Source organism: Capricornis sumatraensis, chromosome 14 (assembly GCF_032405125.1).
Source record: "Capricornis sumatraensis isolate serow.1 chromosome 14, serow.2, whole genome shotgun sequence".
NCBI classification, from domain to species: domain Eukaryota; kingdom Metazoa; phylum Chordata; class Mammalia; order Artiodactyla; family Bovidae; genus Capricornis; species Capricornis sumatraensis.
This window is the reverse complement of record NC_091082.1, coordinates 27,451,667-27,740,024: the sequence shown is the minus strand read 5'-3', so window position 1 is coordinate 27,740,024 and position 288,358 is coordinate 27,451,667. Positions and strand designations below refer to the sequence as shown.

The window sequence follows — 288,358 nt, the reverse complement described above, 5'->3', positions numbered from 1 at the left end:
CCTGGGAAGCCCTTGTTCATCTCAGTAATCCCCAAATTTGGACTGAGTAGGAGCACTGATGAAAATCAAAGGCTAAGAAGAACACGTCTGGATTGTTTTCTGTTCTGCTCCTGTAATCCTTTTCTCTGTCTTTCTCCTCTGCACGTAATTCTCTCCAAACACACACACACACACGCACACACACACACACGCATGTCTTCTTTGCATAATTGTACCTCCTGGGTCCCCCAAACAGGAGCAGCTGTAAACTCACATATCCTGGGGGAGGAGTTATCTTCATCCTTGTGGTGGGCTGAGAATTGATGAAGCAAAAGAAAGAGAGAGAGATAATACTCACAGAATAGTAAGGATCGGGTTCTTCTGTCACAGTTTTACATCTGAGTGCACCTCTGTGAGGACAAGTACGCTGAATGAAGAGATCAAACTCCGACAGGTTCTCTTTACAAGATTTGTTTCGAAGATTGCTGGGCTTTACTATTACATTCTATTTTTACCTCTGCTGCCTTGAGATATTTTGAGTTTGTGTTTCTATGGCTCCTGTTATAAAAAGTTATATCAGGAGCAAGCAATGAAAGGTGAAAAAGAACCAGGGATCCGTAATACACCATTTGTGAGTAACAATAAAGCTGTCTTCCACCTCAGCACACACAGTTCAGTGAAAGCCCAGGGCTTAGTCAGTGCCGTGTTGTAGGAACAGCATGTTGAAAAGCTTTGTAGGTGCGTGGAACTCCCCACTGCCAGAGTGAAGCTAAGCAGCGCCAAGGGATGGAGTTCAAGGCTTTCTGCTGCCTCTCCAGGTCCCTTAGCGTCTAGCCACACCGCAGTCTTCCTGGTTTTCTCACACGCCACGCTGGGCACCTTTCTCTCTCTTAATTATTTGTTGTTCCCATAGCTCAGAACCTACTTTCCCTCAGAGACACCTCTTTTTTTCTTATTTTTAACTAAAAAGAATTATGAAGCGTAGCTGATTCACAATGTTGTGTTAATCTCTCCCATACAGCAAAGTGACTCAGTTATATACTATATTACACGTATCTACTATTACATATAGGCGAGTGTGCAAAGTTGCTTTAGTCATGTCTGACTCTTTTTGACCCCATGGACTGTAGCCCATAGGGCTCCTCTGATGGGATTCTCCAGTCAAGAATACTAGAATGGGTTGCCATTCTCTTCTCCAGGGGATCTTCCCAACCCAAGGATCGAACCCACATCTCTTGAGTCTCCTGCCTTGGCAGGCGGAGAGACAATTATTCTTTATTGTTTTTCATACCCTTTTTCCATTATGGTTTGTCACAGAATACTGACTAAAGTTCACTGTGCTGTGCAGTAGGAGCTTGCTGTTTATCCATCCTGTATGTAATCGTTTGCCTGAGAAACTTCTTTTGGGACAGTGGAGGAGCTCTCAGCTCATTCCCAGGGGGCAGCTGGCCAACCTTTACCTCTGCTTTCTCTTAACTAGCTGTGACCTTAGGCTGGTAAGTTAACCTTTTGTCTCAGCATCCTAATCTGTGATGGGACCAGACTTGTAAGGGTGTAGTGAGTATCAAACAACTGAATCCACTTGAAGTCCTTCGCAAAGGATATAGCTTTTGATCTAGCTATATGATCTAGCTTGATACAGCTATTAGGATCTTCATTATTACTGCTGATCTTTTAGTCATCCTCAGACTCAAAGGCTGTTTCATTTGTGAAGTCTTCCCATCCCTGTTGTCAGCAGTCTTCCACTCCAGGTTAACCTCTAACTTTTCCACTGGCTTCTGCTCCAAGAGGTGACCTCCAGAGACCCTATCCATAAGGCTCCTTGCCCTCTGGGTTCCAGTAGGTTCTGGCCATTGCAGAGACTCCACTGGAACCTGGAGAGAGGAAGAAAAGTAAAAACAATGTATTTTCCAAAGGACCGTTCCCTGCCAGCCTTGTTCCAGCTGCCTTCCTCAACCAAGGTCATTGCTTCTCTTAAAAGGAAGTTTCCTCCCCACAACTCTCTCTTCCCGAGTCTGCGTCCATCCTTGGGGTGGTAATGGTTTCACTGCTGCTCACCCTGGGTTTCTGCATGATCTCTGTGGTTCCCCTACTTACTGTCGTTAGTTCCCTTGTATTTGGTCCCTCTGCCAGCAAAGAATTCTGGAATCATCCAGGTTGAGAGTGCCATCTGTGTCCTTTCATCCTCTTACCAACTTATTTACTCTGTCTACCTAGAAGAAATTCTCAGACTTGAGTGAACAGAAGAATGAGTGAGTAGGTTTTGAAGATGCAGATTTACAGATTCCAGAATCTAAACCCTAGAGGCTCCCCTCTGCAGGTCTGATGTGGAACCCAGAAATTTACATAATTAATAAGAACCCCAGGGGATTCTGATAGCTGTAGAAGACAGCTTGTTGTTGTTGCTGTTATTTAGTTGCTAAGTTGTGTCTGACTGTTTTGTGACCCCAGGGATTGTAGCCTGCCAGGCTCCTCTGTCCATGGGATTTTCCAGACAAGAATACTGAAGTGGGTTGCCGTTTATTCTCCAGGGGAATCTTCCCAACCCAGGGGTCGAACCTACATCTCTTACATTAGCAGGCAGATTCCTTACAACTGAGCCACGAGGGAAGCCCAAGAAGACAGATTGTAAGACAATACTTTTAACCATCCTTGCGTTTATTTCAACCTGTTTTCAGTTTTGTTTAAATTTTTTTTATGCCTTTGTCTTCTCTAACAAGACTATAACTCATTGAATGCCTACTATGTTCTAATTTTTAGATTTATCATAGTTGAGAGTCACAAACCTAAACATATTCTTCTTTATTTTAGATGACAAAACTAAGGGTACCTTGAGTCATGTACTCAGAGCTGGTAGTTTTCTGAAATGAATCCACTTCTACCTCTCTTGGGAGCCAAAAGCTTTGTTCTTCTGATGGGTGTGCTACTACCTGTGCATATGAAAACTTTGCCCACTTAATGTTTGAGTGAATTTAAGCACTAGAAAATTATATATATAAAATTGAACTCAGCCTTACAGTACTCAGGGAAGAAATTATTGATTTTAAGCAGCAGAAAACGCTAGGTGTACGTTCATTTTGTAACCACTTTTCTCTTTGGTGATTTATTTTCAGGCTCCTCTCTCATTTTCCTCCCCGCTCCCTCCCCCTCACTCTCCCTTTCTGTTCCTTATCCTCCACTGTATCTTACTGATCAATAATCTGGACTAAAATGTGATGTGTAAAAAGAAAGTACTCAAAATAGGCATATGCATTGCAATTGAGGAAATGCTTTTTTTCAAGTAATAAAGATTCTGTTTTTCTTAGTGATTTACTGAAAATTGTAGTACTTTCTGAAGAGGCCTCATGACCAATGAGAGCATGTTATGGCCTGAAGTATTCCTACTATAGCCATTTTTTAAATGAAGTATTATATGAGAGTGTATTCAGTGTAGTTAGAAAAGAAACCAAAATGAAGAATGTGTAGAAAATGGGCTAACTGATTTTCTCACATGAATGCCGTACCCCTGTGTAAATGGCCCCCGATATTCAGTCAGCCCCCTACATACAAACCTTCAAGTTGCGAACTTTCAAAGATGTGAACGTCCGTTCCCATGTCCAATCACATAAGTTAGTCCATGTGTCTGTAAGATTACTGTACTGCAAGATTAAAAATGTTTTCTTTATATTATGTGTGTTTGTCTCTAGGTATTATTTTTGTGAAAAGTATTATAAACCTATTAACAGTACAGTACAATATAGCCAATTGTGTTAGTTGGGTAGCTAGGTTAACTTTATTGGACTTAATGAACAAATTGGACTTAAGAACACGCTTTCAGAATGGAACTTGTTCACATGTGGGGGACTTGTAATTGTTCCCCCTTCTTGCCTCCATTAATCTATTTTTAATTGCTTTTGTAACCTGTAAATGAGAATGGAGCAGGAAAAAAACCTTCTGGAAGAGCTGGTGCTCCTGAGTAACTTGTGAGATTCATACAAAAAGCATGTATTAAATGCCTACCTACCACATAGGCTGTCAAAGATTTACAGTTTGGGGAATTTCACTGGAATAATAATCCAAGATTCCACTTGTATAAGGGACTTCTGGACTGCAACTTATATACTATACACTGTCCTTCGGGACCTACCTCTGGAAAAGCATCTTGAGCTCAAGAATTATGTCAGATTTGTAGACTAAGAATTTGTTGTAGAAAAAGTCCTCTCTGACCTGATTAGCTCCTGTAGAGCACTAGTCCTTGCTCACTCGTGGCTCTGGGCAATTACGCAGCCCTGCAAGCTTCATTTTCCTTATTGTAAGAGAAAGAGGCATTGAATAACAACCCATTCTATCTAGTGTTATTATGGGAATTAATAAAACAATGGATCTATGACACTTGGCAGAGTGCTGGTGTTATTATTTTGTTAGCAGCCACCACCAAGGGGCATTATCTAGTACTTCACAGTCAGACTGCTGGAGAACTGGATATACACACACTTGGACTGTAAGCCACAAAACTGATTTCATGAAAACTAAGCAATGCATTTCAGAGCTGGACAGCTGCAAGTTGTAAACCTCAAGTCATGAACCAGCTTGCACACTAGTTCAAAGATAGGATTTGTAAATGAGTGCCATTGTTTTTCTTCCTTTACTTCACACATATTAAAGTGTTTCAAATGGTAGTCATACTTAAGCCTACTACAGAAAGCCTGGGCTTTTCAGGGCTTGAAAATACAGGTAAAAAAAATAATATTGCTTCCTTTCAAAAGTATTTTATTTTTACTGTTCTTGTTTCTAAGTGTTGTTTTCTCTAGATAGTAGATATTGGCCAGGGTAGGAAGAATACAATGAATCCAAGTCAGTGCATTTGGCTATTTGCAGCTATCCTGATTTATTCATTTGCAGTGAATACGAAATTATAGGTCATTCATTCACTCAATGAACATTTCAGTCAGGAATTATGATTATTCATAAGATCCCCCCTACTTTCCATTAGTGAAGTTTGCCGCTATAAAATATTGTTTGATTCTGAAGTATACTCTTTGCATGACCTAAATAAATTAATAATCATTTTACTCAGATCTGATCCCAAAAGATCCAGACTTTGCAAAAGGGGAATGCCAGGTATTGATAGAAAAGAAAGCGTGTGGTGAAGTGGGGGAACTTACTTTCCAAATCTAATTTTTTCCCCTCTGTTAGGCGTCACGGTCTCTCCCTAGTGGAAGGTTGTGCTGTGCTGTGGTAAGTCACTTCAGCCATGTCTAGCTCTCTGCAGCCCTATGGACTGTAGCCTGACAGGCTCCTCTGTCCATGGGATTCTCCAGGATGCTAGAGTGGGTGAGTAGCCATTCCCTTCTCCAGGGGATCTTCTTGACCCAGGGATCAAATCCAGGTCTCCTTACTGCATGTCGATTCTTATCATCTGAGCTACCAGTGAAGCCTCGTAGGAAGTTAAAATGAGCTTTGGAACTCGAACAGTGGGTTGCAGCTGCTAGACTATGAAAAAAGAGATTGAACCAATGACATCTTTGTACTCCTTCAAAGGAAATTGTATGTATTTTTTTCTCTCTTTCTCTGCTCATACATTTGAAAAAATTGAAGTATAGTTAACTTACAATGTTATGTTAGTTTCAGGTGTACAGCAAACTGATTCAGTTATATGTATGTATGCGAATCGTGTGTGCTAAGTCACTTCGGTCATGTCCAACTCTCTTTGACCCTGTGGACTATAGCCTGCCAGGCTCCTCTTTCTATGGGATTCTACACTTGAGAATACTGGAGTGGTTTGCCATTTCCTCCTCCAGGGGATCGAACCCATGTCTCCTGGGGCTTCTGCCTTGCAGGTGAATTCTTTACTTCTGAGCCACTGAGGAAGCCCATGTACGTGTGTGTGTATGTCTGTGTCCTTTTCCAGGTTATTTTCCAATAAAGCTTATTACAATATGCTGTGTATAGTTCTCTGGGTTATGCTGTAGGTCCTTGTCATTTGCCTGTTTTATATATAGTATTGTGTATAGGTTAATCCCAGACTCCTCATTTATCTCTCCCCTTGCCTCCTGCATCCTCTTTGGTAACTGTAAGTGTGTTTTCTATGTTTGTGAGCCTGTTTCATTTTTATAAATAAGTTCATTTGTATCCCTTTTTTAGATTCCACGTATAAGTGATATTTATGATGGCTGTCTTTGTCTGATTTACTTGACTTAGTATGATCATCTCGAGGTCTATCCAGGTTGCTGCAAGCAGCGTTGTTTCCTTCTTTTGATGGCTGAGTAGCATTCCATTGTATATATGTACCACACCTTGTTTATCCATTCTTCTGTTGGTGGGCATTTAGGTTTCTTTTACGTCGTGACTATTGTGAATAGTGCTGCTGTGAACGTTGGGGCACATATATGTTTTGTAATTAGTTTTCTTCTAGGAATAGGGTTGCAGGATCATATGATAGTTTTTTCTTTAGTTCCTTAAGGAAACTTCATACCGTTTTCCATAGTGGCTGCACCAATTAACATTTCCGCTAAGAGTGTAGGAGGGTTCCCTTTTCTCCATACCCTCTTGAGCATTCATTATTTGTAGGCTTTTTAACAGCCATTCTCACTGGTATGAGGTGAGATCTTCTTATACTTTTGATTTGCATTTATCTAATAATTAGTGATACTGTTTGCTCATACATCCTTAGAGTTAGAATATCTTAATCATCTCTGATCACCTCATAATGCCCACTAGTGTGCTTGTCCTGTCAGCTTGAGGCCCAATGATGATTTGTCAAATAAATTGACTCATCTTTCTAAAACATCAATTTCTTTGGTCAAGACTGCAAAATCCAAAGAATGTTCGTGTTTTTTGTCTTCTGATCCCTGTATCCCTCTGCTGAAATCTCGCCTTACCCTCTCTGGAATTTTGAAACTCCATTTACAATGTCCTTTATTTGGTCTTAATTCTAAGTTTAAAACAACAAAATCCCATGGATATCAATTAACAGCCTTGCTTCAGATGATATTTTAATTTTTTAAAGATTTGAGATATTTTTGATTGGTTATAAAAATAAAATAATATACTCTTAGATACCCTTCCATCCACCCATCCATCCATTCATCTATTCATCCATGCAGGCCAAAAGTTTTCGGCACCACCTCCATACCAAGCATCATTCTTCATGTTGGGTGGGGGTACCAGTGAACAAGACAGACCTGCTTCCTCTCTCTCAGTGTTTACAGTTTCCTAGGGGATGTGCACAGGCTCTAAGTGGGAAAACCGTGGATGCTATGGAAACCATGGACACCCACCCCATTCAGGAACGCAGTGAATGGGGACATAGCCCTGAAGAAATGACATGTGACCTAAGGTCTGAAGGTGAGGCAGGAATTATCCAAGTGAGGAGGAGGAGGATAAAGTACTACACTGAGGAAAGTGTAGGTGTGAATGTTTAGATATGAAAGTAGTTGTCCCCTCTGAGAAGCTGAAAGTAATTCCCAAAGGTCAGAACAGAAGGATATGAATGAGGATGACCTTCCAATTCTCTTTAACAAATTAATACAGCAGGAGAAAATTGTTACCATTAGTATAGTAGGTGTTGTTGCTTAGTCGCTAAGTCGTGTCATCAATTCTTTTTTGACCCCATGGACTATAGCCCACCAGGCTCCTCTGTCCATGGGATTCTCCAGGCAAGAACATTGGAGCATGTTGCCGTTTCCTTCTCCAGGGGATCTTCCCAACCCAACTATCCAACCCGAGTCTTCTGCATTGGCAGGCAGATTCTTTACCACTGAGCCACCTGAGTAGCCCACAGTCGGTGTATTAGGCAGCAATATTGGGATGCTTGTGCCCAGCCTAGTGCTCGGGACATGAAAGGTACTTAGTAATCATTTTCTGGCTGATTGGCTATGAGAATGACTATTCAGTACCATGTAAAGGGCTTCACACTTTGATTTCTGCCTTTCAGTATCTTTTCATCTAATTATGGGTCTAGAGGAAAAAAAAAATTAACAACAAAAAGGTTTTAAAAATCATGTAAGAAGTCAACAGTTTGGTTTTAATGGGTTTAAATGCCTGAGTGGGTGGATGACCAAGTGGTAAATGGAGGAGACATGCAGGGGTGGCAGGGGGCAGGTACTGGTGTGATGAACAGGGCTGTAATTGGGACCCAGAAGTTTCCACCTATGGAGATTAAGTCAGCTTGGTCATGGGCCCCTCTCCCTCTGTTAAGTAAGCTCTGGTGAAGATGTTGGGTGGTGATTTATTACAACTTGAAAGTGACCTTTATTCTCTGAGCCTGAAATACCAACAGACAGCCTTCTACTCCTGGAATCTCTAGCCTAGAACCACAGTAATATTGCCACTATAAATCTCAGGCACATTGTTGGGCAGAGGTACAAAAATTTCTAAGTTAGAACCCTCCTAGGAACGCCAGAATATATGATCATTATAGGCATGAATTTTCAAATTGATGTGATGACCAGTTTTAATGGGACCTTAGAGCTGGGAATACAGACTTTAAACCAATGTGCCCTTGTTTTAAATAATGAGTTTGCCTGGTACCAGCAGTGTGATTTTTGGCAAATGTCTTCATCTCTTACCAAAGCCTTAGTTACTCTGTCTGAAAATGGGGATAATAACGCCTTCTTAAGAGTTATTTGGCTGAGTCAATGAAAAAAATGAACGTCCCTTGAGTCTTGGGACCACGCCTGTGACAAAATATATATTAAATAATAATATTGTTATCTGAAAATGGGCATAATAATACTTTATTGAGGGTTATTTGAGTCAATGAAAAAATAAAAGATCATCCAGTGAATTTGGGATCATACCTGTGACAAAATATATACTAAATAAAAATATTGTTAAATGATAATAATAATAAATTAGCCTAGTGTACGGAGCTAATCAGACCCTTCCACGAGTATATAACTACTTGAAGTCTTTGACTTTCCAAGTACCCATCATTCCAAAGTCGATAAATGTGTTTTTGTTCTCAGTTTAGCCTTTTATCAGGATTCCCAAAGTCACTGATTAGGCTGGCACTCAGGTGCCAACCTGCGAAAGCGTTTGACTTTGTCAGTATTGGGAAAATATTTGTAAAATAGCACAGTCAATAAATAAATATACTGTAGACTTTGAGTCGCTTAAAAAAAAAAAAAAATTGCCCAGGGGTTTAAAAAAAAAATTGTGGACGGCCAGTGTTCCCTGGATTTGGTTTAGTATTTGGAGGGAAAAAAACCCCTGAACTGAGCACAGAGATAAGCGCCTTGACTTGCAGTAGATTAAGAGACCCGCATTGGTGAGAACAAACCAGTCCCGAGTGCCGCCACGTTTAGATTTAAGATTAACTGCAGCCGAACGGCGGAGCGGCTGTTTGTTTTATGAAACAATCGCTAATGACATTAAACAGACGGGGCCCCTTCCAACATGATTGTTCATTTGCGATAAACTCACACAGATTGAAAAAGAAGACTCAGAAGTGCTTCATTTTGAGGCTCTCAGGGTGTTCTATGGGAGGTGACAGCCAACGGAAGTGAGTGGAGCCCTAATTCTGAGCACAGAGAGGGAAGGAGGGTGGGGGGAGGAGACCGCGGAGCATCAGTGTAGAATGGCTGGCTTTTATATTTATATTAAGGAATTAAGTAATCATCATTTCCTGACAGGTTTTCCAAGGAGATTTTCTGTCTTTCTTTTTTTAATGCTATTTGTTTGTTCATTTCTCCTACTCCCCCACCTCCTGGCAGACTGAAGCTGGCACTAAGCATTAGCTGTATTAAAAAGAGTGCTGTCTATGAGTTCAATTAGACGTCAGACATTTGCTTTTCGATCTACTTGGAGCCCAATTTGATTGAGGTCCAGCCATTTAAAATGAAGCGAGCAGAACTGTGCACAGATATCTGCTGCTCTTTAGTCTTAATTGCAAATTCAGATAAGGATTAGACAGGACTGTATCTCTTTCCACCAAAGGTACTTGTTAATACCTGAGATACGAGGTGGTTAGATTCTGCACTTACCAAATCAGGCTTGCACTTTCAGATTTCTGTTGAACTTTCAATATTTTTGTGGAAAACAACACAATTTGCCCCAGCATTAAGAGGATGTATGTGGATAACATCTCAACCCTCACTTGCATTTCCATTATTTGGATCCAGCTAAAAATTGAAATAGTGTTTATTTTAAAAAAAAATTGTCAAAGGCCACGTTGCAGCATTAAGCTTTTGTTTTATCCACAAAGAAATATATTAATGAAAAGGGTTTTAAGTACTTATTATAGAGATGGTTTGTTTTGAAACATGGGCTTTTTCACAGCAGTTTTTCACTTCATTGTGTATCATGAAAGACATTCTAAGTAGCGGTTGTCAGTCTCCCATCAGAAGTAAAGTACTGCTGGGGAATGGAGCCATTTAGGATGCCACTCAAGCAGGACTAATCTAGAGTAGATATCTTATAAATAACCAGTAACGAAAAAACAAATCATTCCTCTCCCCACCAGAGCAGAGAGAATTACTGCTTAGGAGAAGGAAATCTTTATAATAAAGATTTACAGTTTGAATTAGTGAATTGTCTGGAGCCATGCATGGCACAAAGTTGCAATGACAACCTTTAGATGGGAGTTCAGGAAGCTGGAGCAATGCCTTTAGAGGAGCAGGGAAGGCCCTTGAATACCTGCCTCTCTCTGTTTGCTCTTAGGGAAGTGGAGGTGGATACCCCAGAAACTCACCAGTTTGGAGATATAGGTTTATAATAGTATTTTTCAACCTCTGCACTCAGACCTCTCTTCCTCTTACTCCCTAGGTATGTTTTCAGAATTAAAAAGAATGACCATTTTTTGGTGTAGAAAATTGCATACATTTAAAGTGATGATAGGGACCTCCCAGATTGTCCAGCGGTTAAGACTCCACACTTCCAATGCAGGGATCCCCAGGTTCAATCCATGCTTGGGGACCTAAGATCCCACAGGTTGCACAGCAAGGCCAAAAATTTTTAAATTTCAAGGAATACAGTGAGTAAACAATGAATATTCTTTTCTGACTTTTGTTATATCCACTGTCATTATTTCACTCTTGAATTTCTAGAAATAAATACTAGCTTCTATGTTTATTGGCAGATATTGGTAGATACTTGGAGGTTTCCTACTTTTGGAAATCTGACCCATCTCCCCTCTCTTGCCTTACCTTCTGTTTTTTAAACAATTTTAGTTATTTACTTATTTTGGGTGTGCTGAGTTTTCATTGCTGCTTGTGGGCTTTTTCTAATTGCAGTGAGTGGGGGCCGCTTTCCAGTACTTTCCAGTTGTGGTGCGGTAGCTTCTCTTGTGGTGGAGCATGGGTTCAGGGCATGAAGACTTCAGTAGCTGTGCCGTGAAGACTTGGTCATTTCAGGTCCCGGGCTCTAGAGCACAGGCCCAGTAGTTATGGCACACAGGCTTAGTTGCTCTGCAGCATATGGGATCTTTCTGGATCAGAGATCGAGCCCATGTCTCCTGCACTGGCTGGCGAATTCTTTACCACTGAGCCACCAGGGAAGCCCTTGCTTGCCCTCTTTTGAAGTACCACAAAGGAGATATCCCTTAATTCCCAAGGAAGAAAAGAGGCTTTATCAAGACCTGAGAGCTTTCTCTGTCAAAGAGGAAGAACCTGATTTTCTTGACTCTGGTAAGTACACATTCCTCTTCTTGAAGCTCCTGTTGTACCCAAGCTGTGGTGACATGCAGAGAGATGAGGGAGTTGTTCTGCTGGTTCACGTCTTTTCACGACCCTGACTGCAGGTCACTGTCTGATTCCAAGACCAAGAAAGTGCTGTTTCTGGGGTCTTTGCTATGTCTACTGTAACATACTACTCTGATGGCCTCGAATACAGAGAAAAAGAGAGAAGAACCTTAAATGACACATCACTTTTAGGTAGTCATTCAATTCTGATGGCGTTGGGGGGTTGTAAAATGGATTGTATTGAATGCCAGAGATTTCTGTTTTATGACGTCTATTCCCACACATGACTATAAGTTAGAGCAGAGGCTCTCTGTGTTGTTTAGGTGAGAAAATTAAAGGACACTGGCTGCTTTAGGGTCTGGCCCCAAGAAGCTAGAGTTATCTGGGGAAAACGAGATTCGGGGAGGCTTCTTACTCAAGGATCCCAAGCCCTTTGGGTTTCTGGAACAAGTTAGTCTACTTAGTTTCCTGTAACCCTCAGTGGCCCAGGCTCAGGAGAAAGCATCTCTGGATTGCTACTCAGAGGAGCTCAGCATCCAGGGGGAAATTTAACTAGAAATCTTTAAGGGTTGCTGTTGTTCAGTTGCTAAGTTGTGTCCAAATCTTTGTGACCCCAGGGACTGCAGCAAGCCAGGCTTCCCTGTCCTTCGCCATCTCCTGGAGTTTGCTCAGATTCATGGCCATAGAGCTGGTGATGCTATCTAACCATCTCATCCTCTGCTGCCCCTTCTCCTGCCCTCAATAGCTTCCAGCATCAGGGTCTTTTGAAGTGAGTTGGGTCTTCACATCAGGTGGCCAAAGCATTGGCACTTCAGCTTCAACATCAGTCCTTCCAAAGAATATTCAGGGTTGATTTCCTTTAGGATGGACTGGTTGGATCTCCTTGCTGTCCAAGGGACGCTCAAGAGTCTTCTCCAGCACCACAGTTGGAAAGTATCAGTTCTTCAGTGCTCAGCCTTCTTTATGGTCCAACTCTCCTTGAAGTTAGCATATGCAAATAGCCCTTGGCACAGAAGTCCAAAAGCTTTTTAACACATGACATTTTTTTAGCTGTACCCCCAAACATTTTAACATGGTATTAATTACCATTCAGGTCAAAGTTTTGTTTTTTTCTAAATTCTGGGGGGAGTATATTTGATTTACAATGTTGTGTTAATTTCAGGTGTACAGCAAAGTAATCAGTTATCCCTGTATATATAATCCCCTCTTTCTTAGATTCTTTCTCCATTTAGGTCATTACAGAGTATTGAACAGAGTTCCCTGTGCTATACAGTAGGTCCTTATGAGTTATTTATTATACATAGTAGCATTATATGTGATAGCCATAAGTTTGTTTTCTATATCTGTGACTCTTTCTGTTTTGTAAATGAGTTCATTTGTACCATTTTTTAAAATATTCCACATATAAGTAATATCATATATTTGTTTTTCACATGATGTTTTGCAAAGTCAATCCTTAAGGTAAATTACACACTGCTTCTTGCTGTAAGAGTTAGCTCTGTAAACACCTACCGAGGGTGTGCTTGATAGAGTCACAGAGAACCTACTGACCTGGAGACTGGGTGTGGGAGGATTGACCACAGAGGCTGAGTTTGAGGTCACTCTTCCATGGTATGTGGGTATCATGTGAGGCAAATATAAGTAAACTGATTAAAAAGGAATTTGATTTTCCCAGCAGTAGTGTAATATACTATATGTATCATTGTTGTTTAGTCGCTAAGTCCTGTCTGACTCTTTGTGACCCCACGGACTGTAGCCCACCAGGCTTCTCTGTCCATGGGATTCCCCAGGCAGAAATACTGGAGTGGGTTGCCATTTCATCGTCCAGTGGATCTTCTCAGCCCTGAGACTGAACCCACATCTCCTGCATTGCTGGCAGATTCTTTAACATTGAGCCACCTGGGAAGCCTGTTCTATAGAATTAACAAATAAATAAATTGGGTTGGCCAGAAAGTTCATTCAGGTTTTTCAGTACAATGTTACTATATGTATAGAACCAAAAATTCAAGAGAAAAAAATACTGTATAAAAGATGCATGATGCAGTGACTTTGATGGTTTATTTAGTCATTTATTTAACCAAATGCTCCCTTTTCCTAACACAAGATGTAGTGCCTGATTTTGGGGGGACTCTAAGATCTAGCCTTCTGGTCTAGTAGAATGAAGAAAAATCATGACTTGAAATTCCCAAATTAATTTCTGCTTTGAAGCCAGGTCATGAAATTTCCTACTACTCTGAGTGAGATCTTAATGTAAAACCATCATCTAAGAAGTTACAAAACATCAAAAATTCACCAGTTCACTGCTTTCAAAAAAGTAAAGTTTACTTTTAAAATATGCTACCTCATTAAAAAATAGTAGGAAATATAAAGACATGAATGGCTTTGGAACACATAAAAATATCCTCAATTCATCTCTTTTCCTTTTTTGTTCTTTGTAAGTGTGTGCATGGAGTACCAGAAATATACAAACGAAAAAAGATATACTGTCTGTCTTCCATATTCTCTCATAATCTGCCTCTTTGAAGGAGGCCTTGTTACATGTTGGCAAATTTGATGTCCCTGTCATCATCTTGAAATATTTGTTGAATGAATGGATGGATGCATTCCCCATCTGTATAGTCAGTTCTCAATTATCCATTATAATAGAGTCGAAATAGGAAAGGAACATTGGAGAGTGAAATCCACAAATCATAGAGAAAGTTCCTGTGAGCCATTACTTTCAAAGTTTCCCACCAAATCTTTTACCCAGCTTGATTAAAATGTGGAAAAAAATGGCTACATGTGAGTTATTTCTCTTCTTTCCTGGGTCTGCTGCCTTAGATACTAAGAGATAAAATTCTAAGTTACGGACTCAAACAAGTATCCAGACACAACCCAGAGGCTGAAAGATTATCTCTGAATAATCAGAGTAATAGATTAGGCCTTGTCCATTGTCCCTACATAGAGTTCAGGGGAGGATTTGTTAAGAGTTGTTGGTAAACTTGAACTCAGGGTCCAGAAGGAAGGACGTCCCCAAGAGGATCTTGAACAAGAAAAGTTGACTGTCCCCTTTGCAAGGGGATAGAGAAGGGAAAACACAATTTCAGTGATCCAGGGAGTACTTCCAGATACTGGCCTCTGGGGTAACATGAGAGATATTTCTGTCCATCTCTCAAAAAAGTAAATCCTAAGATAGGAGTCTGTGTATGAATGTGGATGTGTGCCCCAGAGGGAAGGCTTAAGATTCCCTAGAGGCCTCTCGACCCCTTGGAGAAATGACTCTGTTGTGTCAAGGTCACATTCACTCTTGGTCTTGGGTTTCAGATGATTTGGGAGGAAGAATTTTTTTTCCTTCTCTTTTAAAATGTCTGGCTGTTTCCCATTAAGTTACTTTTGAAAGCTCTTATGGTTTGGGAAGAAAAAGTGGCAGTAAAATCAGCATGGTTTCTGACTCAAGGCCTGCGAGCAGCAATGGTAGGATAACCAAATGCCACGTGGAGTGGATAGCATGGAGAAGAGTCGTGGCTGAGTGGGTGCAGGCCCCGGAAACCCAGCTTTATGTTGCGTGCAAGATCACTGGTGACTGATTTTATTCCTGCTCTCAAGAAAATGGAGACAGTACATGTACACCTAGCTATCTTTCCTGCCACTCCCCACCCTCATCCCCACTCTCCAGTGATATCTGAAACCCGGGTTTCTTACATACTGGCCTGAGTCATAATGCATAATATTTAATATCTCCAAATAGTCCTTGCTTTTTAACTAGGAATTTTTGTATGCTCTAAGTTTATTTAGGCTATACCTCTAGACTTTGTTAAAGGGTTACAGTATATGAATATATTTAATGTATTTGCACAACTATTATAAAATATGTAGAAAGCCCAGCGTACATCTGAAATTAATTTTTTTAACAGAACTTAGACTTAAGATAAAAAGAAACCTGTAAACAGTTGTATTAGTTTGTTGAACTCCTTTAGTGATATTCTCTTTTTTATTTTTTTTTCAAATGCAGGCAATGATAATAGTTAATATGGAATTTTAAAATATTCTTTGATGAATTTCTTTGGCCATATCTCCTAAATACCAGTCTCCTTTGATCAAGAGAAAAGTCTGATACTATACACCAGGCAATCATTTGAGTGTTAATTGAAAGCATCCAATTGAATTGATGTGTTCAATTGCTCAGTCGTGTCTGAATCTTTTCGACTTTGTGGGCTGTAGCCCACTCTGCTACTCTGTCCATGGGATTTTTCAGGCACGAAACTGGAGTGGGTTGCCATTTCCTCCTGCAAAGGATCTTCCTGACCCAGGGATCGAACCCACATCTCCTGCATTGGCAAGTGGGTTCTTTACCACTGAGCCACCAGGGAAGCCCAGACTATTGATACTATGTATGAAATAGATAACTAATGAGGACCTACTGTATAGCACAGGGACCTCTACTCAGTGCTCTGTGGTGACCTAAATGGGAAGGAAATCTGGAAAAGAGGGGAGATATATATATGGCTTCCCTAGTAGCTCAGATGGTAAAGCATCTGCCGGCAATGAAGGAGACCTGGGTTCAATCCCTGGGTTGGGAATATCCCCTGGAGAAGGAAATGGCAACCCACTCCAGTATTCTTGCCTGGAGAATTCCATGGATAGAGGAGCCTGACGGACTGCAGTCCATGGGGTACAAAGAGTCAGACACGACTGAATGACTAACACACACACGTGTACATATAGCTGATTTACTCTGCTATAAGCAGAAACGAACACAACGTTGTAAAGCAACTATACTCCAATAAAAATTGAAAAAACAAACAAACCACAGTTGAGTTGAAAAGATCACAAAAGATTGTCATTGGACAATTTTATTCTAAGTATCATAACAATTTCATTTGTAATTCTCCCAGCAATCCAGTGAAATTAGTACTGTTATAAACTCATTTTATAGAGGGAGAAACTGAAGTACAGAAGTCTTAAATCACTGGCCCAAGGCCAGACAGTGAATAAGAGCCATCAGTGGCCTCAGAAACCTGTTCACAGTCCATGCTCTTGAGCATGATGCTACATTGCTTCTAAAGTACTCTAATACAGGGACGCTATAGATAAACGGAGACATGTGAAAGCCTGAATTAGTAATCCCCATCATACCGAATCCACGCAGGGCTAAATCGTTCTTTGGCTTGGCTGGTTTTAGTTTGAATGCCCAGTGGTTCTTTCTGAAGAGAATAAGACCTCTGGCAGTGTATTCTGAACTGCTTGCCAGAGGTAAAGAGAGGTGTGTTTCTCCTGTTTGCTTCAGGAAAGAAGCATACATAAAAGTAAAGAATTAGTTCCTGTCTGGCATTTTATCAACTTCACTAAAAACTTTTATTTTTTTCCCCTAGAGGCAGCTGCGATGAATTGTTGCAAAGTGTCTACCTGTTTAATAAGAAATCTATTCTCTCCTGTCACATGCACCTGTAACTTGCATTGATAGAACCTTTCAGAAAATGGAGATGAAATAGATGTGACATTTCTTATATGGAGAGAAAGCAGGGAAAAAAAGAGAACTTAACTCTCTTCCTGTTGAAACAAAGAGCAAATCTTGCTTTTTTTTTTCTTTGGACTTGATTTGTAAAGGCTACTTACGATAAAACACTGAACTCGCTTTTCTCAGTTTTCTCATCGGTTCAGTGGGAATCATAGCCTTTCCAAGTGCCTGGATTTTCTAGGGTTAGAAGGCCAAGTGAGTGTGGAATGAGAATACATCTCTTTTCTTTCGCTGTGACCGAGGGCTCCTTGAAGTAACCAAGCCACAGAGCAAAGATGATGGCCTTTCTCATGTAGAGAGTGGACGACCAGATGGCAGAGCCCATTCTACATAATGACTCTCACTCTGGTGGTTTGTAATTTATGAAGTCGCCTTCTCATCAGAGGGGCTGTTGGCTGCCACAGAGCCTGGAAACCGCTTCTTCCAAAAAGAAAAAAAAAAAAATCATTAACCCAATTGTCTTCTTCTTCATATGATAAATAGTCTAAAACACAAGATTGACAAAGACATTCTGATTTTATTTCATCAGCTTTGAGGAAAGAGGATACGGACTAGTGAGACTATCTGGGAGAATTTTCGCCCTGACTTTCTGAAAGGAGAGGCAGCAACCGTTTTAGCCACACTTGTAACTTGGGTCTCCCACATCTTGATGCCTAACTAGGGAAGGAAAAGCGAGGATAAAAGTTGGTTGAAAGAAACAGGAGAGAAACAATAAGAAGGGTTTGCACAGCTGAACTGAGGCAAAATACCCCCATCAAATGTTAGTAGCTGTCTTTTCCACTGTAAATGATAAACATCAAAAAGAAGTTGGGGGGAAAAAATGGTATATACAATCTTATTTACCAAGAAGAAATAGAGACACAGAGAACATATGGATACCAGGAGGAAAGTGGGGGTTGGGATGAATTGGGAGATTGGATTGACTGATATACACACACACACACACACACACACACACACACACTATTGATACTATGTATAAAACAGATAACTAATGAGAACTGACTGTATGAGACAGGGAACTCTACTCATTGCTCTATGGTGACCTAAATGGGAAGGAAATCCCCCCAAAAGGGAGGATATACGTATCAGTTCAGTTCAGTCGCTCAGTCGTGTCTGACTCTTTGCGACCCCATGAATCGCAGCACGCCAGGCCTCCCTGTCCATCACCAACTCCCGGAGTTCACTCAGATTCACGTCCATCAAGTCAGTGATGCCATCCAGCCATCTCATCCTCTGTCATCCCCTTCTCCTCCTGCCCCCAATCCCTCCCAGCATCAGTCTTTTCCAATGAGTCAACTCTTTGCATGAGGTGGCCAAAGTACTGGAGCTTCAGCTTTAGCATCATTCCCTCCAAATAGCCAATTTACTTCGCTGTACAGCAGAAAGTACAACAACATTGTAAAGCAACTATGTGTGTGTGTGTGTGCTCTCAGTCATTCAGTTGAATCCGACTCTTTGTCACCCTATAGACTGTAACCCACCAGGCTCCTCTGTCCATGGGATTCTACTCCCATAAAATTTTTTAAAATACATTGGAGAAATTTTTCTCATTTCCATAACCAAAGCTTTAAAAAAAAAATCAGATGTACAGTGAATATGGTGATAATTCTGCCACCTTGGCTGAAAATCTCCGTGACTTTGCCCCTTCCCCTCTCTTCATAGCGCTAAAATGCCTATCGTTCACAATTCCAGCTCTTTTTCGAATACGACGAGGGCCTCACGAATGTAGATCTAGTTGAAGTCAGAGTTTCCAAAGAACTTTATTTGATTTAGAGACATACCCTGCCCCATTTTCTCTTAAGCGTGTAAGGAGACTAAGAATAACCCATCCACTACTTGCGTTGGGTACATTTTCAATCTGGCATGCCAAAATTCCCAACTCCAGGGTGAGAAATAAATCTGTTTCTTTGAATAGCAATGAGAAAGATGGGTAAGCATTTTAAAAGGGTAGATGATGAGAGCGAGTAGTGGTGCTAAATGGAATTTTATGTTCTTATGAACCATTCAGTGTAAAATGATAGAGTGTTTTCTGATTAGGTGATTTGAGCTTTTATGGGGAGAAAATGGTTAAACACAGAGCACTCTCCGAAGGTATTTTATACGAATGCTTTTCCTCTTTACTGAAAGCACATCAGGGAAATGGATGATGCATCTCATTTGATTCAAGTGAAACAGTTTAAATTGTTATGGCTCTGAGCTTTTTTTTAAAAAAGTAAATAGCTCTCCTTGGTAAAGAACTGTATCTCCAATGTGTTCGTCTGCAGGGGGGTGGGGGTAGCCTGGTGTCTATCAATTTATCAATCTGTGACCTTCAGTAGCTATTCTGTCACCGAACAGTAGGCTTTTGGGACATAGACTCAAGGGTCATAGCTTCTAGAGCCTTCATTTTTTTTCCCCCTTTAAGTCGAGATGCCAGCAGTAGTATCTTTTCTGAATGAACTGCATTTAGATGGGGTTAGGAGAAGAACAGTAAGGTAAGAAGAAATGCTTTGAGAACAGCTATTGATAACCAGAAAAGCCAAGATATATTAAAAAAAAAAGATCACAAGCTATTACGGAATAACAGCTTTTTAAAGCAGTGCTTCGAAAAGGAGAACGCAGAATACAGACTAATAGAGGAAGAATAAAGGCAGCTTTCTTGGGAGAGAGAGAACGTCTAAGCAGATGGAGTGTGGTTCCAGAGGAGAGGTAGGCAAGCCGGAAGGCAAACCGCGGGCAGAGGTGCAATTTTGTTCTTGCGGAGGCGCTGCCTCTGCCAGACCAGAAGCATCAGCGCCCTCTATTGTCCGCGAGAGAATTGCAGACTCACGGGAGAACAGGCCAGGCTTTTTTGCCTTGTAAACCGGCTTCTCTGCAACCCGTGGTTGATGATAATCGGTCGTGTTAGGAAGGTAAGAAGGGAGGGAGGAAGAGGGAGGAAGGAAGGAAAGAAAGGGCCGGGGGCGGGGGGGAGAGGGGGGGAGATTGATTTGTGTTCACCTTTGTATTATGTGAGCACTCCACTATTTTCCAATGTTTAAAACACGAGCTGTGTTAAATGTTGTTTCTGTCCTAGCTCTTTGAGTTTAACATAGAAAGTCCTCCTCAGCAGAAAGGTGCAGTCTAAATTAAGTAATGAGGAAGACAGGTTAACAAGAGAAAAAGTTTTTGTTAACTTCATTCTACTTTTTGTTTGCTTGTTTGTTTTGGTGCACTTCTATTTATACATCAGGATTTTTTTTTTAACTTTTGATTTGATACTAGGGTAGAGCTGATTAACAATGTTGGGTTAGTTTCAGGTGTACCACAGAGTGATTCAGTTATACATATACCTGTATCTGTTCTTTCTCAAATCCTTTTCCCATTTGGGTTGTTACATTACGTTGAGCAGAGTTCCCTGTGCTATACAGTAGGTCCTTGTTGGTTATCTGTTTTAAATATAGCAGTGTGTACATGTCCACCCCCAACTACACATCAGCATCTGACTTTGATAGAAAATACTGATGTTATCTCATGTTCTGCTGTGCGCAACTTCTATTTCTCAGTAATGATTTTTTACCTGATGTTGACATGGAAAATACAGACATTGGAAACTTTTTTGGAACTCAAATAACATTCAAATTAATGTTGCTCAGCTATGTGTTTTACTAAATTAAAGATTATGGCAAGAATGACAACTTCATCCAAGTGGATCATTTGGAATTACATGAAGCAGCTGCTGTTAAACAGCTGACAGCAACGGAGAGTGTCATGATCCCCCAGCAAGGTCTCTAGCAGGGCGCTCCCTGCCCTGAGTTCTGACAAACACATCCCGCTCCTTTAGACCTACCTGAAGCGTCCTCCCCGTTGTGCTTGTTGCCAAACACTGGGCTTTCTAATCACTTTGTGTTTAGCCAGAGAGCCAGAAAGTCCAAATCCAGCCAGACAAATGCAGAACGGCTTAGCAGAAGCAGCTTTAACAGGTGCCATTGGTATGGGTCTTAGGGAATCCGAGAAACTCGACAAACAATGAGGGGCATTGGGTGGCACCATCTCTTTGCCCCAGTACTCAGGGTTGGCATCAGTCGCCGAACAGTAGTTTGCTCCAGAGGGCAGTTGATTGATCCTTAAGTGACGGCATCACAGTGCAAAGCATATTTAGACACCTTAGCTGTGCAAGTCCCCTGCAGACAGACTGTGGTTGAATGGCTGTCTCCTGTTCCCCTGTTCTGTAGAGTGCTTGGAACAGAAAAGCCTGGAGTAAAGAGTGTGGACCTGTTGAGAATACAAAAGGCTGGATGGCACATCTGATTTAAGCAGAGCCTTCCTGTTTTGAAAATAGGCAACTGAAGATTGTCACCACATAAGCATTGACATAATTGGATGTGTCACTGTCCAGGTCTGTGCTTGTGTCCGAGAATGTGGGGTGCACCCTAGCAGGCGGTGCTGGTATGTTATATCTCCTGATGATTTCTAGTTTGCAGGTCACACTTTGTCCTCTCGTGGGCTTGCTCTTCTTGCCAAACAGGATCACCCCTCCCCACAATAACAACACTTGATTAAACTGAGTTCGAAAAAGCTGGCTGATCCTACAGAATCCTCCCATATCCTATCTCTTTATCAATCCAGGGACAACTTCTGTTCCCCCTAAGGAAGAGGAAGTTGTGAATTTGCCAAAAGTTCATGAACTTACCTGTGTACCCTAAGCACGCACTACAGAAAAACTTAGAGGGGCCTGCGTGTTTTGATAGAGCACAATGTGGAAGTAATTTGAAATATCTGCATTAAGGTGGAAAACAGCCTATATAAACTGTTCTATTAATATTCAGACTCTCGGTTTGGTACTGATAGTAAAAAAATAAAAGAGCTAGAGAAGCAAGACCACATTTTAAATTACTTGAAATTACTAGGAAAGTGTTTGCTTCGGCAGCTGGAAAAACGTTTGACTGTTTTCTGTATTTTCCATATTCTGCGAATTCTGAATAAAAGTAAAAATAAAAAATAAGGCCAGTCAACTTAGAGTACTTTGGCATTTTGGTATCACAAAATGGCCATTTCTTTCCTGTTCAGGTAATGTGGATTAAAAAGCATGATACTAGTAACCTGTTTGGAATAGGCCTTGATCAAGGATGCATATTTACAGGGAAATTGAGAGTCCATTATATATGATAAATTTCAGGTTTATCTTCTGCTTCAAAAAAGTCTCTTCATTTCTAAACTCTAGTTATAAATCAATAATTAATCCCAATGTAGTCCTCTTTGAATTCACAGATTTAAGTTTTTCTTATTTTTAAGTCATCACTCTGTCTCAGTAGTATTTATTATTCAAAGTGTGGGTTACCAACATCATAGATACAGTCTTTATCCAATCCCCTTTCTAGTTCAGCTGCAGGAAATTGAAGCAAAATGGGGTTGATGGATTAAGCAACATTGTACACAAAATAAAGGTAAATATTTACTGGACTCTTCTCCTTAATTGTGTTTTTTGGCCCCCTGAACACTTGTGTTCTTGAATTTAGGCAAATAAACTTTCAAAGACTAATAATATCGGTGTGGGGGGGGCGGTTGAATAGACTCTTTGCCTCAAGTGATCCTTTTCTCTCGCTGTAAAAATCAGTAAACAGAGGCATAAAAAGATTGACTAATTTGCCCAAAGTCACCCGGATTGCTTATAGTAGAACCAGAATCGAAAAGAGGCTACTCATATTTGAGTATTAAGCGTCTATAAAATGTTTGACAAAATCATAATATCTAGTTTAGAAAAAAGTGCAGTGGTTGCACCCAAAGGTCCAGTTCCTCTGCATTCCTGTATCAGGCATATCTGGGGAAATCAAAGAGAAACTGCGCTGCTGGGGGTGGGGTAGGGTGGGGGAGAGCGAAAACGGAGTGGGCCTTGCAGGACACCCATGTGATGATATAAAGCACCCTGCAGAGGGACGACCCTACGATGATCTCTCGAGGAACCAGCACAAAGAGGTATACTTCACTGCTGCTATTTTATTTTATCACATAGTCTTAAGAGTTGGGTAGAAGCGTGAAGGGGCTGCTGAGACAGATGGGGGAACTCTGATGGGATTGGGGTCATTATCTTGGAGTTCGTCTCTACCACTTACGGGTTGCTATATTCCAAGACGATGTAAATAACCTCTCAGAATGTTTATTGCTGAATCTAGAAAACTAACATTGTGGATCTCACAGATAGGTAAGAGGACTAAATGAGATTATGTGTGAGCTAGGATTTGGGAAGCTTTAAAGTGATATGTTTGTGCTAGAAATGAATGAAATGAGGTCGCAGGACTATAAAATATATCAATTCCATGAAACTTGTTTTATGGGTTCTTAGATTAGGGTTCCTTTGCAAAGTCAAACTGATAATTATTACTAATAATCTAAAGCCTTCTGACTAGGGTGAAGAATGAATTTTAAGTTAAATTAGGCTGTTGAAGGAAAATATTCAGAATTTTATATACACAGGTATGACATGAAACATGGCAGAATGGTGTTTGTGTGTGTGTGTGCCTATTTTGTGTTTTTGATAAGTATACAATTTTTGGAATTAGGCCAGTGTTTGTCTGCTGATTAGCATTTGATGGCTCTCAAAGATCTCCAAAGTAGTGGGTAAACACTGAGTGTTTTTATTTCATCAAAAGTGCGCTGCACACCTCTTAACACAGACCGGTTGTAAGCTACAGAAGGTAAATAACTGGTGTAAAGTTCCAAGTGATACTTTTACAATTAATAAATCTATCAAATTTGATCCAATTCTTGCTCTACTATCAGACAAAAGAGAATCCAATAAAAGTTAAGAACTTTAAGCAAGGAATTATTTTACAAGTTGGCTTTGTTTTTGGTTTTGCATTTGCACAAATACCGAACTCTTTGGGATAGAATGAGCTTCCCTTGCGGCTCAGATAGTAAAGAATCTACCTGCAATGCAGGGGACCTAGGTTCGATCTCTGGGTTGGGAAAATCCCCTGGAGGAAGAAATGGCAACCCAGTCCAGTATTCTGGGAAATCCCATGGACAGAGGAGCCTGGAGAGCTACAGTCCGTGGGGTCACAAAGAGTCCGACCCAACTGTACGACTGTCACTTTCACTTTTGAGACAGAAAACACTGCGTACATGACATTAGTCTTTTTGCCAGTTAGTACATTTTGCCTGTCAGGATCAATGTTGTATCCGGTTGGTATTATTTTCTTTTATTCAGCCTAATCTGGGCCTACCTTCTTTTCCTTTCCCACTCAGAAGTATGTTTTGTAGCAGGAAGAGTTCCAGTCTCTGGCAGCAGAGGTCCTGGGGTCATACTCCGGTTCTGTCACTCTCTGAGTGGGTTTTCTTGGCTAAGTGAGTGCCTGAGCTTCATCTCCTTCTTTTCATTTCGCCGCAAAATGGAATCATCATAAAACTGTACATATATATATGAAATAGTACATGCATGTAGATGTTATGGAAAAACCTGAACAAACTTTTTGGCCAACTCAGTGTTATTAAATAATCACAGAGTTGTTAATTTGATCTCACTGAATGTTTTTGAGGTTAACCAAAATATATATGGAAAGAATGCAGCAGTGTTTGACACACAGTAGGTGCTGGACACATGTTTTCCATTTTTGTCTAATACAAACTCCACGTTAAAACCTGTATCAAACTCTGTGTATTTCTCCCCCTACCCCCCTTTGGCTGTGCTGGGTCTTCTTTGCTCTGCAGACTTTTCTTTGGTGGCGGCGAGCGGGGGCTACTCTGTAGTTGCTTCTCAGTTTGGTGGCTTCCTTGTTGTAACTCTGGGCCTCTCAAGCATGGGCTGAATAGTTGTGGTGCACAGGCTTAGTTGCTATGAGGCACATGGGATCTTCTCCAGTCAGGGATGGAACCTGTGCCTCCTGCATTGGCAGGTGGATTCTTTACCACTGAGCTACCAGGGAAGCCCCAAATCCTGTATTAGATAGTAACGCGCATGCTGTGCTAAGTCACTTCACTCGTGTCTGACTCTTTGCAACCCTTTGGACTGTAGCCTGCCAGGCTCCTCTGTCCATGGGATTCTCCAGGCAAGAATACTGGAGTGGGTTGCCATTTCCTTCTCCAGGGGGTCTTCCCGACCCAGGGATCGAACCCCAGGCTCCAGTGTCTCTTGCATTGGCAGGCAGGTTCTTTACCGCTAGCGCCACCTAGGAAGCCCTATTAGATAGAAAGGCTACCCACTCCAGCATTCTGGCCTGGAGAATTCCATGGACTGTATACTCCAGGAGGTCACAAAGAGTCAGACACGACTGAGCAACGTTCACTCACTCACACCACCTTCTATTTGTTTAAGTAAGTAAGTAGAGTCTTTAGTCATGTCTGACTCTTTGTGACCCCGTGGACTGCAGCCCACCAGGCTCCTCAGTCCATGGGATTCTCCAGGCAAGAATACTGGAGTGGGTTGCCATTTCCTTCTCCAGGGGGTCTTCCCAACCCAGGGATCGAACCCGGGTCTCCCACATTGGAGGCAGGCGCTTTAACCTCTGAGCCACCAGGGAAGCTTACTTCTTTATAATTTTACAGAATGACTTTAATACACTTCCTAGATGGCGCTGTGGTAAAGACTCTGCCTGCAGGTGCAGGAGACACAGGAGACCAGGTTCCAGCCCTGGGTGGGGAAGATCCCCTGGAGAAGGAAATGGCACCCCACTCCAGTATTCTTGCCTGGGAAATCCCATGGGCGGAGGAGCCTGGTGGGCTACAGTCCATAGGGTCGCAAAGAGTTGGACAGGACTGAGCACGCATGCACAACTGTCCTACTGGGAAGATGGAAATAGGAATCACCATAATACAATTAAGAACTAATAGGCAGCCTTTGTTGGATATGTCCTTCAAAGATAAGGAAACTAGTGAGAGGTTACATAACTTTCCCAAAGATAAACCCTTAGCAAGGAACAGAGCTGACTTGGAAACTTAGCAACCTCTGAACCAGTGGGCTGGGCAGCCTGAACGGCTACTAACAGTGAGCTCCTTGAAGAGGGAAGGTTGGGGGAAACCCAGCTTTCAGCTCAAGAGGGTGAGAGATCCTTGGGTCTAGCACAGTGTCTGAAACAGCAGGTACTGGATCGATTATTCCTTAAAGAAAGAAGGGAAAGCAAAATTCAGAAAAATGATGAGACAATTTAGGGAGAAGTATCTTTAGTAGACACACCTCTAAATGATATTTGGTTATAAAAGGAAACTTCAGGCCCGGTGCTGAACCGTCTGATGGCTCAGCCAGCGATTTCTTGAGGAACTTTAGATTCTCTGTTTGACCTGAGCTAAGTAGGCTGCAAACTTTGGTAAATAGAGCAGAAACATAAATGTTTGCTAATATGGAACCCCAATTACAACCTGGTCAAAAAGTGACATAAAAGTATACTTGCCTGATCTCACCTGGAGAGTAAAACAAATGGGGACAAGAGAAAACCTAGTCAAGTGACATCACGAAGGCTGATGCCACTCCAGTGGCAGGAGGCCAGCAGTATTGCTAGAAGAACAGATGGAAGATGGGACACATTTGTAGCCAAAAAGAGACTATTCATAGGTAACACAGCATGCATTGCCAGGAATGAAGATGGTGAGATGTGGGAATAACCTCTATAAGTCCTATATGTGTGCATTTCTTAAAGTCGGTTGTTGTATTTTTTTTTAATTGTTGCACGTATTTTTTAAAGTTTTTTGACTAATAAAATTTGTTGATTCCTGGCATTCTTGGACCTTTGTTTTCAGAACTGTGTTGAGAGGGGTAGGTGAGTGTGTGCATACCCAAGTGTTCAGGACTAGACTCAGATGAGATCAAAGATTTGATTAAAACATCCAATGAGTTACTCTATGAATATTGCACGGTGGATGTTTACTTTCCGAGGAAGGGATGTGGGCTTACATTTCTCTGGTGTGTAAATATTTTGTTTATCGCCGAGTGCAGTGGTAACAGCCATGTGACAAATGCTTGCCAAATATAGTATAAGTAAATTGATTTGACACCCGGAAGTTTGATATTCTTTATTTTGTTGCCATTTGTTCAGAGACAAAGTAAAAGAGACTCTAGCAGACAATGTATTTCTTACTCCCTGGTGGCTCCTTGTCCACCCAAGATTGATCTCTTTGGCTTTGTTCCTTTAAAGCACTTAACCCTTTCGAGCCTTCCTATCAGCACGTTAGCTAGAAGGAAGGATGCAGCAAATAAATGAATAGAGCCACATTCCATGTGGCACCATCTTCAGAGCCACTGCCATTAAACGAAGGGCTGGTACCTAACTGTAGTAAATAGAACAGTTAATAGCCCAGGTTCAGCCCTATGAGCAGGGTTAGAATTGTTTCTGCCTCAGCTCATACAGAAGTTGCAGGAAGTTATGAAGCCTCAGTTTTCTTATCAGTAAAACTGACATATTATAAAGGTTGTTATGAGGTTCAGATGAGCTGAATTATGAATTACATCAGCTGAGCACAGTCCTAACATATCATAAATGTGTGATGCTTAGCAACACTGGTGATGGTGACAATGCTGGTACTCATGGTGGTGACTGTAACAATGGTGAAGACAAGGAACACAGTGAGGATGGTTAGAGTACTTTGTGGCAATCAGTGTAATTACAAACTTAAAAGGAATCATGCTAAGATCTGTTTCTAGTTTGTGTCTCTGGGTCTAAGACGTCTCCACATTACCTCCTAGTTTTGAGAAACCTTAAATCAGCTCTCTAACTTAAAATTACTAAATTACTCTGAAGACCAATAGCTTTATATTTTTAATATGAGAGATATACAGAATTCTATGCCATAGCCCCCCAAAGTGGTTTTATTACTTCTGAGAAATTTGTTCGAGGGTTCTCTTCATAACACCAAGAGTCACTTTGCAGATGGTGTTTTTATTTCAGCCACCTTGGCCACCTCTCCTACAACTAAGAGCAGATGCATAGATTGTGCTGTGTTGTAACTTTTGTTCTCTGCTTGACAACTTCTCTGATACATGACAAAATTTGGCAGAGATAAACTTTCATTAAGTCTTATCTTGGTGGGGTTTTGAAGCACGCCTTTTACACAAAGCCTTGTAGTTTAGCTGGCACCACTAGCAGCCTCATTCTCTTGGTCTCTAGTGACTCTCACGGTAAGATTATGACTTAGACAAATACTTAGCAAAAATATTGGGGGCCCCATACCTTGTTGGGGTTAAGAGTTTAATCCTTAACAACTGGAACAAGGTTGATAGGCACTACTCTTCTTTATCAGTGCTATAGGTTGCGTTCATCATGAAAAGTAGAGCCTTCTTTTTTTTTTTTTTTTTTGAGGTAAATTCTCCCCAAACTAAAAATTAGAAGTTTTTTTGATGTCTGGGAGAGTCTGACACCAGAGGGCGATGTGAACACAAGATTTTAACTGGTTTTTAAATACAGTATATTTTTGGTGTGTAAACATAATAAGTATACTTTGTGTTCCTAACCATTAATGTTTCTTCTTAAGAATTCTTTTCTAGCTGCTGAAGTTTTATTCGTTTCGTCCATTTCCCCACATTTGCATTTTTCAAAGAACTGAAAGACTATGAAATCATTCATTCATTTACTTGATATTTATTGAGTACCTACTATATGCTAGATACCATATTAAAGGTTTGGAGGGAGTGCAGGAATGGGTAAAGACTCATTAAAGAAATGTGTGCTGCTCAACTTCTGTGTGCAAGATACTCTGGTGGGTACTATTGGGATTATTAAGATGAACCAGGCAACTCCTGCCCTCAGGGGACTTCCAGTCTACTGAAGAACTATGACTCTGTGCTTCTCTTCTGTCTTTGAAGATTGTTTCACTTATCATGAATCCTTCCTTCTCCAACTGTCTTTTAAGGCTTAGCTCAGAAAACCTGCTACCTTCTCTCCCCCCTCCCAAGCAGAATAGTTCATGTCCTTTCCTAAGACTCTAACCTGCTTTATAAAGACCTAGCACATCTTTCGGAGAAGTCAATGGCAGCCCACTCCAGTACTCTTGCCTGGAAAATCCCATGGATGGAGAAGCCTGGTAGGCTGCAGTCCACGGGGTCGCTAAGAGTCAGGCACAGCTGAGCGACTTCACTTTCCCTTTTCACTTTCATGCACTGGAGAAGGAAATGGCAAGCCACTCCAGTATTCTTGCCTGGAGAATCCCGGGGACAGAGGAGCCTAATGGGTTGCCGTCTATGGGGTCGCACAGAGTTGGACATGACTGAAACAGCAGCAGCAGCACCTCTTTGAAGAGCAGCATACGGGGGCGGGGTGGACAAAACCCCTGGAAAGAGGAAAGCTTATTCAGTACTTCCGGGTTAAGCTGAGATGACTGTCCCTAGGTTTCTAGAAGCAGAATTGTGAGAAATATGCAAGAAGAGAGGATTTAGGTCAGATTGTGAACAGACTTGAATTTCAAGTTACAGAAATCTAGATTTTGCTCTGTAGCAATGGATAAGTGGGGTGCTGGGGAACCGTGGTGCTTGAGAAGACCATGTGAGTGGGTTTAGAAAGGCGCAGACAGATGGAGGAAGAAAAGTTAAGCCAGTAGTTTGGAGATTCAGGCAGAAAGCTTTGAGAACACAGAGATGATCTGAGGTTAGAACCACTAGGTCTTAGAAACTTACAAAGTTATTCCAAGCACTTTTATGCAAAAGCATGGCATTTTTTGGGGGGGTGACTAAAAGGGTTGTATAAATTATTCTTTCTTGTAACAGTCACAGTTCAAAGTGCAAGTGCCCTGATATGTTTGTGTTTATTCCTTTATTCCATAAACAGCTGTTGAATATTTATTCTCTATCAGGCCCTGAGCTGTGTTCCAAGCATTGTGGACACGATTAAGACAGGGTTCCTACCTTCAAGGAGCTCACAGTTTAACAGGAGAAATACAATTATGTACAAACTGATATGAAAACCCTAAAGGATGGCACAATAAGAGATGCCTTCAGGGAAGAGGAGATCTTTCTGAGTTTTCAGATGAAGAAAAATGTGTAAGTGTGTGGGCCAGGGCTATGGAAATCCCTGTGTATAGTGACAGAGGATTATGACCAGATATAAAGAAATAATTGTACATTACACTGACCTCTGGTGGCTTGGACAGTAAAGAATCTGCCTGCAATGCAGGAGACCTGGGTTCGATCCCTGGGTTGGGAAGATTCCCTGGAGAAGGGAATGGCTACCTACTCCAGTATTCTTATGTAGAGAATTCCATGGACAGAAGAGCCTGGCAGGCTACAGGCCATGAGATCACAAAGAGTCGGACACGACTGACATGACTCAGTGACTAATGCTTTCACTTTCACACTGACCCCAAAGAGCGTTCACCTCTCTAGTGATGGCTGCTCTGCGTGGACGGTGTTCTGTTTTTACATCCTATGTGATTCTATTATGTTGGAACAGCCTTCCTGTAGGGGGATAGGGTTGTGAGAGAAGACAATAGGCTATAAACTGTGATAACTCCGTGCCAGTTCTGTTGGAGAATTAATGTTTTATATGATTCAAATATTTTTCAACTGCATATTAACACATGAAATTCTGCCCCAGAAATAGTTACATTCAGAAGGTGGAAAAAGAATGTAAATCTACAGAATGTAAAACTAAAGAATGTCAATCTACATTAAATCCCATATTGATAAGTGTGGCATGGTAAGTTCAAAACCACTCCAATAAATGTCAAGTTTAATACAGAACACCTCTGCTTGCAGAGAAGCTCCAGGAGTGAAGAAGATGGTTACAAATAAAAAATGTGAACCCTTTTTAAAGTTCTCAGTCATTTTTTAGTTCCTCTGTTGGGTATATAGAAAGGTGTGTGGAAAGCATTATTTTTCTACAGGCATCTAAGACAGGGTTACTGTTTCTTTCTTTCTTCTTCTTCTTTTTTTTAAATGTTAAGCACGTTCCTTTGTAGGGCTTAGAAATCTCTCTAGTCCACAATTGAACGGAAAAGGGCTCCCCTTGTGCTTTTTTTGTCAGGCTGATGAAGCTGTATGGAAATGTAAATGTAATATAAGGATGTATGTGGCAGGCTAGCCATGCTCTCTTTTTTAACTCAAGCTCCCTTGTAAGAAAATTCTCTGATTTTGCTGCGTGTGTACACCTCTTGTGTGAGGGCATTTAATTAGCTACAAGTTACAACAAAGACTTTTGAAAGGAAAATATATCTGTGGTGCAAATGCCTTTATTTTCATTCGGCGAACAGCAACGTTTTTAACTCCCTTATCAAGAACTGCATGAACAGCCCAGACTAAATTGGGAACATCGCCACACTGTTTGACAAATAGATTTTTTTGTAAACTGATTTAGCCTTTTCATTGTTTGCATTTCATTATATAGCAGACTTCATGTCACAAAATCGGTATTCATTCAAAATAGAGAATTTAGAGATAGGACTATAGCCAGATAAAAAAATATTGCACAGGTCAGGCCTATTAAGCCTAGCATAATACAACAAGTCAGTGATCCAAGGGGTGTTCTTCAGCCCAGAAGGGGCTAACAATTCTCGAGGTCAGGAGTCAGAGTTTGGACTTAAGATGTGGCCACATTTACAAGGCAATCTGCAGGGAAAATGGTGAAGGATGAAGGTGGCTGGTTGGATAGACTATAGAAAAGAGACAAGTTTGTTATCTGCATCTTAAACCTCATTCTCCTAAGGAGCCAGAGGTGGGAATTTTAAGTTTAGCTGTGTCTTTGTTCTGAAGCACTTGCTCATGTGAGTTTGGGACTCCATGGCCCATTTAGAAACTGACTTTGAAAAGAAGTTCATTTTTTTCATTTTTCTTCTAAATCCTTTTGTTTGGACCATACTTCTGCTCAGTCGCTAAGTCATATCTGACTCTTTTGCAGCCCCATGGACTGTAGCCTGCTAGGCTCCTCTGTCCATGGGATTTCTCAGGCAAGAACACTGGAGTGGGTAGCCATTTCCTTCTCCAGGGCATCTTCCCGACCCAGGGATTGAACCCGCATCTCCTCCATTGGCAGGCAGATTCTTTACCACTGAGCTCTGACATGGGGCTCAAACTTGAACTTGCATTAAAATCACCTGGAAGATTTGATAAGATACAGATTGCGGGGCCCTGCCCTCAGAGTTTCTCCAGATGGGGTCTGAAATTAACATGGTCAGTTTCCAAGTAACACTGATGGTTCACTTTGAGAACCACTGGTATAAACCTGATATGCCAGTCCCTAGAGAATCAAGCCTTAGCATCTCAAAGCACCTACTGGTTAAATCCACTTAGAAAGCGTCCTTGGCAGCTCTGCTGCTTAACCTCAAGAAGAAAGTCTGAAAGATCACTGAAGACAGTTTATGTATAGGAAGCTTATTTGCTAAGGAAAAAAAAATTAAACATTTAATTTAATAATTGAAAATTATTTAATAATTAAAGCTATAATTGTCTGACATCTTGCACGCGTGCATGATCGCTTCAGTTGTGTCCGACTCTCTGCGACCCTATGGACCACGGCCTTCCAGACTCCTCTGTCCACGGGATTCTCCAGGCAAGAATACTGGAGCTTATTCTTTCCTTATTAGGAATTCCTTCTTGTTCCCCACAGCCAGGGGCTTTTTAATTCAGTTTACTGTGTGTCCTTAGAGATCACCTTTTGTGCACTTGTCCTAAGAAGCTGAGATTATTTATAAAGATGAACAGGATACAAGTTTTATTCTCAAAAAGCTTATATTCATGGGGAAAATCAGGCAAACAGAAGGAAAAAGTCAATAGCTGCCCCAGTGGCTCGGTGGTAAAGAATCCACGCGCCAGTGCAGGAGACGCAGGTTCCATCCCCAGGTCGGGAAGATCCCCTGCAGGAGGAAATGGCCACCCACTCCAGTATTCTTGCCTGGAAAATCCCATGGACAGAGGAGCCTGGCCAGCTATAGCCTATGGGGTCACAAAAGAGTTGGACACAACTTAGCAGCTAAACAGCAGCAGCAGCAGCAGAAGGAGGATGCTGGGGTCTCTGTCCTGTAAGAAGCCTCCTCTGAACTCCCTAGAGAGAACTTAAGTATTGGGTTGGCCAAAAAGTTTTTTCCATGAAATGTTATAAACTTTTCAATATTAAGGATAAGTAGGATTTTGCTAAGCAGAAGGACTGAGGAAAAGCAGAGAGAAAGGAGATATGAGGATGTATACTTATGAATCTTCCAGGAGTTTGAAAATTCTAGAACTTTCTCTTTATAAGGGAGCTGTTTTTTTTACCTCTCAGATCTGGTGTCTAGTTATCTCCCTTTAGTACTTTGCCCCACTCATTCTACTTTTTTTTTTTCTCCCACATTAAATTCTATTTGACCATTATTATCTGTGAGAGGAATAAGCCACATTGGCTGTAAAACCATTCTAACGATGCGTAAGAATTTAAGGAAGAAATGAAGAGTAAATTTTATTGTTTATGATCCCACTTCATATTTTAACTATTTCACATCTGTTTTTGGTCTAAAGCACTGTGTTAAGACAGACTTTTAAATTCTGCTCAGCACCTCTATGACAAAACACATGGTTCCCTGCTTTCTCCCGGATGCTTGGCGGTATTACTCTCAATTTAAATTTCATAAATGGATGGATCTGTGAAACTCTGGTTCCTCAGCATGATAAAAGTGAGGCCCACAAATGCTTTTCAGCTTACCTGAAGTCACTTTCCTATTGCTTCATGTCACTTTTTTTTTCTGTCTTTCTCCATGTTGGTTGCAGTTTGGAATCACCAGTAGACTCTTTCCCAAAATACTACTGTGTGGATCTCAGAGATTCTGAGTCAGGGCGTTTGGGTGAGATCTAAGCATCTGTAGCTTTCAAAGCCCCAGGTAGTTCTACCGTGGATCCAAATGATCTCATTCTATGATTATCCTTGGACTTTGGGATGTTATCAAGGCCTAAACAACAAAAAAGATGATGTCCCTTCAGCAGGACTAGTGACGATCTAGAAGTCTCTTGCATTTAATGACTTGGCATGTAGGTACTGAGATTTCTGCATGTTTGTGGGCTACATGTAAGAATAATCTTTCCTGACGTGCATAGTTCACAGTGCTCTTGGATTTACATGATCTCACTTGTTTTTACAACAATCATACAAAGTAAGCAGGGCAGGTATTTGTTAATCCTCTCTCCCCTCTTGTTAATTGCTCTTGCTGGTGATAACCCTAAGAAGAAACAATTCAGGTACTTGTCAGCTAGCTCAAGAGCCAGGATTGAACATAAGCCATCCAATATCTAAGTGTATGCTTCTACTTACACTTCCTTTATATGGTTCAATAATAGTAAAATAATGCTTCCAGGTCCTGTGCTAAGCAATTTACCAGTGGTTCTCAATTCTCAACCTTGGCAGCATATTGAATTCACCAGGAGATTTAAAAACTCCTGATGCCAAAGATTATAAATTAATTGGCTGAGGTATAGCCTGGGGATCAAGATTTTTCAAACCACTGATATATAGAGACCTTTCCGTTGAATGTTGTGAACAATAATATGAGGTTAGAGTCACCACTTTAAAATTGAGGAAACTGAGGCAGAGAAGAACTTAACCTACCAGCCCACCATCCACCAGACCCAAAGCAAGGAAAGAACCACTCCCTGCAGTTCTCAGCGTTTCCATATTGTCCTCTTACAAATTTAAGGTCTTTTACTTCAGATTTTGCAGCATAAACAGCTGAGTTAAAAAAGTTTACCTATACAAGTGAAGCAAAAGAACCAAATTTAGAGTATTCTGAAGGTTCAAGTGTCTGGGAATTAGCCTTAGTGAGCAGCAGTGTATGTATTTATTTTGGCATTTGTCATTGTGTGACTTTATCCATCAGGCTCAGATACTGAACTGTATCCCATCAGTTCAGTTCAGGTGCTCAGTCGTTTCCAGCTCTTTGTGACCCTATGGACTGCAGCACACCAGACTTCCCTGTCCATCACCAACTCCCGGAGCTTGCTCAAACTCACGTCCATCGAGCCGGTGATGCTATCCAACCATCTCATCCTCTCTCATCCCCTTCTCCTCCTGCCTTCAATCTTTCCCAGCATCAGGGTCTTCTTCATTGAGTCAGTTCTTCGCATCAGGTGGCCAAAGTACTGGAGTTTCAGCTTCAGCATCAGTCCTTCCATTGAATATTCAGGACTGATTTCCTTTAGGATGGACTGGTTGGATCTCTTTGCTGTCCAGGGAGATGCACTATGGTGCATCCCACAGTGATCCTCTAGCCCAGTGGTCCTCAGGTTTAGGCATCAGAATCACATTGAGGGTTTGTTAAAACATGGATTTTTCAGGTCCAGTCTCCCTTAGTAGGTCCAGGCCAGGGCCTGAGAGTCTGCGTTTCTAGCTGGCTTGCAGTTGATGTGGATTCTGCTAGTCTGGGATCTGCACTTTGAGAACCACTGCACTAGTCCAATCGCATTATTCATGGAAACCCAATGAGATGAAAGACCAACCCTAAGGTCGCAGATGACACAAAAGAACACTTATTCCTTAGTTACTCCTCAGTGTTCTTTCTACCCCGTCTCACTCCTCTGGGCAAAATGCAGGAACGTCAGAGGTTTTCTTTTCTACTCTTACCCTGAAATCCAGCTTAATTTTGACTTGAGGGGATAAATATTCGCATTAATATTTAATGCTTTAGAAGTATCTGATTTTGGGTATAGTATATTGTCTAGAAAGGTTATTCATTAACACACCAGAAACTGCCCCTTCAGATTTTTCTTCCTGTTGTCTTTCTCAAGATGAGGTAAGTACCATGATGCAGAGAATCCAGCTCTTGGGTAAATCATTCACTTAACTGAGACCACTCAGGTCACCTAAGGATGTAGATTTATTTGTCATTATGATTTTGAGGATGCAAAACTTGTAAACAGTTGTTCTAGAGGCTCTCTCGTGGATGACAAGGGTGAGGAGGAGGCACCACTGTACAACCTTGTCTTAAGGAAAAAAGGGATACTGAAAAATACGGTCAACTTTTCCTTCTAATTCATTGGGTGGGGTAAGGGGGATGGGATTCTGTAATAACAATCCTCCTTCCCTCATAAGTCAAAATACAGTCTCATTTAGTGAGTAGTTCATTGTGGAAGAATAAATATATTAGCCCCATTAAAATAGTGACAGGGTTTCTTCAGAGAAACATTGAAACTCATTTACCAAAAAAATCAATCAGCATGAATGTGACAGTTTTTGCCCAAATCAGCTGTCCCTTGGGATAATATTTATGAAGAGCCTAAAATGTCCAGATTTCAAGGCAGAGCCCAGATGATTAAAAGAAGAAAGTTACTAAATGGAAAGCATAGAGACATAGGAAAACCTAGCTTGATACAAGCCAGTTAGACCCCTGAGTGCAAAGCATTGTGGGACACAGAGGAGAGGGCCATTGGCTCTGCCTGGGGACCCCTGAAGGATGCTTGGAGAGGAAGAGTCATCTCAGGTAGCCTCAGAAGGCTGGAATGGTGCTCTGTCTGTCCTGTGGATTAAACTTTGTTTAATGCGATAGCTGACCAAATGAGAGCCAGAATTATCAGTGAGGGAACACTTTCTTTGCAGTACTACAGAGTTTATCTGTGAATGTGTAACTTTCTCTCCCCAGTAAGAGTACATGAATTCAGTCTGGTAAAAAATAAACAGAATGTTTACGTTCACATTCTGTACATCTCAAAATATCTGTTGGGATTGAATAATTGAATAGGACTAGCTGCTCAATCGATGTGAGGCCAATGGTGGGGCCACATTGGAAAGCTCTAATCACAGAAAGAGCCCATTAAAGCTAATATCATCTCATCTAATCATCTTTGCGAAGAGGGAAAACAAAATGTGGCCATGTTTCCTTCTAAGATCTTCTTAGCAATAATAATCACAGACCCAAGAGTACCAGCGGTATGCATTGCAGTCCGCTTCTGCGGCCTTCTGGAAAGATTTGAGAGATGAAATAAAGTAACTTAGAAAACTACGCTGATGCTAATAAGGCTATTACATTATATAGGTTGATCACAGTTCTTTTTTTTTTTACTAATGAGGAAATCTTGGAAATATTCCAGGCAAATATGATGATTTTTAAATTTCATTTAAATCTTTACAAATTGCAGTTGCTTCATTTTTAATGAGGGATAGTTTTGCTCCCTCTTAGGTCTCTGTTTCCCGGCTTAGACCTTGGAGAGCTGGAGGAAAAGAGACTTCAGTTTTCCCTTTTGTACTTTAAATTCTCATTAGCGTTGTATGTGTTCATCCCAGGAAACTTACACAGGGCCTGATACAGATCAGGAATCCCAAAGGTGTGTTTCCTCAGTAAGAAAAGAAGAATAAGGTGTATCATTGGTAGGAGCAAGTTTATTCTACTTTCCTGAAACAAAACTGTTTGTTGGTGGGTAAAAATGCATGCTAGTGAATGCTTTTCTGTATTTCTTGTGTGTCTTCTTTAAGAGGATGAAACAAGATTTATGAGACATAGCATGAAATGAGGAGCACAAGAGATGTAGAAATTTAAAAAAACAAGAAATTCAGGCCCTCATAACTGCAGCCTAACAACCAAATGTCTTTAGGCCATCAAATAAATTCTTCAGACATCAGTTTTGTCATCTGTAAAATGAGGATAATAAAAATAGAGTTTCTCCCTGTTTCACAGAGTTGCTGTGAGGAATGTGTGTGAAACAGCCTTTGTTAATATTAAACTATAGCAAAAATATTAGATATCCCACCTATTCTAATCAGAAATTTTTCCTAAACAGCTTAACTTTTCTACCTGGCTATATTTTAAAACTATAAAGATTGAAAAACCTTCCTTTGTTAAATGTTTCTCCTTTGTTTGGAGTTCCAGTTTATCAAAGGGTGAGTTAATCTGTTTCTTTTCTCACTAATGAAAATTGTCTTTGATTTGTTTAGTTTTCTAATTCAAGTAGTAACTGAACTCCAGGAAAAAAAGAAAAAATGGGGTCTTTAATTATGTTACTTGGTTTTCTACAACAAAGTTTGATTGGATAAAGCTTGTGGTACCAAAGAGCTGTGCACCTGGGGACAAACTGCAGGTGAGATGTGAGCCCCCAGGGTCTTAATGTATTGTCCTCATGTGCCCATCTCTGTCACCATTCCTGTGATTATAATCTACTAGGAGATGGGAAGGGAATTCTTTGGTTCACTCTCTTTTGCATCTTGAGTGTGGTTTTCTAGAAAACTCTTTCTGGCTCTCCTTGATAGGATGCAAAGTTCTTTGTCCTCATCTGTGTCTTCCTCTTGGAGTGAAACCACCAAACAACACACAGGCCTAAAGGCAACATCTCACTCTTTGCTGTTGATGGATTAAGTCCCTTTTTCCTGTCTTGTAAGAAGAGAAATCCGCCACCTTTCTGAAAACATTCAGTGCTCTGTGCTGCTCTGGCGTTAAGACTGCATAGAAACAGATGGGTGCCATTCATAGGATCTTGTCAACACTTGACTAAGGAAACAGTAGAATCCTAAAAGGGTTCCTGAAGGAAACCCTAAAATCCTTAATATCATTTTATATATATATATATATATATATAGAGAGAGAGAGAGAGAGAGAGAGAGACAGAGAGAGAAAGAGAGAGAGAGACAGAGAGAGAGAGAGAGAGACAGAGAGAGACAGAGAGAGAAAGAGAGAGAGAGTACCAGAGACAGTTTTGAATGCTTTTATTTAAAAAGTAGTCATTTTCAGGACATACCTGGGATATCATGATTTCCTAAAAGCATTTCTGTCGGGTTAAGTAAGAGAATGTTTTCATGTTACCCTGATACCCTGATAGGGGTCATAGTTTTAGGCACTAATATGGCGGGTTTTTTTGCTTGCTTTTGTTTTGATAATAAATATTGTCTTTCCATATCTGATATTTGTTGTTGTTTTAGTCACTCAGTTGTTCCCGACTCTTTGTGACACCAGGGACTATAGTCTGCCAGACTCCTCTGTCCCTGGGATGTCCCAGGCAGAGATACTGAGTGGGTTTCCATTTCCTTCTCCAATCGTGATATTTAGTCAATATGAATATTTGGAAAAGAGAAAGATGAGAAAGAAAGTGATCATTCCACGTTGCCCGTGCTTACCTTTCCGAAGGATAAGTGGTGAGGAAAGCTGGACTATCTTGAACGAGCAGACCTAGACCTCTCATCCTTTCTTTCTTTTTGTCTTTTTCTACCTCCCTTTTCTCCATTTACTTTTTAAAAATCACTTTAATCTTTTTAAATTTACTTACGTTACTCTAATAATCCAACTGAACTAAGATATCCAAGAAGTACAGAAAAGCATTTTTGCCCACCAGTTTTTCCATTTGCCAACCTCCTTTAAACTGAATAATAATAAACAGAGTAATAACACTTGTCATCGGTTCATTCATTCACTCATCCAAAACATATTCATTGTATTTCTGTAATATCAACAGAAATATTTACTAAATTCCGTTACTGGACACCTAATTACTTGGGGAGAAGAAAGAGAATTTCTCTCTACTAATTCATCCCTACTGCTTTTTTTAAATATGTGGCTCTTTATGACTTTCTAAGCTTTTAGAGGAAGCAGAGGACAGTTTGGACATCCACTTGGGTAGTTATCTCTTGGGATTAGATGTCCCTTGACTCTTACTTGGGACTGTTGTCCTTAGAGGGCTTGGGTTCTTTGCACTGCTAATATAGCCAATAACTGTGAGAGTGACATTAATAGCTTGTTACTATGGCTTCCCAGGTAGCACTAGTGCTAAAGAACCCGCCTGCCAATTCAGGAGACCTAAGAGACATGGGTTCGATCCCTGGGTCAGGAAGATCCCCTGGAGAAGGAAATGGCAATCCACTCCAGTATTCTTGCTTGGAGAATCCCCAAGGAGAGAAGAGCCTGGTGGGCTACAGTCCATGGGGTCACAAAGAGAGGGACATGACTGAAGCGATTGAGCATGCATGCGTGTAAGCACTAGAAATGGGAGAAATATAATTTTTTAATTGGAGTATAATTGCTTTACAATGTCGTTAGTTTCTGCTGTACAAGAGAATCAGCTATATGTATACCTATATCCCCTCCCTCGTGGACCTCCCTCCCACCACCTGCATCCCCCTCTTCTAGGTCAGCAGAGCACCGAGCCGCGTTCTCTGTGCTACCCAGCAGCTTCCCACTGGCTACTTAACACGTGGTGGTGTGTGCGCAGTGCTTCTCTCTCCATTCGTCCCGCTCTCCGCTTCCCCTCCTGCGCCCGCAGGTCCCTTCTCTACATCTGCGTCTCAGTTCTGCCCTGGAAATAGGTTCAGCTGCACTCCACTCTGTGATCCACTCTAGGTCCATCTGCAAATAGAGCTTTTCTACTGCCTGGGTAAGCAACCTGAGTTAAGGCTCTTACCTCTCTGGAGCCTTATTTTCCTCACCTGTCAGGTAACCGGCTTGGACTCAAAATCCCCATGGTGTCCCTCGGCCTGTAATTCCTCGTGGCCTAGCCCTTCTCTTCCGCCATAGGATAGCGCCCATTCAATGCAACAAGGGCAACGCCTCGTGAAGACATTGAGTTCTTGGGGTATCTGATCAAAAGCACTCCAGGGTAAATGAGCATGTGCTTGGGATAGTAATAAAATCAACAGCATTATTGATGGACTTGCCAGGGTGAAGGGATGTGGAAGAAGTGTCTTAAAGGAAGAAAAAGGGAGTAGGAGTAATTTCTCTCTCCCCTTCTTGCTGGTAAACAGTGTACAACTGAACCCTCTGGAGGTTCAGCAGAATCACTAACTTTCCAAGTCTGTCTTCCTCATAACCTTAATTTTTCCCATTCATTACATCAAAACTATATATATATATATATATATATATATATATATTATATATATACACACACACACATATATATACATATATGTATGGCAGTATCAGAGCAAGCAGTTCATATCATCTTATGGTAAAAGTTATTGATAGTTTCACTGGGGGAATATTTGCACTTCATTTGCCTTTCTATAAATACCTTGAACCAGTCAAAGATGAAAGCCAAATGAATTGTCAGTGTCATCCTCTTCTATCTCATGTTTAGTGAGATTTAAAAATAATACGGTTAACATTTATGGAGGGCTCACTGTGTGAAGGATGACTGTAAAATGTATGATCTATACTGAAGCACTTTTGAGAGTGTAAGCAGTGAGTACTATAAATGTTTAAGCCAGGAAGGAAAACTGGCACAGCCAGAACGTCCTTGGCCCACGGGACCATATGGTTCCCCCAACTAGGACCAGATACTCTGCTAAATCAGTTTAACTCGTGTAATCCCCATAATAATTTTTACATGGTTGCTATTATTGTTCTTCCCATTTGGTAACTGAAGAAAGTGAGACTTATGTGGGTGATTGTGACTTTAGGTCCAAAGCCTCAGCCTTCCTAGTTGCAATCTGAACCCGAGGCATGACCCCAGAGTAGGTTATTACCACCTAGCTAGAGGGTTTCCAGTTACCTGACTTCTACCAGGCATGACAAACACACACATCCCTGATTCTTTCGCCCTGGTAGAGGGAAACAGATTTTTATGAAGTATGTTCATTTGTGAGAAGGAACTTCCTAAGTGTGTCAGAGAGTTCTAAGATCCAAAAACAGCATGATCACCTCTTTAGGCCTGTTCATATGACACGAGATGCTGAATATCTCACTTTTTTTAAAAAAAACTGCTGTTCCTTGGAAAATTTGGACAAAAAAGTTCACGGAAGCAGTAGGAGAAGAGAACTTTCAAACAGTGTTGTTGTTCATATACATCAGGGGAAAAAAAAAATACTTTTATTCATGTGTCATGAATCGATCCATTTTCTTAAACTTCAAATACACTGTGTGTTGAATGGAATGATTAAGATGGATAAATTGATCATTTTACTGGTTTCACAGCAAGTGTTGCTTCCTCTGAAATCTGTCATATTTGTTTCACGTCTGTTCCTGTTCTCTCTCCATTCCCACCTCCTGCCCTCCTCACAGAGTGAAGCTACACTTTATTTTGGACAACACTATCACACACATGATTGAGTCAACAATTTATGGCTTTTAAAAATAGGGATTTTGTCCTCTCTTAGGTTTATTGTTTATCATAATCATCTTTCAAGTGAAAAGGCTAATTTACTCTTTCTATAGGAATATTTTAAGCTTGATTATCATAATATTACAGCTGCCTGAAAAGGTCTAAAACGGGATATTGACCTTGAATGTTTTCTGCATTTAGCTCATGGTGCTTAACATTCAGGAAAGAATATAACTGCAACTCATTTATTAACATGTAATCTCAAAATGTTAACTATTGCTCTGGAAATACATGCCATGCAGATTATAGAAAGCTTGTAGAATATGAGAAAATGCACTTGGTATTTTACGGGGGTTAAGTGTGTCAGAAATACAACACAACTAGAGCCAGTTTTCCCATTGGAACTACTGTAGTTTATAATTTAATTTTTACTGACATTTCACCATGTATATGATTAGCTTGACAAAATGAAAGTGAAGTAATCCTGAATTAATTAAACAGAATTGCCTCTGTTAGTTTCTCTGTCTTCCTTTGATTCTTTATTTTTTTCTCCCCACTTTCACAAACACACTGGGAAAAGAGTTCTGTGTATTCTGGAAGTGAGGTAATCACTCCCCAGAGAATGGGCTTTGTTTTACATGGACTTGGTAATTTGGGAATGGGATGGATACATAGGACAAGAGGTTTGTCAAAAGGAAAGGTTTTTATTAGTGCCTCTGTGGAAGCGATCACTTTCAGTAGAAATGATTGCTTCTTGCCAATCGAGACAATAATTTAAATATCAAAGCCTGTGCCCTAGAAATGAAAAGCAACAGAAAATGAGGTTTGATGAATGGATAGAGGTTTGGTGGTGATATAAAGTAGTCACACTGACTTCGAAAGAAGTCTTCATGTTCTCAATGGGAAGGTGGCTTCTTAAGCAGGGTTACAGCGTAAAAGAAATCTCAAAGCACAAATGAAGAACCAAGAGACACAGAGACACACAGCTCATGAGGTGGCAGAGGGGACCCTGAGGCCCAGGCCTCTGCTTGTCCTTCAGGCTTCTTTTTCCAGAGATGGTCCTTGTGGATTTTCTTTTGGAGTTAAAGATAGTAGTTTGTAAAAGTCTCAGTTTGCTTTTTGTAGTATATTATACTACACACAATATATTCCAGACAGCAGGGAAGATGGTTCCAAAAGTTAAACAGATTTTCAAAGGTTTTATGATCTTGAGAAAGATCTGCAAAAAGTAGATTGCAGGGCAATTTGAAAATCTAAATTTGCAATGCCTTGTTTAGTTTGAAATACTTAACAAATGGCAAAAGCGCAATACAGAATCAAGATTTGCTGCAGAGTGTGTGGCAGCGATAAATATTTTCATACAGATGAGTCCTGTTAATTTTCAGAAAAGGAAGGTGGGGATGAAAAATAGCTATTAGCATGCAGTGATCGCAGGACTAAGCGTTCTCCTCACCTTCTAACATCATAAGAATTCACTGTTTCAGAAAATGATTCCGACTCAATACAGTAAAATGTCTGTTATAGACAACAGGAATCTACCTTTTGTTTCCACTCAGTTTTGTTTGTTGCTATTTCATTCTTTCAAGCGGAAATGAAGGCTATTTTCTGCTTAGCATCTGTGCTTTCGTTGGGGCCTAAGAATGAAGTTGTTTGGATATTAAACTGCATTGTTTAAAGAAGAGACTGAAACTGTGTGTGGATCCAGGGTCTGATGCCTAATAGACTGATGTTAACTAATTTGTTAATATTCTTTGCAAAACACTCATAGGGGTCCGTTTGTCTGGTTCCATTTATCCTGCTTTGGGTAGACTCCTTGTGGTAAGATTGTGAAGTGTATGGACTGGTGAGCAAATATATCTATTTATTCTGGGCTGGTGATCTGTCCATTTGTTTCATTTCCCCCCCAAATCCTTTGTAGTTGATTCTTTAAAGCTTATGCTCAATATTGCACATGGTATGTTTATTTCCTGTAATTATGCTCTTTCCTCCTTCAAGGTGAAAAAAAACTCTGTGACTAGGGAAGATTCTAGAGATGACTAAGCTGTGCGTTTATAAAACATTCTGGAAGCTGTCTCGCAAGTTTAGTGCAGTAGATATTATTTTAAATTTTAAATTGGTTAAGCTAGATTCAAGACAGTAGGTGTAATCTTAGGTCCTTGACTTGTAGAGGTGACACACTGATCCCTAGGGAAAATAAACCAGCTTTGCAAACCTAGTCGTTCAGAAAGCAGCTAGTTCAATGGACACTGCACCTTGCATAGATGAAATATAGCTAGTGAACGATCTGGGGATCACACCGTGCATGTTTGTACAAGGATCTCTGTGAGCACAGAAAAAAGACTTACATATGAATATGAGTCTAAATATGTTTAAAAACAGATACCAGCAAAATCAAACGGTTCAGAATGGGTCAAATAAGTACCCTAGAAAAAATAAAGACATTCTAGGAAATAAAAGATAACTCTCAGGAAACATGGTGACTTAATGTCCATCGGTAAATTACTGACTACAAATCTTGTCTTTAAAAAGCCATTTCAAAGGAGTAATAAACAGGTTCTGTCACAGTATGATAATGCAAAGAAACTGAATAGAATACAGTATTCTGCACAGGTGCAAGAGCTGAATGTGCTGAGTACATTAAGATCCACTGAATACGTTAAATGATTTTTATTTTTTTAAATGTCCCGGGACAAAATAAGGGAAATTTTATTTGCTGTATCTCTTCTTTTAAAAATGTTTACAACTGGATTAATTACCCTGAGAATTTTAGTTTATTCACAGATTAAGATAGGAATCCTTGAATCAGAGATTTGTTTTCCTGTCTTTCTAAAGCAATATTAGTTTCCATATTTCTTTTCTCGTATTTTTTTAAAAAAAATCATGTTTCTTTTTCAAATGCCTTATTTATTTTTTAAATTATAAAATGACTACACGTCTCATTTTCAATTGAACAGACAAATCTCTTTTTTCTTTTTCCTCGGGTGTCTGCAGACTTCCTACATCTCAAAGCTCTTTTAATTCACTGCTCACCACCAAATTTACATCTTAATTGCAGAGTTCACATTTAACAATATAGACAGCGTAATGCTACTGGTAATTAAGCTTTCACTACCTGCTTTTCTACAGTATTCTGAGGCATAGTTTTTGCTATGGGAGTTCTCCACTGGAAACTTGTATGCCTTTAGACCACAAACAAAAGGCATCAGGCCCATATCTTTAGATATGGCTACATACATGGCAAGGAAATTGCTTTCTTCTGTGGGGGAAACCAAATCATGTCTGTCATTTTTATATTCTGAATGTTAATGTGGCTGTTCTATTTTAAAGGCCTAGAAAATTTGAGAGGGTGGAAGAAAGAGTTGAATTCTGATCTAGTGAATTGAACACAGACTGGATATATGAACTAATTTATTTTGATCTCAAAGATTAGACTATTTATATCATGTCAGACTTAATAGGAAAAGGGTTGGTAAGCAGTAGAGCTGAATTATATCAAAATTTCGGGTCATAAGGTAGCAGTTATCTCTTTGCCATAAATAGCTGGTAGCTATTACCATGTACATTTGCTAATATAAAAAGATCCCGTATTTAAAAATAGGACTTAAGCAAACTCTTTGTTATATGGAAACTAAAATCAGGCTTATACACTGTTAGAGAAAAAACAACCTTCTCTTCTTATATTCTGTCTTTAAAAAGCACTTCTGTTTGAAACTCATGCTTATAATGACCAAACTGTGTGATGATTTACAAAATGTTTCTGAGTTGATTTTTTAAAGCATTCAGGGTGTGTTATGTATAATTGACAAATACATAAACTACATTTTATTTGAAAGCTGATGTTTGGGGTAAAAATCATATGTGTTTGTATATGTTTCCCAGTTTGGAAGCTTGTATTGAAATAAATGTATGACTAAGAACACTTTCAGTGCACTGGTTAGCACTGCTTTCCCTACAGGAAAAAAAAAAAATGCAGTCTTTATTTTGTTAAAATGCACTGAGATGTTTTCAATGCACTAGCTACCCAGCAGCCCTGTCTCCTACTCCTGAAACTGCAGGAGCCAATTTGTCCCGCAGTTGTTTTATCTTTGTTTTGAAAAGCTATACATTGTATATCTATAGGTAGAGAGAGGGGGAGCAGGTAAAGAAATATTTACATATAGAATTTACATAGGCATTTTCGAAAACTGCATTGAGGCACTCTCCTCTTCTGTAGTGATGTAAAACTGCAATCCACCTCAGAGGACGATTCCCACTTCGCATGCCCGAACAATTTAGAAGTCATATCTTGGATTTTTTTTTTTTTTTTAAATGCCCCGTCTAGATCAGAGAAACAGACAACACGATGACGGATCAATGAGAAAGTACAGCACTCAATAAGCAGGAGCCCCCTCCCCGGTGGAATCAAACACAGACAACGGCAGGACAAACTTCATTCTCTACCTTCCGCAGAATCCTTTCCCAAATTAACTCTGAGAGTCTGCGTGAGTTCTTCTGGGCAAGGCAAAAAGAGATCTTGGGTGAGAAACCCAAGACAGATCCCTCCGGGGCTTGGAGGGTTAAATTAGTTAGGTTTCTTTTCTAGCTTCCCACGGGAGGAGAGAAGAGAGAAAAAGAAAGAGCAAGCAAGCACGGGCCTGGCGCAGTATCTACCGGGAGCGTCCGGATCTCTGGTCCCCGCTCCCTTTTCTCTCGCGCTCAGTTTCTAGCCGGGTCGCGTCTCTGCACCCTTCGTACCTGCCTGGTTCCGCGGCTCCTCGCAGCCTCCCGTCGCCTCCCTCCTGATTGGGCAGCCGCCCCCCAATCGGCTGCGCGCCTGGGCCGGTGGGACTGCATATGTTAAGCTCTACTTCATATTAATAAGCTCCAATCGGGGCTTTAAGTCCTTGATTAGGAGAGTGTGAGAGCTCTGGTCCCAACTGGCTGTGCCTATAGGCTTGTCACTAGGAGAACATTTGTGTTAATTGCACTGTGCTCTGTCAAGGAAACTTTGATTTATAGCGGGGGTACACAAATAATGGTTGCCGGTCGCACATGGATTCGGTAGAACTTTGCCTTCCTGAATCTTTTTCCCTGCACTACGAGGAAGAGTAGGTACCTTTTTCTTTCCTTTTTAAAACTCGTCGTGGGGGTGCGCGTGTTTGTGTGTATGGCGGGGGCGGGGGAGAGGGTGGTTTGGGGGGTGGACGGAATGGATCTTGGCGCACTGAATCAGGTAATGTCCTGGGTATTTCGTGTGCACGAGTGCTTGTTTGTGTCTGTCTTGTGCCTTTTGTGTTGAGGGTGATCTCCTAATTCAGGAAGTCGAGAATTGTTCTCTGACTACAATGTTACCTTTGAGGCAAAGCTCAGTGACTGTCAGTAAAACAGCTGTGTGACAGTCACTTCTTATTCAGGTGCTAAGAATAGGCACTTGGCACAAATGCTTAGTGAACTGTTAAAATGCATCTTTTACTAGGACCCATTTTCCCAAGGAAAGATGTTTTAAAATACAATATTCAAAATGATTTATACTATTGAGTGCCTCTTATGTATTTGCAGCTTGACAGATATTTTCAGCTCCCCGACATTTCTTACCGCTCAGAGTTAGAGGCAAAATTGCACATTTACTAATTCTCCTTCAGAGAACAATTTAAAAACTAGCCCTATGCAAGCCGGGGCTAGAATAATGTTATTTGCATGGTTAGCATTAAGTCAGCACTTAACTGACAAATCAGTCCATTAAGTAACATGAGATTTTTCACACGCTATAAATATTTAAAGGGAGAAAAAAAAAAAAAACTAAAGAAGAAACAGTAGTGACTTTTTAAATTTCTCCTTGAACAGACGATGCTGAGATTGTGGATTTGTTTCATGTATCATGTCCAGAAAATGCAGAAAAGTACTTTTGTCCTTAGATGCAGTTTCATTCGTATTTATGACTATCTTTATGCCCATGGAAATATACATATTTGTATTGCTCAGGGTCGGGGGGAAGTGAGTAGGGGGTAAAAGGAGTAAATCAGGCATTCTTGGGTAAAAATGAGTAGGTCATAAACTTAATTTCAACCCACTGTTAAGATAAAATACTAGTTTATCACAGTAACTGTCACTGGTTCCTCTTTCTGTTGAGTCAGTTATATGGCTTTGCTTTCCCATTACAGTAATACCAACTGTTATAATTCTGAAAAGAGTGCTCTTGGCAAACAGTTCTCCCTAGATTGTGAAGAAAACATAAAACCCTCGAGAGGAGGAGGTCATGCATTATAGGTAGATGTCCACTAGCGGTCCTTAGTGACTGCATATTGCCTTGCTTTGTAATTAAGCAAGAGATGAAAAGTGACTTGCAGTCTCAGTGGCTCCTCATATGTTTGAGTGTGTGTGTGTATGCCTGTCTGTAGACGTGCTTGCACGCATACACACTCACACCAGGAATGTTAGCCCAGGGATGGACTTAGGAAGAACCGAAAGATTGGAAGGCAGTGCTTGTGTCAGTTGCAAATGCTCCAAGGAAGAAACCTTAAATTGTGTGAAAATAAAAATGAAAAATAAACAAAGGTAGGACTGCCCACTCAAGTGGAGTTTGAAGGTTAGTACACCTGAGGCTGTAGCACTGGAGAATTTAATACACCTTCATGTCAGGAAGAATGCATTATCCAAGCTCACCCAATTCAGAACTTTCTCTCATAAATAAATAAACAAAACAAACTTTAAAAATCTGCCTTCTTCCCCTAGCCTTCTTTGTAAAATAGTTTCCTTGAATTTAACTTCTTATAGCTAATTTGAATAATTAGTTTCAATAAGCCTCTTAAAGCAGATGCATTTAAATGAAATCAGGACACATGTCCTTTTGGCTTTGGCGCAAGATTCAAACTAGCTTTCCTTTTTGGCTCAATTAAAAGTCATCTTTAAAAAATACAGATTTATTGTTTGGATGCAGCTCTGATGGTTACGTGGTTCACTGGACAGACAGAAAGATCTAATGCTTAGTAACGCATCTGCCTCTCTGTCTCAATTAATAAACCACAGAATTTATACATGCTATTAATATTCATAGTAATTGTGCTGGGTTAAACCCCATCACATGTGTGTATACACAGAAATGAAACCAGAGTTATGCAGTTTCAGAGGAGAATATTGGACAATTTCTGCTGTGGAGGCTGTTGAAAAGATTCCTTCAATTTATTGACCACCATTAGGAGAGCCTAAAATGTTAACCTATAACTATGTTTTTTTTTTTTTTTTTAATTTTGGGAAATGTGCCAGTGCATTAAAGAGCATAATACTTGAAAGCTTGTTTCACATTTAATAGCAGTAATAACTGATAGCATAAATAGATGAAAATAATATATCTGCTCATTTTGACATATGTGTCAGTCTAATCATTCTAAATGAGTGTGCTCATCACGGTTCTCTTTCAACCTCTGATTAAAATGTAACATTGACTACAGGATTATAGAGCGGACTTAATTTTACTGACTGTTTTAGCAGTTGTCACAGCTGTTGGAAGAAGGAAAGGCAATTGAAACACTCCAAAACAGGCAAGGCTAGGAGGGAACAGTTTAGTATTTGAATTTCAGCCTGATCATGAAAATCCAGACCTGATCATGAAAATCCAGACCTCAAAAATTAAGCAGATTTGTGTTTGTTTTTTTAAAAGTCCTGTTTGGAGCTATGCAAGTTTTATTTTGTAAGGTTTACTCTTTCTGCTTCAGAGTTTTGATTCTTTTCTCTGCCTCATCACTCCTTGTTAAAAGCTAAAGTAAATTGAAATACAACTATCCAAAAGTAATATTATAATGTCAAAATACATGGGATAAACATAGGCTGGAAGGAAAAATGTATACAATAACAACAACAACAAAAAGCCTAAATCAGAGTGGAGGCAATTTTCTAAAAAAGATAGGAGCTTGCTGAAGTCACTTTAGATGTGATATTATTTGGGAACTATGAACAGACTGTTTAAGTTTATTTTTCAAAGAATGAATACTTAAACTGCAGACATGGAGCTCATGTTACTTTTCTTCCTGTTTCTTCTCTACAAATCTGTTGAAAACACCTGCAGCCTTAAAGGTAGGGGATTTCAGATGATTTTTTTGTAGATTGCTGGAAGTGACAACTGGCTGCACTTAGGGTGAATGTTCCTGAGCTGTGGATTCTCGTAACCTTGCCCATCACATCCCTAAAGTGAACAGATTAATTCTGTTTCTCTAAAAATTAAATAACCACATATCCCAAACTACGTATGGTCGAAATATCCAGACAGTGTGAATTATGTAACATATGATTTTCTCCTTGGAGTAAGCAAAAAAAGTGTTCTGAGTTAAGAGAATCAGTGTTGAATGGGAGTGGTGAGTAAGTGCTGGACACCCTGGGTCTCACTAGCCCTTTGTGTCAGTGTATTTATGTATTACCCTATACACACTGGGTGGTAAGTTTAGAAATCCTCCTTTTGCAGAAAGGGCTGGGAATCAGCTTCCCATTTCCTGGTTAGAGGCAAGGGTGATGGTGTTGGCTGGTTCTTACAGTGATGGTTTCTCATCTTAATGTGTTTATGGCACTGCTGCTTTATTTACTGAGCCTAGTGTGTTGCAGTGGTAATTAACCCATGTTATTAGCAAAGCCCTTGTGGATATCCATTAATTCTCTTGCATGGATGATCATTTTTCTAGTGTTTTCCCCCTAATACGGCATCATTGTTCTTTTTTTTTTAATTCTAAATTGACGGCCTTTGATATATTTCTTTGATTTAATCTGACCTGTGATATATATTGGTCATCTTATAAAGAATGGTATTGTAATTCAGCTTTAAAAAATGCTAATAGAAGCCAGAGAAAAGATTTTTTTTTCTGTTGTCCTTCTTTTCAAAGCAAAAAAGAAAATAAAGATTTAGAAAGAAAATAATACAGGAAATTAGTTTTCATTCCAAATTTTCTAGATCTTAGAATTTGTGTTATTTTGTGTCTTTGAGGTCTTTGAATAATGTTTTTACTGAGTTAAGAATAGTTTAGGCATTTTTGTAGAATATTGAGCCAGTAGAAAAATACTTGTGCTTCCTGTGCTAAAAAAAGATAAGGACCATCTCATTAGCCAGGCCATACTTTTGCAATTAATTTTAGGTCCATGGTGCTATTCATCAAAGGGGGCAGGTAACTTCTCTATGACTCTGTTTAACAATACTTTCACAATACCTCACTCCTTCAAGAAGTACAGACAAAGAAGAAGCCCTTTTTTTGGAAGGTAGGCATAATGCCTAATCTCAAGTCCGTATCACTTGTGAAAAATTTCTCAACATTTGTCTTAGCCTAGTGACTAAACAAAATATTTCTTTGTTTGACTTCCTAAGTGCTGTTCGGCACTGAATGCTTTGCTTATGTTATTTCATAAAAATAAATCAAAATCTGTGCTTAGGGTTGATACTTGGTCACACAAGTGGCAGTTGATAGCCATGATTTCTGTGACAGCAATTAATATCAAATAAACTTTTCAGAATCACCCACCAAGCGTTTAGAAATACGAGGAGAGCGTTGAGGTATCTCAGTAGAAGTTTCAAGTCATTGCAGCAGATAAGCTCTGCTCTGAATTTTGCTTCATAGCAAATTCATGGAAGAGAGAAACAATACAGTGTTGATCTGTCGTAAGTGCATATGAGCTCCGGCCCTAGCCAGCTCTCTGGAGAAAATCTTTGATTGCCCTGGCCCAGTTTGTTCAGTTTTTATCTCTTTTACATCCACTGGCCTTGTATTAAATTGTCATTGTCCTAAAGCACATGAGATAGAAATGAATTGCTGTTTTCTACATTCTCTGACAGTGAAATATTTAGGTTCTCTTTCTCCAATCATACTTGTATGTGTATTTGAGAGTCCGGGGATGACACCCAGCGTCTCTGCCTCTTGACATTCTCTCTTACTGCATTTTGTATATTTTGCTGTTGATTATTATTTCCATAGCCATGTGTATTGGATGTCCATGGTCTCTCCCATTGTAAATAAATAGCTATGCATACGCTACTTTAAAATCCAAAGCAGTCTGTAGAATATACTACACACATGTGTGTGCATTTATGTGCATGTATAGTATGCAGGTGAAATACATATATAGACATGGGAAGAAGTATGTATGTAGAATATAGGTGTGCTGCTGAGAGTGTTCTTGTGTATTTATATAAGAAAGTGGATCTCAAGTGTTTTTCTAATCAGCTAGTGTCTAGTTAAATTTCCTGGGCATCATTTTAACCTTGAGTTAGTATTTCAGGTATTTACCAAGTCTGATTTTAAACTAAATTGGTTTAGCTGCTGTATAAATGACAGGTAACAGGTAACCTAATATATTAATTTCTTTCTGATTTTATACATTTTTAATTATCATTTTGAAATTCAGTATATAGAAATCATAAATAATATATAAAATAGGAAATAAGCCACTAGTATTAAGTACATAATTTAATGGTTTGGGCCCATATCCAAGAACCAGTTTTGAATTAGCTCTTAGCTACATTGTTTTCTTATATAGTTGGGCCTGATAGATATATCTTAATGAAAACATGATAGCTTTTAAATAAATGCAAAATAAAAATTTCACTTCTCTGCACTTTATAAATATGTCATTTTCTTTTTTGCTAAAAGCAAATATAGAAAATTAATTATCATTATATACATCTGAAATACATCATAGGTTTGTGAATTTTTGAATTTTATTCTCAGAGGTAAGTTTAAAGGTCTGTGCTTGCTCAGTAAATCTGAGTGAGTGTTGAGAGAAAACATTTATCCAAATGCTCTTTCTATTCAAATTCTTGTTCTAATGCATATGTTGTTTAAATTCCTAGATTCATTTCCTACCTTTATATGTTTGTATAATACTTAAACAGATTTAATGTTCCTTGTTTGAAAAAATCCTGCTGTTTCTTTATGCCAATCCATCTGCTGAAAGTTAGCTCCTTTATTATCTGAGAGTGTTAAGTGACAGCCTTCTGCCTTTTGAAGGATTTACCTGGCATCTTATTCTTGTTTCAAGTTCATTTTAGATTTCTACTGTCAAAGTCTGGGAAACCTAGCTAATAAAAATAATTTCCATTTAGTTATGACAAACATCCTTTCTCTTTACTTTTTCTTTACAGAAGTGCCAGATGTTTCTTTTTCTTTGATTTGGACACTATTTCTCAGTATTTCCAAATGTATTTTCTAATCAACTATGCAAAACCATCAAATTGAGCAGATATAGATTATATCTGTGCTGTGTATGTATACCTTCAGGCCCCTCCTTTTTTAATTTATAAAAAATATTTTAAAATGTCTGGAATAAGCTTGCTTTTTTATGTTCTGATATTTCAAATGTTTTGTCATTTTAATTGATGGCAATGCATGTATATTTATTTGGAAGATAACTCGCTGAGGCAAAGCAATAAAAGAAAAAGTACAGTTTTAAATAAATTGGCTTCTCACTGGCCAATTAAAGTCTTATTTCAATATACTGACATAGATCTGTATGTGCATTTGAATATAAATATATAACATGCAACACTAGCCATTAGAAATGCTGCCTCTGGCTATATGGAATTCTTTCACACAGTCTAATAAATGAAAACACTGGTTTTTGGCATTTAAAATCTATTAAAGAGTTATTTAAAGTGTTAAACTCATGGAGAGCCTATCGAAGATCAGATTGCATTGTAAAAAGAGAACTTGAAAGCAAATTTATATATTGATTATTAAAGGCAGTCTCTGTCATATACATTCGTCTGTGCTTTCTCACCTTGCTTTGAGTGAAACAAAATTGCATATATACTTTTCATCATTTTGATTGGAAGTACACGTTATATATAATACGCTTTGGCAGCACTTACCTAGCCAAAGAAAGCAAATTAATATTAGGCATACGAAGGGCTGTCAGGCATATCACAGACGTGTCAATTTAACTTTGCTTCCTCATACACCTCCGCAAACAGTTGCTTAAGATGGTACTAAATAAAAGGGAAGCAACCAATAAATTCTCATATTGTATCAGAGATTAATGGCTAGTAGAAGGGCAATGAAAACCAGCTTGTTTGCTTACTTCTCTTTAAAACTCTGTGGGACTACAGAAAGGATAGATAATAATGAATTTTGTTCAAAAAAAGAAAAAGAGTAACTGAAGCTTGTTCAAATTCTTTTACTCTCTTGGAAATAAAGGGATAATAATGGGGTTTATTGTTTAAAAAAAAAAAGGTCCAAAGGAGTGAATCTTAGTTGCTCTTACGTGTGATGTATGTAAAGACTTTAACAAGTGGAAAATCAAAAGCCTTGGGACATTTCTTTTTTTGTTGCATGTTGCATATATTTTCTGAGAAAGAAAAAAAAAAGGTATCTCGTGCTTTCCTGTTTGTTTCCTAGGTTAAAAAAATGAAATTTAAAAAAGTAAATCAAGAACTTATGTACAGAAAATAGGCAGAAGAACTGAATTATTTTTTTCTCCTCCATGATCAGAATCGTACTTTTGTATGTGAGAATTCCTTTTTCATCTATTCTAGGAAGATTTTATTCATTTGCAATGCCTTCTGAGAAAAACAAAGGACTCATTAAATAAATACATTAAGTTTCTTAATATAATAGAAGCTAAAATGTATGAAAAGATGTCCTTTTCAAGCCAGTTAGTAGGTTATTACAGTCTGTAGTTATAAAAATTTATTTTGCTTTGAAAAGAATATCTAAAATTGTGTTCAGTGTAAGCAAAAATAGTGAGTCATAGGAAAAATTATAGAGACAGAGGTACTTAAGAGAAAAATTCAAATGTGAGGTTGTTCAATCAATAGCTCTTTGCCCTCCATAATTCCAAATTATTGTGGCACTTTAACTTCTCCAAAAAATCTAAGTTGTCTCGTTACATTGTATTCATTTTTCCCTAAATGAAAAAATACTCTTATCAATGCTTTCTTTACAGCCATTGATCTATTAAAACGGATTAGATATTTTGAGGAGGACTGTTGTACTCATAACCAGTTCATGGCCAAAGAAAGAAAAAAATATATATGAGAAAGTGACTGTATACAGTTGGTCCTGGGCCCTAAGAAATGACAGAAGCACCCCTTTTAGCCAGAGACTTAAATGAGACCTGCCTCACCAGTCTTGGGATCATAGTGTCACAGATGGAAAGGCAACCATCAGCTGAATTGTACTGAACTGCACACTTGGCTAATTCATCTTATTGCTCTCCCCATCTGAGGAAAGGCTCATTCTGTTCTTGGAGTCTAGACAGAATCAGGAGTTGGGCTCAGGTGGGAGCATGTGGCTGCCTTTTTCTGTTCTCTCCTAGCCATTCAGCAAAAGGAGGTGAGGAACAAATGGACCATTTATGCACCGAAGCCCAGGCAGAGATTCTTTCATGGGGTTAGGAATTTATTATTCAGTTGTTCAAATAAGTTTCATATTTCTCTTCTGTCCTGGAAATATTGTTGTCTTTCATGCTCTGAAGAACTACCCAGAAATGATTAGGGATGTCTCTCGATTTGAATGAACCATGAAACTCCTGAAAGCATTTTTTAACTAGGTAGAAATGGAGAGTGGATCATCTCCTTAGCTTAGTCTCTAGGATGGTTCTTTTTTTGTACCTGTATATGGGACTGTTCAGTTGGTTAAGTCTGAAGAATGAGAAAAATGATGAGGTTAAACACTCAAATTGTATTTTTTGTATTTTTCTATTTCCTTATAGTGAACAAAACTTTAATGTCTAGAGCATTTATGAGGGTTTTAATGATTGGAAAATCTGTCCTGAGAATGTGGTCACCATATGTGACAGCCTTGCTTTCTATCTTGTCTTCGGTTTATGGGGTAAGTTCGGTGATACTGTCTGTTGTCTTACTTTGCTTATATTATAGAACCTCTCTGCCCTACATTGAGATAAACTGAAATGTGGGGGGAATACGTGCTCAGTTCTTAGAAACTTTCCTGAACCCCCTCCATGTCAGCAGTATTTTCTTTTAAAATTGCTGTCTGTCTATTGATCTGTTTTGCTAAAAGATCATTTACTTTGGTCAAAGGTAAGTGCATGATTTTCATCCCGATTTGCACACACATGGTACACTTTATCCCCTGCCCTCCTCAAATTCCAAAGAGATTGCCTTCAACTATTCGCATTTGTTTTGCTTTCGTCTCTGTTTGTCGTGCATTCTAGTTGAGTGCTTTTATAGTGTTTTCTTGATTGTTGTCAGTTTGGGGTACTCACTACTGACATTTTTGTTAAGTTAATGTCACAGCAGAAAAACCTACGGCCAACTGGAATGTGGCGGCCGCGCGGAAGATACAACTTCTGTCTGATTGTGTGTAAATACAGTTAGTTAGTTGGGGGTTTATCAGATAGCTGGGCAGAAAGAGAGAGGAGCCGTACAAACTGTTTTCAGTAACTGTGCTGTTCATACACCTGATAAGATGGAGAGAGCTTTTCGAAATGCTGATAGGCTTTGAATAAGAAAAGAATAATCACTTCCACTGGCACCAGCTTATCGCGAATGAAGTAAAATGCCAACACTTTTACATTAGCGAAAGTAAATGTTTTAGACACTCTGGGCCTTTTTTTCATTCACGTTAAATAGTAGGAGTGCTTTTGAGTGTGTGCTGTAATGAATAGAAGGATTTATTACCTGGACTAAATTACAGGTGAATATGTTGATAAAGGAACCCTCAGCGCCAACAGCAGCTTCTTTGATAAGCAGGTGCATCTAGGTGTACATTCTCTGGAGAAATTAATTCTTCCTTTTTCCACTCTGATTCCATTAACCATCATTTCTGATCCTTAGAGATGCAGTTTTGTCCTATGCCAGTCCCGTCTCCTTTTTACCAGCAGATGGATGACAGGCATTTGAAACGTAGCTACTCAGACTTGGAAAATGCTGGTGTGATCTCCGCAAGCTGGGGCATCTTTAAGTTTCTAAAGATTATGCTGAACCAGTTCACTCCTGTACAAGAAGTCTTATTCTTTCCCAAGAATGGAATGAGATTCATTATAAATTTAGGATACATTAATGAGAAGATAAATGCATTTGGCCAAGTAGTTGTGCATTTTAAAGGAAAAAAAAAAAAAAGACATTGGTCTTGCTCTTCAATATAAACCATTAACTTCCCCCGTTTTCCCCTTTTCTCTTCTTTGTAATTTGACGCCTACAAATAATTTGGCGTATTCAGATTTGATAAATGATAGTGCAAGAGCCAGATTGATTGATTTTGGATTACTATTGATTACTCTCAATGAGATCACTGTGACACACTCGAATCAATAGTATTCGATTAAGCAAGGCACCACCGTTCCATACATCCAGGAGCAGTGGGGAATTCAGGAACAGAATGTTCACAAGCTGATAAATTGACAAAGCATTCAGCTTTAACTAGCCCTTTGTTCAGCACTAGTTCCTTAAAATATATTTCATTGGAAAGTTCGTTTCTTTTTTGTAACCCTGGGCCTTTCTGTGCAAGAAAGGTCATCCTTTTAAGGTTTATTAAGTTTTAACTCAAAACAACTGGCCTCCGTTTAGGTGTAAAATAATTTAAGTACTTAACTGCAGGCAACCTTCATGCTTTTGAGCCATTGCTCAGAGGTTTCATTCTTTGACGAAGATGTCAATTGTAAACATAAAAATGCATCACTGGCAATGTAATGGTGTAAGATTCAAACTGAAATAAAAATTTGTGCCCGAGGAAAGCGCTATCCTCCAACGAAGGTGGGATCACTTTCTTCAGAAGTGGGCCAACTTAGGAGCAGCGCTGGAGGCGGAGGCAGGTAGTACACTGTGGTCAATTGCACGTGGCAGCTCCTTTTCCCCTTCTTATCTGAGGGTATTCATCACATCGCCAATACTACATGCAAAACGCTAAATATCACCTGATCTGAGAGCCGCTACTGCTGCTGATATCCGCTAAAGTCTTTCAGTCTTGAGCAAACTTACAAAGTCACTGGGGGGTGGGGGGCGGGAATCACCCGTAATTCAAGTCCTTTAGTTCAGAATGTCAAAGCTGAGACTTGCCCGTCTTTTTCCATCACTGTGTCCTCTTGGCCCTTGGGATGAAGCATTTGCTCTTGTGTTTTATGCGGTTGCCAAGCTGCTTCTCACAAGGCCAAGCCTTAGAGGAAACACTCTATGGAATGAGTGGGTGGACTAATGAGCAAAACTTGGTTTCCAGTGAAATTTTGATGGCTAAGGCTTGTGTACCCCAAATCTTAATAGGCTCAAGTCTTGAAATATACTTCAATAAAATCTCTCATTTTGATAGTGATTAAAAAACAAACACAGAGGTAGCTTTCTGAGGGAAAACAAGAAGGAAAGTTATGGAATTTCCCAATCAAACTTAAGGCTTTTTTTGCATGAAAGTAAGATAATAGGATTCTAATTAAATTAGGTTGAACCACATGAAATGGCCATTTTTCTAGGTCAAGAAATGGTCAAATATCAGCAATTTTGTGTGATTCCACATAATAATTGAATTTACTCCTATGCTGTTCATATCCCATAAACAAATTGAAAGTGACAACTATGTTTTCAGTGTTCGAATGGGCTGTGTCCAATGATGAAAAACACATGAATTCTGTCTGCAGTTACGGCAAGTACAGTATCGTTTTTTTCGACAACTTTTTTCTTTTCTTTAATACCAGTAGAGAGTTCCTAAGAACATTGTCTTACACACTCAGAAACAGTGTGCCTTTACCTGACTTCTCACCTGTGGTAGCGTCTCTGATTCCGAGCATCCCTGTATGTTTCTCACCTGCTGAGGAAGAGTATGGCGCCAACATGGGAGCCAGGCTCGAGGACTGACCGCCCCCAAAGAACACGTTGCTCGGGGCAGATAGTTGGAAAGCAAACTGGGAAGAAGATGCCAGCATCTCAAGTATGGCACCTGTACATCCATTCATTAACAGAACCTTAGTTTGCTAGTTAGCGCTTTGCATGCGTCTCCCCCAGAGAAGTATTAAAACTCCGCACTGCTGTGGGTTAGGCAGACATGTGGCTCCCTGAGTGCTGGCAGTGGAGCCCATGGGGCTTTACTGGCTGTGGCAGGCAGGAAAGGTGCTTCGGGAGATGTAATAAAATGATCCTAGAGTATTTATTTGACACCCTCCCCACCCCCAGATGTGCGGCTCATCTCAGGGCTGCGCTGTGCCGGCCGGTAGGAGCTCTCTGTGCCCACCTGCGGGCAGAATCCGACTCCCAGATACGAAGGAAATTGACTCTGTCTTTCGGTGGGTGGGAGGGGCTCTGGGACCACCGCTGGAAATGTCAGCAGAAAGTGCATCTTGACTTAGGGTCACGTCAGGACTGGGTAAGTTTTTCTCGCTCTGGGTAAGCGCATGACAGCTTACATCTTGTTTCCGGAGAGAGGGAGGGTGGGCATCGTTTACTGAAACTTGATTGAGCGAATGCCTCCGACTGGTCCCACTGTCAGTCTTGGAGTTTTCCTTTAGTAGTGCATTTCCCCCCTGTCTGTGGCACTGAATTTGATTTATCGCTGGTACTAAGATCAAAAAAGAAGTCATTCCTTTTGATGTTTGCTATTAGGCACATGCAGTGCAGGCTGGGGGGCGGGGGAGAACCGTCTTAGCATACAAGTCACTGTCCTGGTCAGCCGGTGGCCACGGATGGCAGAATATGTATTTTCTATCTTCATTTTGGGATATAAAATTCCATGAATAGAGAGGTGAGCGATAGGATATTTTAAGTGAATAATGAGGTTTGTTTCAGGTACAGATTCTTTTGGTAAGGACACAGAGGGTGGCTGTCATGTACACCTGATTCTTGCAAGCTTTTTTTTTTTTGCACATATTGGCATTCATTTTACCAAAAGATGTGAAAAAAATGAGGACTATAGATAAGCCAATGGGGTTTAGGCTTTCAAAAAAAAAGAAGAGCATTTGGTTGCGTTTACTGTTGGGTGGCAAATTTGGGACATCGGAGACTTTATTTGCAAATGAGAGGAGAGATTTTGTGGGGTCTGCTTCTTCTGTATTCAGGAGCCTGGTCAGGCTTTGTTTCCAGCTCCGTCCAGTAGCTTTTGTCCGGCCTCTCAGTTGAGTGGGATTTCTCTGAGCAGCGTGAGCCTCAGCCCATCAGCAGGCTGCTAGTCAGCAGCAGGTGTGAACAACATAAAACAGGATTAACGCTGAACCAAAGTGTGTACTAAAAACAGAACCCCTGCCTTGCTTTGAAAAAGGACAGCAGGACTCGAAGATAGAAGCCACTCTGGTCCTGTCCACTCCTTGTTTACTAAACAGTGTTCAAGGGCCATGCAAATAATTCTGTGGAGGTTCCCAGAAGGCATGCTAGAGATCATTTGCTCATTCTCTCTTTTTTAAACTCTACACTCAAAACTTGAAAATTCTTCTCAGATATTCAGCAAGAGGAAAAACCAAACAGAGCAAAAGTGGTCTGGGTAAATCTTGAACCAGGATTACAGGTGAATATTGCAAAGATACTGTCTTTACCTTAAATTTAAAGTTGATAGTTATTTGATTGTTGTATTTCCTGCCTCTTAAGAATATGGTTGGTTGGTTTCTTCTAAGATTCTTTTTGTGTTTAATTACGTGACTCAGTGTCTATTTTCCCCTAGGCAGGTAAACCACAAATAAATAAGTAATTTCATTAGAGATCATAACCACTCTCCCTTCATTTTTTTTCCCAATCAGTGCTACCTGCCTAGGAACAATAAAACTGGCCAAGAAAGGTCATAGTTAAAAAAAAAAAAAAGAAGTCATAGTTAATATAGGGAACTGCACGAGTTTAACAAATTGGGCATTGCACTGAATTTATGTCATCTGAGGGACTTTATCCATATTTTGTTTGGGAAAGAGAAAGGTGGCATATAAATATATGTTTCTCTTTAAATTATGCTAATTCTTGTATATACTGTGTATCAGGATAAAATTTGGATATCTATTTTTCTATGTTAGGTTTAAACTAACTTGTACTTTGAAACTCTAAGATTTATTCACATCTAGAAAGGCATCTGAAATAAGGCAATAAATCAGAGAAATTGTGTTACATACATACACACATACAAATACAGACACACATATGTACTAATTTTTTAAACACGGGCAAAGCAAATGTAGAAATTTTCATGTGTGTATATAATAGCATGACACTAATTTCTGATACTCCAAAAGTATGTTCAACTATAGGTGTTTATATAAGGTGCATCTGTTTTAGAATATCATATAGACTTTACTAAAAGAATAATTTTGCAGTGTCAGAAATCAAAGTTTTAGTTATCATTCACTTTCAGCAGCATCTTATTCCATACATTACCTGTATTTTCTCTTACATCCAATGCTTAAATTGTAATGACCCACTCATTTTATCACTCTTTGCTTATACTTACTGCTTTTTAATTTTTTTAATAGCAGTTATTTTTTAGCTGAGACTTTGCTACTACTTTTATTTTAGAAATAATCTGGCCTGCCAGTTTAATTGTGGAAGTCTGAACAGACATTCAAATCACTCTAAAATGTATAATTCTAAAAATTAATTTTACCATTATTATCTTTACATTTTAATTTGTTACCATTTGCCTTTTAATGTCTTTCTAAGAAATGTCCATTTTCTTCTGTTTAGTATTATTAAGTACCTTTGGTTATGTACATTAATTAGGTTATGGACAAATAGCTTAAGGAGAGTTAATGAAATCAAGTTTAGAAAATACCAGTTTAAAATTGATTTTTGAAGTGTATTTTTTTATAGCCAACTCTCTGGTGTCCAATTGATTGCTTACAGTAGCTTCTCTTATTGCATCAAAAAAGATTACATTCATTCCTTTGCAATTTTTACAGTCACTAATCAATTTAGTACATTAAACTGCATTTTCTTGATCATTTATTCCAAAATATTTGACTGTGTATAGGTCCTATCTTGGGCACAAAGTTCTGGAAATAAATAATAAAAGTATAAAGTCATCTTGAGTACATTAAAAAAAAAAAAACCATGTTTCAACTTATACTTGGGTCAGTGTTCAGAAAATGATTCCAGGAATTTAGGTAGCAGGGATTTTACATAAAACCTAGGCAAATTGAAGCATCCATTCTGATTTTCTGATTTGGGCCCTTTAAAGGTACTAAGAAGTTAGCCTCAAGAACACAAATCAGAAATGGTACATTTCAGTCCTAAATATTGTGGAAGTGTGATTGGGGTCTTGGAGCAGTCAAGTCTGGTCCAGACTGCTTCCTTGTGAAGCCTTTGAAGCTTTGATCACCAAAGCTGCCATTACATCTTAAAATACTCTAAATGACTTGTGTATGGTTTGTTTCTTAGACTGGAAATGAGAGGGGGATAAAGTCTTTAAAAGATCAGGTAAGAAAAAACATTTACCTGATCATAGGAAAAGCAAGGAGGATGGATTTGAGCGCTAGATTTGTGTAGTTTGATTGTGAGGGCAAAGTCTGAGTTAGTCAATTCATTCTAATCAAAATAAATGACTATTGAAAGGTAATTTTTATAAGGAAACCTTGCCCTTAATCTTGAGATAATCTCACAGCTACTGTCTTTGTCCAGCAGTCCTGCAAAACTGCCCATTGCTGTTCCCCAAAGCCTGGGATTTCAATTTGCCCCAGGACTCAAAGATAGAATTCAAAGCAGTTTTCTGTCTTTGCAGTCTCCCTTCAGTGAATGCATTTTATTAAAGTGTTTTATTTATTTATTTTTGGGAAGATACAGCTTGGTTTGCTTCAGGTCATTAAAATGATTCTCTTTCACATTTTTAGATGTTAATAATTAGATGATTAGTGAAGTTAGGTAATAAGATTTATATTGGCATCAGTTAAGTTTATAGAAGGATTAAAATCATGGTGTCATGGTATCATTGCCAATCTGAATATGCCAGAAATATCTCGGGAGAATTTTTGTCAAGTGTTTATGCTCAATTAAAATTTATACTCCATGTTACTGAGTGATGGTCTCATGATAGCTTGGCACCATGAGATTGCAAATTTCCAATTTCAAGTGATAGGCATTGCAGTTTTCTGTAGGACTATAGAATTACAAACTTTGAAAGGGAAATACTGCACTTTTTGGAAATGACTCTTAAAGAAATATGAGACACAGAACTGTCTCAACTTGGGCACAGCTAATATTTTCTACAACACTGAAAAGCTATAAAGATACGGTTTTGATCTCCACTCGATAGATGCAAAGGGCAGCTTACCTTTATACAAAGGCATGACAGACAGGAGCTGAGTCATCTCACCTACCTTTTCCCTTCATTTGTATTTTTTTTGGCAAAGTATCTATGAGAATACGTTTCTCCCTTATAGTTTCCCTGACTTTTCCGGTGTCCATCCCCTTGAATCCTCTCTTCTTCACTTGCTATGAAGCCGAGGTGGAATTTTAAAACGCAGGCGTCCTTCTTTATGCCTAGTGCCAAAGTCCATCGCGAAACCTTCACCATAGTCTTAACAGACCCTCTCACAAAGCAACAGTGTAAAAATATCCAGAGTTGCTCTAGGTAGGGGGCAGGGAGGAAGAGGGCAGCTGGTAATTGATGATTCCTCTAGGAATGCATGTCAGAGATTTGCCAGCACCCCACTTCCACCCCACCCCCAAACTACACACCACTCAGTGTTCGGATGATGATAATGTACCTGGAAAGAAAGGCAGCCCATGCCGAAGCAAGCAGCATCAGACAGGGCGCCTTGCCATCTGCCCCACCTGCTGCATTCACGAGTCCATCTGGTGACTGCAATCGCTCATTGTAGGCCTCTTCTGAGGCACATTCGGGCTGAAAAGCAGGCAGTGTGAATTATTTAGGGAGCTAGTATAAATAAATAGAGGGAAAGGAGAAGAAGGGCTGGGAAGAATCTCTAAGAACCTCCTCTTGCTCCCTGAGCCCTGGGTGCTTTGGAATGCTCACACGAATGCAGGAAAGCATTTGATTTGCATAGAGATTTAGATGTATAGATCTTTGTGCAGATTACAAACCCAGGAATTTTATCTAGATTTAGATAGCAGGGCTCAGCCTATTTTGCGCTGAAAATATGGCCAGCTTTAGGTGGGGAACCTTTGGGGACTTTTCAAGATAAGTGAAACTGATGAAATGTAATATTTTTAGGCACAGCTTTAGCAGAAATAAAACAACCCTGTCCTTTCTGAAACTGATGATTTTTGTGCGTGGTGGGGGAGGGGGAGGCGGGGAATAAAACATTCAACTTTTTAGTGAACCGTGATTTATACATATTTTGTTTTGTTTTGTTTTTCTACTAGGGAAAAACAGTTTGAAAAAGATTGATGTTAATTTTATTTGTATAGGTGGCCAGTTGAAAATCTTTTGGGTAATTGCTATATATAAAACCCTGTAACTGAATTCAGCATGTCCATTAATATATACTAAATATGAAATGAAAGCTTTAACCGTAGAAATCTGTATAGAACTGTGTGTTTGGGGTCTTGATAAACCACCTAGACAGGCATGTTGTAGGAATTACTGATGAGTGCAAAAACAAAATACTTAAAGAAATGGTAAATTGGAGTTAACGAAATCATTTATACTAAAATAAGGAAAGTTTAAAGAGAATGGTTTTAAAGACTTCTTGGTATCTCACAAGATAGGCTCTACGGGCCTGACATTGTCATTGAAATCTAGGAAGATCTAGTCTGAATGAAAATTATTCTAAGCACAGGTCCAGAACTATGAATGGCGTTGGTAATATTCAGGCTTGAAACAAACCGTTCCTTTTTTCTTTCCTGAAAATCATGAAATATAATTTTGGGGTGAGGGTAGGTGCTTCATTCAAGTTTATGATTTTTTATGTATCCTCCTTATTTTTACTGTATAGGTTCTTACAGATTATGGATAGTGTTATGTATTACATCTACCCTTTTTTGTGTTTTAATGGACAAACTTATGATAGAGCCATTAGAAAGAGAATGTGTTTGTGAATAGTTCCCTGAGTTCTGTCTGTCCAGAAAAGCGTTTGGTGCTTATGTTCTAGAATAGACTAGACTCTTCAGTGTTCCTTTACTCCATCCCACTTGACTCAGTTCAGTTGCAAAGCAAATTTAATGGACTTGCTTTTTTGAGCCTGTCAAGCTCTAGCCTTCACTTAAATAAGCAATATCTATCTGGAGCAAAACAGGCATGAAAAGGAACCATTCTGCTAATTTAAAATACAAGCAGCAGCCTGCTTCATAGTTGCTCAAGTAAAATACTTTTTATTTCGAGGAAATATCTTTCTAATCAGTCACTTTCTAAAAAAATATTTGAGATGATTTTTTTTCTGCCTTTGAAACCATTTTCCAGTGCCAAATAAAATGAGCTGTTTGTCATAAGCCAAGTAACTCCATAAAATTTAAAGGCATTAAGTTAAAATTCAGGCGCACTAGACCACACCTGGTTTGTCCTTACTCCTGATCTTTCTCCTTCCTCTGACATCCCAGCTCTCTCTGCCTACCACCCCCAAGCCTCACATTGAACAACACAGCCCCACCCCCAGCTTTGCTGCATACCAGTGCAAAAATAAAGACCTCCACAAAAGATTATTTTCTCAGAATTAGTGACTTTTCATACATTATCTTTTCCTGGAAAACAAATCTATTCCTCCTGAAGGCACTTGGATACTGTTGGCTGATGATTGAATGCTTACTCTTTTGACAGGCAAAGGACACTGTTGAGAGACATGAATTAATTAGAAGTAACATGTGCGTGGTAATAGTGGTGGTTTAACTACAAGAGCAGGAGTTGACTCAGTGTCTAATTGACAACTTTAGGGAAGACTTTATAGATATTTTAGGCTCCATCAATATACAAAGTCAGGGGCTTCCCAAGTGGCTCAGTGGTAGAGAATCTGCCTGCCAATGCAGGAGGTGCAAGACACCCGAGTTTGATTTCTAGGTCCGGAAGATCCCTTGGAGAAGGAAATGGCAACCCACTCTAGTCTTCTTGCCTGAAAACCCTATGGACAGAAGAGCTTAGTGTGTTCCATGGGGTCACAAAGAGTTGGACACAACTGAGTGGCTGAGCACACAATGTACAAAGTCATGAAATATTTTAGAAAAAGTTTTTAAATATATCTAATCAAGAACACAAGCTTTTTACCCATTGTCTTAATTACTTTTATTCACCTCGACTGACTTTTTGTTTTTAAATTTTGTTCTTATTGAAGACTTACAGGCATGGGTCTTCCTGAACATTGTTTTATTATCCCCTTTTGTTTTCTGAGGTTAGGGTGTTAGAACATCTCCGATCTAATCGGAACAGGGCCAGTTTTATATCATCTTCAAGTAATTTACATGTGTATGATTTCATCAGATCATGTGCTTGTGTCAACTTTGCCTGGGTTATGTTGTAACTTACTTTATCTTAAAGAAAAGTTGCTCAGTCGTGTCCGACTCTTTGCGACCCCATGGACGGAGGAGCCTACCAGGCTCCATCCATGGGATTCTCCAGGCAAGAATACTGGAGTGGGTTGCCATTTCCTTCTCCAGGGGATCTTCCTGACCCAGGGATCGAACCCAGGTCTCGCACATTGCTGGCAGACTCTTTACCGTCTGAGGGATCATGATAAAAAGTATATTTGTTTTGACAGGAATAGTTTAGAGTTTTGTTGTTCAGCCACTCAGTCGTGTCCAGCTCTTTGCAACCCCATGGAGTGCAGCACGCCAGGCTTCCCTGGCCTTCACCGTCTCCCAAAGCTTGCTCAAACTCATTTGTTTTGACAGGAAGAGTTTAGAGTTTAAAGTATGTTTATTTCCACAAAATGGCAATGGAAGCTTAGTAAATGAACATGTACTTGCTATAAACATCTCTTTTTAGCATTTTACGGATTCATTCTTTCATCTTCTCTCACAGGACCAGAAAATCCATAATCTAAATGTTAATTTTATTTTTATTTGATTGGCATTTTCATTGGAGGGTATTATTCAAAGACACGAACCTCAACTATTAAAGAAAGCTATGTGCCCAAGTATTTGTCAGGAAATGTAAAAGAGAAATTTCATAATTTATCAAGGAACAACCCAGAAAGAAATTAATTAGTTTTATTACTTTCTTTTTAAGAATGCTGACTTTATAATTATGTAGTCCACTGATGAGTATAATGATTTAATTAGAACCAAAATAAATAAATGTTACTAAAAGCCTTTGTATAATGCATTTGTTTCAAAAGCAAATCTCATTTTAATGATTATTCCTGAAATTTCCTATTGAAAGTTTAGTCAAATCAGTTGTATTTATGGAAGGCACTCTGTCAGTCATGTCTGATTCTTTGTGATCCCGTGGACTGTATCCCACCAGGTTCCTCTGCCTGTGGGGTTTTCCAGGCAAGAATACTGGAGTGGGGTGTCATTTCCTACTCCACTGAATCTTCCAGACCCAGGGATCAAACCTGCATCTTTTGTTTTTCCTGCAGTGGCAGGTGGGTTCTTTACCACTGATGCCACTCGAGAAGCCTGGCTGCTTTAAACAGTGCCCTCAATAGCAGTTTTGATATTATTAATTATATGGGATAAGTAGCAAATAGTAGCATCCAAGTCGCTTCTTAATAGCCTCGCATAAAGAACTGCATTATGCAATTCATAGGGAAGAAGAAGGATGTAACATAAATTACCAGTATTTTTATGGGCTCATAAGTGGGGAGGTAAGGTGACCATTTAGGGTGTCCTCAAACAGGACTCATTAATAGAATGGTGTTAGTATTTATATAAGCACTGAAGACAGTCAGCATGGCCTGGTCACCTTTCCTTTTGGTGTCTCATACCTGGCCCAGGCATGATGCCAGATTTCTCTAAATTAAACTTGGTTGTATTTGTTGCAAGAGAACCCATGGCAAGAAAGGAAACAGGTCTTCTGCTGAGTGCAAACAGAAGGCGCAGCACGCGTGCATATAGAGCAATGAAACAGTTAAGAGAAACCTGCCAGGGCAACTTTCCTGCCAAGCTCTGCCAGGTGCCCTACTGTTCATCTCAGGATCAGAGTTTGAGAATTGTATTGGGTATAAGTTTTAAAATAGTGCATTTTATTTTCCGATGTAAGATATACAGTGGTACGCACTGTGGGTTTGGAAGCCAGAGAAATTTATGCTCTTACTTAAAGTATGTTAAGTTTAATGATCTAATAAAATAGCATGCAAAAAAAAAAAATGCTTGGTGAGAGTGGGCACTCAATAAATGTTTCATGCCCCCTCCTACTCTGCTCTTAATAATGGGTTGTTAGAAGCACTGGAAGGAAAGTACAAAACTGAGATTTCACTTCTCAAAGCCAAATTAGCTTCTTACCTCAACCGACAAATTCTGAAGTCGAAATGAGTCATAATAAGGATTAGTCAGGGAAGCTTGAATTGAAGCTATTTCTCCTGCATGTGTGAACTCCTTATCAATCCCCTACTACTTATAATTGCTGGATTCACTTTCTGAAATTAGCAGAGGGGAAAGCTAAGTAAAGACAGAAACCTAGTACCTTGCATTTTTTCTTCCCTGCCTAGAATGGCAGGGTAAGAATAGGTCTATAAAAACATAGTATTTAATGATGATTATTTAGGGGAAATGTCGAAATAAAACTATGAAAAAGAAAAGATAAATTCTAGCATAGTAGAGATCCTTTTGTCTTCAGTTTCTCCTGTCTTTTAAAAAGCAGGAGATGGGAGTGAACTTCCGCTCCCCTGTGGTTAAGGGGGTCTAGTGGTTAAGACTCAGGGTTTGCAATGCAGGAGTCATGGATCCAGTCTTGGCTGGGGAACTAAAGATGTCACATGCCATGCAGTGCAGCCAAAAAATAATTTAAAAACCCAGAGGTATGAGTGTCTCTCTTTTAAACGCTGTAACCTGGCTTCTGAAGTTCCAAGTCCCTGAAAGCCTTGCTATGAGTAGTCTGATTGCCGAACTCACAGTTTGAAGAGTAAGTGAAGGAGTGTGTGTGTCTGCGTGTCTCGCAGGTGGTCCTTAATCTATTTCAGGCCAGTTTCCTAAGGAAGGGTTAAACCAACTGGTTGAGCTGATGATTTTACTCTCCTGTGGTGATATTTTATTTATATGATAAAATGCTTGGAAAGTGATTAATTTGTCAGGGGAACATCTTGTTCCTGTAAATTTGCTGAATATGTAATAAAATTGGCATCACATGGATGGGAGAAATGAAGATTTTTAAAAACCGAATTAGCCAGAGGATCTTCCTGTATTTCAATCAGTTTATATTTACTTGGATTTCTCCCTTTAAAAACAACAGCTTTGAAAGATTCCTTGCTTGAAGTTAGGGGAGACATCTGAGCTGGGGAGGTTAAAAGAGAAAAAAAGGAGGGTGGAGGTAATGTAAGAGGAGAGATGGAATGGTGGATGCTGATGCCTGCTCTCTCCCTGGACCAACAATGACTGATACATCCATTAAATTTCAGCCCAGGCTGATTGACTGAGTGGATTTATATAAATTAAAAAATACAGGTCATATACCTTTTCTGATAGCCTGTAAATGAGAAATAGGAATTCCTCTAAACCTCAAAGGAGGAAATCCATAGGCGAGGCTTTCTAGTCAATAAAGCACTCCAGCATCAACTCTTCTTGCTGTGTTTGTACAATAAGTTTTAGTTAATAGACAAATATTATCCCAGCCTGCCCCCGACTTTCTCCAGCAAGAGGTAATTTGTAAATGAATCCACACCATGTTGAAGATTTTCCAGCTTTTGTTGCAGTTTGAACTCGTGCTTTCCAGGAAGGAAGGAGGCAGACACCATCCTTTGCTCCGTTTTCTTGGTGTAACAAGTGAAAATGGCATTAGTTCAGGAACAATGACTTTTATTCACGCTCATTCTCTCAGCACCGTGTCCATTTGTCCATTGGAATGAGCCACTTATCATGCTTCCAGGTTTTTCCTCTTTCAACATCAAGAGTTATGAAAGGAAAATTCCATTTTTCCCTGGCCCTCCATGACAGGCAGGCTGAAGATTGTGGTCATTTGGATTAAAAACATATCCATCACCACCAGCCGGCAGGTTATTATGATGTCTCCTTTGAATATATGAATTTCATACACTGCATGTTGGAAGTCTAAGAATGCCAACTTTTTAGATAAATAATTATCCCATTGGTGATGTACAGCATACTGTTGCCATATTTTCTCACTTTTACAGCATTCTTGCCCTCATCACCCATAACATAAATCTTTGACTTTCATATTTAATAAAAGGACTAGGGTAACAACCACCCTGTGCTCAATATAGTCAACCAATCACATGCCATCATTCAGCTGTCATTATTTGGGTTTTTTTGCAGCTGATATTTTAGTAGCCAGTCTAGCTTAAATTTGACAGCGTATTTGATACAGCAGTGCAGATAAATAAGCAGATAACCTTACTTATGTGCTGGCTGTGACCTCAGCATGCAGCCTTCAGCTTTGTGAGGTTCCGCGGATAGAAAGACGGATGAATGAATAAAGTTCCCAACATCAGTCAGTGTTATTATCTGAGCTTGATAATCTGTCAGCTGAATTTTGGAGACTGGGGAGAAATATGGACATGTTGAGGCAGGCTAGGACAGGAATGACCATTTCTCAAGAGATCCATTTTATCTAAGCATCAGTTCCCCCTGTCACAGTCTTTGGTCCCTTAGGAATGGGAGAGAGGTATTATGCCATTGCTCCTATAGAAGTTCCAAGTGATAACACCAGGCTCCTTACTCCATCTCCTGTTTCTTTGATTTCCCTGCCATCCAATTTTATCTCTCACTGTGGATCCTAGTTTCCTTGTCTGTAAAATTCATGCCTGTAACTGGCCATCACTTACTGTGGGTAAGTAAACCTGCTCGTCTCCATCAGATATGACTGTGGGGTTCACACGTGGATGTAGATGCTCCAGGAGGAGACTTGAAATCGTGTACATCTAACTAGTTAGCTACTAGGCGGTTATGTCTAGTCGCTAAGTCATGGCTCACTCTTTTGCTACCCTGTGGACCATAGCCTGTCAGGCTCTGCTATTCATGGGATTTTCCCAGGCAGGGATACTGGAGTGGTTGCCATGTCTTCCTCCAGGGGATCTTCCTAACCCAGGGATTGAACCTCTGTCTCCTGCATGGGCAGGTGAATTTTTTTTTTTCTTTTCACCACTGAACCACCAGTGAAGCCCAGCCACTAGATCAATTCAGTCACTCAGTCCTGTCTGACTCTTTGCGACCACATGGACCTGCAGCACGCCAGGCTTCCCTGTCCATCAACAGCTCCCGGAGTTTACTCAGACTCATGTCCATTGAGTCAGTGATGCCATCCAGCCATCTCATCCTCTGTCGTCTCCTTCTCCGGGCTTCAAACTTTCCCAGCATCAGGGTCTTTTCCAATGAGTCAGCTCTTCCCATCAGGTGGCCAAAGTATTGGAGCTTCAGCTTCGGCATCGGTCCTTCCAATGAATATTCAGGACTGATTTCCTTTAGAGTGGACTGGTTAGATCTCCTTGCAGTACAAGGGACTCTCAAGAGTCTTCTCCAACACCACAGTTCAAAAGCATCAGTTCTTCGGCACTCAGCTTTCTTTATAGTCCAACTCTCACATCCATACATGACTACTGGAAAAACCATAGCCTTGACTAGATGGACCTTTGTTTGCAAAATAATATCTCTGCTTTTTAATATGCTGTCTGGGTCTGTTATAGCTTTCCTTCCAAGGAGTAAGCGTCTTTTAATTTCATGGCTGCAGTCACCATCTGATTTTGGAGCCCAAGAAGATAAAGTCTCTCACTGTTTCCATTGTTTCCCCATCTATTTGCCATGAAGTGATGAGACCGGATGCCATGATCTTCGTTTTTTTTAATGTTGAGTTTTAAGCCAGCTTTTTCACTCTCCTCTTTCACTTTCATCAAGAGTCCCTTTAGTTCTTCTTCACTTTCTGCCATAAGGGTGGTGTCATCTGCATTTCTGAGGTTATTGATATTTCTCCCGGCGATCTTGATTCCAACTTGTGCTTCTTCCAGCCCAGCATTTCACATGATGTACTTTACATGTTAGTTAAATAAGCAAGATGACAATATAAAGCCTTGACATACTCCTTTCCCGATTTGGAGCCAGTCTGTTGTTCCACGTCCAGTTGTAACTGTTGCTTCTTGACCTGCATACAGATTTCTCTGGAGGCAGGTCGGGTGGTCTGGTATTCCCATCTCTTTCAGAATTTTCCACAATTTATTGTGATCCGCACAGTCAAAGGCTTTGGCATAGTCCATAAAGCAGAAGTGGATGTTTTTCTGGAACTCTCTTGCTTTTTCGATGATCCAATGGATGTTGGCAATTTGATCTGTGGTTTCTCTGCCTTTTCTAAATCCAGCTTGAACATCAGGAAGTTTTCAGTACACATACTGTCGAAGCCTCACTTGGAGAATTTTGAGCATTACTTTGCCAGTATGTGAGATGAGTGCAATTGTGCGGTAGTTTGAACATTCTTTAGCATTGCCTTTCTTTGGCTTGGAATGAAAACTGACCTTTTCCAGTCCTGTGGCCACTGCTGAGTCTTCCAAATTTGCTGGCATATTAAGTGCAGCCACATCACCACCAGGGCCCATCCCCCGTGGCAGGGCTCCGGCAGGCCTGCTTTTCACGGCCACGGCTGCTGTCACACATGCACACACGCGTGCACACCAAGGGCAACACTGTTCCCAAAGCCCCTGCGCAGTCCATTCAGCTACTTTGTAACAGTGGGCAAGTCTTTAATGAGATGAACAGCACTAATTTTCCCCTCTTCCTGTTTTCCCTCAATCTTCCTTCTTGGATTTTGGATGAGAACAAGGAATGTTCCTGCCTTGTCTGCTTGCCTTCTGGAAGGTGGTCAGATGTACTATCATAGGAGAGCCACGCCTTAGCAGCAAACAGAGGAGGCAGGGGCTTGGGTCTTTAAGAGGGTGACTCAGAGGCTGCTGAGGTTGACAGCCATTGTGACTCATACTGTGAGTTGTTGAAGTCACTCCAGAGAGACATTCCCCACAGTTCTTGCATGAAGACTATGCCTCTAGGGTTAGGTGTCACTTTTTTTCTCCCCCAAAGTGATCATTGTAGCTTTATCCACACTTTTTTGTTTTATTCTTGTGATTAATAGCTAAGAAGGCCTAGTGTAGTTAAGCAGTTTCAGAATTTATTTCTAACCTGAATTTTCCCCCTGACCTGTATTAGATTAGGTGTCATCCGCATGGAATCTGATGGCAGGTGGAGAGGCTGGGGGAGGTTGGTGTTCTAAACCTCAGTATTTTCTTGCATAACTTTCATGCAGCCTGCATTCTTAGCATGGATATATTGACCTCTGAAACACATTTTCCTTTGGAAAAAGACTTCATTATTCTTCAGTGTCCGTATCATTCTTGGCACATAACAGATACTAAAGATTTGTACACTGGTTCCTTTAAAGCTTTCCTGAAAAACACCTAGCATCCACCCTTCATCTCAAGTACTGAGAAGTCAAAGAGATCATTTTGGGTGGTAGTGTGAGCTAATGTTGGTGAAAAGTCAGTACAAGTTAGAATGTGTTATCAAAGTGTTTAAACAAGTGTAATTTACAACAACTCCCGAAGGCTGACCAGGTTTCTTGTGACAACCCCAGGTAGGTATGGATTTATATTTCAAAAGTAGGTGCAGCTTAACTTTCTGATTTGATTATTGCAAAGATTAAAATATTTTGTCTCACAGATTTGTAGTAACACTTTGGATTTGCATAACATTTAAACTCTTCAAAGGTTTTCATATCTATTTTCTTTTTGTGTCTCAACATTTCTGCATTACATAGTGTGAGCATTAATTAATACCTACATTTTAGTTAATAGATAGCTGAGATACAGAAAATTAATTAATGTATATATACATAATGCATATTAATTACATATACATTATGTATATGTGATTAACATAATTAATATGTTTTGATATTAATGATAAAAGCTAATTGGTCTGGAAGTTCTACCTAGTATCTACCTCAGGTTTTTCATGCTGTGAAATAATTTAATTTCTCCTTATTAGAAGGCCCTGAATCTGTTTCAATTAAATAATAGTCATCTTTTAGCTTTTCCTTTCTATGGTGTAAATAATCTAGTATTTTCTAAGTTGCCAAGTGATTTTGACATTTCAAAATTATTATCCTTTGTTGTTAGATGTTTAAGGGACAAGATACTTTTTTTTCTTTTTGTTTTATTTTGGTCCCATTTTTGTTATTGTGTGTTTGTATAGTCATCACAGATACATCAAAGCACTTGACTGAGTATGCAGTTGTTTAAGAAACACTATTGAAAACTAAAATGCTTAGAAGATAGTAGTTCTATGTGTGACTACAGTTGACGTGTTTAATTGGCTGCTATAAAGTATTGTTGTTAAATCTCTGTGGTTCAGCATTCTGTGGCTCAGAGGACAAAATTTAGAAATTTCAAGTTCCAGTTCTATCAGAAGACTGTTTCCTCATCTGTAAAACAGAGAACGTGCTTGTCGTACAAGTTTGTTTCGAGAATCGCTGTGTGATTATAACTTTTCTCACTGTTAAAAAGGAAAGAAAATCCTGATATCTTATTAGGATATATGAAATAATATTAATATTTCTTAAGACTATTATCTTGAGAGCTCACCATACTCTCTGAGAAGTGGTAGAATGGAGGACCATCTATGCCATCAGCTTCATGACCTTGACTAACTGATATTTAGTGTTGGAAGTTTGATATTTCAAGTCATGTCAGATAAATATAAGCCAGACATAGAACTTATGTGATGAGGTTTATAACAACATTTGTAAAGAATAATGATGCCTTTAGTTAACATCGTGCCTTGCAGTTCATTTATTTATTCAACAAACATATTAAGTGACATATTCATTAAATAGTTAATATGAGTTCAGCATCATACAAAGTGCCAAGGATACAAAGTCAAATGCACTATAATCCATGTCTTCAAGAAAGATGTTAATTTAAAAAAAAAACACAAAAAACCTTTTTACTCTGATATATTTGTAGACTCACATGCAGTTGTAAGAAATAATACTGAGAAATACTATACATTCACCTAGTTTTTCCCGTGGTAACCTCCTTCAATTATAGTACAAGATCACAACCAAGAGGCTGATCCTGAAAGAGTTTACTGACTTCAGATCTCATCGTGTGCACTCATTTGTGCTTGTGTATGCGAGCGCATATGTTTCAGTTCAGTTCAGTTCAGGCACTCAGTCGTGTCCGACTCTTTGCGACCCTGTGAATCGCAGCACGCCAGGCCTCCCTGTCCATCACCAACTCCCGGAGTTCACTCAGACTCACGTCCATCGAGTCAGTGATGCCATCCAGCCATCTCATCCTCGGTCATCTCCTTCTCCTCCTGTCCCCAATCCCTCCCAGCATCAGAGTCTTTTCCAATGAGTCAACTCTTCGCATGAGGTGGCCAAAGTACTGGAGCTTCAGTTTCAGCATCATTCCTTCCAAAGAAATCCCAGGGCTGATCTCCTTCAAAATGGACTGATTGGATCTCCTTGCAGTCCGACTCTCAAGAGTCTTCTCCAACACCAGTTCAAAAGCATCAGTTCTTTGGCACTAAGCTTTCTTCACAGTCCAACTCTCACATCCATACATGACCACTGGAAAACCATAGCCTTGACTAAACGGACCTTTGTTGGCAAAGTAATGTCTCTGCTTTTCAACATGCTATCTAGGTTGGTCATAACTTTCCTTCCAAGGAGTAAGCGTCTTTTAATTTCATGGCTGCAGTCACCATCTGCAGTGATTTTGGAGCCCCCAAAAATAAAGTCTTTGACACTGTTTCCACTGTTTCCCCATCTATTTGCCATGAAGTGATGGGACCAGATGCCATGATCTTCTTTTTCTGAATGTTGAGCTTTAAGCCAACTTTTTCACTCTCCTCTTTCACTTTCATCAAGAGGCTTTTTAGTTCTTGTTCACTTTCTGCCATAAGGGTGGTGTCATCTGCATTCTTCCAGCAATCTTGATTCCAGCTTGTGTTTCTTCCAGTCCAGCGTTTCTCATGATGTACTCTGCATAGAAGTTAAGTAAGCAGGGTGACGATATATAGCCTTGACGTACTCCTTTTCCTATTTGAAACCAGTCTGTTGTTCCATGTCCAGTTTTAACTGTTGCTTCCTGACCTGCATATAGGTTTCTCAAGAGGCAGGTCAGGTGGTCTGGTATTCCCATCTCTCTCAGAATTTCCCACAGTTTATTGTGATCCACACAGTGAAAGGCTTTGGCGTAGTCAATAAAGCATAAATAGATGTTTTTCTGGAACTCTCTTGCTTTTTCGATGATCCAATGGATGTTGGCAATTTGATCTGTGGTTCCTCTGCCTTTTCTAAAACCAGCTTGAACGTCTGAAAGTTCATGGTTCACATATTGCTGAAGCCTGGCTAGGAGAATTTTGAGCATTACTTTACTAGCGTGTGAGATGAGTGCAATCGTGTGGTAGTTTGAGCATTCTTTGGCATTGCCTTTCTTTGGGATTGTTTAGTTCTGTGTAATTTTATTGTAAATGTACATTCCTCTGACCACCACCACAGTCAAGATGAACAGTTCCATCACAAGACATGCATTTGTTTTTACAATGTTGTTGGGTCGCTAAGTCATGTCCACCCATGAACTGCAGCTCGCCAGGCTTTTAGCGTCCTTTACTGCCTCCTAGAGTTTGCTCAAAGTCATGTGTGTTGGTCAGTGATACCATCCAACGATTTCATCTTCTGTCACCTCTTCTCCTCTTGCCCTCAGTCTTTCCCAGCATCAGGGTCTTTTCCAGTGAGTCAGCTCTTCATATCAGGTGGCCAAATTATTGCAGCTTACTTTATTAAAAAAAAAAAAAATATATATATATATATATGTGTGTGTGTGTATGTATACTTTGTTAAAATCATTTTAGCTTGATCAATTCTCATGTATTATTTATGGATCACTGGAGGTGGAGAAAACTCTATTCATGATGCTCATAATGTCTGCTTCCTCTTTTTTTCATTGTCTTTGCTACCATTTCACTTCAGGTTCTTCTCATCCTTTATCTGGCCGGAGGAAATAGCTTCCAAAGTTGGCCTTTAAACACTGTGAGTTCAGAGATCTGGTCTGTTTGTTTTATCAGGTGATATGCCTGAAACACAATAGGGATGAATGACATGGACTCCGCTGCAGTCAAAACTGTGTTTAATAAAAGCACAAAATGGTTATGTCTTTTCTCCTTGGAAGTCTGTGGTAGCTTCCCATCACCTATAAAATGGCATCTAATCTGCATACCTTAGTATTTCAAACCTTCCACAGTCCGGCCAACCTACTTTATGAACCTGTAGCAGATTCCAGATCCCCTGTCTTGTTCTGCAGAACCACTCCCTCCTTCATTTTCTGAGCCTCCCCTACACTTCTGGATCATCCTCCTCCATCCTAAAATGGCCTTTCTCTTCTTACTCACTGATATCGTTCTGAACTCAGTACTGCCTTTGCAAACAATTATTTATACTTCCTGTACTTGAGATATAGCTCCCATTTAACAGATTCAGCAACTGAGGTTTGTAGATAATATCTCAGTGCCTGCAGTTAGTTTGGCACTAAGGAATGACAGTGTTGGAGAACTCAAAGCCAAGATATCTAATTAAAAATCTTATAATCATTTACTATTTCATCCTGTAGGTTGTTCAGTTTCAATCAAATCTCTTAAGGGGTTTACTTTGACCTAAGGAGATAGAAAAATGGATTTTCTATGTTTAATGTTTATCTCACAGATTCTTGAGATTGTATAAACAACACGCTAATTAAAAAAAAAATTTTGTAACCCAACATTTTAAGTCCACTACTTTTTGCCGATGTGACTTCGCGTTTTGTACATTCATTTGCTAGCCAAGGCACAGTGTTAAATTTAGGAAGAGATATCAGTGTACAGTCCTCCTCAAGTGGACAGATAGAAACGTAAGTATCCACATGAAAGACAATGTGTTAAGTGCAGTTGTAGAAATAGGCTGGTGGAATTATGGGAATATCTAGGGAAAGTGGTGCTGGGAAGACTTCCTGGAGATGTGATAACTGAGTAGAAGTTTTATTAATGAATCGGAGCTGACCAGATATTGGAGCAAAGGAAGGAGAAATGCATTCCAGGGAAAAGGGAAAGCTGGTTGGTAGGAAGAATTACAAGTCAAGCATTGCATGGAGGCTCTGTAGTGGCTCAGTGGTAAAGAATCTGTCTGCAGTATAGGAGATACCGGTTCGATCCCTGGTTTGGGAAGATCCCCTGGAGAAGGAAATGGCAACCCATTCCAGTATTCTTATCCGGGAAATTCCATAGACAGAAGGGCCTGGCAGGCTGCAGTCCACGGGGTCACAAAAAGTCGGACAGGACTTAGCGACTAAACAAAAACAACAAAGCATTTCGTGTAAGAGGTACAAGGTGGGGGGAAGTGAGACTTAGGGTGGAAGAGGATTGTTGACCTATAGGGTGTGTATGGAGCCATTATAAACTTGGCTAAATTCATCTTCAGGAATGTATAGTTTTATTTATTTATTTATTTCACACAGTTTTATTATTTTGCAGATACCTCTTTTCAGGAAAACATGAATTAGCTGTACAATCATGTTGTCTCTCCTTGGCTAAGTACTGAATGCTATAACCTTCATGTGTATGTAAGTTAAAGAAGGGAGGAAATGTGTTCTGTGATTTATTTTCCTTCCCATTAAGGAACATCATCCCCATCTTCCTACTTGAGGAGCATCTGGTAAATTGGTGTTGAAATCATTTTTAAATTGATTTAAGTCACTATGCAAGTTTTCTTTCCTGAAAGCTCCATAGAATAAGGCATTTCTTTTGAAATACATGATTTTAACTACTCCCGTTTTCTATGTTGCACTTTCCCCACAACTCTTTTTTTTTTTTAACTGTGTTTATACTGATAATCTAAAAGATATTTTTAAAAATCAGATGACTCCCCCTCTTTTTCTGATTTCCATGTTTTAAATCCTTAATGTTTCCTTATTCTGTGTCCCATAATCTTCCTTGTTGCAAAAACATATCAAGGGGACTTCTCCAGTGGTCTAGTGGTTAAGACTCTGCGCTCCCAGTGCAGAGGTCCTGGTCAGAGAACTAGGTCCCACATGCTGTAACTGAAAATCCCGCAGGCTGCAGCAAAGATTGCAGATCCCATGTGCTGCAGCTAAGATCCGGTGCAGCCAAATAAATAAATATTTGAAAATTAAGTAAAATGTCAAAGAATCAAACCAAAAATGTTCAAAAGCCCACCCTGAGTTACTTACAATGACACATGACCACATCACCGCTCCAATTTTGCCTATTTGCATAAGCTGTTTTGTCGTGAGCCCTGCTTTGGAGGAAGACAATGAGGGGTGAACTCAGGTTCGCTTTCTTTACTTCCCAAATGTGCACATGGATGCACGGAATTATTTGGTGTTTACAATAAAAAATACTTCATAAGTATTTAAAAAATAAAATATGAAAAGGTGTTTACCACTCAGATCAATAGAATATTATTTATTATAGGCCTAATTTTTTTGTTTTGTATTTCTTTTGGTTTTTAATTGGAGGAAGGATAATTGCTTTACAGTTTTGTGTTAGTTTCTGCTGTACAAAAACATAAATCAGCTATGCATGTGCTTGGTCACTCAGCCATGTCCAACTCTTTGCGACCCCATGGACTGTAGCCCTCCAGGCCCCTCTGACCATGAGATTCTCCAGGCAAGAATACTGGAGTAGGTTGCCATTTCTTCCTCCAGGGTATTTTCCTGACCCAGGGATCGAACCCTCGTCTCTTGCGTCTCCTGCATTGGCAGGTAGATTCTTTACCTATGAGACAAGGGGGAAGAGAATCAGCTATATACTATATACATGTATATGTATATACACACATATACACATACATATGTCCCCTCCCTCCTGAGCCTCCTACCTACCCACCTCATCCTACCCCTCTAGGTCATCACAGAGCACGAAGCTGAGCTCCCTGTGCTCTGCAGCAGGTTCTCACTAGCTATGTGTTTTCACATGATAGTATACACTTATGTGTGTGTGTGTGCATGCTCAGTCATGTCTGTGTCCGACTCTTTGCAACTCTTTGGACTGTAGCCCGCCAAGCTTCTCTGTCCATGGGATTTCCCAGGCAAGAATACTGGAGTGGGTTGCCATTTCCTCCTCCAGGGGATCTTCCTGACCCAGGGATGGAGTCTGTGTCTCTTGTATCACAGGCAGATTCTTCATCCATTGAGCCACGGAGGAAGCCTAGTAGTGTATATACATCAATGCTACTCTCTCAATTTGTCCCACCCTTTTCTTCTCCCTCTCTGTCTACAAGTTATGGGCCTAATCTTGATTTCATCCTTTGTCCTGTTCATAGGTTAGAAATAGATCTGACCTCAGAGTTGGAAACCTGGAATTTGGGCTAAATTCTACCTCGTAATTCTTAATGTCCTTAAATAAGTCATCTGTCTCACTTCCCTGACTCACTTGGTTCTTATGTGTAAATCAAAAGTATGGGTGGGTGTTGAAGAATTTTCTAAGTCTACCTGTTTAAGACTTGGGGCTTCCCAGATAGCTCAGTAGTAAAGAATTCACCTGCCCATGCGGGAGACACAGGTTTGAGCCCTAAGTTGGGAAGATCCTCTGGAAAAGGAAATGGCAACCCAGTACAGTATTCTTGCCTGGGAAATCGCATGGACAGAGGAACCTGGCAGGCTATAGTCCTTGGTGTTGCAAAAGGGTTGGATACAACTTAGTGGCTAAATAACAACAACAAGGCATAGGAATCAATAGAAACTTCTACCGATAAATAACTTCTACTGATACTAGAGAGTAAGTATCCAAGAGTGAATTCTTGTGATGTGGTAAGTGTATGTTTAACTTCATTAGACACTTCTAAACTGTTTTTTCCACAACTGTCATACCGTTTGTACCCTGCCAGCAATGTATGTGAGTTGCAGTTGCTCCACATCCTCACCAGCATTTAGTATTGTTGGTCTTGTGAATTCCTATGAATGTGAAGAAAACAAAAATTTCTTTTTTAACTGTAGTAGAAACTCTAAAACTTATATAATACAAATTACTCTGTATAATTTAGGGATGTCAGAATTAGCATATTCCTTAATGAATATTGAAAATATTAAGTTGTATTTTCTATTATACCATTTTTAGTATCTCTAATCACTTATATGTGTATATGACATCCATTGATATTTCTATAGGAGATATATATATATGTGTGTGTGTGCATATATAAGCATATTTATTCTCATCTCCACATTTCTTGTCATGAACGATTTATCTTCTTTCATAATCTAACACATTTCTTAAAAAGCAGGCTCTTATTGCTAGTAGTTGAATATATCTACCTAATCAGAAGATGTCATCAGTAAAGTGAGAGAATCTTTCCTAAAAAAATGTATCTTTATGTAACAGATTTAGGATATCTTTTAAATCAAGTATGAAGATACTACCAGTTCAGTGATCAATTTTACATGTTAAGGTGTTTTTTAATAAAGCATGTATTTATTGGTTTACAGTTAAGTCTGTCATGAAAATATTTTGATCATAACCCCTCCAGTGATTTACTGAGTGGTTGATATGAAATAGACCAACCAGCTAGTCTTCTGAGTGACTGACTTAGAGAACAAAAGGACGCTTCTGCTAACGTTCATAGGAGAATGAGGTAGTGAGCCAGCTGACTAAATATGTAATCAAAACTTCTCACCCCAGGATTCAGACAGTGTCTCTTCTCATTTTGCAAAGTTCGCTTGTGGATCTTTATGTACTATTGCCTTTAGAGATAACAGATTTTCACAGAGTTAGAAAGCAGTCAAATACCTTTAGCACTGAGTCTTTACTGAGGATAGTTTAATCTTTCTCTGATGCAGAAAGCACTCTATAATTTTATAGCTCCACATCTTTCATTATTGTGAATGCCAGTTATTATATTGGCTAAGAGCAGAAGTGATTGTTGGATCAAAAGTCTGTGCTAACCAAACCTCGGACTGGGGGAGATGGACCTGTGTTTACTCATATACATCTCTTTATTTTAAATTATATATAAATTTTTCCATTTTCATTTCCTTAGGTTTCCCTTCAGGTTCCCCCCCACCCCCAGCCCAGCCTTCTCTGAATATATACATCACTCTCAGTTTCCTTAACAAAAGTACAATTTCAGGGTTCTCTATGTGAAAACCATGACAAAGTGATTTTATAGCCAGTTCTGAAAGTGACTAAACTTGACAACAATTGTATTTTATGACAACCTCTCCTTTCATGTCCCCGGCCTACTTTTATATCAGCACTTTTTTTTTTTTACCCCAAATGTGAACAATTTCATATCTCTGCATTGGCTGAAAACAAATCCCTTTACCAGGAAGACATTTTAATGGAGAAGAGCATGATTCACTTAAGCCACCGAGCCTTTACACCTTAACTCTGTAATATTCAATTTCTCACTCACCAAGAACCAAAGCCATTTTTTTTTTTTTGTTTTGGTGGTTTGTGTTCCTAGGGGTTGGAAAAGAATTAGTATTATGGAACTAAACCAGATTAAGGGGGAATGTGAATTAGATTTGGTAACAGATGGTGCTGTGGAAATTAAAGGTTCTTTGCGAATGGAAGCGACAGCAGCTTGTTTCTCTTCTCTCTGTCTCTCCGTTCGGGCACTTGATAGACGGGTATAAATCACAACAATCCTGTCTTGACAGCCAATTTCGAGAATTTGATCTGGTTAAAGACATGGCTTTCCTGCTCCACTCCCCGAAACCAGCCTCTATTTTATTTTAACACAGCCCCTTTCATATTCAGAAAAACGGACTCACCTGCCTCTCTGTAATGAAATTTTTCTTAATTACAGTTTTAGCTCTCCCGTGTTAATTACTTTTCCATTCAGCCTGAATTTTCATCGTATCTCTGAGGAATTTTTCCTTCTCTTTTTCCCCCCATTTTTACTCATCATCTGCTTTTGTTGTTTCTAAAGATGCTTTTCACTGTCAGAAGTTCTTGGCAGAGGCACTGTTCGAGAATCCTAATTATCAGAATCATTATTTGAGAAGAGAGATGCTTTTATGGGAAGTAGTCAAGTTATCAGATCAGAAAAATTGTAGAGGTGTCGGAAGCAGTCACTGAAATAGCAGATAGTTGAACAAAATTGCAGGAAAAGGTGAGTGACAAGGCTTTTTTTTTTGGTTGATAAGAGCTGCAGAAATGTCTGCTCCATCAACTAAAATAAGCCCCACCAAGTAAAAACATGTGTACACAATGTGGCCAAACCAGTTTGCGTCTGTGTTGACCTTATGATGATCTAGGAAATCTGAATTAAAGTGCAGAGAATCTGAATGAGAGACACGAGATTCTGAACATACTGGCTGGACTCTTTATAGCCAGACCCTCAGGTCTGACCAGCTTTGGAGACAAGAACTAAAGTTGCCTCTGTCCACATGCAAGTTTGGACTCACGACCTATCAAGGAAAAGAAAATAGAAGAAAGGGGGAAAAAAAATCACTCCTGAAATGAAGAGAAGATTCTTTGAGCGAGCAACTAACAGTTGGTAGAAATGAAGCTTCCTACTGGCAGTCAAATCAAATGTAGTAACAACTCAAGGACTCCCTGCTGCTTGCTGACAGCGTGGTGTCACACTCTGGGACAAACATTCACTTAAACACTGATTGCAGGGAATTGCCCTTTCCGCCAACGCCTCCTACCAAAAACGTAATGAGCAAAAAGAGAACCATTTCTAGGGAAAAAAACAAAAAAAAGATTCCTGCTCCCCGGATTCCCTCTAATGATCATGGATCTATTTGTCCCTTTGTCACCCACTGGGAAGGATTACCCAGTTGAATGTCATTGCCGCAGTTCCATTGTTATGTGGCAAGTTGTTGGAGTACTTTTTCTTTCTCCTACAGCACACACACACCCACACCCACACACTCATACACACACATGCACTGTAAGTTGTTGGAGTACTTTTTCTTTCTCCTACAGCACACACACACCCACACCCACACACTCATACACACACATGCACTGTAAGTTGTTGGAGTACTTTTTCTTTCTCCTACAGCACACACACACCCACACACACACACTCATACACACACATGCACTGTAAGTTGTTGGAGTACTTTTTCTTTCTCCTACAGCACACACACACACCCACACACACACACACTCATACACACACATGCACTGTAAGTTGTTGGAGTACTTTTTCTTTCTCCTACAGCACACACACACACCCACACACACCCACACACCCACACACACACTGCAAGTTGTTGAAGTACTTTTTCTTTCTCCTCCAGCACACACACACACAAACACACACACACCACCACCCACTGCAAGTTGTTGGAGTACTTTTTCTTTCTCCTCCAGCACACACACACAGCACATGCACGCACTGCCCTGACCTCCACAGCGGCTGAGTGCAGTAGCAGTCAAGGAAACAAACAGAAGTTTGGGAAGGACGCTTTCATGCAGTAGGCCTTGCTCTCAGGTCTCATCTGAGTCACAAGCCAGTGTGGGTTTTATTTGAGTAAACTGTATATATTTTAAAAGGCAGGAGTTATTTTAGAAAGCACTTCAGCACATCCTCCCATCTGACAAGTAAGAAAGAAGATAGAGGATCAGAGTGCCTTAGCGGCCTGCCTTAGGTCACTCCACCCCAGGTCCCCGCCTGGAAGCACACTTCTCCTCCCCCCAGCCCTGTAAGAAGGCAGGGTTTCCTGAGAAATGAGAGAAACAGACAAAGTGTGGGAACTCTGGTGTCCTACATTTTTGAATCAGTTTTCCAGAACTGAGAAGATTTTAGGAATTTTTCTCTGCATGTTTGTCTTTGGGTCTTTGACAAACCACCACTGAGTCCTTCCGATCTGAAATCCTGGCCCCTCGATGGCTTCCACTGGCTTCGCTGGATGGTGTCTCACTGCTGCATAATCCCTTTTACAAAATCCATTCTGCTACAGAACAAATCCTTCGTCACTTCTATGGCTTGAGTTAAATGTATGTGTGTATCTATGTTATTTTTCCTTGCCTGCAAATAGTGGCGTGGGTCTTTAAGCTTCACCTTCTCTTCAGGCAGCTAGCTCAATGACATGCTTTTATTAAAAAAAAGGGAATACAGAGGAAGGAGTCTTAGGATTAATAATTAGCTGATTTCCCCTTTCCCATCCCTCCCCCCACTCTCCTACTTCAGCTGAATAGCACCTGATACCAACAGAATATCATGGTAACCTCTGCTCTCATACATCACCCCAGACCAGCTGCTTTTGCATCCAGATGTTAACTACTGCAGACTAAGCTATTAAGTTAAAAGTATAAATATAGTTTAACTACTGTCCAATAGGAAGAAATGTGGTTTATTATCTGCGGTGCTACCGTGACGCTCCCTGTAAGACGCGAAATGTTCCTGTAAACGCGAAGCAACATTTATTTCAACAAGGATTCCTTCTCAGCATCTAGGTTTTTTTGCTGTTGTGATTCACCTGGTTTCCGGGGATGTTGCAGAGTTCCACTCCAAAGAAACTGGCCCGTCTCTGTGGAGGCAGCTGGCTTATTGGTCATTGTAATCGCTTTTGCAAAACATTTTCTTAAATGAGTAAAGGGTGACATCAGTACTATGATCTCAGTATCCTTACATCCACTCCGGACAGCATTCTTATTTCCTGTTCCAGTGTAGCAAAGAGAATAAGAAAGGGAGATTCAGACAGCCTGAGCTCTCTCATTGACGTGGATTTGATTTGTGAACTCCGTCACTGCAGTGTGTGTGTGTAAAGCATCTATATTCGACTGTAATTTGTAAAGATCAGTGCATAGACTTTCTATGAGTTCCCTGTCTGTTTATTTCTCCTCTAGCGAGATGCTGTGAGAAGGTCTTCATTGAGCTGTCAGTACCCCCTACTGCTGTGTCCGCTTTTTCTCTTCAGTGTACTCCTTGACTGCTTGAAAACGGAATTGTCTGAACACAAGCAAACGTTATTGATCCATATTTCTGTTTGAAAGACCAGAGATTTGTAGAAGGAGGAGACAATTTCCTTTCTCTAGAAAGCTTACTGCAGAGGAGGTCTGCTCATGGCGTAGTAAATCTCTTAAGACCGAATAAATGTTACATTCAGCATATATCCTAAGCTTCATTTTGATTTATCTTAGGGTTTTTTGTTTTTGTCTTTTTTTTTTGGTAGTGGTCCCCACCTTTTGCCCAGGGCTGTTTCACTCTAGCCTGGGGATAGCAGTCTGGGCACTTGGGTGTTTCCTACATCAAGACATAGGGTACACAATTCTAAAGCCCTCCTGTCCTCTGACTTTGGGTCCCAGGAGAGTAACGTGTGTAAAGAAAGAAGTCCTCTTAGAGACTGGAGATAAAAATGCTTGTTTTGCATCTGTTGTGCATCTGAGTTTCTGACTAGACATTTCTTGTCTTCTGACATCCATAGGTGACCAGGACTTGGGCAGTGGTGAGGATATAGTTAATTAAGCTGCATTAGGGCAAATATACACACTTGTTAAGACACTTAATTTGCCTCAATAATATTGATTACATGGCAGAAGTTTGTTTAAACTAAGTGGTATTTTCCCCCTACTGTTCAGTCCTTGAAGGCAATCTGTATAATAGCTAATGGCCATCATCAGTTAAATATCATGTTAGTTATAAAGTAATGTCATAAGAATTGATTTGGACTTGGCAGTGGAGGAGAAGTCTTCCTTCAAAGCCGATGTAGGTGATAAGCCAGAGTTTTAAGCAGCATCACGGTTCGTATAAACTGTGTATATTTTATAGACTTATAGCTGCTCTATATTACATGAGTGCCCATTATATTAAAGAAAAGCTCAGACAGTTAATAATGCAAAACATCATGTATGCAATTACCCTGCATTATTATGCATTTAACAGTTTTTATTGATTTGCCAGTAGCTCAGTTACTGTATTTAGAGCTATAAACGAGGGATGCTCACCCCCAGATTGAAATAGGTCCAGGAAAACAAGCTAAGGATTACACTACTAAGCACCTCTGCATCAGATCGAATCCTTAAATACAGAAACTGTCAACAACCATAATGAGCAACATACTGTGATACCACAGAACCGTTTCTTTTCCCATTAATAAAGTTTATCAACCAGGAAGCATCAGAAATCACCTGGCAAGACAAATGGAAGCAGTTGGGATTTCCTATGTCCAAAATAGTACATGGAGATGGGTCTGGCTGGTATGGCGTAGTAAGATAGGGATGCTGGCACTTTCTGACCGGTACGCGTTAGAACACCCTTAGTGTTATTACTGCATTTCTCTTTACCGAAAAGGAATATAATCCGTTTCCCTTCTTTTGTTTTAGGTACATCCGCAGAAGGAGAGGCACAGGGTTTTATAGGTGTTTCTCTGCGTCCAGTTGGATGGCCAACCATCCTGGTTTGTCTGGGATGGAGGGAGTCCTAGGACCTGGCATTTCAGTGACTATACCAGCATAGTTGACAGACCTAGCTTCAGAGGAAAATTGAGTAAGAAAAGATCGCTGAACTCTGAAGTCCTCAAAGCAGATAGAGTTTCAACAAAGTCCTTCCTGGTCATGGTTCAGCCCTAGGTATGAAATTATATAAGGGCTTCCCAGATGGCTCAGCAGTAAAGAATTCACCTGCAGTGTAGGAGATTCAGGAGATGTGGGTCCAATCCCTGGGTCAGGAAGATCCCCTGGAGGAGGCAATGGCAACCCACTCCAGTATTCTTGCCTGAGAAATTCCATGGGCAGAGGAGCCTGGTGGGCTGCGGTCCAAGGGGTTTCAAAGAGTCGGACTTGACTGAGCGATTGAATACCCCCACACACACTCACACACAAAAGTTACATTTTGGGGTGTGTTCCTTTCAACAACTCACCAGAAATGAGTTGCAGGTCTCTTTTTTTGTCCTAAATTTCTTTGCTTGGTAAAGCCTTTGATAGGATTGGCAAAGGGTTCGGCTTAGATAGATGCTCCGATTTGTCATTTGAAGGAGCTAGCCCCTGGTTCTCATACAGCTTAGCTACATCTGTCAGTGACTCAAGCACCAGCTTTGTGAGGAGCTGTTTGGTTACTGTTGTTCTTGACCAGAGTAAATTGCAAAGAGTCTTTTATTTATGTAAAATTTAATTTCAGTGACCAACTGAATAGGAGAAAAATAAAGTAGCACTGGGGGGAAATCAAAATAGAACAGTTGGAGAGTGACGTGACGTTGCTGTTCTGGAACTTGTAAAGGTTTTTACCTTGGCCTTTTCATACTAGTATTACTTGCACAGAATCTTTTAGACTAAATGCACAAGTTACTTGTTCAGACAATCAAGAACCGGCCACTACATCCTTGTGGTTCTTTTAGGCAGACGTTTCTTGCGTTAGATGGACCTCAGCGTTTATTAAAGAAGCCCTAAAATGATAACTGTGTGTGTGTGTGCGCGTGCTTACATGCGCACGTGTTTTAATCTTTCTGAGCGTGTGAATCATGATGTACAGTTCTTTCTTTGCAATTAATGATCTCTTTCTATTGGGTTAACCAGGCAGACCTGCAGATATTTCTTATTAAAAGAAAAAATCCTCTGTCTTCTTTCCCCAACTAAGCCAGTGTACCTTAATGCAATGATGATATGTTAGACCCAGCAGTTGTCAAAGCAGCGTATTACTGTGATGCCATAATGACACCCTGTCTCTGTAAAGTAGTCATGTTTTCTCAAATCACACGTTGCACCGTTGATTTCTGACATGACACTTCATTCCGTTGCTTTCTCTTTCTTCAGCATCATCATTCTCTGACAATAGCAGCTGGTGCCCATTTTGTTACTAAGTGATTCACATTTTGCCACTTTAGGAGAGTGCAATTAATTGAAGCATGGAGGGAAAAAAAAAAAAGCTCATTGTAAAGTGGTGTGCTTGAAGTTGTAACTCAGACTCTGCCATGGGAGCTGCTAGGGTTACAGCTTTGAAGCCTGGGCCTCTGGGGTCTGCAGCCTTAGTCTTGGAGGTTTTCTTCTGAAAGCATAAAAGCAAAACCCCAAACCTAAAGGCTAACAAAAGCTTCTTATTTTTTGAAAGAAAAATACTGAAATATTCAATCGGGTGATTTCAGCTGGTAGAAAATTGATCAGTTCTTAGAGATTTGTTCCCATTTTAAATAGGTAAGTGATGAGTGATAGGACTTGAGCACCCTGCTTTTCAGCCCTGAAATTCTCTGGACTCAGTGAGAGAATTAAGGATATTTTTTGGCCACCCCACACAGCAGGTAGGTTCTTAGGTCCCCAATCAGGGTTGAACCCATGCCCCCTGCATTGAAACCCATGCATTGAAAGTGGATTCTTTAGCCACTGAACCACCAGGAAAGTCACAGGTTCTGTTTTCTGTTGTTTTCTTCTTATTTGTAAACTTGCAGGTTTGCTGGCTTCATTGTTAATGCATAAAAATTTGGGAGATATATTGATAAAATGTTTGGAATCTATAATGATGATGGGTATTTTGGCACCCCACTCCAGTACTCTTGCCTGGAAAATCCCATGGATGGAGGATCCTGGTAGGCTGCAGTCCATGGGGTCACTAAGAGTCAGACACGACGGAGCGACTTCACTTTCACTTTTCACTTTCATGCATTGGAGTAGGAAATGGCAACGCACTCCAGTGTTCTTGCCTGGAGAATCCCAGGGACGGGGGAGGCTGGTGGGCTGCCATCTATGGGGTCGCACAGAGTTGGACACGACTGAAGCGACTTAGCAGCAGTAGCAGCAGCAAGGATGACAAGGAAGAAAATAAAATGGTTGTCACCTATTTAGCTATTAAGGTGTCTGTCACTGAAATAGGTATGATAAAAGTTTAAAAAAAAATCTTGCCTTTGTTTTACAATCAGGAAAGTCAAAGAAGACCTTTACACGCGTGTTGCATTGATGCACCGTATTTGAGGAGGAAAATAAAATAGCAAAGAACTCGAGTTTGGTATAAAATTCAAAAGGTGAAAGGCAGCTACTTGTTAAGAACTTCAATTTTGGTGAAAGGGTTAATAATATATAATTATATATAAGCCTAGGGAACATAGGCTTAAGTCCCTTCTGGGAAATCCAGACCACGCTGGATGCTTATACATTGCCCACAAAGTCATGGCAGTTCACTCACAATCACACATTTACCTGGATCTAGTACCATCTCTCAAATCAAGCTTGATAATTATATTTGGGATATTAATTACAGATTATCTGGTTTTCCCCTACAACAGCAACTTTAACTGATCCTTATTTTTTTATTTTATTTACTTTCTCCTTTTACATGCACACCTATGAAAGTGAAAGTGAAGTCGCTCAGTGGTGTCCGACTCTTTGTGACCCCGTGGACTAGTATAGTAGCCTACCAGGCTCCTCCCTCCATGGGATTCTCCAGGCAAGAGTACTGGAGTGGGTTGCCATTTCCTTCTCCAGGGGATCTTCCTGACCCAGGGATCGAACCCCGGTCTCCCTCATTCCAGGCAGACGCTTTAACCTCTGAGCCACCAGGGAACAACTAATCAACTTTCTAAAATTACATGTTTATATAGGCCAGCAACCAGGAAGCTTTATTTGCTTGATGACTAGTATCTAACAACAAAGATAAATTTTACTCTTGCTGCCCCTTAGGCAAGGCTGGGCGCAAAGTTCCTATGTTATTTACAAAACAGAAAACAGAAGCACTGACCTAGAGAACTTACAGTTGCCAGGGGGGAAGGATGGTGGGGAGAGATAGTTAGGGAGTTTGGGACAGACAGGTACACTCATCTAAAACGGATAATCAACAAGGACCTCCTATATAATACAAGGAACTCTGCTCAGTGTTGTGTCGAGGCCTAGATAGGAGGGACAGTTGGAAGAGAATGGATATATATATATGTATGTATGGCTGAGTCCCTTTGCTGTCCATCCGAAACTATCACAGCATTGTTAATTGGCGATACTCTAGTATAAAATAAAAAAATAAAAAGAAGTTCCTATGTAGAAGCATGATCATCAGACTTTATATATAAATATATATATTATACAGTAGAACATCTATAGAATATAAGGGCTTTCCTGGTGGCTCAGGGGTAAAGAATCTGCCTGCCAATGCAGGAGACTTGATTTCAGTCCCTGGCCTGGGAAATCCCATGGACAGAGGAGCCTGGCAGGCTACAGCCCATGGGACCGCAGAAGAGTCAGGCACGACTTAACACCTGAACAACAACAATATAGAGTATATGATAGAACATATCTGGGATTTACATAGAATACTGAAGACTGTATCTCGGACTGTGTTGAAAATGCTTTCTAAAGCACTGAAATGTCCCTGGCTTCTAGAAGGCTGTCACAGCCTCAAATTTTGTTTCTTATACAGAAACTAAATGTTATTATTGACATGGTTATTTCTCTCTCATTTATTCTCAGGGTGTACACTCAGAAAAGATTTTGAGAAAGTTACTTCTCTTTTTCCCTTGTGCCTCCCATCACTTCCCTTGAAATAATAAAAGCAACTCTACGTAGGCTTTAAAATAAATATTTCCCACATTTTCCAACACATGTTATTTCTATTCGTAATTCTTAACTAAATTTAGATTTTTATTAATCCAATGTGACCTAAAATTTCTGCGTTAACAGCACAATGTGGAATCGGGCTTATTCTCTTTGGCTCCAGATAAAGCCATCATCTTGAAAATGGTTCTTTCTGACAAAAAGGTGTTCTTTTGAAATAAAGTCTTATTCACTACATTCCTCTTAGAGTTAATGTGAATTTTAGTGCCTCTAATTTTAGATTGAAGTGAAGTCTAGAATAAAACCCACCAGCTGACAATTGAATTTATAGATAGTTGTGAATATTTCAGGCTTGAATAATAGAGCTGTAGAATTTCAGAGACAGAGAGGGAGAGAATTAAGACCCACTGTAGTTTTAGGGTATAATGTAATGGTGTCTAGGAAATGTTCGGTGTAATGAGCTAAGTAGTAATTAGGAGACAACTGTGTTCTTTCTGCTTCGGTTTTGGTGTCACTCCAAATTCTGGGGAGGGTGACTCAACAGGGCAGCCCTGTCGCCAGGGCGGTGGTGGCTCCTTCAGCCACCTTTGCACTCATGGGTGAGCGTGAATGTCTTAGACCCTCTGTGTGTGCCATCTCTACCTCTCCTTGCTTGGCTATTTTTTAAAAAGTCAGCAAACACATTGCAAGACTCTCTGTTGGCTTGAAGACATTTCTGCACTGGACTTTGGAGTCAGCCCTGAGTTCAAATCTCGGTTTTTTCACTTCCAAACTGTATGACTTTCAGGAAATTGTATAATGTCTGAGGGTCTGTGTTCTAAAGAGGCATACCTCCCTCACAAGACCGTCTTGGGGATTAAATGAGAAAATATTTGTAAAGTACTCAGGTCAGTGCCTGTTGCCTAGGAAGCACTTGATAAATGGCAGCTCTATTATTATTTCCACTGAGCAGAAAGTGTTCATGAAGGAAGCGCTTCAAGTCTGAGAAGAAGCCTGTAAAACCTACAGCACAAATCCAGCTTGTTCACTTTCATTTACAGCTGCGGTGGCCAGACTTGTGTAGGAAGAGAGGTTGCACCCGTCCCAAGGCTTCGCTGACTGCGTGAACTTTGTGAATTTTCTTGATTCCATCCAGATAATTGCAAAGTTAGGGACTGAGATTTTCCAGGAAACGGCTGGCTGGAGATACCCAATTTTTCAAAGACCTTATTAACAACATGCATTTGACCCATAAACATTTGGTGACTTGGCAAATACCACTTCCATGAATAGGAGGGTGATTCCTGCCCTTGTTCCTCAGTGAAGAGTGCTGCTCATTTTAGAAGTCCATGAGAAAAAAGCTCAAAGGAAAGGAAATTGGTATAAAATTGAACAATCAAAGAGAGAAGAGGACCTGGAGAAAGCGTAATCTGTTTTATGATTAAGCGGTTCAAAGCAACTGTCCTCAGGAAGAAAGGGAAAAAAAAAAAAAAGATGAAAAAATGGTGCCTCACAGGCAGATGGCGAAAGAGTTAATTGTCGTCGCTATGAGAAAATCAGTGCGGGAGAGAGGAAAGGGGAGCAACCGTGTTTTAGTACCCTAATAACTTCTAACTCTAGTCTAAGATCATAATGTATGTGCGAGCAGTCCAGTAATTATAAGGTAATAAGTGAAGTGGTGGGGTAAGTGCTTTAAATTAAAAGGAATTCGCAGGGCTGCTGTAAGTCAGTGCCGACCCGCTTTCTTTCAAACGTTGACTTGAGGAAAAGTGCTTAGCCCAGGGTGCAAGCCTGGAGACAAGGAGAGCGATCTATTAATTACAGCGCTCATTAACAGTGAAGGGGACGAGGCAGCCGAGGTGGGAGGGAGCAGAAGCCTGGTTCAGGCTGGCAAGGGGGATATTTTTCCTTTCGTTGCTTCTCCAGGAAAGGACCACATGAGTGGGTGGGCGAAAGCAAGAAGGTATTTTTGTGGATTTCTCCTTCCTGTTTTGTTTTCTTCGCATCCTGAGCTTGCTTTCCTTGAGAAAGCGGTGCAGAACTTCCAGTGGGCAATCTACTAGGTTAGGAGGCACATTCTGGTTGTAGAGGCACTTGAGACCCCCTTCTTGGAACTGTTCAGTGAATGTTCCCTGATAGGAAAGAGCCGTATTTTTCTTCGTTTGAAAGTAACAGAACAGCGGAGGACTTTGGGGAGCGGGGTGCCCAGAGGAGAGCATGAAATTTGTACAGTGATAAAATATCATTAGATTTATAGGGAAAGAGGTAATTGCATCCTTTCGGTTATCCTGTGGCATACTCCCCCAAATTCCAGTGAATGACCGTCACCCTGTGGGGTTCCCATAAATCAGCTTTCCACTGGGAAGCAATTATCTTAGTCTCTTTCTCAGCTGTCACCTCTTCTTCCTCTAGTGGGCTCTCAGAAGGTTCTTAGAGACTTTGCTAAAAGGGGTTTTGCACTGTGGCTAACCGGAAAGAAAATAGGACCAGTTACGTCTTTTCATCTAATTACCTCTTTAGAAATTTAATCACTTGTGGGTCCGACAAAGTAAGAGGGATGGACTGTTTCTTCTAAAAAAGAGAGAGTTCATCAGATTAGCTGCTTCATCATATTTCCTTTTAGGAGGTATGATGTTAAAAGAGCAAAGGAAGGCGAAAAAAAGAGACCACCACAAGCCTTATTTTTTCAGGACAAAATCTGATACATCCTTACTTGCCTCAGTATAGAGTATCAGATTATAGATTCACAGGTAGACTGAAGGCTCAAATGGCTTTTAGTGATTCTTGTTGTTGACGGTGGTAGATCACACACGCAAACACATACACTCGTAAACACGTGTACATATTTATTAATCGATACCGGTAATCATTGCCCTGTTTTGTGGGCTCGAGGAAATAATCCTTAAATATTGGCGAGAATTTTATCCTTGAAATCTTCCTATATCGCTAAATGTCTAGGAAATAGAGCAGTTTAAATAAAGAGGCAAAGTGAGTGAGGATATATTCCGTATGTGTCTTAGATCAATAAAAGACACGGTTATGCTTATGGAAGCATGCTGACAAACAGTAATTACAGAGCCGAGGAATCATCTGTTTGGTCTTGACAATAAAAGTTGGGTTCTGCTCGTAGTACAATGATTGCAACATCAGAAAATGGATGAGAAAAGTAGAGTGAGGATAAATGTAATTTTAGAAATGATACAGACCTTACAAATTACTCTTCTTCCGTGGATAAATTTAGAATCTAGAGAGTTGATTTAGATATTGACAGTGCTTCTCCAAGAGAAAGGTATTAAAATGAAAGGAAATGGATCCCATGGAGCTTTTGTTTATGGTCTGTCTGGGCACTTTGATGTAACCCTGTCACGCCCTTATGCTGATTACCTTGTTGTAGAACAAGAGATATTGACTAGCGAATGATGTGTAGTCCCCAGCTCTTAGGCTGCACTCTGGAGGAGCCAAGTCTTTAACATATGAATTCTTGTCTTTTTTTTTTTTTTCCTTCCTTCAATCTTCCCTTCCATTTCCTCTTGTTTTTTTCACCTCCTCTTTGTCTCTGCCTCTTTTGGTCTCTGTGTTTGACACTCTCTCCTTCTTTTTCTCCTCTGTTTGTATCTCCCGCCACCTCAGGCTTCTCTGCAGAATGTCAAACAAAGATCGACACATTGATTCCAGCTGTTCGTCCTTCATCAAGACGGAACCCTCCAGCCCGGCCTCCCTGACGGACAGCGTCAACCACCACAGCCCAGGTGGCTCTTCGGACGCCAGCGGGAGCTACAGTTCAACCATGAATGGCCATCAGAACGGACTTGACTCGCCACCTCTCTACCCTTCTGCTCCTATCCTAGGAGGTAGCGGGCCTGTCCGGAAACTGTATGATGACTGCTCGAGCACCATCGTTGAAGATCCCCAGACCAAGTGTGAATACATGCTCAACTCGATGCCCAAGAGACTGTGTTTAGTGTGTGGCGACATCGCGTCTGGGTACCACTATGGGGTAGCATCCTGTGAAGCCTGCAAGGCATTCTTCAAGAGGACGATTCAAGGTGAGTGAGGGTTGCACCTGGCGATACTTTTAAAAGAGCACAGCTATTATTAGAGCAGTGTGGGGTCTAGATAGCAACTGAACTGATGTGTACAGGATGGTGGTGGTGGTAGTTTAGTCGCAGAGGTGTGTCCAGTGCTGGCAACCCCATCTGTTCATGGGATTTCCCCGGGCAAGAATACTGGAGTGAATTGCCATTTCCTTCTCCAGAGGTTCTTTCTGACCCAGGATCGAACCCATGTCATAGGCATTGCAGGCTGTCTCCTGCCTTGGAGGCAAATTCTTTACTGCTGAGCCACCAGGAAAGCCCTATCTATGCCCTGAATAAATTGTGTTTTTACCTCTTCTGTTCTTCTTAGAACTAAAATAGTAAATATTTCAGACCAGTGATTTTCAAACTAGAGTAGGCATCACACTCACCTGGAGGTCTTGTGAAAATGCAGGTCACCCACTCTCAGAGCTTCTGATTCATTAGCTCTGCCTTGGGTAGCAGTGTGAGAATTTATATTTCTAACAGATTTTCAGATGCTGCTGCTGTTGTTGATCCAGGGACTACACTTTGAGAATCACCTCTGGAGACAAATTTAATTTTCTATGGCCTTCCTTCTTTTCCTATGCTTAGACACACTTTCCCTACCTTTTTTAATGAGTTTATATAAAAAACTACCAAACTATACCAAATTATAAAATATGCCTCCAACGTGTATGACATACCAAAACTTTATAGATCTCCAGGTTTATAAATAGCAGTATTATTTCCCACAAAAAAAATGTAGAAACTATGGTTGAAATTTGTATGTGACCTTTAAATTAGGAATCCACAAAGACAAAACTCAGCTCCTTTTCAAAGCTATAGATAGATATATCCTTACAGAAAATTACATTTCACCTTTCTATATTCTTTGTGATACAATTTCAAGAAAATAGAGGAAGGAAAGAATCTTTGTTTATCGAGTGCCTCTAGCGCACCAGTGATTCTATTCTGCTCAGTGATTTACAAGATGTCTCTTTGGGGATTCCCTGGTGGTCCAATGGTTAAGGCCTTCGCGTTTTCACTGCTGAGGGCCCAGGTTAATCCCTGGTGGGGAAACCAAGAGCCCACAGGCCTTATGGTGTGTCCCAAATAAAACCAAACCACAAATGTTATCTTCTTAATTAGTTATGGACACAAGTGTGTCTTCCCGTGTATCAGTGGTTCTCAACTTTGCGGGCTCACTGGAGTCACCTGGAGATGTAAAAAAATACTGCTATCTGGGCTCGTACCCCCAAATTCGGAATTAATTGGCTTTGGGTGCAGCCAGGGCAAGTGGAGATTTTGAAAGCTTCCTAGTTACTGCTTCAGGTAAAACTGAGGTTAAGAACCACTGCACTGTACTGTGCGGTTCTTTAACAGTGCTTCTCAAAGTGTGAGCTGATTCAGGAGTATCAGCATCATTGGGGAATTTGTTAGAACATCCCAGATGACCTCCATCAGCATCCCTGGGGGGTGGACCCAGCAATATGTGCTTTGCCAAGCCCTCCAGGTGATTCTGATGCTCAGGGTTTGGAAACCACAGCTCTGTTACCATGTTGCTGCTGATTTAACGTTGGCAAGTCTCCTTTGTCATCTACTGGTCCCTTGTCGGACATAACTGGAATCAGTTTAATAACTGTGTGACATGCTTCCTGGTTTTTAAAGCACAAAAGAGATGATGTTTGTTAAACTCTAATCCTTCTAAATGTTCCCACAAAAGGTGATTCTGAAGTCATTTATGGGCACAGAGTTGTCTTCTACCCTTTCTTTTAAGAGCATGTGTGAGGGCAAGTCTCACCCAGGTGCAATGAAGACTATAGGGAGTGTCCTTAGTCGAACAGGTGGTTCCATCTCCCACTTGCTTTCGTGTTGTCTATTACGTGATTGTTTCCTTGAGTATGGCTGATGAACACACAGTTAAAGAGTTAAAGTGCACAGTTGTTCAAGAAATTGTGGCTTATATAATAGAACGGATCTTTCAGCCTCATCTTTTCATAACCTTTCATAGATTTAACTGAAGAACACAAGCCAAGTTAGTGTGAGTACGTATGAATTACCTAAATATTTGCCTAGCTGTATCTTCATATTTAATGGATCATCATTGCCATATTTTATTAGCATTTTCTTACAAAAATCCTTCATCCACGGGATCTTTATTTCCTTTATTCTCATCTGTGAAGTGAAGGCATTAAGACCTACCTCAAGGAATGCTTCTGGATAAAACGAAATGCAAAATCACTTGTAAAGTGAGTAAGTAAAAACAATGATGGTCTGTATGCAAAGCTTCCTCTCACTTTGGGGCATTTGAACATAGTTCTTCAGCCTTCTTGCTGTTGTTGCTTAGTTGGTAAGTATTGTCTGACTCTTTTGCGACCCCATGGACTATAGCTCGCCAGGCTCTTCTGTCCGTGGGATTTCCCAGGCAAGAAGACTGGTATGGGTTGCTATTTCCTTCCCCGGGGGATTTCCCTGACCCAGGGAGAGAACTTGCATCTCCTACATTGGCAGGCAAGTTCTTTACCACTGAGCCACCAGGGAGGCCCTTCAGCCTACCTTTGTGCTGTGCTCAGATGCTCAGTCATGTCTGACTCTTTGCAACGCTAAGAACTGTAGCCTGACTGGCTCCTCTGTCCAGGGGGTTCTCCTGGCAAGAATACTGGAGTTGGGTGCCATTTCCTCCTGCAGGAGATCTTCCTGACCCACTCCTCTTTCATTTCTCCTGTGTTGGCAGGTGGATTCTTCACTACTCGTGCCATCTCAGCCTACTTACTAGATTGCAGCACTTGAGAAGGAAAACACTTCAAATCTGGGGGTTCTTAGCAGCCATTGCCCCACAATATTAGAATACAGACGCTGCAGAGCATCTCAGATCTAAACTGTTAGTAATCTGATTTTGTTAACTCCGTTTACACAACTCGGGGTCTAACTATTGACTCAGGGTCAACAAAGATTGACTCAGAATCTACTGTGGGCCTGGCAGTGTATTGGTTTGAGTTTCAGCTTAGCCATGTTTTATGAAAGCTTGGTTCCCAGAGGTTTGTGGATTGAGGTAAATTCCTCCTATAAATGTCTCTAACCTTGAGGGAATATCAGAGATTTTTGGTTAGGGGGCAGGATTAAACAACTTGGTCTTCAGTATGTATTTCCAGTATGTTGTCCTAAAGATAGGACCACTTTGTGCAAACATTTCCTGACAGTTGTTTAAAAACAAAGAAAGAAATTCTATTGCTGAGCTGTTAATAGCCATGCAGTAGTTACTTACCAGAGATCCTTGGAATAGAGCAATTGGAATTCTGCTGCTGCTGCTTCTTTAGATGCTGAAATGCTACCAAAAGCTTCCCAGGGCGAAGCACAGGGTGGTTCTTGGCATTGATGTGTTAGTGCTCAGTTATACTCCATGTTGGAAAGAGCAACTTCCAAGGATTTTGAGCAGGAGACAGACATGTCACTGTCCAGATTAGACTCTGGACTTGCCCACCTGGCTGTGCTTGTAGCTGGCAGCTGGGAGGCACTGCAGCTACCCTGCTATCCTGCTAGCTACATCAGCGGGCGTCACGCCGTGGTGCTTACTTAGCCCCAAAAAAGCAGTGAGGCAAATAAAGGGATTAAATTGTGAAAGTGTAATGTAATAATTAGAGTGGTAATTGTAAGGGAGATTGGAACAGGCCCTCCTTTCTGAGGCCAACGAGTGATAGCGATGCAACTGGGAAGATGTTGAAAGTGGCCCGAATCTGTTGCAACATCACAGATGCTCATTCTGATGTGGAAAGGACCATAACATCCATTCTCATGTCTTCAGGCAGCATTGGAGCCAAATTCTGTTTGACAGATAGTAGTCTCTGCCTTTCCCTCCCTTGAAGCTCTCCTGGAGAATAAGAAATGATTGCGCAACTTCCCTTAAGAACAAGTCTTTCTGCAGTCTCACAACCCATACAGGCAAGGCACTATGTAAGTGTGGCTTCCTGGTTCAGCACACTCTCATTGATTTGACTAAGGGACGTATATATTCAAAGCCTTGGTCACAGGGAATATTGCCACTTTAGAATTTTTATTTCTTGTTATAATAATTTAAGATTGGCTACCCAATATGTAATATATTTTAAAAGTTGAGCAACATGCTTAAATTTAGAGCCAAAAGGACAAATATCTGGAGCACATCTTAAGAAAAGTAATGAGACTTGTTCTTGTCAAAGCTGAATGTGGTTATTCTGGTTGTGAGAGGCAATTAATCATAGATTTCAGTGAAAGTCAAACAGAAAGGCATATTTTCCACCAGAAAGGCATATTTTATTTATTGGCTGGTCAAGTTATCATTGGGAAACTATTGAATTAGGTCAGCACTTAGGTAAAAGTCAAAAGTTTTGGAAGGTTTTAGTTGGTTTTATCTTTTTTCTTTTCTGCTGAATAAAAAACTTTTTAGAGGCTTTTGACAGTTCTTTTATCACACAGCATTACAATGGCAGCATTGTCATTTTCTAAGCATATTCATTTTTGTGTGTGATATCATTTTTCTGATTATTTTCTAATTCTACCTTTGGCCTCAATGCATAAATGAGTGAAAATTTTTGTGTATGTGTGGGTTTTTTTTTTTTTTTTTTTTGGTGTCATTAAGAGTTTTCCCTGGACTCTTGTTAAGGAGGTAAGAGAAGGAAAATATCTTTATATCCACAAAACTCAATATATATTCCATTATTTAATTTATAAAACACTAACTCCCAGAAGTTTTTATTTCTATATAAAAATATGTATTATATTACATATATTATATATTATGTTTACTAGGTATATGGTTTCTACTACTACTAAGTCACTTCAGTCGTGTCTGACTCTGTGTGACCCCATAGACGGCAGCCCACCAGGCTTCCCCGTCCCTGGGATTCTCCAGGCAAGAACACTGGAGTGGGGTGCCATTTCCTTCTCTAATGCATGAAAGTGAAAAGTGAAAGTGAAGTCGCTCAGTCATGTCCGACTCTAGCAACCCCATGGACTGCAGTCTACCAGGCTCCTCCGTCCATGGGATTTTCCAGGCAAAAGTACTGGAGTGGGGTGCCATTGCGTTCTCTGGATATATGGTTAATATAACCACTTTCAATCATTTATTCTTATGCTGGAAATATGACATCCACCCTTTTAAAAAGAAATTTTATATTTAAAAAGTAGGGGATAATTTTTTTTAAAGATATTCCTTTTCAAATGGGTTTTGAATTCATGTAAAACCAGGTTCAAGTCTTAGCCACTTACCTGCTGAGAGGCCGCAACTTCTCTGTGCCTCCCTTTCACAGGTGGTAAGGGTTAAATGAGCGACTGTCAAAGTGCCTGACCCACAGTAAGTGCTCAATAAATGACTGACTTTGGTTGGTATTGACAGTGTGACTACGATACCAAAGCACTGGGCAGGCAAATACTCTAGGCCAAAGAGGTGTCTTTGATGGTAAACTAGAAGGACCTGCAACCTTCTCAGCTCACAGCTCCCCACCCTTTCATTCTGATAATAAACCCTCTTTTCCTGTAACCATTCCTCACAATAGCACTGCTTTAGACTAGGAGGCGTTTTGGTGGGCTGAATGGAAATTGGATTGTTTTTATATAGTTTTTTGGTGATCCTTTTTTTCCCCCCCCATGGATGGAAAACTAGGTAAATCAGAAAGGGAGCCTGAGTCTTGTAACTTAAAATATTCCAGTTAAGCTTTAAATATGAAATTTAGTAAATAAAAAGAACAGAATATCTTTGCTGCGTCAGATATAGGAGTGACCGTCGTGAGAACCAAGTCCACTGCAGATATCCATGGGCTCTGAGATGGGAGTACAGTGGGCACCCATAGACTGTGTGAATGTTTATAAATCAAGATTATAAACTGGTAAGGGGTTTCTTTGTGGCTCAGTCAGTAAAGAATCCACCTGCAGTGCAGAAGACTGCCTGCATCCCTGAGTCAGGAAGATCCCCTGGAGAAGGAACTGGCAACCCAACTCCAGTATTCTTGCCTGGGAAATCCCTTGGACAGAGGAGCCGGGGGGGCTACAGTCCACAAGATCACAAGAGTCAGACACGGACTGAAACAACTAAACCACCACCACCAAGTCAAATATGTTCTGTTCTCAGAGCAAATATGCCTTCATAATGGCCTGAGAGGCCAGCGTGGCATTTTTAATTCTTAGATTCAGGCGTTTTGTATCAGGAGGAAGCGGTAGAATGAGAGCTGGCGTTTCCTGCAGCAGGCCCGTTTCTCTCCCTTCACCCATGCCTCACATCCTGTCTGGTATATCAGCATACTCCTGCCCCCATGTCCGAGGCCCACCCACCCCTTCCTAACAGCTGCACCTTGATCATGCATGGGCTGTGTAATGTGCACACAAGGAGTGAGGTCCAGGCCAAGCCACCTTCCAGAGGAGGGACCCAGGGGAGAGATTCACGCAGGCCCTGGAATGGGCCTTGTGGAGGTTTATCCCAGGAATTAGGGAGTCCCAGGTATACAGTCCTTCTCCGGGGGATCTTCCCAACCCAGGGATCGAACCCGGGTCTCCCACACTGGAGGCAGACACTTTAACCTCTGAGCCACCAGGGAAGCCCATGGTATACATGGTGGAGAAGGCAGTGGCACCCCACTCCAGTACTTTTGCCTGGAAAGTCCCATGGACGGAGGAGCCTGGTGGGCTGCGGTCCATGGGGTCGCGAAGAAGTTGGGTACGACTGAGCAACTTCCCTTTCACTTTTCACTTTCATGCATTGGAGAAGGAAACGGCAACCCACTCCAGTGTTCTTGCCTGGAGAATCCCAGGGACGGGGGAACCTGGTGGGCTGCTGTCTATGGGGTCGCACAGAGTGGGACACGACTGAAGCGACTTAGCAGTAGCAGCAGCGGTATACAGATATACAAGGAGTGGGCCTGGTAGTGGTTATCTTCTTTGGCTGTGGAAGGGCTTCCACCTTGATGCTTTCTAAAGCCTGGGGCCTTCAGGTGGGGGCCCTCCTAGTCAGAGTCTAAAGGTGACACTGATAAATAAGAGCCTTAAATCCCACCTTAAACACAGGGCTTTAAAGAGGAGGAATTTGCCTGCAAGGCATTTGCTAAAGGTGTCTGGGCACAGCCTATGCAAATGCTATTCTTTTCCATCCTGAATTGCTGACTCCTTCCTGAAGCTGCCTAGTTCTAGAGGCTCTTTCCTGGAGGTAGCATTTTCTTTGCCTTCCTGTGCTATTTTAGTCTTAGAATAGAATATTTGCAGCACTGGAGGAAGTAACTTACAAATTGAGTGTCTGTATATCATATGAACCTTCCCGTGGAAAATAATCAGGGATTATCTGTTTAACTCAAACAGCATTTAGAGAAAAGAATTTCCTCTGTCTGTAAATGGCAGCTTTAAAACTAGTATGTTTTAAAATTAAAATCCAAAATAATATAGAAATATCTAAACCATCCTGATGAACCTCAGTGATTATTAGTTTGTTTGCACTGTTAAATATGGAGCTAATATTTTCAAAAGAAATATTTTCTAAACCTCAATTTGCTTTAACTCAGAGCTTGTCCTTGTTATGTTTAATTGCCTTTTCCCACTTTTCCTTGCCTTTGATGCCAGTGTGGTCTGATTTTTTGAAATGCATGAATGTGGCCAGGTTATCAGTGAGAAGAATGAGAAGTAATCTTTCTCCTGTTATTTTAATTGTTAGGTTCAGTGTTTTTAATAGTAAAATTCAGTATCAGAGACTTTCTCCATGGATAGAGAATGTTCAGTGAGTAGATATTTTAGGAAACAGCGCAATTTATAGTTTACTCTGTCTCAGTTTTGACTTAGTGGGCCCACTTCCCAGGGTAAGTGAGTGGTGATTCTTTTTTCATGGGTTGTTCTGACTTTTAGAAATTGGCCTAAATTGTCATCACTTCTGAGGTTGTTGAAGAGCTAAAGGAAACAAAATTCTTCTATAAAGGACCAGCTAATAAAACAGATGGTACCTGGAGAAGGAAATGGCAACCCACTCCAGCATCCTTGCCTGGAAAATCTCATGGACAGAGGAACCTGGTGGATGGCAGTCCATGGGGTCGCAAAGAATCCGGCATGACTGAGCGACTAACACATGAGAAAAAAATGAAAATAAATGTTTAAAAAATAAATAAATAAATAAATAAAAAATAAAACAGATGGTAAATATCTTAGGTCATGTATACTTTCCCTGTCACTTATTCAGATTTTGCTTTGTTTTACTTTTTAAGCTGTTTAAGAATATAAAAAACCAATCTGAGCTTGGAGTCACAAAAACAGACCTAAGACTATATTTGAAAGCTGGCCATGGTTTAGGTAAACACCCTCATTTCATGGGCAATATTGATCACCAAAATTTTCATTTCAGAGGACTTGCTTGCATGTTATTTATTTAAATTGAAATCAAGTTCTCTACCATGATCTTTTTAGTCTTTTATTTCAGTTTTCAGAATTTTTTTCCCCCAGGAATCAGAATTTTCCAGCCTCTCTTCACTGCTCCCGATGACATATACATGTATATATCAGCCAGCTAGTCAGAAAACGGAATCAATGTAAATGAAAATAAAGTAGCATTTAGAGTAGCTGACAAAAAGTTGGATCTTGGTTGTATAGAATAAGAGTGTTTATTTTCAGAGAATAAATTGCATAGTTGGTCTTTGATCAAGGAAAGGAAAACAGAAGAAAATGTAATGAGCCTCACTGTTTTTTTGTCCTTCAGATGTTAGGAGCTCACATTTGCAACACCAGCGTCTCTGGTGTCATTTACATGTTTATTAAGCACATTGCATTACGTTACTGTATTTTGGAAGTCATTTAAAATCAACATATTATTTTAACCTCCTGAAAGGGTGTATTTTCCAGTTGGGTGACGGTAGATAAGAACCCATCTCACGTAAGAAGTTTGTGCCGGTGGCATTCAAGGAGAAAAGGAGTTTGCAATGAAACTTTTTAATGCCATGGTAAAAAGTCCAACTGCGGTTCACTGTCAAATTAGTGAGACTGGATAATTAGTCAATTTAGGCTGACAAAATTCACTTTCCTAAGCAGTATATCTGCAAAATGAATGACCCCTCTTTTACTGTCTATGTTATGTCACAGTGGTTGAGAAGTTACAGCATGTACTTTATGACCCTCCGGTAAATTACATTATGTTTATTTTTATTTATTAAAGAAGACACTTTGTAGTAGTAATATCACTAATCTTAAAAGTGTAACAGTTACGATAAATAAAAGTACAAACTTGTTAGTAACTTTTTAAACTTCTATTTTCATACTTTAACTTCCTAATATATCTATAATATTAATATAGTCTTCATTGATTCTACTGTGATATGGCCTACATGATATAATCAGAAAAATAAGAATGTTATTCTGGATTATCTTTACATGTGCATTTAAGAGGCTGTGCTCTCTCTGTCTTGAATTTTTGTAAACTTTATTTTCTTGAATAAAACCCTCTGTACTCAGAAAATAAAATCCACTTCCCCTGGTTCACCTGAGCTTGAGTCCTCAGAAGTAATAATAGCAGCCAGGAAGGAGAGGAGCTCCTTGGTGCTGCATGTGGGTGGAGCTGCCGTGACCCTGGTACCCTCTGTGGTTCCAGTGTCCTGATCCACCTGTGCCTTCCATTTTCACCTGTCCCTGACTTAGTTACTTTCTTATGGGAGAGGAAGCGCATGCATTCCCATTTCTTCCAGGGAATTTGTTGGGGAGTAATTCTCTTTCCCTGGGCTTCCTTGGTGGCTCAGTGGTAAAGAACTCACCTGCCAGTGCAGGACACCTGGGTTTGATCCCTGGGTCAGGAAGATCCCCTGGAGAAGGAAATAGCAACCCGCTCCAGTACCCTAGGCTGAAAAATCCCATGGACAGAGGAACCTGGCAGGCTGCAATCCATGGGGTGGCAAAGAGTTGGATACCAGCAACTAAACAACAGAAAACAATGCTGCCCTGTCCCCGCCTACACGGTCAAATTTACTACCTCTGCCAGCACTCCGCACAAGTCACTGGTGAGAAGAAAGTTTGTGCTGTTTACATGAAGTCTAAAGGATTTCATGGATCAGTTCCACTTAATTCTTTTAAAAATCTCACTTACTTTCCTGTTTGTTAACCAGGTGGATTTTTGCATCTGGTGGGCCTCCTTAGGTAATGGGGTGTGGCTGATACTTTGCAGATCACTGGATTTGCACTCAAGTCTAGTATTATCTGCTGACTGTTTTGATGAGGAGGCTAGAGGCTGTTCTTTGATAACAAGATAAACTCCCAAGCAAAGGTATCAAACTTGTCTTAACATAGCTTTCATTCTTTCCTCCAGGTTTTCCCTTACTCAGAACCAAACCCTGACAAATAGGGCTGTTTCCTTCACAGAACAACTGGCCCTCATCTATAGAGCATCCTATTAAATGCTTGAGGACAAGTGATAGGAATGGTACATTGTACTTTATACTTTCCAAAATGCACGTTTTAACATATGTTAAAGTAATTACATGATAAGACCCTTTTTCCCATAAATTCAGAATTGGTTCTGACTAAATCCAGTTGTTGTTTAGTTGGTAAGTCACGTCCAAGTCTCTTACGACTCCATGGACTATATAGCCCGCCAGGCTCCTCTGTCCATGGGATTCTCCAGGCAAGAATACTGGAGTGGGTTGCCATTTCCTCCTGCAGAGGATCTTCCCAACCCAGGGCATGAACCTGAGTCGTTTGCGTTAGCAGGCAGATTACCACTGAACCCCTGGGGAAGGTCTAAATCTACTTAGTGTTAGCCTCTCAGCCGTGGCTGACCCCTTGCGACCTCACAGACTGTGGCCCCCCACGCCAAGCTTCTCTGTCCATGAGGTTTCCCAGGCAAGAATATAGGAGTGAGTAGCCATTCCCTTCTTCAGGGGAATCTTCCTGACCCAGGGATCAAACCTGGATCTTCCACATTGCAGGCAGATTCTTTATAGTCTGAGCTATCAGGGAAAATCCAGTTAGGGTACATTAAAATGTTCATCCTTAGGGCAGGAGAGGAAACAGCAACAAAAAAGTGTGATGAGAGTTCTGTTGCCTGAAATTCCTATTGATGTGAATGTGCGTCACTTTTTTGGTATTTAGTTGGAGCAGTCTGTGTCTCAGTATGATTTGAATCTGATGATTTGTTACTTGTGAGAATTCAGGTTCTGGAAACAGTGAGGCAGGTTGTGAGGAATGACAGGGTCAGTGGCATGGGTCAGAATTTTTTTTTTCTTTACTGGTAAAGCCCAAGGCAATTGTTCATTTTTCTGATCTATTACTTGATAAAGTTAGATAACATCTTAGAAGTGATAAAGTATACACAGGGCATTAATTAGCTTTCTCTTTGAAGTTGCTTGAAGTTGTTAGGATTCAACAGTTTTAAAGCCTGGTCACTGGTATCCTGTTACACCATTTCAGAATTTTACATGAAATTAAAATTAGGTAATGGATGTTGGCGAAGTATTCTGATGTATACCAAAAGTAGATATAAGTTTCTATTTAAAATAAATGATGTTCCAATATATTTTTAATTTATTTCTTTTTGTGGTAAAAAGCATAACATAAGATGTACATAACATAGTATCAAACAAAGTTTTCCATCTTAACCATTTTTAAGAATACATTATCCTAGTGTGAACTGTATGCACATTGTTGTACAACAGATAGCCAACATGATCTCATCTTGCAAAAATGAAACTCTATACCAGTTAAGTAGCAACTCCCCATTTTTCCTCCCCCCAACCCCTGGTGATCACCATTTTACTTTCTGTTTCTATGAGTTTAACTACTTTAGTACCCCCCTATAGGCAAAATCATGTAATATTTATCTTTTTGTGACTGGTCTGTTTCACTTAGCATACCACCCTCCAGCATTATCCATGCTGTAGCATGTATCAGGATTTCCTTTTTAAATTTTATTTATTTTTAAAAAAAATTTATTTGTTTGGCTCAGTCGGGTCTTATGCAGCATGCAGGATATTCACTGAGGCATGAGGGCTGCTTCCTTGCACTTCCGTGTGGGCTTGTGACTCTGAGCACATGGCCCCAGTAGTTGTGGTGCAGGCTTAGTCTCCCCTCGCCACTCCCACCCCAACATGTGGGATCTTAGTTCCCTGACCAGGGACTGAGCCCACATCCCCTACGTTGGAAGGCGGATTCTTAACCACTGGACTGCCAGGGAAGTCCTGTTGTTGTTTAGGAGCTGAGTAATATTCTATTCTATTTATGCACCACATTTTCTTCTTCCATTCACTCATCAGTGGACCTTAGGTTATTTCTGCCTCTTGGTTATTGCCCATAATGATGTAATAAATATGGTTGTACAAATATCTCTTCGAGATCCTGCTTTCAGTTTTTTAGGTAAAATGTCCAGAGGTAAAATGTCTCGATCATATGGTAGCTCTATTTATAATTTTTTGGGGAGCCTCCATAGTGTTGCACCATTTTGCACTCTCACGACAGTGCGCAAGTGTTCTAATTTCTCTAAATCCTCTACAACTCTTGTTCTTTTCTTTTTTTTTTTAGTACCATCCTCATGAGTGTAAGGTGAATGTTTAAACTTTTTTAGGTGTTTCAGATGCTTCCCAAATTTAAAGTTCTTTTTTGAAGTTTCTCTTTTAACTACCAAAGCCTATCCATAAATAATTACGTATGTGGACAATGTAAACAGCTGGTTTCACCCTCTCAAATTGTATGCAATGCCTTTATACCAGTAATATATGAAATTTTTGTTAATTTTTCATAATAATAATATATTCATTCTTAAAATTTGCCACACATTATTCTAAGTGTTTTACATTAATCATCTTGTTTTATCCTTCCATCATTCCATTAGAGTAGATACTACCATTATAATATCACTATATTATTTATAGATAGGGAACATCTATAAAGTTTACCACCAGGCACAGAGAAAGAATTATCCAAACACACTGGGGTCTCAGTCTGAATTCAGAGCCCCAGCTGTTAACCCCCTTATTAATCTGCCTTGTATATTTTAAAATCTTTTCAAGCATGGAATAATTGTAGAGTGAATTTTTCTTAAGAGATTTTAGTTCATGGGTAAAATTTTCCATTAAGTTGTTAAAATACAATAAAAATGGGGAATTAAGAATATTTTCAGTTATGATTAGATGTTAAAGGTTTGTGAAAGAAGGCAGTCAGAAGTTAAGTCTTAAAAATATCTAATTTTTTATCATTCATTTTCCCAAATCCCCTAAAGATGAAGTTTGAGAGTCCAAGTCTTCAGTACCACTGAATCAGTTTTCTGTGTCAGTTCCCTGGACTTTATCTGCTGACAGTCGTTTTGCCACTAGATTTTTAGTTGCTGGTCTTAGATGGATCCTTAAAATGTACACTTACCACTGATAACACTTCCCAGACTGTTTCTTTCTTGAGTTCAGGAGAAAAGAGGCTTATTTCTCCTCCTGTCTTGATGTAAGGATAACTGTGCACTTAACTTGGTGACCACAACAGAAGGCAGGTCAGAATCCATTTTTTTTTCCTTATGATGAGTGCTAGTCAGAAGGGATTTTTTTAAAAAGTGATTATATGAATGCATCTGTATGTTTATAGGAAACAGTTATATTCTTTGGAATTAACTCTTGTTTTATTTTGGTTTGAAAAAATTTTTTAAAAAGTCATATTTTTATGTGCTTTTTTTTTTTAAAAAAGGGCATCCCTGAGTAATCCTACAGAGAACAGAATTTAGTACAAGAAAATATGGATTAATTTAGAATTTAGAGCTTAAGTTCTGAATGCTTTAGAGTGAATCTGAAAGCATATCCCAAATCTCTATTCTGACATTCATTTTTTTTTCATTGCATACTATTATCATAGTTTCCATTTAGGGAAGATCAGAGGCAAGCACAAGAATCTTCAAAGGAACAAATACAGACAAAGATTTTGTCCTTGAATACACCTTTTCATTTTTTCTCTTGTGTCCAGAGCATCTTCACCGCTTCCTTGCGTCTGGAATACCCTCTCTGTCTCCAGAGTCCTCAGACTATGTTTTAGGTGGATAACAATATCAAATTTTGTAAATCTTTAAAGCAAAAGCCCTCCAACTCATCCTGCCACCTATTAATCTCAGATATTATCAATTTACAGAGACTACTTTGAACTTAACTTGTAAGCTACTTTACAGGGTCCTAAGCCCCGCCCCCCACCCCCCCCAAAAAAAAAGAAATAATGGATAACAGATTGTAAAGTATTTCTTACCCTTGCAGTCTTCTGTCCATACGTTTTGGACCCTAGATCAGCAAAACCAAGGCCCTGGGGGCCAAATCCACTTTGTTAAAGAAAGTCTATGGGAACAGAGTCACGTCCATTCTTGTGTTGTCTGTGTCTGCTACAGGAGCCACACCAGACTCTGAAGGACCTGCAAAGCTGAGCTCTTTACTGTCTGACCCTTTAAGAAAAAGCTTGCAGACCCCAGCTGTTTTCTAAAGGAGTGGGAATTGAGTGTTCCCTGAAAGAGGCTTGGGACTGTCCTTCCTCTGTGTCATCATCCAACAGGAAGCCCCCGACTCTCCCCTGTCAGCTTTCCTCTGTACTCTTCCTCTGCGTGTGTGTTAGTCGGTCAGTCATGTCTGACTGTTTGTGACCCCATGGATGATAGCCCACTAGGCTCCTCTGTCCCTAGAATTCTGCAGGCAAGAATACTGGAGTGAGTTGCCATTTCCTTCTCCAGGGGATCTTCCCGACTCAGGGATCCAACCTGGGTCTCCTTCATCACAGGCAGATTCTTTACTGTCTGAGCTACCAGGGAAGAAATGACAAGCCCTTTGCTGCAGACCCTGTCCGAGCAGACAGGCTAACTGCCCAGGTTTACATTCCAAAAGAGAGTCTTCAGGCTCAAACACTGAACAGTCCCAGCTCTCCTGCTTCTCCTCTTGGCTTCTCTGTTTTACTGAAATCCATCTGGCAGCCTTGTCTACACCCCTGACCCCTAGGATGATAAGTCATTACTTCCTTTTGGACATTGCCTTGTGCATCTCCTAATGTGCCAGTTGGTTTAACAGACCTACTATGCTCCTATCTTTTGGTTTCCTAGCACCACCCAGGAGGAATTCTCTGCCTAGCATCTCCTCAGTTCAGTTCAGTCGCTCAGTCATGTTCAACTCTGTGACCCGTGGACTACAGTACACCAGGCTTCCCTATCCATCACCAACTCCCAGAGCTTGCTCAGACTCACGTCCATTGAGTCAGTGATGCCATCCACCCATCTCATCCTCTGTTGTCCCCTTCTCCTCCGGCCTTCAATCTTTCCCAACATCAGGGACTTTTCTAATAAGCCAGTTCTTCGCATCCGGTGACCAAAGTATTTGAGCTTCAGCTTCAGCATCAGTCCTTCCAATGGATGATCAGGACTGATTTCCTTTAGGGTGGACTGGTTTGATTTCCTTGCAGTCCAAGGGACTCTCAAGAGTTTTATCCAATACCACAATTCAAAAGCATCAGTTCTTCAGTGCTCAGCTGTCTTTATAATCCAACTCTCACATCCATACATGACTACTGGGAAAACCATAGCCTTGACTAGACGGACCTTTGTTGGTAAAGGAATGTCTCTGCTTTTTAATATGCTGTCTAGGTTGGTCATCGCTTTTCTTCCAGGGAGCAAGTGTCTTTTAATTTCATGGCTGCAGTCACCATCTGCAGTGATTTTGAAGCCCAAGAAAATAAACTTGTGTCACCGTTTCCATTGTTTCCCCATCTATTTGCCATGAAGTGATGGGATTTCCTCACATCTGTGCTAAGGACCAGCACCTGGGTTCTTCTCAAGTCCCCCTTAGCCCTTTTCCTGCATCCTAGTCCCTCTACTGAGCATCATTACACTGTTATGATGGTTGATAATCGAGGTTTACTCTGTGTCAGGTCTTCTGCTTGGTCCATTCAAAATACATGATCTCATTTGATTTTCACAGCAGTCCCTGAAGGTATCTGTTGCTGGGTCCCATGACCACTTCGTTTACAAAGGCAGTAAGTTCAGATTTAAACGTTTTCCCCAACTCAGACAGGAACTGATAGAATTGGAATTTGAATCCATTTGACTCTAGTGTCTTAGCTTGGAATCACTGTTATACTACCTTCTACAGTTTAAATTTAGATCAGTTCCCATCACTTGTGTCAAGCAGGATGACCCCAAATCCATATCAGCTCTGAAAAACATAGTTATATACTTGCTGAATATGTGAACTTGATCTTGGAGGAAGAATCTAATTCCAGTGTCTCTTTTGAGTTCTGGGCACACTGATAGCATTTCAGAACAAAGCCCTTAGGTTCAGTATTAGGAAGGGATATCCTTGCTTTGGGAAGTACCCTGGGGGTTCAAATGGTAAAGAATTTGCCTGCAGTGCAGGAGACCCAGGTTCAGTTCCTGGTGAGGAAGATCTCCTGGAGAAGGAAATGGCTACCCACTCCAGTAGTTTTGCCTGGCGGGCTATACAGTCTATGGGGTGACATAGAGTTGGATACTATTGCATGACTAACACACACATGCTTGCTTTTACTTGTTTAAGGTAGAAGGAAGATCTCAAGATTGGTATGAAGTCCAATTCCTATGAGTCATTTGTTTTTGTCACATAGGATATGGTCCTGATGCCTCCACACTTGACAGATGGACTTTCTGTACCATTATGTAACCACCGCTGCAGTGGAAACTCTATCTAAATAGAGTGGATGCATTAGACTTACTTAGCATTTCTTCCATTCCCCAAGAATATTTTGTTAGCAAACTATTGTTTTGCTTTTTGTTTGTTTGTTTTTAGTTGTATGTTTTAAAGGAGACACAGGCAGACTCATATCAAGGTTGTTTAAAATTTGTAGGTGGGTGGAGAAAGAGCACATAAAAGTTGGGGTTGGATACTGAATGCCCCCAGTTTGGGGAATTGTGCTTAGCTCAGATCTAACACCTTTCTGGTGGCATTGGTCATTTTTGAGCTCTTATACGAAGACTCTGTGACACGATCCCCATACCATAGGAGCATAAAGACAGAGATGCAATAGGCACACGTCACATAGGGGATATTCTCTACACTGCGAAAGAACAGTTGCCCTTTCCAAGAAGATGTCATATCAAAGCTAAAAACATTAAATTTCTGCATACCTTTGATGAGAGATATTTGTATTCCCCATCCTTTTCATCAGTCAGTCTTTTTGACTGTATACTGTTAATTCCCCTTTAGATGCATTTCAGAGCACACCCTGCTGATTATGGAGAATAGTTTCTTTCCTATCATGAGCAATCCCCATGATTTGGGGATCTTGAAAATGTGTGTTTGCAATCTGACACCTGTTGCTTTGGTGACATGGTTTGTTTGGTTTCCGTGGACTTAAACTGGTCACAAACCATAGTGGTACAGAGACGAGTTGAGGGATTTCTTTCTGAGGTGTTGAGAGATTCCATTCTCCTAAAGCAACCGTATCCTCTCCACAGCTGCCCACGTACCACAAGTCTGACAATAGCAAGATGATGCCAAGATCCACCCTATCCTGCTGCCCCCAGTAGGCATCAAAATTTCCTTTCCCACCAGCAACAATAGCAACAACAACAGCCACACAAAACAGTCTCTTCGAAGATAAGAATTTTGTTTTTCATTTCTGTTCTAAGCAATATTCAATTATGACACTCAATTCATGTCTTTAAGGATTAAAGTCAGGCAACATTGCATCACAGTGAAGAGGAGAGATGTTGGATCCAGAGTGCCTGAGTTTTAATTGTGGCTCTGGCCCTTGGTAGCTATGTGTTTCTAGCCTTGTTAGCCCTTCTCTCTGTCTTAATTCTCTCATCTGTGAAATGGGGGTTCACAGATGTAACATAAAGAACATGGAAGAGTTCTCAGCACTCTTACCATTTGTTTGTATGTGAGTTTTAATAGGTGCATTGAAAGAACATTGGACTGGATATCAGGAATTTGAGGTTTGCAAATTAACTGCAATTAACTAGCCCTTTCCCTGGTAGCTCAGCTGGTAAAGAATCTGCCTGCAGTGCAGGAGACCCTGGTTCGATTCCTGGGTTGGGAAGATCCTCTGGAGAAGGGATAGGCTACTCACTCCAGTATTCTTGGGCTTCCCTGGTGGCTCAACTGGTAAAGAATCCTTCTGCAGTTTGGGAGACCTGGGTTCGATCCCTGGATTGGGAAGATCCCCTGGAGAAGGGAAAGGCTACCCACTCCAGTATTCTGGCCTGGAGAATTCTACGAACTGTGTAGTTCATGGCTCACAAAGGGTCAGACACGACTGAGCGACTTTCACTATCTTTGTAAAGAGGGTTGAGTGATCATAAACAAGTCAGTACACATTTACCTTTCTCTGGTCTACATAAAACCAAGAGCCTGAACCCACTGGACTTTAGGATTTGTACAAAATCTAATAGCCTAGAAATCTGTGTTGCTTTATGCTAAATGATATATTACTGGTGGGTTGTTACCAGTTGTATTCTGTCTAATTAACTGTACTTGGTATATTTTTATGAATAATTTGGAGCTAAGCAGTAGCATGAAGGAATGAGAGATAGCATCAGGAAATATCAAGTTGATAGATAATAAAATGTTCCACTGGTGACCCAGAGGAGTAAGACTCTGCCCTCAAGGAATGGACAGTTGTATGGTTGGGACAGGAGGTGGACAATTCACTAGATACTTGTAATAAAGTGTATTGAATATTGAGAGAAACGTTCGCTTGAAGATAAGTGGGAGATGAGCTATTCACACCATAAGGACTGCTGGATGCCAGTCTTGTGGGCCCTTGGGAGAGCTTTGTTGAAAAAATGATACAAGAAGCACATCTGGAACCAGCAGGAAAGACAATGCTGCTTTCTAGGAACTGGGAGGGACTCAGCCTAGGTGGTAGACAAGGGGGTGGGTTTGGGATAGGAGTAGGAATTGGCCTGAGACTGTGGCCAGAGATAAGGCTGGGTGAGATTTTGAAGAGTTTTGCAAATGTTTTGCCCTCAATTATAATCAGATTACATCCAGTGATGGCATTTTACGAGCTCCAGGGAAGTGACAGGAAATGTTCAGGAGAAGTGGTGGTTGGCATCTTAGAAATTCACTTCATAGACAATTTGATGCTTTAATAAATGACTTGAATTATTGCACTCTTCCTCTCCTCCTGGTATCTGTAAAATAAAGCTATGTACACAGGAGTTGTTGGCAAGACAAAATCCTCTTTCCAGTTCTCTGGGTGAATGGTGTATTCATTCTCCCAGGCTTGCATAAATCTGTGGAAGGTTGTTTTTATACTGTTCCCGAATTCCAGAGTTAGGTCTCTGAGTGAAAGTAGTTCAGAATTCATGGACTCTTACAGTGTCTCTTCCCTTTCTTCTCAGAAGGGAGAGCAGAACTCTATGATTTTAGTATGTATATTTCATGTAATGCTTACGATGTTACAAAGCAGATATGATTATTCCTCTTTTGTACTTTAGCGAACTGAGAGTAATGAAAGTACAGTGATCAGTTCAAGTTCACACAGCTCAAAAAGGACAGAGCTGGAATTTGAACTAAGTGTCCCACCTTTCCTTTCTCCTCCTTCCCTCACTTACTTATTCTCAGATGCTTTCTTACCTCATGTGCAAGGCAGTGTGCAAAGGATGGATATTCAGTGGGCATATAAGAACTTTACCCATCTTCTCTTTGATATGAATGTGCACATTGCCCAGTGTTAACAGTTGTGCAGGCAGAGCAATAAAGGAATGAGCATGTTTACAAGTTTGGGGGAAACTGAGGCTGGGTATCTCTTGTTTAAGTTGGAAAAAAAGCAAGGCTAAATAATCTCCCCATTTAACAGCATTGTTTTCCCACTAAACCATTTTTCATTGAATGCAATGGGAATTGTAATCTTGTGATTATATACACATACAGGGAGGCATACATTTCTGGCCATTGTATAACAGGCTCAGTGGTCTTCCCAACACGGATCGCTGGAGGATGAAACCAGAGTTGTGGTTTAGTCTCCAGTATCTGAGGTTCATAAACCTTCCTGCTTGGGAAATTCCCTAGTAGTCCAGTGGTTAGGACGTCAAGCTTTCACTGTGGGGGTCTAGGTTCAGTTCCTGGTCAGGGCACTAAGATCCCACAAGTTGAGTGGCATGACCAGAAAATAAGATAAACCTGTCTGCTTGTGGGTTTTTCTTGATCTTTTGCCTTGAAGGCAAAGCATCATCTTCTCCCATTTGGGGCCTGCGCTTCCCTGTGAAAAGGCAGTCATTTGTGCCCACATTCTATTATGGCTCTTGTAAATTACATTTGTGATGATCAGAATTTAATCCTGTAGAACTTTAAAGCATCAAATATCTTTTCTAGACCTGCCCATCTCCCACCTCACTTTGTAGAGGCTTAGAGGGGCAGCAAGAAGGCAAAGAATATGAGACTCTGGCATAACCCTGTGTATGGAACTGTTTTGCTAAGGGCTGGATGTGACTGTTAACCGGGTATGATCCTCCCCTCCCCCTCCTCTCTGCCACATCTTATACCTCGCAGACAGGTGGGGTCCCCTAGGTAGGCTGGCCCTGACATTCCTTGTCTTTGTCTGAGGCGGGCATCCTCATGGAGACTTGAGGCAGATTCTTGAAATATCTTCAGCGATGACAGGTCTTTGACTTTCGAGGGGAGATTTAACATTTAGTAATGGACATCCATCATTTAGCGTCATGGCTTGTGATAAAGAGGCCAGTCAAATGTTTTGGGTGAATATGAGCCAAGTACCATTTGATTGCTCCCTCGTCTCTGGCTTATAGCTTTGAAGTGACCCTTGTGGCAGTTTTAAAGGAAGTTTCGAAAAGTATTCAGAGCAGTCTTCTGGGAACAGATAGAACATCCCTAAGTAACTTACTTTGAAGTCTAACTTTGGGTGCATTCTTTGAAAATAAAATAACACCCTTTATTTAATATACATTGATGGAATTATGACTTTTTTTTTTGCTACAAGTATGTAATGAGTTGTTATCCCACATTATACAATACAAGCTATAGCTATAATAATAATATTTTCTATTTCAAATAGAATGTGGAGAAAGGAGTTAGAAACAAAGGAGCTTTAAACACAAGAAAGGAAAGCTGCATGAAAACCCTTTACTACCATACACTAGAGAGGATTTTTCTTTTTTTCTGCTTTTGGGCACTTAAAAATACTACAGATTATTGCCTGCATGTTTTTAATGCTCTGTAATTGTGTACTGAGGCAAATCCCATTATTTTTAAATCACTTAATGTTGGAAAACAATTGGATAAACCCCACTTGGAATGCCCTGTGGGTCATCTCAAGCCATTTGGTTCTGTTAATAAAATTAAAACAATTGGAGGAAATATACAGATGCTTTCAAATTGGCTTTACAATGATGATGTCTGTACATTTGAAAAAGAGGACAGCTCTTGGGAACTCCATGAAGCCCAATGTTTCATTACCGTGTGCGAGAGATGTGAGTCGGAAGTAAAGATTTGATATATATTTTTATTTTGAGATGCCATGCTAATTCACATCATTCAGCCCTTTCATTGCCAAACTGTAAAAGTCCATTAAGTGACTGAAAGGAATATACAAATTATCCACTGGCACTGCAGGCTGGAGTTTTACATAAACCCTGTTATTCTATCCGCCAGCTTGCTGCAAGATTCTATTAAGCAGTAAGTGAGAAGATTCTATTGCCTGCAAACTAACTGTACAAAAGACTCTGAAGTAAGTCATCAGAGCCCAGGACCTTCTGAAAAGCCGCCAGGAGATATTATAAATTGCTCTATCATTCCTGTCAGCCTGGTTTCAAAACCCAGAGCTTCCACGTGGACCTGATTGGCTCTGAAGCCATTGACAAAACTGGGAGAATCCCAATCGTGTCATCCATGGTTGCCCAGTGTGGTCCCTGGTGGTACCACGGAACAAGTGTGGCCTGAAAAATGGCAAGCTCTAGCCCAGGAAACCTCAGTGTTTGAAAGGAGAATTTTAGAATGTGAGCAGTAACTTCTGCACCGCCCGAACCACTGTCTGGTGTTAACGTTCCAGGGGCCTGCAGTTACTACTGGAAATAACTTACGTCTTATTTCTGCTCTTCGTGAATTGAAGGAAAACAAGTAGCCCATCGAGATCATAGGGTCTTTTGGGAGTAGTGTTTTTGAGCTGTTACCAAAATAGATGTAAAACAGTGTTGCCCAGGTGCTTGGGGAGGAGGGTGGAGCATGTTTTTAGCATAAAATGCTTTCTTCATTGAATACAAAAGCTACCGGGGAAGGTTTTTTCAAGGGCAGAATCTTTGTTGACTCTGACCTGGATCAAAGACTGTTGGTTGGGTGATCGCAGCCAACAACAGTGAACTAAGGTACTCAATGGGAGGGCTTGGAAATTAGAAAAGTTTTCCTCCAGCAAAGAAGTTCTTTAGAAAGATGTTGATTTGTTTTTCAAGACATAAAACCAGTGTTACTTAGTGAAATCAAGGTTATCATCCACGTATGTCAAGACAAATATATCAAAACAAAACATTTGGCTGAAGGATACCAGATTCATTGTAAACCATGTGTATATGCTTAGCTGGAAATGTATCATTTATGAAAACACTTGTGACCCGTGTATTTTCTTCCCATTCACAGTGAAATTTTTATAAGAATGCCGCCTTTCCTATAGCTTTGGGCAGATTTCTTTATCCCCATGTTGTCATTTATTCATTTGTCACAGCACGTTTCAATCGTTTGCTCCCATGGGAAGGATTCACTGAGTCTCTGAAGCATGATCTCTGCTTGTGGGGATGTTTGTGTGTACATGGGCATCTGGGGCTGACTTGAAGCTAGAACCATCACACTCAACTGTGTTGTGATTTGTTGACACACAAATCTTTGTCTTCTTTGTAAGGTCCTAGATTCCTTAAGAGGTAGGAACTTCCTTTCTTTCCCAGCCCTGCACAGGTTCATGAAGGTTGGCTCATTCATATGCAGTGAGGATTCAGCCATAAATGAAGACAGAACTCTTCCCCTTAAGAACTCATCCTAAGGTGCTATGAAAAAATTCACCTGCCTTTAAAATGTTTCTCTTTGTCACTGAAGCATTATAGAATGTAGTAGTTGGAAAGGAAACCGGAATTCTTCCGTATAGGTGATCTAAACTCTCATGTGGAGAATTTGACAATTCCTCTCCTGTTTCTGAAGAAATCTTAAAGATCTTTAGACAGTCATTCAGAGAGAAGGGTTATCCATAAATTTGGTTGCTATTATTGAATCATCCTTGAATGTTTTCTGTAATGTAACTCCAATTCTTAGGGCACTCATTTTGTAAATAATTGTGTTATAATGAGATAAGCATTAGATAACTCATGTGTGTGTGCTCCGTTGCTCAGTCCTGCCCGACTCTTTGCAGTCCTGTGGACTGTAACCCACCAGGCTCCTCTGTCCATGGGAATTTCTAGGCAAGGATACTGGAGTGGGTTGCTGCCTCCTACTCCAGGGGATCTTCCAGACCCAGGGATTGAACTCACATCTCTTGGGTCTCCCGCGTTGGCAGGCAGACTCTTTACCACTGCGCCAGCTGGGAAGCCCCAGTAACTCATTTAGTGCCGTCTATCTGTATTTTTATACTACTTTTATTCTTATTTATATCAAGACACACGTTTACTTCCTTTAAAACTTGTTACAGGTTTTTTTTTTTTCTTCTTTTTTCACAATTAACTCTCCAGAAGCCTTTGTATGTTTCTTATTTTCCCCTTGATAGCAGCTCCCGTGGTTTTGCCCTGGATTTCCATTTTTGTCAAAGATATTTCTTTAAGGTTTTGAAAAATTAACTAGATTTTTACTTTTTTAAAAAATTTGTGAAATGATTTTCCTAGTTTCTTCATATTGTTTCTTAATGGGCGACCCAGCTCACTTGCCCTTGTGAACCCATGTGACAGCATCATATTTACATCAAAATGACCCTGAGGTACAAAAAAATAATTTAAAATGTGTTATTTTACTTATGTACTACTTTTTGGTGGAGTATTTCTATTCTCCATAAGTAATACTCTCCAGGATCTTATGCTCTAATGAGTAATACGCACGTGAAAAATTAAAAAGAAATTTCTGGCACATTATGTGATGAGAGCACCCACAAAGATAGGAGAACCTGGAAATCATTTTCTGCTAGGGTGGTCTGAGATTTCCATGAAGGATTGGAATGGACTATGAGTTGAATGCTGAGCCTTGGAAGTAATTTTAAGAAGGAAAGAGGGGCAAAGATAGCTCATCCTCAGAGGGAAGCCTGAAGGACACAGCAAAAACGGAATAAATCACATTGGTGCATCAGGAAGTTCATGTAAGGTAATCATTGTAATGTCGCTGGAAAAGTAGATGAGAGTTAGATGGGAGCAGAGATTCTGTTGGCTAGATGAATATTTTATATTTATTCCGGAGGCCATAGGAACTTATTGATTTTTTTTTTTTAAGTTGGGTTAATGACATGATCAAAGCCATCATAGGCAGAGGAATATGATCGTGGTATGCAGTGTGGATTAGAGGGGGACAGGACAGAGGCAAAGCTCACAGTGAGAAGATAACTGCCATCGTCCCGGTGTGAGCTCACACAGGCCTGACTGAGGGGCCTGTCAGAAGGGCCTTGTTGCAAGGGATGAGAATATAATTTTCAAAGAGGAAGAGGAATTAGTTTGAAAGGAAATATATTATTTTGTGTGTGTGTGTGATGAGTCATTTCAGTAGAAGTTAACAGTAGTGAGTTAAAAGCAGGGGTGTGGTGTGGGGTCATGCCTTGATACTGGAAAGTGAACCGAAATTCATACTGACTTCTCCGGAACAAAAAAGGGAAGAAATGCTGTTTGGAAAACGTTCTCCCCCCCAATTCTAACTAGTTATTGTTCGGCTCTTCCTAAGAAAGCAGAGGCTTGGGTTTCTTTTTAAATGAGTATAAGGAGCGCCATGTAGAATGGGCTTGCCAGGTGGCGCTAGTGGTAAAGAAGCTGCCTGCCAATGGGGAAGGTCCCCTGGAGGAGGGAATGGCACCCCAGTCCTGTATTCTTGCCTGGAAAATTCCATGGACAGAGGAGCCTGGTGGGCTACAGTCCATGGGGATGCAAAGAGTTGGCCACTACTGAGTGCACGCGCACACACACACACGCACACACACGGAGAGCCATGTAGAATGCAAAGATCTGGTAGTGGAATATTAACCCCTAGAAAATGACTAGCAACACTCTTGATGCAAAATAAATTTTCAGCGAACATCACAGTGAAAAATGATTCATTTAAATTTCAGAATCTAAATCCTTTTATTCTCAGCCATGACCCAGCCAATCTGGTTCCTTTGACTTATCCTTGGTTTTCTGTGAGTGTAATACAATATCACCGTAATTTCTCTGAGGAAGGTGGTGGTGGTGTGCTTCTGTTGATACAATTAATATTGCTCTTAATATTTAACCTATTATGTTAAAAAGTAGTTGCTTTTATTATTATAAATGCCCTGAATTAGAATGCTAATTTAGTCAGTTTTGATAGGCTCATCTCAAGTTATAATGTACAGGCTTTTTTCCTTTTTTTTTTTTTTGAAGTCATGCATCCTTAACCAGGTTTCCGTACTTATAAGTGGTTAGGTATTACTTCCTGTTGAATTAGCAGTTGCTGAGTAGTTGAGTCTTTCTACAATCCTGCAATCCACTAATGTGATATTTAATGAGGAGACATCAGTCTGGAGAAAGGTAGTCAATATAAATCAGTGTTTACAAAGTGTGATTAACTCTGAAATATTTCATCAATGCTGTGGTCCCAGGCAGACTCTATGCTAATTACTAGAATCTGTGCATGTTTCAGGGGACTTGGATGGACCCTGAGTATCGCAAACATGGAGCAGCAAAATTGCAATTATGCTCGGACTGTCTCTGATGACAATTTATGCATTTGGTGTGATGACCTCCCCCTTCCCAAGAGGGCAATAAACAGAATGCATTTTCATTAGAGATACTAATGCACTTAATCACAAGGGGAAAGGGTTAGGAAGTAACGAAGGACCTTCAAGCACTGTGTGACAGAGTTGATAGGGGAGAGAGGCTTTATTTTAAAGGCAGCTTCTCTACAAAGCTGTAGGCAGCCCCAGAGCACTTCCCGCACACTGTCATTGGCCCTAATTGAAAAATTTCAAGTTAGAGTTTGGATCTTCTCCTGATGACATCCTTATCATTTCACATGTATCGTTACTAACGTAAATGATGTAGACCATAATATTAAAAGTATTATGTCATAGCTGTTTATTTTTATATCTAACACTTCCATGCAGTTTGAGTGTTTGGGATTAATTATGCAAGTAATGTAATAAACATGATGATGATGGTGATAACGGTAATGATGATGGTGATCATCCATCATCAGTAGACATTTTCGAAAGAGTAAGATTGTATTTGTAAAGCTCTGGTAAGTGATGAAGTGAGAACCGTGTAACTTTAGTTCCTGCCCTCAAGGAGCTTCCTGCACAGTTCCAAATTAGCCTGCTGATCATTTTTCACAGTGAGATTTATACTGTTCCGTGTCAGAAGGACAGAAAGCCTGATGCATCAGATGATTAGTACCAAAAGAAATCCAGGACGGATGGTGTAGTTATATGGTTTTGATGTTTGTGTTTTTTATGGAAATAATCTGCTGGGAAATTTCTTTTCGATCCCAAGATTCTGGGATACTGCTGCTTTGCCTGAATGGAAGAAACATAATGTTTTAAAGGCTTATTTTAAGCTCAGTTTTTTGAAGAACTTCACTTCACTGTATTTCTCCTCTGTAGCTACTCATCATTCAGTGCATCTTCAGTGGTCGTAGCTGAGCATCTGGCTTCATGATATTTGCGATACCCTCATGATTCCTGTTGACATTTATTTGAGGGAAGAGGGCAGAAGTAGAAGAGTTAATATTATCAGGGGGATGCTCGGATTGCCTGGGTCTTGCAAACCTAACAGCTTCTTTTCTTCACACTCTGTGTTTTAGGTAATATAGAATATAGCTGCCCTGCCACGAATGAATGTGAAATCACGAAGCGCAGACGTAAATCCTGCCAGGCTTGCCGCTTCATGAAGTGTTTAAAAGTGGGCATGCTGAAAGAAGGTAAGGCTGGGTGCTAGTGGCCTTGTGCTTTAGGTTGGGGATGGGAGAAGGGGATGTACAGGGAATTTCAAAAATGTTAGAGAAACCAGGAAATGCTGGGGTCGCAGTAAGTACCCTGAATCTGGTGGCAGAATGCTCCTTCTTTACACCTGAGCTCTTGATCCCTCGTGCCTGCCTGACATCAACAGGAAGGGACAAGGTAGGACACATCTGATGTGCAGCTAAAGCCACAGGTATGCTTGGCAGTGTGGGTTCTTTTTGTCTTTGCATCTTGCAGAAAGTAGAGGGTGAAGAGCAGCTAAGAGGCTACTGTCATTGTCTTTTTGCTTTCTTCTCAGTACTACATATATAGCGAGAGCCCTTCATTTTTACTGAGGTGTAATTCATAAAAGTTGTATATATTTAAAGCATATGATCTGTATTATATATATATGTGTGTGCGTGTGTATTGTGAACTAATCACCATAATCAAGCTAATTAACATATCCATCACTTCGTTTCATGTTTACCTTTGTCTGTCTTTCTTTCTTAAAAATTAATCTTAGATGTAAAGCATTTGTTTTTCTTTTCTAATCTTATCTTTGGGACTTATTTTCTGCTATAAAGACTTTATAACAGTGCTATTAAAATCGTTGCTTTCAGTTGGGGATAATAGCAACAAACACAAAACAGTAACCGTGAACATGTATTTTGTGCTAAACAAATTGCCTAAGTACACACACCAAACAAGTCATAAGGATAGGAACGGGACCCAAATAGATTCTAGAATTCATTCAAGTCCCTCACCCATACTAAAGGTCCTGAAATCTTTGTATGTTTCAGGTATGTCTAGTGAAGCTTGGAGACAGAGGAAAAATTGCTCTGTTCTGTGGGAAACTTCAGTTTAATTTTTGGTTTATTTTGAATATATTTGCATATATGTATGTGCTTTTGTAGATGTGAATTTTACATACTACATTTAGATTTTACTGTTTCCTTCTCTTCAGAAAATTTGCCAATGTTTAAAATAACTGATAATTTTATACAGTAACAAAATGAAAATACAGTGATTGAAGTTTGAAAGAAAATGAGGTAAATTAAATATTTAAATGTGTTGTTTTTATTGAGTCATAGACTATGTCTTATTCCTGGGGTCAGCCTTATGAGTTTGTATAATTTGTTGTTACTGGAGATCACCTATATTTTTTACTTTTAAATCCAAGTAGATTCAAGTGTTTATTTCCCATGAATGAACCAGAGCTTCAGTTAGCTATGGCATCAACAGATCTCATAATTTTTCCTGGCTTTTTCCTATTCCAAGTTTTTTTCTGTGAACAATATCATTGGATGATGAGTAGATCAGACAATATTTGGGTACATGGAATTCACTCTATTTTTCTCTTGTTCACTAAGAACTAACTTCTCCCTTAACTAAAAACAACTTGAAGAAAAATTGTACACAAACAAGTGTGTAACTTTATCCTTGAAGCCTTATGGAAAAAGAACCAAGATACTTTGCCAAGAATAAAAGAGAAAGCAAACTGCCTGCAGCCGCATGGATGGACCTAGAGATTATTATCCTACTAAGTGAAGTAAATCAGAAAAAGACAAATATCATAGGATATCACATATATGTAGAATCTAGAAAAAAATTAATACAAGTAAACTTCTTACAAAACAGAAACAGACTCACAAACATAGAAATCTATGATTACCAAAGGAAAAATCAAGGTGGGGTGGGATAAATTAGAAGTTTGGGATTAACGGATATATACTACTATATATAAAATAGATAAACAACAAGGACAGGGCACTGTAGCACAGGGACCTGTATTCATATCTTATAATAGCATATAATGGAAAAGAATCTGAAAAAGATATGTATATATATAAATATATATAATGGGATCACTGTGCTGTACACCTGAAACTAACACAACATTGTAAATCAACTATTCAGTAATAAAAGAAGAAAACAAACGACCTATTAGAATGATTAAATTTATATATATTTTATATAAAATATGCCTATTTAAATTTGTATGACAATGTTATACAAATTTATATTTTAATAGTTTATATTAGTACACACACACTGATGGTATGTGTATGGAAAAATGGAAGAAAGGACAAAGATTGGTAGCAGTGTTATACTGGTGAATAAAAATAAGGGTGAGAAATGCTTTTGTTTTTGCTCTATAGCCTTTGGCGCTGTTAGGAGTTTTCCACAGTGAACATGTCTTACATTTATAATCCATTTCCTAAATATTTAGTAAGTTGCTCTCATATGCCAGGCACTATTCTAGGCTCCAGAGATGCAACAGTGAGAGTGATGGATGTTGTTGCTAGAGGAAGCTTATGTGAAAAATGCCAGAAGGACAGCAATTTTAACAAAGGAAAACATAATCTAACAGTAACAACCCAACTCATAGGGCAAAGAGTTTTTCTCTGAGTTAGAATGGTGGTGATAGCTGACGTTATTGTGGTGGAAAACCTTGTCTTAGTGATTGCCTTAAACCCAGTAACATAGAGTACCAGACAAAACATATTTCAGAGTGTCACAGTGATTGATTGATAGTCATTTTTGGCCTTTGTTATCTTTATGTTGCCACTTAATTGAGCTGTGCATGCATTCATGTCACTTGTGTCTGACTCTTTGCATCCCTGTAGACTGTAGCCAGCCAGGCTCTTCTGTCCATGGGATTCTCCAGGCAAGAATATTGGAGTGGGTTGCCATGCCCCCCTCCAGGGGATCTTCCTGATCCAGGGATCAAGCCCATGTCTCTTATGTCTCCTGCCTTGGGAGGCAGGTTTTTATGATCTGGAAGGCCCCTAGTTGAGCTGTAGAGACATATGCTTATTCAAAAAGGCTTAACTTTTGATTTTGGAGTTGAGGAACCTCTATTTTTCAAAAGCAAATCAGTGTTTTAAAACTGTTATAAAAGTAATGTATCAATTAGCACTTAAAAAAAACTTTTTGGCCATACCACGTGGCATGTGGGACCTTAGTTTCCTGACCAGGGATTAAACCCACACCCCTCTCGCTAAATGGGTGTCTCCTCAATTTGGACTGTTTTTTTCAAAAACTAAAGTACATGGTGATATGCCTCCATGTCCGGGTAGACAGAATTTTTTTCATTAGTTTGATTTTACTGCTACAGTGTACTCACCTATTTGTCCTTCCAGGTTTAAGGAGGAAGTAGAAAACATATTTTCCCTTAAGTAATTTTCCCCATGGTGTTTTCAGGCAGGCGCAATCTTGAAGGGTGGTTAGAGTGACTGAAGAGGTGTGAACTGTGTTTAATTAAACATTGTTGGTGAAAGTAAATGGGATGGGTGCTTATCTATAATTCACACCTCTTCAGTTGCTGTTATCAAGCCTTTAGAGGGACTGTTTTCAAGGGAATTGCTGCTATTGCTGATATACTCAAAAAATAATTTATTTTCCTTTACTTCCTTGTGCGCACTTCGGTGGAAAAATATCTCTGAGCCCCCCTCCCACAAAGAGAAAAGAGGGGATGGTTATGAGTAAATATGGAATACTCTTTTTTCTTTTGTCCTTAAAAAATACAGTGAAATATTGTATTACACCCTGCATATAAATGCACAATTATATTGGGCCATCTCCTTGGCTCAAGACTTACCTTCTCAGCCTGGAGAGAATGATACTGTCTTAAATATATCTTTATGGATGGAGAGGGATTTCAGTCCCATGCAGTATGTCAGAGATCATGATGTAGTAAATCTATTCAAATGTAAACCTGTTCAATTCAATTACCAGTCCATAATAAAATTTGCCTCTACAACCCCCGTGTTGACCACAGCAGTCCATACAGGCTGATGGCACAGCGGGTCTGGAAATTGACAGACAAAATCTATTTAAACAAAAAACAACATTAGTTCTAGAATCTGAAATGAAATCAGATTTCAACAGCTTTGATGGGAACCTTCTTTCCTTTAACAGATATTTTTATTCTACTAGCCAAGTGCATCTTAGATAAAATGCTGCCTGAGGGAAATGAAGACATTTTCATTAAAAAAGGGGGTTTATAGAAAAATGACACTTCCGTTCTTTTAAAACTAATAAGCCTTGGTTTTATTGACTGGCATTTCTACTAATGATGTGGGATACAAACTCGAAGGAGTGGCTTAGTCAGTCAGTAAACAAATTCAGTTACTTCACGCTGTATGGGATTAAATTCCTCATAAGACGTGGCTTCTCATTAGTATCAGAATCCTATCCAAATGAACTATGTTTGTCTTTTTGTTTTTTAGTTCTGTTTTTTTTTTTTTTTAAGATTTTTTTGGATGTGGGCCATTTTAAAATTTTTCATTGAATCTGTTACAGTATTGTTTTGTTTTGATTTTTTTGGCTATGAAGCATATGGAGTGGGATCTTACCTTCCCAGCCAAGGATGGAACCTGCACCCCATGCATTGGAAGGTGAAATCTTAACCACTGGACTGCCAGGGATGTCCCACATGTTTGGTTTTAATATTAGAATTTCTGAATCAAAAAATTGTTACCAATGGAAGCAAAGAAATAGTTACGTGAAGAAAATGACAAAATTCAACAATAAAGCAAAACCATGAGAAGTACAGTTTAAAAAAAAAACAAAAGTAGCTTGTTTGAATCCAAATAGTTGCACCATTTCTGCATCCTGAAAAATCCCCTTCTCTTTTCTGGGTTCTACATTCCGCTAAGAAATGATGGGACAGGATTATTTTTTTCAGCATTATACCATACTGTATGTCAGGGAAAACCCATCTATTACAAGATATCTGGTCTCAACATTCCCTTTTCATTTTTTTTCAGGTATTGTTTATTTGAAGGAGAAAACAAGAACTAATCAAGGTGCACCTATAAATCTGGTCAAGATTTATTTTTATTTTGATCTCTCCCCCTTAGTTATTTAAAAGGTATTGCAGGACATACAGGTTCAGTTTTCCCTCTGTCAGTGGCAAACAGAGACATTTTATGAAAGCAGTAATTATTTTATTTAGGTATAGAATTCACTGATCAGAGATTGAAGAAGGGCTTTTTGTTCGTTATTGGTGTGATGGGTTTCACCTTGGCAACTCAAGTATTTTCCCGTGACTCTTGTAGGTGAAAACAAGAGATGCACATTTGTGTACAGTGTGATATTCCTCAGCTAAGCAAGCCTGCGTGCCACAGTACAGATGAAGCCAGGCAACATGGCAGACTGGTTTAGTTATTTCATGACAAGAGAGTATGCTTTTTGCTTTTCCCTAAAAAAAAGAAAAAGAGTTTACTTAACATTTCTAATTATCACTTTTGTCATCTGAAAAATGGTAGTGCCAGTAATTATATTTGCAAATAAAAAGTTTGCAAGTAAACTTTTATTATTGCAAATAAAAATTGTTGCAAATATCCAGTAATATACTGCAGGTTAGGTGCTCAGACTAGCAAGTGGCCCAGAACCAGGAGCAGTTCAATGTTAGCTATTGTTGCTGGTCAGACTTTATGGTCAGGTGAACCTAGATTCAGGCCCCGACTCTGTATACTCTCGGACCTGGGACAAGGTATATGACCTCTAGGACTCACTTTCAGCCTATTTATTTATAAATATAGAATTTAATCCTTTGTCTACCAAAGAAAATGGACAGAACACACACATTTTAAAATGTGTGCAGGAAGACATATAAGAATTCTACTAGCCTCTTAGGTACATTAAATTTTACTGAGGTAATTTTGATATCAGAGCATCATGGAAAAAACTGAGTAGAGAAATAAGTTTTAGCACAGCTCCATACGTATTAACCGAGTTCCTCCGATGTGTCTGGCAAAACACTATCTTTTAGCTTTTGATTCTGATTTTTCCCCTACCTTACATTGTTATTTTCAGTCCATTCAATTCTGTCTTCATTTTCATACATGCTGGGGAGCAGTTAAGCTAGTTTCTTTCTCATATCTTCTATTCCAAAGTTCTATAAGTTTTGTTAAAAACAATATAATGTCAGAACTTTCCTAGTAGTCCAGGGCTTAAGACTCCGTGTTTCCATTGCAGGGGTCATGGGTTTGATCCCTGCTCAAGGATAACTAAGAACCTGCATACTGCATGGCATGGACAAGAAAAAATGATATAATGTCTATGGGAACATAATACTAATATATTAATTTTAAGTACCTTCTAAATACTTCCTCTGGAGAAAGAAACAAATGAGACATTAAAACATAACAAATGATACAGTTATGTGTTTAATTGATAACTGTATTTGCCTTTATAAAGTAAGCTTCTTTTATAGAGGTGCTCCATATAATTCCCTACTTTTTAAAAGTCTATAATACCATGAAGATGCCAGGTAGACAATTTACATGATATGGTAGAACTGTGAGTCTTCTTGTTCAGGATCGAGTCAAAGCAGTGGCTGGGAATCAGCATTTGAAATGTTATTCAGTGTAGAAAGGGCATGGGATATTACAGTTTCATTATCAGCTTAAAACCTCATTGAGAAAAGTGGGTCCCTGTATGTCAGATTCTCATTCATCAGATGAGGAGCTCAAGGTTCAGAGAATTTTAGTAACTTACCCAAGGTCCCATTGCAGATCAGTGGGTGTGAGATGAAAGTCCTATTCCCGGGTCCCTCCTGTAGCTGTATCAAAGCATGTTGCAGCCTTGGCCCAACAAGGGATCTTTCATTCTCCAGCTGTGGGTCGATTGCCCAGCATCTCAGCATAGCAGGCCATCTGTGACCTGAAAGATTCATTTAAGGATAGAGAAAATGGGAAACGGTGCTGGCACTCCCAGGAAACAGCAAACTTATGGGTTTAACAAGGGATATGTGCCCAAGATACTGGTATTAATGGCATTCATAAGGAAGGGACTTTTTCTTAGGATTCTGAATGGGGAAACCGGGTTTTTCACTTGGAGTTTAATGAGGCCACTGAAAATGCAGGTGACTGTGGGGATCCGTCTAGGAAATGTCTTTACCAGATAACTCAGGAGCTTGACTATTGGGCATATAGTGAGTTGGAGAAGGTGCATGTATCAGGAGTTGTGGAGGGAAGAATGACAAGGTTAATGTATTGTATGGAACAATACATTCAGGTCCATTCATTTTGGTCAAGATGAGTTAGTGTCTGTATCTAGATAGGTCCCTGGGAAAGAAATTACCCTGAAAAAGTTTGAAAATCTAGAATGAAATCTTTTGTTTTCATTTCTTGGCTGTCTAGTACTGGGTGGGCCAAAAAGTTCATTCGGGTTTCTCCATAAGATGTTACAAAAAACCCGAATGAACTTTTGGGCCAACCCATACCTTAAAAGGGTCATGCCGTCTATGCCCTGCTTAAATCCTTTGGCTTTCCAGATCATTTAAAACCCATCAAGAGTTGCTAGTCTCTGTAGGGTGGAATGCTCTCATCTTTTGTTCTGTCTCATAGATTAGTAAGACTGACCTCGTGTTTAGGAAACGTTTGGGTAGAAGAAAAATGATAGAATAGAGGATTCCTCCACAGTAGAGAATGCGTTGTCCAGAGACCCTATTTGTTCTGATCTATCTCATCAGAATCTATAGGATATCCTTCCAATTTCTACTTTTTAGTTTAGAGAAGGCATCGTGAGTGTGTCCATATATACATAAATATGAGACGGAGCACAGATTATATGTTTATTCATTTAGCTGCCATTATGTCTCTCTGATCAGTTGTCTGGAACCCCCAGGATGTAAAGAAAAATTATCCCAGAACTGTTTTCCTGCAACCACAGCTTGTGTCTTGATTTATATATGGCAGTGGGAACTCTGAGAGTCTTCTGGGTTTACCCTATCAGCAGGAGCAGCAAAGAGCAACTAACTTGTCTAATTACCCTTCTGTTTCATATCTTCCATTTTAATAAAATGTTCTTTAAAGACCGTAGCATTTTCCAGTAGATTCTCTTTAAAAAATACAAAAGCTACTCAGGCCATTTATTAACAAGCAGATTTGTTTTTGCTTACTTAAAGAACCTGCTTAGTGCAATTTATCCTAGTGAAATATCTTTTGTAAAAACCTCTGAAGAAGACATTGCCAAGGTGAATTTTTTTTTTTCCCCCAAGTCTAACATCATTATGCTGCCAAGTCGAAAACAGAAATTATTGGTAGGGAAATTTGGGTTCCTACTGCCTTCAAAAAGCAGAACAAAGAAAAAGAGAAAGCTTTAATGGTATTCAAGGAAAATATTTCTGTGTTAGATGACAGTTAATAGAACTGCATTGACCTCACTGGTATTTCTTGCACTCTCTGTTGTAATATTATCCTAAGAAGCTCCCTCATTAATGCAGAGTATTAAACAAAACTCCCAAGTTATAATATAAGCAATAGCAAAGAGCACCTTTTTTGTGAGCTTTGTCTTGACATTAAGCCGTTGGGAATATACTTAAGGTGCCATGAAAACTTATTTCATGTACAGTTACTGCACTGCCAGATGGTGACTTTCTTTTTTTTTTTTTTCTTGTCGTGCTTTGTTGGTATGAAACCTGGATAGTCTTGAAATGAATAGCAAGATTTCGAGGGTAAGAGTAATAACACTTACTGGTGATCACTTAATATGCCTTAGGCTACGTACTGTGTGCTTTAGTTGGATTTTTTTTTTGTTGTTAATCCTTACAATGACTTCCAGAGTTGGGTATTTCCCCATTTCACAGAGGAAAGGAAAACTTAGAGAGATTATGTTACTTGCCAGAGTTCTCCCAAGTCATGATGGAGTCAGGCATTCTAGCTCTTCTGCCTATGCGCTGTATTTGTTTAATACAGTAGGAATATTCAAGTGTATATTTAGCTTGGGATTCTTCAGAAGCTATGGGTATTACGAGATACTGAGCTCTTAAAAGATTACTTAAATAAACCTTTTTCTTTTCTTTTTTTTAAACTAGGGCTCACTCGATTGCTTTGAGTTCTTCACTTACTTTCCAGAAATAGAATGAACTGTGTCAAAAGTCAGTGAGTTTCCCATCAGTATGAGAGATGATGCAGAGAACAGTTTCAAAGATCATGTAGGGATTAGACTAGAAGAACTTCCATGTGACTTCCCACTCTGAGATTCTTGAGATCGCAACATAAACTTTGGAATAACTTGTCAGTTATAAACTGTGTGAATAAAATAACAGCGACACTCAAGCTGTTCAGTTCCTGGGAACCCGATTTGAGAGGTCTCTGTGTCTGTCAGTGCATGACATCTTATTTAAATCCCAATTAGAGCAGAGGGGAACATTTTGTTCTGTGATATAGTTTTACTCTCTGGCTCCAAGTTTTAGAAAGCCAAGTTCAGAACAAAATTCCTTTGAAGTGTTGCTTTTGTAAAGAGGAGTAAATCTGATTCACTGGCTTTGAGTGTCAGTCACCTCAGTTGTTTGGAGGATGTGGCCAGAGTGGGCCTCTGGGATATTACAATCTTATCTGTCTTATGAATGAGAAAAATGGAAGTACTAATGTTTTAAAGATTTGTCTATGATTCTGTATATAATCCATGTGAGTTTTGGACTATCACAAATTCCCTGTGGATCTCTGGTTCTCTGGAACCATTTTGTATTTATATATTTGTCAAAAATGACAATTACATTAGAAATGAAGCGGATAGATTCTCTCCTGTGAACTTAGCAAAGGCAGCACTGAGAATTATTTGAACTGAATAAACCTGCCTTCGCTCGCCGCATTTGTGAGAGAGGACAGAAAGATTGAAATTATAAGGAGCGGTTCTTTTAGCTCCCTTCCTCATGTTTTAATGGGAATACTATTAAAAGTTAATCATTTATTTGATTGTCCTCATTTGTCATTTCCATTTGTGAATTTGAAATAAGGAGCCAGCATTTATCTACTGTGCTACCAATTTTTATTCCTCTTGGATTATTAAAAATCCCCAATGGATTTTGCCCCAAGGGGGGAAAAACCTGCTTCAACATTTGCTCTTGCGCTAGAAGTCTAGCGACAGAATGGTAAGTGGGGAGGGGAGGCCCCTGCCATTTAGGACTCTGTTGGATGTGGAGTTTTTTCCCCACCAGCCTCCAGACAACAGATTTTTATTCCTTTTCACCAGTGCCCACATATATCCCCATGGCCCTGTTCTTTATGGCATTGGGTTAAATTTAATGTAAGGGAATTCTGATGCACATTTGAATAAGGCCTGCTGAACGGAGAGCTTCACAGTTTCATTTCCCCTGGGCGCCATTCCTAACTTGTCAGTTACCTTCCTGGTCACCTCAGTGTTATCCGAGGAGGCATCAGACAATGTTTTTGTACACTTCCACGTCTCCCTCCAGTGCAAGCGAGAGCTGGCTATTTCTTGAGAGATCGTTCTGGAGTTTCGCGTCTTTCTCGCTTAGTAGGTTGTCGAGCCACCAACCAGCTTCCCTAAGGCAAGCTGTCTGCAAAGGAATGAGCCAGCTGGCTCGGCCAAGGTTGATCAATGATGAGCGGCAGGCTGGAGTCCAGGTTCACAAAAGCCACTCAGCGGAGAGTAGGTCAGCGGCTTCCCCAAAGCCAATGAGCTGGCAGAAGTCGGAGGTGCCTGGTGCTCGCCAAATTCCCTGAGCCTGATGGTACTGGTGGGGAGTCCATCCTTGGGCTTCCTGGCAAACCAGACTTCAGTGAATGGCAGATTGTGTTGTTTGAGAGCCAGGGTGGCTTTGTGGCCGGGAGAACAGATACCAAGGCCCCACCACTCCCACCCAGCCTTCCCCCGCAGACCGCACAGCCCCAGCGCCCTGGAAGCCACTGCTCCCCAGGTGTGATGGAGTTCAGCTGATTATCCACATCCTCAATTTGTTTTCACCTGACTTCAGCTTTAATTGCTTTTTAACGTTGACGTAAGGATGAATCCTGCCATTCAAAGGGAATGTCCTGGAAGTATTTTTGGAAGCAGGAAGCTTGATAGAGACCTTTGACAGACGTATTAGGATTTCTGCTCTTTGCAAACCCCAGTTGGAAGAGCCCCTTCTTTTACATGGTGGTTGGGATCCAACAGGGGTGCGATGGCAGAATTCAAAGGGGGAGTTTCTTAGCGATCGCCCTTGGGTGAACCTGTTTCTCCAAGGATAATGCGTAGTCTAAAATCGTAATTAGTTGTTTAGTTGCTAAATCATGTCTAACTCTTTTGTGACCCCATGAACTGTAGCCCTCCAGAGGCTCCTCTGTCCATGGGATTTCTCAGGCAAGAAAACTGGAGTGAGTTGCCATTTTCTTCTCCAGTGGATCTTCCTGACCCAGAGATCGAGCCCGGGTCGCCTGCATCGCAGGTGGATTCTTTACCACTGAGCCACCAGAGGAATCATAATCCCTTCCCTATTTTTCTCATTGATTATACATTTTCAGCTGGGAAGTCTTTTCTATGTAGGCTCCATACTCCACTCCCGACTACTTTACTAGCTTTTTTTTCTTTTTGACTGGAGTATAATTGCTTTACAGTGTTGTGTTAGTTTATGCTGAACAATGAAGTGAATCAACTATACATATACACGTATCGTCCGCCGCCATCCCACCGCTCTAGGTCACTGCAGAGCACTAAGCTGAGCTCCTTGTGTTATACAGACAGCAGGATCCCACTGGCAAGCTGTTTCACACATGGTAGTGTATATATGTCAACCCTAATCTCCCAATTCATCCCACCTTCTCCCCTCTGTGTCACATATCTGTTCTCTATGTCTATGTCTCTGTTCCTGCCTTGGAAATGGGTTCATCTGTACCATTTTTTTTTTTTTTTAGATTGCACTTATATGTATTAATACACGACAATATGTTTTTCTGACTTACTTTACTGTATGACAAACTCTAGGCCCATCAGGCCTTTGGGGATGAGGGGAATTGAAGGAATAGACTCTAGGCAAGATTGAAATCATTTGCATTACCTTGTTTCACTTAGCATGTGTTTCTGCTTATCTCTGCAGTCATTTTCAGTCCTTTTTCTCAGTCGGAAGTCAACTTGTGAACTCTTGAGCCCTTATTTAGTGGCTTCTCTCTGTCCAGTTAGTTTTCCCCAATCAAACTTTTCTCTAAGGCCTAACTCTTTTGGAACACATAACTTCCTCTCCTCTTACTGCCACTTTGTTTTTTGAGCATTTTTTTGTTGTTGTTGGTTCCAAAATTTCTTCTAACTAAAAGTGAAACTTCTTCACCAGTGTAGTGAGTTGTCATTTGGTGGTTCTGAAGCTTATGACCTTTGTCATTGGTCTGCCTCCCCTCTTACCCCACCTGGATTCACCCCTCTGCTCTCTTCGACATTTATCTCTAGGCCTATTAAGTCTCTCCAGTATCAACATTATCATAATCATTAGTGTATTTGAAGCTAATTAAATGGCAATTACTCTGACCTTAGCCACTCTTAGGTTATTATCAATTCATGTATAATTTGGAAATATTTGGATAGAATGTGGATTCTGGCCATATGGGCTAATTGATGTAAATATTTCTATGTGCTGTCCAAAAAAATACACCCTGTTCATTGTAACACATAGAATTGGGGTGGGGTTGTTCCTTCAAGAACTTCTTTCTAACAACTTATGGACCCCAATCATATGTATTCATCAACCCCATCTTCAAATGTTTACTCATCCACTTTTTATCCGTGCCTTCAATGAATATTTTTGAGGCATGGCTTCATACCACTCACTTTATTAATGCCAGGGATAAAAAGTGAGCATGACAGACAAGTTTCTGCCTTCATGGGGTTTATGATCTAACATCATTAATAATATGCCTGCTTATTTATAATTATATACATTTTCTCCCTTTCTGAATTTTACCAGCCCTTATATTCTCGTCTGTACAATTTAGCATTTTGATTTCATGTTATCTGTGTAGGGAAGTAAAGATAAAAAGCTTGATGTCTCAGATCAAATGGAGTCTGTGACTGTGAATTGAGCCCTTGAAATGTGTCTAATGCAAATAAATTGTTGAATTTTTAATCTTATTTAATTTTATTTATATTAAATAGTCCCACGGGGCCAGTGAGTAACATAGTGGACAGTGCTGAAATAGAATCTGAGTTCAATCCAGACTTTCTTACTTACTTGCTGTGTTATCTCAAACAAGTTGCTTGACCCTTTATCTGTAAAATGGGGGTTGTGATTCTGACTGCATCAGAGGGTTGTTTGGAGGTTTAAATGAGGTAATCGATGTAATGTTCTTTGGCATAATGCCTAGTAAGCAAATAATCTATAAGAAAATATTGTGTTAGTAATATTTTATATTCTATTAGTCACTCTAGCATTTATCATACAGCAAAGCATAAAGATCTTCAGAATAGACTGTATCTGTTTATATTTTAGTATACCATGACACCTCATAGTGATCACTTAATAGGTGCTCAGTAAAATATAACTGGTTAATTTTTCTTTCTTTCTTTCTTTTTTTAGCCTGGTTTAGTAGGCTTTGAGTTACATTATTAAAACTTGAGTGCAGGGATCATTTTTTCAGAATGACTTTTAGAAATAATTCTTGTACTATCATCACATACAAGTCACTTCTACATTTTTCTTTATATGTGTGTGACCGTGACAGAATTATATTTCAGAAGTCATGTTGTGTTGAATTTTTATTGAGTACCCTGATGATACAGCAATAGATATATCCTGAATTGCAAGAAAAAGATGTTTTTCATTTGTCTTGCCCATAGATATTTGATATGTTAATGAATATAAATGAGAAAACTAAGACCTATTTTTTTAAGTTGGAATATAGGTGATTTATAATGTTGTGTTAATTTCAGGTATATAACAAAGTATTAAGTTATACATATGTGTGTGTGTGTGTGTGTGTGTGTGTATATATATATATACATATTATTTTTCAGATTCTTTTCCATTAGAGCTTATTAAAAGATACTGAATATAATTCCCTGTGCTGTATAGTAGGTCCTTGCTGTTTATCTATTTTAAAGTGGTAATGTGTATCTGTTAATCCCAAACTCCTAATTTATCCCTCATCCCCTTTGGTAACCATACATTTGTTTTCTATATAAGATGTATTTTAAATATAAATAACTCATATAAATAACTTGCCTAAGATCATAAAACTAGTAAATGGCAAATCAGAATTCATTCCTAATTTCTCAGACTCCGAAGCCCATATGCTCTACTGATATTCATAATGAAGTCTTTTGGTTTTTCTCTTAATTAGTTAATCTTTCCACAGCGTCAAGATTTGAAATATTATTTCCAGCACATGGAAGCCACACTGCTCTCTGCTATTACCTCCTTTTATGAGCAAGGAGATCTTGATTTCAGGGAATAGTTTTCGTGCCAGAACTATCTGAATTCCAGAATTGTTCCTTGCGATAGATATGCTAAAACAAGAGGGCTACGCAATCACAGGACTGTTTTCTGATTTCTGTAAATGTTGCTTTCTGTAGGACCACAAGATCATTTCTTAAAGTTTCTACATAGACTGTTTCTACTTTTTCTTAGAAATGGTTTGAATCATGTTGGAGTTGCTGGTATTTCTGAACTTCACCCTTTCCAGGTAGGCTATTATGGGCTGCTTAGCAGAAGAGACTGCCACTGCATCATAGCATCTGCGACCAAGAGGCACTCCAGGGCATCGTCGGATGATTTCATTTTTCTCTTTGTAGAATCGCTTTCATATTCTGCAGTCAGCAGGTCCAAATGTATTTCTCAATGATTTCATATATGTCTGTGTGTCTCCCCAGAAGTCATTAATTAGAATCTGGAGGGGACAGTGTAGAAAAATAAAGCTCCGCTAATGGTGACAAAGTAAAAGGAACAGGAATTCAGTTCAGTCGCTGTATGCCTAGGAAATATTAGACAGAGAATCTCCTGGTTATCTCACAAATCTTTAACTATTTGGTTATGTGCTCCAGCAGAGAAAATCTATCAAAACTTTTGTTAAGGTAGAAAAGAACAAAATCCCCCAGCTTTTACAAGTAATTCTACTTCTATTTTAATGCCACTGGGGAACTGGCCTCTTTGAAAGTTCCTAAGCTTATAAAGCTGGGAATTCTTCCCTTCCTCACCTTTCTTACTTAACTTGCAGTTACAGAATGTAACTAGCAGCTTCAGTTAATGCATTGATTTTAACTGGAAACCCAGAAGGAGTGAATGCTAGAGTCAGCTGAACTCTTAAATGGTCCTAGGAGACCAGAGTTATTTGCACATTGGAAAACAGCTAATGGGGCAGGGAAGCAGAGGTTAGTTTCAGGGTCTTTCCTCTGCCTCCCTTCCATCACAGTGAGAGAGATTACTGATAAAAAGTCTTCTCCTGTGATGTGCAGACACACATATACCTGATTCTTTTGCTTTCTCTGCACTTTCTTTTTTCTTCATGGCTGGATATTTGAAAGAAATTCAGGGCTGAGGGAAGTAGAGGGAAAAATGATGAATCCTTAGTTTCTTTTCACATTGCAAAATTCCAGTAGGTAGTATGATATCTTAAAAAGGCATGGGTGGCATATATAGGCAAAATAAAGAGAATATGTTTGGAACTGTCTTTTAAACACGTCATTTGGCATAGTGTATTGAGATCATAGTATTTGCTGATAGACAGCCCCAAGTCGCTATTAGGTGGCCAGTTACTGACAAGTTTGTTTGTTTGTTTTTTAATATTTATTTGGCTGTGCTGGGTCTTAGTTGCAGCAAACAAACTCTTTAATTACAGCAAGTGGCATCTAGTTCCCTGACCAGGGATTGAACTCTGGCTCCCTGCATTGCAAGCTCAGAGTCTTAGCCACTGGACCCCCAGGGAAGACCCTCTGAAAACAAGTTTCTTAATGTCTCCAACCTCAGTTTTTTTCATCTATAAAATAGTGATCATCATAATAATACCCTACAGAGTTTGCTGTGAGGATTAGATAAGATAAATTTAAAATAGTTAGCATACGGTGACAAATATGAGTCCTTGGGGTAAATGTCAACTGTCATTAGTATCATTAGCATCAGTATTATTTTCTTGTCTTCAGTGTTTGGGGCACTGCCTGGCTAAACCTAAGCAGATATGTTCTGCTTGGTCTCCAGTGTCATCTTTCTGGACGTTTTTTTCTCCCTTCAGAATGACCAAGTGCTGTGTTCACAGCAGCTTTGGGTTGTCTTCACCCTGCTGCTCTCTGAGACTTACTGAGGTCAGAGGTCCCCAATAACGCTCTGTGTGACTCCAGCCCAAGACCCTTTCCTGTGGGCCTGAGATCTGAAGGTGACAGGCAGGGTCGGCAGAACCTGCCAGAATTACAGAGACCCCTCTGTGGATCGTGGGGGGATAGCAGGCAAGTCTGTCATGGACCAGAAACAAATGACCTTGCAGCCATGGAATCACTTCGCATCCAGATCATGGCTAACTTTTTCCAAAGTGTAATTTATGGCATCTGCAGTTATTCTTGGACATGCTAATGTATGCATTCACTTCTAGCTTTTCAGGATTAAACAATAGATGAGTCGTTGGTGAAGAAAGGCTTTTACCTCCGCCTTGGACTTTAACAAGCATGCCATCCCTTACAAACTGTGCTGTTTCTACATGAAAAGACAAAGAGAGGAAAGCAACGTTTTTAAAGGATGTTAAAGGTTGTTAATGGTTGTTAAAAGTTCTTGTAGCATGGATATTTGAAAGGACAGACAGTGGCTAAAGGTGAAATGTACAGCTTGTTTCTGTGTTGTTTGGGGAGCTTTTACGTCGGATGGGAAGTGGAACCGTGGATTCACGTGGCCATAGTGGCACACTCACCCTTCATCCTCCCCTCGAGTTTAGGACCTGTTGTTTCTGCCTTCATAAATGCGATCGTGCTAGCTCTTTCCATAGGAAAGAATTCTCCTTATTTAAATTTAAAAAAGGAAAAGAATCCACTGAAACTGAAAAATAAACAACAACAACAACAACAACAAAAACTGTGCTGTTTGAGGTTTCTTGGTTTTGTGGTTTCCGTTTCTTTAAGTATCCTGGGTTTAAGGTTGCAAGTCACTGGAAGCCTGCAAGGTTTTTGTCTTCCCACACCCTGCCTCAGAGCTGTTATTCCAGCAGGAAATGTACTTCTGCATTATTTCTGCATAGGAATGTTCTTCTCTCTTCCTTTCCTCCTTCCACCCTTGATTGACTTCAGAACATCAGATCAATGGTAGCAACTCAGAGTTCTGTATAGCACCCGTCGCTTTAATGCTGGTTTGTAACCATCCTGCAAATCTTGTGGCGATGGTTTTGGCCCAAGAGTATGGGGGTTGGAAGGTCTGACATGAAGAGAGAAGGAAAACCAAGAGGAAAGAAGGGAGGAGAGAGAAAGGAAGGGAAGCAAAACCAGAAAAATTGCTTACAAAGTACAGAGGACTCAGTCCTCTGCTTCTCTTAACATTTGCTTTCTTGAACACATTTCCATTCTTTCTCTATGTATACAGTGGTAACCTGGCAGAATACTGACGAGGCTGGGAGGACACTGGAATCTCTTTATCTCTAGCCCACCCACCCACGTCCCCAGTTGGCTTTGGGAAACTGGGGAGGAAAGGTACCAGCCCCTGATTAGTCCCTTAACCAGGTCTCAGGGTTGAGTTAGAGACTGTTCGTCCCCTCCCCCGCCCCCCACCTCCTCTGGGTAGGGTAGTCTGGCTACCTGCACTGGCTTTTGTCTAATGTATCTAATTAAAGTACTTGCTATGAACGATTTTTAAGCACCGGAGCTTAATGAAGTTAGAAAAAGGATTTGGATGCAGTTTGTGAAGACTTCAAATTGTTTGAGTTTTTTCTCTCGGGAGAACTGTAAAGTCTGGAGGCATTTTGAATTACTTACAATGTATTCCATTTTGTTCTTTTAAAAATTTCTCTTTTAGCTGGTGCAGAGCTGAAAAAAGCCCACGGGCCCCCCCACCCCCCAGGAGAACACTGTAACTCTTGCTCTGTAAAGTGGCTTCTTGGGAATTTACCTTCTTTGAATACTCTTATCTAATTAAAGGGATGGCTGTGTCTTTAATTCTCATTGGCAGTTCTACCTTTGACCCTACAGTAAGTATCTAGGATTTTAAAGTAAAGTCGAATTCATCCAAGATAACCTGAAGCCTGTACATTTGGATATTTAGCCTTTTCACTGTTGCCTGGAATTCTGTACCTTGGAAATACTGGGCTGAGCAGATGAATAGTGATCTATATAGTTCCATTTGGATCTGTGGAGTGAATTTCTCCATCCAGTGGGTGGGTTATCCCTGACCAGTCAAATGCTGGCTAATACCTTCTGTTAGAGATTGGAGTAGCTGTAATTTGTCGTCGATAGCTGTAATTAGGTTTATCTACCCTTTTAACCAATACCATAATCTTTAACAGATTGTTATTGTTTGGGGCTATTGAGAGAAATTCTGAAAGAAAAAAAAAAACCTATTTTAAAGATTGATTTCAAAGAGGTTCAACCCTTTAGGGATGCTTCCCTTTATCCACCCCTGATTCATTTTCCTCTCAAATATTCAAATGCCTTCTCAGAAGGAAATGTCATGAAGGCATGTCATGTATCTGAAAAATAATTAATATAATTGACAGGTATGTCGGTTTTCTGCTGAGGTGTGTTTCTCCTAATCCCTCTGTGCAATCTTTAATATTGATCTAATTGTTAGGAAATCTTGTCACTCTCCGCTCACCCTACCTGGGCAAAAAATCTTCAGGACTGAAGATCCTTGCGCTTCATAAGGTGTACATCTGTACTAGAAGAATCATTTGACAATAGCAACAGAAAAAAAAATGGGTTTCCCTTCTTTTATGTGCTGGGGCACATGTCCATAACATCTATGCTCGGAAGGGGTACGTGCGTGTATACAGTGCTTGCCTGCAGTTGACAGTTTATTCACAGTGTACATTGCGTATCATATTGCAAATGGCACATCAGAGTGTTGGAATCTAGGCAATAGGAGTTCAGCACTTGAAGTGTCCAGGTTGCACCTGAACTAGCTGGAGCCTGCCAGCCCCCGCAAGCCCACTGAGAGCATCTGTCTCGCCACCGCCTAGCTCATGCTGTCTCCTCTGCAGGCCCTCCGATTCTTCTGACTATGAGCATAAATCATCCACCTGTCAGGAGCTCTTGCTGCCTGGATTATGCAATGTGCCTGCCTTCATTTGGAGGTGGTGTGAGCAGGAGATTGCTGCAAATGGTCTGCATTCATTTTAATGCCATCTCGGCCTTTCTTTAGCTTTAATGAGGGGATTAGGGTGGTGACAATGACTTTCAGAGACAATGAAAGTCTTCAAGATTCTGGAATTTGCTTTGTGTGTCGGGGATAGCTGAGTTTGAGATTTCATTTTTTTTTTTAATCCCAAGTAAATCAATGGTTTAAACATTTAGGCAAAGGGGCAGGGTATTACACATGGCCAGCTGTCTACAGCTCTATTTATTGGCGTTATAATAGTTCCCTCCAGCTGATAAACTTAAAATCAGTCAAATTTATGGCTGATCCTTCATGAGTTACTTTTATCTTCTTTCAGGAGTTGCATTTACATATACTGGGGAGATACCATCCCCCACCCCACCCACATTTCCCCTGTGCTTCTTTTTCTTACTCTGGGCTTGAAAAACTAGAAACTCTTCAATACTTTCAGTGTCACTATCTGTTGACTAGTAAAAGTAAACCATGTCTTTTTTTTTTAACTTATTTGTATTTGTATTTTTTTTTTTTTGTATTTTTAATTTTGATCATTCTGGTATATTTAGAATAATCTCTCTTGCAAAGATTAAGATTCTACCCACCTTCCCCATCACACATCAAAATGTATCACTTTTGATTAGGAAAACTCTGGTCATGTCAGCTTTGTGTATATGACTCATACAAAAACATGAAATTATCAGTTTCCTTAATTAATAGGCCTTTTTGGCATATTCAAATCTGAACCAAGTTGAGACATAACTAGGACTGTATTTGCTTGAAATTGAGAGTGAGAATTCCAGTGAGTCCAGTGTTTTTGAATAGCAAAAGGGCTTCATGGATGCTCTCTTCACATCTAGATGTATAAGTTGCCATGAGATCAGAGGATGGAAAGGAAACATTGCTTTAAAAATGTTTAAAAGTCCTTTTAAAAATCCCTTTAAAAATGGGACTTGTGTCAGTGAATCATCAGCTAAAATCAGACTCGTGAAACGTGGGGTTATGCATGTATCATAGTGTCTCTTCTGCATGTTTGAATGTGGTTCAGTATAGGAATAGCAGAGAATTAAATCTTACGGTAGTTTACTGGGCGGAGTGTATGTATTTTCTGTAAGGTTCTTTTCCTGTCACAGAGCCTGAGATACAGTAGGTGTTGGATTTAAATTCCAACGTAGGTTTTCTTTCTTCCAAGACTTTAGGACCTCCTGCATGTGTTTATTTGCTAAAGGTGGTCTTCAGGGTACCTCGGAGTGAGAGAATGACAGTTTTCTGCTGGCTTCTTGTCCCCCTGCTTCTTCATTCCCAATCCTCTTTCACTCTCAAAGCCAGAGTGCTGCTCTGCTTTTCTTGGGTACACGTGTGTGCATTTTATTAAAATCTGAAACACTAGCGTTCACAAAGAGTAAGAGCTTGATGTTCTTTCTACTTCTTGTGCATGTATATGTGCGTGTGTACCTATTATATATGTGTATGTGATACATGTAATATATATAATGTATATGTGCATGTATGGTGTGTGTATTTATGCACATGTAATACATATACATATATGTATATGTTATATATATACACAGTATATATGTAGAGGCATGCATTTTATATACACATTAATATACATACACATGTCTTCCCTGATGGTTCAGATGGTAGAGAATGTGTCTGCTATGCAGGAGACCTGGGCCCAATCCCTGGTTTGGGAAGATCCCCTGGAGAAGGGAATAGCAGCCCCCTCCAGTATTCTTGCCTGGAGAATTACATGAGCAGAGGAGCCTGGCGGGCTACAGTCCATGGGGTCACAGAGAATCAGACGCAACTGAGGACTACCACTTTGACTTTCATACATATATGCAAACAAGTAAACACCGCTTCTGAGAAAATACCTAAATTGGAGTTTTGTCTTGATGCTGGACACACTGAGATTTGGTCTAGGTTGAAGAGTGAAATAGCAGGAAGTTAGGCCATGCTCTAGAGAATCCGAGCTCTTTATAAAATCATTCTTCATAACTGAAGTAAATGAATGTTTTCTTCAACAACAGTACCTTTTTAACATCTTTGTTGCACACTAGATTCTTTTATGTGTTTAAGTGTGATGAAAACACATTTTCCCAGATTTTAGCAAATCTGCACGATGTACTTAGGTACAACTTACTTGGGTTCTCAGGTAACCTAACCCTCAAATCTTGAGGTAGGAGCTTTCTCTTTGTTGTGAAGTCACAGAGTCTGTCACTGAGAAAGTGACTGTAGGGAGACCAGAGTTTGAACAGAGCAATTTCCTGTGGGTTTTTTTAAGGGAAGCAATTGGCCTCAGTGAGTAAAGCCTCAGAATTTGAAAGTTTCTTAGGCGACTGGTAACAAGTTAGCCCTCTTACTCTTCTTGCCAATTGTTAATGTTTTAGAAAAGGCATCAGTTTTTTTCCTCCTTTCCCCCTTTTCCCTCTGTGGTAACCTGATGGACTTAGCTTCCTAGAACCAAAGTAGTGTTTCCTCATCATTTTTTCCCCCGTCACTGACACATCTAAATTTATGTATATTAAAAAAAGAGAAAACAGGAACATTTGAAGAGATAAATGCAACACAACACTGACAAAATCTGATGAAAAATCTCACTCTTTTATCTATGGAGAAATTAGGTTTATCATCAGGAAAGCATTCTCTTTTCATTTTCTGAAAGGTGCTTTTTGACAGACCCTTTGCAGTGGACGTCACACTCACAAAACTTGCTGTCACAGGGCTATTTGAATATGGTGACAGGCTCATTATCATGTTGAAGACTCCTGACAACACTGCAGAGGGGGAATGGACAGGGCTGCCAATCAGCTGTTGAAAAGGCTGTGGTTGAAATAGGGGTTTTTGTTCTGAGAACAGTAGTACAAATTGACTGCATTAATTCTTTTTATTATAGCCGTGCACACTGTAGTTAAGGGCTCGGGAGGGTTTTCATTATCCACCCCTCTTTTCAGCAGGTTTATTAGCTGGCCATAAAAATTTGTTCCCAGCTGAAATTTGGCAGAGGTCGAAGACTTTTCCTCTAAGATTTGTGTGTATGCATGTGTGTGTGTTAGTTTTACTAATGGTTTAAAAAAATTGCCAAAATGAAGTTTGATGAGCAGGTACACAGGACTTCTGAAGTCTTCTTGTATTTCAGTAATTGTGTTCTGTGTTGGAAGAATAATTCAGGCTGCTAATCTATGATTGTGACTTGGATCATCTGAGGCTCTCTGATCATAGAGAATGAAACATGCTGATGATTTACAAAGCAAAATTCATAAGCTTTGGCTGTCATGAAGCAAGTAGTTTTTCATAGCGCTCTTGTTTGTTTGTCCTCTGCTTCTGACTTCACGATCAAAAAACAATATGTGCTTAAAAATCAAGTTGTTTCCCCAATATTTCCAGTGACTTCACTGTTCACCATTTCAACTAGGGTGAGTGAAATCACAGTGAGTGTGAGAGTCTTCATTTTGGTGGGTATGTGTAGCCATTTTCTTTTTTTTTAAGCAAGGGAAAAATGAACTCACTAGAGTATCTAAGATGATAATATTCACAAAGCGTTTGAATGCAACAATAGACAACCAAAGGAATTTTAAACTGACTTTTTCTTTCTTACCTTGAGGCCTGTGAATGTGGATATGACTTGATATTTTACCTAAGCCTCTACTCCAAGGGCATCAAACGGAAAGAGAGAGAGGATCAAAATCTTACGTTCTCGTAAAGCAAGACTATTCCTCTTCATAAGTTTTGCGTAACTGTTTCTAATGATCACTGTTTCTGTTCAGTGCCTGTATTACTTCCTGGTGGTAAGACACTTCCGGAACCCACAAGAGGAACATTAATTCTCTTCTGCCATTTGGTGTATTGCAGCATTTACACACTTGATTAGACTCTGCTCTGGTGAAAAAAAGTTAGCATTCTTGTAGAAGAGCCAAATTCTCCCCAGGGAGTGACTTAGCTATTGGAGATAATAAGTCCAATAGGGGAATTTTACTTACCTTCCAGAGTTATTCCATTCTGACTTAACTCACTAACTGTGTCTTAAATTTACTTCGGACAGTGCTGTCTTATATCCACATATATCTAATGAGCAAAATTATCTGACCTCCAAACATGTTTGGGAAAAAGATATCTTTTATTTGCTACGTTTATGTTTAATGAAACTGAACCCTGACATGTCCACTGTCAGCTTGTCGGTTTGTGTCAATGCTTCCCTAGTGTCTCAGTTTCATTCCTTAGTTTATTCATTGACCCACTTAACAATGGTGCATTAACACCTCCTTTGTTTCAAGCAGGATGCTAGCGGATGGGGATCAGCAGTAAATGGGGAAGCTGAGTTTATTGTGTAGCTGGTGGGATGGAGGGGTGGCAGCAGCAAGGGCATGTGGGGGCACATGGGTGGAGCATCTGATCCAGTCTATCCAGTCCAAGGGCACCAAACAGAAGCAGTATATAAAGTGAGACCGGAAGTCTGTGCAGCTAGTGAAAAACGGGACAGGAGAACAGAGGTGTCCAAGCAGAGTCAGTTGATGTAAAAGCTCAGAGACCTTGGGAGAGTTTTGTTCTTTTGAGGAAGTGAAAGTTGCCAAGTGTTGCTACTGGTTCATGGCCTGTGCAGAGGCTAGTCTTGCTGGAAGATGGGATCAAGGTTGGTTTGTTTGTTTAGTATTTATTCATTTATTTGTTTTTGCCTGTGCTGGGTCTTCATTCCTGCACATAGGCTTTCTCTAGTTTCGGAGAGAGGGGGACACTCTCCAGTTGTGGTATGCGGGCTTCTCACTGCGGTGGCCTCTCTTGTTTCAAAGCACAGGCTCTAGGGCATTCGGGCTCAGCAGTTGTGGTGCGTGGACTTAGTTGCCTGGTAGCATGTGGCGTCTTCCCAGACCAAGGATCGAACTGTTGTCCCCTGCACTGCAAAGCAGATTCTTAACCACTAGACTACTAAGGAAGCCCAGAATATTTATTTATTTGACTGTGCTGGGGTCTTAGTTGCAGTAGGTGGGTTCTTTTTTGAGTTGGGGCATGTGGGATCTAACCTGGGCCCCCTTTATTGGGAGTGCAGAGTCGTAGTCACTGGATCTCAAGGAAAGTCCCTGATCAAAGTATTGAAGGATCTTAAAACCTCATTAATGATTTTAGATTTTGTCTGAGGTTAATGAGTTTTTGAAGGTTTGGTTCTTGTTTTGCGTAGGATTTACACGTGTGTTTCCGAAAGAACAGGGTGGCTACAGCTTAAGGAATGAATGAATGAGCCAGTGGTGCTGACTAGACTTGCTGTCATTTTTAAGGATGGATTTTATTCATTTTGTGTCTAGTTTATTTCTGTGATCTTGCTCTCCCCAATCTAATAAAAAAATAGGAACTTTCATTCATATGATGGTATTACAGAGATCTATGCTCATTCATGTGTTTCTCAACTCTAAAAGTAAAAGTAAGACCATATCTGAGCATATTCCAAATTGGCTTGTAGCTTAAGATTTGATCCCATCAGACTCAATGGATTATTTGTATTTACAAACACAGTGCTCACTCTGAATGTTGAAAGGGCTCCGGGTAACATTTGTGGCTTTAGATTCTACAGTCCTTTCCAACACTAAAAGGCCATTATTCTAATCAAAAGGATATTGTATGCAGATTTATCAGTTTATCTGAAGAAAGTATACCATCAGGCTCTGGGTTTATAATAAAGTTCATATTCTATGGACATTGTAAATAATTATTCTCTTTATAGAAATATATAATATGTTTCCCAGAGAATCATACTTATGCCTTTGTGATGAAATTTTCGCATAGTTAAAAGCACAACTTCTATTCTGCAGATATAAAAGGCAAAATGTAGGACTATTTTCATTTCCCTAACATTTTAAACTTTATCACCCAGTATAAGAAAAAAATTTCTTGATCCCTCGGGCATACTTCACAATTACCAAATAATAATTTATATTGAACAAGGCTGTACTAATGAAGTTTCTGTAATAGAGAAAATGATCATTTGCCCGTCTTTTATTTCTTGACAGAATAATCTTTTTGAGCATAATGTTATGCTGTTACTCTACTGAATATTTCCCATTTTCTTGAAATAAACATGTTGTCAGAATTCTAGGTTTCTGTCCAGGGATTTGTGGAAACATACATTATCTAACCAAGATAAAGGTTTTCATATCTTTCTATAGATATGGTTTCCTACATTTAGTCCTTAACCTTTCACAGCAAAGTAGAGCTAGTTTTTCTTCATGCTGTCAGGAAAAGCCTTCCACTTGATGGAGCAGAGTAGAAGGAGAACTAAGGAGGCGTGGGATGATGTGTAGACAAGCTGAGGTGGCATCTGAAAAAGCAAGGACCGGCTGCAGTGTAACCACCATGAAAAGGAAGGGGACTTGGGGGTGAGAATGCATAGGGAGCTAGAGGTACAGGAAGTAGCAACAGAGAAAGGATTATGAGTAGTCGAGATGTTTGTGAATAAAAAAGAATGGCACCTGGGAATGAAGGGACTTTCCAATTTGAAGATGGTATTTTAAAATTCATAGTCTCTAGTTATTTTTGTATGGATTAGAGACACTTCAGTTACTAGTGGCAGCCACAAGGAGTGTCCTTATATATGAAATCATGTCATCAAAACCAAATGAGATATGTATCCCGGTTTTGAGAACCAGTGCCTTGGAAATGGGTTAAAAAAGTCAAATCTACTCTTGAGGATTTCTTTAACCTTCAGTATAGATTCACGGCCACACACACTCCAGCTTATGAGTTTATGTGCTCAGTTGTGTCCAACTCTTTGAGACCCCATGGACTGTAACCCACCTGTCTCCTCTCTCTGTGGGATGTTCCCGATGAAAATATTGGAATGGATTGCCATTTTCTTATCCAGGGTATCTTCCTGACCTAGGGATTGAACTTGTGTCTCCTGCATTGCAGGCGGATTCTTTACTCACTGAACCATTGGGGAAACTGCACAGCTACTGCTTTCCTCAGGCTTTAGTGTAGAGTCACTGGGCACAAAGATACAAAAGGCTCTAGCGTAGAGTCACTGGGCACAAAGATACAGAAGGCTCTAGTATAGGGTCACTGGGCACAAAGATACAAAAGAAGAAATAACTCCGTGGAATAAACGTGTGGCGCAGCATTGCTGCTTTAACTGCAACCTATTTGTCTTCCCTTACCCTGACTCTATCTCGGTATTAATAGTTCTGCTGCATCTGTTGAGCATCGACTGATTATCACTGCTTTTGTTTTGTGGAACCGTAGTGAAGTTTATACTTTCATGCATTTAAAGATCCTTTAAAAATCGGAGATTGGACTTCCCGAGTAGTCCAGTGGTTAAGACTCTTTGCTCCCTATACAGGAGGCATGGGTTCAATCCCTGGTTGGGGACGATCCTACAAGCCACTGGCCAACAAACAAACCAAAAAATAAAAAACGGCTTACTTTTCCTTCTTCACACTCTTCCAGGCTAAGTGTCTTTAATTCTTCCCTAAAAATAATTTTTAGGCTCTTATCATTCTGGTTGCCTTTTTTTCATTACTTTTTTTTTTTACTTAATAAGTGTCCTTCTTAAAAGTATGGTTCTCAGGCCTGCACACGATAGTGCTGATGTTTTGTTATTAAACACTGCCCACCAGATCTGCTGATTCCCTTGATGTTCTTCCCAGATCGTTGGTCTTATTAACCTTCTTCTCAGCTCTAATTCTCAGGGTTGTTAAAGGGATGATTATCTAGTTTTCACTCCTTTAGCCTTTTCTTACCTAATCGACTTTTAAGCCTAATCTTGAATTTTATTTTTAGCATTATTAGCATTTTTTTAATTGTCTCAGATCTGACAGAATCACTTTGCCATCCTATATGTTATACACATTTTCTTTGGCTTATCTGTGAATACTGTAATACAGTCTTGTCTTCAAGTGAGCGTAACTAACATTGAGCAGAAATCACCATAAAAATTTTCCAGTCCATGTCTGGCATTCCCCTTCCTTGGAAACTGACCTCAATTCATTAATACACATAATTTGAGTATGGTAGTACACTCAACTGTGGGTTCACCTAACTCTAATGTCATTCAGCTCAAATTCTAAAATTTCCATCACCCACTCCACATGTTTCTGTCTTGTCCAGGGGATTTTCATGGAGATTTTGTAAAGTACCTTATTGACAGCATTGACCAGATGTCTGTGGTTTTCCCGCCATCTACTAGGAGAATAGGGCTTCCCCAGTGGTGCTAGTGGTAAAGAATATGCCTGCCAATGCAGGAGATGCAAGAGACACGGGTTTGATCCCTGGGTCAGGAGATCCCTTCAGAGAAGCCTGAAGGGCGACAGTCCATGGGGTCACGAAATCGGACATGGCTGAGCAACTGAGTGCACACGTGCATGCGCGTGCGTGTGCATGCAAACACACACACACAGACACACAGACACATACACACACACACACACACACACACACGGAGAATAACTCCCTCGAAGAAGATTATGAGGTTTTTCATGGCAGGACATGATTTGACCTTTAAATTTTTCTTCTTCCGTTTAAAAAGCTTTAACTATTCATTATAGAAATTGAATGTGGAAATGCAGAATAGGAGGAAAAAGAAAAATTTACCACCCAAAGGCATCTACTGTTCATAGTGTGTGCTTGAGTGTGATGTGGTTTCTTATAGAGCCCTGAACCTATTTCTCTCTAAAAGTTGGTAAGAGATACACATCAGGATCTGTTGTTTATAAAATCCTCTGTTTCCCTTTTCTGGAGAGTCTAGATATGTTCACATCTATAGATGGGATGCATCTAGTTCCATGGTTTCTCAGAAATTAAAGAAAGTACATCTTTAGTTTCGTAAGGACATAGTCTGGATGTGTGATCTCCTTGGGTCAAGCAATTTGACTTTTATTAAAGTATGTAAATGCTGACTTATTTTTGTTTTATTTTGTGGTGTGTTCAGTTTTACCTTTTTCTAGTTAGAGGATCGTTCTGTTTGATGGTGGAAAGCGGCAGACACAAACACAAAGCAGCAGTAGTATAGTTTATCATCACTTGGTCATCTGTTCCTGTTACGTTATTTTACCAGTCAAGGCTTTTGATTGCAATCAACAGAAATCGACTTTAATGAACTTACATAAAAAAAGAATTTACACAGGCAGCGGAATTGGTAGCTCGACAATCAATGGGCATGCTGGAGAAATAGGCTCAGGAAATGGACAAGGGGCTACAGGAAGTGGAGTGACTGGACCACAGCTAAGTTCAGGCCCAGGATCTTCCCTATAGGACACTGCGGTGGCCGGCACAGGAGCTGCTCCTCCTGGCCTCTGGATGCTGCTGCTTTGGCCCTGGAGCGAGTTCTCAGCAGTCACTTCTTTGGATCATATTCCCTACTGGGAGATCAGGCAGGCGTTATGATTGAATGAGCGTGTGCCCACCCCCTGCTGTTGGGGTTCAGGTTAGTAAATTGTCTGGCATTTTAGTTGTCCCATGGTGGGAGGTGGGGTTCTTCTCTTCCCCAATATTCACATACTAGTGAATGCTTGAAATGTAGGAGGCTGGTGCTAGCCATCAGTAAGTAAGTGCATGCTTCCTATAATTCATAAGCAAATGAAAAGCAAGACAGTTAAAACAAACTGAGAGGTATTTGGTCTTGGACATCTTCTATCAGCGTTGACTAGTTTGGGGGTGTGTATTTATAATTTGTCTTCTTCTTTTCGAATGTTTTCGTTTTTTCCTTCTTGTCTTTTGTTTGTTAAAATTTAAATCTGTGAAATAGCCTGTAGTGGGAATGGTGTGTTAGAAAGGTTCTGAGCCAGAACTGAGGTGTACTTGGGTTTGACTTTGACTGTACCACTCAGTAGCTTTGAGCTTGAATAAGCCACTTGGCCTTTATGAGACTCAAGTTCCTTGTCTGGATAAGATGGGAATAACAGGACTTACTTTGTAAGGTAGTTGTTAAGAACTAAAGAGAAAATATTTAAAGGACCTAGTGTATAGAAGATGTTCAGTGAATGATAACTTTACATTACTGTTAACCACATTAGATTCTGAAGATATCACATTCTTCTCTTCCCTTTTGAAACAGTCCAGTTCAGTTGCTCAGTCATGTCTGACTCTTTGCGACCCCATGGACTGCAGCACGCCAGGCCTCTCTGTCCATCACCAACTTCTGCAGCTTGCTCAAACTCATGTTCATCAAGTTGGTGATGCCATCCAACCGTCTCATCCTCTGTCATCCCCTTCTCCTCCTGCCTTCATTCTTTCCCAGCATCAGGGTCTTTTCCAGTGAGTCAGTTCTTCTCATCAGATGGCCAAAGTATGCTTCAGCATCAGTCCTTCCAGTGAATATTCAGGACTGATTTCCTTTAGGATGGACTGGTTGGATCTCCTTGCTGTCTAGGGGACTCTCAAGAGTCTTCTCTAACACTGCAGTTCAAAAGCATCAATTCTTCGGTGCTCAGCTTTCTTTATAGTCCAACTCTCATTCATACACGACTACTGGAGAAACCATAGCTTTGACTAGATGGGCCTTTGTTAGCAAAATAATGTCTCTGCTTTTTAATGTGCTGTCTAGGTTAGTCATAACTTTTCTTCCAAGGAGCAAGCATCTTTTAATTTCATGGCTGCAGTCACCATCTGCAGTGATTTTGGAGCCCCCAAAAATAAAGTCTGATACTGTTTCCACTGTTTCCCCATCCATTTCCCATGAAGTGATGGGACCAGATGCCATGATCTTCGTTTTCTGAATGTTGAGCTTTAAGTCAACTTTTCACTCTCCTCTTTCACTTTCATCAAGAGGCTCTTTAGTTCTTCGCTTTCTGCCATAAGGATGGTGTCATCTGCGTATCTGAGGTTATTGATGTTTCTCCTGGCAGTCTTGATTCCATCTTGTGCTTCATCCAGCCCGGCATTTCTCATGATGTACTCTGCATATAAGTTAAATAAGCAGGGTGCAATATACAGCCTGACAATATATCCTTTCCTGATTTGGAACCAGGCTGTTATTCCATGTCCAGTTCTAACTGTTGCTGCTTGACCTGCATCCAGATCTCTTAGGAGGCAGGTCAGATGGTCTGGTATTCCTATCTCTTTAAGAACTTTCCACAGTTTGTTGTGATCCACACAGTCAAAGGCTTTGGTGTAGTCAATAAAACAGAAGTAGATGTTTTTCTGAAACTCTTATGCTTTTTGTATGATCCAGTGGATATTGGCAGTTTGATCTCTGGTTCCTTTGGCTATTCTAAATCCAACTTGAACATCTGGAAGTTCACAGTTAATGTACTGTTGAAGCCTGGCTTGAAGAATTTTGAGCATTACTTTGCTAGCATGTGAAATGAGTGCAATTGTGCAGCAGTTCAAACATTCTTTGGCATTGCCTTTCTTTGGGATTGGAATGAAAACTGACCTTTTCCAGTCCTGTGGCCACTGCGGTATTTTCCAAATTTGCTGGCATATTGAGTGCCACACTTTGACAGCATCATCTTTTAGGATTTGAAATAGGTCAGCTGGAATTCCATCACCTCCACTAGCTTTATTTGCAGTGATGCTTCCTAAGGCCCACTTGATTTCTCATTCCGGGATGAAATTGTTAGCAATTTAATAATTAGAATGTAAAGACTAATTAGTTATCTCAAAACTGATATCCTTATTGGAGTCAGGCTCTCTTTTTAATCTTATAGTATTTCCGTTTTGAAAGAAAATTTAGAGCTAATATAATTTTTATTGTAATTTATCTGTAGCCCTTTATTCATTCCCAGTTCATAGCTATAATCATGGTGCATACATTATTTCTTACGTATACTTCTGTAGTGTTCTTAAGTGCCATGTCATTAAAAATTAATAGTACCATGCACCTAATTATTTGCTTCTTGGGGATCATTTGTTCTTTTCCCCCCATTGTGCATATGATCATCTTACATAACTCTGTAGCATTTTCCTTCTTTTAAATCATTTCTTGCGAGATGATTCCATGAGGGAGGGAAAACTGGGTCAGTTTGTATGGGCAGTTTTGTGGTTCTTGATATGACATGGTTAATCATTCTGAATTTTTTTGCATCTATATCTGTATATGCATATCTTAGAGTCTAAGGTACATGGCTCTGCAGTGCCTCTTTCACTATTCTAAACTGCACGATTTTATGGTTACTTATTCGTGAGATTTCTTTCACTTCCAACAAAGAGGTCAAAACTGAATTTGGCAAGAACAGTTTTATTAGAATGGTGCGGACAGGAATCAGGCAGTGGCACTGTGAATACTGCCTGGGAGGGATGAAGCAGACGCAGTGCGCTTAGGTTCCTATAAAAGGAACAAAGCTATTATTTTTATGAATTCTAATCCTGTAGAAGTAGTCAGGTCAGATGAAAGGGGAAAGAGGCAGATGGTTATTTTGCTAAGCTAGGCTGCAGCTCCAGTAAAAGGTGATCAGCATCTGGTTGAGGGTTGAAGTATTCCAAGAGGTAATTCTGTCAGAGTTTATGAAGAAAGGATGGAGGGATTTGGTGAGTGTTTGAATGAGGGTTGTGGGGAGGAGGGTGGAAGCAACTCAGTAAGACTCAATTATTTCAAAGAAGCGAAGTAGGAAACCAGTGATCCGAAAGAAACAGAATTGGAGGATGTGGAATGGTAACTGGTATGAGAAGAAATAACTCACTGAACATGGATTTTTTGGGTGCTTTCTCTGACCTGTGAGCCAAGCCTTCTGATAAGTACTGAACTTGAGCATGAGTTTAGTTCAGATGTGCTGGGTTTCAGGTCATATTGGAGTATCCGAATCAAAATGATTCACAACACTTAAAACCATGAAGCTGGAGTCTGGGTAGAATTTCAGGGACTAAGACGAGATGTTAATTTGAGAACAGTAGCATAAAGATGAGGGTTGAGTCTTGCATGGATTCAAGGAGAGCCTTGAAAAAAGAATGTCATTTTTTTTCTTGTGTCTCTCTGTGAGTTTCCACGTGGTATCGAAGGCGAGTATGCTGAATATTCATTTGAGTGTATTATCTGGTCCAGGTAGGGTGTAAAGTGATGTCTTGATCACCTGTCATCAGATATCTCATGGCACTTTTTTAGAGTTAGCACTTAGACCCCAGGGTCATGGCCACGGTCTACTGTAGGTCATTGTTTCTTACCTCTGGGAAATTTTGACAGGTTTCTTAGAAGTCTGGAATTATTTCTGTTCTAAACTGTCTCCTATTATTAGACACTGTTAAGTATCTGAATGCTTTTTCATCTTTGCAATGATAAGTGAACACAGGAACAGAAACTCACAGTATTGCCAGAAATGAGCAAAGGCAAGTTTCTATTCATGGTTCTAGAAATTTATTCCGCTTCAGATTTTTAGTGCTCAGCACCCTACTGTCTGTGATTTATGGGAGAAGGAGACCGAGGCTGGCATTTGATGGTCGCTCATGGGGTTTTTGTGTCTCTCTGGGCTTTTTTTCTAAGTCTTAGTGGAAGTGATATTGGCTGAGCGTATTTTGGGGAAAAGGAGAGTGTTTCAGATCTTTTCCAAATACTAATGGTCTGGGGATGTGGACTTGGCTGGTAGAGTTTGATTTATAAATAAGGTTCCTGCTGGAATAGTACATTTGATCCACATGGATATACACCCTGAAGCACATACTCTCTATGTGCTTTATTACATATTTGTTTGCATTTCTGTGCATTTTGCTGTACATGCACTCATAAGCTATTTATGACCAATCCAGTATGTAGAGAGGGCCTTCCCAGGTCGGGGAGTGATAAAAGAATCCGCCCACCAATGCAGGAGATGCAAGAGATGCGGGCTCCATCTCTGGGTTGGGAAGATCCCATGGAGCAGGAAGTGGCAACCTGCTCTAGTATTCTTCAAAATTCCATGCACAGAGGACCTGGTGGGCTACAGTCCATGGTGTTGCAAAGAGCTGGACATGACTTAGCGACTGAGCACAGTGTGTAGGGTGCAGTTTCAAATTCTCAACATATTTATCAGAGTGAGTTACTATTAATTTCAGCATCTTTCTGCCTGTAAGTGCGACATGGGTGCATTTTCAGAGCTATATGGTCTAGTGGCCCTTGCAAGGATAACCTTGTAAGGGTTTGTAAGCATCTGACTAGTTTCCAGATGTCTTGCTTCCTTCCTTGTTGATAAAGGAAGTCTTCCGTTTCCTTAGTCATGCAATAGCAGAGCTTTGTCTTCCACCTTTCCTGCTTTGTCAGAAGAGGGTGCATGTGTACCCAGTCACTCAGTCTTGTCTGCCTGTTTGCAACCCTGTGGTCTCTAGCCCACCAGGCTCCTTTGTCCATGGGATTCTCCAGGCAAGATTTCTGGAGTGGGTTGCCATTTCCTTATCCAGGGGATCTTCCCAACCCAGGGACTGAACCCATGACTCTTGCAGTGGCAGGTGGATTCTTTACCACTGAGCCACCAGGGAAATCCTGTCAGAAGAACAGGGGCAGGGAATATTTTACATTAATACATTCTGGCCTCAGCGAATGGATGCATCGTTTATACGATGGAGGAATTTACGTGATAATAATATCACTTATGGGGGTAATGCTAATCTATATAAAGCTGCAAACAGAGTCTTTTCCCGTGTTCTTAAAAGGTTGAGTTTAATGACTTCAATGGAGGCCAGGCTTAGTCGTAAGTTGTATTGAACTGTGACTGTAGAAGTTAATGTTATGAACTCCTAGGAAAAAAAGAATGAGATGATTAAAGTGCTCTTTCCTACAGGAAGGGTTTAGATTTGTTTACATGACTATATCCTCCTTTCTTTATTCCTGTATCTTTAAAAGAGCCAATCTCATCTAGAAATATGGATATTCCTTTCAAATACACTAATAATTTCTTTATTTTGAGACTTCAAATGGCTTAAATCAATGTAGAGTATATTGAAAGAAAGAAACCTGTAATCAGAGTGATTGATATGCATCTAAATTTCTTCTTCAGGAAAAGTCTGACCTTATAAATTGAGCTTACAAGAAGCAAAACACCCATAAAGAACATGGCTTACTAAGCAAATAATTGTGTATATTATATAATTTATTATATCTATATATGCTTATGCATTATAAAATATATATGCCTTTTCTTTGTGTTTCATTGGAGTAACTTAATAGAAGGGAGAAACACGCATTTTTCTTACTATCATAGTGAACAAATTTTCTGTTATGTGCAGGTCACCTTCATGTGTCCAGGGAATTTCAAGTATGGGGTCTGTGCCCCTAAAAGACTATTGATCTAGTTGAGAAGAATCAAAGAACAACTAAAAGATACCAACCATTTTGGAAGCACAAAAGAGATCCCATACAAATAAGTCAGACACTAGATATCAGAGGTCAGTTCCTACCTGATTAAAGGTGACACCAGGGTGTTTTAAGAAGTGGATTTCTATTCTTAAAGGAATTTTAGTTCTTAGAACAGCAGAGATTGAGAAAAAGGACCTTCCTCAGAAGAGTAGTTATGACCAGTTGTGCGTGGGTGTCACTTGAGTCATAAGTCTTCAGTGATTTTGTTCAGGCCCAGTAAGTATCATTCTGGCTCAAATCAAGTTTTGTGAAAGGCAGAATCTGGAGATGAGGATGAAGTTGATAAGACCAAGGTCATGGAGAATGTTGCTAGAATTCCAGTGAATCCTATAGACAGACAGTAGATACCCAGGGTCTAAGGCTTCTATATCTTAAGGGAAGTGATGAGTACCTATGTGTGAAGATGGAAGCGTGGAAGAAGGAGAGGCATGCAGTCTAGTGAGCACATTGCTGTGGACATTTCAAGTGTCAAATAGCATGGGTCTACTTGAGGACTAGAAAGAGATGAAATTGAAGCATTTCAAGGGAGAATTCACCTGACTTGGTGCCTGACCAGATTTGGTAATATTGTTGGAAGGAGCAGTAGTCACTTCATGATAAAACCAGTGGAGCCCACTGCTGCAATTGATTACTCCCGGCGTACCTTCAGTCTCTAATTCAGATGAACGTATGGCAGGGCAGCAATAGAGACACAGACAGAGAACAGACTTGTGGACACACAGCGGGGAAAGGAGCGGGTGGGATGAATTGAGAGAGTAGCAGGGAAACATACATATTGTCATCTGTCAAGAGACAGCCAGTGGGAATTTCCTGTATGACACAGGAAGCTCAAGCTGATGTTCCATGACCACCTAGAGGGGTGGGATGGGATGGGGAGGGGAAGGGATGTTCAAGAGGGAGGGGACATAAGTATCCCGTAGGCTGATTCTTGCTGATGTATGGCAGAAACGAATACAACTTTGTAAAGCAGCTATCTTTCCATTAAAAGCAAATAAATAACCAGAAAGTGCTAATTAAAAACAGAGTTTTTGGTTCAAAAAATCAAAGCCAAGGCGACTTGGAAGAGTGGAATTTTGTCTCCTGTGGCTGCTGACCGGTCCCCAAATGGCTTGATTATGAAACATTCCACGAGGAGATGACCTTGTTGAGGACTAAGGTGTTGGCTAGAGATATCTGAACGAAGCCCTTTTTTCTAAGGAAGATGGCTTTATCATCATATAACTTGTGGACTTCCCTGCTAGCTCAGCTGGTAGAGAATCCACCTGCAATGCAGGAGACTCTAGTTCGATTCCTGGGTTGGGAAGATCCTTTGGAGAAGGGATAGGCTACCCACTCTGGTATTCTTGGGCTTCCCTGATGATTCAGATGGTAAAGAATTCACCAGCAATGTGGGAGACATGGTTTGGAAAAATCCCCTGGAGGAGGGCATGGCAGCCCACTCCAGTATTCTTGCCTGGAGAATCCACATAGACAGGGGAGCCTGGTGGGCTACAGTCCATGGGGTCACAAAGAGTCAGACACGACTGAGCGACTAAGCATGACCTGAACTTGTGGGGTGACCTCCTTCTACATCTCTTTTCCCCTCTCTTGGCAACAAAACACAAGGAGGCCACCAGTGGTATCTTTTGATTGGATGCATGGAATAGTGATTGTGTGTGACCCTCAATAAGGTACCTCTTTGTCAGGTCTTTTAAGCACATATCACCAGGATGTTTCTTTTCCTACTATATGAGGTAGAAAGGCATCCTTTTTCCAATAAAACATAAAGAAAATTCTTGAAACTGGGTAATAAATTGGATTTTTGCCCAGCTGGGCAAAGGGTAGTTCAAGGTCAGAGCTTTGGGTGCTTTAGCCTAGAATAAGTAACCAAAATTTTATATGCAAATATCACTTATATGCCACATGAGGTTTCTGCTGTGGATACATATCCAAGGCTGCTTCCAGAGTCTTATTAGTATTCATTGGCTGATGTAAAAGCAAAGTAAGATGGGAGTCTTCTTTGGAAAACACCCTGCATCTTGACGTCTAGTGTCCAGACTTGATGTCAGTATTGATATTATCTCACGGAGGAGCAGATTTCAGATTGGTGAGCCAAACATGTTTAAAGATCAGTTTCCTTTTCTGCATCATTCAGAATACTACTCTGCCTTGAGCTATTTTCTAAAAATGGAGGATATTTAAGTAGATCCTCCAAATGGTAATGATAGTTACAGATCAAAGGACCATGGATGAAAGGAGATTATTATCATATAAAAGTATACCTTCTTGTAAATATTTATATTTTTTTGTCCTTGAGGTCAAGTAAAATATATCATCAACATTTTCCTTGGTCACATGTAAGTGATTAAATCTCTCATTCATTTTGTGCCTAGAGTATAATGGGAATGAACTACAGTTAGTGAAGGAAGGATTGGCTTATATAATTTAAATAATTACTTCACACCACCAAAATGCACGCTTATTGTCAAGAGTAGGCCTCATTAATTCTTTTTCTTGGTTAGCTACTAGCTTGGTGACATGTCCTTCGCCAAATTCTTTAAGAATAGGAGCAGTTGAATGAATGAATATGAAAGACTGGGTAGGACTCTCTGGGGGCAGCATAGCATTCAAACTGGCAATTGGCTCTGTGATGGGATGATCTAAAATGTATTAAATAATGATGGTTGGCAAGTAGAGCTTTATGTGTATTAAGTCATTTCATCGTCAAAATTATACTAAGGATTGGTATAGGTGCTATTTTTTACCCATTTTGTAGATGAGAAAATTGGAGAACAAAGGTATTGAGTAACTCGTTCAAAATCACACAGATACTTTAGGGCTGGGATTCGAACCTAGAAATTGACTTCTGAACCCAGGCTTTTATAGACTACAGTCTATTACTGTATACAATCTGTCACTATAGAGTGGAGGGCTTCTAATTATATGAAAAAAAATTTCTACATGTATTGAGAGCTTTTTATTGTCAAAAGGGCTTATTCTTTAATTTTTAAAACTTTGGGAAATGCCATGAGATGGAGAATTTTGTGCACTTTGGATCTTTTTGAATGCATATTGTATATTCAGGGTTCTTTTTTTTTCTAATTCACACTGAATGAACTTTTCAGATTCAAAAACCTTTTAAGATATTTTACAGACTAGATATTTCTAATAAACTTTGACTCTCTGCTAGCCACTTGTATTGAATGCTCTTTGTGGATTATTCAGTTATCAATTTGGGGTATCTTTTAACTGTTCAATTAAACAAACCTCTCTATGTCATGAAAAATATGTTAAAAAATTTTTTATTTTATGTTGAAATAGAATTAACAGTGTTGTGTTAGTTTCAGGTGTATAGCAGAGTGGTTCAGTGATACATATACATGTATCTATTCTTTTTCAAATTCTTTTCCCATTTAAGTCATTACAGAGTGGCCGAGTTCCCTGTGCTATACAGTTGGTTTTTTGTTTTAAATATAGCAGTGTGTACCTGTCAGTCCCAAACTCCCAATCTATTCTCCCCTCAACTCTCCCCTGATAACCATAAGTTCATTCTCTGAGTCTGTGAGTCTGTTTCTGTTTTGTAAATAAGTTTGTTTCCATCATTTTTTTTTTTTTCCAGATTTCCACATATAAACAGTATCATATATTTGTCTTTCTCTGTCTGGCCTACTTCACTTAGTATTGATATTAACCTAAAAAAGAAGAAAAAGAGATGATGAGAAAGATGAAAATGCTTCAATAACTGGACACAAATACACTGCAAATTAGTGTTTGTTGTCTTTTGTTACTAGTGTGTGCCTTTCAGAATGTGGAACTCCTTAGAATACAGAACTGCTTAGTGTTAGCCAGAGTTTTGAAAGAAAACAGTTAATGTCCTTAGTGGAAAGCTCATATAGCTGCCATATAAAGTGTTGCTGAAAGTTTTTACATGACAGCCAGTGAAAGTGAGAAACCTTAACTCCTATTTCTTTGAAGAAGGAAAGTGGAAACAGTGGTAATCATGGGCTTTGAATGAAGTTGCTCCCAAATATTTCTGATATTTTTTCTTTGTTTATTTAGATAAGACTTCAGAAAGCATCACTTGACATATTTCATCTTTTCTATAAATTTCTGATTTCGAGAATCTGTCAGTTCTGTGATCATCTCCCTGTCTCATACATGTAAGCATGTATATACCCCCACACACACACATACAATCAGGACAGTATGATATGAGGAAGTTTCCTCTTTTCTGATTTCCTAGTGTTAATTATTTTGTAAATGCACTAAACAAGGAAACAAGGAAGATAGCTAAGGACTCATATATGGTGTGGCTTATTTATTCCTCATTGGATTCTGTGATGCTGCCTGTCTTGCCAAATGAATTGGCCACCCATGAGCCTCAAATTCTGATGGAGCCTAATGGGTTCTACCGGATGTGTTTTCCAGTAAATCAGTCATCCCAAGGAAACCAAAGTGACCGGGTCAGTGGCACGATCACTCTCCACAGACTTGGTTGTTGACCCCAGACCACCCATCTTCCCTGAGTACCTACATATATCTCTCCTTGAGAATTTCTGTTGGTCTGCTGTTTACTCAAGTGCATTGAATTTACAGTGATCACTCTTAACCTTACACATGTAAAGAAGACAAATCCCACCCATTTTTTAGTTTTGTACTCTACACTGGATTTAGTTGCAAAGTGTGAGGGCCCTCAGTTTTGAAAATGATTGTCATCAGCATTCTAAAATGCTGTGAAAAGTCAACTTCTTATTTTATATATCAAAATGCCTAACTTGTATAAACATCCTAAAATGTTCTGAATGAAAGCAAGCCACCTATGTATATACATATATATGTGGAAGTAGTTATATACATAGTCTTTACTTATATCTATGTAAAATCAAGTGATGCCCATGTGTTATTGTTTAGTTGAGCAAAATACGACTTGGTGCTGGAGGCTAAGGTTGCAGACTCAGTTCCTATACAGCCTGTTTAGTTAATTCTGTTCTTAATCCTTAGATTGAACCCCTGACCTTTGGTCATATCTTGTATAATATCACAGCTGATCTGAAAAGGCAAAATGAATAAATCCATGCAACTCACCCTACTATTGGGAAAACAAGCAAATTTATCAGAGTAGATCATAATGTATCTGTTCTTTTAAGGGCAAGTTTAATTTTACTCTCAAATTCAATCTGATTTTGATATTACTATGTAAGTCTTGTTAAAATATGTAAATAGGGCATTTGCTAAACTGTCTTTATTTAGTGTTCTTTTAAGTGATCATAAAATTTTAATGACTATTATTACTGATACCCTAATAAGTACTTCAGTGAATTTTTTTGATGGTTAAATATAATTTGCATGTTACTCCAGAATCTCAATATAGGGATTTTAATATTGAAACATTACTGTAAAATATTCATGCTATCAGCCTTCCATATTGCTGTACCATAGAATAAATGCATGTTGATTTGAGCTTAAATCTTTCTGACAGTCAATGGTTTGGATATCACAAAATCTTGTTATGCATTAGTCATTCAGCTGAGGGAAAGAGACTTGCATTTTCAGAGTACTTATAAATTGACGTTAAAAACCATTTTATTCTAGCCAAGAAGGCTCCCACTTTACAGTCTAATTTTGGACATAAACGTGGGTTACTTACACAGAGAGATAACCTTAATCTTTCAGTAGCAACAAGTGCCGGGTGAGGTTGAGGCTAAAAATTGAATGTTCTTGTTAACAAAATGTTATTGGTCTAAACTTTATATAATCATTCCTGACTGTTCAGTAATTGGGATTCTTTTGAACCCTGCTTTGCGATACTCTATTTGCTCACTTTGTAAGTCTTCTACACCCCAGAAGTTGTTTTTTTTTGTTGTTGTTGTTTTTAAGGCAGACTAGCATTTTGTAGGAAGTTTCCTCTGTTGTGCCTGTGATGAGCTTGAGACCAAACAAAGCAGCTCATGAGACTACGTTCATGCTGCTATTTATGTAGATATTAGACACGGGGACAGGTCTTTAACAATATGACTGCTGGGCTTTATGTTTCACTTCATGAAGCATTTTGTTGATGCTTTATAAATAGTGTCACCTATTTATAACCTTCAGCCACTATTCTTTTAGTGGCATTCTCAAGTGGCCTCCGGTTTGGTTAACATCAGCCACTCATAGGCACTTCTGTTGCTGGAAAAGTTAATCGGGAAGATGTGAGCTACCAATCTAAGGAAAGTTGGGGAAATTTTTAGTGGTGGGAAAGTTCAGGTGTAATTACCACCATATAGCAAACATTGAAAATGTTGAAACACAAATTGGATGGGTTTTATCTTACAAAGATGTCGTTTACAAATGCAAAGCAGTAGTCTTATTTGGGAAGATTGCTACATACACTGGGGTTTCCCTTGAGGCTCAGCTGGTAAAGAATCCGCCTGCAGTGCAGGAGACTTGAGTTCGATCCCTGGGTTGGGAAGATCCCCTGGAGAAGTAAAAGGCTACCCACTCCAGTATCCTGGCCTGGAGAATTCCATGGACTGTATAGTCCATGGGGTTGCAAAGAGACACGACTGAGCGACTTTCACTTTCTGCATACACGGAGAGTCATACTCCATTAAAAGAAGATAAAAGGAAAACAAACAAACAACCTCTGAGGTGTCAGAAGAATCCTTTGAGGGAAGAGCTATCTGTACATGGATCTCAGGTAATCTTTGGGGGACATTTACCCTCATCTTGGAGGTAGAGAAAAGATTTTCAAGTTCTGAATATTTCTGCTACCTTCCTTTTTGCTCCTCTTGTGCTTCCTTCCAGGCAAAGGTGAAAACTTGCTTTATGTCCCCTGCGTCTAATAGAGAATCTACATCAAAAGCAGGAAAGGGAAAGGAGAGGAAAGTGAGGAATAGAGATCAGCTCATCACTTTGTGGCAGGTTATAAAATCAGCAAAAGCCTTTGCAGACCCAGGAGCCAGACAGAATTCACACAAGTAGAAGTAATCTGTTAACAAATGCAGGCCAGTTGGCAACCCCAATGACTGCTGTGTGTCAGTCACAATAGGTACAGATCGACACACAAGTCTAACCTATTTACATTTATAAACAATGTGGAGAAAGAACAAGATGGGATGAAGGGGAAAGTAAAAATCAATCTTGTTAAAATTTTTCAAGTCATGTTTTGACTTGAGAAGGATTGCTGTGAAGAGAACATTGGCCAAACCGGCATTTTCTGTTTTATATACCCATTTCTAACTGATTCAGGGTAGAACACGAGTTCTTTAAAATTGAAGTATAGTATAGCTGACCACCTGACCTGCCTTCTGAGAAATCTGTCTGCAGGTCAAGAAGCAACAGTTAGAATTGGACATGGGACAACAGACTGGTTCCGAATTGGGAAAGGAGTATGTCAAGGCTGTATATTGTCACCCTGCTTATTTAACTTATATGCAGAGTACATCATGAGAAATGCTGGACTGGATGAAGCACAACCTGGGATCAGGATTTCCAGGAGAAATATCAATAACCTCAGATATGCAGATGACACCACCCTTATGGCAGAAAGCAAAAAAGAACTAAAGAGCCTCTTAATGAAAGTAAAAGAGGAGAATGAAAAAGTTGGCTTAAAAGTCAACATTCAGGAAACTAAGATCATGACATCTGGTCCCATCACTTCATGGGAAATAGATGGGGAAACAATGAAAACAGTGACAGACTTTATTTTGGGGGGCTTCAAAATCACTGCAGATGGTGACTGCAACCATGAAATTAAAAGACGCTTGCTCCTTGGAAGAAAAGTTATGACCAATCTAGACAGCATATTAAAAAGCAGAGACATTACTTTGCCAACAAAGGTCCGTCTAGTCAAGGCTGTGGTTTTTCCAGCAGTCATCTATGGATGTGAGAGAGTTGGACTATAAAGAATGCTATGCGCCGAAGAATTGATGCTTTTGAACTGTGGTGTTGGAGAAGACTCTTGAGCGTCCCTTGGACTGCAAAGAGATCCAACCAGTTCACCCTAAAGGAAATCAGTCTTGAATATTCATTGGAAGGGCTGATGCTGAAGCTGAAACTCCAATACTTTGGCCACCTGATGCAAAGAACTGACTCATGGGAAAAGACCCTGATGCTGGGAAAGATTGAAGGCGGGAGGAGAAGGGGACCACAGAGGATGAGATGGATGGCATCATTGACTTGATGGACATGAGTTTGAGTAACTCTGGGTGTTGATGATGGACAGGGAGGCCTGGCATGCTGCTTCACATGGGGTCACAGAGTTGGACATGACTGAGTGACTGAACTGAACTCAACTGATAATTGATTTACACTGTTGTATTATAAAGTGTCAGGTGTACAACATAGTGGTTCATTTTCTTTTTTTTTTTACAGATTATACTCTATTAACAGTTATAATTCCCTGTGCTACAGTGTACCCTTGTCACTGAATTATGCATAGTAGTTTGTATCTCTTAATCCCATACCCCAAACTTCCCCTCCCGCTTCCCTCTGCTCTTTCATAACCGCTAGATTGTTCTCTATAGCTGTGTGTCTGTTTCTATTTTGTATATACATTCACTTGTATTTTTAAATTCCGCATATAAGTGCTATCATGCAGTGTTTGTCTTTGTCTGACTTATTTCACTAAGCATATTGATTCCCCAATGCTGGTAGGTTTTCAGTGATAACAAACTACTCATCCCACAGGTTAGGTAACTGTGATAGTTACATTCTAGGAATCCACAGACACACAGTAGTGGAGCCAAACCCCAATGCAGTTACGTCCCCTACATAGGAAACTTCAAGTTGGGAACTTTCAAAGATGCGAACGTGCATTCTCACATCCAGTCATTTCAGACGTGAGTGAAATTGCAGCTTAGGCTCTGTCTCCCGTTGCTGATGATCCTTCAGTAACTCTTTCTGCCTGTTCACTGAATGCCAGCCCTTGTATGCCAGCTGTTGTACTGAACTACTGGACTTTGCAAGGTACTGTACCGTAGGATTAAAAATGTTTTCTTTATTTTTTGTGTTTGCTTGCCTTTTATGTATTATAAACCTATTACAGTACAGTACTATTCATATATAGCCGACTGTGTTAGTTGGGTACCTAAAACCTGGGCGAACAAGCCATTGTTGGACATACGAACAAGTTGGACTTACAGATGTGATCTCAGAATGGAACCCATTTGTATGTCAGGGGCTTAATGTAGACTTTCTTCTGTGATCATCCACTGCGGCACCCCTCTGGTAACTCCTGACACGATAGAGCTGCTGGCCATAGACTCTGGATTCCTTTTTTGGAGGGTGAATTCCTTTTCCTGGCTGTGGAAAGCAAATGCATGGCTCCTCGGATGTGTTCAGACTGACTTGGACTCTGCCTTTAATAGGCAAGGTCTGTGGATCTTATGGCTCATACTCTCCTCCCCTCGTCTGGGTAGCAACAATATAAAGGTGCATCATAATAAGGGTAGATTAGTGTGTATCACAGTGCCATGTCCCAAAAATGGAGGTGAATTTTCTGTCTCTGCTGATTGCTGTGAAGTGCTGTAATCCAGGGTCTGCTCTTTAGCCAGCTGGGTTCCTGAAGCCAAGTCATTAACAGGGATTTTAGTCAAGCTGGACAGTTACTTTAAAATGGGGGCAAACAAGCCCAGAGGTAAACCAGGAGGAGCAAAATAACTTGAGCACACCCATTTTGGTAGATCACCGAATGAGCTGCACAGAAGGAAAACATTTTATACCCATGAACCTTGAAGTATAACCCTAAAAAAAGTGCTCAAAGAGCCGAGATATACTTTTATTCTTTGTAAATACAACAAAGTTATTTCAGAGAGATTTCCCAGAAGGTTGACGTTGCTCTGCCTAAAGGTTTGTGGTCAACAGAAATCTTTTGGGAAAGATCTTTAGCCACTTTGAAGTAGAAAGTTAATGAAATGTGACGGCCTCATAAACCCCAAACAGGTCTGAATGGAGTGGAAGCCTGAGAGAATCAATTCTCCCTGTCATTCAAGTAGTTAAAAATATTAGAAACTATCCTCAATCAGTCCCTTGTATCTTATATTTTCTTTCTTGAAGATTAAGCCACCTACAGTAATCCCACAGATTATACAATGAAAGCCCACGAAGAAGCCTGTTTAATCTGGGCTGTGGCTTTTATCAAGCATTCTTCATTTATTTCCCATAGTTTTTTTTTTTTTTTTCTTTTTTTTCAAACCTGGCAACGATGTCAACTTCAGTAAGTTAAGATGCTACGCTCCCTTTGCTGTTTATGCCTCAGTGCCTTATTAAATGCACCAGCCAAACAGAAAATGCAGTATAAATATGTTTCATGAGTCATTTAAGGATTCAGCCAAGAGACATTGCAATTGACTTTTGAGTCCATTTTTAGAACAAACTCTTTCAAGACTCTCCTCAACGGGAATTCTTCCCTCTGCAGTAGAACTGACAAGGCTGTATGCATTACTTTATTTTGATACTGACATTTAAACAATAAAATAAAGCCATTTAAAACAAATAGTAGTGCTTTAAGTGTCTGGGCTGTCAAGATATCAAATTATATAACTTGGAAAAAATCAGAATTCATTGTTAATGGTATGCACTTAACACAAAGGGTCGCTGGAGTACTCAACAGATATATATTCAGCTACCATGTTGGAGCTAACAGGCTGTATTCCTTTAGATAGAATTGACTATATTCACTTAAATGGACTTGACTCTAGTACAATCACTGTATTCAAATGTCAAAAAAAAAAAAAGAGAGCGAGAGAGAGAGAGAAAGAGGATGTCACAGAGGGTCACAAATTATGTTGGATTTTGACAGATTGTAGCCTTGCTTTACAAGAGCAGTAACATCTCATTTGTCACCGTTTGATCTGTAAGTGCGGGAATGGGAGCGGAAGGCCCTCCATCTCCGCCACAATTTAATCGCTCTGAGGCCGACCGTGGTGGTGGGAGCCACCTGCCCGTGCACCGCACTGCTGATCTGGTTTAATTTAATCGTCCGTCAGCTGGATGAAAGCATAAATCGTCTCTCTTTGATCTGCAAATGGTGTGTTTTTGTAAAGCAGGGTGTGGAATCAGGGAGAAAGGACTTCAAATTTAGTATAGCCTGGACAGTGCGGCCCCATAGAGACACCAGAATGATATTTTACTCAACGGGAGTTGCAAACCAAGAAAAGACTTGCTTGGGAAACTTGTGACAGAGCAGGGAAAATAGCAAAAGGAAACCTGTTTGGGTTAAGAGGCTAATAATGAAATAAAAGCTGAAGAGCATAAGAAGATACTGTTTTCCAAAAACTAAAAGCAATTTTCCCATTCATATCTATCAACTTTTATCACAATGTATGTTTTTATTGAGGTAGAGTTGATTTACAGTGTCATGTTAGATTTAGGTGTGCAGCCAAGTGATTCAGTTATTCACATATATATATATATTTACACACACACACATATGCATTATTTTTCAGAGTCTTTTCTCATATAGGTTTTACAAAGTATGAAGTATAGTTGCCTGTATCGATTTTTTAAAAATTGAAGTATAGTTGATTTACAGTGTGTTAGCTACTGCTGACAAGTGTGATTCAGTTAAACATACATATATGCACACATTCTTTTTTAATATGGTTTTCCATTGTGGTTTATCATAAGATGTAGTTTTCTGTGCTACAGAGTAGAGTAGAACCTGTTGTTTATCCATTCTATAAATAAAAGCTTACATCTGCTAACCCCAGCCTCCCACTCCACCCAGCCCTCTCCCAACCCCCTTGGCAACCTCCCGCCTGTTCCCTGTCCACGATTCTGTTTCTGTTTCATAGCTCGGTTCATTTGTGTCATAGTTTAGATTCCACATATAAGTGATATCGTATGATATCTGTCTTTTAAACCACAATTTGTTGTTAGTGTTGGAACTTTGGCCACGAAATAAACAACTGAGAAGAAAGTTAGAGGAGTTTTTTATATCGCCTCTGTGAATGGGCAGCATTATTGTATTTTATTATTTTTATTAAATCAGTTAATTTCCAGCATTGTGTTAGATTCAGGTGTGAATGGGTGGCATTACTAATGCCACCTGAAGTTTTCTAAGGAGGATATGAACAGTAAAAGATAATTTTGTTAAAACTGGGATGTGGCGAGAGGCATGCACTTTTAAATAAAATAAATGATGTGATGATTGAACACAATAAACATTACATCAAACAGTTGTTATGAGCCTTTAAGTGCTTTTGCAGACAAACATTTTAAGGTGCTTTCCATGTCATTTCGTTGTCTTTTTCCCCAGAATCACAAATAATATATATTTTATAAATAAAAAGGAAATACTTTATAGCACTTCTGCCAAAAATAAATTGGGTAATGAGGGATTGTCAAAAACACATTCAGTGTCTTGTTTTTAAAACAATGACTTCTTACTGCAGAGATTAAAGCAGTAACACAGGGTTTTATAACCATGAGCAGAAAACATTTCCACCATGATAAGATGTTACTGTTATGAGAGTGTTTTTATGAATCCTGTAAACTTGAATTTGGGGGTGCATGCTGTGCATTTTTATACAAAAAATTCTGATGTATTTTTAAAATTAATAACTTCTAAAGAAGAATCTATTTCAGGAAAAGTCCCCAAGAGTAACCCAGAAATTTCCAAAAGACTTCCCCCAGTCCATAGGGAGCCACTCCACAAAGCAAAGAAAAATTCCCCCTGAAATTCCTTTAGGGATCCCATAGAAAGCAGAAACAATTTATGGTTCAATTCAAAAAGCTCCAGATTTCTTCACTGGTAATGGTTCTAATAAAATTACAAGCAGAGGAGAAGGCCCCTGAAGGCCAGTTGAGTCATCCATCCCTGCTTATCCTGGCCTGTGTATTTAGTTGGCTTTCTCCTTCCATAATTCCCATTAATGGCTTTTCTAAGCAGTATTTGCATAGGAAACATAAAGGTGTCTCCGCCACGTCCATTTATTAAGTTATTCCACTGCAGGGCTGCAGGCTCAGAGGTAAACATCGCTGAGCTTTTAGGTTAAATAAGTCCCACAAAGCAGTTTTGGAAGAACTTGAATTTCTATAATGGGATTCTGAGGCGTGTCGAGTAAATTGTGGTTGTGACACGAATGTCAGTGTGAGGGAAGTCAGAGGGCAGGGTGTTATGGATTCTTCCTGACTTGAGAGCTAATCTCTGCTGATGTATTTGGACCTAGGACAGACTGCAGAGAAGAGGAAGGGGAAGAAGAAAGGAGAAGGAAGAAGGTAGGAGCAGGAGAAATGGAGAAAGGAATATAAAGTGTATGTTGTGTATGTATTTTGTAATGTGATATAGAGCCCTCAGCAAGTACCCTTGGATGCTCTTTACTGCAGCCTAAGATGTCTACTCTTCTACTTCAGTTTTATAGCACCTTGGAATTAAAACAGTTGTTGTTATTATTATTATTATTTTGCTTTTTCCTCAAAGACAAGTCCTGCCTTCTGTCCTCCTTTTCTTTTCATGCAAGAGTAAATCTTAAAGAGCATCAAGTATTGGGTTGGCCAAAAAGTTCATTTGGGTTTTTCCATGTGATCTTAACAGAAAAACTTGAGCGAACTTTTTGGCTAACCCAGTATATAGGCTTACTATCATCAGACACATCCTGGCACTCGTCTTTTTCTAAATCCCTACATCTCTTCTGTTATTAGACCTTTGATTGCATCTCCTTCCATTCATCCCCCTTGCCACTTCTTTGTTTATTTTATATTATGTTTTTAGCTGAATGAGAGGGCATCATGTGGGATCTTAGTTCCTCGACCAGGGATCAAACCTGTGGTCCCTGCAATGGGAGGGCGGAGCTTTAACCGCCGGGCCACCAGGGAAGTCTCCCCTGGCCATTATTTTGGCATAGATTGTTTTCTTCATCACCCTGGCTATGAAGTCACCTCCACCCGTCTCTACGTCTGCGTTGTCCTCTCTTCTGGGCGTGTTCTACACTGCGCAGGGTGGATTCCAACACCCTCCCAGTTTTCTAAGCAGCCATTCACACTTAAAACCTCATCCGTCTCCCAGGCCTTTGTCAGGTCCTGTGTGTTTTAGCCACTTTGTTCTTCTCTCTACCGCTGGCACGTAGCAGGCTCTCCATGCCTCCATGTCACTGCTTGTTCATTCTCTCAACCTAGGATACCCTTCTTACCCACATCATTGCCTGGAGAAGTTCAACATGTCTAAAAGAAATCACTTCCATTTTGTGAAGACTTCCTGAATCCTTTCGCAGAATTAATTGTTTCTTGTTCTACATTCCCATAGGGTTTGCTTTTTTTTTTTTAATATATACCTCTGACATAGAGCAAAATATATTATACTGAGTTATTAAGAAGAGTACCCCAGTGGATTCTGGGCCCCTGAGGGCAGGCAATAAGTTTTATTCTTGTCTGACCTCCTGACCTCCTGCCCCTAAACCCAAAATAGTGTTTGTGACCTGAGTCCATTTTCAGTCAGTATTGATGATAAACTCATTGCCTGTGTCTATTCCAGGAACCTTCTTTGAGGCTTACTTGAATTGTGAGTGTGTGTGTGTGTGTGTGTGTGTAGGTGCACTGAATTTGTTAGCAGATTAGTATTTATATATGCTTATAAGATTTTTTTAACATTTCATTTATATTGGAGTATAGCTGATTAACAGTGTTGTGATAGCTTCAGGTGGACAGCCAAGGGACTCAGCTATAAATACACATGTATCCAACTCTCTTCCTATCCAGGCTGCCACACAACACAGTTCCCCGTGCTGTACAGTAGGACTTTGTTGCTTATCCGTTTTAAATATAGCAGTGTGTCCGTGTTCATCCTAACTTCCCTAATATTCCTATCCCCGATCCATTCACCCTGGCAACTGTAAGTTTGTTCACTGAATCTATGTATACTCATAAAATTTTATCTATAGTGACTCCCTACTAAGTTCTTTTTACCAATTGAATTGGTCCTTCAGGCTAGTCTAAGAGAATCTGGCTATTGATTTCTGTGAAAAGGAAATGCAAAGAAGAGAGACAGAGAAGGAAGAACCTACCATTTATACTGAGGAACTCCTGTGTGTCAGACTCTATCCGACATGCTTTTCATAATCTTAGTTATGTCCCTCAAAGGCAGTAAAACAGCTACATCCTGGTTCTACCACTTTTGTTGTGTAAACTGGGGCGTTTACTTAGCGATTAGGTACTCTGTTTCCTTTGCTTTATATTACGTGTATGTGTGTGTGTACACATGCATGCATACGTATGTACAGGGCTTCCCTGGTGGCTTAGTCATAGAGAATCAACCCTCACAGTCCGTGGGGTTGTAAAAGAGTTGAACAGGACTTAGCGGCTTAACAACAGCAATAAATGAATGTGTGTGTGTGCACACTCAGTTGCTTCAGTCATGCCTGACTCTTTGAGACCCCATGGACTGTAGCTTGCCAGGCTTCTCTGTCCATGGGATTCTCCAGGCAAGAATATTAGAATGGGTTACAGTCCCTTTTCCAGGGGATCTTCCTGACCCAGGGGTCGAACCTAGGTCTCCTGTGTCTTCTACATTGCAGGTGCGTTCTTTACCGCTGAACCACTGGGGAAGCTGTGTGTGTGTGTGCGTGCGCGTGCGTGCGTGCGCGCACATGCGTGCATGTGTGCGTGTGTGTGTGTATGCTAGAGTTGGCCAAAAAGTTTGTTTGGGTTTTTCTGTAAGATCTGATGAAAAACTTGAATGAACTTTTTTGGCCAACCCCATGTGTGTATGTGTGTGTGTGTGTGTGTGTGTGTGTGTGCGCGCGTGCGTGCGTGCGAGCACATGCGTGCATGTGTGCGTGTGTGTGTGTATGCTAGAGTTGGCCAAAAAGTTTGTTTGGGTTTTTCTGTAAGATCTGATGAAAAACTTGAATGAACTTTTTTGGCCAACCCCATGTGTGTATGTGTGTGTGTGTGTGTGTGTGTGTGTGTGTGTGTGTATGTGTGTATTTCAGTAGCACTTACTACCCTCATATCCTTACAGATAGAGCGTTTGGGTATCCTGCCCAAAGTCACATAGTTAGTAAGTGGCAGAGCTGGAGCGGGGGTGGGGTGAATCATGATCACCGCTTTAGGCACTTACATTTTTCTCCACTGCAGCCCACCTCCCTTTCCCACATTCATGCTGAGAGCCTGTACTAATCATTGGTAAAGAGATTCAGAAGAAAAACAAATTAATATGGGCTTATCATGCAGAAGCTAATGGAGAAAAAAAATAACTCCTCTAAATGTCTTTTAAATGTCTTCAAGACCCATACACTGTGTTGACTTCTTACAGAGATAGAGAAATGCAGCAAGGATAAAGTTGGTTGATGGGGATGCTGTCAGCCTGTCTTTCTCTAAACTCAATGTTAAATCCTGTCAACAGTCAGAACTCTGGTGTGGGAAATGGCAGCATCTTTAGGATCATTTTGGAACCTGGAGCACAAGAAAATACACACACTGAATTTTGTACAATTATCTAGACTTTACTCTAAGGGCACTTTATGTCTTTAAAGATTACAAGTCTGTTTGAGTAACTTATATTTCTATTAAGTGTGTGACCTTTCTATAGGAGACACATCTGCTATTGGACTTTCTGCTATGTACCAAATACTGTATGGGGAAATAAATGAGGGCTAGGCCCTTCTGTGACAGTGAGCTTCACTTTCGTGGAGACTGATCACTCTTGAGAGGTGATAAATGCCGGTGGAAAGGTACAGGAAGCCATCATATATTAAATATGGAAAAGTACTTTTAAATAATACTGAAATGTCCAAAGTACAGGCTGACAGCCACCACCAGTAGAATTGTGGGTCCAGATTTTGTTTGACAGAATTAACCACTAATGAAGATTTTTTGACAGGAAATGCCAGTATACACTTTACTGTATCAACAATAAGGTTATTTTTGTATCTGTGTTTCCTTTTTCATGGTTGATTATTTTAAGAAAAAGGTTTGTTATTTCTAAAGTGGGATTTTAGTGAAGTTTATTTTGTGAATTCCAGAGTATTCTGTTTTATTGAATCTGAGTAAGAGGCTTAAGGATCCTTCTTGGAGTGTTTTTTTATGTTTTTTTTTTTTTTTTTTTTTTACAAAACACCTTATCAAAACATGAAATGTCAATTGTTGCTTTTATTATTTCTTGGTAGAAGTAAGAATGTGGGAGTATCCAGGTTTGTACCCATTGGGATGTCAGGACTCTGGCAGGAAGTATGTCAAGGATGAGAGCAGGGCTCCAAGGTAGATAAAGGTGTGACTCTATCACAAGACAAGCACAGAATAAGTGTTGGCTTCTTTGATAAAAGGTCTGTATTCTCCTCATTTGATGTTTATGTGCCGGGCATTATGTTGGACTTTGAGTATACAGTAACAAGTATAAGCCAGTATGACCCAGGTTCTGAAAAATGTTTGTAATCTTATGTGCAATAATCTCAGGAGTACCGGTATCTGTGTAACTTCTAGGCAGCAGAAATAAGGGATGCTACTAAGTACGTGTAATAGATTAGCAAGCGCAGTTTGTTTGAACATCTGATACTCTGTATATTACAAACACCCGTTTGTGGTGGATTTGTCACAAAGAGGTGACTTTCATTGGAGATTCTAGAGTGCAAAAGAAAAGGTGAAAGAAAATTCAAAACCAGCAACTAGGAAAGATATTCTGGTACTGGAAACTCCTCTGAGCAGTGCAGAAGACATTTATGTTATTTATTTGTGTAACTGCCAGAAGATACAACTCTTCCCTAATTTGCTTTTTTTTTTTTGCCCTAAATTATTCCATATACACTAATTTCAGAGGTGTTTTATGGGCTAGAGGAAATTGGTAAAGGCATTCTTGTTACAAGAAGCATTCTGATTGCTTCATTTGATTTTAATCATATTCTTGGTGATTTCTGGTATTTTAAATGAATTCTGATCCCTGTTGAACCATCAGACAGGAGAACAATATAACTGTGTCTGTGGTTGGGAGACAGGTTAAGCTAATGGTGGCAGTTCATCAGTTGTAGAACCAAAAATAGAACACCAACTTCTGATTTCAGTGTCTGGACGGTAGAATATCCCGTACGTTCCACGCACAAGGGCTCAATAGTGTTGTCCAGCCCCATTGTTTCTGCGAATTGGAGGATTAAGTATGATTTGGTCAATCTGTGATTCCCTAAGAACGTCTTAGGATGTCTAAAAATATCTTCCTTTTCTCTCTTGACACTTAGAGGAATTCTACCTCATGATCCCCTCAGGAGGAGGACTGAAATGAATTTATGACTTAATGCTTATATTAAATATTTGCCCTAAAAGCAGTGAGACCAGGGCAACTGTGCATATGTGGAAGACGCATTGTTTCAGGAGAACATTTTCAGAATCTGCAGTCATGACAAAAGCAATAAAGGAGGATAATATTTAAGTTGATCAAAGATGCAAACATGGCTTTATTGGGTTTCTAAATTCAAATTAAAAGAATAAATATTTCATCAGTGATACTAATTAAAGATTGGTCAAAGATTTGTCTGTGTCTCCTATGGCAAATACTAATCAGAACTGATTAAGAGAAGTAACATTTGTTGGACTGCTCAGGTATAGAAAGGAACGATTACTGTGAAGTCCGTTTGACTGAGTAATGGTTATTTGATTATAAGTTGATTTTCAAATGACATTAGTCCCCCATGCCATTTTGTACTTTGCTCAGAGTGAAGTCTGGATCTGGGCATTAGGGGAGTAGTGCTTCGGGATGATTCATTCTATAAGCTTGGTTTTTAGTGGTTTTGTGTGGTTATGTGTGCTTTGAGTGTTTTCATTTGATGCCATCCCTGCTTTTCAGAAAGCCAATTCAAGAGTCGATTGGAGGGACTCTGATATTCAGGCATTTAGCATTTGGTCATCATAGTCACATGTTTCTTTTCCACTTTACATTTTAAGTATTTGTGTCTCCTTAGATGCCAAGATCCTGATAAAATAGTTTGTGTAGTCAGTAATCAGGGCTCATGAAGACATGGAGAATAGAGAAGATTATGTCAGATCAAGGCCATGATCTCCCGTGCATCAGAATGAGCTGTCCTGTAGTAGGGTCCAGGGACTGGTCTCTCAGAAGCTGATGTGAATACATACACGCAGGGTTTACACTGTACCTTCTTCCTGTCCACTGTCGTTTTTTAGGTTCCGAACCATGGAAATGGCCATGAAATCATCCATTTTGTTCAGTTTTTCCAGACCGTTGTCTTGACTCTAAGTTTCTTTATGTTTCGTTTTGTAAGTGAGGCTGATGCAAAAATGTTTTTGCTTGTCCATATAAAAGATGTCAACAAGTGAATCAGAGGTCACCCACATCTAGCCTAATGTCAACCTTGGCTGTCAGTTTTTTCAGCATATAACTCCATCCACTTTTCTCAAGTCCAGGGTCATGGGAGGCTGGGGATGTGGAGCTATCTTTAACCCTCTCCGGAGTCTGAAAGTGATCAGCATAAACTAGAGATTTCCTTTATGCTCTGTAGGTAGCATGCTTTCATGAATGTAGAAATTCTTTCTAGTTTCCTGAGGACAACAGACCCCTTATGGTTTCAGTGGCTGTTGTATAATGAGAGAGTTCTCTGAACAACCTCTTTCAGAGAAGAGCTGCAGATCCATCTGCGGGTCTATCTAACAATAAATTACCTTTCTCTGTTAACCAGATGGAAAGTGCGAGAGCATTGTGACAGCTCTTCCTTCCCCCTCAACAGTTGGGCTGCGCATGGACATAGACATACATCTACTTGCAGTTATTTTTGTGAGCAAATCTATGAAACAGTGAAGAGTTAAAATAATTCTCAGAATGGCCTGTGCATGCTGCTCCCACTCTGTATGTATGTGTTACATACCAGGTACATTAAAATTCACATTTAAATTTCAAATGAGTTAAATACACCATTGCTTTCAAATAAGTGACTGATTTTTGTTCCTCTCATGTTATATTAATATTAATATTATGGAATCCTGTAGCCTGGCATTCCTTGCTGACTATCTGATAATTGGGTTGGGGGGGGGAAACTGAGGGTCATCTTGTTTAGCTTATCTCTGGAAGAGAAAAAGGGGCCCATAATAATGGAAAGCGGCAATAAAATGGTAACAAAAAAATTGAAAAGAAGATTTAATCTCTGGCCAATTTGAAACATATCCCAGGGAATCCATAGAGAAAAAGATAAAGTGTGACTATGAGTAAGTTAACTAAACACATTACACTGTGAGAGCAAATGGAGTTAGTCCATTGTACATGTTTAATTTCCTATTAGTCTCTGGCGTTTACTACCACGCCTGAGTTGGGGCATCTGTAAATTCAGTTAAATACAGTGCATTGTCTAAACATATCACAGCTCCAATCAGTCACCCCAGCTGCTGATAAGAAGCCTCTTGTATTATTGAATCTACAATGGGGAGGCTCTGCAGGCACCAAGATAACAGCTAGGTATTTCACTTTTAAGTATGGAAAGAAAGAAAAAAAATTTTTAAAAAGGAACCTAGCTGCTCGCCTTTGCTTGTATAGCTCTGACATTTATTACCACTCTCAGATTTGCTGTATACTAGTGATGTGATTTTGGTTTCAGTTGTATTATGTCTTTCTTTGGTTTTAACTTAAACTCTGAATCAAAGAGAAAGAAGGCGAGCGAGGGCAGCAAAGTAGTGCAAACAAAAACAAGCAAAAATCAGCTTTTCTCTTATTATGAAGACAGCAACAGCTTCTGCAGAAGATGGTTTTGTGTTTTGTTTTGCTTTTTTTTAATTTAAGCTCTCTTTATTGATTTTTGCTTTTCTTCCACACTGGGCACACAAGGCTGGAACCTAGTCTTTTCCCTGACTTTTCTTTTCCATAGTTTCATTGAAATTTTTATTAGAGGTCTTCTGATGATTGATCTCAGAAAGCAAACTGCTTTGACTTTGATGAGCTACAGGGCCAAGTCTATGCATAATCTACTTAATGCCCTTCCCAAGTTACACAATTTTTTTGTTCCAATTGTTATTATTACTTTATTCAATCTTTATATTATGTTACTTATATTACACCAATCTTTCCACTTTGGGTGACAGTATAGAGACAGAAATATTTTTAGATACAATGCTGTTTTTCATTTTAAACATTTCTTTTGCAAGGGAGTTCTCGTTCCTGAGAAATATTCATATGCTATTTTCTAAAATCTGATTCAGATACTGGCTATTACACTGTGTAACAATCATAATAATACCTGTTTTGCAATTTGTTTTTTTAATAGAATGATTAATAATCGTTTGCAGACTACACCATATGTCCAATGTTCACATATTCGTGCAAGTACAAGTCGCATGGCCTTCATTTGATTTTATGAGTTTATATTTTCTCTTTCCCAAACAGATGTTTTACTACAGCTGCTATTTGTTTAGTAAATTGGTTCACAGGCAATAGTTCTGTTTTCATATAACATTAAGGACCTGACCAAAAACATTAATGCAAAAAAAAAAAAAGAAGAAGAAAAAAGAACAAGTAACTTCTTTATTAAGTTTGGTTCGAGCTCTGCTTCTTGATTACATTTTTGGCTTAGTTTTGTGCTGCGCTTCTCTTTACAATAGCGGCCTCATTGTACACACATATCCATCCACCTCTTACATACAGGCACACCCCCCTCCCACCTCCATCCACCTGTCCACCTGGTAATGAGCCAACATAGCCCTAAGGCCACAGGGGTAGGGTTTCAATATATTCCAAAGATATGTTCACCCTGAACAGAAATACTGCTGTGCCTTTGGTGAGCAATGGTGATAGAATCCGCCTTTTTAAAGTGAAAAGGTCAAGAGTAAGTGTTTAGATTAAGGAGCAACAGCTAAATATTTTGGTGATACAGGCCATGGAAAAGAATGTAAATGTGGGAGTTAGCGGGTGAACACTGAGTATTAGCAACAGATTATTGGCTCAGGAAAGTGACCCGATGCCTTTTTAATGCCCTAGGATGCACTTTTATAGAAAGGTTTCTGTTTCTTAGAGATGAGGTTGATGATCCAGTTATGAAAACCCTCTTAAGCCTAGAGCCCTTTATGGAGCTATTGTGTCTCAGCTCTTAGAGCACTCACCCACCCTTTTTCTGTTGTGATGCAAGGGCTGGGATTCAAGACAGGAGGAAAGAGAAGAAATTGGATCTTTATGTTTGCTTCCTGTTGACTTATTCCTGCCAGTGCCATTCTGTCAAAGACCCTTTGCCCTGGCATTGACAGTTGGCTCTGCTTCTGGCTCTTCCTGGCACTCCCACTCAAGCCCCATAGCGCAACTCAGGTCTGTGTCCCAGCCCAACTAGGGCCTTTTTGCTGGGCTTTAGACTCTGATAGCACTGAATCTTCCTTTTGCTCTCTCAATTTCCAGAAGCTTCCTGCGGTTAGGATCCCTGCTCCATTTTTGCTCTTGCAACTCTCCAACACCCTTTGAACCAGTTTCTCATATTAAATTCTCCCTGTTGAAATGCCTGGTATGATTTCTGTCTTCCCATCTGGACTTCAATAAATGTAGAACAACAATTTCCTAATCTTATATGCATTATTTCTCTTAATCTCACAGCCTCATTTCCTCTCTGGGTACTAGAATACATGACTAGAATGTGATGGCATAAATTAGAGAATTTTCTGTTTTCCTTATTGGGAATCTCAAAAGTTTTGTTGACGAGTTTGAAAATGACTGAGAACACTGAATACGGTACATGCATGCTTGCTCAGTCACTTCAGTGCTGTCTGACTATTTGCGACCCTGTGGTGTAAACCCCCCAGGCTCTTCTGTTCATGGGATTTCTCAGGTAAGAATACTGGAGCAGGTTGCCATTTCCTCCTCCAGGGGATCTCCCTGACTCAGGGATTAAACCCCCGTTCCCTGCATCTACTGCATTGCAGGTGGACTCTTTGCTTCTAAGCCACCAGGGAAGTCCCTGAATCACTGTACTTGCATTTTATTTTTTGATGTTTGTAACTTAAACTGATTTGCAGCCAGTGATCTTTTTTGGAATGTTCACAGGCTCCTTAGCATTCAATAATGTCTTTTTATGGTGAGGATTAAATAGAAATCTATCTTCATCCAGCTCGTAGTCAAACCAGATAAAGCAGATAGGTAAATAAAGTTATAGCAAATATTTGCAAACTACTTCAATGAAAATTAGGGTCGATTCATGGATTGTGTCAGTCTCTTGGAGAATGGATGAATAAGATACATTTTGAAAAAGTTTGTGTAGAATGTGGGTTTTGAATTACATGTTAAAATAAGCAGAGGAGTTTAGTGTTAAAAATGAGCAAAAGTAACTATTAATGAAAATTAAATGATATTTAGAAACTACATAATTTCCTTTAAAATGACATTTAGTATACATATGATTAAGATGATATTTTAAATAATATCAAATATAAAAGCAAGACATTAGCACGGTTATTCTGACTAGTATAGATAGCAGCTAAATTCAGTAATTCAAATAAAAAGATAGTACTGTGATATCTTTATTATCAGATCTATAGAAACCAAATTAAACATCTCCTCCCATTGTTTTCTTTCCTGCTATATAGATGTGCTTTAACACCAGGTTATAATACAGCTTAAACATTATTTTGTCTTCATTTTCTTCATGTAAGCAATGAAAACAAATGTCAGATTCACTTCAGTTGCTCATTTGTGTCTGACTCTGTGTGACCCCATGGACTGCAGCACACCAGGCTTCCCTGTCCATTATCAACTCCCGGAGCTTGCTCAAACTCATGTCCATCAAGTGGGTGATGCCATCCAACCATCTTATTCTCTGCTGTCCCCTTCTCCTCCTGCCTTCAATCTTTCCCAGCATCAGGGTCTTTTCCAGTGAGTCACTTCTTCACATCAGGTGTCCAAGGTGTTGGAGTTTCAGCTTCAGCATCAGTCCTTCCAATGAATATTCAGGACTGATTTCCTTTAGGATGGACTGGCTGGATCTCCTTGCAGTCCAGGGGACTCTCAAGAGTCTTCTCCAACACCAAAGTTCAAAAGCATCAATTTTTTGGTGTTCAACTTTGTTTATAGGCCAACTCTCACATCTATACATGACTATGGGAAAAGCCATAGCTTTGACTAGACAGACCTTTGTTGGCAAAGTAATATCTCTGCTTTTTAATATGCTGTCTTGGTTGGTCATAGCTTTTTGATCAGTTATTAAAGACTGATTTAAATTTATAGCAAGTTTACATTTATTTCCTGAACCTTGAACTCAAGAAAATCATTTCAGTGTCCAGCTATGCTGGGAAGATGTTGCTGGCTTAGGTAATTAATTAGATAATCATTTTGAAAACTTGGTTCATCTAGACTGTCAAAGAAATTATTGTGCAATTTTAAAATAATCTCTGCAAAACTTCTCTCCATTGCATTGAATCAGCAGTCCACTTGGGAACATTTAACCTGGAATAGATAGTCCAGAGAAGCCTGGCATTAAAATGGCCAAAGTGTTCCAGCTCAGAGTAGGGATTATAGTGACACAGTGGTTCATGGAAAAATTTTATTAGCACCTGTTAGAGTTGACCCTAGTTCTGATTTTCTTATCTCAGCCTTCTTGTCTGAAAATGGCAAAGATTATATTTGGTGTTGAAGAATTTTTGCTTTCATAAGCAAATTTTATTTTCTATATTGTTTCTTCACAAAAGCAGGTGTGTACCTAGACAAGTCACAAACCTTGGCAGGCTCATGACAAGCTAGGCAGAGTCTATGAGCATTTAGATTGCTCGGGAAAATGTAATGGAAGAGAAATCCCATATATGTCTTAGCCAGGCCCTCTTGGTCCTCTCTGCTGCTGCTGCTAAGTCACTTCAGTTGTGTCCGACTCTATTGGACCCCATAGATGGCAGCCCACCAGGCTCTGCCGTCCCTGGGATTCTCTAGGCAAGAATACTGGAGTGGGTTGCCATTTCCTTCTCCAGTGCATGAAAGTGAAAAGTGAAAGTGAAGTCGCTTAGTCGTGTCCGACTCTTTGCTACCCCATGGACTGCAGCCTACCAGGCTCCTCCGTCCATAAGATTTTCCAGGCAAGAGTACTGGAGTGGGGTGCCATCGCCTTCTCTGGGTCCTCTCTACTGATCATTAATAAAATCCCTGCAAATGTCAAAGGCTCATTCAAGCCAGCGTTTTATCTGCTAATGTAGATCATAGCTTCCACTGTGCGTTAAAAGAATTACTATATTTGAAAGCACCAGGAATTAAAGCAGAACACAAAAAGACTGTACTGATTCAAACATTTTTATACATTTTTTATCCTATGTTTATTTACTAGCCTTGTGACCTTAGACAAGTCATTCAACCATTTTGAGGCTTCATTTATTTATTTGTTATATGAAGGCATTTTAATAATCTCCCAAGGGCTCATTTCAGTTGTAAGGGCTTTGAATAGGTTTCTGTTTTTAAAGTTATACAGAGCACTTAAAATTTTTTTCTAGAATTTTATGAAGTCTACTATAGAAAGTTTGACAGAATAATAGTTGAGGAGCCATATAACATGATACTTTTTTTTTGGTCATGGTGCAAGTCGCTGCTTCCTGTGTCTTTATTTTCCTTGTAAATTGTAGGTAATATTATCTGCTGCCTGTTGTAGTGATTAATGAAATAATTTTCCAACCTGGGGGTAAGGGACATGAGAGCACAACAGCTCTGACAAGGGACGTGAGAAAGGAGCCACTGAAGAGGAAGCAGCTGCAGGTTGTTGCACTAACTTGCCACCGCTAAGTCACGTCAGTCGTGTCCGACTCTGCGACCCCATAGACGGCAGCTCACCAGGCTCCTCTGTCCCTGGGATTCTCCAGGCAAGAGCACTGGAGTGGGTTGCCATTTCCTTCTCCAGTGCATGAAAGTGAAAAATGAAAGTGAAGTCGCTCAGTCGTGTCCGACTCTTAGCGACCCCATGGACTGTAGCCTATGAGGCTCTTCCGTCCATGGGATTTCCCAGGCAAGATTACTGGAGTGCGCTGCCATTGCCTTCTCCGACTAACTTGCAGTAAACGTAATAATCTCCAAACCCACCACATTCTTGCCGCAAATAAAGGTCCAGCCTTGCTTATTCCCTTTGAAGTCCTGTTTCTCTGTGAGAACCCAAACAACTCATAGGATGAACACTGTTTGGTAAATGTTTTCGATCACAGACGCCTTTGTTTTCTCATAACACTCGCGATGTTCCGGTCTCGAGTTTTCTGGGACAGCCTCCTCTTCCTTGCGTCTCAGGTTCTGCGTTTCTGTTTTGCCTCTGAGGTTGGCTCCCGGTGCGGCGGTTCGGAGGCAGCCCCGGCCAGACGCGAGTGTGCAAAGGGGAGCCCCAGGGCGGCGCCGGGTGTGCGGGCTGCGAGCCAGGGCTCCCTCCCCGGGCGTCCCCTCCACCTAGCAGGCGCCCATCGGGGGCGGGCAGCTTGCGGGTGGCCGGGGACCCGAGCTGGCAGTTTGAGCCGAGCCTCACCAGAGCCTCCCCGCAGCATCCCCCGCAGCATCCCCCCGCCCGGAGCTGCAGCCGCCGCCGCAGCGTCCCGCATCCTGCCTCCCTCCTCCCGCCGCCCTCCCCCCTCCTCTGCTGACGGGCTTGGTTGGCCTCTGCGAAGCCCCCTAACGACCTCCGTGAGCCAAATCCCAGCGGAGAATTGGGGAGGAATGCAGAAACAGTTTTTTTGGCTCCCTCATCATTTGAGATACTATTTTATCTGTAACAATCTGCGCTCGGAAGGGAAAGCTTGGGCTGCATATATGTCAGAGGAACGGGATGCAGCCTGTTGTACAACCACAACGCCGCCTCCGTTCTGTCGACTTGAGACCCGCTGGAAGGCCAGCCGTTCGCGTTGGTTACTCTTGATGTGTAACATTTGAACAACTGAGAAAGTGCCATCCTTTATTCTTAAAGTCTCTAAAGGCAGTCACCCCATAGACTCCTAAAGTAGACTTCAGGTGGAGAGGATTTTTTCTCTTTTCTTTTTTTTTTTTTTAATAAACGTTCTTGAAAGTAGTTTTAGGTTCATAGCCAGATTGAGTGGGAAGCACCGAGTGCCCTTATCCCCTCCCCTCCTACATACACCCTGTCCCTCACTGACAACGCTGAGCACAGAAGTGATTCTTTCCTACAGTGAAACCTACACAGACACGTGAGGATCACCCAAAGTTCATGTTGACATCAGGGTTCATCCTTAGTGTTCTCTGGGTGTATCTACCATTGTAATATCACAGAATAGTTTCACTGCCCTAAAAACCCTCTGTGCTTCGCCTGTTCACTGCCTCCTCCTTAATTCCTGGCCTAGAATAAATTTTTTTTTTTTTTAAACAACCTATCAGAGAAGAAGTTTCTCCCTCATTAGTTGCTTGTTTTCCTTATGGGCAAGCTTCTCCCTCCTAGCATGAGGCGTTCTTTCATGGGTTGGGTTTTGTGAACAGGGGCTATTAGTGTGTATGTGGCTTCCTAATCTCCCATGGGCTTGAGGGGCATCTCCAACCCAACCAGTTTTAATTAAGAGGGAAATGCTCATATTATTTTGGTACACTGATTACAGGCAAAGCTTAAGTAGAAGTCAGTTTGGACTCCTAAGGGATTTCAGTGTTAAAAAATGCATAGGGTACCTTTTTCTTTGCTTTTTTCTCTTTTCCTTTATTTCTCCTCCATGAACTCCAGATAAGCAGCAGGCCAGAGCCAGATTTCATTACTATCACGCATTCTTCATGGTCATCTTTTAATATTTGAAAGGATCATTTGTTAACTGGAAATGGTCAATTTTTTTTTCTTTGGCTTTTGAAATATAATTTTCAATTTTTAATTTGATTCATTTAGATGAAATCATTAATCAGGGTTGAAACTGAGTTAATTTTCTGGAAAATAAATGAGGTTGTTAGAGTGAACATTATTAAGTGGGCTCTTTGTAAGAAAGGGATAATAGCTGAAAATATGGAATAGTTGGAGAACTGTAGCATGTGGGTAAAAATCGAAAGGATTTTTTTTCCTTTCCTTGTTAAGTGGAATAATTCATTTTAAAAATTAGCTCGATCAGAGGATTTTCAGCATTAAGCATTATAAACATTCCATTAATTATATTAGAAATTGTAAATAGTGAGATTTTAATAAATTGTAAGGAAAGTACGCCATGTAAAGTTCTCTTTCTTGTTGTGAGATAACTATGTAATTTTTAATGTGCCTTTTTTCTACTCTTTCTTTAAAAATGGCTGATGAGCCAATACTAACTTTCATATGCTTTCTCTCTTAATTTCTCTTTTCAGATGTTAAGAACCTTTGATTGTAGTTTTATTGTAAAATCAGAAAGAATTCACTGGGAACCATTTTGATAAACATATTGGCTCAGCCAAAAAATTCATTTGAGTTTTCCCACAAGATGTTATGGAAAAACTCAAATGAACTTTTTTGGTGAACCATATATATAGCTTATTTCATGACCTGATTTAGAATCAATCTTCTTCAAGTTGTCTTCCTTTCTTAACCTTGTATCACTAGATTCATCTCTCTGTCTCCTAAATCCTAAATCTCATAGCACTCAAGGATTTAGCTTATAACAAATTGTTTTCAGTATTTATGTGTTGCTTTTTAATTGTTGTCATGTTATTTCCTCTATATATACTTTATCTCTTTTAAAATCTTTATTCCAGAAGTATGTTTCTTTACATGCCATGAGTTCTTTGCACACAGTGGGCATTGAATTAGTTCTTTTTGACTGATCCACTCAGTGAATTATAGGATACTGAGAGGGGCTTTAAGAGTCTAGCTTGGAAGGAGATCCAGACTCAGACTATATGAGGCTTCTTCTCTTCCCCTGGGTGAACCAGGGTCAGATTTTGGCCATTAAAGAAGAAAGCTTATTTCACTAACTTACTGTGGGGCACAGCCTGACTTTAAGTGATTAGGATGGTGAGCGAAGTACCCTACCCAAGAAAGTGAAGAAAAGCGAGATTCGGCCAGACATTCAGCCACCTCAATTCACCATGTGAGTGAGATGCTGGTCACTGGAGAAGTCACTGCTCATGGTTGCTTCTAATTGTTGCCTCTGTGTCTTTAAGTTTTATACTGTAGGTTTTCCGTATGAACTGTTTCTTCTAGGGCTTTCAGTTGGATGTTCTGTGTATTGAAGTTCTCATTCATGCGACACAGGAGATTTTTATTGGCACCTCCATAAATGCCATATGACATACTTGTGGACGAGTGTAGCAGGCACAATCAGCTCAGCCCCCAAGTTCCAGGATAACCTGATGAAGGCTTAAGTTCAGTTGGCAGGATGAATTACACCATCGATTCAACTGTCCATGTGTTTTTCTGTAGTTATTTCTATTCAGAGTTCTGTATGTCTAGTCCCATGAAACAATATAAGTGAAGGATTAAACAGAAGTATTGGCCCATAGATGTCAACGTGTTTCTCTAAGGAATCCTTTCACCTCTTGAGCCCCATGAGTTAATATGTGCAGAACATTTGAGGCAGTGCCTGGTCCGGAGTAAGCAACCCGCAGTGTTAGCCTTCATTATTATTGCTGTTATTCATTCAAAAACAAAGGAAGTAAAAAGCATGTATGGTTAGTGTATATGTATGTGGAATATTTGTTTATGATTGTGTGTGTGTACACATGTGTGTCTGTGTGCCACACTCCACACTTTAGCTTGAATGAAGTTTTTTCTAAAACACCAATCTGATCAGATCATCCATTTTCATTTCTCCTCATTTGCCCACACTATTTACTCCATTACTTAAATTCAGCTGTGGGTCTTCAAATATGGTGAGCTAAAGCATCTGTTTCTTTGAGTCATCTTTCAGGATCTACAGGTTCCTTCCTATATTTCCAGCATTCATAGCTTGTCACTCCTCAAATGTCTGTTTTCCCAAATCAGTAATTTCTGCAATGATGGAAATACTCTGTTAGTGTCCAATATGGTAGCCACTCAGTTTAGTTCAGTTCAGTCGCTCAGTCATGTCCGACTCTTTGTGACCCCATGAATCGCAGCATGCCAGGCCTCCCTGTCCATCACCATCTCCCGGAGTTCACTCAGACTCACGTCCATCGAGTCAGTGATGCCATCCAGCCATCTCATCCTCTGTTATCCCCTTCTCCTCCTGCCCCCAATCCCTCCCAGCATCAGAGTCTTTTCCAGTGAGTCAACTCTTCACATGAGGTGGCCAAAGTACTGGAATTTCAGCTTTAGCATCATTCCTTCCAAAGAAATCCCAGGGCTGATCTCCTTCAGAATGGACTGGTTGGATCTCCTTGCAGTCCAAGGGACTCTCAAGAGTCTTCTCCAACACCACAGTTCAAATGCATCAATTCTTTGGTGCTCAGCTTTCTTCATAGTCCAACTCTCACATCCATACATGACCACTGGAAAAACCATAGTCTTAGCTGCATGTAACTATGGAATATTTGAAATATAGCAAGTATAACTAAGATACTGAAGTTTAGATTTTATTTTAATGAGTTTACATTAAAATGAAAAGAACCAAATATTGGACAGCACAGTTTCAGATCCTGTTTTTGCTTATTTCTCTGCCACAACTGGGCTTCCCTGCTGGGTCAGTGCTAAAGAATCTACCTGCAGTGTAGAAGATACAGGTTTGACACCTGGGTCAGGAAGATCCCCTGGAAAAGGGAATGGCAACCCACTCCAGTAATCTTGCCTGGGAAACCCCATGGATAGAGGACCCTGGCAAGCTACCGTCTATGGGATCACAAAAGAGCCACACAGGACTTAGCAAGTAAGGAACAAAGAAACAATTGCCACAGCTAGTCTCTGTGACTAAAATGCGCTTCTGTCTTCCTCATTTACATACACAGATTGGCTCTTCAACTCAATTGATGCCTGAGTGCCTTCCTTGACTTCCCCAGAGAACTTTTCTTCCTTATGTTCCTTCTAGGGACCTGTGCTTTTATTAGAAAACGACATTCCACAGTAATTATTTATCTGTAATTATTTACCTGCCTCTACCAGAGTGGGAGCCCTAGAAGGAAAGTAACCCCATGCCTGCTACAGAGCCTGGAACATAATAAGCACTTTTAACATATTTGAATAAATTGATTTGGGGGGATATAATGATCAGTTCAGTTCAGTCATTCAGTTGTGTCCAACTCTTTGTAACCCATGGACTGCAGTACACCAGGCCTCCCTGTCTGTCACCGAATCCCAGAGTTTACTCAAACTCATGTCCATTGAGTCGGTGATGCCATCCAACCATCTCATCCGCTGTTGTCCCCTTCTCCTCCTGCCTTCAATCTTTCCCAGCATTAGGATCTTTTCAAAGGAGTCAGTACTTAACATCAGGTGTCCAAAGTATTGGAGTTTCAGCTTCAGCATCAGTCCTTCCAATGAATATTCAGGACTGATTTCCTTTAGGATGGACTGGCTGGATCTCCTTGCAGTCCAAGGGACTCTCAAGAGTCTTCTCCAACACCACACTTCAAAAGCATCAATTCTTCAGTACTCAGCTTTCTTTATAGTCCAACTCTCACATCCATACATGACTACTGGAAAAACCATATCTTTGACTAGATGGACTTTGTTGGCAAAGTAATGTCTCTGCTTTTGAATATGCTATCTAGGTTGGTCTTAATTTTTCTTCCAAGGAGCAAGCATCTTTTAATATCATGGCTGCAGTCACCATCTGCAGTGATTTTGGAGCCCCCCAAAATAAAGTCTGTCACTTTCCATTGTTTTTCCATCTATTTGCCCTGAAGTGATGGGACCAGATGCCATGATCTTAGTTTTCTGAATGTTGAGTTTTAAGCCAACTTTTTCACTTTCCTCTTTCACTTTCATCAAGAGGCTCTTTAGTTCTTCTTCACTTTCTGCCATAAGGGTGGTGTCATCTGCATATCTGAGGTGATTGATATTTCTCCCAGCAATCTTGATTCCAGCTTGTGCTTCTTCCAGCCCAGCGTTTCTCATGATGTACTCTTCATATAAGTTAAATAAGCAGGGTGACAATTTACAGCCTGACATACTTTTTTCCCGATTTGGAACCAGTCTGTTGTTCCATGTCCAGTTCCAACTGTTGCTGCTTGACCTGCATCCAGATCTCTTAGGAGGCAGGTCAGGTGGTCTTGGTATCCCCATCTCTTTAAAAATTTTCCACAGTTTGTTGTGATCCACACAGTCAAAGGCTTTGGCATAGTCAATAAAGCAGAAATAGATGTTTTTCTGGAACTCTGTTGCTTTTTCAGTGATCCAGCAGATGTTGGCAATTTGATCTCTGGTTCCTCTGCCTTTTCTAAATCTAGCTTGAACATCTGGAAGTTCACGGTTCATGTACTTTGAAGTTTGGCTTGGAGAATTTCGAGCGGTACTTTGCTAGCATGTGAGATGAGTGCAATTGTGCAGTAGTTTGAGCATTCTTTGGCATTGCCTTTCTTTGGAATTGGAATGAAAACTGACCTTTTCCAGTCCTGTGGCCACTGCTGACTTTTCCAAATTTGCTGGCATGTTGAGTGCAGCACTTTCACAGCATCATCTTTTAGGATTTGAAATAGCTCTGCTGGTATTCCATCACCTCCACTAGCTTTGTGGAGGTGGATATAATGATGATTAATGATTAATGATATAATGATTGTGGATATAATGATGTGAACAGATAAAGCCAATGTCTGTTAGATACTATAGAAAATTAAGTGTGTTCCATTGATGGGACAAATTTAAGCATTTTAGAAATACAGCAGAGAATATCCTCTGGCTAGTCAGTCATTCTTACTTTGCACAAGCATGGTAGATATCCAGGGGACCAGAAAAGCAATGTATATTCTTAATTAGTTAACCGGTCCCCTTCTGGCATTTGCAATACATTTAACCTAGGAATTATACGGCCTTAGTACTCAGGACATCGTGGCCAGATCAGATTTGGCCCAAGTCATATTGTACACAGATGCAAACATATGCCACTGATTGCAAAAAAATTAAATTTACTTACTGTTTGGACAAGGACACCTAAGCTGCGATTCACTTATTTCAGAATTGACAGCGTTGTGATGGTTTAGCCATCTGTCCCACATGTGACATGTTCAGCTCACATACACTTGTGATGGCATGGGTATTGGCTAGTGGTGTTGTCCAAAGTGAATGCAAACATCTAATGTTCACACATAGAAAATCGGTTTAAAGGTAGCTGCTCTGTTCTCCTCGCTCCATCTCCTCCACTCCCCCACCCAGCCAAGTCTTACTTCATTGTAAAATAGAAGTGAGACTAGTGGAGGAATAGAATGGCTCAGCCTTAACTTCCTTATTCCAAGGGAGGCTCCTTAGGTCAGCTTCAATCCCTTTCAAACATCCCCGGCTGACTTTGAAGACAGAGCACCACCCCCTCCATCTCTGAAGCTGGGCAGTGGCCCTTTTTGTTTTCACGTGCTGAAAATACAGTGTTCACATGAGCTCATTTACAGAGAATGGAGTTGGCAGTCTTATCAGGAGAAGAGAAAGGAGCTCTGAAGATGAAAAGCTCTTGCGGTGACAGAAGTCTTTATTACCTTGGGCAGTAATGGAATGCAGTGTATACAGGGTAAAGTGACGGCTACCTAGAGCATTTAGGGAAAACCAGAGCAGTAATCGTGTTTTATGTTGTTCCTCATCTGACTTTCTCGTGAGCCAGTTGACCCCAGGGATGGGGCTTGTATGGGTTGGAAGCAGTGTAAGAATGCGTGTTCTTCTCCAGAGGAAACGGAGCTGCGGGTAATCCCTGATTGCTCTCTGAATTGGCTTTGGGGCAGCATACAGTGAAAATAATGCATATGAGACATAGCAGTAAACCTTTGTCTTTGCCCTGTGCTACTAAAATACGTAACTTGTTACAGTTTGGGTTTTTTGTTTTTTTTTTTTAATGTTTTCCCATGTTCCTACCAAAATTCTGCAGAGAAGAGATGCCATTGATGCTTTGTATAATTGTTTTCATAATCTGGCACTGCAGAAAATAAAATCGCCCCTTGGATCCCAAGGGTTTTGAGACAGTTTAAGCAGAAATTCAGCCTTCTAAGAAATCAGAAGTTGGGGAAAAACAGTCAGGAATGCCCTCAGCTTTTTCACTGAGTTGCGCCTGAATAGACAGCTAATTAGGCTCTCTCAAAATTTATTTGTCTCCAGAAATAGAGGAAAGATACAAAAAGCATAATAGAAATGAAATCTGTACTGCACCCTTCCCAAGAAATTGACATTTTATGCATTTGACATTTGATAGTAGCAGTTTATCTTTTAAATTATTTGAAACTTAGTTTTCTGAAATAATTTAAACAGATTTTTACTGTACATATTTTCCCCAAAGTTTCCAGAATATATTTTTATCAAATGAAAAGATAAAATAAGTCCAATTATGACTGATTATGTTGGGATTTAGCATTTGTACCTAATCAAGGTTTCCTGTTTCTGTGTGTATCACGGCCCCGTCATTTTTGAGCTAACATGAGTTCCTAAAGTAATGAGAGCTGAGTGCCGTGTGAATTTTAGACATCAAGTAAGCCTTCCCATGTAATAGTATCAGCTTTGAAAAATAAAAATGTTTTCTATCATTAGACATTGTTTAATGTGCTTCATACCGGTTTGTTCTAATCATACTAGCTTTTTCATTTCAAACATTTGCCTAGAGAACAGTGTCCCTCTCATCTTTCTTAGAAAGAGAGAAGATAGATTTCTCACTCTCACATAAGCACTTGCACGATTTTACCTTGAGGAGTTTATGGAAACATCACTGCTAGCCATAGCCTACTCTCTGCAGCTCCGATCAAGTGGTTGCCTATTATGCTGTGACAGATGCTAAAAATGCCCCAGGTCTCAAAATAGCTGTTCTACCAAGATACTACTGAGTCCTGACATTCCACCAATAATGACTGACTTTTTTTTTTTGCCTGCCTTGCAAATGTTTCCTTTACATGCTATGTTCTTCTTTCCTGGGAAAGACGTAGATGAAGGCCACAGAGAATGAATATTTACTGAGTGTCTGCTGTGTGCCTGGTACTGTGTAAGGCCTTTCAGAGATGCTGTTTTCCTAATTTCTTAATCTAGCTATGCAGGAGAGGGAACAAAAGGTACTCAAAGGTGTTCAGCAATTGTGCAAAGAACACACAGCAAAAAAGTGGTGGAGCTGTGATTCAGGCTAAAAGCAGTCATTTTTTGCACTCCACTTCCTTGTGAAATGAGTGATTAGCTTTCATTAGTTGGTTCCAGGATGCTGAACACTCTGGTCAGATGGTGAGATGGAGGGAGAGGACCGGTCTTGACAGGTGGGAGTGATGGAAGACAGTTGGCCAAGTCTTCCCTCTCGATGGGATGTTTGGCCACATAACAGGACTGATGGAACCATTGAGCACATAGATTTTCGAGGACATTTTGCTATTCTCAAAATATTCCTACTTAAAAAAGTACTCAAAAGGGTGTAAATAATATTGTTGTCCCCAAAAGACATTCAGTTCTATTCAGTTCAGTTGCTCAGTTGTGTTCTACTCTTTGCGACCCCATGAATCGCAGCACGCCAGGCCTCCCTGTCCATCACCATCTCCCGGAGTTCACTCAGACTCACGTCCATTGAGTCCGTGATGCCATCCAGCCATCTCATCCTCTGTTGTCCCCTTCTCCTCCTGCCCCCAATCCCTCCAGGCATCAGAGTCTTTAACAATGAGTCAACTCTTCGCAGGAAGTGGCCAAAGTACTGGAGTTTCAGCTTTAGCATCATTCCTTCCAAAGAAATCCCAGGGCTGATCTCCTTCAGAATGGACTGGTTGGATCTCCTTGCAGTCCAAGGGACTCTCAAGAGTCTTCTCCAACACCACAGTTCAAATGCATCAATTCTTCGGCGCTCTGCCTTCTTCACAGTCCAACTCTCACATCCATACATGACCACAGGAAAAACCATAGCTTTGACTAGACGGACCTTAGTTGGCAAAGTAATGTCTCTGCTTTTGAATATGCTATCTAGGTTGGTCATAACTTTTCTTCCAAGGAGTAAGCGTCTTTGAATTTCATGGCTGCAGTCACCATCTGCAGTGATTTTGGAGCCCCCCAAAATAAAGTCTGACACTGTTTCCCCATCTATTTCCCATGAAGTGATGGGACCAGATGCCCATGATCTTCGTTTTCTGAATGTTGAGCTTTAAGCCAACTTTTTCACTCTCCTCTTTCACTTTCATCAAGAGGCTTTTTAGTTCCTCTTCACTTTCTGCCATAAGGGTGGTGTCATCTGCATATCTGAGGTTATTGATATGTCTCCCGGCAATCTTGATTCCAGCTTGTGTTTCTTCCAGTCCAGCGTTTCTCATGATGTACTCTGCATAGAAGTTAATAAGCAGGGTGACAATATACAGCCTTGACGTACTCCTTTTCCTATTTGGAACCAGTCTGTTGTTCCATGTCCAGTTCTAACTGTTGCTTCCTGACCTGCATATAGGTTTCTCAAGAGGCAGGTCAGGTGGTCTGGTATTCCCATCTCTTTCAGAATTTTCCACAGTTTATTGTGATCCACACAGCCAAAGGCTTTGGCATAGTCAATAAAGCAGAAATAGATGTTTTTCTGGAACTCTCTTGCTTTTTCCTTTAATTTCTAGATAGAAGATTTGAAACCTAAACATTTAAAGGATAGTAAAGTGTATTTGTAACGCACATGTGGATACTAACAGTGGCTGGCATGTCTTGTATTGGAGACTCATCTCATTTTGTCACCATGTGTGTGCGAGGTATATACTGGTTTCATATCCATTCTACACATGAGGCCCCAAAGAGATGAAGATCACACGTCTGGGAAGTGATGCAGCTGGGGTTTGATCCAGTTTCATAACTTTAAAGTCACAATGCCACCACCATGAAATGCTTCCTCAGGGCTTTCCTGGTGGACTCAGTGGTAAAGAATCTGCCTGCCTATGCAGGAGACAAGAGATACAGGTTCAATCCCTCAGTCAGGAAGATCCCCCGGGAAAGGAAATGGTAAGCCACTCTGGTATTCTTGCCTGGAAAATTGCATGGACAGAGGAGCCTGGCAGGCTACAGTCCATGGCGATATAAAGACTTGGACAGGACTTGGCAACTAAGCATGGAGACACACACACCAGTTTTAAGAGATTTTCCTTGTGTTTCAGGACGCAAACTCCTAGTAAGATTCAGTCAGTGTGAGTAGAATAAATCCTAGAATCACTCACTGGGAATTTATTCAAACTTATCCATAGATACTTTTGATTTCAAATCTGTGAACTCTATCGAATGACTTTAGATAATTTACTATCTTTATTGAAATGTACCAGGTGGTTGACTTATAATTAGTTGGCTTTTTAGAGGAATAATTAAAATGCAGATAGTTATTTACTATTGGCCATTATCAGCATTCAGTCTTCCAGGCAGCGCTCGGCCTGGTTGTCATAGGTGTTCCCCTTTAAAAAGACAAGGTTGGGGCATGGGGGAGGGTCAGTGTCAGCGCTGGAATTGTCTTTTAATGTTTTACAAACAATGGGCCTATATTTCCATTTAATTAAAACAATAAAGTTGGGCCTCAGATATATGAAATTCACCAACAACTGTAATTGATTTTGTTCATTTTCTTTTTTTTTCTTTCCACTTCTTAAAAAAAAAATCGCAATTAACGATAAAGGACCGTACCTTTTAGTTAAAAAGCTAAACAACAATGGAAAAAAAGATAAATGACTATAGCCTTCCCTACGTTAATTGAGATGGCATAGTGACTGTTATTCATTTGGATTGAGCAATCTGAACAATACCAGCTATTTCAGTGGCAGTTCTTTGTTTAAGTGACTTTTTTTTTTTTTTTTAGAAATAATGCTGGATGTAGACAGTTCCTTGTATGTAAGGAAGGCAACCATGTGATACTCATATAAGTGTGGTAACTGTGATCCACCACCTTGTGATGGATTGAATCTGCCTCAGTTTCCTCATTTGTAAAACGGGAAAGCACAACACTTAACTCTTAGAGTGGATATGAGAACCTAGTGACGTAAGGTCGATGAAGTGCTTCATGAACCAGAAGACAGCACACAGAGTCCCATGGTCTCAATGACCATCCTCAGGTTTGATAATTTCCTGGAAAGGCACATGGAACTCAGGAAGGAACTGCACTTACTGTTTTTGGGTTCTCTGGTGGTGCAAAGGTTAAAGCGTCTGCCTGCATTGTGGGAGACCTGGGTTCAATCCCTGGGTCTGGAAGATCTCCTGGAGAAGGAAATGGCAACCCATTCCAGTATTCTTGCCTGGAGAATCCCATGGACGGAGGAGCTTGGTGGTTTAACTTCCCTGGTGGCTCAGACAGTAAAGCGTCTGCCTACAATGTGGGAGACCCGGGTTCAATCCCTGGGTCTGGAAGATCTCCTGGAGAAGGAAATGGCAACCCACTCCAGTATTCTTGCCTGGAAAATCTCATGGACGGAGAAGCCTGGTGGGCTACAGTCCATGGGGTCATAAAGAGTTGGACATGACTGAGCGACTCCACTTCCACTTCCACTTCCATAAAGAATATACTCGAAGAACAGCAAATGGGAAATAAGCATAGAGTGAGGGATGGGCAGGGTTTCAGAGCTTCTATGCCCTCTCTGAATGCTCTCTCCTCCCAGTACCATGATATTTACCAGCTCAACAGCTCTCCAAACTGAGTCCCATTTTTAGAGTATTTCATGGAGGTTTCCATGACATAATTACGACTGATTGAATTATTGGCCATTGGCAACTAATTCAATCTGTAGCCCTATCTGCTTCCTGGAAGTTGCGTGTAGGGGTGTGGGGTTGAAAGTTCCAAATTTCTAATCAAGGTTTGGCCTTCCTAACCAAGAGCCCTCATCCTGAAGCTGTCAAGGGGCTCACAATGAGTTGTCTCATGAGCACCAAAGTGAGTCCTATCATGCTTATTTATCACTTAGACAGTTTTGATGATTTTAGGAGCTGTGTGTCAGGAATGGGGACAAAGATGCAGTTTCTTTCTGTGATACCACAGTTGTTGTTTTGAGTGTTTGTATAAAAGGAGCATCACCATACTGTGTGGTCATGGTCACGTGTCAATAAAGCTAAAGCTTTAGAAAGTCAGTTGTCAATAAAGCATCATAGACTTTGGGACAAAAAAGGGACATGTGCTATCATCCCACGCCTAGTTACTGAACGCAGGTCTGATGGAGACGCTGTCTGTGGCCTGTACTCTCTTAGGTAAAATGAAGTGGGGTTTTTAGTTCTCTTGTTACTCTTCCATGCTCCCCAGTGAGGGATCAGACAATACTGTTCCTATTTAAAGGCTTGAAATCACAGGGTAATATTCAGTCTTGGATTTTCATCATTAGAACCACTTCTGCTGCCCTCTGCTTTCATTTTCTTCAAAAATCCATAATAGGATCTTTAGCCCAGAAAACATATCGATGGGCTTTGTAAGTGAAGCACAGTTTTACCTGGTGTAAGATTGCAGGAGTCTTTACTTCTTTACTCCAGAGAGGAGAATAACTAATTTCAGCTCCTTTTTATGGGTTTATCCAAACTCTTTTGCCCATCCTTAACATAAACAACATCCAAATCAGTGTGGATTGTACAGTTCTTTAAGTTCATAACCTTCAGAGTACTCTAGAGTGATATTTCATGTGAGATTGGGGTTTGGAAGGGTTTAACTTAAAAAAATAATGGAAATAGAAAAAGTAATTCAGTCCCTTGGACCTTAGAACTGTTGGTAGCATAGAGCTTTGTGGTTTTTTTAAAAGATGTAAGATTGTTAAAATTCATACAGTTTAATTGTGTTGATATTTACCCCTTTGACTCTGGTCTGCTTTTTTTTTTTTTTTTACAGTGTGTTAAAGAAAATGCAAAGATATATTACAACTCAAACACTAAACACATCCACACCCATCTACACAGACACAAAAGAGCAGTACGATAGGATATACTAATGTCCCTTCCCTTTGGATATGATGCATTATATTAGTCATGCTATTAATAATGACTGCCTTTAGGAGAGTTTTGGTTTAGATAAGAATCTGTGATACTGCATATATTTTCATCTACTGTGTGTGCTGTGCTTAGCTGCTTCAGTCATGTCTGATTCTTTGCGACCTATGGACTGTAGCCCACCAGGCTCCTCTGTCTGTGGGATTCTTCAGGCAAGAATACCGGAGTGGGTTGCCGTACCCTCCTCCAGGGGATCTGGCCAACACAAGAATCAAACTCATATCTCCGGCATCCCCTGCATTGCAGGCAGGTTCTTTACCTTACTGAGCCCTCTGGGAAGCCCTTATTTTCATCACAGTTGATTTACAAATAGCTTGAAGGACTATACATTCACACTTCGTTTAAGATACTCAGTTTTATCGTAACTTACAGTAATATTGACGTGTGTTCCTTAAGTTGATATTATATAATTTCTTTTTTACTATCCCCATTCATTTTGCTAAGCTTGTAGGAATCTCACCTCCTAATGGTTTGTTCTCCCTCAATTAATGTACTACAATAGTCAGCAATTTTCCCCCTCCTACTTTTGAAATCAAACTTTCTAGTTTCCTTCATCTCATTTCACTTACTGTTTCTTCACTGTATTTATGAGAAGTTTCGAAGATTGCTCCTAGCCCTTCCATTCCATTCTACTTTCTGAAAAGCAAATCTGCATTTATATTTTTACATGTCTGCATTGGGGCTCAAGTTTACACCACCAGCTCTGAGTTCTGACTTGAATTTCAGTTTTGAGTTCTGTGTGCTATACCATGGATTTCCCCAAATCATCTCAAGCTTGACAGGCATAACACCATACTTCATATCTTTGTTTTGAAACCGATTCCCTCTTCTGGTTCCCCCATTTTGGCCAAGAGCACTGTTTTTTCCTTTGGGATCCAGATTTTGGCTCTTGTTTGACCCTGTTTTCTCTTCCCCTGCCACATTGCCAGTCTTGAACTTGCCCTTCTCTTTGTTCCCATTGCCTGTAAGGTCTCAGAAAAGGATCCAGGAGATACTCAAAGTGTCTGTTTGGGAGGAAGGGGCTGGGGAGAGTAATGGGTATATTATCTACTGTTCTTTATTTTTTACTTTTTCTATTTTTAAACTTTTTAAATAAATTCCTTGAGTTTTGGAAAATGAAGATTATATATAATACACACACACACACACACACACACACACACACACTCACAGTAGTTTAAGGAGCACTTGGAATTAGAAAAATAAGTCCAAGATCTTGATCACAAGTTGCTTATCTCCTCTGACTCTACAAATTGGAAATATCAATTCTATGTTTATAGCACTGTTAGGAATTAATGAGATGATATCCGTGAAAGTGCTCTGTAAACATTAATCATTCACTTAGGTGTTTTTGCTTACTGTATTCCAAAGTCTTTGAGGGAGAGTTGATTGATATATTTGAAATGTCTGGAATATAAAGGGTGTTATATTAAATTAAATTTATTTAATTTAAAAATGAAAATTATAGTTATTTCTATTTTACGTAAGGCAATGTCAAAGTTAAATCTTAATAATTAATTTTCTAACAGAAATGAACCACATTGCCTGGTTTTGTTTGTTGTTTCATGTATGAGTTCCTGACTTTCAGGTCTTCATATATTAAAAGGTTATAGAAGAAATAGTAGCCTAAGAAGATGAGAGAGATAACAGCAGTATAATTTTGCATGTCTGCTAAACTCAAATGGTACTGATTTTACATTCTAAAATACCTAATCATGAGCAAACATCAATCAAATTAAGCCATTAGTGCGTGAAGTCACTTCAGTAGTCTGCAACTCTTTGCAACCCTGTGCACCGAAGCCTGCCAGGCTCCTGTCCATGGAATTCTCTAGGCAAGAATCCTGGAGTGGATTGCCATGCCCTCCTCCAGGGGATCTTCCCAACCCAGGGATCGAACCCCTGTCTCTTACATCTCTTGCATTGGCAGATGGGTTCTTTCCCACTAGCCCCATCTGGGAAGACCCTATTAGATTGAAAGCAAAAACAAAAATCATAGATATAATCCACTTATGTGTTGATATTGGTTCGGATGAATTGATGATTGAACATTTGCCAGGAAGAAGACGTGTGAACATAGCATTCCCACAAAGATGGGGAAGAATTTACACAACTATCTGTGATACATTGCACATTCATTTCATATTTGTACTGTTGCTGCTAAAATGGGATTTTACTCTTTTCAGAATTCATGCAGTTTCAGAAGATGTTTAATGTAGAACTTGGATTAATGACTCAGTGTAACCTTTCTAAATAGAGTCGTGCTTAGGAAGCGGACACACCTCGGCAATAGCATACTACTTGCACGCACACTAATTATGATGTACAATGTTCATAGCAAGCCTGCAGGCTATCCCTGCTTTAAACAGGTTGATTACTAAGGGGGAGACACTGTGCTTGTTTCTCACTCCATAATGGTTTCCTCTCATAGTCCTTTTCTTTTGTCTCTTTCCAAGTAGTTTTATTCAAAATGATGAGTTCTTTTTTGAAACTCTAAACATAGACGCTTTTGTAAGAGCAGGAAGGGAAGCAAGCCTTCTCTGGTGACAATTATTGTCCTTTTTTTTTTTATTTATTCATTTTTGGGTTAATTTAGTCTGGCTAAAATTACATACATATTCATGTTTCTTAATAAGAACAAAGCTTTTCCTCTTGGTTATTTTCCATAAATTTGTCCTCATGAGCAATTTGATAGACATGTACTTTAACTATTAGAATGAAAGTCCATAGTGAATCCATGGAACTCGGTTTCAGATCTATAATTCATTAACTCCTTCCCCAAAGGTCTAAATGCTTCTTCATCAGATTACAGTAAAATTGCTACTGTTTTCTTTTAAAATTTTGGAGGGGGCACATTGCAATCGAGGTGTAGATTGTCATTAGAATTTCTGAATATAATTTCATTTTGGTCCAAAGCATTGATTTGAAGCATAATTATAGATTGCGGGATTAGATATAGTTTTTCAAAAATGGTTTTCTTGCTTAGAAGTCCATAGAATGTCTGTCTGAATTTTTATAGTAGTTATATAGTTACTTTATTTCCATTGCCAGTATACTATTTGTATGAGATTTACAATACCTCGTCTATATTGTAGTATCAATAAATAATATGATAGTATTTTTTAAAACTTGGATAATCATATGTGCATTGTTTGGACAGCATATATAGAAATTATAAGTAGGATACAATGTCTCAAGTGTTGCAACAGTGCTAATAAGGGAAGATTTGGAAACCCCAAAGTTACTTTGGCTATTAGATTCCTTGGACAAGTAGAAGTTGGCATAGAGATTTTTATAATTTCAGTTAACAGTTGCATCATTATTAGGTGATGTAGTGTAAAAATGATACATCCCTCTAATGGCCAAAGTTAATGTACCTCTTAACTTTACCACTAATTGTCTTTAAAAGAAAACACTGATTATTGGTTTTCAAAACCACAGCTATTTCATCTGTGGCAAAACTATCTTTTGAAGTTCTTCTTTTCAAAATGTTTTAAAAGCAATCTTTATTCCAGAATTTTGAAAGATTGTGCTAAAGTTTGTTTTGGTAAAGAAGCTGAAACCCAGGTAACTTCAGAAATTATACTTAGACCAGATAGGAAAGTGGAAAAGTTGGACAGGTTTGAATTTTCAGTTTTAGGAATTGTTAATGTGGTTCTGAATTATCCTTTGTATATATTCATATTTCACTATATGAAAAGTGGAATATTGTTACTAGAATTTCTTGAAAAAAGGTAAAAACTTTAAAAATATAAAATAGCTATATTTTTATGTATGTTCGTTGAATTCAGACATTGGATTGATAAAATTTATGTAATTGATCCTATATTTCTATTTATGTTGCATTATCTAATAGCAATGTATTATGGTTTAAAATTATGCACAACTGTTCACAAACATCTATTTGGATATTATTTGACGTAATTAACATCCCATTTCTGAAAATATATTTTGTTTTCGTCAAAAACCCAATTCCCTCCCTCATTTTTTTTCAGGGACTATTTTAGAATTTATTCCTCCTTTGTTTTGTGCTTAATTAACTTCTTGATTTCAAGAAATATTTACAACATTGTATTCCAAATCCAGATCGGCCCACCTTGTTTTGTTAAATATGCAACACATGATTCAAATATGGAGATAGTACAGTGTTCGGTGTAATCCTATGTTAACGACTTCACAAAAAATTCAGCAAACGTTAACACGTTTACTAAATGAGGCAGTACAAGAGTCCATCCCACATTTTTAATTTTCCCATTTTCTTTAAGTGTACCTCAGTCTTGAAAAAGAAAATCTATAATAAATATCAGGGAAACAGAAAACTAAGCATTCTTTTCTGTAGATGATTTCTTTTTACCTTCATACAAGGTCTCTTCTGTATCTTAATTAACTTTTAAAATTTATCTCAATTTGGGACTGAATACATGTTGATAGATAAATGAACTGTCATTTTTTTAGAACCAATGACTAAAGTAATCGCCGTTATATTTCTTTTCATTCTTAACAATGTTACCAATGAACATTTATTGAGTATGTTTGATACCATGAGATCTTTCAAGTATTCAGCATACAGCTGTTCTTAAAACAACTGCATGGTATGTAGATATTCTTGAATTATATCCCCAGCAGTAAAAACTACATCATATTATGGACAGATATGCAGAGAATTATTGAGTTGAGCTCTATTTTTTTTGCATTTTAATACTAAGCAGTACTTTTGGTATTACTTTTATAAATAGCAAGTAAAACACATGATGTAAACATTTTTAAGATATATAGATTATTATCAGAGCTGGAAAATTATTTGAAATTTGGGAAATCATTTCAGTAATAGCCAAGCAAGGAATGCTCAGAAAAGCTTATATTTTTCCCATTTATAGCATGTTTTTAACGACAAGGTTCGTTGATTTATAGAACATATCAATTATTTTAAAAAAGATCTGACCAGTCCTAAATATACACACATATGTGTGTGTGTGTGTGTGTGTGTGTGTGCATGGGCTTCCCTGGTGGCTGAGTGATAAATAATCTCCTTGCCAATGCAGAAGACACAGGTTCAATCCTTGGGTCAGGAAGATCCCCTGGAGATGGAAATGACAACCCACTCCAGTATCCTTGCCTGGAGTATGTGTGTGTGTGTGTGTGTGTGTGTGTGTGTGTGTATGAATATAATACATATAAAATTAAATCAGGTAGCCAGATGAAAGAAGTAGGAAGAATGAGAAGAATGACTTTGCTGTGGTTCCCCACCTCCACCCAAAATCACGTAAAGTCTTTGTCTATACTGACTGTCTCCTTAGGATTTGGTTAAAGGCATGAGTAAACCAACATATATGGCTATCTAAAAATTTTTTTGGAATCTATGTGTTGTACTTCTTCCAGTCTCAACATGGTGATGGAAATGTTACTATGACATTTAAGTGTGTTCTTGGGCTTCTTTGGTGGCCCAGTTACTACGCTTTCTTGACCTGCCATGTCTTGACTTGAGTTCAGTTTCAAGGTCTTCCATTTCCTTGGCCATTAAGGACCCTGTGTGCTGAAGAGGAAAGCCAAGAAGCCCTTGTAGGTAGTGGGCAGGACGTGGTGGGGGTGGTCATGCTACCCAGTAACAGCCTTCTTGATTATTAGGGCACTTAGATGACAACTTCCAGGGGATTCCTATCCAGTTCTCTTGATGGCAGCAAAGATGAGACACTTGTAAAAGTGAGTTTCTGAAATAGGAAGAGTTAGAGGAAGCCATTAGCTCTCTGTCAGAGGCTCATGTTGCATGACTGGTTTGGTATTGATGAGAATCGGGGAATAACCATTTCGTTCAGCAGGTGTACAGATTTGACTTCTCTCTGTTATGAATGAGTTTATATTTTAATTGATCCTGGCTTCAGTGATATATTACTGCTGGTTGTCCAGTGTGTGACATGATTGTTTTAAAGACTCACTTCTTCCCCCCATGTATTTTTAAAGAGTTAATGATTAAGTGATTTTTAGTACCTTCTTTTAATCATAGAGGTTTTATTTTGTAAACTCTCGAGTCTTTTGAACTTTAGTTTCTTTGCTTTCGTTTCTCTTCCAACATCTTTGAGAGTAACACGGTCTTGGCCATCTCCCACTGACACCCACCCCTTCCAGCTGTCAGTAGCGTCTTCTAGTCCATTGTGTTTGGTGATCTACCAAACCAAAGAAATCATTATTAAAACCCAATTCCTACTAAGACAGTTCCAAAAGGTGTTCAGCATATTTTACTCTTTTTTCACATCGAAGACCCTCTCTTCCATATTACATAAAAAGTTGGGGGAGAAAGGGTCTAGGCCAACAGAAGAGCAATTTTTTGTCAGCTAATTCCCAATAATGATTAATTTGGTGTCATCTTAGTGACAGTCATGACACACCAATTGTATTGTAAGAGTTGACTTTGCAGGTTCCAACAGATTTTGCTAGGCAAAAAGATACTCCTTCCTAAAGTCAAGATATTTTGTATACATGATGGATGAATTTAAGGAAAGCCTTCACTGCCATTTACTATAAACAGCCATGGAGACTTGTGCTTATTTAAGCAAGATTCTTTAAGAGGGCTTATATGGATCAAAACATGTCAACATTCTTAACTGACAGGTGCTTTGTGTGGGTATAGATGATTCACTTTTTACTCTTGTTTGAAATGATTTCTAATCAGAATCCTTATATTTTATACATTATTATACCTAAAACCCTACTAGGTAGCATTTTTTAAATTTTATTTTTTTACTGAAGTTTAATTGATTTACAGTGTTGTGTTAGTTTCAGGTGTAGAGCAAAGTGATTCAGTTATGCACATACGTATATATTTGCATGTGAAAGTGAAAGTGAAGTTGCTTAGTCCTGTCCGACTCTTTGCGACCCCATGGACTGTAGCCCAGCAAGCTCCTCTGTCCATGGGATTCTCCAGGCAAGAACACTGGAGTGGGTTGCCATTTCCTCCTCCAGGGGATCTTCCCAACCCAGGAATCGAACACAAGTCTCCCGCATTGCAGGCAGACGCTTTAACCTTTGAGCCACCAGGGAAGCCCATATTTGCATGTCTTTATATATATAATTTTTCAGATTATTTTCCCTTATAGATTATTATAAAATATGAGTAGAGTTCCCTGTGTTACACAGTAGGTCGTTCTGTATTTTATGTACAGTAGTGTGTGTATGTTAATCCCAAACTCCTAATTTGTCCCTCTACTTCCTTTTCTCTTTGGTAACCATGAATTTGTTTTCTGTGCCTGTGGATAATAGCATTTTTCAATTAGAATTTCAGAATATAGCCTATCAAACAATTTAAGCAATTAAGTTATGCTCATATATAAGGAAGGCCTAAATAAAATTTCTAAATAGCTACCAGCTTATAGTATGAGCAGTTTAATCAGCCAGCTGTCATAGTTGACTTCTATCAGGGAACTTCTAACAAATGGCCCCTGTGTTAAAGAAGATAAACCAAAGACTATCATTTGGCATCCTGAGGGCCATTGATTAGCTAAAAATTGGTGTGAACATGTAATCACTGGGTAATTTTATGTAAAGATCCAGATTGCTGGCTGCTTTTGGAACTGGAAACTGATAATGCTGGCCTTCCATTCGGATGCGCCTACACCCCCACAAGGCAACATCATAGGGGTGCTGGGAGGGACTGTGTACATGGTGGGACCGGTGGTCTCTGGGTCACCACAGCACGCCCTCCTTATTTTTTTTTAACACACAGTCCATTTCACTTCTTTGCTTTACATCGAGAGTCCCTGTAGTTGTTTGAATTTGCAACTCCTGATATAAACATCTATGTGAACTCATGTAACATGGGTTTTCTTTGAATGGAAAAATCTTGCAAATAAATAATTGCTACAGAGTCATTAGACCTGCCAGATCATTATCAAGAAGGTAAAGAAATTGAACTGTGTATTATTGATTTAGAATTTGTGTGTATTTATCTATTTCTAAATAGGGGTTCCCAGGTGGCTCAGTGGTAAAGAATCTGCCTGCAATGCAGGAGATGCAAGAAACACAGGTTTGATCCTTGGGTCGGGAAGATCCCCTGGAGAAGGAAATGGCAACTTATTCCATATTCTTGCCCGGGAAATCCCATGGAGAGAGGAGCCTGGTGGGCACATTCCATGAAGTCGCAAAGAATCAGATTCCACTGAGCACGCATGGACACATCTATTTCTATATGTATTTATGTATATATGCATATATACATGATATATAACTATAATTTCTGTGTATGTATGTGTGCGTGTGTGTGTGTGTGTGTGTGTGTGTGTATTAGTCGTTCAGTTGTGTCCAGTTCTTTGCGACTGCACGGACTATAGCCCTTCAGGCTCCTCTGTCCTCGGAATTTTCTAGGCAAGAATGTTGGAGTGGATTGCTATTCCCTTCTCCAAGGGATCTTCTCAACCCAGGGATCAAACCTGGGTCTCCTGCATTGCAGGCAAGCTCTTTACTGACTGAGTCACCAGGGAATCCCTGAAAGGATGACTATAGATGTTTAGATGAAACATTACTCATTGTAGCATATTTACTGAAACCTGATCCTATTTAGCCAAATGCCTTTTTATTTTGAAACTCCAGATGAAATTCACTTAAGTACCAGAATAGGTATTAGCTGTTCATTGGTCATTTTCTTAATCTCCATTATTAGGTCATATTGCCCTCTCCTCAGCATAATCTAGTCTCTGTGTAGTACAGTGCTCACAAATCGGAAGCTGTTTCTAATTTTCCATCCTTCAGTCTGCACAGGCATATGCAACAGGCATTGATCTTTTCCTAATGCAGTAATAAGCTAGAAGCGCTTTTCAAACATGGGCACTTTATTTGCTGTATTATTGTCAAGAACAAAAGGAAATGCATTTGGCCAAGGTCAGTGAAAGGGGAAGGCTGAGGCCTGTGCCAGAAAACCTTCTGCTCTTCTGGTTCGTTAATGCTATCCATTTGGCTCTGGTCTTCCTGATTTAAGATATGAAGTATGTTGATGTTTCCCACTGCCAAGGCAGTTTCTGTACTCTGAATCTGTGGGTCAATTCCATCTTTTTAAGTACACCATTTCATTCATAGAGTCTTAGAACTGGAAGAGAGCTTAACACGTGATCACATTCATTCATCTGCTTCCAGACTAGAGAGCAATAAAAATGTCTGAGAAAGAGAATGGTTTTCTTCATTTATCAAATTTCTCAAGTATAGGGACCTTGCCCTTTCTTGCTCAATATTTGGAATCTAAATATAATTCTTATGAGTTAATTTTTCTTAATATTCTTATCTGAGGTTTTCCCAGTAAATCAAATGCTGTTTCCTCTTATATTACAAGGATGAAGATTGAAAAATTCAATTTAGATGTCTTCCCTTTCAAAAGAAGGCTTCCCAGATGGCACTCGTGGTAAAGAACCCACCTGCGGATGCAGGAGACACAGGAGGAATGGGTTCAGTCCCTGGGTCAGGCAGATCCCCTGGAGGAGGGCATGACAACTCCCTCCAGTGTTCTTGCCTAGAGAATCCCACAGACAGAGGAGCCTGGCAGACTACAGTCCATAGGGTCAAAAAGAGTTGGATATGACTGAAATGACTCAAAATGCATGCACACACCTTTGAACAACTCTTTTTTTAATTGCTTCATGCTGTTTTGCCACTGTCAAGCTTTTTCTACCTTTCTAAAGTTACAATATATTAGTTAAGAAAGACACGATAAATAAGAATTACTGAGAGAAATGACAAGAGGTCCTTATCTTTCTGTGTTTACATTCTAGGTTTAGAAATATCAAAAGAAAAAAAAAAGACCCTGATTAGTACATGGCTATAAAGCATGTTGTAAATTTTATTCACTTAGTATTTTTGAGTGTCTTCTGTGTAACATATACTACAAGGGCAATGACAGAGCAACATGCTATTAAAATGTACATCAAAATCATCTGACTGTATTTTGATCCCTTGAAGCCGTTTCAATTAGAGTGTCATTTCTCACCATGACCTCACCCTCAACTTTTTGATGAAATTAAGAACATACATAATAGACAAAATATTTTTAAGTTTGAGTTTAACCTAGATTGTGTTTTTAAAAATATAGAGAAATGGGATTTCCCTGGTGGCCCAGTGGTTAAGACTCCAGACTCCCAATGCAGGGGGCCCAGGTTTAATCTCTGGTCAGGGAACTAGATCCCACATGCTGCAACTAAAGTGCTTCCCCAGTGGGTCAGCAGGTAAAGAATTTGCCTGTAATGCAGGAGACACAAAAGATGTGGGTTCTATCCCTGGGTTAGGAAGACCCCCCCCCACCCCAGAGAAGGAAATGGCAACCCGCTCCAGTATTCTTGCCTGGAGAACCCCATGGACAGAGAGGAGCCTGGCAGGCTACCGTCCATGGGGTTGCAGAAGAGTCAGACACACCTGAGCGACTAAACGTGCACACCACAACTAAAGATACAGCGTGCTGCAGTTAAGGCCCAGCACAGCCAAATAAATTTAAAGAAATAAAATAAATATAAAAATATAGAGTGAACCTGTGACAGGAAAGAATAAGAAGATGTATTTGGAATACTGCGAGATTTTCATGGGAAATTCTACTGCGTTCCATGTGAGGCAGTGACAGTTAAGACGCTTAACTCCCAACATCTAGCCTTGAGCTGCCTGTGCCTAGAAAAGCCTGTTCTTCGTTTCTTGGCACCTTTAGGATTTCAAGATTCTTCCTGCCCTTGTGGGCCATTCTGGGTATTCTGGCAGTACCTTCAGCTAGCCCCTCCTATAGCAACTACACACAGGGAAGTCTTTCAGGAAATTTATGATCTGGTATGGATACAGGCTTTCCTCAGCCAAGACCCACTGTATTTGGCATCTGGAAATATCAGTGGTGTTTCCTGTCTTTTTTTTTTTACACACTCTTCACACATCCTAATATAAGAACAAAAGTACAGCCCATGGATCTCACCCTGCCACTGCACTTTAAATGTACAGTTTTCTTACTGGCCTTAGAATAAGCACTTTCTTCATTGTTTTTTTTCCTTGACTGAAAGTCTTGATATGTTTATATTTATATTTGCTTATGCATCACTCTCCCCCAAATCTTTAACATTCATTAAGCATGAATCTGGAATATCACCTGGTTAAGACTTCAGTTCCTAAAATGGTAACATAAGTGTGTCAGTGAACATTTGGTTTAAAAAACAGATTTTTTTTAAAAATGTCTTTTCATACATGTATTATCTACAGCAATTCAAACTGAATTTATAGTTATCTTGCTGAAACTAGGTAGAAGGAAGATACTAAAAATATTCCAGAGATCAAAGAATGGTAAATGGAAATTAATTGTACAGGAAACATGACTTATATAGTGTGTCTGTTATTAATAGTCTTTTCATATTTGTCTTTATTTTAGTGACTATGTCACTTATGTATAAGTGCTTTTTTATTATCACTGCCACTCATGATTATTCTACCCTAGTTTTTCTCATGAGGTCTTAAATTCCTCAATAGTCTAATCTGTCAACTTTAGGGGAGGAAAACTGAATTCCATGTGCCCTTGTGGACCCAGGCTGCTGGAAGTGTATTCTAAATCCACCATGCCATCTTCCCCATGTCTGTACTTCTTCAAGGCTTAGACCATTCATTCATACTCTCTCTTGGTTTTCTTTTCCTTTTTTCCATTAATTTTCCTCACAAATTAGCATAATTGGCAGATAAATGGGGGTTAGTAATGGTACATAGATTTGGATGAGAAGCATATGGGAAACTATTGTATTTTTAAATTTCATATTAGACGTTGAATCAATCCATTGTAGAGTATCTCTTTATCTCCCTTCTTTTGAAAAATTTTACTGAAGTATAGTTGATTTCCAGTGTTATATAACTTTCTATTATACAGCAAAATTATGCAGTTTTATATATATGTTATATATATTGTTCAGTTATATACATGTGTATATATGTTATGTTCCCTGGTGGCTCAGTCAGTAAAGAATCCACCTGAGTTGCAGGAGGCCACTTGCAATGCAGGCGATCTGGGTTTAATCCCTGGGTTGGGAAGATCCCCTGGAGAAGGAAGTGGCAACCCACTCCAGTATTCTTGCCTGGAATTCTATGGGAAGAGGAGTCTCGTAGACTAGTCTGATAGTCATGGGGTTGCAAGAGGCGAACATGACTTATTGACTAGACCACCATATATGTATGTTATTTGTGTGCACATGTGTATATATATGCGTGTGTGTGTGTATATATATATAGTTCCCTGTGCTCTGCAGTAGGACCTTGTTGTTCATCCGTTCTAGATGTAATAGTTAACATCTGCTGCCCCTAAACTCCCATTCCTTCTCTCCTACACTCCCCATGCCCTTTGGAAGCCACAATTCTGTTCTTTATGTCTGTGAGTCTTTTCTGTTTCATATATAAATTCCTTTGTGTCATATTTTAGATTCCACATAAAAGTGATAGCATATGGTATTTGTCTTTCTCTTTCTGACTTATTTCACTTAGTAGGACAGTCTCTAGACCCATCCATGTTGCTGCAAATGGCATTATTTCATTCTTTCTTATGGCCGAGTCTTTTAAAATTTTTTTTCTTCATTTCTTCTTGTTTTAGTCCATTTGGGGTACTATACCATGATACCATAGACTGGGTGGCTTATAAAGAAGAAACTTATTTCTTGCATTTCCAGAGGCTGAGAAGTCCAAGATCAAGGCCCTGGCAGATTCAGCGTTCAGTGAGGTTTTCTTGAGAGCTCTCTGGGCACACGGGACCTTAGTTTGCCGACTCAGAATCTAACCCTAGCCCATTGAAAGGCGAAGTCTTAACCACTAGACCACCAGGAAAGTCCCCTGAAACCTTTTTTTACAAGAGTACTAGTCCCATCATGAGGGCTACACCTTCGTGATCCAATCACCACAAAGGCCTCACTTCCAGATACTATCACTTGGGGGATTCAGTTTCAACATATGAATTTTGGGGGAAAACAAACATTCAACCCATGGCACTTCTTGTTTACTCTACTAAAAACCTATGGTGAGGCCATTGAACTCCACTGTGTACCTCTCTATTTGAATATTATGCAGTGACTGTGGTTCTCATTCCAGCTACTTGAATACCAGCTTAATTTCATATTTAATTCTTTTTTACAGGGTACTGAATTTTGCATAAATTTTCTTTGTGCTTCTGTTTACACACAGAATCCCCATGGAGTCCTGTGTATTGTTATTACTGTTATTACTCTATTAAACTCATTGCTGCCAATATCATAAGAAGTGTCACATGGTAGCAAGAAAATGTCTCACTGATATGAAATTTTGGTGTGTATACATTAAATTATATTAACATTTGATCTCTACTGATTTTTTTCCTATGTATCTTATGTTTTAGGTATAATTCTTTTTCACATGACCCAGACATATGTTCCTTCTGATAGCTTTACTTTATATCCAATCTCAATTTCAGATCATAGCAGTGGAAAAATATTAAGCATCATGTGTCACTTTGGTATCTTACAGTTGGCTCTTGGAATTTCTGTTTGAGCCTGGGTCAGGAAAATCCTCTGGAGGAGGAAATGGCAACCCACTCCAGAGTTCTTGCAGGAGAATCCTATGGACAGAAGAGCCTGGCAGGCTACAGTCCATGGAGTCTCAAAAAGAGTCAGACATAGCTGAAGCAATTTAACTTGCAGCCTGCCCTGGTAAAGCATTTTTATTATTTTTTCTGAGTTCCTAACAAATTGGCCAGCACTTAAAGTTCTCCCCACTAAAGTCTCCAAGTGAAAAGTGAAAATGTTGGTCACTCAGTCCTGTCCAACTCTTTGAGACTCCATGGACTGCAGCCCACCAGCTCCTCTGTCCATGGGATTCTCCAGACAGGAATACTGGAGTGGGTAGCCATTCCCTTCTCTAGAGAATCTTCCCAACCCAGGGATCTGCATTGTAGGCAGATTCCTAACAGTCAGCTTCTCTTTTGACCTTCATAAACTCTACGTTGGCTGCCCACGTGGTCTAGAATCATACATACGAAAACCAAATGACCTCCCGATTTACCACCATCTTTCTCTGTCACTCATTTATTTTTTTCTCCCAAAGCCTGTATTCTCTTTGAAATCCATGTCTGGTTTCTTGGTCTCCGCTGACTTCCTCTCCATTGAATGAAACACAGTGACTATGGCTCTCAACCTGCAACTTATAAACCAGCTTGGTTGATTTCATATTTAATTCATTTTTATAGGGCATTGAATTTTGCATAAATAATATTTGTGCTTCTGTTTACAGAGCATCCCCATGGGGTACTGTGCACTGTTATTACTGTTATTATTGTGTTAAACTTATTGCTGCCAGTGTCAAATTTAATTGTGGATTAGTAGAATCACTTTTCTTGATGGTGATGTGCAACCACATTTCATGTCTTTACCTGCTAATTCACAACTTTATTCACAGGAGAAGGCAATTTTGAAAAGGGTAAAAGGAAGTCACCAGTATTTAATAGTAACCAGACAACATAGAGTTTAGATAGGTTTACACCACCATAATATCTCTTTGAATAGTTTATGAAATTTTTAACAGGCCAAAAAGAAAAAAAGGGAAGATTTTCTTTTTTTTTCCTTAAAGGCAGTCTCTATGTTTAAGCAAATGCAAGGCAAGCATGCTCTCTCTCTTCCTCTCTGACATCAAGCAAAGTAAGAAATAGTGCCTTTTGAATAGGAGATTTCCTTTAATTATGCTGGGGAAATAATAATGGTAGGTATTGCATGTTTAATGTAATGTTCTAGATGCCCCTTTTTCTTTCCCTTTTTTTTTTCTTCCCTGCACAGCACCTCATCTTGAGCAGAAATAAAAGGTTCAAGGCTTGTCAGCATCAGTTTATAGATAGCTGTTTAAAAATAATGAGATATTGGGTTTTGTAAGGCTCAGGGCCGTTCTTGCCAGACTCATTTATTTCCATTCACCTTTTGTCAGAATTGCAGACAGAAGACATTCAATTAAAACTTGTCACCTGTTGCAGATGACCTAATTTGTACTTGTATGTGTCATAGATTAGGGCTCCATGCTTCAGATGAAGCAACTTGGGTCCCTTGGTGGAATCATATTTTCCCTGCAAAGTATTTTATAAACTATGACTATTTCAGCTTTCTGTGATTTTTATTTTGGCTATCACCCAGATTATAAATTTAGCACAAATGCCTCAGAACCAGCTAAAAGAAGTGAATTACACCCTGAAAAAAAAAAAGGAGGGACTTCTTTGTGGCTGTGTCCTAGGTGCAGAAATCTACAAATGTATTTTGGTTGTAGCTTGAATCTGCAACAGAGGGAAGCCTCTGTAATTTCCTATGCAAGGCTCACATGTTTAATAGTCCAGATAGCTATCAGGAGACCAAAACGAAAGACTTCCCCTTGCTAATTGTTAATTCATCTGTAGAGCAAGGAAGCTTTAATGTGAGTCATGGCTTTTATCTCTTTTAGTGACTGAGGATTCAGTTAAAAAGAAAAAAAAAAGCCCACTTAATGGATATGCATTTTCTCTCCTTGTGTGATTTTCCCCTTTTATTTCAGCAGATCTTACTTACAGTGTTTTCACATTGTTGTTGTTCAGTCGCTAAGTTGTGTCCCACTCTTTGCAACCCTGTGGACTGCAGCACACCAGACTTCACTTTCACTGTCTCCCAGAGTCTGCTTAAATTCATGTCCGTTGACTTGGAGATGCCAATCAACCATCTCATCCTCTGTCGCCCCCTTCTCCTCCTGCCCTCTGTCTTTCCCAGCATCAGGGTCTTTTCAAATGAGTCAGCTCTTCGCATCAGGTGGCCGAAGTATTGGACATGCAGTGGTATTCCAGCAGAAGTAAATGTGAATGTAACCATTGGTCGGGGGGTCTAGCTGAAAAACCACCATCTGGGTCTCCTTCTAAACTGCAAAACTCAGCCAGAGTGTCGCTTTTCCTCCGTGGCCCTGGCCAAACAGTCCTTGTCTTACTTCACTGATGTTTTAAAGAGGAACAGGGAGCAAGGAAATAAATCTCTCTGGGTCCCTACCTCAGCAGAAAAGCAGAGTGACTGAGTCTGCTTATCATTTTTGGTTTACAGTCACAGAGCTATAAGCTTCTATGTGAAGATGCTTTATAGAGTCATAGGTGCAGAATGCCTAGCCCTTTTGTGTGTGCATACACACTAAGTCACTTCAGTCGTGTCTGACTCATGGACTGTAGCCCGCCAGGCTCCTCTGTCCATGCGATTCTCCAGGCAAGAACACTGGAATGCGTTGCCATGCCCTCCTCCAGGAAATCTTCCTAGCCTAGGAATCAAACTTGTATCTCTTCCATCTCCTGCATTGGCAGGCGGGTCCTTTACCACTGGGACCAGCTGAGAAGCCCCAGCCCTTCAGTGGGGTAAAGGTGTTCATCTCTCCTGCTCATTCATCATTCTGCCCCACTGTTTACACACACTCCCATCAGGAGGCAAGTATTGTTTACCACAACAATTTGGCTTTATCTGGCTGTGCTTCTGCTCTTGGAGTATATATTAATACCACATGCTCTTTTCCAAGGGTTTCCCATGTGCCACTAGTGGTAAAGAACCTGCCTGCCAATGCAGGAGACAGAAGAGATGCAGATTCCTGGGTTGAGAAAATCCCCTGGAGGAGGGCATGGCAACCCACTCCAGTATTCCTGCCTAGAGAATCCCATGAATAAAGGACCTGCTGGGCTACAGTCCATAGGGCTGCAAAGAGTCTAATACAACTGAAGGGACTGAGCACACACACTCTTTTCCAAAAATAGAATTTGGTGGCAGAGAAGCAGTATAAACAGAGTGCTTGAGGACGTGAGTTCTGCAGCCATGGTCCCCAGCTGCCACTCCTGACTCAGCCTCTTCCCAATTCCAGTTTTCTCATTTGTAAAATGGGATAATGATAGCCTCATAGGGTTGCTATAAGTATCTAGTGTGTCCATATACATAAAAGTTAACCCATTGCCTAGAAGAAGCTCTCATAACCCATGGATGTTCCAGTTGATGATTCCAAGACATTTCATACAGAGACTAAGTCGTTCCATTAGAAATGAAGACACTGCTTGGTAGGGCAGAGAAGACAATGGCACCCCACTTCAGCACTCTTGCCTGGAAAATCCCATGGACGGAAGAGCCTGGTGGGCCTCAGTCCATGGGGTCGCTAAGAGTCAGACACGACTGAGCGACTTCCCTTTCACTTTTCACTTTCATGCACTGGAGAAGGAAATGGCAACCCACTCCCGTGTTCTTGCCTGGAGAATCCGAGGGACGGCAGAGCCTCATGGGCTGCCGTCTGTGGGGTCGCACAGAGTCGGACACTACTGAAGCGACTTAGCAGCAGCAGCAGCAGCTTGGTAGGGAGATGCAGGTATCAGGAGTCAAAAAACTACTGAAGTAGGAAGAAAGGAACCACATCATGAAGCCATGTTGAGCAGCATTGCTGTCTATTTAGAGAAGGGGCAATAATAGTAAACAGATAACTAAGGCTTGGCATATTTTATTGTCTCTCACGATCCTCAGTACTTCAATATGATTAGATTCTTGCTGGAGTATGTGTGTCAATATACAAATCAGTTCCACTCACCTTTTACTGTGGTGCCTATAAATACACCCAGCTACTTTAGGTAAAACTGGTACTCTCTGTAAGGATGCTGTTCTGAAGGAGAACCCCGTCAGAGGCTGCCACTAAAATTCTCTCTGCTGGGTTTTGATGCTGCTAACTTGCCTTTTCTTCTTTCCTGCAGTCCCGCAAAGGGATTTTTCCCTACCCTCTGTCTGCGATGGTTCCCTCACAGAAATCTCAGGCAAATTCAAGAGCACACCTAGGTATTTATTTTTCTGACTTTAAGGAACCACGTTTCCTTCTGCAGCAAAGGAAGCTGCGGTATCAGGAGATACAGTGGGAGAGAAAGTTCCCACTCTCTTCACCTTATTGCTTCCTAAGTTTTATCAGTACTTTCCCATCTGTTTCCCATCCTCGATCACAAGTCCTGTTGGTAATATTTAAATAATCCAGCTATTTGTTTAGGAGTCATTAAAGTCACTAATCTTTTAAAAACTGATTTCACTTCCTTTTTAAAGGTTATCATTACTTTAATATGACTCTGTATCTTAAGTATTCCATGGGTCTGTGTAATTAATGTTTTGGTTTTTCTTTTAGCAAATGTTTGTTAGAGAACAGTATTATGAAAACCTTGTCTTTGATTTAGCCAAATAGGCTAGGGTTGCCTTGTAGAATTATCTGAAGAGAACTTTTATTGTCCTGTGAAATGCCACTGAGTTTGTGCTGTTAAAAAATGTGGAAAATACTTTTGACTTTGGACTATATAATATTGTAAAAATTTGCATTTGGGCATAAAATGTAGACTTAAAATGAGCTGACCTAAGAAGGCCTTGTGCTGAACTGTTTTACTTCTTTTGGCGTTTATTTGCCTCACAGCATATTTTTTTTCCTTCTTGCCCTATTCTCGCTTTCTCAATTTTGTAAATTCTGACAGTATATGGGATTTGTGATTCCCTTGTGGCAATGCAAGCACATGCAGTATTTGAAAGAAGAAGCAGTGTGAAGCGTTCTGTTTAGTCAGTAATGCCAACTATTAAAATCTTTTATTTTTAAAAAAAGGTAATGGCAGTCTCCACATGAATAGGAAGTCCAATTGCCTTAATTAACTTCACATCCTGTCAAACACTGAACATTGTGGGTGTCTTATTTCCTGAGAGAAGTCTTTTTTTTTAACTTTTTCAAAAATGGTTTTCAAGTGAAGCCCCCAACAGAAATTGTTTGTATTTAAGATTGTAAAAATGTAGAGGGTCAGGCTTTGCCATTGGCAGTGGAAATATTTGGATTAGATTGATGTTTGTTTATGGCAAATCAGGATATTCTTGGTCCGGATCGTAAATATGGTTGTTTTTCTTTGCTTCTGCTGAAATAGTTTAAGACTTTTAAATGAAATGCATCAGGTTAATTGAATAATTATCAGTTCTCTACTTAACTTTGTATTCTGTGTTTATAGCTAAATTCAAAGAAAGCATTTTTCTTTTGGACAGAATTTGGGTTAGTTTCTATACCTATTCTAAAATAATCTCTAAGAGATATTATTAGTAACAGGGATGAGCAGTAAATAGAATGAGATACCATATTTCTGTACTCACTTATATATCAAATAATATCATTATGGGCTTTTATCTTTTGTATTATCTTACCATTCAATCATATATCAAATCTGTTGACCTATAGAACTGAGACAGGGTAGACCGTCAAACTCCATCAGGGTAGATTTTCAGTAAATGATCATGATGCAGAATATACTTAAATAAAGTAACATAACAATATTTCAACAAAATTTTGATATAATGTCAATATCCTTGGCATTTTAATATTTATAAAATATTTTAATAATGCATTTGTGTAATATCCAAATATATTATTATATTAATATCATATTGAATCATTGCAGCAAAACATCTGGGAGAATATTGTCTTAATATTCATATATTTGGAAAGCAAAAAGTTAAGGAGTTCAACAAAATTCAAGAGCTGGTTAATGAAAGAGCCAGAAAGAAAGCATTCTGATTTGTCAACTATGCTTAATTTTTTTTTAACATAGTCTTCCTATAGTATTTAGGAATAAATTATTGTATTATTACAGTTAGAAACATTTTTCTGGAAAAACTTTAAAACTATAAATATGCTGATAGTAGACTTCTTCATGAAATCTGTGTAGTGTTTTATCAGACTCTTTAAAATAACTTTTACAGCTTTAGTGCATACATTATTATGACTCAGCTGAATAAGCTTGTTTATTTTCAAAGATGCACAGCTAAAGAGGCTGGGTCCACGTGTTTTAAGACATAGTTGAGGCTGACTTAACTTTTACAGCTATGCCACTTGTGTACTTGGGTGTTTTGTGATTGTCCTGGGCTTGGATTGGGCGGGTGGGGAATTGGTTTTCAGTTCAGTTCAGTTCAGTTCAGTCGCTCAGTCGTGTCAGACTCTTTGCGACCCCATGAATCACAGCACGCCAGGCCTCCCTGTCCATCACCAACTCCCGGAGTTCACTCAGATTCACGTCCATCGAGTCCGTGATGCCATCCAGCCATCTCATCCTCTGTCGTCCCCTTCTCCTCCTGCCCCCAATCCCTCCAGCGTCAGAGTCTTTTCAACTCTTTTCAACTCTTTTCAACTCTTCGCATGAGGTGGCCAAAGTACTGGAGTTTCAGCTTCAGCATCATTCCTTCCAAAGAAATCCCAGGGCTGATCTCCTTCAGAATGGACTGGTTGGATCTCCTTGCAGTCCAAGGGACTCTCAAGAGTCTTCTCCAACACCACAGTTCAAAAGCATCAGTTCTTTGGCACTCAGCCTTTGAGTATGTTTTTCTTCAAGCAGAACTGAGTAAATATATGAGTAATTTTAGGATGTTGTAGTAGTTGCAGGTGTGTTACTAGGATTTGAGTTCAAACATTTCACTGAGTATGAAGTCAGCTAAACTAGAGCATCATCGTCATCATCATCATCATTTCACTGCAGCATAAAAAGATTTCCCAGATTTAGAACAGAGGTTAAAAGTGGTATAAATATTTTTTAGTTGAAACTATTGATATTTGCCTACTTTTCACACCCTAAAACGGGAATAAAATTTTGACATTTAAATTATTATGATCTTTTAAAATATATTGATTCTATAAATTTTTACCATTAGTTGTTATCTGAACTTGGCAGGAACACTTTTTCTGTTGACTGTCCATCAATTTTCACTATATAACTATTAATTATTAATCAAGTAGCATCAATATCTAATTTTTCTCTATATAATAATCTACTGAATATCATTTACCTTAAGTTACAAATCATAAAAGAATCCTTTGTCCTTCCTACTGATCTTTATTTTAGGAAATAAAGAAACTATGACTTATATAAAAAGTGCTTGAGTATTTATATTTAGAAACTAGAGAGCTATATACAGTGGGCTGGCTGGCTGGTTGGATGGATAGATGTATGTATGGATGAATGGGAAGGATGAGATAGCTGTAGCCTACAGGCTCCTCTGTCCATGGGATTTTCCAGGCGATAGTCCTGTAGTGGATTGCCATTTCCTTCTCCAGGGGATCTTCCCAACCCAGGGATCGAACCCAGGTCTCCCTCATTGTAGACAGACACTCTACCATCTGAGCCACCAGGGAAGTCCAGATGTATGGATAGACAGTAGTTTATCTACCCACACACTGCAGTGAGGTGGGGCGGGGTGTGGATAATAAGAAAAAGAGGAAAAAGGAGAAAAAGAATAAATGTAAGAGGGAGGAAAGGACACGCTTTTAAATTTGGAGGGAGCATGCAGGGAGTTATTAGGAGTATTTCTGTAATTCATTGTTCAAAGTTGAAAGGAAATGCACAGTAATAAAATTATTTCTTAATACTTAAAGGATCTGTTCCTACAAATACAAAAATAATGCACAATACATAATAAAAGTTGTGTCAGTAAAGAGTATTCATTTTTTCATCATGATTTCAGTGTTGCACTTTCCCCATAAACGTGGGCCAGTTGTCTAAGCTGACTGGTGGCTCTCGTGTGGTAGGTATGGCTATGTCAGAACTGTTTCCAGCTGGGACCTCGAATCCAGTCTTTCAGCCATAGTCTTCTTCCACGTGCCTTCATGACAGACAAAATCCATTGTCAGAAACTCACCAGCTCAGACTCCTGTATTAGAACATAGCTAGTGTATTGTTCAGCATTTAGCAGTGTGAGGCTCTATTGCGCATGGTGAATGCATGTCTTGACAAACACCAGAAGCAAATCGTGGAGTCTAAAACCTAACTGAGATGTATTCTATGAGCTTTCTTGTTTTTGTTTTTTTAATTAAAAAAAATTTGTTGGAGTATAGTTGATTTATAGTGTTGTGTTAGTTTCTGCTGTACAGCAAACTGAATCAGTTATACATATACATATATCCACTCTTTGAGATTCTTTTCCTGTGTAGATCATTATAGACTTGCGTAGATTTCCCTATGCTAAAAACGGGTCCTTGTTGATTTTCTATTTTATATATAGTAGTGTCAAGCTTATATATAGTATGTCAAGCTTTATGGGTTCTAACAATTTTGGTTATTTTTAAATGTTTCCTCCTTTTCTTAGCTTTAGTCTGCCATTGTCTTTCTCTCTCTCTGTTTGTTTCATCCTGCCTTCTCTTTACACCTTTAATCATTAATTTCCCCATTGTGTTGGACTTCGATGCCACATGTGCTATGATACTACTCTTAATTATGTATGCTTTGAATTTCCTAAACTCTTACAATGAAACACATTTGAATGGATCTCAGATGAACAAATAAAATGTGGACACATTGTGTAAATTAGAAAACTATCTTGAGGAAAGAAAGAAATGAAAAAACATGAAACCTGAATTAAAAAGGGGAAAAGGGAGCAACTGTTAAACTTGTAAATAGAGACACAATAAAAATAGAACATTAAAAATTAGATAATCAAAGGGGTAAAACTCTACTATCGGCTCAAAGTACTTGAAAAGCAACAGTCAAGAAATACAGTTTCTTTGTGACTCCCTAGCACTACTGTTTTCATTAAATACTCCTCTGTCCGTGGAATACTCCAGGCAAGAACACTGGAGTAGATTGGGTTGCCATTTCCTTCCCTAGGGAATCTTCCCGACTCAGGGATCGAACCCTCGTCTCCTGCATTGTAAGCGTATTCTTTACCATCTGAGCCACTGGGAAAGCCCCTAAAAACTTAGATACTATACCTAATTTTTTCGATTTTGGGTATTTACTTATCTGAATCTACTCTCCTTGCTCTTGAAGTTTTCTCTTGATTTCATTTAAACTATGCTCAGAAGTTTCAATTTGACATTTCAGGCTTTATCTAGAACCAAGTGTATGTTTGTGTTTATCTCTAAAAGGAAATCAACTCTTAAAGTGGTATTATTAAGATAATATGAAAAGTTGTATTTTTCTTTAGCTCATGGATTGATAATCATCTTTAACATTTGAGTGCATATATTCACCTTCAGGATTCACAAAGAAACACATCAGCCTTTCCCAGACTGTTTCATGTAACTTAGTTACCCCACAATCCACATGTGCAACGTGATATTGATAAATTTTTCCAAAACAGGATCTTTGTGACATTGGCTTGCAAAACATTGCGTATGAGAGTTTTACAGAGGTTATTTGTGTTTTTAAAGCTCTGAGAGGTCCTTGGTAAAACAATAATACTGAGAATGCTGCTAAACTATGTCCTAAATAGTTTGTGTGTGTGTGAGAAATACCAAAATACAATGAGCTGTTTGGCTGAATTTATTATTGGAGAGTGTTAATACTGTTTTTTAATCAGCTAAGGTACAACCTAAGACCACAGAAAGAATCTCTCACCCTTCTCTTTACTCCATTATCGTCTCTATTTGATAAAGATTTATATGGTTCTACCCTAAACTGTAATTATAGACTGGAAACCAGGTTATTATCAAGCTCTTCCTCACCACTCCCCCATGTAAATGAGACATTTCTTACTTTGTAATTCCTTTCTTTTCCTTTTGTTCCTTTCCTTAATCTTGCTGATCCACTGCCAGCAAAACCTCTTTCAATCTTGACCCAGTCCATCATTCTTGGGGAAAAAGTGTTACTGTTGGTCTCCTTTCGCCTTCTTTCTAGCTTCGTGCTTCCTCTCTGCCCTCCTAACAAATCCCTTCTTCACCATTCTAGCCTCCTGAATTCTTTCAGGAATCTCCTCTTTCTATCCTGTATTCAGTCCAAACCTACTCTCCATTTTCTCTCAATTAAAGCAAAATACAGATGTGTGGCAAGATGTAACTAACACACTCCGTCGGAGACATGTTGGTGTTAGAACATGGAACGGTCCTTGGATCTCATCCCGTGTGTGGGATTCCTGCTCTCTATAGCACGTGGAAGTTTTCAACTCCGTTCACTTCCATAGGTCCACGTGGAGTCCTCTGATGGACGGGGCTGGATTGGACAGCTCTGGATCTACCCATCTACACGAGCCCACACACTGAGCTTTCAGGGGTGACTGATGAAGAGGACTGTTGTTTAGTCACCATGCTGTGTTTTCGACTATTGCAACCCCATGGACTGTAGCCCACCAGGCTCCTCTGTCCATGGGATTCTCCAGGCAAGAATACTGGAGTGGGTTGCCATTTCCTCTTCCAGGGGATCTTCCCGACCAAGGATGGAACCTGAGTCTTCTGCAGATGGATTCTTTACCACTGAGCCTCTGGGGAAGCCCATGATGAGGAGAATACACGCTAATGGAGGAAACAACATTAGCACCAAATTCCAGTTTCTTTGTATTAATTCTCAAGGGAAGGTGCCTTTTCTTTGGTGTGTAGGTGATTTGATGGCCTTGGATACATGTCTTTCAGGTTGGGTGTCTCTTCCAGATTTGGTTTCTAATCTCCAGCAGTCTTGGCTTAACTATCACTTTTTTTTTTTTTTTTAACATTCCTCTAATCCGCCTGGACCATTCAGCATTCTGTTCTCTGTTTACCTCTATGTATTTGATTGGTCCCAAAGATTGTTACCTCAACAGTAAGTTAGTGCCTGTCTTTGCCCACAGGAGTGCGTCTTGACAGAGTACGTGGAGGTCGGCAGAAGTACAAACGCAGAATAGATGCAGAGAACAGCCCATACCTGAACCCTCAGCTGGTTCAGCCAGCCAAAAAGCCATGTAAGTACAGCAGACATGTCTGGCTTTCCAGCACACGACATCCTCCCAGCTGGCTGCTCTAGGTACATTAGTTTTGGCATGCCCATTCCTACTGACTCCAATGAGGCTTCTCTTCCCCTAAGCGGGGTAGGGGGGTCTGTGGCTTTCTTCCCAGGGACTGCCTTTGAAGAGCAATAGCAACTCAGCTGATTATCTTTTTCCCCCTATGGCTTTCTTGTCCCCTACCGTCCCTCCCCTCTTTTTAAACCTAGTCATTTTGTAGAAACATAGGCATACTAAGGCATAGCTTATATGGTGCGACTTTTACATTTACAGGTTATCTTTATTTTCAGAGGTACATAAAACAGATCATACCGTGATCATTAGTTCATTGGAGCTGCTAGTTTCAGATTTCACAAGAAAGTGATTTTTGTAGTTTTCACTAACTAAATGAGTTTGACTGTTCAACCTCCCAATGAAAATACATTAGGAGCCTCATTAATTTGGAGCTATGGAAGGTTAACACAGCAGCCAGCAATAGATTAAAACAAGATTGAGTCCCACTAATAACAAGCATAGGTTGGTGGTTCCATTTCAGATGTCCTTATGGGCTTTATGAATTATTTTTTAAAAGCCCATAGTTTGATAATGTCCAGTTGTTGTTTAAAATGGTGACAGGTACATAGCTAACATGCAAGCCCTGTTCTCTATGTCATTAACTAGAATATAGATACATCTTTTTAAAGAGGTAGAATATAGATCAAGGTGGTTAACTGTGTTCCAGTTTCTGAAAAATCAGTTCATGGCTGTACTGTAAGTCCCTTACATACCAACCAGTTCCATTCCAAGAGCCCATTTGTACATCCAATTTGTTCATAAGTCCAACAAAATTAGCCTAGGTACACTATTAACACAGCTACGTAGTGCTGTACAGTAATAGGTTTATAGTACTTTTCACACAAATAACACATAAAACAGACACAAAAAATAAAGAAAACATTTTTAATCTTACACTATGTTGAAAAGTCCAGTAGTACAGTACAACAGCTGGCATACAGAGGCTGGCATCAAGTGAAGAGGCAAGAAGAGTTGCTGACTGGTGGGAGATGGTAGAGCTGAAGGATCATCAGCAATAGGAGACGGAGGGCAGGCTGCAGTTTCACTCAGGCCAGACATCGAAGGTTTGCAAGGTGAAGGTTCACGTGTGGGGGGCTTGTTGTAATGCAGAAGAGCTAATATTTTAGGATGTTTATGCACAGAGTTTATACGAGGCACTGAAAAGTGCTGTAGTGGAAACAGTTCTCCTATTTAGCTGTCTCTGGCTCAGAAGACACAATGGGCTCTCACCAGAGGAAGTTGCAGCTAGAGCAGTTCTGGAAAAGACACAGGTCATTTTTGATCAGCTTGCAGGGGAAGAGGAAAAAAAAAATGTCCTCTTTTGGACTCTCCAGGAGGGGGCACTGCTGTGTGGCATCCATGTGAGCATATGGGCATCTGTTAAGTAAATAAAACAGACCCTGAACTGTAAATGAAAGGACATTTTAGCTATGTCAAAGGAAAAACAACCAGTTTTACATAAAATTAAAGCTTAAGTGAACATATGGCATAGTTTCCTTTTGCCTTTCCAAAAAACATTATGTTGATTATACCTTCAATTGTCCAATCTGGCATCTTCTCCTCAGCCTGCATAAGCTGTTTGGCATTCTGCAAATACAATCCAGGACTGCATTAAGCAGATTTTGCACATTAGAATGAAAAACTTTCTGATAATACAATAAAATGCAATAAACACTAATGCTTAATTTCATTAGAGGTTTCGTTTTCCTGGATTCAGTAAATGTCCAGACTGGCCATTTCTCATTCATTTTCTATGAACGTTGACTGACACCATTGATGATTTTCTGTACTGAGAGAAGGATGAGTACCAGCCCATTCGTAAGTCCACAGGGTAGAGAAACATCTATGATTTTCAGCGTAAACCTGGGGAATGGGGAGGAGGCTTGTCAAGTACCTAGAAGGAGATTACAGCAATTTCAGTGAGCTCCACTGGTCTGAGATAAAAGAGGACTCCTAATAAATCATTACTCATTATCTTAGGCCTCTGTGTTAATTTTCCTTAGTCCATCCAATTAGTGTGTTTTGGTAACAAACATTTATAAAACTTAATTTTCAGATCCTGTCAGATAAGTGTCAAGAGACTGGGCCCTGGCATTGCTGAGGAAGTGGCTGGGGGAGATTTCTGGAGCCTGACTGATTGTCTGTGTTCTACAAAAGCCCAAGAATGAAAATTGGGTTCTATTGATTCTAATTAGGGAAACATTAAATAAGCTTCACCTCGAAACAGTGCTGCCAGCTATTCCATTTTCTGAATGATAGGAATTTCTAAGCCTCCACCAAGTTTTTCTGGCCCCTCTGGTCAAGTATCCTTTGACTTAGCTAAAAACAGGTAACATTTTCCCTGTACTGAAAAAAACTTGAATCACTATTTCCTTCAGTTACATTTTTATACCCTTTATTATTGCATTTCCTTCTAGTCCTGAGAATCTAGTAGTTGCTGACAGGTTTTGTTACAATGTCAGAGCAATGAAAGCAGAAACTTTACCAAGCGTAACTAAAAAACAGGGTGTTGTTTCCATAGCATATAGGAGAAACAAATGTCATTCTCTGCAGATCCTGCAAATTAAAAAAAAAAAAAAGAATCTCTATTTGATCTTAATTTTTTCTAGAAAATATGATATTTGGGAATATTTCCTCCCAAATCTGTGTTTTTAATTTGATAGTAATCGAATATTACTGCCAGGGACTATTGATGTTGATAATTTGAAATTAAAAGAATTCATGTGGCAGTCATAGTAATAAAAATTTAAAACTATATCAGAAAAATTACTAATTATAGCTTAGATAAGGATTCTTGTTGTTAAAGGAGACAAAAAGAAAGCTTTGTTTTCAATTCTAAGATTATATGAAGTCTTTTCATTTTGAGTTTAAATAGTTAAAAATTTAGAGGAAAAGGCAAACAGTGAACAGAGAAGAATCTTTGGTTTGACTCATAAGATCCCATTTAAGACCTTAGTTTTCTAGAATCATAAGATGTAGAATATTGAAATATCTGGGTTTATTCTTACCTATTTGTATCTCCTCACTTAGAAGAAAGTATCAAATCTAAAACTACGTGTAAAAATTGGAAATAGGGCCAACAAGAAAATTCATTCCGTTAGCAAGGCTTTATAACCCCTTCCATAAACTCTCACATGGCCCTGAGCGATAAAACACATTTGATGTGATGCTTTCCATTTGTCTCTAGTGTTTACTTTATGAAGGATTTTAAAAACATATATCACAAATTTCGGACAGATAGATCTGGACCAGAGAGTGAACTAAAGACAACAGATGATAAAAGAGGACGGAAGAATTAGACGCTCAGAAGAGAAAACACTGTCACATTTAAGTAGGAGTGTTTTTCTGGAAACTGACATGGGCTCTCTTTGGAAGATGGGCTGGGTGTGTGGAGAGGAGACAGGAAAGACATTCCTATTGAAGGCATCCCACAGAGATAGAGTTATACAGTCAGTAATTCACCCAGGCAGAAGGGCTCTGACCTTTGCTCTTTTTTAAAGGAATTAGGACAGTTAATGACTTTGATGCCCATTAGGTCTGCAGGCATTAGACCTTTGCCTCCCACACTGCATTCTACATTTCAGTGGTTCACGTGGAGTTTTATTTTAAAACTGCTCTATACTATTTAATCTGCTTCCCCAAATCCCACTTAAGAATCAAAGAGTAAACCCAGAAAGCATCTAACTCCTCTTATCTGTTTGCTATAAAAAATTTCATTACAGGACAGATGCTTCATTCCAGCAAAGGCAGGTAAAGCCAAGGAGAAGCAGAGGACTGTCACGACTGCGGCGGCTTATTTCTTGCTGTGGGTTTTCCGAAACACTTTAATATACATATATTGAACCATAAATGGAATATTTGGGGTGGATTATAGGCTATTCGAGGCTTTGGGTTTTTTTCCTTTCAAAACACTACCTAGTTTAGAATGTGTGAAAGAGAAGTGATGCTGCTAGTGATCCTGGAGTGCTCTGGTCTGATCCTGCAGATAACAAGATTGTCTCACATTTGTTGGTGGCTGAACCGGAGAAGATCTATGCCATGCCTGACCCTACCGTCCCCGACAGTGACATCAAAGCCCTCACTACACTGTGTGACTTGGCTGATCGAGAGTTGGTGGTTATCATTGGATGGGCGAAGCATATTCCAGGTACATTTTCTGAAATGAAAAAGAAACACTTGCAGTTAATCCCCTAGGGTGTATATGTTGATTTAGGCCAATTCACAGTTTTCTCATTAGGAGTTTTAAATTTTGCTTTTTTAAAATTTATATATTTAAAAAAAAATTTTTTGGGGGGTGGGCCACCTGGCAAGGCATGTGGAATCTTAGCTCTGTAACTAGGAATTGAACTCACATCCTCAGCAGTGAAAGCACTCAGTCCTAACCACTGTCCTTCCAGGGAAATCCTGTTCACTAGGACTTTTTTTAAACCTATACATTTGTCTTTGTCATTAATTTAGAGCTTTCCTGTCCTAATAGAATCATAAATCTTATAGCTACACCATCTTGAATGCCTGTTCATTATTTTTTTCACACACGAAGGTACTATGATTGCTAACCTCAGATAAATAGAATATAACTTGTTAAAATATTTTTTACTCCTTTTAAAGTCTGTTTGAGCCTAAGAAAATACTTCGGTTTTTTTCTTTTCACTTTAAAAAATGTTTTTTTATTAAGAGTAGTCTAGATCCCATTTTTCCTTTCAAAAATCACTCATTTTGCATTCGTAGTGCGATTTATAGTAAATTGCTTTTCATACTTGCTTATTGCTTTGGTTTACAATGAGATATTTACCATGAATTTATATATAAATTACAAAAATAAATGTTAAACTAACATCATAAATTTTCTGTTATGATAACTTAAGAGTAGTATTTTAAAATATCCAATGACTTTTCTTTCCAGACCCATCGTTAGATCAGTGAATATATTACCTGATCACAAGGTTTAAAAATTTTAGTTGTCTACTTGACTTATTGTCTGTTTGAACTCTGATCTTCAAATAGTTTACACACAAATTTTTTGGATGATGAGCCATGTTTCTTTGGTAGAGTGAACTTATTTCTGTCTCCTTAAACTAGTTTGTCTTTATGCTTTGAATGCTACAGTAATTTCTTTAATCAAATTGATGGAAGTCCCTTTCCCAGCCCACACTGAAACCAATTTATTGGTCATGATACGCCAGCTATGTTGCTAACAGTCGTAACGAACTGTCAGGCGATATCGCAGTGAAGCTAATTTGAAGTCATTAGGTGTGCAGCGTTGAGGCGACAATTTGTTACAGTGCTTGGGAACACAGCTGACATTTCTGAATGGCTTTGTTCGCTGCAGTTCTAGATGAGGCCAAGCAAATTGTAAACTAATTTAAACATCACTCTGTATTATACCAGCTACTTTGTCTTACACTGTTTGCTAATAAAGCACCCCAAATTAGGTCAAAACTAGTTAAATAGGTGAGCTGGAGTGTGGTCTGTAGCAGATACCTCCACAAGGGTCACTACATCTAAAAGAAAGATGAAAATTTGATCGTGGGGATGGTTGGTTTGCGTTTGGATTATGATCACAGCTGACAGATTTTCAGGAAAAGCAAAAAAAGAAAAAATAGGATATGCTAAAAGACATTGGGAATGGTAGCAGGGGAAAAAGCTGGAATTTGCCTTAGCAATTGTATGAAAACTTATTTTGAAAGAAAGTGTTGCTGAAGGGATTTAGAAAGAAACACAACTAAGATTTGTTGAAGAGTCCACATATACTTTTAAAAATAAGCAATATATAGTATATCATTTATATTTATATATGCTGTTACTGCTGCTACGTCGCTTCAGTTGTGTCTCTTTGCAACCCCATAGACTGTAGCCCGCCAGGCTCCTCTGTCCATGGGATTCTCCAGGCAAGAATACTGGAGTGGCTTGCCATTTCCTCCTCCAGTATTTATATATACACACACATATATTGTCACAAATTCAAACTAGCATTATTCTAAGCCAGGGTTTCTCAGTCTTGACACAATTGTTGTTTGGAACCAGGTAACCCTTTGTTGTAGGGGCTGTCCTGTTCCTTGTAGGGAATTTAGCAGCATCTTTGGTCTCTACCCTCTACCATCCTCTGGTACCTTTGAGTTATGACAAACAAAAATATCTTCAGACATTGCCAGATATCCTCTTGAGGGGGCAAAATCAACCCCTTCTTCCCCAGTTGAGAATCATTGTTCTAACCCAGGAATTAGATATTATTTTCCTTAATTCAAAGATAGGGAGATCTGGGGCAGAAGGAGGTATTAATAAAAGCACTTCCAAAGGTTCACAAATGTGTCCAGAGTCTTCAAAGCCCATATTCATCATTGCTTCCTGGAGAAGAATCTGTGTATTTTAGTTCCCCAGTTGATCACCTTTGAGAGAGTTAGTTCAAAATACTAGCAATAAATGTTATCATTATTCATAACAATAGCATCAAAGGATATGTCATTCTGACACCACACCACCCATTCTTTCAGAGAATTCTGCCCCTGTTCTCCTCAAATTAAGAAATTTACTAAGCCCGTGTTTTGATACTGTGCAGACATTCCATAAAGACAACCAAGAAGTCAACAATGCCTGCTGATGCTCTCTGGTCAGGAAAAGTTGGTGATAAATTTGTGGGTCCAGTTGTGTATCTAAGTAGAAATGTCAGCTTACGGAGGAACTTGTCACAGTAAAGGGGCTCTGGTGACTTCTGTGAAGACAGTAACTTTAAATAACTATGAGTAACAGCATTTCCAGTGGTGGAAACAATTGCTGTACGATTATGTGTTCAGACTTAAGCGGAGGCTTAGAATTGGTGGGGGCTGACGTGAGTCTCTCTGCCCAGCAAATGCCAGAGGAGGTTGCTGTGCACTGATGATTCACAGCTCTGGTTTTCGTGATACCCGGAGGGTGTTTTAAATGATTGCAAGGAGTCTCTTGGCTTTTCAGAGAGGGATTAGCAAACCACGCATTCACTGAAATGCTAACAGTAAGTGTGCCAGGCAGTGTTTTGAGGTGGAAGAGAATGATGCTGTGATTCGAGCTTGCTGCTCTATATGCAAGCCGGGTTCAGGCTGCCTGGGCACGGTGGCAGCGTGCAGTGTGGGATGGGAGGGTAACGCCTAAGAGAATATAAAGACTGAGGTCCCATTTCTGCCTCAATAAAAGTAAAAATGTGTTTTTGATACCATGACCTAGTCCTGATAACTGGGGTCAGAGCTGGAATTAAAGCCAAATCAGAACTGAAATTTCACTTCAAAACTGTTATGTTTTTAATGCTTATGTGAAAATTAAGTGAAACCTTTTTTTAGAATATACTAACATCCAAGCCTTTGCTCTCTGTATGCGACTCTCACACACGTAGAGAGTCCCACATGTTTTTTCAAAATTAAGTTTAGCATCTCAGATAACATCACAGCCTTTCTGTGCTGCTGGGAAAGTATTTTCATATACTTGTTTTGCTCTGTAAAAAGTGACAAATTCAACAAAAGCAAATATTAAAGAAAAATACATAGGGAGTGGTTTTTTTTTTTTTTAAATCAGTAAATAGAATTAGTTGACTTACTTTATAAATCACATAAATGGAAAGTGTGTTGTTCTGAAACATGACCATACTTTATCTCTAGAAGCAAAAAGATCAGAAGGGCTTTAGAAAATGCTTGACTTTAGTTGAAGGAGCATAAGGGCACCAGAACAGATGATGGTGCCCTAATAGCCCTTTTTAAGAATGACAGGGCCCCGCCATTAGCATCCTTTTATATCCTTGGAAATTGCTCAGGCCTCGCTTTTCTGGTTCCTATCTGCCTGACTCTTTTTTATTTCTCTTTCAATTTCGTCCGCGCTCGGATAAGCGCATGCTAACACAATATGATTGAGCTGTAAAATGGAACGCTGTCGCCTCTAATCTCTTTTATGTAGATATGGAGGTCTTGCACACTCCACTTCATTCTCTCTCCATTGTTGGCCTTTTTTAGAATGGGCTGCCAAGTAATGGAGGCTCCGTCAAATATTAGAGCTAGGTTTCACACGGTGTGATAAGACGATTATCAGCGCAGCAGTCAGATCTGTTATTGTTCTTTGGGCTTGATTAAAATATTATTTTGTACTGTAACTTTGTTAGTGGAATGCAGAATGTGCTTCGTCAGATGGTGCTTAAAAAAGCATCACCCATATTAGCTGACCTATATAAGTGGCTTAAATATATTTATGGATCTTGCCAGATGGATTACTTTAAAAGAAGAGAAAGGTATTTGAACAATTAAGTGAATGAATGTATGTTAGAAGCTTTTTTTTGGTCCCTTTATCAAGTATAGCCAATTGTCAGGTAGACTTGTTTAATTTTAACATGACAGGTTAAACAATTACTTGCTAAAGAAGGAGGACTCTGTTTTAAGTGTGGGGCCTCTTAGTCACATTTTTAAAATAGTGTCTATATAATGGCATTAAACAGGAAAGGAAAAAACCTGTAATTTTTCTTCATACCAAACGAAGGCAGAAAATATTAAGCCCGAAAAGCAAGCCACACTAGGAAGATATGTGATACCACACTCTTTACATATAGTTGTTTATTCATGAATAAACAGAAATCTAAAGTATAGAAACCAGTATGCTCCATTTACTCTGAAACATTGTTTATAAAAACATTTATTTACTTAGGAAAGTGTATTAAAATTGCTCATTGAGTTTTTTTTAATCGTTTTCTCAATAAAAATATTTAGCGTTTTCTATAAATGAAAGAAATCTCTAAAGAAAGTGAACGAACTATTTCTACCCTAGGATATAAATCTTGTGAGAGAATACACAAGAGCATTTTGAAAATGATACTTTTTAAGGAAATGTTTATTGTCCTAGTGCATTTTATGTTGAGACAAATTTTGAAGATTATATCATCCCCCAGACAAAGTTGTGAAGGTTTTGTTTTCCAAATGCCCGTTATTTATCTTAAACTGCTTAGCACCAGTACATGCTTTTGATATGAAAAAGCACATATATTGTGAAGAAAATAATTACTGTAAACTCATGTTTCCATCCATAACAGCAGTATGTTTCATGTATATGTGTATGTGATCATGGTTTCATATGCAAGAAATGGCATAGTTGACTAAGAGAGTTATGTTATATATTGGTGTTCTAGTCATTAAGTCGTGTCCGACTCTTTTGTGACCCCATAGACCATAAAGATGCTCTCAGAGACCTCTCCTCATCATTCAGTGCCTTTGTTTGTGACCAGATGCACCCTCGGGGCTCCTCTGTCCATGGGATTTCCTAGGCTAAAGCTGGAGTGGGTTGCTGTTTTCTTCTCCAGGGGATCTTCCTGACACAGGGATCGAACCTGAGTCTCCTGCATTGGCAGGCGGATTGTTTACCACTGAGGCACCTGGGAGTTGTGTTGTGTGTTAGTTGTTCAGTCATGTCTTACTCTTCGTGACCCCGTGGACTATAGCCTGCCAGGCTCCTCCGTCCATGGGATTTTCCAGGTAAGAATACTGGAGTGGGTTGCCATTTTCTTTTCCAGGGGATCTTCCTGACCCAAGGATCCAAACCCTCTGAGCCACCAGGGAAGCCCCTATGTTATATAGAAAAAGGACCTACTATGCTGTTTTGGATCTATAGCATTGGCACTTGAAAAATATATTGTTGATTAAAAATATTCATAGCATGAAACTGTTAATTGGCTCTGAGGCTCTACCCTCCACCCCATTCTATAACTGAATTTACATGTAGTTGTGATTTCTACTTTGCTATGAGTGAATTAAAGTGATTACAGCTCTTTTCTTAGGGTTAATATTTCTTATATGCATGTAACAGTGATTTCTGAATTATAAAGTCATTGAGTCTTTTAAGTAGAAAAATTTTACATTGAAGATCCACTGTTCTGGCACTTAATAAGACTACTTAAAGTATAGCTAAATTCAATTATCAGATAATCAGAAGTTATATTTAATGCACCTGGTAGTTGTAAACTTGTGTACCTGTAGTTGTGGTTTATAAAAGGTAGAATAATTCTGAAAGTAAAATCAGAAAACCTGAGCTGTGTATAGTTACTATTTTGTAAGTTGCATAACTGGTCCAACCGTTAGTTATTTTGTGAAAATCAAATGAGGAAAAGAATACACATGCAAATTACATATGCATAATTAATTTGCACATTATAAAGCATGATCTAAACGTAAAATATTCAGTTTTCATTTTATTATCTAAGAGACTGCACATAGATTGTCATTTTATTGTAATTAGAGGCAAGTTATCCAAAAAGTTAGTATTCATAAGAGCTATTTCAAAAAATATTCAGGGCAAGCATCCATTATAGTAGAAAGGGAGGGAAAGGTTATTTAACCAAGAGGATCACTGTATGGATATTGTCATCATGCTATCCTAGGTGAGCAGGACCATCAGCTTCAAATAATCTACTTTGTCCTCCTCAGCCAAACCGAAAATAGCTGTGTTTATCAGTTCCAGAAGTCACAATTATGATAAGGAGAAAGGAACAAGTTGAAAACTGTTGTGAATAAAATAATCTGCAATGTCTCCTAGAGATTTGTTCATTTTCTGCCGCTCCCCTCGCTATAAAGGAGAAATACCAATAAAGAAGTTTTGAGGTTTCCCAGACACTCAGTTCCTGAGACACCTCGTATGTCGTTAAAGATGCTCAGAGACCTCTTCTCCACGTTCAGTGCCTTTGTTTGTGACCGAACGTACAGTGCAGTCACCATGCTTAATGACCTGTGCTCACATGGCCTCTGTGAGCATTACTAGGTGTCCCCCAAACAGATCTGCATGTCCACTCGTAGTCATGCCACCATGTACCTCTGATCAAAGAAGGATCATAATTTCATAGCAGTCATGAATACAGTTTAAGCTTTTGAGTGTCTGCTATGGACTTAGTACTATGCTAGGTACTGTGAGGGTTATGAAAGATACAAGTGACCTGATGTCTACCCTGAATCATGGGTCTGTGTCTACAGAAATTTTTGTGTATACACGTGTGCACTGAAATGTGATTATCCTTTTTCTTGTGAGATTAAGCTTTCAGTGGTCTTCCCTGATGGCTCAGATGTTAAAGCATCTGCCTGAGTGCAGGAGACACGGGTTCAATCCCTGGATCAGGAAGATCCCCTAGAGAAGGGAATGGCAACCCACTCCAGTATTCTTGCCTGGAGAATTCCATGGACAAAGGAACCTGGCTGACTATAATCCCTGGGGTCACAAAGATTTGGATGTGACTGAGTGACTAAAGCATGTGTATAAGCTTTCAATACAAAAATAACTAATATCTATATACTTTATTATTATTTACAAAGCATGAGCACGAAATTTTATTTGATGTCTACAACAGTTTGGCAGTTTAATTCTTTTTTTAAAATTATTTGTCTTTAATTGGAGGATAATTACTTTATAATATTGTGTTAGTTTCTGCCGTATATCAACATGAATCAGCCATAGATATACATATATCCCCTCCCTTTTGAACCTCCCTCCGACCTCCCATCCCATCCCATCCCACCCCTCTAGGTTGTCATGGAACACCGAATTTGAGCTCCCTGCGTCATACAGCAAATTCCCACTGGCTATCTAATTTTACATATCATAATGTAATTCTTATTACCTTCACTTTATAGATGAGCAAACTCTTAAGTCAGGAGGTTTGATTCACACTGTTAGTAATGTTACTAGAACCCGTAGACTGTTTAGCTTAAATCACTTTTTACCAATAGCTTCATTAGGCCTTTCTCACCCCTCTTCATCTACTTTCCCATACTTTTTTTTTGTCATTTGTTCCAGATTATCTACCTGCCTTTCATAGTAAGTTTAGGCAAATGTAACATGTTTGCCTTATCTTTAAATTTTGTCTTATTATTTTATAAAATGAAAGGAGAATGAAAATAATTGAAGAGGAAATGCATGACACACCTTTAAAATCAGTCAAAACCAAGGTGTTTGATTGATAGAGTCCCCTTTATATCCCTGATCACAAATTTTAATGAAACTAAGTTGTCACTGAGTAGCTACTCAGCTGAATAGTTGGAAAAGTTTTTAAGTGATTGGTTGCTAAAATGAAGGCTCTCCCTCCTTGACTCTGTTCAGATTCACTAGCTTGAAGATTTCTCTATGCATCATATCCTAAAATATGGTATCCTTTTCAGGCAAGTAATTGTAATTGTGAAGCTCTTTTGAATGATAAGGTACAGGATGAATCCTGTCCTTCACTTTACTGTGTATCAGAAGCCTGAGGGTTATCAAAATATTGACATCCTATAGATCTGACCCAACTCGTTTCTATTCTGGAATTCTGTTTCTTTATAAAGCTGTTGCTTTTAGGTTCTTCTCAAGACTGCTTGATGAGTTCTAGAGAGAAAGACTTTTGTGTCTTGTGAAAAAATTGTTGCATGGAAGCTAGTGTAGTTAGCATAATCCATATATGCTTAAATGCGTCATTAGAATCTTTCTCCACTTCTAAAAGAAGAATTGAAGGGAGAAGTCTGAACACGATGCCTTCGTGTTTTTGTTTCTCTCTATGCTCCTCTGTGACCCCTCTCCCCACCCCTAATCCCACCTCCCTCCTGGGGGCTGGTCACACGTTTTCCCCTGCGTCCCCCTTGGTCTGCCTCAGCCAATCTCCAAATGAATGCATGTCTATAGTGGCCTTGGCTTTGGCACTCTGGATATATTGATTAATAGTTGCCCTAAGCTCCTTTTAGCAAATCAAATTTTCACTTTTAGCAAGGATTTCGCCTCTGATTTATTCAGCAAAGTGAAATGCACTAAATTGACTTTGACATTCAGGGAAAATGGCTGAAAAACAAAGAGCAGAGAAAAGAGATATAAATTGTGAGGCAGTTGGAGACTTCAAGCATCAGAGAAACAGTTTTCTGTAGAATGCCGAGTAATTTGAAAGCACTTTTTTAAACTCACAGAAAAGAGGTTTCTTCAAAAATAAAATAAAATAAAATAACTGCTGAGTTTTCTTTTTGAAAGAGGGTGTATGTATTACTCAGCTAAACTCAGAATTTCTGGTACAGTGTGTTATATTTTTTAGATAAAAATAGCTATGTAATCCAAGATTGCCTATACCTAATGAGTTTATGAAAGCTAGGACACAGCCTAAATACTTTGGAAGAAGGAATAGTCAAATCATCCACATAAAGTGGAATGGTTAATTTGAAAGTGTGAATGCTATATAGTTGTGTGTGTGTGTGTGTGTATGTGTGTGTGCGTGCGTGCATGTGTACACGTGTGCACCGGGGTGGGTAAGGAATGGAGCTTTTGCATCACCCTGAAATTCCAATACTTTGGCCACTTCATGCAAAGAACTGACTCATGTGAAAAGACCCTAATATTGGGAAAGATTGAAGGTGGGAGGAGAAGGGGATGACAGAGAATGAGATGGTTGGATGGCATAACTGACACGAGTTTGAGTAAAGTCCGGGAGTTGGTGATGGACAGGGAGGCCTGGCGTGCTGCAGTCCATGGGGTCACAAAGAGTCAGACACAACTGAGCGACTGAACTGAACTGACCTGAAAGAGAATTAAAAATAATTTTGGTTCACAAGCTACAAGCCAGATAACTGTGGGCTTCTGTGTATCTTTTTCCCAAGAGTGCCCACCTTGGCTGTGTTTCTTAAGTGACTAAGTCAGCCTGCTTCCTTGTTAGACCAAGCTCTGGTGAATAAGTGAGCTTCAGGATCAAGATGCAAAGTGTGTTTTTGATGTGTGAAAGGCAATGGTGTTGATGTGGATGAAGTTAAGAGGAAAGAGAATTGAACTGGACACACTGCGGGCATTTGGGGAAGAATGAACGGTGTGAGGAGTGCCAGGGTGTATTCCTTCCTTTGGCCTCCATGGGACTTGCCAGATCTCAGTTCCTGACCAGAGTGGAGCCCATGCCCCTTGCAGTAGAAGTGTGGAATCTTAACTGCTGGACCACCAGGGACGTCCCAGGAGTACTTTCAATATTGTGATGTCCTAGACTGTTGGATAGCTTTTGCTTAGGGGTTATCAGGGAGGTGGGACAAGAAGAGGGAGGGGAGATCTGCCGCTAGCATTTGCTGTTCAGTTACCTTTTCCTCTTCCATATGAATTTTCCTTATTAACCAAAGTCAGGGTCCACACAGTCAAGGCACTGTCCTCCCTTTAACTATACTTTTTCATTATTCTCTTTTCTCTGATTTTCAACCCATGTAAGTCCAAAGTGGGACTTTCTGGGTGTCTCAGTGGTAAAGAATCTGCCCCCCATTGCAGGAGCCACAGGAGACACAGGTTCGATTCCTGAGTTGGAAAGATTCCCTGGAGAAGGAAATGGCAACCCACTCTAGTATTCTTGCCTAGGAAATCCCATGGACAGAGGAGCCTGGTGGGCTACAGTCCATGGGGTTGCAGAGTTGGACATGACTGAGCGACTGAGTGCACTCACGCATGGATGAAGTCACCCACACTATCCATATCAGCGGTATTGTACCAATCAGATAATATCAAACATAACTGTAAGCTTATGATTTCCCTAAAAGCTGGAAAGTGAAAATGTTAGTCACTCAGTCGTATCTGACTCTTTGCGACCTTATGGACTGTAGCCCGCCAAGCTCCTCTGTCCATGGAATTCTCAAGGCAAGAATGCTGGAATGGGTAGCTATTCCTTTCTCCAGGGATCTTCCCAACCCATGGCTTCCTTCCCAATTCAGGCCACTTCTCAGCCATCATAAATGACTCTTCATTATAAGAATCCAGCTAGAAGAATGTATTTAAGCAGCCAAAATCACTGTGAAAGTGAAAGTCGCTCAGTCGTGTCCAGCTCTTTGCAACCCCATCACTATACAGTCCGTGAAATTCTCCAGGCCAGAATACTGGAGTGGGTAAGCCATTCCCTTCTCCAAGGGATCTTCCCAGCCTAGGGACTGAACTCAGGTTTCCTGCATTGCAAGCAGATTCTTTACCAGCTGAGCCACCAGGCAAGTCCCAAAATCACTTTAATTGACCAAATTTTCTAATAAGTTTATGGTATATGATAAACAGACATTATATGTCCATTTGTTTGTAAACACCTTAATATTTATCTTAAGAAAAATGTTCTGTTTTGCCAGAAAAAAAAAAAATGCTATGGTTTTCACTGAAACAATCAACCACTTTTATTTTTCTCAGGTTATATATTTTTTTCCCTCCAGCAAGAATCAGGAATGATGTACAAAGTGTACAAGCTCCAAGTGAAAGGGGGTATTCAGCATTCATTTTATACTTGGATCTCTTAATGTGAAGTTCAGTGTTATCATTATATGACTTAAAATTACTAATGCATTGTAATTTAGTTAAAGAGAAAAATATAATGGATAAATACCACCTCTTGTTAATTCTAAGCACTAGAGTCAATGCAGCTTAGTTCATCCCGCAATTTTATGTGTCTCCATTAATCACATAGCTTTGCTTCCAATAAGAAAATTATATTTCTGTTGCCTGAATGGGCAATTAAGTCCTCACTGCATATAGTTAATATTACAAAATCAAGAAGGGGAAAGGACCAGCTTCTTCCACTGGGTTCAGATTAAGCCAGTGGATGACTGGGTGTCCAGGTCAGCAGCATGGCCTGTATGAATTGAGAGAGTCATCAGAGCCCAATTAAGCACCGTACCTCAGGGGTGTCTCTGAAGAGTAGCCCCCTCCTCTGGGTATGAAGGGGGCTTCACACCTGCTTAACCTACATTAGGGAAGGATTAATTACCTGACGTGTGGGGCCCCCGCCGCCAGTCAGCATGTTTGTGGCAGGACACATGGTGGCCTGGGCTGAGGAGGGAGTAAGGGAGAAGGAGCCGCTGGGGGTTCATGGAAGGACTGACTCCTCCTGATGTGGTCAACACTTTAGGGGGAAAAAAAATACTCCAGCTGTACTTATTCTTGTGATTATAAAAACTTTTTTATTTTGCATTGGGGTATAGCCAGTTAGGAGAAGGCAATGGCACCCCACTTCAGTACTCTTGCCTGGAATATCCCATGGATGGAGGAGCCTGGAGGCTGCAGTCCATGGGGTTGCGAAGAGTCAGACACGACTGAGGGACTTCACGTTCACTTTTCACTTTCATGCATTGGAGAAGGAAATGGCAACCCACTCCAGTGTGATTGCCTTGTGAATCCCAGGGACGGGGAAGCCTGGTGGGCTGCCGTCTATGAGGTCGCAGAGTCGGACACGACTGAAGCGATTTAGCAGCATAGCCAGTTAATCTGGAGAAGGGAATGGCAACCCACTCCAGTATTCTTGCCTGGAGAATTCCGCGGACAGAGAAACCTGGCAGGCTACAGCATGGAATCACAGAGTCGGACGCGACTGGTTTCAGGTGAACAGTGAAGGGACCCAGCCATACACACACAGGTATCCATTCTCCCCCAAACTCCCCTCCCAACCAGAGTGTCTTCTTGTCATTTTCTGTGTCCTGGCAGAACCCAGTGGCAGGGTGTCTGCAATGCAGATTTATAAATGTAAGAGAGAAATACCCTCCCAAAGGTCCTTTCAACTGTGCATGTTAGTCAAATTAATCTTTTGTGGAAAAACACAGAATCTGTACTCAAACATTTCAGATTTATATCTGTGAACAGCTATGATGCTGAAGCAGAGTGCTATATGGTAGACTTTTCCAAAGTTTAAAAAAATGTGCTTGCTTTTCAGAAAAATGCCTAGAGGAAAGTTCTGTGACACTCTTTTAAAAAAAATAATGTAATGATATCAAAGAGAGATCTCTTAAAAAATTAGTTCTTGGTTGGTAGAACTGGAATAAACCTTAGAGATCATTTGCTAGAACTTTCCATTTTAAGAGGAAATACTGTATTGCAGTTTGGAGTTAGATATAAAATATCTGTATTTGCTACCTGCCAGGAACTCAGTTTGCTTATGTATAAGATGGGGATGATAATGATATAGCAACCAACGTTATAGGGTGCTGCTGCTGCTAAGTCGCTTCAGTCATGTCCGACTCTGTGCGACCCCATAGACGGCAGCCCACCAGGCTCCCCTGTCCCTGGGATTCTCCAGGCAAGAACGCTGGAGTGGGTTGCCATTTCCTTCTCCAATGCATGAAAGTGAAAAGTGAAAGTGAAGTCCTCAGTCGTGTCCGACTCTTAGCGACCCCATGGACTGCAGCCTACCAGGCTCCTCCATCCATGGGATTTTCCAGGCAAGAGTGCTGGAGTGGGGTGCCATTGCCTTCTCCTTCTAGGGTGCTAGGGCAAATCAATGCATTAATGTACTGTAAAGTGCCCAATCCAATGTTTTAATTGTTAAGTGTTCATTAAATGTTAAATGCCTTTACTTGCACATTCACTTACAGATAAAAGTGTTTAAGATCAGGAAAACTGAATGACTTACCCAAGGTCACAAGCTACTCAGGACATAGTTGAGACTAAAACTCAGTCTTTTAACTCCCAGTTGAACACTGTTGATGTTTATCATGGTCACCACCAGTTTTTTGGAAAAGAGTATATAAACACTCTTAAGCCTGGTATTAAATATTAGCAAGTTCTCCTCAATGTTTTTTCTAATCTCTATATATAGCACATTATATAAAAACAGGAGTTTCCCTGGTGGCTCAAATGGTAAAGAATCTGCCTGCAATGCAGGAGACATGAGTTTGATTCCTGGGTCAGGAAGATCCCCTGGAGAAGGGAATGGCCACCCACACCAGTATTTTTGCCTGGAGAATCTGCATGGACAGAGGAGCCTGGCGAGCTGCAGTCCATGGGGTCACAGAGTCAGACATGATTGAATGACTAACACACACACACACACACACACACACACACACACACACACACCCCTATAAGCATACATATGTTTACATGGACAACATAGACTTGAAGATAGACCAGTAATGAAAATATTATAGAAAAGTTATTTCTGTGTATTTTTTAAAACTGTGGACCCCACGGTATAAGCAGTAAGCCCATCTTTCTTTTGTTATTCTTTAATATAGCCTGGATATAATATCTGGATAGATCAGATCATAATCTGAAGGATTATCAATCTAAAGGTTTAGCTTAGAATCTTTCTGTTTCATGCAGGGGTATATAGTAGAGAGAAATCATTGCTGAAGCTTGAGGTTGGTAAACATGGCCAATAGCTTAAGGTGACCAAGCGTTTTCAATGGAAGTTCTTGAGGCAAAGCGAAGGGCCTGGATAACATAAGGAAAAATAACATGAATACACAAGGTGCACCTTACTTATAGACCATCTCTTGAGTATACTTGCTATGCAGACACTGATGCTGTCTTTGAAAACAATGTCTCTTGCAGATGGGTATATAACGATTGATTAAAATAAGCTTGTGGATAATCCATGGATTCTAATTAGCCTAGTCAGTGATCCAACCCATTATTCCCAGTGAGGATTTTAGATTTTAACATCTCTGTGTGTGCCATGTATGTTTAATTCAAATTTCCAAGACAACTGTATATGGTTACTATAGAATTATTTATTATTTAATTTGAATCTGACCATGCTGTGTTCTTGTGGTTTAATAAATTTCCTATGGGCTGAGGATGGGTGATGTGGTTATCTTTGAAACATCAAGTGTGATAATTTTGGAGATCTGAATATGGTAATAAGTTCTGTAAACTCAATTTGACTTTCTTGCGCACTTTGTAATATTCAACACCCCAGCAAAGATACAGTTTGTAATATATTTTTGTAGCAACCTAATGCCTATTCACTCATGCACTGAACAAAAATGTATATTGAAAGCCTACTCTATGGTAGCCCTTATACGAAAGTTCTGCTCTAGCGAGACTGTCTCTGGCATTAGTAAATGACTATGAGGCATAGTTGATCTATTATCAAAACTCTTTTTGAATTTTCATCTTAAGAATGGTTGCTTTGCAGCACACTGAGATCATGGTTTTTATTTTTCTGTCCTGCAAGTACTCAAGAGGCTTGAAGAAAGGATTTGAGAATGATCGAAGTCAGGTATCAACCGTGTTCCTGGTCCTTATTGCAATTTCCCACTCTGTAGCATGCCTTCCTGTATTCTGGATATCAGTGATATTGTAGGGTCTCAACTGAGGGTCAGTGGCTGTGTAGCAGGGCTTTTATGCTGTTTTCAGTACATGTGGTGGTTCTAAACCCACTTGGATGTTACGTGGTTAAACTCTCTCAGAAACAGTCTCTTTATGAATAGAGGCCTGCTTTACTGCACGAGGGAATATGACAGTATTTTTCACTTTAAGAAAAGCTTCTTCATTGACTTTGAAGAGGTAGAGGAATTTGGGCATAGAGAGCTGATGAGAGCTTTTCTCCAGATTGTTAAGGTCGTGTGGCATCTCCTGCTGTTAACTTTTGTTCTCGCCTGCAGCAGCACAGTTCAGGGGTAGGGGTTCCATGCTGCATCCATACTTGGCTTGTTATCCTCTTATCAAGCTCTTAGCATCCCTTTGTTTATTTGAGGCGACAGGAAGACTGTGTAAAGGCTGCTTAGTCAGGGATATCAGCCTTGTTGGCAGGGGAGTGATTGCCAGTTGAAAAACAAGGCATTATTGCTCATTTTTTCCCTCTTATTAGTTTGATTACATTTGCAAATCAAATCAATCCATCAGACATGATCAGGCCTCGTCCGCATTTTAAGGAATAGTAATCTCCGTCTAATAAGATGCAAATGTGTCACACCGGTAAGTAACCAATAAATCATCGTCTTGTCTTTGGCAATCATTAAATATCAGAACCAACAGTCAATTTTTAGTATTTTCAATTTGCGATATGCCGCTGGAATATAAAGATAGATGGACGTAATTACACAAACCAAACACTATTTCAGTTCATTCCAGACAGCAAATTTAGTGGAAGGTATAACTGGCTTGTCATCACACTACATTATTCCTAGCGGTTCATGCAAAGTTCACAGACGAGCTTCAAATGGACATTGCTTTTTTTCAACTTCTAACAACGTCCGTACAATGGCAAGCAAACTTTGATGTAAGGACTTGCACTGACTTCCGAACGGCTGTTGCACTCAGATGCCAGCATGACAGGAAACATATGCTCTCTCCTGTCAGACACTGATGGCCGTGCCAGCTCCAATCTTCTCGATTTTCGATTTTAAAAAAATGAACCCACAAGTGTAAAAATAAAGGAAAACAAAAAGCAACCAGGAACTCTTCAGATGACTTATACCATCTCTTTGAAGAGTTTCACTCGGGGGGAAAAAGTGAACAAAAACTTTATTTTTCTTAGTTTCACATTTTTAGAACCTCTCTTGTTTGGGCAAGGTATTCTTCTCACCCAAGCTGTTCTTTGTGGAGATGTGTGTCTTTGCAGAGCCCTGAGAAGAGTGTTGATTTGGGGCACCGTAGAGAAATGCTGGTTATATATATGTGCTGTGCTGTGCTAAGTCACTTCAGTCTTGTCTGAGTCTTTGCAACCCTGTGTCCATGGGATTCTCTAGGCAAGAATACTGGAGTGGGTTGCCATGCCCTCCTCCAAGGATCTTCTCGACCCAGATATTGAACCTGTATCTCCTGTGTCTCCTGCACTGGCAAGTGGATTCTTTACCACTAGCATCACCTGGGAAGCCTGATTTCATATATATAGACTCACACACACGTATATACACACACACAAACCACACACACATATATACACATCATGTTATAATTCACAGTATTCACAGTATAGCTAATGAAATTGTTTGGATGGAGTATCTGATCTGACTGTCTTTTCCCTAATTATACTTGCATAGCAGCTCAGTGACTTCAGATGAGCTGTGACAGTTGCCCATTCATTCATTCATTCACAGAAATTGTCTTCTCATACATATAGGATCCCTCTATCCCTCTTGGCTCTATTTATCCCAATGCAAGTAATGGTCATACGTTTCCATCCTTTCCTAATATTTTTCTCTTGTCTAAATCTCTTTTTATGAGTGCTCATATAAAAAGCTCCTTTAAATCATTGATCTTGTGGAATTTAAAACTTTCAACACTTCCTCTGATTTGTGTTTGTCATTAACCTCGTCCAGTTACTGATGTTGCTTTGATTCTTTCTCTTCTCTGCAGAAGTCTTTTGCCTTCTCAGTGAAAGTTGCTAAATAAGATATGAAAAACATATCTGCATGACCTTGGTTCACCTGCTACTTATTTTGGTGGCATTTTCAATCATCACTGACTGATTCCAGTTTATATTGGCAGATTTGTCACAGGCTTTATAATTGAAACTTTGAGCTTAAGATTTGGCAAGGCCAACCCTTTGGCCTACCAGACCCCATTATTTGCCAGGAGAAGAGCAACCTCTTTGGAATGTTATTAATTTATTTTGACCAGGCTGTGCGGCATGTGGGATCCTAGTTCCCAGACCAGGGATCGAACCCATGCCCCCTTTCAGTGGAAGCATGGAGTCTTACTCACTGAACTACCACAGAAGTCCCTGGAATATTATTTAATAAGATCTCTTATTTAAAGTCAACAAAATTGAATTCTGTCTGTGTGACATATTGATTGTAAAAATGTTGAGTACCTTTATGCTAAGCACTTTGCTTGGTGGTGGAATACACAAGTAAACAGAGTAGAGATGATCACACAGTTGTCAAAAGTTGGATCTTTTGAAGGTCACAAGTAAGCAAACAGGCAATTATAGCATGGTGTTCTCAGTGCATTGATGGAGCAGCGCAGCATACTAGGGATACACCATGGTGGCAACTCTTAACATTGGGAATCAGGGAAGGCTCCTAGAAGCCTTGAAGCCTTCTTGTATAGAAATCTAGAGAAGATACATGTTTAGGGAGATACCAAGAAGTTTGAGATAAGCATTAACTTCCTTCTGTTAATAAAACCAATAGAGTAGGGACTTCCTGGCAGTCCAGTGGTTAAGACTTTGTTGGTCCACTGCAGGGGACACGGGTTCCATCCCTAGTCGAGGAACTAATCTCACATGTCCTGTGATGCTGCCAAAAATAAATGAATAAATAAAGTAAAAATGAAAGGTTTGAATTAAAAGCAAACAATAGAGTAGGTTAAACAGGCTCATTTTTAGTACTTTTGTCCCATTTGTTAGCAGGACTGGAGAACATCATTCATTGACCAACAAAGAACATTCTTTCAAATTTTAAGAAATTATAGGAGCTGGATTAAACTCTGATCGTAGACAGGCCAGGAGCTTTCAACTTTAGACAAGGAAAACATGCAGTAGCTTGAGGTAGTGGTCAAGACAACATTTTGAATCAGCAAAATCAGTTTCTTAAATGTCTCACATATATGCCTGCCAGATGTACTCTCGATGGCCATACATCTGAGCAAAATGGACCATCAGTTGATGAAAACCATTTTATGCTGCTTCTGCAACCCTTCCTATCTCCGTATCCTTTCAGAGTTAGTTGATTTCCAGCATCCCTTTTCCTTTCTGCAAAACTGTTGTGAATTTTTAAAACACAGCTCTGCTCTTTCCAGGTGGTTGCCTTGCCAGCCAGTCCATGTAGCTCCAGGAACCCTCTGTATATGTGTGTGTGCTTCATCACTCAGTCATGTCTGACTCTTTTCGATTTCATGGACTGTAGCCTACTAGGCTTCCCTGTCCATGAGATTCCCCAGACAAGAATACTGGAGTGGGTAACCATTCCCTTCTCTAGGGCATCTTCCAGACCCAGGGATCAAACCCGGGTTTCCTGAATTTGAGGTGAATTCTTCACTATCTGAGCCACTAAGGAAGCCACAAGAAACCGCATACAGGACAGCAACTGCCAAGAGCCCCTTACAAGTTACAGCTGAGGAAAGCCGTGCAGCTCATGCCATCTTTGTACCAGAACCTTATGCTCTCTCTAACCGATTTACATACCACCATGGTATGTTTAATTTGCTTTTTCATCAAATCAATAATGGGTCTAATTGAAAAAATTGGCAGTGCTACGTGCAGCCTAAGTACTGATCTCAATGTTTGCCGGCTAACGGCAACATTGCAGAGCTCTGCGTCAGACACCTGTGTTATTGGTGTGCTCCCGCTCCTAATGCGTACAAAAACAAACATTAATACAGGTGGAGCATCTGCACCAATTGATCACTATGCTATGAGAATTAATCACCTGGCTTTCAGCTTGAAGAATAAAATTTACATCTCTAATGTATGAAATGTATTAACACGCACGCTTGCACCATCGACTTCGGCTGATATCAGCAGCCAAGCATGCACAGCCTGGCTCAGGTGTGTTCCCCTGGACCTTTGGACCTGCAGGTGCAAATTCAGGACCAGGTTTTAAACACTTGATAGGCGTTTTTGAAATTTGAGACTTTCGGGTGAATAATGATTGGAAATGATTGGGCAAGTAGGACTCCACCTAATGGACTGATGCTTTGCACTCTGGAAATGTGCCTTCACCAGTATCATGACCCTTTTCAGGTTGAGATTTTATTTTCTCATCCCAATCTTGGATGAATCTGGGCAACATCATCATCATGGAGCTACATTCACTGAACACTTACTAGGTATCAGGCTAATTGTTTTGTATAAACTACTTCAGTTACTCTTCAAAGAAACCCTGTAACTCAGTATCACCTCTGATGCTATTTATTGAAACATAGGTAATTTACAACATTGTGTTAGTTTCAGATGTACAGCGTAGTGACTCAGTACTTGTACAGATTATATTCCATTAGAGGTTATTATAAAGTAGTGGATTTAGTTCCCTGTGCTATACAGTAGATCTTTGTTGCTTGTCTCTTTTACGTATAGTAGTTTGTATATGTTAATCCCATACCCCCAATTTGTTCCTGCCTCCCATCCCCTTTGGTAATCACAAGTTTGTTTTCCGACAGCTCTATTTCTGTTTTGTATATAGATTCACTTGTATAATTTTGCAGGTTTCACATATAAGTGATATCGTATATTTGTCTTTGATTTATTTCACTAAGCATAATATTCTCTTGTTCCTTCTGTATTGCTGCAAATACCAGTGTTTCACTTTTTATGGCTGAGTAATATTCCATTATACATATATCCCCTTGTCAATTGGACACCCTTTTATAACTGAGAAAATTCAAGTGTAGAGAGGCCAACTTGGCCTGAGATTCTGAAGTAAAATAGAGACAATGAGGCTGCAATTCAGGTCTATTGCATTCAAAATCCCTGATTTTTGCCCACTATGCTAACACAATTTATAAACTAATTCATTTTTTTAAAAAATTCCAAACTGATTTTTTTGTTTAGCACAGTGGGATCTCAAAAACTTATGCTGGCAAAACAGGTTTCGTTGGTGCATCCCACTAACGTTGGTTTGATAGTTTTTATGGAACTGGCTGCATAATTGACGGGGTTCAGTGCACAGGGAAATGCAGAACCCACGGTTTAAAAATTATTAAGAATTTCACAATGGCAACGGCAGAGGATTCAACCTCATGCAGCTCCCTACACAGGGCAGCTAGCCATGAAGCAGGCCTACTGCTCCTTTGAGAGATACAAATTTTGCTTGGGGACAAGTCTGGCGAATAGAGGAGCCTCTCTTATTCAAGTCTCTGTTTGGTTAGGGCTGGGAAAATGCTACATAGGCCAAGAAAACTTACTTTTGTTACCATGATTCTCAACTTCTGGTAGCTCATTTAGGGAGGAAAAGATGTTTTTTCATCATCTTTAACCAGTGGTCCCCACCCAGGGAGAATTTTGCATCACAGGGGATATTTGGCAGTGACTATGGGGTCGCACAGAGTTGGACACAGCTGAAGCGACTTAGCAGCAGCAGCAGCAGAGACATTTTGTCACAATCAGGGTAACAACAGAGGAGGAACATCTGGTGGAGAGAGGCTAGGAATGCTGTTTCACCTTCTACAGTTTACAGAGCAGCCCCCCACCCCTTTCTCCTCAATGAAGAATTTTCCACCCAAAGGTGTCAGTAGTATTGGGGTTGAAAAATCTATTGTAAACCATCATACTCACATGATTTTCTAGTTTAGTGTTCACTTTTGCCAATCTTTTAAATGGATACGTAAATAAATATGGTAGCTTTATTACCAAAGAGAAGGCTTCACTTCCCAAAAAGCCACCTTTATCCACAAGATCAATAAAGATTTATTGCACAGCCAAGGTGCATTTGCACCAGCATTTTTTGTGGCCAAGCCATAATTTTATCTTTGGTGTTCAAAAAAATAAAACAGAAAGGTTCGTGATCTCTGAAAAGTGGTCATGACACATTTGAATTAAGAGCTTTCTTGGAAATTTCATTGGAGATATTTATTATGTGGCTAATTATATATTCACATGTAATGATGAGAAAGGGGCCATTATAGCACATTCCGGTAAGCAATATGCATCTTAACAAATATATAAATATGTATTTATTCATTGAACAGAAATGTTTTCAGAGTTATTTGGATGTAAATAATGTTTATAAATTTTTATAAAAATTTATAAATCTTCAGTGATAAATGTTCTAAGCACACAGTTAAATGCTGTGTGTATTTGAAGACATTGGAATTTTTGACAGATATCTTTTATATGAACTTAAACAGATAACTTTAGAAATAACACTAAATATGTTAATATTAACCTGGACATTCTTAAAATTGCTGAGTTGGGGTGGCTATTTCATAAGCTTGTCAATGAGTTGTATAAAGTCTACATAAAGCTGCTATATGTAAATGTATTGCTTTATTGCATAAACACTTTGGCAGTTACTCTTAAAAATTCATGACGCTATATAATTCAACTCTTACTGACATTTTTTAATTCTTAAACTGTTTTTCTAATCATTTAAGAGGAAAAACAATGAACCATAATAACCATCTTTTTACACAGAAATTTCTACATGAGTAAACTTTATATCACTATCTTTCAACTCAGTTTCTCTCCTTCTAGGGATATTATATGAAATTTTGAATAGCCCAATTCCTTATAGCATAACTGAAAACAAACAGAAAAAAATGTTCTGGGTAATATCCGAAACTGTTGTCATTGTGAAGTCCCTCAGCCCCTCATTCATAGACTAGTCAATCGTTTCTATGAACCATTCTAAATACCTTAGCTTTCCTTCTCAAACATAGCAAATTTTAGGAGGGATAATGCTAAAAGGAATCTGTGAATGGCAATAGAAAGCAAGAGTCTGCAGGTAAAAATATAAAATGCAAATCAAGTCCTAAGAAGCCCAGCACTGGAGGCTAAGTAACACAGGTTTGCACAGCCTTGCTATCCAAAGGTAGCTTCAGCTACCTCTGAGGGTTACTCAGGGCAGCATGGATCTCCTGATGGGTCCTGGCATGCTGACCCTGGTCACCAGGAAAATTAAAGATGTATTCAGTAGACTTACTTTAAGAAGACTGAGAAATATGTAATTATTTTAAAGAAATCTACCAAAGATGACTAAAATATTTTTTAAAAGTGCTTGGAAGTTTTTGAAATTCACCTAGGTGAGATGAGTCTGAACTATTGTGACTATTAGTGAAACAGTAAAAATGAAAACGATCATCATTTGCATAGTGAGGCTCAGCTTACAAAGTGAATCCAAATAAATCTGATGCTCATCTGCATTTGTTACATAGAGCATTCCTGTGAGGTTGTCGTTTTCACCTTTCTATTTTGACCAGATGAGGAAACCAAGACCCAAAGATACAGTGATTTTCTCTAAACTAACACACTTGATTCTGTATGCACACCTGTGTTCTGACAACTGTCACTCAGGTAATTGCTATGCAGTGTTACAAGATATGTAAATTCAGGTGATCAAAAGTTTCTACCATTTTGATATTTAGAACAATTTTCTAATTTTTTTTTCATTTTTAACGTGTATTGGTCGTAAACATAATAATGATGAGCTTCTACAATCTTTCTATTTTTCAAATGAGTTAATCTCTTAAAAGTATTTAAGTAACTTTACTTATCACTATGATCTCAAGTATAGATGGAATCCTGAAGTTTAGGATGTGTTAGAGTACTGTAGATGATGGTGAGCACTGTATTTTTATTCAATAGACTGAGAAAATACACTGCAAATGTAATCATAGTTTTGATAGTGAATCAATAGAAATAAATGAAATAATGTTAATACATGTTGCAGTGTATTTCCAATTCAAATTTTATTAGTAAGTCTCCAGAAGGCAACAGTTAGACATTAATATTGAGATAATAAAGCAAAATTAGAAGCTTGCTGGAATCCAAATGTGATATATACCTATGTTACCAGAATGGTCTTCCAGCCTTGGGGCTCAAGGAAGTCAGTTCTTTATTCTTTTAGATCTATCAGGGATTCATAGAAGCATAGAAGAGATTTCCTGAATGCTGTGCCAAAGAAAGTAACATATTTTAATCCCAAACTTTTTAAAAATGGTGATAGGGAACTTCAGAAGATCCCAAATAAAAGGATGTGTAATGAGATTCTTGAAGGCAGATTTGGAAACAATGCTACAACCTAAAATATTGTATACTTTTACGTGGATTTGGGATAGATATCAGTGTCCCATGGAAAATTTCAGCACGTCCAGTTCTTTGTCAGTGATTTGAAGGTGGCCTACTTTGCCGACTAAGGTCCGTCTAGTCAAGGCTATGGTTTTTCCTGTGGTCATGTATGGATGTGAGAGTTGGACTGTGAAGAAGGCTGAGCGCCGAAGAATTGATGCTTTTGAACTGTGGTGTTGGAGAAGGCTCTTGAGAGTCCCTTGGACTGCAGGGAGATCCAACTAGTCCATTCTGAAGAAGATCAACCCTGGGATTTCTTTGGAAGGAATGATGCTAAAGCTGAAACTCCAGTACTTTGGCCACCTCATGCGAAGAGTTGACTCATTGGAAAAGACTCTGATGCTGGGAGGGATTGGGGGCAGGAGGAGAAGGAGACGACCGAGGATGAGATGGCTGGATGGCATCACGGACTCGATGGACGTGAGTCTGAGTGAACTCCAGGAGATGGTGATGGACAGGGAGGCCTGGCGTGTTGCGATTCATGGGGTTGCAAAGAGTCGGACACGACTGAGCGACTGAACTGAACTGAACTGAACTCGCGTGCATTTTTGCACATGGCAACAGTATAGTCAATTTCATTTTTATTTGTCTAGTAGACTGAACTCATAGCATTTTTCAGTGAGGATGCTGTTGTTATTTTGAATGGGAACTTATTTATCTTGAAGAACTTTTAGCATCCTTTGATTCTCAAAAGTCTTGGTTCAAAAATGCCATATTTCTGGGGACCTCCCTGGTGGTCCAGTGATTAAGAGATTAAAACACCATACTCCCAATGCAGGGGGCCTGGGTTCAATCCCTGGTCAGGGAACTAGATCCCACAGGACTCAACTAAGACCTGGGACAGCCAAATAAACAAATAAATATTAGAAAAAACACTACCACCATATTTCCAAATGCCATTTGGCGAGGGGAGCAGGTCAGAGTGGCTATTACCTTTAGCTGAGAATAATTTGAGTGGAAATGAATACTCAATTCAGGGCAGTACAAATTCAGATGGGCTTTTCCTAAGTGGCACATGAGCAGAGGAACCATGTGAGTGTGGACCTAGAACTCGGCAAAAAATAAGTAAGTAAATAGAAAAAATTTATCCTACAACATTATTGAGGTTTTGTTTGTTTGTTTGTTGGTTTTGCAGGAGGGGGTATGAAATATACTGCTTTTAAAACCATCCCAGTCATCAAAATCTATTTGGGAAAACAGTGTAAAAATTTGAAAATAAAAAACCCAAAAATGTCAAGGACAGTCAGGATACCTGGTGGAATAAATGCTACAGTGTGTCCTAACTAAAGGGAAAACAGTAGCTTCCTAGGTAATATTGAGTGTAAGCTTCTGAACGGCAGTATATCTCTGCACTCTCCCATTTCATTTGTGGCTGGTGGAGAATTCTAAGGATCTACATGCTGCATTGTCCATCCTTGCTTGGATGTGCTTGTTGTGCATAGCTCCATGTTAATATCTCCTTTACATGGGTATGTAAGACCTATCAGTAATTTTTAAAGATTACTTCATAAGGAATTTTAAAAGGTGCATCCTTCTGTTCTTACAGGCTAGCAAAAAGGTTGAAGCTTGGTAAAGCAATTAAATAAGAATTCCCACCTCTGGGAGGGAGATAGAAAATAGTTCAAGAAAGATTTAAAAAATGAGTATCAGCAGGATGTGAGCACTGGGAAGGGGTTTCCTTTGCAAGTAGCATAGAAAGAAAAGCGAAAGTAGCTCAGTTGTGTCCAACTCTTTGCGACCCCATGGAATTCTCCAGGCCCAGATACTGGAGTGGGTAGCCTTTCCCTTCTCCAGGAGATTTTCCCAACCCAGGGATCAAACCCAGGCTTGCCACATTTCAAGCAGATTCTTTACCAGCTGAGTCACCAGGGAAGTCCAAGAATACTGGAGTGGGTAGCCTATCCCTTCTCCAGCAGATCTTCCTGACCCAGGAATCAAACTGGCGTCTCCTGCATTGCAGGCGGATTCTTTACCTGGGAAGTCCAGGTAGCATAGAACTGATCAACCAGGATTAGTAGTAGAATCAGAAAACTCTCTGCCCAAAACGCAAAGAATACAGTCACAGAATGTAGTGTGTCCAGCTTTGAAAAGTCACCAAAGGGCACATTTCATGTCAAGTTATTATAGCAAAATTGGCCTTGGTTTATGCTCCCAAAGCTGTGGACAAAATTAAAAGCTCAAATCCTTGGTGGTTGACGCTCGCAGGAAGCTGCTTCGTATTCACACTCAGGCATCACAAGAAGGTTTGGGGTGAGGGTTTTTAGGATAAAAGTAAATGGGCTAATTGAGAAAACCTAAAAGGTTGGCTGAGATTAATTCTAGCAGGATTTTGGTTGAAAAACGATTACATACGTAGAATAAAATGCAAGTTAACATATTTAGAATCCATTTGCTGACTTTGTTTAAGAAACAGGAAGACAGGTCTTTTCTTATCGTCACTCATCTTAAGCTCATGGCCGAGATACATAGAAGAGCTGATGATAAAAATAACTGACAGGGTCTTCCCTGGTGGTCTAATGGTTAAGACTTTGCCTTCCAATGCAGGAGACGTTCGATTCCTGGTCGGGGAGCTCAGATCCCACAAACCTCATGGCCAAAAACCAAAGCATAATAAAAAGCAGCATTGTAACACATTCAAGAAAAACTTTAAAAACGTTCCACATCAAAGAAAATCTTAAAAAAAAAAAAAGACTCAAATATCAGAGCAAACTCCTTTACTTCAATGTCCTTATTTCCTACGCTTATTACAAAACAGAGGTTCACACTCCATAATGTGTAACAACATACGGGCATGATAATGCTGTTGGCTAAGAGATAACATTTAGCTCTCAATCCTTCTGTGATCCTATTGAATATGCCTGTTAAGTTCTCGGTGTAATTAAAGCAGATAGGAGCATTCATACATTTTGTTGCAAATTGATATGATCTCCTTTGTCTGTGATCTAAGTGAGATTGCCCTGTAGTTTTTAATTTAGCAGGTTAAGAAGCACAATTAAAATATCATGAAAAAGATCATAATCAGAAACCGTCTTTTGGGTTGGCCCTGCCAAGTTGACAAAGGGATTGGTGTATTTAATAATTACCTCCTTCGCTGTACATTTGTTCTATTTGTGGGGCTGAAGTGTTAATAAATACCTTGACTATTCCAGGGGGAAAAGCTTTCCACCTAATTAATAAAACTTGGAAGAATACCTAGGACACTGAACCATATCTTTCTTATTAGCGCTGCAGCCTCCAAAGAGAGTCTGTGTCTCCTTACCACAGTAGTAAATGTCATCTTCCCAGGTTACAAAGAAACCTCTTGAAAAACTGCCAGTTTTCAATAGGAATAAAAAAGCAAGTTCTTTGATGCTTTTTTTTTTTTAAGGAAATAACTCAACCATTAAATTTTAAGCAGTGAGAAATCCTAAGCAAGCACAACAGGAATTATTCTGCCTAAAGAACATATCTTAGGAAAAGCAGCAGAATAAAGTAAGGTTCGTATTGGGATGTAATTGGCTTTAGAGTTGCTCTTTATTTCTAGCTATTGTTTCTTCTCTAGTTCATTTGCTCACATACTTCCCAGGACTTGATCCTGGAGAAACTGAAGCAGATTTGAGCATGTCACACCATTATATTGTTTTTCCTTTACTGCTAATTTTTAAATGCCAAGTTCCTTGCAAAAAAATTTTTTTTCTTGAAGTATAGTCAATTTCAATATTATGTTAGTTTCAGGTGTACAGCAAAGTGGTTCAGTTGTGTATATTTTTTTTCAGGTTGTTTTGTTTGTAGGTTATTATAAGATATTAAATATAGTTCCCTGTGCTATGCAGAAGATCCTTACTGCTTATCTGTTTTACACTAGTAGCTCGTATCTCTTAATCTCATACTCCTAATTTGTCCCTCCTGCCTACTTTCCCCTTCGGTAACCATGAGTTTGTTTCCTATGTCTGTGAATCTGTTTCTGTTTTATATATAGATCCATGTGTATTCTTTAGATTCCACATATAAATGGTATTATATAGTATTTGTCTTTCTCTGTCTGACTTACTTGGGTCCATCCATGTTGCTGCAAACAGCAACTTTATTTACACTAAAGTTGAATTTAGAAATGAAATAGTTGAAAACACATTGTTATGTCAAACGTGATATTGACTGATTTACGCCACCTACTCTTGTGAGTTTATGCATTTAATGAATATTTGAGCACTTACCTTGTGGTGGAATAGACCAGTCAGAATTTAAATACAGTCCTTTATGTGTGGCCACAGCAGTCTTCATTTAGAGCTTAAATATATGAATCTATTATACCTTCTAATTAAAAACACATGATAAGTAAAAACCATGTGTAACAAACCTGTAAAGTTTTTCTCCGCATATAATGTGGAACTTTACAGCCATTTCATTCTATAGGAATTTCTAAGCCCATTGACTCTGCTGAGGTTCTTCAGAACATGAGAATAGAATTTCAAAAGTCTACAGGAAGTGTTAATGAGGGAGAAGTCTTACAAGACTACCTCTGTCTTAGGGATGTGATACAGTAGAAATATTAAAATACATAAACTGTATGCACAGTGTGGCTAGACTGTATATCCTAGAATGGTTAGGGAGATGGGTGGTGGCTCAGATGGTAGAGAATCTGCCTGCAATGTGGGAGACCTGGATTCGACCCCTGGGTTGGGAAGATCCCCTGGAGGAGAGGGCCTGGCAATCCACTCCAGTATTCTTACCTGGAGAATCGCCATGGACAGACGAGCCTGGCAGGCTACAGTCCATGGGGTCACAAACAGTCCGACATGACTGAGCAACTAAGCACAGCCCACATGTCTAATATAATGATGGAATTTGTTTTCCTAAGGGCTCTCAGCTTCGTCATCTTTTAAACAAGGATTTTCAGTAAGATCATTTTTAAGACTGTTTCTAGGACTTTGTATCCTGTGGTCTTATGCGCTTTGTTCAGTAAACACCTGGTTGCATTGTACTACTGTGGCGTTTAGCTTTTCAAAGTTATCTTGAAACAGTTTTGCTGTTAATGGGGTGCCTGGCAGGCTGGAGACTTAAACCCAGGCGTGTGGAACAGCCACTTGGTGTTAAGCTGGGGAATAGGATGATGCTTTAGGGTCCTTTTAGGAGGTTTTTAGCATCTTCTTTTGGGGTGACAGGATGCATTTGCTGCTTTCTCACTCTCAAAACTCTTCCAGTTTTTCAAGCTTACCCTGTGTTCCCCTTGAGGAATTCCTCAGCTATCTGAGTCACCTCTAGCTGGCGGCAGCAGAGGCAAGCCTTCACTGTGTTCTGATTTCCAGCCTTTGGGAGGGAGCGTGGGACCAGGGATGGATGGGGCAGAAGTGTCGGGAAGCTCTTTTGCTTTCAGCTCTCCTCACACCCTGAGCCAAGCTGTGACCCTGTCTCCCTTCCCATCAGTTATTTGTTTGGTTATTCCCCAAACATGGATTAACACCATTTAGGTCCTGAGATCATGCAAAGTCTAGCATACATACACACACAAAAATATTTCAGTTAAAACAAAACTGCTGTGTACCCAGCTCTGGGGATACCATGATGAATACGTGATTTGATATCATAGAAAAGATAGTAACTTCAGTAGGGTCGACACAGGTAATATGATGGGCTGGGTAGTGGAGGAGAAGGACAGCTCACTGTCTCTAAGGTCATGAGAGAAATAGTTTGAGGAAAATATTTCGGAGAGGTTTGGGAGGTTGAAGAGGCATCTGCCCTACAGCTGTTGTTCAGTCACTCAGTCATGTCTGACTGTTTGTGACCCCATGAACTGGAGCACGCCAGGCTTCCCTGTCCTCCACCATCTCCCAGAGTTTACTTACACTCGTGTCCAATGAGTTGGTGGTGCCATCCAACCATCTCATCCTCTGTTGCCCCCTTCTCCTCCTGCTCTCAGTCTTCCCCAGCATCAGGGTCTTTTCCAATGAGTTGCCTCTTCAGAGAGGAAGGGAAAAGGCAACCTACACGGAGGTCAGGAAATAGCAGGAGTTCCCGGGTGGCCATACTCACAGAAAACTAGTCAGTCTAATCACACTAGGACCACAGCCTTGTCTAACTCAATGAAACCAAGCCATGCCTGCGGGGCAACCCAAGATGGGCGGGTCATGGTGGAGAGGTCTGACAGAATGTGGTCCACTGGAGAAGGGAATGGCAAGCCACTTCAGTATTTTTGCCTTGAGAACCCCATGAACAGTATGAAAAGGCAAAATGATAGGACACCAAAAGAGGAACTCCCCAGGTCATTAGGTGCCCAATATACTACTGGAGATCAGTGGAGAAATAACTCCAGAAAGAATGAAGGGATGGAGCCAAAGCAAAAACAATACCCAGTTGTGGATGTATCTGGTGATAGAAGCAAGATGTGAGAGTTGGACTGTGAAGAAGGCTGAGCACCGAAGAATTGATGCTTTTGAACTGTGGTGTTGGAGAAGACTCTTGAGAGTGCCTTGGACTGCAAGGAGATCCAACCAGTCCATTCTGAAGGAGATCAGCCCTGGGATTTCTTTGGAAGGAATGATGCTAAAGCTGAAACGCCAGTACTTTGGCCACCTCATGTGAAGAGTTGACTCATTGGAAAAGACTCTGATGCTGGGAGGAATTAGGGGCAGGAGGAGAAGGGGACGACCGAGGATGAGATGCCTGGATGGCATCAGGGACTCGATGGACGTGAGTCTTATTGAACTCTGGGAGTTGGTGATGGACAGGGAGGCCTGGCATGCTGCGATTCATGGGGTTGCAAAGAGTCGGACACGACTGAGCGACTGAACTGAACTGAACTGAACTGTTGGTTAGGATTCCAGGCTTTCACTGCCCTGGTTTGGGCTCAGTCCCTGATCGGGGAACTGAGATCCTGCAAACTCAGTGTGGCCAAAAGAAAGGAAGGAAGGAAAAAATAAAGAAACGAAGAGTACGCAGAAGTCAGTATGGCTTGTTTGGGAAAGAATAAGTGATGGTGGGAACATAGGACGAGAACCACGCTGTGTTGTGGTTCAGTTATCGGTTCTGGATTCACGTGGCAAATCATAGCTCTAGTACTTTTTAAAGATATATATATTTTATTGAAGTATAGTTGATTTACAGTGTTGTATTAGTTTCTGGTGTTCAGCAAAGGGATTCAGTTATGCATCTATACAATAGTTTGCATCGGCTAATCCCAAACTCCCAATCCATCCTGCCCCATGGCAGCCACAAGTCCGTTCTCCGTGTCTGTGAGTTTGTTTTGTAGCGAAGCTCACTTGTGTCGTGTTTTAGATTCCACATATAAGTGATACCAGTGATATCTTATGGTGTTTGGTTTTCTCTTTCTGACTTACCTAGTATGATCGTCTCAAGGTCCATTCATGTTACTGCAAATAGCATTATTTCATTCATTTTCATGGCTGTAACTCTAATACTTTTCACCGTGTGACCTGGAGTGGGTTTCATGCCTCAGTTGCCTCATGTGGAAAGTGGGAAGGAGAATAGTAGATGCTCCGTAAGGTTAGAATGAAATGCTTAGAGCTGCCTCATTCATCTCTTGCTCCCATTCATCTGTTAAAAATGCGGGTCAGGTTGCATCTCCTCTTTGCTCAAAGCAACCAAAAAAAAAATTGCAAAAGTTTGTAAAAAGTTGCAAAGCCTCTGTGACATGCCTATCCTCATGACCTCACCAACACCATTAGCTCCTGCTCTTCCTCTCCAGCCACACTGGCCTCTGTGCAATTCTCTGAACCATGAAAAGAAGGCTCCTTCTCCAGTGAGTGCTTCTTTACCTTTCTATCCTCCTGGGATGCTCCTCCATAGGGGGATACGGGGCTGCGCTTTCAGCTCTTCAGGGCTCAGCTCAGAGATCCTGTATCAGAAACGCTTCCCTTGAGAGCCCTGTTTAACATGACTGCTTCCCTTTGCCCCTTTTTGGTGCCTGTTTATTCCCTTAGTTTTGTGGAAGGTCCCTCCATTGCACTATTATTTTACCGCCTGCTTTCTTCTCTCCCCACTGCCCTCCTGAACATGTGTGTGAGTGCTCACTCAGTTGCTTAGTCATGCCTGGCTCTTTGCAACTCTTTGGACTGTAGCCCACCAGGCTCCTCTGTCCATGGGATTGGAATACTGGAGCGGGTTGCCATTTCCTACTCCAGGGAATCTTCCCGACCCAGGGACGGAACTTGCATCTCTTGTATCTCCTGCACTAGCAGGCAAATTCTTTCCAACTGCATCACCTGGTCCCATTTCCTAAACGTAAACCCGCAAAGGGCAAGTACTTTGTCTTTTGCTGAATCCCTAATACTGGGCTCATGACGGGCTCTTTATAAATGGAAGTCTTTAACACAATTCCTGGCATGTAATACGCTCTGAATAAATTCTACAGATTTTTATCATCACCGTCATCCTTAACAAGAAATAAAGAATGGCATGATGAGCCTAGACTATGAGGGATTCAATGAACCTCACAGAGAGAAACCATAAGAGCAGGGGAGAGGTGACCCCTGCTTAATGTCAGTGTAGAGGGGTGAGATTTGACTCAGGGAAACCATGAGTTCCGTTCAGGTGGAAGATAGTAGAGGATGTGATTAGGCATTAGGATTGAAAGGAACAGGTGGAACTAAGAGGCATTTCATGGGAACAGTTGGACTTGGGAGAAGAGTCAAAGATCAATCCAAAATTGTTGGTTCTGTCTTTTTAAGTATTTGATGAGGATGCTCTAAGGGATTCACTAGGCTAAGTTAGAGGGGCAGGGGATGAGTTCACCTGTAGATATTTTGAGGTGAGTTGCTCATGGTACATTTCCATGAAGATGACTGCAGGGAGTGGGAGATAGAAACGTCTAGCTCTTTGGGGAGCCGTGTGTGCTGGTATCATAGGCTTGTTACACCCACGGAAATTGAGAGCAGGTAGAGAAAAGCCAAGCAGAATTATGGAAAAGGTCACATGGAAAGGACTGCACGAAAGAAGGCAGGACGACCAAGAGAAAGTTGTGTGACAAGCACCAGAGGGCATGGGGGGAGTTTCAGGGAGGAGGAGGGGCAGAATGGGCTAAATATCCATCCTTGGGAGGAAGGAGCAATCCCTTTTCTTTAGAGAAAAGCCAGAAGGTCTTAGGAATCGGTCCTCGTACAGATGACAAGGGGGAGTAGGTCAAGGGCATTTGTACTCAATGTTCTCTGTTTCTCAGAGAAAAGGCAGGGAGAGGTGGGATCACGTTAGCAAAGTAAAATATAGTCAAGCCTAGAAAGGGATTCAGGCAGGGAGACCATCCATTTGTGTACAAAAGGAATGTTTTGGATCTATACTTTTTTCTGCCCCCCCAAAACAAAAGACATTAAAGATAACAGAATGCCCAGTCTGGAGTGTACTGTAGACTAGAGCATCCTGTCAGTCAACTTTGTCTGGGAGAAGGAGGCTGAGCGATTCGGTGACTAGCTCAAGGTCACACGACTAGTCAGTAGAGATTGTACAGAAACCAGTTTTTTCACTCTTGATCCATGCTTTTCGTGAACAGTTTCAAGCTGTGCTTTCTAGAGACTATACGCCACTTAAACCCGTATTATACCCTTTTTTTTTTTTTTTTTTTTTGCAAAACACCAAATCTATATTTACATCCACATATAATAACATAACTTTAAGCTGAAATACATCATAAATAAAACAAGTAATGTCTACTGTTTGACAACATAAGTATCAACAATTAAAATAAATCAAACTGGAATGAAATAAATACATAAACAAAATCCAACAGATTGTACCTCTAGTATATGTACTGTTGTCTCAAAGGGAAAAAAACACATAAAACCAGTAGTATTTCTGGTTCCTTAAAAATACAGTTTTGTTTTTTCTTTCCACAGCCCTTGTACTCCAAAATGTTGTGTTTTTTTCCTTTTTTTGTCCATCAGTATTAATTATTGGGAATACTACTGGTTTTATACCCTTTCTAATGTTCACCAGCCCCTTACATACACATACATCCTACTTCGCAGCCTGTCTTCAATCTCAGAATCACCCTAGGTACGTCCTGCTAGTTTTCTTTCTTGCCAGGCATGGTCCACCCTTGGAGCTTGCACCTTGAATTGGATTAACCCTCTGATAGGCTTTTTTTTTTCCCCCTGGATAAACCGAGTTAAGACCTGGTGTCTGGTCGTATTCATGAAACGAGCCAGCCATCGTAACGACTGAAGGCCTTAGCTCTGTGAAGTTGCTGCCACATCCCCGAGGCAGAGTTGAACTCAATGCTCCCCGGAGTGTAGCATTTACGGTTGTCAAATGAACGTCCTTGGTGGCCCTTTTCCGTTTATCTTGATGATTAAAAGGAGCTCCATAAATGTTTAATTCACACACAAAAAGAGATGTTGGAAACATATTAAGCAGACCATAGTTGCTGGGGTTTTTAAAAAGTTTTTTCAGACCATAGTTTTATCACTTCTCAGGCTATATGAATTTACATGCCAAAATGAAAAATACCTTGATCTACAAAAGTTTTAGTTATAATGTGTGAAAGTTGCTCAGTCGTGTCTGACTCTTTGCGACCCCATGGACTAAACGGACCATGGAATTCTCCAGGCCAGAATACTTGGGGGGGGGGAGGGAGGGGTTGCCATTCCCTTCTCCAGGGGAACTTCCCAACCCAGGGATCGAACCCAGGTCTTCTGCATTGCATGCAGATTCTTTATTGTCTGAGCTACCAGGGAAGCCCTTCGTTATAATAATTACATATGAACATAATTGTATTTTTCTCTCTCTGCATTTCAGCGTGGCTTTTTGTTGTTCTTAAATTATTTTTTAAATGTTCATATCTCTACAAAAGTTACTCATGAGATGTACTCTAATTTGCTGCAATGTGCTTATTTTGGATTGCCACGTTAGTGCTAGGTTTGGGCAAAAAAATTTATAAATAGCTAGCCTTTTTTTTCTCTTTCACCTTTGAAATAGATGTTAGGATATCTGAGTAGTTTCTACTCTTTAAATAATGCGCTAAGTACAATGCTCATGGACATACTCTCACACCCCTGCCTTTTCTCATTTGATTTTGAGATACAGAGAATAAATGACACGTTCACTTGGGTTTCGCTGTCTTCTGTAAAATCCAAGCCATTCCGGAGTGAAATGAAGGGAAGACGCAGGAGGTCGCCTTCGTGGGAGCGTCTGCCTTTCCCAAATGTCTCATCCTCTCTCTGTCATCCCCAGGCGATGTGCCTGCATTTGTGTGTGTAGATTTATAGTTTATCTTTATCTATGGCTTCATCTGTAGGTAGCTATTATAGCTGCCTCGCCTGGATATTGTTTGGGCCTGATAGATCTGTCTGTAGTTCATCAAAGGGGAGCCGAGTGCCTAAAAGCCATCGGGTCCAGCTGAGGATGAAATACGAGCCATCAGCCTTGGTAATGGCTGTAAAATTTCATAATTACACGGCCTTTATTACATTGCATAATGATCCTGAAGCAGTATGGAACAATTAATTAAGATTTTCAACCGTGGCTCTTTCAGAAATTAAAAGGTGCTGGTAGCTGAGAAATGGGGATCTGTCTTGTCCTAAAAGCATTAAGGATGCTTAAGACATACTTTCCTAGGCACTTCCTTTTTTTGTTGCTGTTCAGAGGAACATCTCCTTGAGAATCAGCATTAGTCTCCCATGCCTATTATCAAGTTTTTATTCCAACTTCAAAACTGGTATTTTAAAAGGAATGGGAGTAGAAGAGGGCTAAGGGTCTGTATCACTCCCCAACTTCCCTTTTCTCTTCTTTGAAAAATTCTATTCAGCCTCCCGCTATAAGCCATTCATCATGTTTATGGTTGTTCATCTCCACACATTAAATAAATGCAGGCTCTGAGATAGGGGGTCAGTTAACTGCCTACTATAGTGACCAAGGAGTTTCTCTTATACACTCTCTCATCTCTTGAGGCATTAAAATTCTTTCAAGATCTCTACAGTTTTGACAGTCATCCCCAAAGGAAGACTTTACCGTTTTCATTTATTATCCCGTGAATGTGGCATGTCAGGTTTCATATATACCTTTTATTTTTTTCCATGATCTCATCTTCGCACCCCATAAAGAGTAATTAAATTTGAGGAGGGCCTCTAAGAGCCGTAAGGAATTTGCTACTTTTAAATAATAACAGAAGCCAAAGAAAAATCTATAGCATATTTGCACATGGATATGCATTTTACACATACAAATTGTTACCCATTTTTTAACTTTATTTTCCATGTCAAGGAAATTTTGATTGAGATGGTTGCATACAATAAAAATACTAATGAAAAACTGGGGCAAACAAGCCCAGCATTTTTACTATGATGATTCTAAGTCACATCCCGAGCTTTCATCCATGTATTTGATAGGAAATAGATATGTTTCAAGCAAATGTGATCAATGGTATTGTCAATTTCAATGACAGAAATTTTTAAAAAGAAACCCCTAACTTCTTTGTGATTTACACAGAACTCCTGGATATTTGTTCATGTCAAGTATTATTGTTTTTAGATTGGCAATCATCATATAATGTTTTACCAATCTAAATATTTCATGGGAGACTAAAACTTCCCATGGGCATCCCCAATAATAAACTTTCAGCAGAAAATTTGGAAAGGATTATGTGCTTCAAGGAAGAGCTGCTGCTCAGAGTCAATTCTCTTGTTGAGGCATTTAGTCCCTTAATAGGAATTTTCTGATCTGCTGTCATTCTTGTTCACACACCGAGTGTCACTGCCTCTAAAACACTTGTCATTCTTTAATGGAAACAAAATAGTCATTGCAGCCAGAGCTGCAATGTCATTTCACTACCCCTTGCTGCGTCGGCAATAGTGAAAATGACAGAGCGGCTCTCAGTAGGGGTAATTAAAATGTAAATATTGATATTTTATTATTTGAAATTACTTTCCAGTGCGGCATTTAATATCTCTCCATCTGTGCGGCTCTGTTTAGCGGTCATTTTAAGTGCAGCTCTGGGATACCAAGCAGCGGCTTGATCCCCGTTATGTCAAAATGCTTGTTGCTGCTTAATTTTGATATCTAATTAAGTGGAAAAGTACAGTCCACACTGTAATCCATGGCATCTTAACCAGCTGCTTGGGTATATTTAGAATTAATCTCCACTATGGAATCATCCTAATGTATGCAATTAAGAGTCTGCCGATGGCTAATTAGGTGTATTAGAATCAGGCAGCTTTTTTTTTTTCCTTCTTCTTTTTTTCGCCTCCTCTTTCATTTTGGACTGTTGCAGACGTTTAAGAGTTTCTGCCTGCAGAGGTGCCTTCATGCTACTCAAATGGAGTTAGGATGCAGTGCAACTTCCAGCTAGATTCATGCCTGAATGGTAACTCTTATTTAATAACCTCTTGCTTGTTTTCTTGAATCAGCCTCATCTAGAAATTTCTAGGATTTCCTGGATCTATTTGCAGGATCTCAGTGACATGAAAGGGATTGATCACAGCATAGAGGAGAGGTGAGATGCAAAGATAAATTTCCTTCCCCAAAAGATCCAAGCAGGGAGACAGCGAGGCGGTGCAGTGGGTGCTCTTGTTCATTTCAGGAGAAGAGCCGTGACAATGTGAGAGCTTTACACCGCAGCTCCATCTCCCTCCTCCATTCTACTTTTGAATGGAAGAGTGTCTCGAAAGAGTTATTCTAAGAGGCGCAGGTTTGCAGGTTTGGTTTGTATATTATGCACCTGTGGTAAATAGGACAGGCAGCATTTCAAGACTGATAACGATTCTGCATTCATGTGGTTGAGAAATTCCAAGAGCTGTGTTGTTTCTCAGTTTTTTTGTTTCCTTTTAACTTGGCCAGTTATCCAAATCAGGGCAGTGTAGAGAAGAAGGAGGGGAGGCAGAGAGGAATCGGAGGGGTTGCCTCTGTTGTCAGTGAGAAGATAACTGGTAGCCTCCCTGGTGGATCGTGTGCCAAGCTGTAATGACTTAGCTCTGCTTGAGCCAGCAAACACCAGCCGTGAACTTGGGAGTAAATATTCGTAAACAGATCTTCATTAGCCCCAGAGAAAAATCATGTGAGAGCCTGACTTTAAACCGAACTCTCAGGGCTAGAAATTCAGAGTTGCTGTTTTTCCTTGCAGTCTGGAGCACAAATTATGCCCGGATTTTTAAGCATAGATGGTGATAATTTCTAATATTATTTGAATGTGGAGTTTCAGGGTCAGGGTGCTATAATTTCACATCTATGACATGCATCTCATGGATAACATATTTCTTCTACGTTCTTTCACGAATACATATGACACTTTGTTTTTAATAGCCTGCACTGTAAATCCTTTAACTTGGCGTTTATGCAGAAGACCTCTTAGTTTTTTGTGCTTTTTTTTTTTCCTGCCTCTCCTCTTTCTAGGGCATATGTTGGAGACACGGAAATGTAGTATCTTTCTACTTAGGGAAAAATCAAGAAAAGCGCACCTTAAGATTTTCTCTCTTTTTCTGCTTCATGTATAAAAAGTAAAAGTGAGAAAAGGGAAGAAATAAATTTTAATTCCATAAACAACAACAAGCCTCTCATAAGTAGTGCTCTTGTTGAGATTTGTGTTTCTATATCGAGGGACTTAATTTGGTATGTTAAAAAAGATTTGAAGGCATGTTATATAAAATTAATAAAGAAATTAGAAGTGACTTTCTCTTAGAGATCCCAGAGAGAATCAATTCTTGATCCTTTAAGTGAAAGCAAGCAAGAAGATCACAATGTTCTGTTCTTTGGTATTTGGTAGTGGAAATAAAATTTGCATATTTTTGGGTGAGCTCAGGGAATTAACTCAGTCTTTCATGATGCCAACATCATTCTGTGGCTTCAGGTGTGTGGATGTAGCCTTCACAAATGGAAAAATGGTGTAAAAAAAAGACTCTTTTGACTTAATACCCTAAGTCATAAGCCAGCAACTGTGCCTTCGTTAATGCAAGCAGGTACATTGGGAGAAAGTTTGAACACTTACCTTCCTTGAATGAGCAGCATGTAATCCAAAATCAAATTAGGGTGGATAGATCATTTCTTCTTTCCTTCTAATTTTTCATTATGTTAACTCATTTAGATATACGTAAACTATACATCTGTAGTTTTATATATATATATACACACATATACATATATATATACGCACTGCTGCTGCTAAGTCGCTTCAGTTGTGTCCAACTGTGCAACCCCATAGACGGCAGCCCACCAGGCTCCCCCGTCCCTGGGATTCTCCAGGCAACGACACTGGAGTAGGTTGCCATTTCCTTCTCCAGTGCCTGAAAGTGAAAGTGAAGTCGCTCAGTCATGTCCAACTCTTTGCGATTCCATGGACTGCAGCCTACCAGGCTCCTCCATCCATGGGATTTTCCAGGCAAGAGTACTGGAGTGGGATGCCATTGCCTTCTCTGATATATATGCACACCTATGTGTATATATATGATATATAACCAGTTTATTTAATATGTATAAATATATATGTATATCCTACAACAGCTTATTTCTATTTTATCCAATGTGTGGAATGTGCTTTTAGATTCTTCAATATCAGAATATTATGTGTGTCACATATAACAAGACAAAGCAGCCATGGCTAACTTGCTATTTATAGATTTCCTTTAATGATCGAATGTTCCCATTAGAAGTGGTTCATCTTTTTAAAAAGTTATCACGTTTCATGTGTGGGCAAAAGACAAACTCACAAAAATTTATTTTTAATTTAAAGTATATTTTGGGGTCAGAAACACAGTTTAAAAATCAAATATTAGGATTTATAAAGGAAGGTAAAAAATGCCAATAATGCGCTGTTGTTTTAAAAAACAACCCAAAATTATAGTTGGGATTGTTTCTCCAGCAATTCTAAAGAGGATTAGCGGCACATCTCTCTCTTGCTAAACTCTGACAGATGACATGCTTTATTGATAACATTGTTTAGTTTATTAAAATTTTGAATTGTAAAAAAAATGTATTTGATCTGAAAATTTGTGTTAGCAAAATTCATCTTCTTCCGTTTCTCACCATGTCCCTATTTTAAATGAAAAATTATGGTTTCCAAGAGACCTAATAGGTGTGTCCATAAATGCAGACTCTCAGCTGAGTATGTACAAAAAAATGGAAAAAACAGAGTTCATAAAAAGTAATGTGAACCAACTACCCAACTTATTAAAGGAATTTTTTGACCTCCTGCTTGACTTCCTCAAGGTCCAGACTGACTTTTTCTTCAGTTAGACGGATCCTCCTTCACTTGCCCAGAATATTTGCCTAGGGTTGTTTCTAGCTATGCTTGTTCCTACAGCAGGTGGAAATAGTTTCCCTTCAAAATGATTGCATAAGAATGGATGTACAAACCAGTTTGATAAACCTGAAAGATGTCTAAGTGGCATTTAAATTACATTAACACCTACTTGTGCAGTCACAGTGAAAGGTCGTAACCAACAAGTACCATCTTCACTGTTGTAAATGCCTAATTTGCTGCTTTCAAGTGGGAAGCCGCCTCACTCCCTCGTGCTGCCCAATGGCTGTCATGTTGCAAATACTTCTGACAAGTGAGTATTAGAATCCATTGTTCTAGAATGGACTGAGAGGGAGTTGCCATATCTGAATGTGTTTTTATTGCATTGCCTTTTCTTTGCTGTTTTTGACTCAAGGAAAGGAAACTCATAATGAATAAAGAAAATACAGGATTGCTCAATCTGCTTGCTATTTTTTTAAAGTGTAGAAAGTGCCTTTATCAGTGACTTTGGCTTTATCAAAGCTAGATTTGGAGTCTCCTAAGAATTTATGTAAAAACTGTAGACATACAAATTTTTATTCCAGCGAGTAGAAAGAGGCAGTGAGCTTTTTCTTTCATTCGTGACCTAAGTCAGGCTTTCAGAGAATTAAAATACTAGCTCCAGATAATAAATTTACACATTGTCAAAATAATTACACAACTAGGGTAAAGTAGAGAAATTAATTACAGATACTTGTAAATAATAAAAAAGTCATGACATGATCATGGAATCTGTTGTGAATGGTTATTTGTAAATATAGGAGAACGTGGTTAGGCAGTATGATTAAAATGTCAACTTTAATTACAAATTCAAAAAGAACTGGCTGAGGTTGTGAAATTTAGGCAGAACTTTATCAGAATTTAAGTGGCTCCAGAGAAAATCCTATATACTAGATAGGCACTTACAGGCAAAGAGCTTTATGTATAATCAGTGCCTTAATAAACACTTGTTGAATTATAAAGAAGACATTAGGCAGTTTTTCTGTGACATGTTCAAATATTTGAGGGGTTGGAGCTGGTATCTGGAATATTTATTTATTTAGCCTCCCATTCTTGTTGAAAGCCAGTCCATGAGTTGTTAAGGAATTTTCTATCCATTCATTCATTTGGCATGTATATATTGAGCACATGCTACATGGCAGGCAGTGTTGGAGGTGCTACGGATACAGCAAGGAGCAAAGAAGAGACGGTCTCCACTGGTAAGAGCTCAGAGATCGTGGAAATGCACAAGAAGGATATGGCTATACCTGTTGGGCAACACGTCATCACCCCCACTCCCTCAGTTGCTTATGTCTTTACCTTGAGCTCCACTAGCCTGTTTTGCAGCTCACAACTGTCACTGCCCCTGGATGCTGCACGGGAACAGCGATAAGGACAGTAGGGATGGATAGACACATATGCACTTGACGTTAGGCATTACAGAGAACACTCGGTGATAGATCCCTGAGAGGCTAGGGGTGAGGCAGCGGGTAGGTGGTGTTGCTCTTAATCTGCGAAGTCGTGAAGGTGTGGGGTTTGACATGGGGGTTGGGAAAATGGTCTCAGTTTTCAAGGTGTTCAGCCATCCACAGAGCACTTCCCAGGTGAGAAATTTTCAGGACGTATGGAAGGAAGGGATGAGAAAGGCCACAGAGTGAAAGAAATTTCATCTTTTTTTTTTTTTTTTTTAAAGAAATTTCATCTTGTGCCAGAAAGTTTCAGTTTTGTCCTTCAGGAGATGTGGAAGCCAAGAAAACATTTGTTATCAGTGAATAGCAGAGTTAGCTTTCGTATTCAATAGAATGTTCGAATAACCACAGGTGGGATAGAAGTGGGAAACACTAGACCTAAGGATTTGTGTATCCTTTATCCCAAAAGAGAAGATGGAGACCCAAACCAAAACCACAGAGGAAGAAAAGGAGACAAAATGATGGGTCCATTTGGGAGGATGCGTCCAACCAAACACCCATCTTTCTTCCTCTGCATTTATTGGGTTGGCCAAAAAGTTCATTAGGGTTTTTCTGTGAAATGGTATGGAAAAAACCGAGTGAACTTTTTGGCCAGCCCAATGCATTCAGTGTGAGCCTTCTTTGTGGTACCTACCTACTTCACCTCATTGTGTACTCCTCTTCATTTACTAAACTGGAAAGTCTGAGAGGGCAGGAATTGTATCATCTTGTGCAATATTAGCATCATGGTTATGAGCGCAGTGTTTCATTCATCATAGATGTACTAAGTATCGATTGATTAGAATTGTGTTAGGGTGGAACCACTGAAAACCTGAATGATGTAGGACTGGACCCAAACTTTAGGGAGATTGTTCCCACCTTCCATTTTACGGGTGAGAAAGCAGGAATCCCAGGAGCTGAGTCCCATGGCTAGTTGGTGGCAGAGTTGCCATCACAGGTTGATTTACTCCCAATCTGGTGATCTTCATCAGAGGTGCTGATTACTGCCCACACAGGCTTGTGTTTCATGTCAGCAGCTCTCCGTTTGTTATTCGGAGTCAGGCGGCATTGGGGCTGGAAGATGCTTCAGAGATGTTTGGTCCTCATTTCACACTGACAGGTGAAGCGTCAGCTATGGGTCTGTATTGGTTTGCTCTGCGTGTGTGTGAGTGCATGCACAAGCTCAGTATTGTCCGACTCTTTGAGACCCCATGGACTGTAGCCCACCAGACTCCTCTGTCCATGGAATTTTCCAGGCAAGAATACCGGAGCGGGTTGCCATTTCCTTTTCCAGGGGATCTTCCCGACCCAGGGATCAAACCTGAGTACCTTGCACTGGCAGGCGGATTCTTTACCATTGAGCCACCAGGGAAGCCAGCAGTTTGTTTGGGCTGCAATAATTAAGTACCTCAAACTGGATGACTTAAGCATTTGTCCTACAGTTCTGGAGCCTGGAAATCTGAGATCAAGGGTGTCTGGAAGGTATCTTCCTTCTGAGGATCTGTCCCATGCCTTTCTCCTAGCTTCAGGTAGCCTCCAGCATCGCATGGTTTGTGGATGATAATATTCTCTCTGTATATCTTCGCTTTGTTTTCCTCCTGTTTGTGTCTGAGTCTGAATTTCCCCCTTTCAATGAAGTTGTAATCAGATTAGATGAGGACCCACCCTAATGACCTCATTTTAACTTGATCATCTACACAGACCTTATTTCCAAATAAGGTCACATTCAAAGTCCTGGGATTTAGGATTCCAACAGCTTTTGGAGGGCAGTGATTCAACTTAACAGCAGGGGCCAAGTTAACACCCTTGGTCATGGGGAGAGATGGAACCAGAACCCAGATCCCCAGACCTCAAGGTCACTGCTCCCCACACCACAGCCTCTTCCCTCCTCTGTTACCCATAGCAGTAAACCCTTAGCTTTTGAATATTTGACGTTAAAAGTTTGCTGCATACTCTTTAAAAGTTTGTGGAAATGTCTCCCAGCTTTAAAGATCCCCAGAGTTCAAGACAGAGTCGACCTGTGTTTATTTTGAAGGTTTGACTTTTATATCAAGTATTAGACCAAAACTGATGCACACTTCTTGGGAATTTCCTAAAGAGGATAATGCCTGCATATCTGGTGGGGCTGGGCTGATTCTTCTTGGACAACTATTCTGGCCCCTGTAATACACAAGATATTTCTTGACCAGTCCTACTGGGGAGAGCAAGATTCCAGTAGTTTCTTTTTTTTTTCCCTCCCAAATCAGAAATGTAGCTTCAGAATGTTTTTCCCTCCTCAGTATCTAGTTCCAAAGTAAAACTGGCAATACCCTTTTATCAGATTTTTTTTGAAGAGTCCTATTTTATATATGGTGCAGCCTTTTTTTTCCTTCATGGCCAAACAACTTTTAGTCACATCAAAAAGGAGAGTTTTCCCAGGCAGAACTTTCTTGTCTTCAACTAGCACCACACACAAAAAAAGGTTGTAAGAAAAGAAAGCTATTAGAGTTTCCTCCTTGAAAGCAGCTTCTCTATCCTTGCCTCCATGACCCCAAACAATTTGTCTTTCTTCTTGGTTTAGATGAAAGGAGAGAACTGCAGTTAAGGCTAGCTCAGAGAGGGTTGGGGAAAGACTAAGGGAATTGCTTCAGCTCCTCTGGAGCATTCAGAGATGGTAGGTAAGTGGGATTTACAAAGAGAAGCTGTACCCGCCCTGTAGATGTTCTCTGGATTCTTATTTTGCACTCATCTGCCCCCTCTCAGGCCCTTTTCAAGGTAGGTTGGCAAGTGTTTAAACCTGCCCACTCACAGAAACAAACAAACCAACCAAAAACTTTGTACCGTCATTTTGAGGCTTTCCTGTGCTGCCACCTGGGAATATTTTTCCTTAGCGCTGTTACACTTTTAATTTTTAATTAATTTATTTTTTTAAATTTTTCTAGCAAGCTGGACTGGGAAACAAGAAACAATTGCTGGGACTTCCCTGGCAGTCCAGTGGTTAAGAATCTCCACTTGCATTGCAGGGGGCACAGGGTCAGTCTCTAGTCAGGGAACTAAGATCCTACATGCCTTGTGGTGTGGCCAAAAAGAAAACAACACTAAACAATTGCTGAAGAAAGCATTTCACTGATGCCATGTGGGCATAGGGGCGTGTTGTTGATTGCAATGCCCAGGAGTGGGCTGATTGCTAACATATTTGGCTGTTGACATAACCAGCATGAGTGGTCAGTGGCCAATTGAACCTGTAAGCTTGGTGAATAGTGGTAATTGTGCCTTGGACTGGTGGATACCACCAGTTCAACTCTCTTCTCTCCTCTTGTAGCTTATCACAGCTATCCAGATCATTGCATACACAGTGGTCAGTTCTGCCATGCAGATATAAAGTAATTTTTGAATCTGAGTTCTGTCTTTCTAATTTTCACGTTTGTCCCATGAAATCACTATTTTAAGATAATGGCTCTGTAAAATATCCATGAACCTTACTTGGAGTATAGAAACAGAACTAAAGAAACAGATTTCTTGTGTTCCACATATGCTGAAATGAGTGATCATATTGGCAAGAAAGGGAGCGATCCCATTTTTGTCAGTTATTCTTACTTTTCACCCAAACCAACTGTGATTGAATTTAAATACTTGAAATCTGGGTCTCAGTCAGGCTAAAAGAATAAAGGTTCAAAGGGTAGCACTGTATGTATCTAATGCTTAGGTACTAATATAACGAAAAGATAATATAATATGGTAGAGAGATAATAATAGAGTGATAATAATTATCTTTTATAAAGAAAATGTTTAAATAAAATGCTGCTGGTAGCACCAAAAGGATATTCCAGGTTTTCAGTTTGGCACTGGTCTATTGGTAGCTGTTTGCCTTGAGCCCCAACTGAGTTCTGGTCCATGAAGTTCATCTCTATGGGAAATAAGGAGAGAAAAGTTCATATATATATACACACACATACACACAAACCTGAGCCCTGTGTTTTGCGAATCATAGAGGAAATGACATGTCTGATCCTATTTGAGAAGAACAAGTGACTAAAAAAGAGAGTATCACTGACAAGGCTTATGGATCTGCATTTATTAATAACTAAGACCAAATCTTTGTGCCATTGTTATGCTTTTTTCCTCTAGTTCCTGTCAACACTAGGTTTATTTCTATGAGAGTTGAAGAATCTAGCTGATGCCGTGTTGCTCAGTCAGCTGCTTTCAATGAACTCCACTTGTGATCTCAGCGAGTTGTTATGTCATTGTGATATACATGTAATTTTACCATGCTATGCTATTCATTGAAATGTGTCCATTTTTGGTGGGACAGAGACACTACAGTTCAAAAACTGCAGAGAAATCAATGCCTTGAGTAAGTGATGTTAACAGACACCCCAAAGATGTAAAAGGCTTGCTCTGTTTCGAGGAAGCAACCAAGAAGAAAATGCCTAGCAGGGGTTAAACCCTAACGCCTTCACGGCAGCCTATTTCTGTCAACACTCTGTTCAGGAAATAAACATTTATGCTTTCTGAAATGAAAGTGTATTTTTGAAGACTAGCCGTCAGATATTTTTTGCCCTTCACACTTTCAAATGCTTAGCCTTTTTGGTAAGTTGACTGCAAAGTGCATCAGTTTGCCAGGCTAAAAATAAATAAATAAAGGTGCTTGACAAGGGCCCACAGCGCCACTGTCAACCTCCAAAGCTTCCAGCAGAAGAAAGCAAGAGGCTTGGCACAAAACATGCTTTCTTCAGGCTTGTTACTTCAAGGGTACCTGCCTCTCAAGAAGCTTTTCAATCGTTCGAAATGATGTTATTCCCAAGAGTCATCTGGTTTATTTGGCGCACACTGTACTGCAGATAAACACACTACCTAACTGTGGGTTAAGGTAGAGAGTCATTCTGCCTGCAGAATGCCTGAGATACATTAAGTTGCACTGACTCTAGGGTGGAGATGAAGAGAGATCGGAGTTGTCAGCAGTATGCATGGGATGGACTGGAGCTGGGGAAGAAAAAAATGTGCCATGGTATCAGTGTATTTTAAAAAGCTGTAATACAGCTGAACATTTAAAACTATAACCTGTCACACACTGGAGATTAAGATGCTGGGATGTACAAAACATGAAGTGCCCATGACACCACGGCAAAGCATGTTTTATTTCACTTGGCAAAGAGGTTTCTCGCCAAAGATAGCTAAAGGTTATAGATACGAAAGACCTCTAACTTGCAGTCCAATAGCTATAAAACGCCACTAAAGGCCCAGTAAAAGCACAAACAAGTAATTATCATTTGGAGGCAAGCCTGTGTGCACTAATGGAGCAGTCGTGTGTTTGGAGAAAATTCCTTAGACTCAGTTCATTAAGATATGCATTTTCATTTAGCTCTTGGTCACTTACGTTTTTCTACTTCGCTCAGGACTACTGATCAAATTATCACTTCATCCCTGCATCTTCATGAGTGTAAAATAGAACTAGCACTCCTAAAGGCCAGGAAGGAAATTTTTGAGAAATTGAAATATTGTCGCTGTTTTGGGTTAGGCTGCCTTAGTGCTCAGGTGAGCACAGCCAGCTTATAACAAGGCTGTTTAACTGTTATCCAAGTATTTGGGCAGGACAGTTCTTTGTGACAGCTTCCAGATTGCAAGGGTTTGGGAGGAAAGGGTTAAAATGTTGGGCTCCAGCTATTTCTGGACCAAGAAGAGATAAAAGTCCAGACTTTATTTATATTGTGTAGACCATAGGTTGTCCTTTCCCCTTTGGTTTGGCAAAATTACACCTCCTCTGATCAGCTTGAAATAGACTTGAGGCTCTCAAGCAGACCTTTTGTACTATATCTGTCTTTATGTGCTCCCTGACCACCCTCCCCAAAAAAGGAGAACCTTTCTTTACCCTTTTGCTTGTTTTTATTTCATTAAGAAGTCAAAGGCCAAGTTCGGTTCACATACACACACACACACATACCCTTAGAAGGATCAAGTCACAGGATCAACCTAAGAAAATGAAGTTTTATTGTTTTTGGCTTAATTAAACCCCCCAAGAAATGTGTGAAACATTGTCATGGCTGAAAAAAAAAAATTGTTCATTTGTAAATCACAGGGACAAAGGGGCCCCCGTGCAACTTTAAAGTTTCCGTGCACGTAAATGTCGATAGCGTGCCTGCTCCATCATCAGCACTAAATTCACATTGATGCCTCTTTTCTTCTCCGTATTGATCCTTCCATGAGAACGTAGATTTGTATCTGTTAATTAATGCGTCCTGAAACAGCGTTTGTATTAATCAGGCAGATAAGAAAAATTGGATGCCTGCATCCTCCTGACAACCGTAAAAGTGCTGGCCCTGATAAAATCGTGGATGGACCTCAATAAAAAAGTTCCTCCTTCCACTCAATAAACTAATCATCCTGCTTTTAATTATTCGGCAGAAAGATGTGTGGAGATTGGAGAATGTGTAAATCTATTTACTAACAGCAGTGTCTGGGCTGGAGAATAGGGCTGTCACGGGAAGGTGCTGCAGGCTATGCGCTCTGTCCATCTGCTGCTGCAGAAAAACTGCTGCTTGGGAGCGTGAAAAGGAACAAGGAAACGAAGGCAAATGGAAATTACCCATCTCCTTTTGCTCAGAACTTCCTAGATGACTACTTTTGCGTCTGTTTTATTTACAAAAGAAATTCCTACTTAGTCTCTTCTTCTTAACTTAGGTATTTTAATTTGCAGGACATCTTTTTCTTACAGTGGGGGAATGGAAAAAAGATCAATATTTGTTTGTTTGATTTTTTGGTTTATTTGTTGTAAAACATTCTCACCATGAAAAAGAAATGGAGCCACATCTACTCAGATTCTATCATTATTTTTCTCTTTGTAATCCCTGTTAAAAGTTGTTACATCTGTAATTCTAAGTGGATGTGTATTCCTGTAACCCCATATTTCAGTGACAAAGAAAGAATAGAGAAAAAGCAAAAAGAGACATAGTCAGTCCAAAAGAAGATCAGTTAAGTAGTATGTAAGCAACTTAATAAAAAAAAAATGAAATGAATGCTTTTTACGTGGGCCTTAAGAAAAGCTGGACTAATCCCTCTTGGTGATTTTATTAAACACTTGAAGTGAATGGTACTAAATGTCCAACCACTAGTTTTCTCCAATGGGCCAGGAAATAATTTCCTTTTCTTTATCATGCTATAGTTGCTACTCTCACAGGAAATATGAATAATTTGTGATGGATAAAAATGATTAAGAACAATAGCCAAAGGTAGGAGCCTAAGAAAGCTGGACAGAAGGGGGTATTTATGATTTGATTTGGGTAATAGGTTCTAGAAAGGGAGTAATAACAGATTTTATAAGTGGCATTATTAATACTTTCTTCCTTCTGTGGAATTATTGGTGGCACAATCTAAAATCATGGTACCATTGTCCTCAAAAACCGTAGATATGGTTTGTCACCCTTGGAATTCCTGGGCATAACCTTGAAATGAAGGTGAAGTTTTAAGAAACTTTTTTTTCTTAAGGCAAAAGTAAGCAACTGATCATCAGGTTATCTCCACCAAGACTTCCTTTTAGAGCCTGGATCTAATCCCTCTGAAATTTAAATAGATATCTTTACTCCCAAATAGGTTTAATTGTCCTACTTCATGTTTCCCTCTTGATCCACATTTTCTTTTTAAATTTTTTTTTTTTTACTTCTGTTTTCTCAAGTTCAGAAGGGGCTTTAAACATGTATGTATAAATGCAGACCAGGTTTAGGATTGAAGCAGTCATCCAGGTATTTCAGATAAAAATAGCATAATATAGCTACACTTATAGAATACATATTATAAAGTAGTGTTTTGCTGGGTTTTATTTTATATTTCTGCAAAACAGAAATTAAGGTACAAGGAAATTATCTTGCTCAAGGTGAAACAGCCAGTAGTTCAGTGGAGCTGATACTGAAGCTTAGGATCTGTCTCTGCTCAAACTTTGTCCATTGCACCTCATGGTCTCCATGTTTAACTTTTTAAATGAGTGGATCCTAATATCAAGAATAAATTGTGGCTTCTCTGTGTGTTGAGGGGACCAGGCTGCAAAGTATTCCATCCTCTTTGATACCAACAATCACCATTTTAAAAAGGAATTCATGCTAAATGTCAGTGGGGACAGAATATCCAATTAAGAAAGCTCTTTTGGGTGTAATCATACTTCACACTCGCTGTGCTTGTCACTATTACAGAGAAATGGCTCCAAATTGTACTCTATTGTGTGGCCTAAATTGTTGTCCTTTATTTGGGGCTTCTGGTTTTTTTTTTTTTTTTTTTTTTTTTTGGTTTTTGTTTTTCACTTTCATGTTGTTTATCAAGAGCAGGTTTTGGAGATGAGGTAGTTGATAGTTCCTATCAAACTATCAAGCCTAGTAAGAGTGGCTCAAATGGTAAAAAATCTACCTGCAATGCAGGAGACCCAGGTTCGATCCCTGGGTGGAGAAGTTTCCCTGGAGAAGAAAATGGCTACCCACCCCAGTATTCTTGCCTAGAGAATTCCAGGGACAGAGGACCCTGGCGGGCTACAGTCCATGGGGTTGCAAAGAGCCAGACATGCCTGAGCGACTAACACTTCCTTCCATTTAAGCCATTCATAAAGACTTCCACTAGAAATCAATTGTATTTCATGATTGCATGGTATTTTCAAGTGAAAGAAAACTACCTCTTATCTATTATATTCCTGTCAGCTGTGTCTAAAATATGGAGAAAACACCAACAAGTTGAAGCTGGTTGGTGCCTTTTACTTTGCCATTGGCAAAATTGCAGGAGAAATTTTAAGAGCAGCTAATCAGTGCTCAGCATAATTTTGAGCACCTATGCAGAAGCTGACTACCATATGAAACTAATGTTGCATTATGATATGATGGCTTTAAAGTAACTTGGTCTGCCTATATTCCCATGCAGGCTTCTCCACGCTGTCCCTGGCGGACCAGATGAGCCTTCTGCAAAGTGCTTGGATGGAAATCTTGATCCTTGGTGTCGTGTACCGATCTCTTTCCTTTGAGGATGAACTTGTCTATGCAGACGATTATATAATGGATGAAGACCAGTCCAAATTAGCAGGCCTTCTTGACCTAAATAATGCTATCCTGCAGCTGGTAAAAAAATACAAGAGCATGAAGCTGGAGAAGGAAGAATTTGTCACCCTCAAAGCGATAGCTCTCGCTAATTCAGGTTGGCATATTGACATGGCTTGTTGTTATATTTCCTAATATGTCAGTTCTCCCCCTTCACTTACCTTCTTCTTCAGGGATTTACTAGACCCAGCTGTAAATTCTGAGTCAGCAAAATTATAATCCTTGTAGCTTTCTAGGGAAAAGTTAGAAGAAAAGAAAAACCAACTTAAAGGGAGTTATCTTTATTTTATTTGCTTATTAAGGGCTGTGTCCCTTTTACCACCAAATTGTTCGTTAACACAAATCATGGCAAAGCAAAAGTGGCAGTGGTGTCAATGGATGCTCAGGACAATATTAGGTCCTTTGTCTTATTTACACAAGTGAAAATAAGTATGAGTTACAAATGCAGATCATTCCCCTACCCTATAATGCAAATTTTGTGGTTGGAATAATATATGTTGTGTTGCTTTTCATTCTGATTATCAGAGAATACTGTTTTCTTCCCTTCTGGAATTCTCTAGCAAGTTGAATTCTGCAAAGGAGTAGTTCCCTTTAAAGGTATTACCTATATAGTAAGGGTTAAGAATTATGAGAATAAACGGTCTTTACATGAGAACTGAAATGTGCTAAAATAGAGAGCAAACTCTGATAAGTAAAAATCGTTGGTGCTTTGTTGTTTTTGCCTTTGTGCCTCTCTGGATGCTTGATTGTGGTCTTAAGTCTCTCTTAGCATTTGCATAAAGTCCAGGATAGATCCCTCCTTAATGACGTGCCGATCTTTAGATACCTGCGTCAATAACACGCTCTGATGCTATGTACCATTGACAGTCACATCGTGCCCCTCCATCTGCTTTTGTTTTGACCCTATCTTTGAACTTTATCTTGGTTGCCGGCCAGTAGTTTTCCCTTTAATTACAAGAAGGAAACTGTCAATAAAATCTGTTAAATGGGATGCAATGAGTGGCTTGAATGGGCGGATGGCTATTTGTTCAAATTCTGCAGCATTCAAGGTATTGACAGTTTGTTTTCTGGGGCCATATGTGACGATCAATCTCAGGCTGGGCTCAGCCGCGCTGAAAAATGAAAAACCAGATTGCTTTTGCTTACTTGTGGATGACGACTTTGTGATTTGGCGCGGTCCTAGTGAGATGAGACCTTCTGCCCAAATTGCCCCCATGAGAGCCAGGGACGCGTGACTGTTTTTAGGAATAATTTTTAATTGATTTTGTAATTAACAGTTCATCTACAATATTGATGCATGAATCCTTGGACTGATAGGAGGGAAATTGTTTTCAACAATGAAGTTGTACTTTGCTATTTGTCTTCATAATGGAGTTTAGCATTTCACACTTTTAATTGCGAATGGACCCCTCTTCCTTAAAATACCACTCGCTTCTCTCCTCCTCCCCTTGTGAAATTGTAAAATATGACTCTTTATGACACATGGCATCATCGTCACAAACTCTGAAGAAACCTCTGCTGTCTGGAAGACCAAAGTGGGGGATGGGATAGAAATGATCTGAGAATTTATTAGTTGGTATGGACTTCCCATTAAAGCATCTCTCATAATTGGATGAAAGATCTAGTGATGGTTTGGGAAGAATTTTTATTTGGAAATTGTATAGTGGTTCTAATTTAAAACATTTACTTGGTTAATTATTTTTAAAATACAGCCCAGTGTGTTGTATATCTTTTGTGTCTCAAATTGCTTTTTGTGAATTATTAACTAATCATGAATGCTGTGCAGTGCTAAAATTTTTATCATCAAAATTGCTAAAATTTTGTAATTTTAGATATTAGTTGTATACTTTATGGCTATGGATTATAATTTAAAATACCTGAATTAATTAGTAGCAGCATTTGTCACTGTTGTTTAGAAGTATAATCATTACTATTTTGATATACGATGTTTGAATCCCACATTCTCTTCTGTGAGGGGGAGGAAGTGACCTACTTTTGAGCAATGAGTGGTGATTAGGAACTCTTTAAAGAACTAGTCAGTTTATTTTTCATATGTTAAGCCAGAAATAGTCAGCAAACCCTCTCTTCTAGCACAGGATTCAGTAGTATGCTACTTCTCCACATCACAGAATTCTCCTGTAAGTAACTGTAACATTTTTCAGCTTCTCAATACCAAGAAAAATTAATAGAATCAGAGTCTGTAATGAAGGAGTAGTGATTAAGCACTATAAGGACTTTTTAATGTCTACATGGTGTCACCTCTCCTTTGTCGTGTAAAATATAGCTTTCTCTCATCCATCCAACCTGTAAGGCCTACTGTTTTAGCTTGAGATAAACCACTCAGAAAGTCATTTTGTTTGAGACTGCCAATATGATGCTGTTTTACTCCATTTTTTAACCATCATTTGAAGGACATCAATAAAGTTGTAGATTCGATCTTGCTAGGAACCAGTGTTTCTTAGGCTGCCAAACACATCAATGTGAATATATTTTAATACTTCTCATAAACATGCCAAAAAGTTTGTAAATTTTTCTTTTCATATTTAGAAATTTTAGATTAATGTAAAAGACTTTCTGTGGAGAAAAAAAAATCTACTTTATTGTTATAATATCTCAGCATTCTCCTTCGGGCTGTCAGTGTTAACAACCATTGTCTCATTAATCTAAATTTCAGCTTATTTTAAACACCTGTCTTTATTCAATAATTATAAATGTTGTGCTTATGCTTGGGAAACAGGGAATTGGCTTCCTGATAATGGCTGTCATATTTTTTGTAGCTATGTTTCTGTCACATATGAATTCAGGAATATTTATAACACCAGAAAGCAATTGAAAGTATATTCCTTGTCTTTAGGTACATAGCCAAAAATCCCAATGTATTGTGAGCTAATGCTGTGATTAGGGCTTCCTTGGTGGTTCAGTGGTAAAGAATCCTTTTACCCATGCAGGAAACACTGGTTCAGTCCCTGGGTCAGGAAGATCCCCTGGAAAAGGAAATGACAACCTACTCCAGTATTCTTGCCTGGGAAATCCCATGGACAGAGGAGCCTGGCAGGCTACAGTCAATGGGGTCGCAAAGAGTCAGCTATGACTTAGCAACTAAACAACAACAACAATACTGTGATTATGATATTCTAATATTTGAAAACTCTAAATAATTATTCCACTTATATTTGAAGGTAAAAACTTTATAGGCTCATTTCAACTACATATTCTCTATTTTGGATAGAGAACAACAATCTCTTGAGAAATACTGCTCCCCTGATACATCTTGTGAGATTAAATTTTAAAAGGAGAATCTAGGTCACGATTTGAACATTGGCATTGTAAGGCCCCAGCTTTCTGACACATTAACCAAGAGGTTTTGACTGATCTCTAGAATTCTTTCCATTTGGGGAATTCTATGATTCTAGAATTCATTTTATCTCTTCATGAGACATAAAGAGAGTAAGATAGTACTGTAAGCATTTTAGGTAAGATTATAGCATATGATTCTATTCTCTCAATTGGTTCTTTTGATTCTTTTGTCTAAGATTTATTGAAAACTATTATCACTAGCCCCAAGGTAATATACTCACTTTTATGCAGTGCAAGATTAAAAGCAGTGTAAGATTAAGAATTACTTTCAGTCCGATCATTCTCTTTGCTTAAGTCACAAGGGCTTCAAGTTCCATTGCCAGCCCTCACATGCCAACTGTTGCCACTCCAGATCCACCCCCAACCTAGAGCAATTTTAACCCTGGGCTGTTTGAGAATAAATAGAATCTACATGTTCAAGTTGAGTTTTCTTTTTTGCTTATACACAGTACTTCAAGAGTGTGCATGTATGCAAGGTCGGTTGTGTCTGACTCTCTGTGACACCCATGTCTGTAGCCTGCCAGGCTCTTCTGTCCGTGAGATTTTCCCAGCAAGACTGTTGTAGTGGGTTACCATTGCCTTCTCTGGGGGATCTTCCTGACCCAGGGATCAGACTTGCATCTCCTGTATTGCAGGTGAATTCTTTACCCCTGTGCCATCTGGGAATCCCACTTCTGGAGTAATAACATCAAATTGATATCAAGCTACAAATGATATTTTGGTCATCAATTTTAAATTATAAGTGATTATCCTCATCTCATGACAATATTTTGTTCTCAAATACAAATGGTATATGTACTGAATGTGGTGTAATTTCAGGGATTAAAAAGTTGATGATTTCTATTGGAGACTGGAATGGGGGCCATATTTAACCAGTGTATTTGGAACGTCATACAAGTTTAGTGTTTCTCAATCTTATTTTTCATGATCACTCGTTTTGTTCAGTCACTCAGACATGTCTGACTCTTTGAGAACCCATGGACTACAGCATGCCAGGCTTCCCTGTCCTTCACTATCTCCCAGAGTTTGTTCAGCCTCATGTCCATTGAGTCAGTGATGCCATCCAACCATCTCATCCTTTGTCGCCCCCTTCTCCTACCCTCAGTCTTTCCCAGCATCGTGGTCTGTTCCATGTCTTTTCTGAGATGGCTCTTTGCATCAGGTGGCCAAAGTATTGGAGTTTCAGCTTTAGTGTCAGTCCTTCCAATGAATATTCAGGATTGATTTCCTTTAGGGTTGACTGGTTTGATGTCTGTGCTGTTCAAGGAACTCTCAAGAGTCTTCTCCAGCACCACATACTCTCCTTAGGGTAGGCTGTTTAGATATGTTTTTTTTCCTAATAGGTCCCCAGTGAAGTAATATTACAAATAACTGTGTGTAATCTATTTAGGTACTATGTGTGTATGCATTTTACCTTAAAGCAGAGATATTTTTCCCTACTCTCCAATTTCAGATTTTTATCTCCTTTAAGAATGCATGGCTTCTTCTCTGTAAAATCAGGCAGATGAATTAAATAACATCTTATTTCTCCTAACTGGCCTAAAATTTTAGCTCTCAGTTACTTTTAAAAGAGGATAATGACTTGGGTCTTAGATTTCATGTGTGGTGTATGTACTTGTGTTGAATGTGTAATAGAGAAATATTAACATCCTCACAGATCAGAACAATTAGTAAAGAGTAAAAACAGCTCTTGAATTCTTTAGTATCTACTGGGTCCTCAAACAGTTTTATTGAAATTTTAATGGAGTTTGCTGATTTGATACACAGGAGACAGTTTTAGCTAATGGACAAGAGATTATCCATTTTTAGTATCTTTCTGTAGACATTTCTATTTTAGTTTTGAGCCTCTGCCAGGAAATCTTTTTAGATTTCCACAACCTGCCTGTTTGGGTAGACATCTCCAGTATAGTTTTATGGGTAACAGAAGTGAGCTGATAAAAGATGTGAGACTGCTTGAGGACAGAGAGTTGGACCCTGTGTCCCTTGCTATCAATAAGCTGTTTGTTTCACAAATAAGTATATCCCACGTCTTTAAAGTGGTCAGTGAGTAAGACATTACCAAGTGCAGTTTCAGATCTGCCATCCTAAATTAATATTTTCAGTTTCATTTTGAATTTTGTCCCCAGTTCCTTTATCTTGGGCTTCCCAGGTGGCTCAGTGGTAAAAAAAAGTCTTCCTGCAATACAAGAGATGTGGGTTTAATCCCTGGGTTGGAAAGATCCCCTGAAGAGGTAATAGCAACCCTACTATAGTTTTCTCGCCTGGGAAATCCCATGGACAAAGGAGCTTGGGAGGCTGTTGTACATGGGGTCGCAAAGAGTTGGACACTAGTGAGCACATGTGCTTGCTTGCGCTTCCTTTATCTTCTTACTCTCTTTGTGGAGTTATGGTATAAAACCACTCGGGAAAGTTACAGAAATAGTTGGAGCCAAAATATTTACCAGATTTTGTAAGAAATTAATATGGATAGGTCCTTTGTGGCAGGTAGAAGTTTATTCTCAACTCTTACCCAGACAAAACCATAATTAATATTATCACACAAATAAAAAATCAAACTTAATGCCTTTCCATCTCTTCTACTTCTTTTTAGTTTTTGCTCAAATCTGCCATCATTCTTTGGATTATTTTATTTTTGAAGCCATATTAGGAAAGTAGATTGTTTTTTGATTTAATGCGGCCCTTATTTGCATATTGTGATCTTTCAAACTCCTATGTAAAAATAGAGCTGGTTCTCGAATGTTTCTTATCATGCTCAGTGATCACTGCTGTGTGTTCAGTTACGCCCGAATCTTTGCGACCCTATGGACTGTAGCTCGGCAGGCTGCTCTGTCCTTGGGATTTTCCCAGCAAGAATACTGGAATGGGTTGTTATTTCCTCCTCCAGGGGATCTTCTCCACCCAGGGATCAAACCTACATCTCCTGCATATCCAGTTGGATTAGAGTTGGCCATTGGCAGTTGGATTCTTGACCACTGATCCCCATTATTAGTCAGTTATTAGTTAGTTATTATTAGTTATCTACTTTATATACAGTAGTGTGTACATGTCAAGCCCAATCTCCTCAGAGTTATTTTTATTTCCGGTATTAGAATTACAAATTCTCTGGGTTGGAAAAGACCTACAAGGTGTTACGATCCAACCCCCTACTTGATATATGTGCAGCTTCCTTGGTGTTTCTGCCAACTGTTTTTGTAGTCTTGATAGGAATTCCGCTCAACTCACTACTTTCTAGAAATGACATTTTCATCAGGTTTCTCTCTACCTCTCTCTAGGTCTCTCACCATTTTAATGTAAAACAGACTAACACGCACATACACATATAAAACCAAATATGTGACTTGAAAGCGTAAATGACAGTTGTGTCCAACTTTTTTTGACTCGATAGATTGAAGCCTGCCAGGCTCCTCTGTCCATGGGATTCTCTAGGTAAGAATACTGGAGTGGGTTGCTGTGCCCTACTCCAGGGGATCTTCTCAGCCTGGGGATTAACCCATGTCTCCATCATCTCCTGCCCTGCAGGAGGTTTCTTTACCACTCAGCCACCAAGGAAGCTCCGGTGGCTTTAAACCACATGAATTTATTGTCCTACAGTTCTGGAGGTCAGAAGTCCCGATCAGCTTCACCAGGTTAACAGTAAGGTGTGTACAGGGCCACACTGCCTCTGGAAACTCTATAGGACAATCTGGTTCCTGGCCTTTTACAGCTTCTGTGGTGTTCCTTGCAGTCCTTGGCTCGTGGTTCCTTCCACCATCTTCAGAGCCATTCCTGTACCATTTTGCTTCAGTGGTGACATTGCCTTTTTTTTTCCCCTCCCTCTTAAAAGGACACTTGATTTCATTGTATGCCCATGGATAATCTAGGATACTGGCCTATATCAAAGTCCCGTTTTCCATACAGGGTAACATTCAGGTTCCAGAGATGGACAATCTGGTTATCTTTGGGACCATTTTGCTACCTGTCACAATGAACAAGGTCAAGTTGTGTCTGTCCCACTCTCAATCCCCTCCCTTTCCATGAAAGTAACCACTCTCCTCCCAACTTTTACAGTTGCCTTTTTACAATGGCTTTGTTGCTCAGTGTATATCCCCAGACTTGATAGTTTAGTCTTGCCCTTTAAAAAACATTGTCTTCTCCTTATGGATCTGTGGGGTCTCTTTCCATGTAAAATTTATTCTTTCATTTTCACCTTCTTAGAGTTTGTCTTTTGCAAAAGCCAAGACACTTGCCCTGCAGAGTTCCCCACAGTGTGAACTTTGTAGTTTACACCCTGTAGGGGCAGCTCATCGTATTTCTCTGGCCTTGGCATCTCGTGCAAACCCGCAACAGGATCCAAACAGCATAATCAGATTCAGTTTCTAGACCTAAGGGTGGCATGTTATTCCTGGGCAGACACGTGATATCTGGCTGTCTCACTTTTTTGTGTGATGTTAGTAGCCTTTGGTGAAGCAAGGGAAAGTGTTAGTCCCTCAGTCGCGCCCAACTCTTTGTGACCCCATGGACTGTAGCCCGCCAGGCTCCTCTGTCCATGGGATTCTCCAGGCAGGAATACTGGAGTGGGTAGCCCTTCCCTTTTCCAGGGGATCTTCCCAGCCCAGAGATCAAACCCGGGTCTCCTGCATCACAGGCGGATTGTTTACTGTCTGAGCCACCAGGGCAGCCCAGCAGCCATTGGAACTCTTTCCCTAAATCCATGGTGATTTGTATTGTAACCTTTCATTTTTCATTCTGTAGTGGGGATACTTTTACAAAGAGATTCTTTCTCTTTCTTGGTTACCAGTGTCACAAAGTGAATGTGGGAAAAAAGGATAAATGCTTGATTATTTCTACTTAAAATTTACAAGTTTTCAAGATAATGAAACAGCACTCTTATCTTTTTTAAGTGTCATTATAAAAACTTGTATTTAAACAGATTCAGTGGGTTTCAATCAGTTGCAATTATAATTCTTTTTAAATTGCCCCACTAGCGTCAGTGGGCACCTTTGTAGGTCAGCATATGGAATCTTTTTTGAATGACTTAGTAGGTGTAGATACTCTCCTTCCTAGTTATCATGACAAGGGGTTCTATATGTGTGTGTGTGCTAAGTCGCTTCAGTCATGTCTGATTCTTTGCAACCTTATGGACTGTAGCCCACCAGGTTCCTCTGCCCATGGGATTCTCCAGGCAAGAATACTGGAGTGGGTTACCATGCCCTCCTCCAGGGGATCTTCCCGACCCAGGGATCAAACTCACGTCTCTTCTGTCTTCTGCATTGGCAGGCAGGTTCTTTACCACTCGCACCACCTGGGAAGCCCAAGGTGTTCCATATTCTTCCTTCATATTTCCTGGCTGGGACTTGGAATCTGATTACAGCTTGGGTGCCAGTGGTACCCATTACTACATCCCTGGGTTGACCCATCCTTCCTGAATCTCTTCAGTGGACAGAGCTAGGAACACAGACACACACACACACACTATAATTCTGTGTGTGTGTGTGTGTGTGTGTGTGTGTGTGTGATTTGGATATCTTGTCACTTCGTGTTTTTGCTAAGTGTTGTCTGCGGTTTTCAGTTTTGCTATCTAGTTGCTCTGTTCTGTTATGTGCAGATTTGGAGAGATTAAAAGTGTTTGGTGCCACAACTACCAACTTGCTGGAATATAGTTTACTGATTTTTAATCAAAACTTTATAATTGGCACCTTTTGGAAAACTTTTAAGTCTAACTGGGTTAATCAAGAGTCATTTTGCCATGGTGGGCAACACAGTTTCTTCAATATCTCAGCTGGTTAACTGAGATCACTTCATTAGACTCCTTACAATCGTATATAAAAATTTGGAGATACAAATTTGCTTTTAGAAAGTAGGCTTTTGCTCACTTCTTTTTTTCATCATACTACATTTCATTGCTTTGGTGATTAGAGAGAGAGTCACATTGGCTGAGCCCTTACTGCCCCTCTTCATGTAGGCAGCTTACAAACTAAAGAAAATCAACACCTGTATTCCATGGAAAAGATGGCTGAGTATCGGTTTATAATGTGTATCAGGCTTGACTTTGAATATTCTTCGTCTATGTCTAATATTCAATTCCATCCTCAAAATAAGATTTGGCATCATTGAGAAAATATTGCCAAGAATGAGCTACAAATCCTGAAGACAGTTTCCAAACAGAATGTGGGCATTTGGCTGTACCTAATGCCACAGTAATGGATAATTTTACCATTGATAAGGACAGTGTTCTGTTCCAGATAAGATGTAAAAATAAAAATCTTCTTTTGCTGTAGCTCTAAGTCTCAATGGATTTTGCAGCTATTAGTATAAGGATATTTAGCTGTCTTCTCAAAGTAAATGATCTGAGTTAGATATGTCCCTTTACGGCCCCACTTCATGGAGGAAAATACTGAAATTTAACAAAAGGTTTCTGTTTTATTATTAGATGTTGGAACTTAAAATATGGTTGAGGCTATATATATCATTTGAACTCTGGTTGTCTTTTGGAATCTTGATTATTTTAGAATTCCAGTTGTCTTATTGTCTATGTGACAAATTCTCTACTCTGACTTGACTATAGAATCAGCTAGGTTTTCAAAAATACTAATGTCCTGCATGCTGCTCCAGTTTTCTTATTTAATGGGTCTGGGCTTGAACCCAGAAATCCTAGGTTTATTTTTTCTTAGCAGCTCACTCTGTGTTTTTAATGTTCAGTTTTGCCCTGTCTGATTAGTTTATAAACCTATGGTTTCCATTATTAAGTTTAGTTGGTTCCCATCAGCACAAATACTGGGACAATTTCCTTTAAAACATGAAGTTAAAAAACATGTACCAACAACCAAATTAAATAATTACATAAAGTAATGCCAGTTCTGTTGAGCTTGGCATGAATGTTTAAATTTAGCCCCAAGAATAAAACAGAGATTAAAGCCACGGAGCCAGAACTTGAACTAGGATCCCTAATGGAGATTAATATTTTCTTCAGCAGTCTGCCAGCTGAATCATGGTCTAATTAAGTAGTTCAGATTTAGTGAGTTTGCATTTAAAATATTAGCAGATCCGAGAATGGGTTAAGCTAAAATGAGTTAGAATCTTTTCTGTAAATGGGAAGTTAAATTATCATAGTAATTTGATTAAATCATTTTTAAATCTCTCAAGCTAAATCACCGCCTTTAAAGAATAGTTTGAAGTCTTAATTGCTGTTTGTGAGCATATCTCTCTGCTATTTGTCCTCGCCTCATTTCCTGTGACATTCTATAATATATCTCCTGCTGGGCAAGAGCAGTGGGGAAGGCAAGACTTGGGGTGGGGGCCGAGGTGACCGTACCGCTGACTTCAAACATTTAAAGATCTGCCATGTCAAAGAAGAAAATGTATCCTGTATGGTTTCCGTAGTTAGAACCAGGACCAAAGGATACAAGTTGGAGACAGATTTGGGAAAATATGAAGAAGACATTTCTAACAATTAGTTCTTTTTCCTTGTTAAGTAGAAAGCTATCCATGCAACTGGCAGTGTCATCATTAGAAATGTTGTAGACAAGATTTTTGATGAAGGTGGAAAGTTGAGTGAAATGAGCTCAGAGGACAATTTCAACTCTTTCATTTTTTATTTTTTAAAGGAAATGTCATGTCCAGTGTTATAAATTCTGGTAACATACTTTGATTCAAAGACACCTGAGTTTAATCCTATTCTGACACTTACCAGCACTGCCCCCTGACTCACAGGGCTGTTGGGAAATGAATGAGTTAAAATTCATAAAAGTGCTTATCAGAGGCCACACCCAAAAACAAGTATTTAAGAAATGATTTAGTTACATTTTTCTGCTCTTTTTCATTTTTTCAAGTTTTTAAATTTTTTGGCTGCGTGTTGCCGCATGTGGGGTCTTGGTTCCCTGACTGAGGATCAAACCCTTGTCCCTTGCATTGGGAGAATGGAGTCTTAATCACTGGACCACCAGGGAAGTCCCCTAAAACTCCTTTAAAGAAATCTGTTGTTATCAATAGTCAATTCATAATGATGAGATGAAACAACTTTAAAATGGCAGTGTAAAATCAAAACAAAACAGTAAGGAAAATACCTAGAAGTTTTAAAGCATTTACTGGTTATAGCCGTCAATCTTTTAATTACCTTGCCGTAATTCTTTTTCATCATATGTTTAGCTACTTGATTTTAAATTACATTTCCTCTCTCTTTTCGGGCATGTGATCTGATATTTGAATTATATGAAAGATTAGGCTAACTACATATATCTCAGAGCTCTGCATTCTCAGAGAAGTAGAATTATTAAACGTGAAGAACCCCCCAAAGACTCCATTATGTGTAATTAACAGATAAACTGTCATCAGAATCAATAAAACGTGCTAAATGATTCAAACTTGTATATAATTAAGTGTCTGTTTTAGAGCTAGAGCTGTAACTTTTATTTTCCCTTCACATCTCACATTTCTCACGAGAGTAATTGTGGCAACCCTGTTAACCCTTTCCTTGCTTGATTGAATTAGATTTTTTAATTAGTCACTTGCGGGCAAAGTTCGCCTTCACAAATGTGAAAAGTATTTCAGAATTCATTGAAGACTTCATGTGTTTTTCTGTAGAGAAGCCGACTAGGTAAGGATGCTTTAATGAATTGCTAAGAGAACGCTAAAAATTCTGGAAAGATGAGCAGTTTATTGTGATTTGTGTATAGTTGACAATGGAACATAGTATTAGGTTCAGTGTATTTTCATGGATATCTTACAGTTTTGGTTATCAAATTCTTTTTTTCCCTTTTGGGAAATATGGGCTTCTTGAGCACAAGATCTGAATTTTAGACAACACTACCTCCATGGCACTTAGGATAATTTTTGTTGTTGTTGTTGAATGAATGAATAAATATATGAATGAAATAATGAATAAAACCGCCAAGACTATATTCTGTTAAAGTCTTCTCTTGCTCAGTCTCCAGAGGGAAAAACCCACATGTTTGAAATAATGGATTTTTGTAGTAATTCCCACGTCCTAAGTCAGCATTGGAAATTATCTATTGCAGTGAAATTTAGAAAAATAAAATGGAGATTTTGGAAATTCCCGAGCAATTCACAGCATAGAGAAGTTCAAGAATAAGATTTAAGTTTCACAATTTGAATTGCCATGTTTTTTATTATTGTTAACATTGTTGTTTATCTTCTTGGCTTTGCTTGTAGACTCCATGCACATAGAAGATGTTGAAGCTGTTCAGAAGCTTCAGGATGTCTTACATGAGGCCCTGCAGGATTATGAGGCTGGCCAGCACATGGAAGACCCTCGCAGGGCTGGCAAGATGCTGATGACGCTGCCGCTTCTGAGGCAGACCTCCACCAAGGCTGTGCAGCATTTCTACAACATCAAACTGGAAGGCAAAGTCCCCATGCACAAACTTTTTTTGGAAATGCTGGAGGCCAAGGTCTGACTAAAGGCTTCCCGGGGCCATCCTATCCTGCACGCTGAAAAAGGGAAAATAAACCCAAGAGTGATGTCAAAGAAACTTAAGAGTTTAGTTAACAACGTCAAAAATCAACAAAGACTGCACTGATGATTTAGCAGCAAGACTATGAAGCAGCTTTCAGATTTCTCCCTATCTTCCTGATGAGTTTCTTCCTCCCTTGATCTCATCTTTTCTCCGTATCTTTTCTCATTTTTTTTTCCTTGTTATTTTTTCCCTCCCTCCCTAGTCTTCCTCTCCTTCATTCCTTCCTTCTTCCTTCCCTCCTTCCTTCTGTATCCCTTGTCCTGCCTGATCTTATTCTTCCATTTTCTTTGAAACTTTAATATCTCTAGTTGTAAGAACATTTGCCGTCCTTTCTTTTTCTTTCCCTCCC

The 288,358-nt window shown here is 39.7% G+C and overlaps 1 protein-coding gene across 3 annotated transcripts; it reads left to right on the top strand.

Moving 5' to 3' along the window:
* The first annotated feature begins 47,014 nt into the window (after positions 1-47,014).
* ESRRG (estrogen related receptor gamma) lies at positions 47,015-287,949 on the top strand. Of its 3 annotated transcripts, XM_068986026.1 has the most exons (7): positions 47,015-47,070; positions 94,911-95,326; positions 122,239-122,355; positions 220,949-221,059; positions 225,141-225,302; positions 275,028-275,297; positions 287,705-287,949. In XM_068986026.1, exons 1-7 carry the CDS (start codon positions 47,015-47,017, stop codon positions 287,947-287,949), a joined length of 1,377 nt encoding a protein of 458 aa, XP_068842127.1. The 3 variants fall into 3 exon arrangements, with proteins under 3 accessions (XP_068842127.1, XP_068842129.1, XP_068842128.1); XM_068986028.1 differs by lacking the exon at positions 47,015-47,070 and having other exon boundaries at positions 94,915-95,326; positions 225,120-225,302; XM_068986027.1 differs by lacking the exons at positions 47,015-47,070; positions 122,239-122,355 and having other exon boundaries at positions 94,924-95,326.
* Positions 287,950-288,358: the final 409 nt, after the last annotated feature.

What these genes read in the sequence shown, in the direction of transcription:
- ESRRG (XM_068986026.1), top strand. Translation starts at nt 47,015, where the DNA reads ATGGATTCGGTAGAACTTTGCCTTCCTGAATCTTTTTCCCTGCACTAC. An exon ending in CTTCAAGAGGACGATTCAAG is followed by an intron (nt 95,327 to 122,238) that starts GTGAGTGAGGGT and finishes TCTGTGTTTTAG; the next exon opens with GTAATATAGAATATAGCTGC. An exon ending in ATGGGCGAAGCATATTCCAG is followed by an intron (nt 225,303 to 275,027) that starts GTACATTTTCTG and finishes ATTCCCATGCAG; the next exon opens with GCTTCTCCACGCTGTCCCTG.